The 244,477-nt window shown below is 45.8% G+C and overlaps 5 protein-coding genes and 1 long non-coding RNA gene across 7 annotated transcripts; 4 read left to right on the top strand and 2 right to left on the bottom strand.

Annotated features, from left to right (window-relative positions):
* The first annotated feature begins 10,739 nt into the window (after positions 1 to 10,739).
* Positions 10,740 to 30,975, top strand: Pgd (phosphogluconate dehydrogenase). Its single transcript, XM_036179185.1, has 13 exons — positions 10,740 to 10,859; positions 11,210 to 11,285; positions 12,155 to 12,334; positions 15,159 to 15,224; positions 16,441 to 16,559; positions 17,416 to 17,485; positions 19,627 to 19,761; positions 22,761 to 22,950; positions 27,273 to 27,403; positions 27,594 to 27,727; positions 29,737 to 29,836; positions 29,979 to 30,101; positions 30,190 to 30,975. Exons 1-13 carry the CDS (start codon positions 10,852 to 10,854, stop codon positions 30,307 to 30,309), a joined length of 1,452 nt encoding a protein of 483 aa, XP_036035078.1. The 5' UTR covers positions 10,740 to 10,851; the 3' UTR covers positions 30,310 to 30,975.
* An 8,282-nt stretch (positions 30,976 to 39,257) lies between these two features.
* Cenps (centromere protein S) lies at positions 39,258 to 49,919 on the top strand. Its single transcript, XM_036179186.1, has 5 exons — positions 39,258 to 39,368; positions 42,575 to 42,698; positions 43,362 to 43,395; positions 47,906 to 47,972; positions 49,420 to 49,919. The coding sequence occupies exons 1-5, from the start codon at positions 39,318 to 39,320 to the stop codon at positions 49,555 to 49,557; spliced, it is 414 nt and encodes a 137-aa protein (XP_036035079.1). The 5' UTR covers positions 39,258 to 39,317; the 3' UTR covers positions 49,558 to 49,919.
* A 1,966-nt stretch (positions 49,920 to 51,885) lies between these two features.
* LOC118578329 (cortistatin-like) lies at positions 51,886 to 54,436 on the top strand. Its single transcript, XM_036179187.1, has 2 exons — positions 51,886 to 53,030; positions 54,037 to 54,436. The coding sequence occupies exons 1-2, from the start codon at positions 52,884 to 52,886 to the stop codon at positions 54,244 to 54,246; spliced, it is 357 nt and encodes a 118-aa protein (XP_036035080.1). The 5' UTR covers positions 51,886 to 52,883; the 3' UTR covers positions 54,247 to 54,436.
* Positions 54,437 to 62,987: 8,551 nt separating this feature from the next.
* Dffa (DNA fragmentation factor subunit alpha) lies at positions 62,988 to 75,122 on the bottom strand. The gene is made up of 6 exons (XM_036179884.1): positions 74,879 to 75,122; positions 73,124 to 73,285; positions 71,846 to 71,988; positions 64,583 to 64,772; positions 64,281 to 64,432; positions 62,988 to 63,392 (listed from the first exon to the last, which is right to left on the bottom strand). The coding sequence occupies exons 1-6, from the start codon at positions 75,012 to 75,014 to the stop codon at positions 63,156 to 63,158; spliced, it is 1,020 nt and encodes a 339-aa protein (XP_036035777.1). The 5' UTR covers positions 75,015 to 75,122; the 3' UTR covers positions 62,988 to 63,155.
* A 16,556-nt stretch (positions 75,123 to 91,678) lies between these two features.
* On the bottom strand, positions 91,679 to 93,312 carry LOC118578488. The gene is made up of 3 exons (XR_004944264.1): positions 93,095 to 93,312; positions 92,817 to 92,954; positions 91,679 to 92,728 (listed from the first exon to the last, which is right to left on the bottom strand). It is a non-coding gene; the product is annotated as an uncharacterized LOC118578488 (long non-coding RNA).
* Pex14 (peroxisomal biogenesis factor 14) lies at positions 92,551 to 242,500 on the top strand. Of its 2 annotated transcripts, XM_036179457.1 has the most exons (10): positions 92,551 to 92,627; positions 118,402 to 118,449; positions 122,871 to 122,936; positions 154,368 to 154,452; positions 212,475 to 212,603; positions 232,100 to 232,185; positions 235,369 to 235,471; positions 236,643 to 236,740; positions 239,510 to 239,601; positions 241,277 to 242,500. In XM_036179457.1, exons 1-10 carry the CDS (start codon positions 92,592 to 92,594, stop codon positions 241,704 to 241,706), a joined length of 1,173 nt encoding a protein of 390 aa, XP_036035350.1. In that variant the 5' UTR covers positions 92,551 to 92,591; the 3' UTR covers positions 241,707 to 242,500. The 2 variants fall into 2 exon arrangements, with proteins under 2 accessions (XP_036035350.1, XP_036035351.1); XM_036179458.1 differs by lacking the exon at positions 122,871 to 122,936.
* Positions 242,501 to 244,477: the final 1,977 nt, after the last annotated feature.

The following is a 244,477-nucleotide window of genomic DNA, read 5'->3' as shown; positions in this document are numbered from 1 at the left end:
AGATAGGATCTCACAGTGTGATCCTGCCTGGTTCACCTGGAACTCACTTATATAGACCAGGCTGGCCTCAAACTCACAGAGATCTGCCTCCTTCTGCCTCCTGATTGCTAGTATTAAAGGTGTTTGCCACCATACATGGTAATAATTCTTGTCTAAAATAAAAACCATGGTGTGGCCTACAGGTTCCTTTCTGACATAACTAGAGAAGTATATATGATACTATTGTTTGAAAGAGTTTCCTGCCAAATGTGTGAGCAACTCTTTTGTGTAAAAGATGTGAGCATTCTCCTTGAAGCCCCTTTTTATAGAACTACCCATGTTAAGTTGTATTGTACTGGAGTCTGGGGAAGGATGGGGAGGGTAGTAGTAGTTTGAAATTTGCAATGAGCTAATTTCTACCTTATAAGTAGAGCACAGGTAAGGGACCATGGTCATGGAAGGCTGTACCTAAGCAAAAGCAATAATGTAGTCAGATGTGGCAGTGCACACCTGTAGCCTCAGTACTTAGGAGGCTACAGCAGGAGGATCAAGAGTTCTAGGCCAGGGCTGTGAATGTAGCTCAGTTGATAGACTGTTTTCTTAGCATACACAAAGCCGTGGAGTCAATCTCCGGCAACACATAGACTAGGTATAGTGGCACACAGCTGTGATCTCAGCCCTCAGGAAGTGTAAAGGCAGAATGATTAAGAGTTCATGCCTATCAAATTTCAGGCCAGCATAGCCTACCACAAACAAAAAACAGGGATGTGTTCAATGGAATTTGAGTGTCTGACACTTGTGTTTCCACCACAGACTGCAAGCAAATATGCATGTGGCCTCCACTGTGGTGAGAGGTGTTCACATATATAACACTAAGTGGAAAGTGTTCAATATATTAATGCAGTGGTCAGCTCAGGAAAGGAAGCTGCCATAGAATTACTCTTCAGGAATAAGGTTTATTAGGAGGGTCTCAAGACCAAGATCAGGCCAGGAAGTGAGAGGGGGAGCCTTAGAAAGAAATGGTGGAGCTGAGAGACGGCTCAGTGGTTAAGAGCACTGGCTGCTCTCCCAGAGTGTTCAGTTCCCAACACCTGAATGGCAGCTAACAACTGTTTGTAATTCCAGTTTCAGGGGACCCAGTGCCCATGGCAAAACACCAATAGTCATTTTTAAAAAAGAAAGAAGGAAAATGGGTGTTGGGGGGGGCGTGTGTGTGAATACATGTGCTTGCGCACATGCACATAAGTACAAATGTGAAGGGTGCCTTAAAAATCTGGAGAAGTGGTTTATTAAGAGTAAGAATAAAGCTGGGCGGTGGGGGCACTTGCCTTTAATCCCAGCACTCAGAGGCAGGCAGAAGCAGCCAGACCTATGCAAGTTCAAGGTCAGCCTGGTCCACATATCGAGTTCCAGGACAGACAGGACTATAGAGAGAGACCCCCATCTCAAAAAACAATAGAGCCGGGCGGTGGTGGCGCACGCCTTTAATCCCAGCACTCGGGAGGCAGAGCCAGGCGGATCTCTGTGAGTTCGAGGCCAGCCTGGGCTACCAAGTGAGTTCCAGGAAAGGCGCAAAGCTACACAGAGAAACCCTGTCTCGAAAAACAAAACAAAACAAAAAAATCAAGAGTAAGAATAAGAAGGAAGGGGACTCAGTGGTTAAGAGCACTGTCTGAGTTCAATTCCTAGCAACTACGTAGTGGCTCACAACCATCTATAGTGGAGTCTGATGCCCTCTTCTGACATCAAGGTGTACATGCAGATAACACACTCATTCATAAATAAATCTTTTTTTTTTTAAGGGGTAGGCAGGAGGGAGTTGGGGTGGGGAGAGTGAGAGGCCGCGTAAAAAATCCCTAGAGCAATCCCCAGAACAAAGAGGGTGCTATCCACAAGCTTCTAGGAGGTGGTGGGTAGTTTAACATCACATGATTGAGTTCAGCATAGCACATGGAAGAGCCAAATACCAGTTAGGGCAGTACTGACAGTATCTGACTGCCTGTACCAGGGAGGCATTGCCTCATCTCTTCAGGCTGTGGGATCTGGTCAGAACCATGTAAGTGTCATTGTAGAAAACAAAGGCAAGTAGAAGATTAGAGAGTTGGCTAGACAGGGGCCATCTAGTTAGATTGTGGTTGGGAAAGGCCCTCTTGAGAGAGAGCACTCAGTGGGTCCTGCATCACAGAGTATGCCATGTAAATCCTGCTAGGGAAGTCTCCAAGCAAAATAATCAAATCCTTTGGACAAGGCAGCCAATGTGAAGCCAATAAAGGGGAGAGTGACAGGCGTTTCAGGGAGTTGCTAGGACATGGCCAGAGAGGGCTAAGGACTTGGCGTTCCATTAGAATGAAATGGAAAGCCAAAGAAGTCCTCTGAGAAGCCTGTGACATGTTCTTGCAAGATGAAAACAGTCTGGGATTCATGGAGGCAAGAGTAGGAAGTGGCCCTTGTATTCCAGAGATATTGTGGCATGGAAGAAGCAGTATATGCAGAGAGGTAAGATCAGACTCAATACATATTAAAGATGGAACTAACATACATGTAAAGCTGAGTGTGTTAGGCCATCAAGATGACCCAGCAAGTAAAGGTACTTGCCACCAAGCCTGATGACTTGGGTTCTATTCCCAGTTTTCCAAATAGTAGGAGAGAATAACTTCTACAAACTGTTCTTTGACCTGCACAACCTGGCACCCATGCCCACATGCATACACATACATACAAAATGAATGTAACTTATTTTTTTTTTCTAATAAACGTAGGCTGGCAGGAGGAGGGAAGTGTAAAATGAATGAAAAAATTTTCCTTCTTTTTCTTCTTTTTTTTTTTCAAGAGGGGTTTCTCCATGTAGTTTTGGTGTCTTTTCCTGTTTCTTGCTCTGTAGACCAGGCTGGCCTCAAACTTACAAGAGATCTGCCTGGCTCTGCCTCCCAAGTGCTGGGATTAAAGGCATGTGCTACCACTGCTGGGCTAAAATTTTTCTTAATTAAAAAAAAAAAAAAAAAATTAGCCGGGCATGATGTTTCATGCTGTAATCCCAGCATTTATGGAGGTTTAGACACCATGATTTTGAATTCAAGACCTGTCTGGGTTACATAGTGAGGTTTTATCACAAAACAAGAGAAAGAACTCCCATGTTTGCTGAAAATCTGCATGGAGCTGGAGAGAAAAATGGAGAGCAGTTCACTGGGTGTGTGCCTCAGAGCAACAGCATTGCAACTTCCTGAGGTGTTGGAGATGGCGGAAGGTCTTTGTGGAGGTAAAGGTTCCACACAGGTACGAAGACCTGAGCAGTGAGCTGGTGAGAGCCTGGGCTGAGCTTCCGGGCACTTGACTTCAGAGTTCAGGAAGGGAACTTCAGCACATCAAGGTCCAACAAACAGGAAGAAGAATGGGCTTGGAGGCCCCAAAGTGACACTTGGCTACCAGGGTGAGGAAGGATCAAAGAGGAAGGATTCTGTTGCCACATCCTGTGAGGCTGATGAGCTAAAAACATGGGCTGAGCAATGGCCACAGGCTTGGGCAACAGGAAAGGGAGTCACTCATTACCATCACTATTCATTTCAGAACCAACTGAGAAAAGAATAAGGTAGATGGAGACCACATCATTCCTTTTTTATTCTGTTTTTTTTTTTTTTAAGGTTTATTTATTATGTATACAGTGTTCTATCTGCACATATTCCTACAGGCCAGAAGAGGGCACAAGATCTCATTTCAGATGGTTGTGAGCCACCATGTGGTTGCTGGGAATTGAACTCAGGACCTCTGGAAGCACAGCCAGTGCTCTTAACCTCTGAGCCATCTCTCAAGCCTTTATTCTGTTTCTTATTTGTGTGTATTCCCATGCTATGGTTTGTGTGTAGAGGTAAGAGAACAATTTTAAGGAGTCCATTCTCTCCTACCAATTGGGTCACAGGCATCAAATTCTAGGTTTTCAGGTTTGGTAGTAAGTGCCTTAACCTACTGAGCTATTCTGCTGGCCCCAGTCACTGTTAGTATTAATAAAACTGCTACTTGGGGATGGAGAGATGGCTCAGAGGTTAAGAACACTGACTGCTCTTCCAGAGTTCCTGAGTTCAATTCCTAGCAACCACATGGTGGCTCACAACCATCTGTAATAAGATCTGGCACCTTCTTCTGGCCTGCAGTCATACATGCTGTATACATAATAAATAAATAAATCTTTTTTAAAAACCTACTAGAAGATGCAAATTAGGTTTGGAGCAAATATAGTTTATTTAAATCTGAACCTCAGTAGCTGAGGAGTTGAGGGTTTGGAGCAACTCTTTGTTTTGTTTTTGAAACAGGGTCTCCCGTAGCTCCAGGCTGGCCTTGAGCTTGTTATGTAGCTGAAGATAGCCTTGAACTCCAGAACCTTCACCTCCCAAGTGCCAAGACGTCAGCCCTGCACTACCTTGCACAGTTTATATGGTATGGGAGGCCAAACCAAGGCTGTGTAAACTAGGCAAGCACTCTCACCAACTGAACTATGTCCTGTCTCCCCATCCCCTTACTTCTGGAACTTTGAGGATCTTGTTAAAGTATAGAAGGAGAGGATGTGGTGTATGTACGTGTTTGGTTTTTATACCACATGCATGCCTGGTGCCTGAGAAGGCCCAAAAAGGGCAACAGATTCCCTGAGACGGGAGTTGTGAGCCTTCCCAAGTCCTCTGGAAGAGCAGTAAGTGCTCTTAACCACTGTGCCATCCATTCAGCCCAAACATGACCTTGAACTTCTGGTTCTCCTTTATCTACCTTCTGAGTGCTGGGGTTATACGTGTGTGCTGCCATGCCTGTCTTTACGTGGTGCTGGGAAATGAACCAGGGTCCTATGTAAGAACAGACAAGTCTCTTAATCGCTGAGCTATCTCTCCAGCTCTCTGGCCTACAAATCTTTATCTTCCAGCCTCAGCTTCCTAAGTGCAGGTATTTCGGGTGTGTGCTACATGCTCAGCTTTATTGACAATTCCTGTAGAGGTTTTTTTAATATAACTTTAAAAAAAAAAAGATTTATTTATTATGTATACAGTGTTCTGCCTGCACACCAGAAGAGGGCACCAGATCTCATTATAGATGGTTGTGAGCCACCATGTGGTTGCTGGGAATTGAACTCAGGACCTCTAGAAGAGTAGCCAGTGCTCTTAACCGCTGAGCCATCTCCAGCCCATCCTGTAGAGATTTTTATTGCAAAGGGAGAAAGGAAATGGTGTAACTCGAAGGGGACGATGGAGCCTGGAGGGAAGAACTGATTTTCAAATCAGCCTGTCTGTGAGCACTAGGTGTAATGTCAGGCTGTGTACCCCTTACACTCGGCCAGACTTCAATTTGGACTGGATAATTATCTATGAGTTTGTTTTTACAAAGGTGGTTACCTCACTTCGATCTTGTCTGAGGCTGCCCTGTCTCTCTCCACACTGAGAGGAGAGCCAGGCAGTCTCATGGAACTGCACTTTTGTTATTACTTTAGTTCTCCGGCCTTTATTCATTTATTTTAGTGTGTATATGCATTCCTGTGTCATTTCTCAGGTACTTTTTCGCTTTTTTATTTATTTGTTTGTTTATTTTTTTAAAACAGGGTCTCTTGTGGGCCTGGAGCCCATTGAATAAGCTAAGCTGTCTAGCCAGGAAGCACCAGGGATCTGTCTGACTCCACCACCCCAGCACTGGGATTACAAATCACCATGCTTGGCTGGGACTCAGGTCCTCAAGCTTGTTCAGTAAACACTTTACCAACTAAGCTACAGCCCAGTCCAGTTTCTGTCTTTTCTTAACATTCTTTTTATTGGATGAGATTTCACAGTCTCCTTTTGTAACTACCTTGTCCCTGCAGAACCCCGAGTACCTCTTATGAGCACTTCACAAGCTCAGCCCTCTGGCTTTGAGATTCCTATTCACCCAACCCCCCCACACCTGCCGTCCCGTGTGTGTGTGTGTGTGTGTGTGTGTGTGTGTGTGTGTGTGTGTGTGTGTAAACTACTTTCTCCCTACCCTGCCTCCAGCCATTCAACTACAGGAATTACACAGCAAGTTCTCTGGCAGAGCTGAAATGTTCAAGTCTGTACCAGCTAAATCATCGCAGACACACCCTCTTACATAAGCTAAACAAAGGGCTTGGCCCTGGGAGGATTATTTGCTCCAAGGGAGCAAGGTTTTTTGCTGTTTTGGAGTTTTGCTCTGAGGTGTTAGGGATTGAACCCAGAGCCTTGTACTTGCTAGGCAAATGCTTACCCACAAAGCTACATCTCAACCCTTTATTTTTTGAGACAAGATCTCTGGAGCTCAGGTTGGCCTCACTTGCTGTCCTCCTGCCAGCCTTCAGAGAGCTGGCTGTTTCTGACCTTCGTTGATTTGGGTAGTTAGGTCAAGCCAAAAAGGTTTTGAAGTAAATTAAGTTTTAAGCATCCCATTCCGCACCCTTGTCAGTGTTTCCGGTGTCCCCAGGGTCACGGCCTTGGTCTCATCCCTCTTAAGCCACTCTACTGTCATTTTCCAACAATCCTGGGAAGCAGCAGTTTTTCCTTAGTGCCTTAACATAAAACTGGACAATCCCAGTAAGGGTTTAACAGCAGTAGATAAGAAAAGCAGTATTCGATCTCTAAGTATGTGTGCATACATTAATGTCTGTTCAGTGGGGACTTAGGAACTCCACTGAACATGTTTAGTCACACTGACTCAGCACAATTCCTCCCTTGTTAAATCTCAGACTAGAGCAATCAATCCGTTCCTGTGACAACTGTGATGGTAAACCTTTGCTGGGAGGAAGGAGGAAGGAATTGCCGCGAAGTTGGAAGGTGTGCCTGTCACCAGGGCTCTCTTAAAAGAGCCACACTTCCGACAAGTGGCTTCTCTCCCAGACTTCTCATTGAAAAATTGAATGCAGGCTTCCATTTGAAGTCAACCAAACTCTCTAACACACAGACGTAGCCAGTGTTGAAAGTTGTAAGTAGGCATGCTCTTGTCTAGCTGATCCTGTTAAAAAAGAGTCCAGGGCCTGGGGTTAAAGTTCAGTCCCACCACGAGCTGTTGGCTGGGAAAGTCAACTCCCTGAGCACCTCACACAAGAGGAAGATTTTTTTTCTAACTTAGAAACATTTCTTGTTTATACTTAAATGTATGTGTTTTGCCTGCATATGCTTGTGCACCATGTGTGTGCAGTACCCACAGAGGCCAGAGGAGGGCACCAGATTCTCTGGAAATGGAGTTAGAGATGGTTTTAAAGAGCCACAATGTAGTGAGTGCTCTTAGTGACAGAGCCACTTCTCAGTCACAATAGTGGTTTCTTGGTCAGGAGATGTAGGGTGGTAGAGTGCTTGCCTAGTATACATAAAGCCCCGGCTTAATCTCCAGCACCTCGTAAAATGGGGTGTGCTGATACACATGTCTGTAATCCCAGCATTTGGGAGGTAGGGGCAGGAAGATCAGAATTGAGTTCCAGGCCATCCTGAGCTAAATATGAGACTATGTATGTATGTATGTATGTATGTATGTATGTATGTATGTATCCATCCAATATACATTTTTTATAGCTGTATGTGTGTGTGAGAGAGAGATTAATTTTTTTTAATGTTCACATTTTAAACTATTATTTTATGTATCTGGTGCTCTATCAGCATATATACTTGCACATCAGAAGAGGGTATCAGATTCCATTATAGATGACTATGAGCCACCATGTAGTTGCTGGGAATTGAACTCAGGACCTCTGGAAGAGCTGCTAATGCTCTTAACCACTGAGCCATCTCTCCAGCCCCCAAAAGATTGATTTTTTAAAAAAGTCAGTCTCACTATGTAGCCCTAGCTGGCCTGGAGCTCACTATGTAGCTTGGGCTGACCCTGAATGTTCAACAGTCCTCTTGCCTCTACTGTACAGGTACTGGACTTACAGGAGTGAGCCACCACATCCAGTTAGCTCTGCAGAAAGTGTTGATAGACTTGGCTTATCTGCCTCTGTGTGTGTGTGCTTTGGCAATAAGGCTGGACCAAGGGCTTTGCACACATCATTGGGTTATACAAGACTCCCTTGTTTTATCACCTGTCCTAGGAGAGCAGCAAGACAGGCAGGAGCCCACAGTCACAGCCAGAGGACTACTGTAAGCCAGTGGAGGACCATCTTTTTTTTTTTTTTTTTTTTAATCTCTGTGACGCCTTTTCCTATGTTTTCTGAGCTGGATTTGTCCTTATTTGCTATAAAGCTAAGTGCCAAATCCAGCCTGTGAGATAGAAATGTCTGTGGTATCTGTTGGCATCCAGTACAGGAGTAATTGCTGTGTTCTGGTCCTCCAGGGAAGGCAGCTGATCCAGCTCCTTCTGGTGGCCCTTCTCCTTCCCATTGGACTTAAAAGGCAGGCCTCAGAGCTGCGTTGTGGCACAGCTTGTAATTCCAGGAGGTGGAATTGAGAATTGCAAATTTGAAGCCAGCCTGGGCTACAAAGTAAGATGCTGCCTTAAGAAACTAGTGACTGGCTTTCTTTTTCTGCCAATACTGCTTCTGCCAACATGCTGAATGTTCCTAACTCAGTGGGTAAAAGGACCTGCTGCCAAGACTGATGACCTGAATTTGATCCCCAGAACCCACATGTATGCACCCCCTCAGCAAAACAAATATGAGTGTAAAGTAACTAAGGCTAGAGATGTAGTTCAGTGATCAAGTACACAGCCTGTACAGGCCTGGCGTGGGAAGGCCTGAAATGTGGACCGACAATGCCAAGACGGCACATTGATCTGTAAAAACGTAAGGCTGGGCTTTATGATACACACCTGCAATCTCAGCACATGGGAGGCCGAGGCAGGACAACTGCTGGAAGTTGGAAGCCACCCCAAGCTACAAAGTCGGAAGCCACCCCAGGCTACAAAGTGAGACCCTGTCTCAAAAAAAAAAAACAAAAAACAAAAAACAAAACGATAATAAAGTTCAACTCCAACACTACAAAAAATTTAAAAGCCTGGAAGAAGCCAGGGCTATGTACCATCTTCCACAAGCAAAACAATGACAAAAACATTAGAGCACAAACTTGACCCTTTTTTTGGCCCTCAGGGCCCTCCAGAGCTAGACAATGGGTTGAGGGCTATAAGAACAGAGAAGCTTCCGGGAACATCTCCCACCTGGTACTCCCTTGTCCCTACCCTTGTCTTGGAAATAATGGTCTGACCAGCTAAGAGTGGGGCCAATTTGACTGTGTTGGTCTTTACAGGGGCTAGAGGAATGAGGACAGCAGGCACCTGCCAGAGAGAAACAGAAAGACAAGTAGGGAAGGGCAGGGCAGGAGATGTGGCTCAGTTGGTAGAGTGCTAGCTTGACATGTACTAAGCCCTGGGTTCAATCTTCAGCTCGGCCTAACATCAGGATCCTGATCGGTGAGATGCTAGTGTGAGTAGAGCAGGCAGGAAGGCCTGGGTTCAGATCCCCAGGACCCATGTACAGCCAGAGCATGAGCAGGACTGTAACCCCAGTGCTCCCCCTATATGGAGAAGGGAGGCACAAATACATACAAGGGAAAGACAGCAAAGGCGATGACTCACGCCCAGATGCTGGGATTATGGGTATCCGCCATCACTGGTGCTAAGGACAGATAGACCCCGGGTCTTTGTGCATGGTAGGGAAGCACTCTGCCAGTTTACATTAAAAAACACAGGCTGGCCAGGCAGTTGTGGCGCACACCTTTAATTCCAGTACTATGGAGGCAGAGGCAGGTGGATCTCAGTTCGAGGCCAGCCTGGTCTACAGAGCGAGTTCCAGAACAGCCAGGGCTACACAGAGAAACCCTGTGTCAAAAAACCAAAACCAAGCCAGGCGGTGGTGGCACACACCTTTAATCCCAGCATTTGGGAGGCAGAGGCAGGCGGATCTCTGTGAGTTCGAGGCCAGCCTGGTCTATAGAGTGAGATCCAGGAAAGGCACCAAAACTACACAGAGAAACCCTGTCTCGAAAAACAAAAAACCAACCCCCCCCCAAAAAAAAAAACAAAAACAAACCACCACAGGTTGCTCTTCCAAAGGATCCAGGTCCGAGTCACCCTTGGTAACTGTAACTCCCTTGCGAGGAATACCACGCCCTCTTCTGACCTCCCTGATCACCAGGCACGCATTAGGTACATGGACACACATGCTGGCAAAACCCACACACAAGAATAAAATAAAGTAATAAACTAAAACCACCACCACCACCACCAAAAACCCTCTCCACTCGTCTCTTTCCTTTCCGTGCGTGTGGGCACACGAGCCACTACGGCCCGTGGAGGTCAGAGTTCTCTGGAACTCTTCTTGGAGTGAGTTCTATGTCCACCCTCTTGGCGCTTTGCTCGCGGACTATCTCGCCCCAGTGTGCACCGCTGTTTCTTGGCCTGAAGAAATGGTTCGCTGACCACACTGGGTTCCCACTGGAAGAACAGACTTGATTCCTAGCCCCAGAGTTGAGAGACATATTAAAGAAACGAGGCAGAAGCCATGGGCCAAGCGCACACCATTGTAAAGTGTGGTCCAACAGGAATTACATCTTTGGGGCTGCACCAAGCCCAGGGTCTTCTCTTTCGGCAGCTCGGAGCCCCTGCGCAGGCGGGAAGCAACGTGCAGCCCGCTAGACCACTCACGCAAGCCTTGTAAACTCTGCTCGGGCGCTCAGGATGCCATCGATTGATCGATCGGCGCTCTACAGATCTGGCCCTGGGGGTAGGCGGACCCGTTTGCCCTCAGGTGGTATAACAGGCGCCGGAGCGAACCAATAGCGTGGGGTGTCGCCCCGCCCCTGCCTTCCGATTGGCCGGTATCGTGGTAAGCCTCCTGAGGCGCCGGGAGCCGGACATCACCGCACTTGCCCCGAAGCGCTCAGTTAGTTCTTCTGCTTCTTCCTTGTCGCCTCTGCTCTGCCGGCCGCCGCCATGGACCAGTGAGTGACCGTCACGCGCAGCCGAGCCCGAGAGACTTCCGGGGCCGAGCGTGGTGATGGCGGGGCTCTGCCTAGTTGTCTCGCTGCTCTCCGGCGACCCCTTCCTGGGAGCCCGCGGCCGCGGCGGGCTGGCGGGGAAGGCAGGCCGCGGTGGGTGGGGGACGGCCAGGGGCGGCACTGGACGCTTCGCGTGCCCGGGCGCCCACTAGGAGGAACTTCCCGGCCCGGGGCCAGCGGGGCGCGGGCGGGCCGCCGCGCGAGCGCAGACGGGGAGGTGCGGGCTACCTGCCCTGTTCAAAGCGACCAAGTGGCACTAACATCCTTTCCTTGTCCTTTCTCCGGCCCATCAGAGCTGACATTGCACTGATCGGACTGGCTGTCATGGGCCAGAACTTAATTTTGAACATGAACGACCATGGATTTGTGGTAAGTGGCCGAGACACGTTGCCTTCCCGGGTGAGCATTGGCCCGTTTTTCACAGATCCCCAGGCTGCTGGAGGGTGCTTCCCACCCAGTCGGCCCTGTTGTTGCTTACTCGTGTTTGTAAAAGGCCTGTCTTCGTTCTGCTGCCCCTGTAGTTGAAGGAAGAGCTTCCTTGGATAGAGAAGAATATAAAGCTGTGGGTCGCAACCCCACTGGCCACCCTCTAGCTCCAAAAATAATTACGATTCACAACAGTAGCAAAATTACAGTTATGAAGTAGTTATGAAAATAGTTTTGTGGTCCGGGTCACCACAGCATGAGGAACTGTGCTAAAGGGTTGCAGGGTTAGGAAGGTTGAGAACCACTAATGTGAAAGGGAGGCAGATCTTGGAAGATACAGTACTCTAGCTCAATTGGCTAGTGAGACTTGGCAAGAGATAAAAATGGGATTTCTTTTTCCTTGTAGACAGTACTTCACTGTGCTGCCACACTGGAGTCTCAGCTTCAGGGCTCAAGGACTCCTCATCTTAGCCTGCTGAGTAGCCAGGGCTATAGGATCCTCCTGCCTGTGGGTTCTGAATGTTCTTTCTAAATAGTAACATGGCTTAGATGCCAGGATTACCAGGGACAAAAGACCAGGCAGTAGTGACAGGCTCAACCTGATAAGCAACAAGTGGCGGCTGGCTTTTGCCTCAGTTCTCTGCTGTTTCAGCATGCTGTGACCTAACTTTGCAGGGATCAGCTGGCACATAAGAAAAAGAGAAGGCAGACCAGCTGCTCTCTTTAGACTGTGGGCCAAATAGACATTTCGTTGTTCCAGACCCACCACCCGAAGGTCACAGATCCTCTAAGCCAGCCTTTTTCTCCTCCAGGTCTGTGTTTTCAATAGGACCGTCTCTAAGGTTGATGACTTCTTGGCCAATGAGGCAAAGGGAACCAAAGTAGTTGGTGCAAGGTCCTTGCAGGAGATGGTCTCCAAGCTGAAGAAGCCTCGCCGGGTCATGCTTCTTGTGAAGGCTGGGCGAGCTGTCGATGATTTCATCGAGAAACTGGTAAGGCCAGCTCTGTTGTCAAGACTGCTAGCTCTCGGAGCCTTTGTCTGTTTCTCCCTCTATCTTACTTCAGAGATGCTTTTATTTTCAGTTTCTGGGTGTGAACTGATCAGTTCTGATGAAATGATTGCTTAAATATTTCAGTCTTGGTTGGCTTGATTGACACTTAGACAATGGTAATTCTTTTTTGTAGTTTTTCTGAAAAGATTTTATTTTCACTTTACTTTATGTGTATGAATGTTTTGCCTGCATGTGTAACTGTACCACACTCAAGAAGTGCCTGAGGAGGCCAGAAGAGAACATCAGGTTCCTTGGGATTGAAGTTAATAGACAGTAGTGACCTACCATGTTGATGTTAGGAGTTGAACCTGGGTCCTCTACAAGAGCAGTCAGTGCTCCTAAGCTGTCTTTCCAGCTCCCCCGCCCAAAAAAAAGTAGTATTTGTGTGAGTGTAAGCATGACACATTGGATGTAGAAGTCAGAGGACATTTGTGGGAGTTGGCTCTACCTCCTCCATGTGGTTCCTGGAAAGAACTCAGATTGTGTGGCTTGATGGCAGGTACCTTTTCTCACTGAGCCTTCTCACTGGACCAAGATTCTATTTTTTTTTTTTTAAGATTTATTTATTTATTATATATACAGTGTTCTGTCTGCATGTACACCCACAGACCAGAAGAAGGCAACAGATCTCATTGCAGATGGTTGTGAGCCACCATGTGGTTGCTGGGAATTGAACTCAGGACCTCTGGAAGAACAAGCAGTGCTCTTAACCTCTGAGCCATCTCTCCAGCCCCCAAGATTCTATTTTTATTTAATATATTATTAATGTGTGTAGGGGAGGGAGCATGCAGGTGGTGGTCAGAGGACAACTTTGTGGAGTCAGTTTTCTTCTGCTTTTTTGGGGGGCTGGGAAGGAGGGACATGTCAAGACAGGGTTTCTCTGTGTTGCCCTGGTACATCAGGCTGGCCTCGAACTCAGATCTGCCTGCCTCTGCCTCCTGAGTGCTGGGATTAAAGGTGTGCCGTTCCCCCCCCACCCCAATTTCCTCTTCTAATTCTGCTTTGGTTGCTGGGATCAAGCTTGGGTCATCAGGGCTTATCCAACAAGTGCTTGTGAGCCATCTTGTTGGCCCCATAATAGTATAATCTTGGGTGGTCATAATTCTGGGTCACGGAGGACATTTCAATTTGGGAAGAGTGACAGCATCTGAACAGTGGTCATCTGTTCGTCTCTGTTTGATTTGACGTCTGGTGTGGTCCAAGCATTGCTGTTGTGTTCCTCTGGCTCCAGTGCTGGAGACTGACTGCAGGGCCTTGTGTATGCTCCATAAACACAAACACCATGCCTAAGCCAGATCCCAGCTGTTTTTCTGTTTGCTTGTTTTAGTTTTTCTTTGTTTTTGAGATAGAGCATTACCATGCATTTCTATTTCTAGCTGGCCTGGTACTTTAGTAACAGCCCAGCTGGCCTCCATTTTGACAATCCTCCTGCCTCAGTCTACTTAGTGCTAGGATCATAGGTACCATCTACCATACCTGTCTGTTTTCTGTTTTTGTTTTAGTCCTGAGGAATAGAACTCGAGGCCTTTCACCTTCTGAGCATACTCTAACACTGAAATATATCCCCACTTCTGGTATCTTTTTTTCTGTTTTTTGTTTTGGTTTTTTGAGAGAGGGTTTCTCTGTGAAACAGTCTTGGCTGTCCTTGAACTCACTTTGTAGATCCGCCTGCCTCTGCCTCTGCCTCCACCTCCCAAGTGCTGAGATTAAAGGCGTGCACCACTGCCCAGCTCAGTTCTGGTATCTTGCAATGTTGACTGTAATATTTATGAATGTTTAGTGCTACTCAGTAGTAAACCATAGTGTCCAAAATGGGTTTTATTGAGACATGAGTGCCCCCCCACTCCTACAAAATAACAATTCTCATAAATAGTTGTTTTATTTAGCATCCTTGTACCAATTTGTTGGCTTTAACAAGAATATCTTATAGAGGAAAAAATATGCTTATGAATGAAGGAGAACAAGGAGAAAATTTAAATACTCAGAAGTAACCACTCTAGCCACTGGGGGGGAAAAGGTACTGCTTTAGAAATGATGTTAGAGGGGTTGGGGATTTAGCTCAGTGGTAGAACACAAGGCCCTGGGTTCAGTCCTCATCTGGGGTGGGGTGGGGGATGATGTTAGAAACAATGTGATTACAGAGGGAAGGGTTGTAATATCTAGAAGAGTATTGTTATCAGGTTTGTTTCCAAGAGAAAAAACTGTAACCAGTTCGCTGCTGTTTTAGGCAGCTTAGAAAAGAAGGACACTGTGATAAAGGACATAGTAAGCTTCCTGTGCAACATGATGCCAAACTGCCCACCATTAGCTCCAAACAGTGGGCTGAAAAAGCTGGTTGATTTTTCTTCAATCTAGGAAAGTACTAAAGTGATCTCAAGTGGAGCTTTGGAAGGGGAGACTGAGCAATAAAGAATAAAACCTGGCCAGGTGTGAAGGCGCATATCTTTTATCCCAGCTCTCCAGAGGCAGAGGCAGGTGGGTCTCTGAATGAGACCATAGCAAATTCCAGGCTACCCAGAGCTGCACAGTGAGGCCCTGTTAAGGAGGGAAGGGGTGAAGCAGAGGGAGAGAAAGTATGTTGTGGAGGGGTCTGACTGGGTTAGTTAGCCTCCTACTTAAAGGTGTAGTTACAGCCAGAGAGGATTACTGGAGTCTACATAGTAAATGCTTTCTCACTGTCTGTGTGGGATAAATTCTTGTTTTTAGTGGTCAAGGTATGTTTCATTTCTGTCTTGGTCCACCCTAAGCTAGTATGTGGTTACAGGTACCATTGTTGGACACTGGTGATATCATCATCGATGGAGGAAATTCTGAATACCGGGATACAACAGTAAGTGTTCTTCAGTCCAAACTCTGTCACATCTTGAGAACATTCTAGAAAGAAATATTAGCATTGTAAATGTGACAAAATTGTGAACTGCCTTGTGATCCTTTGGGGATTGGTACTGGTAGACTAGATCTCAGCATTTTTCTGCTAAGACACTTGATGGATGGTCTTTTTTTTTTTTTTTTTTTTTTTTTTTTTTTTTTTTTTTTTGGTTTTTTGAGACAGGGTTTCTCTGTGTAGCTTTGCACCTTTCCAGGCTGGCCTTGAACTCACAGAGATCAGCCTGCCTCTGCCTCCCAAGTGCTGGGATTAAAGGCGTGTGCCACCAATGCCCGGCAATGGATGGTCTTTTAATAAAAAAAAACCAGAGCCAGACAATCAGGGTGAAAGCTGAAAGATCAGAGGAGCAGAGCAGCTAGCCACTAGTTCTCACCTCTATGAAATCCTCCTCAGCATAAAGAGAGAGAGAGACAGAGAGTGAGAGAGAGTGTGTTCCTGTTTCCTCATGCCTTATATACCTTTCTCTGCCCTGCCATATTACTTCCTGCAATTAAAGGCTTCTAAAGCAAAGGCATGAGATCTCAAGTGCTGGGATTAGAGTTGTGTGCCACCACTGCCTGACCTCTATGTCTAATCTAGTGGCTAGCTCTTCCTCTGATCCTCAGGCAAGTTTATTAGGGTATACAATATATCACCACGCTCCTAATTGCTTGCTTGTGTGTATAACTCGAGACAATGGCTTAGATACAATAGGTTGAGAACTTTTTTGCATAATTTCTGCCTTCTTTAATGCATGGCATGCCACTCTGCAGCATAGTTGAGAAGCACTACTTTTATGATGTCAGATGCCAAGGCAAGTTGCATGGTCTGAAGTGTGAAATGTGTAAATCACCCACTGAACTTGTTCTTCATTGCATTTTACCGTATAAGGTCTTTTCCATTAAGATGGAAATGTGTGATCAGGTATCCCTCTTGGGGATTGTGTAGATATCTCAAAAATCAGTGTTTTCTTTTAAATTTTTTACAGGGTCTCAAGCTTGCAATCCTCCTGTATTCGTAGCCTCCCAAGTGTTCAACTTACAGGAGTCTGTTACTGTTTCAAGTTTAGCACATCTACACTGAATGTGCACACTGCTCCTAGGCCCTTGGGCCCTTTACTAGCAAACCTGAGCTCTCTGGCCTTACATGAGAAACCTAAAATTGTTTTTCTCTCTTTTAGAGAAGATGCCAGTACCTCGAGGCCAAGGGGATCTTGTTTGTGGGGAGTGGAGTCAGTGGTGGTGAGGAAGGGGCTCGGTATGGGCCGTCACTCATGCCAGGAGGGAACAAAGAAGCGTGGTGAGTATTACTAGCACCACATGCATTTCAGCACAGGACCAGCCTGGTGTGAACAGGATGGGGAGGCGGTTCTGTGCTTGGTCTCCTCTGTGGATATGGAGGGGTTAGATCTGGGAGGCATTGGGCATGCTCTGTCATCCAGACATTGTGTTCTTATGCCACATAAATGCTTACTTTCCCCTGGCCACTGGCTTGTCAGAGACAGATCACTAAAGTTTGGAAGCTTAAGGTATAGCTGCCTTAGCCCAGTCCTAAGCAAGCATTGACTCTGCAGGTGTCAGGTTTGGGGGTCTTTCTTTGGTAGAGGGTGGAATAGTGAGGGGAAGGTCTTAGAGGTTACTATGAATTAATAGTGAGGGTAGGATGAAGTGAAGAGTTGTTTTTGCTCCAGATAAGAGCATCTCTAATGCACTGCATGGTCCTGGCTTTTCTCTGAATCAAATGTGCAGAATTATGTGGTACCTGCTAACAGACACCCAGATGGGGAGGGTGTCTTTAAAGATGTTCTTGTTTTGCTTGTTTGGAGTCATGGCTTGTTCTGATAAAGAGATAGAAGATTCTTCTTGTACTTTGTGGGGACGGAGTAGCGAGACGCTGGGATGAAACCCAAGTCTTTGTGCGTGTTAAACGTGCGCTTTACCACTGAGCTACATCCCTTGCCTCTTCCATGGTGCTTCTGCCTTGCCTTTTCCCTTGTGTTGACTCGGGTGTTCTACAGCCTCCACTCTGAGGCCCACATACAGGGACTAGAGTTTCTCTGAAAAGTCGAGCATTACTCTTAGAGCAGCATTCTTGAGCATTGACCTGAGAGCACAGGCCTTCTCTTGTTAACTGAACTATACTTCCCCTTCCACAGGCCCCACATCAGGACAATCTTCCAAGCCATCGCTGCGAAAGTAGGAACTGGAGAACCCTGCTGTGACTGGGCAAGTTCTGGGCTCCCCTTTGACAAAGCACACAGCTGAAGAAAGACCATCTTGTCCCAGTGGTTAGCTCTGTGCCATGAGCTTCTCAGTCGAAGTCACTGCTGCCCAGCTGGTCCCTGGAGCACATACCTGTCTGTCTGCATGTCACTGTCCCTAACCAGCTCTGGAGGTTAATGTGTTTAAGCAGCTCCTCAACCCTACTAAAAGGAGGACTTCAGAAGTAGGAGCAGGGAAGCGAGGGGTTCTTATAGCTATTTACTTCATGGTCAAAGAATGCTGAAATTGAAGTGGGTCTGCTGCCTTGTCACATCCGATGTCTCATGCCACCAGGATCTAAGAATCTCTTTGCATAGCCTGGGTTTGGGTTTTCTGTACTTGGATGTTCACCAAAGCTCAGGAATCTGGCCATGGGTACTTTCCCTCCTGTTTGGTGTTGCTGAGAGAATAAATAGCCTATCTTGTGGCTTCAGCTAACTGATAGTGTGACCTGGGACAGATCAGTGCAGGAAGGGCTTGTCTGAGAAGTCCCCAGGTGGGCTAGATGGTCTCTATGCTCTCACCGGCTTTTCTTCCTCTTCCCTTTCCTTTAATTTTACTTTCTCTTCTTTTTTCCCTTTCCTTCCTCTTCCCCTTCCATTTTCTCTCTCTGTCTGTCCATGTCTGTCTTTGAGTTATATAGTTCTCTATCTGGTATATATGTATGGGAGAATTTGAGGCTGCATGTGGAGGGTAGAGGACAATTTGTCAGAGTTGGTCCTCTCCTCCCACCATGTGGGTGCTGGGATCAAACTCAGGTCTTCAAGCTTGGCAGCAAGTAGCTTCATCTGCTAGACCATCTGACCGTCCCCAGCGCTTAGTGTCTCCTCACTGTGTAGTCCAAGCAACCTTGGGCCATCAGTCCTCCCTTTCAGTCTCCGGAATTACAGACCAGTGCACCACCACACCTAGCTCCCCTTTTTATACCTGTTATTTTATATGCTTACTTTGTTATTTTCATAATATGTATGATTAAGAGTATGGATAACATAAGGACCCAGGCTTGTGGGCATAAGGGGAACCCTCCCACTGACCTGCCAGCTTTGGTGGCTGCCTTTCCCCAGGGGTCAGTGTCAAGTTCTGTCATCCTCTGCTAAGGGGGTGAGAGGCTATGATGTAAAAGCTGCCCAATCTTTCTTAGTCTACTGGACTCCTTCCTTGATGGCAGAGCACTACGTTAGAGTGCAGCGACGGTAACTTCCTTTTAACCCCCTCTAGGACAGTCAAAAGGAGAAGCCAGCTTGTGCTTGTGAGTCTTGACAACTCTAGCTGCAGAATTGATGGCTGTAGGCTGAAGTTGGTTCAGGCCCTAAGAATAAATGGTAGAGACTGTGAGCAGTGACCCTAGTAGGTTCATTCACTGCTGGAGCAGCAGGAAGGGTGAAGTAAGATGTCCTCATACTGCACAGTTAGTGTCCAAATCAAAGGGGCGGGCGGGCCGGCGATGGAGGAAGCTCTGTCTGATGGAAACATCACAGCGTTGCTACAGCAGCAACTGTCGGGAAGGACTGTCACAGGTGATAGCTGCCTGTGACCGCAGAGCCAGCACCTTGTTCTCTTCCCTGCCCATTGGGCAGTTTCAGAACCTGGCTTCCCAGGTAGCCTTTCTAGAGGGCAGAATGTCTTGCTCAGAGTAACCCAACTGAAAGGCCCTCCTTAAATTCCCCATGATAAAGTGATAAACTGATCAACTGGATACACCCTGCTAGCCTAGCAAATACTTTGTCAGTGATGGGACCAGGAGAGAATGCATTTCTAGACTTAAAAGGTGAAGGTGATACCTTGATATTTTACCCTCAGTAACTGTTAGAATGTCTGTATTACTTTTGTATCTAGGAAAAACAGAAGTAATTTATTTTGACCAGCAATTGCTAGAAATGTGTTAACTTTAAGACCTGGAGACTTCAGCTTGTGGCTGGAGTAGGGAGCTGCGTTTAGTGGTGAGAAATAGTGGGAAGTACAGGCAAAAGAGCTTGGGCATGTTGGGAGGTCCCTATTAAAAAATCCTGTTTTCTCATGGTATTTTTGTATGAGGTGGACCTTTCTGAGACTTCTCTTGTGTAGTCTATTGCTCTGAAGGCCTCTTATTCTTATTGCCCTGACAGGTGGGAGACGAGGGGGCTGGGCACTTTGTGAAGATGGTGCATAATGGGATAGAGTATGGTGACATGCAGCTCATCTGCGAGGCTTACCACCTGATGAAGGATGTCCTGGGCATGCGGCACGAGGAGATGGCCCAGGTGAGTCCCATGCACTGTCTCCACCTGAGTAATCACTGCTCAGATGAGGGAGAACTTACTACTGACAATTACTACTTCCTCCTTCCTAGTGGCCTGGCTGTCTGGTGGCCTGCATGGACTCAGCCTAATGTAAGGGAAGCGACGGTAATGGCATCATAAAATGTGATAGCCAGCTAAGAAGCAGTAATCATGGTCAGCAGTTAGTGAGCCATGCTTTGTCAGACACTCTGTGTCACCTCATATATGTCCCTCCCCCTGCAACCCTGGCCTTAGGCATGGTAGACAAGTCCTCTGTCACAGAGCCCATCCCAGTCCTTACTCTCTCACTCCTGCCTTTGCTCCATAAGTGAGGTAAGTAGCTGTCTTTGTTGATCAAGCTAGGATTAGAGCTCTGGAAGTTACTCAGAATAGTTCATCCCAGGGGCCTGAGAGATAGCTCAGCAGTTGAGAGCACTTGGTACTCTTGCAGAAGACCGGGGAGAGTTCAGTTTCCAGAGCCCTAGTGGAGGCTCACAGTCATCTATAACTATTATTCAGAGTATCTGATGTCCTCATCTGACCTCTGTGGGCCTTGTAGACAGGTGGTGCATATGAATACTTACAGGCAAAACACCCAAACATAAGAAATAAACAATTGATAAGCAATAATAAATCTTAAAAAAAATTTAAGTTCATCCCAGTGGGGAAGCAGAGAAGCATTTTCCCAACATTTTATTATGAAAATATTAGAACACTGAAAAACTTCACTGTCTACATGTGTGTGCACACCACCTGGATCCTACCATAGCATTTCATTGCACTTTGCCACACATTGTCCAGCCCTGTCCAGCCCCGTACTGTTTCATCCTGCATGGAGACATTCCCAAGTAATCTGTAGGAAACAGGACCTTTTCCCCAATACAGCATCATTAGATAAACATTGAATTACAAACATAGCCAAGTATGTTTTACCAATCATTTTCATAATCTTTTATTTATTCTTTGACAATTTTATACACAAAGTGTATCTCGATCATACCCACCCCAGCTTTCCCATTCTACTCCCCTCCAACACCCTTTCCCTGCTGCCTGCTAGAATAGTGACTGGGTTTGCTGGCTTTGTGGGTCTTGCGCAGGTTAACACCTGGACTGAGTTCATGAGGGCAACAGTCACTTTAGTTTGGGGTCCTGAACTGTGTAGTTAGAGTATTCCTGTCTGGCCCAGTCAGGACAAATCTCTCTTACCCGCCAGTCCCACAGTCGCTCAGACCCAACCAAGAAAGCATACAGAAACTTATTGGTGGAATTATTAAGGCCACTCCACGTAGTTAAAAGGGAAGTTTATTTTGTGGGGTAACTTACAAATGAAGGGGTAGGTCGCAGAGTCTGGCAAGGTAGAGGGTAGTCCGGCGGCGGCGTTCTCTGGAGAACTCTGCTCGGTCCACCTCTCGCGTCCGGCGTCCCGGAACCAAGAGAGTGAGTTCTTCCCGATCCTTCGTCTTCCGCTTCCTCCTCTGCCCCGCCTTGTGGGTGTGACCATTACCGAAGCCTCAGTGGGGGTTGGAACTTCCAGGCCAATGCTGGGATGCCTATCCACTACAGAAACTTACATTGCTTACGAACTGTATGGCTGTGGCAGGCTTTTTGTTATCTACTTCTCCTATCTTAAATTAACCCATTTCTGTTAGTCTATATTTTGCCACATGGCTTGTGGCTTACCAGTGTCTTTACATGTTGCTTCTCATGGCGGCGGCTGGTGGTGTCTCCCCCCAGCCTTCTACTTCCCAGAATTCTCTACTCTCTTGTCCCGCCTATACTTCCTGCCTGGCCACTGGCCAATCAGAACTTTATTTACACAGAGCGATATCCACAGCAGAACTGATTACTGAGTAGAAGAGTCAATTTGAGCTCTTGGCTGCATCTGTGATGTGACCAGCGCTGTAAGCTCCCATATAGAGTCAAGGGGTGTGTGTGTGTGTACGTGCACACAGAGCTGGGGATTGACCAGTCCTCATGGACTGTCACTGAACTTCACCTCCTGTTCCTGACCCTCACTTATCTTGGCAGCTGCTTGTCTCACTGGCTTGCCCTTGTTCATTCTAAAACATTTAACTTCGTTTTCATTATTTTTGTTTGTATTTAATCCATTTCCATAATAATGTATTCCTACAACGAAAGTGAGTGCTTTACTATATGCAAGACATCGTTCTAAGTATAAGGAAATGAAGGACTGGATATAGCTCAGAGGTAGATTGTAGCCAGTCTGTATCAGGAGCTTGCTGTATGGAAGCACGTGACAGTGAAGATAACTAAAGTGTTTGCCTCAGAGCTTAAAGAGAGCAAGAACAGTGACCATGAGTTTAAAACTCGAATCATTATTATAGACAAAAGCAAGCGGGGGGATAACAGGCGGGTTGGGTTTGGATTTTAGACTTCTTTCTTGTTTTTAAGGTTAATTTATTTTTATGTGCATTGGGTGTTTTGCTTTGTTTTGTCTGCATGTATGTCTGTGTGAGTGTACCAGGTCCCTTGGAACTGGAGTTACAGTTGTGAGCTGCCACGTGGGTGCTGGGAAATGAACCCAGGTCCTCTGGAAGAACAGCCAGTATGCTTAACCACTGAGCCAGCTCTCCGGCCCTAACAGACAGGCTTTATTGTGTTTCCTATCTTTATTTTTGTGGTACTGGAGTGGGACTCGGCCTCCTGCTCTCACTGAGATTGTGTTCCACCACTGAGCTACATTCAGTCCCGAGACAGATTTAGATAGAGCAGAAAGGTGACCACATGCATAGACCCTAATGAAGTAAGGATCTTGGCGCCATGGAGAGGGCCGTTCCAGTGGTGAGAAGTTAAACCACCAGGCTGACACTCAACACAGCTATCTGACCTGGTGAGCGTGACTCAGTATGAGTCTGCTGGCCCCATGGCTCAGCAGTGGGAGCACCACCTATGGAGGCAAGGATACGATAGATGAGCCAGGGTGCCCACATAACCCACACCACTTTCTCTTCTGTGTGTAGGCATTTGAGGAATGGAACAAGACAGAGCTGGACTCCTTCCTGATTGAAATCACCGCTAACATCCTCAAATTCCGGGATACTGATGGCAAAGAGCTGTTACCAAAGATCCGGGACAGCGCTGGGCAGAAGGGCACTGGGAAGTGGACCGCCGTCTCAGCCCTGGAGTACGGCATGCCTGTCACCCTCATTGGTAATGTTGCACCTTTCACCTGTGCCTTTGGTCCCACTGCTCTGACCCTGCTGTCCTTCTGGACTTGTACTCCGGATAGGTGTTGGAGGCGGTCTTTGGTCCTGCTCAGGTGACAGTGCACCTTTTCCTCTTTCTGCACATGGGAAACTCTCTGCTTATGGGCTCCAAGGTAAATGGAAGTCACTGTCCTTTCTGTGTGGTTTTAACGTTGGCATATTTTAACATTTGACTCAGGTATAGTCAGTAACCTAAGACCTTGGTCCAGTTGGTTCTTGAGATAGTCTTGATAAGTAGCCCAGGTTAGCCTTGAATGTACACCTTCTTAGCCTTCTGAGTGCTGGGAGTGCAGGCATGCCTGGCTTTTGGGGCTTGTTTGTTGTTTTGCTAAGATTTCTGTAATGGGTTGAGTAACGAAAGTTCACAGAGCAACACATTTAATTGTTTATGTAGTCAACATTTATTAATTGTTTATGTAGTCAACATTTATTAATATTTTACAGGTTCTGCCCATAGATACTGGAAAAATAGGATATAACCTAGGTTCCTTCTCATTTAGAAGAAAACCACTGTCCACGTCACTTTCTATTAATGGATTAAACATCCAACTCAGAGCTAGAAGGCTGGGGTACGGCTCAGTTAGTAGAGTGTTTGCTTAGCTCTGGGTTTGATCCCTGGTGCTGCAAAAAACCAAACCCAGAAAACAAGAGAATAAGAAACCAAAAACTGGTTATGGACTGGTTTGTTTTTGTTGTTTTGAGACAGTCTCGCTGTGTCTGTCCCTGTAGCCCAAGCTGGCCTGGAACTCATGGAGATCTGCCTGTCTCTGCCTCTTGAATGCAAAAACTGGTTCTTTAAGAATAAAATTAAAAGCCAGGACATGAATCTCTGTGAGTTTGAGGCCAGTGTGGTCTATAGAGTGAGTTCTAGGGCAGTCAGGGCTACACAGAGAAACCTTGTCTTGACAAACAAACAAATAAAAAGAATAAAATAAAAGGAGCTGAGTTCAAACCCTGAGACCCACTTGGTAGGAGAGAACCAACCCCTGCAAGTTGTCTTCTGGCCTCCATGTGAATGCCATTGCATTCACATGTCCACACACACAGAGGGAAAGAAAAGAAGGGGGAAAGCAAGAAATAATGCAATAAAAAAGGAATGACCTGGGTTGGGGATTTAGCTCAGTGGTAGAGCGCTCGCCTAGCAAGCGCAAGGTCCTGGGTTCGATCCTCAGCTTTAAAAAAAAAAAAAAAGGAATAACCTTTAATCCCAGAATTTGGGAGGCAGAGGCAGGTGGATCTCTGTGAGTTCCAGGCCAGCCTGGTCTCCAAAGCGAGTTCCAGGAAAGGAGCAAAGCTACACAGAGAAACCCTGTCTCAGAAAGAAAAAAACAAAACAAAAAACTAAATAAATAAAAATAAAAAAGGAATAAAAGGCCAAGCACAGTCTGTTCCTGTAGCCATAGTTACTCAGGAAGCTATGACAGGAAAATCACTTGAGCCTAGGAGCTCACTGATTGGCTAGAGTAGCTGGCCTGGGGACCACTGGTCTCTTGACACTCCCGGGCTATGATCATAGTTATGTGTGACCACCTTTTGGCTTTTTTACACAGGTGTTGGGGACCTTGTATGACAAGCACTCTACCGACTCTGTCTTTTTCTTAAAAGATAGAATGCCCCTCTGCCAAGATTGGAAAGAGTGAGCCAGGTGCTGGCAGAAATCTTTGCTCCTAGTGGAATGGTTCTTCTGTAATAACTCAGGCATTTTATGTTTACTTTTCCAGATACAGATGTCTCTCCCTTCTTCTCCTCCTTTATTTTCTGATTAGTCATGCCTCACTCTGTGTTAGACATTTGGGGCAGGGCAGAGGGTGTGTGTGTGTGTGTGTGTGTGTGTGTGTGTGTATGTGTGTGTGTGTCCCCGTGTGTGTGTGTCCCCTGCACAAGTAGGAAGACGTTGGCTGTATTTTGGCCAGTCCTTGTGGTGCTGTGTGCATGGGGCATCTTCCCATCACTGACTCGGCTACATTAACAGTGTTACTGTCCTCAGTTGTAGACTGGGCTCCCTCTCACCAAGCTGGCGGAATGTGGTCCTTTCCTACCTAGTGAAAAGAGGAAGGACACCGTCTCAGTCCAGCCCGCCGTGTGACTGGGGGGGTTTGCCACACTTGCTGTTGTACAAATGTCAGCCATGCTGCAAGGAAAGAGAGAAAGGGGTTGGGTAAGAGCAGGAAGACATCTCCTTTTTGCCTTGTTCTCAAGTGGTGGCTAGTACCCCTTCCCCAGAAGTGCCATGTTAGTTGTTAGTCCCAGAGATTTGACCCATTTTGTTTGGAGGAAAAGAAAATTCATTCATCTGAAATAAATTGAGCAACTGGCCTGTCACAAGGGTGGTTTGTAAAAGCATTAAATGTCTTAATGTATTGAAGGATATTGTGAAACCAGTGGTAATGGATATCGAAAACATCCTGGGGTGGAGAGATGGGTCAGCAGTTAAGAGCACATCCTCCCCTTCCAGTGATTGGCTTCCCAGTGCCCATATCCAGTTGATCCAACCCATTGTAACTCCAGTTCGAGGGACATCTGACTCCTGGCCTCTGAGGGCACTTGCATGCATGTACACACACACACACACACACACACACACACACACACAATTAAAAATAAATCTAATTAAAAACAAAAACAAAAACCCTAAGTCAGAGGCTAGTGAGATAGCCTAGGAATTAAGATCACTTGTTGCTCTTGCCTACGATCTGGGTTTGGTTCCCAGCACCCACATGGTTGTTAGTGGTGGTCTGTAACTCCAATTCCAAAGGATCTGATGCCCTCTTCTAGCCTCTGAGGGTACTGCATGCAGGTGGTAAATGGACACATGAAGGCAAAACACCCATACACATAGAAATAATAAATTAAAAATCATTTTTTAAAGCTGAGCATGGTGGTGGTGAATTCAAGGCCAGCATGTTCTACATAATGAGCTCCAGAACAGCCAGGACTAAGAGAGACCCTGTTTCAAAAAAACAAACACACAAAAAATAAATCAATTTTTTTTGGGGGGGGAGGGGGTGGTTTTGAGTCAGGATTTCACTGTGTAATAACCCTGGCTGTCCTAGAACTCACTCTACAGACTAGACTGGCCTTGAACTCATAAATCTGTCTGCCTCTGCCTCCCAAGTGCTGGGATCAAAGGTGTGCGCCACTACCACCCAGTCATGTATCTTTGAGTCACACTTAAGAATTTATTTCCTCCAGTGGCCAGGCAGTGGTGGTGTACACCTTTAATCCCAGCAGATCTCAGGAGGCAGATCTCTGTGAGTTTGAGGCCAGCCTGGTCTACAGAGCTAGTGCCAGGACAGCCAAGGCTACATAAAATAAAAATTAAAAACAAAAACCAAAAAACAACAACTCTGTCTTGGGAAAAAAATTTTTTTTTCAAATTAGGTATGGTACACATCTGTAATCCCAGCAGTTGGGAAGTAGAGCCAGGAGGACCAGGGGATCAAGGCCATCCTCTGCCACATAGTAAGTTTGAGGTAGCTTTTTTTTTTTTTTTTTTTTAAAGATTTATTTGTTCATTATGTATACAGAAGAGGGCGCCAGATCTCATTACAGATGGTTGTGAGCCACGAAGTAGGTGCTGGGAATTGAACTCAGGACTTCTGGAAGAGCAGTCGGTGCTCTAAACCTCTGAGGCATCTCTCCACCCCTTGAGGTAGCTTTGTACTTTGTGAAATTCTGTCTCACAACAAAATTTCTACCAAATAGAAACTGAAATTTTGCTCTTGGGTTAATATTGAGTAATTATGTGTAATTATTGCCTTCCCTCTACTTCACCTTAAAACTTGGAGTTTCGGTTTGGTCTTTATGGTGGAATGCATTTGTGTTAGGAGGTTAACTTAAAAGTTTTAGCTGTGGAATTAACTCTTCAGAGCTTATAACCCAGGTTACATCTGGGCTAAGCGCCCAGCTCTCCATGGTGGAGGTTGATCTCTCTCATCCCTGCCCACACCCCTTTCCTCAAGTTTCAGGGGTCGGTCTTAAGGACCCCTGACGGATGCCAGGCGGTGGTGGTGCACACCTTTAATCCCAGCACTCGGGAGGCAGAGGCAGGTGGATCTCTGTGAGTTCAAGGCCAGCCTAGTCTACAGAGTGAGTTCCAGGACTGTTTGTTCCACAGAGAAACCCTGTCTCAAAAAACAAACAAAAAAGGATCTCTGGTCTTCTTGATGCGTGTTAGCTCTGTCTCTCACCCCTGCTCTGGCTGTGCACACCCCTTTTGGCGTTTCAGGTGTTGGATCTCTGACTGGCTCTCTCTTCCCCACGTAGGAGAAGCCGTCTTCGCTCGGTGCTTGTCCTCTCTGAAGGAGGAGCGAGTTCAAGCCAGCAAAAGGCTGAAGGGCCCCCAGCAGGTCCAGCTGGAAGGCAGTAAAGAGTTATTCCTGGAGGACATTCGAAAGGTGGGCAGCCCCTAACTTTGGGCTTTGGTCCAGGGAAAGCTTGTGGGGTTGTAGAGATCCTCCACCCTGTTCTCATTTCTAGCCTTTCCTTGTACTGTCCCCCTCTCTGGGGTCTCCTGAGGGGGAGTGAAGCTGGGAGGTGGATGTTATTCCACTAACCACAGCTCTGAAGCCTGGTGTTGCTTTCTAGGCCCTCTATGCTTCCAAGATCATCTCCTATGCTCAAGGCTTTATGCTGCTCAGACAGGCAGCCACTGAGTTTGGCTGGACCCTCAATTATGGAGCCATTGCCCTCATGTGGAGAGGGGGCTGCATAATCAGAAGGTAAGTGAGAGGTGAACTCAGGGCTGCTGGCACAGGACCCAGGCAGTGCTTGTATTTTCCTATAACTGGGAGCAGCCATCCTGTCACTGAACACTGGTAACAGTGTGGGTTACATTGTCACAGCTCACTTTTGTCTCATGAAGTCCCCACTTTAGTGTCGGCATCCACACCTCAAAACAATTGTAGTTCAAAAGTATTTGGGGAAAAAATGGGGGGGCCACACAACTTTTATCCGAGCGCTCCCATAGCAGAGACAGGTGAATCTCTGTGAGTTCAAGGCCAGCCTGAGCTACATAGTTCTAGTACAGTTATGGCTACATAGAAAAACCCTTCTCAAAAAACAAATAAACAAAATGTATAGAACACTTGATAGGCCCTGGGCTCTGCCACCAGCACAAAAAAAAGGTTCTGAACATTTAGAGACTATTTTCTTAGCACTGTTCCTTAGGCAGTACATTTACATTATAAGCCAGCTAGAGATGATTTAAAATAGACACATTTGTGTAGGTAATTTAAAATACCAGTTATTTATCTGTGGGAGGCACTACAGGTGCCAGGCACATGTGGAGGTCAGCAGAACTTGTAGGAATTCTGCCACCTTCTAAGTATATCGATCCCAGTTATACATTTTGGACTGGGGAAATTCACAGGATGAGTTCAGGGACCCTCTGGACCTACTGTGAGTCTGGCTTCAGCCAAAACTCCTGACCTCCACAAACTCCCACTTTAGCTAGAGGGCTACAATGCTTCTTGGGATCTCCCAGAATTAATGTCAGTTCAGAACTGTATTCAGTAGCCTCTGCAAAGTCTGTTCTCCCCGGCCGCCACCGTGTCGTTCCCCTCGTGAAAGGCTGTAGGTCCCGCTGAGGAGGGACTGGAGACAGGCTAACAGTAAAACTCTTAGGTAATTTGTCAGTGTCCTTCCTCGGGACCTGGCTGTTCCTTCAAGGGGTTCTAGGTCTGAAAATTGGTTTATGAGCTGAGATTCCGTCTTGCTGTGTCCAGTGTAGCCTTTCTTTCCTTTGTTTGAGCGTTTTCTGCTTCTTATCTATTCCATCCCTGGAAACACCACTGATAGTATCAAAGGTCCACAAGAGTCATGCCACCATAAAATCACTTTCCTGTGCTGCCCATTACAATACCTACACTCACCTTCAGTACTTTCCTTCTACCTTGTGGTACCTGGGGGCTTTAGGGTTAGTAGTAGGCCCACTGAGCCATGTCACTGGCCATTACATACTAGGCTGTTTTATGAGGGGCTTGAGTACCCACGAATTTTGACTGAACCTATCCCCTGTCCACACTTGAGGGACAACCCAGTCTCTCCAACTGGATTGTCTATACCACATCCTACAAGTAGCTCTGTGGAGAGCATCCTGGCCTTGGGCTTGTCTCCTGGGGCCTACTTCTTATTTTGTTTGATAGGGGTTCTCACTTAGCCCAGGCTGGCCTACTGAGCCTTCTGTCTCCACCTCACTCTCTATACTAAAAAAAAAAAGTTATTTTTTAAAAATAATTCTCATGGGGCTGGAGAGATGGCTCAGCAGTTAAGAGCACTGGCTGCTCTTCCAGAGGATCCAAGTTTAATTCCCAGCACCCACATACTGGCTTATAACCATCTGTAACTCTAATCCCAGCGGGTACAGTGCCCTCTTCTGGCCTCACTGGGCACCGTTTACACTTGGTACTCAGACACACACTTCCTGCATTTGCAGGGTCGTACACATGAACCACAGTTGTGAATAGAGATCAAAAGACCATTTGTGAGGGTTGATTTTTCTCTTTGTACCATGTAGGGTCAGAAATAAATTCAGATGGTCAAATACCTTTCCCTGCTGAGTCACCTTCGTTGGCTCCTGTACTGCTAAATGTTACTCTGCTGGCTCTGAGGGGTGGGGTGGGGAGGTGAGAAATGTGACTTTACATCTCTGTAGAGTGTACAGTGCTTATTATTTCCAGATGTTCAGCCTGCTGCTGTTTTAAGATTGATTTCTTGCCAACTATTTCAGTGTTTTTCTGGGGAAAATTAAAGATGCATTTGAACGAAGCCCAGAACTTCAGAACCTGCTGCTAGATGACTTCTTTAAGTCAGCAATTGACAACTGCCAGGTACGTGGTTGGCAGTGAGTGGTGCGAGGCTCTCTGGGTTTCATTTAGCAACATTGATGCCAGTGGAGTCTGTGGTGTAGACAGGAACCTCAGTGTCTCTGGGGCAGACCCCATCCACTGACCTTCTGCTCTCTGTGCTCAGGACTCCTGGCGGCGGGTGGTCAGCACTGGGGTACAAGTAGGCATTCCCATGCCCTGCTTCACTACTGCCCTCTCCTTCTATGATGGGTACAGACATGAGGTGCTGCCAGCCAACCTCATCCAGGTAAACTTGGGAGTGGGTGGTACCCTTTGTTCCTGAGGGTTGTGTGCCTACGTATCACCCTAACCCAACCAACGCATTCCTTTCCTAGGCTCAGCGGGATTACTTTGGGGCTCACACCTATGAACTCTTAGACAGACCAGGAGAGTTCATCCATACCAACTGGACAGGCCACGGTGGCAGTGTGTCATCCTCTTCATACAACGCCTAGTAGGACTGTAGCTTTGCCTCCCTCCCACCAACAGGACAGTCCCTGCAGCCCACAGCACTCCTCTTTGCCCTAATTCCTGCTCAGGTCTTTTAGCCAACTGGCTGTGATTGCTGAGGAAGTCACCAAGGTCTGTTGTCTAGTAGTTCTGACACCATGCGCTCCACCTCGACCTTTTGCATTGCCCAGGAACCGACCTTGTGCGCCACTGCGTGACCGCTCCCAGACTGAGCTGGGCCATGTGGGTCACAGGGGATGGGTGTGTGTATTGTACAGCCTGGATTGTGGGTCATGTGTGGTTTCTGTTGTCCTCCACTCAGTAAAAGCTCTAGATTTGCACTTCTGCACTGTTTCTGGGCGTGCCTGGACACACCAGCTGCTGTTCCATTGGCAAAGGTCTGCACTGAGTTCACTGTATGGGAATTAATTGATTTTCCTTAAGCCTTACTCATTTTTAATTCTGTTTTGTTTTGTTTTCTCTCTTTTTGAAGACTTCAAATAACACAGGACACATTAAGTTGAGGGTAATGATTAAGTCCGGAGGGAGGTCACCAAGGAGTGGTGGACGGGGCTCTCATGTTGTCTTGTCTTACTGGGCACAGTAGGTACCTGGATGTTGATGTAAACATCTACCCCATCCCACACTGGTAATAAACTTTTTAAACTGGCTTGGTCCTCTTTGTGTCCTCTTGCACCAGATCTGTGGTGCCTCTTGTGGATTTTTAATGCCCTCGGTCTGTTTCTGAACCAGACTTTTCATTTGTCTTGTTTACTGATAGCCTTATCTGGCCTGGGGCCATTGAACTGTGTTCAGCTAGCAGTGAACTCCACTCCGTGATGATTTTTCTGGACTGATTTAGAGTCAGTCCCAAGAGGGGCCTGAGAGCAGAGCAAACATTACCTGTTTGGACAGCTGGCATGTCCCCTCCGACTCTGGTTCAGTCTCAGGAGCTGCAGGACAGGCAGAGCTATGTGGGAAAGCAGCTTTTCACCAAATCCTCCCGCCTCAGCCTCCTGGAGAACAGGGTGCATCCCTACCCCTCTTCCTCGATGTGAGGGCCAGGCCCACCTGCCCCTGCAGACCCCACTTACAGATGAAGGACCGTGAAGGCACTCCTGAGAGACAGGTGGAGAATAGAGCAAATCCTGAGGAGAAATGAGGATGAAAACCTAAGACCAGGAGCCGGGAAGCTCAGTTCAGCCCTTCCTAGTTCATCCTCCGAGAAGCTAGGTAGGATGGTCTCTAACTTCATTCCTACTAAAGCTGTGTCGCTAGGGAGATGGGTTCGTGCTCATGATCTGTCTGCTCCAGTGAGAACAGTAGCAGTTGGTCCTCAGCACCTGCAAAAGCAGCTGCCGTGGAGATGTGGCCTGCCTTGTGTTGTTGGTGGGGAGTTCACTTTGTCTAGATGTTCAGAAGGACTCTAGCCAGTGTCCTGTGCATAGCACACTGTATGTGTACCACTTAAGGACAGACTGGAGCTTTTCATACTCTACCACCAGCACGATGCCCCCCTGGAAAGTGTCAAAAAGTGCTGGTTGGGGTGGAGCCCCGCATTCTGCATTTCCAACAAGCTCTCAGTTGGTGCCCATGCTTCTGGGCATACCTGTGCATGAACACAAACCTACACAAAAGAAACCAAGAAGCAAGACTACCCAGGGGACTGATGTACAACCTCATCAAGGCCAAGTAGTTAGAGTTTAGATTCAGAGCCATCCTGACAGCATTTTCCTCGTGGACCCAAGCACGTTGCAGTGTGTTCATGTGCATGTGGAGGCCCATTGGTTTTTTGACACCAGGTCTCACTGTGACCCAAGGCTCGCCCAATTCAGCTAGGCTGTCTGGCCAGTGAGCCCCAGGGATTCACCTGCCTCAGACTGAGATTTCAAGCACATGCCTGGCACCTAATGATCTTTGCTTTTTTGCATGTGTTCTAATCCTGCCCCATCTCTTGCTAGCTGTGGTTACAACACTTGCTTAGCATGAGCGAAGCCCTGTGCTCTGCCCAGCACTAACAAGGATGCAACAGCGTGGTTCAGCAGGGAAAGGCCCAAGCCTGACCACCCAAGTTCAGTCTCTGGCCCAACTCCTGGAAGTTAACCTCTGACCTCCACATTGTGTAGTGGCCTGGGCATGATGACATGCTCCAGTGTGTGGGAGCTGGCAGATGGAGAATTTAAGGCCAGCCTATACATACTAAGATCCTGGCTTAGACCCCTTCCCTTTCTCCATGTAGGTAGAATCCTTGCCCACCACACTCAAGGCCAGGGGACAGCTGCAATACAAGCCAGAAAAGAAAGACCATGGGAAGGGAGGGAGAGCTTTGTTATTTGTTTGTTGGGATTGTTTGGTTTTTTGCAGTCTTTCTATGTAGCTCAGGCTTGTAGCATGAATCCTAAAGGTACTTATTAATAAAATCAAACCTGAGTCCAGTTATTGGGGTGAACGCTGGAAGATCAGAGAAGCAGAACAGGCACAGCTTCCTTACCTCACCAGTTCCTCAGCTGATCCTGTTTCCTCAGACTGGAAGCCTCTAAGTCCTCATCCAGAATGAATCTCAGCTGAACTGCTGCTCCAAAGCCTAAAAGCTTAACCAATCAAAAGCTAGTTTCTAGTCTTCATGCCTTATATACCTTTCTGCTTTCTGTCATTACTCCCTGGGATTAAAGGCGTGTGTCACCGTGCCTGGCTGTTTCCAATGTGGCCTTGAACTCACACAGATCCAGAGGGATTTCTGCCTCTGGAATGCTAGGATTAAAGGTGTGAGTGCTACCATTTTCTAGCCTCTGTATCTAGTGGCTGTCTGTTCTCTGGCCCCAGATAAGTTTATTAGGGTGCACAATATTTGGGGGAATACAATACCACATTTCCCCTTTTTTGTCTAAAATTAAAAAAAGCTTATAACTACTACAAGAAAAACTATCCAATAAGTATATACAATATATACAGTCAAGAATTACATTAACAATGTCTAGTCCATTAACATTTGACAGATTCAGATGAAAACTCCATTATATATATTTTGATAATGTCCAGTCCAATAATATTTGATAAACTCAGACAAAAAAATTTTCATTACTTATCCTATTTAAAACAAATAGTTCCTTTTTAAAAGTATATTCAAGCCAGGCGATGGTGACGCATGCCTGTAATCCCAACACTCGGGAGGCAAAGGTAGGTGGATCTCTCTGAGTTTGAGGCCAGCCTTGGCTACAGAGTGAGTTCCAGGACAGGCTCCAAAGCTACACAGAGAAACCCTGTCTCAAAAAAAAAAAAAGAAAGGAAATCTTAAAAAAAAAAAAAAAAAAAAAAAAGTTTACAATCACCCTGAGCTATATAGCCAGTTAGAGGTGCATGCGACACAGCCCCATCTCAAAAAACAACGGCAGGGGAGAAGGGCAGAGAGGTAATAACCAGATCCTCTTGGGACCAGAAATGCCTGTCCCTAGCATACATTCTGCAATCTTCAGAAACTATCACTTTCCACTCACACCTCTTCTAGAGAGGAAGTTTTGCTGTGTCGCAGAGATGGGAGACCTGCACTTTGCTTGGGGTTTTCTGAGGGCCTATGAAGGGCACATACCTAACTCAGTGTGTGTCAAGCCTACACGCTCCACATGTTAGTGGACTTCTTACTTCTCTGGACTCGGTGCCATCATCTCCAACTGCCAGGTGAATCACAAGAGGTTAAGTTGTTTTAACCACCAAGGAACTTGAACCCTCGTCACCTGATGCCAAGGTCCAGCCAGTGAGACTGTCTTACCTCTCCTATGTACAAACCAGATCCCCATCCAGTCTTTGTCACATTAACTGCACACCTACTATGTGCCTGGTGAGTGTCATTTCCCAGGGGTGAGGGAAGCAGGAATTCTGACGTGTTTGTTAGTCATTAGTGGAGACTTCTTTCCAAAACCGTACTTTACACTTCAATGTAAGGGAAAACCGGTAAGAGGTGCTATTGAGCTGATATTTGTGGTGTCCTGTTTAATTCATGTCTTACTTGTCTTACTTGTGCTGAGGATGATGGGAAGTGAGCAGGGGGCTGGAATGTAGACACGGCTCATCTGTGGTATCAAATCTAGCCTCTACCACTTCCAAGCAGTTTAATTCCATGAAGAATTCTTTTGTACTTGTAACTGTTTCTACTTGTGAAGTGGGGCTCACACCGAGCCGATGAGAGGAAGTGAGCACCTAGGGTCTGACAAGGCCCCAGTGCTAACCTCAGTATTCCAGCCAGGAACCCCTGACCTGGATCACAATGGAACAGTGGTGACATCTAGTGGCCAATCTAGGGTCCTGCACCATCAGTTAGAAATAGTTTCAAAATACACCACAATATGCTGCTGCCTCAGACCCAATCTGTTCTTAGACTTTCAAACTCCACAGATCATCACAATGGTGTTCATTAACCCTGGGAATTGTCCACATCAACACCAGACAGCATGTGGGGAACATAGAGTGGGGACGTACTGAGAAGTAAGTGTTTTGACAGTTTTGCTTCCTTTTTTTTTCCCCTCCAAGACATGGTTTCTCTGTGTAGCTTTGGCTGTCCTGGAACTCGCTCTGTAGACCAGGATGGCCTCGAACTCACAGAGATTCACCTGCCTCTGGTGTGGGCCAGTTTGAGACAGTTTTGCTCAGTAGCCCAAGCTGGCCTTGAGCTTGCTATTCTCCTGCCTCAGCCTAAGGTGTTCACCACCATGCTGGCTAACATAGATGGTTTTCACATAGGCAGACCCTGATGTGAAAACTGGGGAGAGAGGTTGATTAAGGCCTTCAGAGGAAAAAAAAAAAAGAATAATCAAAACTCAATGGCTTGTGGTCTTATTGCTGTAAAAAATGGAATCTTCGGGCTTGAGAGATGGCTCAGAGGTTAAGAGCACTGCTTGTTCTACCAGAGGTCCTGAGTTCAATTCCCAGCAACCACATGGTGGCTCACAGCCATCTGTAATGAGATCTGGTGCCCTCTTCTGGCTTTCAGTCATACATGCTGATACATAATAAATAAAAACACAAACAAACAAAAATGGAATCTTCCTCTAGGTGGAGACAAACCCTTCTCTTCTCCCTCAGGAGGAACTACCCAGTGGAGATAGTTCAGGGACCTGGGACACCCCAGGAAGGTGACTTCACCTTAAGATTATGAGCTTTTCCTGTCCAGGAGCCCCCTAGTGCCATCCCTACAGCTTGTCCCAGTGGTTAGCTCTGTGCCATGAGCTTCTCAGTCGAAGTCACTGCCCAGCTGGGACGGGTTGTGGCCGGTGTCCTTTCTGAGTCCTCACAGGGAGCTGTTCCTTTTCTTCAGTCTTTCTGTGCTGGCCAGGACCGAACTGGTGCTTCAGGCTTTCCTCTCTTTTTCCAGTGCTCGCTCCCTGTAGCTGATGAACCAGCCTGCCTCCATCTTAGGCTTGAAAGCCATCTTATAGTAAAGACAAACTAGGTCCTTTCCTGTGTATGACTAAACCTGTTTCTCAAGGACTGGGCTGTGCCCTCCTGTGACCTGTCCCCGGAATGACAACCGTGTCTTTGCTTCAGAAAGTTGCTAGGACCATCTTGCAACCTTACCTTTGTTTCAGAAGGTTGTTTTGACTGCCTTGTTACGACCACCTTGTGGTCATGTCTTTGTTTCAGGAGGTTGTTATGAGTACTTACTTGTTAGGCTTATGTTCTGCTCCTGTAAATCTGCCTATCTTGTCTGCCAAATCCTCCTTTTGGAAACCACCTGCCCTGAGCTATAAAAACCTTGTCTTTATCACATCCAATGCTGATCCCTTGAACCCCACTAATTCATTTATCTAAGTTATTCTAATAGCAATAAAATAACAAAGTCAGATACTGGGGTAAAAAAAAACCAACATGATAGATCCAAAGAGCAGCTGAAGTATGATCAGCTGACCCTAACTCTCCCTTCTTCCCAGATCAAAAAGGCTATGAGCCTCTCTACGCCCCTCCCTAGCTGGCTTCTCCAAAATCTCTATGGCTAATTCCAGTCAGCCAATCACCGACTGCCCTCTGATTCAAGGTAAACTTTATTGGCAGTCTCAGAGTGTCAGTGTGACAAATCTCCCACAACACCCCACCTTTAGGGTGAAACAGCCTGTATACATGAACAAAAAAGCTTGTCAGTGGTCTTCTCCTCACATAGCACAGCATGGGGTTAGCACAGCATGGCAGGCCGAGGCCACGTGGCTGACTCCACAAGGGACTGTTACCATTCCTTTCCTATGAGGTTTACAGCTTGCCCGTTCTCGGGTTTCCCTTTTAAACACTAATACATCATCCTCAAGTTTCTGTTTGTGTCTTTTTATTTATTTACTTATTAGCGAGAGGGTAGACCTGCTGGCCTGGAATTCAGAGAGATCTGCCCGTCTCTGCCTCCCATGTGCTTGGATTCCACTGGCGTTGTATCACAAATCCTAATTTGTGGTGGTATTGTGTTCCCCAAAATATTGTATGTTTCCCGAAATAAACTTATCTGGGGTCAGAGAGCAGGACGGCCACAATATTAAATATGAGGATAGGCAGTGGTAGCACACGCCTTTAATCCTAGCACTTCAGAGACAGAAATCCCTCTGGATCTCTGAGTTCAAGGCCACATTAGAAACAGCCAGGCTTGGTGACACACGCCTTTAATCCCAGAAATCCAGCCTTTAATCCCAGGGAGTGAAGGCAGAAAATAGAAAGATATATAAGTCGTGAAGACCAGAAACTAGAGCATTTTGGTCAGTTAAGCATTTGGCTGGTTAAGCATTCAGGCTTTGGAGCAGCACAGTTCAGCTGAGAGCCATTGGGATGAGGACACAGAAGTTTGCAGTCTGAGGAAACAAGACCAGCTGAGGAACTGGCGAGGTGAGGTAGCTGTGGCTTGTTCTGCTTCTCTGACCTTCCAGCATTCACCCCAATAACTGGCCTCGGGTTTGATCTTATTAATAAGACTCCTATTAAGATTCCTGTTACACTAATTGGTCTTAATAATAAAAAACCCAGAGTCAAATCAGGGTGAAAGCTGAAAGACCAGAGAAGCAGAGCAGCCACTAGTTCTATCCTCTACAAATCCTCAGCTGAAAGGGCCTGAGCTGTTCCCTCCCCCACCTTATATTCCTCTCCCTGCCCAGCCATATCACTTTCTGTCTCCACCTCCCTAGTGCTGGGATTAAAGGTGTGAGATCCCAAGGGCTGGGATCAAAGGTGTGTGCCACCACTGTATGGCTCTGTTTCTCTTTTAGGATGGATCAATCTTGTATAGCCCAGGGCAGCCTTGAACTCACAGAGATGGGTCTGCCTCTGCCTCTGCCTCCAGAGTGTTGGGACAAAAGGTGTGTGCCACCACTGCCTGGCCTCTATGGCTAACTAGTGGCTAGCTCTGCACTCTGAACTTTAGGCAAGCTTTGTTAGATCACAAACAAAATATCACCTCATAGTATTACCTTTTAATTCTTTTTTTTTTTTTTTCCAAGACAGGGTTTCTCTGTGTAGTCCTGACTGTCCTGGAACTCACTTTGTAGACCAGGCTGGCCTTAAACCCAGACATCAGCCTGCCTTTGCCTGCAAAATGAACTCATTCCTACACCCCTAGACAGCATCACTGCGGTGATGTGTGGTGTCTGTGTGGCAGATGGGTGGCTATGCAGCAGCCCCATCCAATCCTGACTTCAGTGACTTCAGCTGGGCCCTGAAGCAGATGGCGGTGGGGATCTGCCACCATGCAAAGAGCGGGTGCCGTCAGCCAGGGTTGGGTTCGGAGTGTTCCAACAGTGTTGATGATGCTCACAACACAGGGAGACTGCAGAGACCACGGTTGTCTATTTCCCTGTGACCAGCACAAAAAGTGAGGGCCACTCCAAGCGTTGAACACTGGAAGCAGCAAAGGAGTCTTCTGTTCTTGGAACTGAGATGTGAGTGGAGGCCTGAAGGAATGAAGTCAGGAAGGAGGAAGAGAACTGGAGGAGGAAGGAAGATCCACCCTGGGTTCATGTCTCCACCCTTGAAGGCTGGGAATCAAACCTGGGACCTAAGCGTGCTAGTCAAGAGCTCTGCCACTGACTCTTAACTTTTTAGAGATTGGTTTATTTTTATTTTATATGTATATGTGTTTTGCCTACATGCGTGTTGGTGCACTGTGTGTGTGCCTGGTACCCTTGGAGGTCAGAAGAGGGTGTTGAATCCCTTGAAACAGTGATGACAGGCATGAACCACCATGTGGGCGCTGCAAACCAAACCCGGGTCCGCTGCAAGAGCAGCAAGTGTTATTTATTAATTGCTGGGTCATCTCACTACCCATCTCATTATACATTTCAGCATAAGGGAGACTCAACCAGCCTTCATTAGACTCACTCCCTTACCCCTGGCAATGGGAACCGCCAGCTCTGTGGGCTCTGGGGATCCAATTTAGGAAACTAGATTTCAGCGGCAAGCGCTTTTACCCACCAAGCCATCTATACATGCTTGGGATTTCTGTTTTGTTTTTTAGTTTGAGACAGGGACTGTCCGTGTATCCCTGGCTGGTCTTGAACTTGCAGAGATCCACCTGTCTTTGACTCACAAGTGCTGGGATTAAAGAGATGCACCACCACACCCAGAACATACATATTCTTTTAAAAAATTTTATTATTTATGCATGTGTGTATGTGTGCACGCAGGTACCCATGGAGACCAAAGGATGACGTTGTATCTTCTAGAGGTGGGATTACAGGTGCTCTGTGAGCCACCTGATGTGGGTGCTGGATCCCCGGTAAAGCAGCAGGTGCTCTCAACTACTGCTAACCGCCCAGCTATCTCATGCATGTTCTTACAGAAGGTTAAGGAAGTGACAGGCCTTGAGACAGCGTCTAGGGTGCGGCTCTGGGATCACACCAACTCCTGCAAGACCCTTCCGCAAGCCGCCGCCAGGGGGCGCGCGCGGGCAGGAAGGAGGCGCTTCGCGCTTTGACCCTCTGCGCGGCCCGTCGCGGACGTAGGGCGGGAAAGTCTGACTCCACAGCGGACCGCCTGCCGTGGGCGCTCTGCCGTGATGGAGGAGGCGGTGGAGGCCGAGGAGGAGCCGCAGTTCTCTCACCGGCAGGTAGGAAATAACGGGGCCCCAGCAAGGGCAGGACGGCGGGTTCCCGGGAGAGGCAAAGTGCCCACGCCCACCGCCTCGCGTCACTGGGCTGCGAGGCGGGGTGGGAGGTGGGGTGTTCGCGCCCCGGAGCCTGGAGCCGCCTCCCTCCGCTTCTCCCGAGTCCCCGTCTTTCCCAGGGCTGCGAAGGTGGAATGTGGGCGCTAAAGGGAGAAGATGGGCCTTAGCTGGCAGAGTGCTTGCTCAGCATGCGAGGCTGTGGGTTCGAGTCCAGCACCGCACAAACCGGACTTGGCGGTGAACGACTGTGATCCCAGCACTGTGGGGTAGAGGCAGGGGCAAACTTAAGGTCATCATCTTCAGCGACATATCGAGTTCGAGGCCAACCTGGAATACAGGAGACCCTGTCTCAAAAGGAGACTGGGAGTGGGGCGGGGTGAAGGGAGAGAAGACAACCCCACAGAGAGGGGCTGGGGCCGATTCAGAAGCTGAGGCAGGAGGATTATGAGTTTCAGATCAGTTAGGTACCTAGAGAGGACCCTGTCTCAAACGCCAAGAGAGGGCAAGGCGTTTTCTCCTTTGCAAAGTTGGGATAGAAGTAATTACCTCTCGGGGTGGCGGCAGAGCCAATGTTCAGTTGTTTTCATGAATCAGAGCCGCAGGGAGGTGAAGACCAAGACCCAGGTGGCAGTCTTAGCTCGGCATGATGGTGAGCTAAAGCGGGGTCCAGCAGCTGTCTGCCGTGCCCACTGTTATAAGAAATGCAGACACACCGGGCGCCTTTAATCCCAGCACTCGGGAGGCGGAGGCAGGCGGATCTCTGAGTTCGAGGCCAGCCTGGGCTACCAAGTGAGTTCCAGGAAAGGCGCAAAGCTACCGTTGATCCTAGGCCTGGGGAGGCGGAGGCAGGCAGATCTCTGAGTTCCAGGCTAGCAGTTTTACAGGGGGAACCTGTCTAAAAATTAAAATAAAAACCAGATGAGATGACAAGGTCAAGTTCAGGATGGCATAATTCAGTGCCCATCTCCCGCAGACAGGGAAGGATGTTCTGTTTTACATCTTCCCAATAGTTTATCACATTTCAGAAGTTTGTTTAGTTGTTTGGAGACTGGGTCTCCCATTCCTCATGCTGGCCTTGAACTTCTGATCTTCTGCCTCCACCTCCCGAATGCTGGGGTTTCAAAGAGCTCGGAAGTCTAACTTGAATGGAATTCCATTGTTGGATGGACAGTCTGTAGTCAAATGTCTCCATTTGGCCTGAAGATTTAGTTGTGTTTTCTCCTGTGTCTAGGATCAAATCAAGGGTTGGGTTACTTTGGTCTCCTGGGTCTTCACTTTGGTTTTGTTTTGACAGACAGTTTTGAAGAGTTCCCTAAAGGCCAAGGTGGAATGGGGAGCAAGGACTGGGGTCTTTATTATTGTTGTTATATTTATTTATTTTGATGGGGGTGCTGTCAGAGGATAATCACTACAGAGATCCACCTGCTGATGCCTCCCAAGTCCTGGGATTAAAGGCGTGCACCACCATGTCTGGAAGTGGCCTGATTGTGAGGGTCTCTCAAGTAGTCACAGCTGCTCTGTTTGGAGGACAGCACTCTATGACATCTGAAGACAGCTGAGGCAGGCTGAATCCAAGACAACAGCAGGTATCCCCTACGTAGGCAAGATGAGGGTCAACTGCAGAGATAGCCCATGTGGGCAAGGCCAGGCAGCTGAGCTTGGGACCTGTTCCCTAACCCCTCTATCTGCTTAGGCATTAGGCAAGCAGACCCACCCTTTAGAAGATCAAAAGAATCAACCTAGAAGGGAGAAGACCCTAAGGGTCCTCTTCAGGTGTGGGTGGGGGCTTGGAACAGGACACGGATCTTTCTGAACACCTCTGGCTCCTTGAAGTTTTGTCTGCCCCTGTGGGCTGGGCCACCTTCCTTTTTCCATGCTTTAGACCTTGGAGGCTACATCACGAGACTCTAAACTCAAGAGCAGGACTCTGTCCACCTTGTTCCATGCCGTCTACATGCCAAGAATGCTGATTGAGTGGGCACTGGGGTCCTCTGCAGGTACCGCACAGCAGAGAGGCAAATCTGAGCTCACCTTTACAAACCCCTTTAATCAGCACGCATTTACAGCCTCCTCGGAGCCAGGCTTTGCTCTCAGAGTTGAGGCTACTGAGACAAGAAGGCCTGGCGATGTAGTTCAGCAGCAGAGTGCTCACCCGGCATGTACAAGGCCCCGAGTTCGGGGTAGGCCCCCACCTGATCTCTGTCACCCCATCCTGCCCTTCCCAGCCAGTGCATAATTACACTTGGCCTCAGGATCTCCGGGCGATAGAGACGGAAGGAGGCACTCTGTGCAGTCGTGGGGAAGTTATCGTCCATGTTGGGGTGAGACTCCACAGTCCTGTGGCTGCTTTAGGGTCACCCATGTTCTGTAGGTGTCCCCAATAAACACATTGATTCCCCCAAGCTGGGCATGGGTGGGTAGTACTTTGTTTTGCTGGTGCCCTGTGAGGAGGGATAGACATTGGTTTATATCTCCCCAGGGAAGGCGGTCACACAGCCTGGAGAGACCACAGGGCTGCTGCTTAGCTTGCTCTGAGCTTTCCCCTTGGTACATCTGCCTAGGACAGAGAGACTTTTCAGTATTTAAAAGGCTTTCTGAGGTCTAGGGATGTGACTCAGTGGGAGTGTTTGCCTTGATCCCCAGCACGGCCAAAAATAAGAGGGTGATTCCTAGGGGAGAAAGGCTGTTGAGGTGGTCAGGTGGGTAGTCATCATCCTTCCTGGTAGTGTCCTGTCACCTGTGCATGGAGGGCTGAGGCTGCTAGGCACTCGGAACAGAGGGATGGGGCCTTTCTCTCTTTAGCCATTTTGAGGCCACAAACTGGTTTCTCGTTGTACTCCACAGATGGTCCTAGTGAGCAGAGACTGGGCGGACGTAGTTGAAGGTCAGCAAGTGCTCTGTCATTTCTCCTTGCTGACTGTCATAATTTCTTTTCTTTATTTGACCTAAATCCTAACCATTAGCTGGAAAGTCCTATTCCCCCAAGTCACCCTCCAGAGGGTGCCGTTAACTGATGAGTGCACTGAAGAGTCACTCGGCCGTGATGGAAGGGACTGCAGGAATAGGCCGAGCTGCCCCTCTCTTCGGCCTTAACCTTCAGGATTGGCATCTCTTGCTTGCGGCCACTGAAGGACTGGGTTTCTCCGCAGAGACTAAAGGCTGCAGTCCACTACACGGTCGGCTGTCTTTGCGAGGAGGTCGCGTTGGACAGACAGGTGCAGTTCAGCAAGCAGACAGTTGCGGCCATCTCGGAGGCGACTTTCCGACAATGTGGTAGGAGGCCACTGCCTTTCTCTGTGGGGTTTGCCCAGGGGCCAGTGTGGGTGGGCGCTGTGGCATGTCTCACCCCCACACAACCCCTGGCCACAGTCTCCCTATCACCTCGTGGTTGTTAAGATTTGGGTGTTGTGTCGGAAGGATTGTTAGGTTGTCCTGTGTGCCAACACCAGGCATTAGCACCTTGTTTAAACTGCCGTGGTGGCTGGAACATTGGACACTTTTCCATTTCAGTGCTCTGTGACACTTCCGTGCTTTCTGTAGTGTGTGTGACAGCTGAGCCAGTGGTCCTGGCACTTGCTTGATGTGAGAGGAGATTGGTGTCCTTACAAGCTGTAACATGAAGCAGATTTTAAAAGACGGTCCCTAGCCACCAAAGGGACCGTCACAGTTGTAGGAAGAGTGGAGGGTGCTGGGAAGGACAGGGAAGGGCCAGGATTTTAAAAAGCAAACGCCTTTAATCTCAGCACTCGGGAGGCAGAGGCAGGCAGGTCTCTGAGTTCAAGGCCAGCCTGGCCGCAAGAGTTCCAGAACAGCCAGGGCTACACAGAGAAATCCTGTCTTGAGGGATTGCTGAGTTTCTGTGCTGACTAGAAGCCAAGGCTTCTTCTGAAGGTGGAGATAAGCCAGCTGAAATCTATTTTCTTCCCTCTCTTTCAGAAAATTTTGCCAAAGACCTTGAAATGTTTGCCAGGTGGGTAGAAAAGCTGGATGTGTAATTTGAGGTCCATTGACATCACTGCCCCCCATCCGGTGGTGTATTTCAGGAGTTCTGTGACGCCTTGTTTTCTGGGGGCTCGTGGCGGATCACGATGCTGCAAGAATCTAACATCTGCTCTGAACACGTCAGCTCAGATTGTCTGGTATTTCTGAGTCCTCTGAAGGTCTCCCAAGTTATCAAGCTCTCACTGGCAAAGGGCTTGAGTTGCATCTCCAGGGTGTGGAGACTTGGCAGTGTGTGGCTGCCTGTTTTAAAAACCCTTTCTTGGGGATGGTTTGATTGCTCAGGATCTGGGAAGCGCTCGGGGGTCGGTCCCTCATAGTTCCGCAGCCCTGATTGCTTGCAGGTGTAGAGAGAAGGGCAGGCAGGGGCTTTCATTCCGGATTTGCTATGAGAAGGCCATCATCTTTCTGGGAAGGGGGGAGGCCTGCTTTCAGCCTGAGAAGCCTGAGCTCTTCCAGGTGATTTATGTTGGTCTCTTCAATTAGTACCTCAGGTAATTGGAAACCAGTGCTTTTATGCAGCCGTTGGAATGGCTGAGGCTCAAGCTTTTCTTTTGCCTCTGCTCACCTCAGCTTCACAGCCACACTTCTCACCTTGTCCTCTGCACTCTGTTTCTAGGATGAATATTTTCAATGAATTAAAGCAGCGGGTTCCCAGGGGTGCTCTAAATCTTCCCCTTCCCTGTATAGATTGTCAGTCCCTAAAAATGGCTTAGCATCGTCAGCTTGCTGAGAGGGATAAGGTACTATTATGGGATGCTGATGGCTCATTCAGTGCCTCACCCCCAAGTCCCATGAAGTATTTATCACCTTCATTTCCCCTTTCTGTATTAGCTATGGAAGTCAATACGATTTTTCAAAGGTGGTTTTGTTTAGATCTGTGTGGTGGGGCATCCTGTAATCTGGTGCTTGGGGAGTTAAGGCAGGAGGAATGCATGTTCAGGACTGGCCTGGTTCATAGTGAGGCTGCACCAACCATCCAGGAGCTGGGCTGGAGAGGTGACTCGGGGTTAAGAGCAGTTGTTCTTGCAGAGGACCCGAGTTCAATTCCAGACCCACGTGATGGCTCACAACTGTCAACAAGTCCAGTTCCAGGAGTTCCAACACCCTCTTCTTACCTCCTCAGGCATGAGGCACACGTGTGGTACAGAGACATACACATAAAATAAAATTTAAAAATCCAGAACTAGGAGTTAGGATGTAGTTCAGTGACATAAAGATGTGACAGCTTTGGGTTAAATCCCCAGCACGCCAAAATAAATAACGAGGATAATAATAGAAATATTTACTATAAGCTTTTGGATAGTCTGGGTTGTTTGTTTTGGCAGGGGGTTGGACATATTGGGGATTGAATCTAAGGCCTTGTGCTTGGCAGTTGTATGTCCCACCACTGAGCTGCAGATCCGAGCCATCCCCACTCTCTTTCCTACTTTTAGAGGCTTCCTGCACTGTAAAGGATGCCTGCCCTGGTGCCTCTGTCTCTGCTGCCCAAGTGCTGGGATCAAAGGCATTCGTGGGCCACACTGCCCGGTGATAGTGCCCATTTTAAAGAGTGGTTTGTGTAGCCGGGCGGCGGTGGTGGTGGTGCACGCCTTAAATCCCAGCACTTGGGAGGCAGAGCCAGGTGGATCCTATTGGTGAACCTCCATGGGGGTTGGAACTTCCAGGCCAAGGCTGGGATGGCCACCCACTACAGATCTCTGTGAGTTCGAGGCCAGCCTGGGCTACCAAGTGAGTTCCAGGAAAAGGTGCAAAGCTACACAGAGAAACCCTGTCTCGAAAAAAACCCCCAAAAAAGTGGTTTGTGTAGGGAGGGCGGGGGTCTGGGGGTTTGTTTTTGGTTTTGTTTTTTGAGGGAAGTGTTGGGGGAGTGAGTTTGAGATAGTGCCTTACTGTGTAGCCTAGGTCACAAACTAGCAATCCTCCTGCCTCTCCCTCCCAAGTGTTGGGATTACAGGCCTGGGTCACCGTGCTCCTCTCTTCCTGATACAGTGGAGCTTATCTCAAAGACTTCCCTGGCCAATCTTGGCCCTGAAGGTCTTCCTCAAAGGCTAGCTACAGAGTGCTGCAGGTCTGCTCTCGCACCCTGAACCTGGCAGGACAAAGAGTACCCCTTAAAGGGGGTCTCTTTCCTCTCACAGCTCCATGCAGGTCCTCACTGCAGACCCTAATCTAACCTGTGAAATAGCTACACAGGAGGCCAACAGGAGGACCAAGTTCCAGGCCAGCCTGGGCTGAAAAGCAACGCCTGTCTCAAAGAAAAAACAAATCCCAGCCATGTATAAGTACAGGCTTTCAAGGGAGGCAGAGCAGGTGGAGCTCCATGAGAACTACATACCCCGTTCCAGGTTAACCCACACTCCACAGTAAAGCTGTCTTAAAAAAAATTCGGGGTTGGGGATTTAGCTCAGTGGTAGAGCACTTGCCCAGCAAGCACAAGGCCCCGGGTTTGATCCTCAGCTGCAGGGGGGAGGGTATTCTTCCTTGCTAGGTGTGGTAACACACCTTTAATCCTAGCCAGCAGAGGCAGGCAGATCTCTGTGAGTTTGAGGCCAGCCTAATCTACAAAGTGAGTGCCAGGAAAGCCAGGACTATTCAGAGAAACCTGTCTCGAAAAACCACACAAACACACACACACACACACACACACACACACACACACACACACACACACACACAGGTTAAGAGCACTAATTACTCTTGCAGAGGACCCATGTTGGATTCTTTACACCCACATGGTGGCTCGCAACCTTCTGTAACTCCAGTTCCAGAGGATCTGGTGCCCTCGTCTGACCTCTGTGGGTCCTGCATGCATATGGTACATGTCCATGTAACACACACACACACACACACACACACACACACACACACACACACACACACACACGAAGTCTATATAACACTTGTTCCTCCTTTCCTTCAGTAATTGACTAGAGTCGGGACTTCCTGGGGGAGTTTCTGATAGGACAGCAACAGCAGGTGTACAGCATACCTCCTCCTCTAGCTAGGTAGGTGAGGACATTAAAACCAGGCACACATACCACCAGGTACCACACTGAAAAGTAGAGGGTGTCAACTGTGTCGTTTTCTACAAACTCCCATGAATGGTCACTCTGTGAAAAGGCAGCATGCTCATTGGGTTTTGGTTTGTTTTTTCCGAGACAGGGCCTCACTATGTAGCTCTCTGTCCTGAACTCCCTCTGTAGGACTGACCCCAAACTCAGAGATCCATCTGCCTCTGCCTCCCTGAGTGCTGGGACTAAAGGTGCCTGACAACTAATGAGAAGGTTTAAGCCAAGCCTGGTGGCTCACACCTGTAATCTTAGCACTCTGGAGGCCGAGGCAGGAGGATTGCCAGTTTGAGGCCAACCTGGGTCTCAACCCTCTTTAAATCTTGTTTTGCTTTGGTTCTTCGAGACGGGGTTTCTCTGTGTAGCCTTGGCTGGCCTGGAACGCTTGTCTAATCTTAAAGTGTGTGTTCTCATACAAGCACTGTTGTCTGTTATGAGGAAATGACACATGGAGTGTACACATTTAGCAGGGCATTGTATGACTGTGGTCATTAAATGGACTGTAATTGCTGTGTGATTCCATGTTCACCTGAGCGAGCCGACATTCTGTGTGGGCTAATTGGGGCTGACCCCGAGCTCGTTCTTGAGGACACCATGTTCTAGTTCTTGCTGCTTTGTGAAGCTCTTAGGTTAGTCAGAAGCTAGTAATGGTGAAAGCACATATAATCAAGTAATACATGATCTAGTGTAGCGGATGGACGGCCTTAGGTTATCTTCTGTTTTACATGTGTTTTTGTGGATGTACGTGTGTGTCTGTCATCATGAGTGTGGGTGCCCGCAGAGGCCAGAAGAGGACAGTGGGTCTGCTGGAGCTGGAGTGTGATCTACCAGAGGAGATGTTGGGAATTCAAGAGTAAGGAGCAGCCCTCTTTACTAGTGAGGGTTGGAGGAGGACATTGAGGACCTCGGTGCAAGCTCTGAGCAGGAGGCAGAACCAGTTTAAAGGCAGTTCTTTGTTCTACCAGGCTCATGTGTGTGTGGGGGGTGGGAGTAGAGGGGTGGGGGTAAGGGGTGGCGGGTGTTCAGAGCTGGCAGGGAAGGGTTCTAGGAGGAGCTGCTTGTGCTTTGTCTGGGATCAGCCCTGCAGAAGAGCCTCAGGAACCAATGTTGTGGATGTTTTCCCACAGGCGACTGTGACAAAAAGGGTGACTTCAGATGGCTCATCACCCCTTCTTTGCTCTCCAGCACACTGGTTCTCAGGCCCAGTTGACGGATGGCCTCAGTGTCTTCCGTGGAGTTGGTGTCCTGGCTAGGGACATCGATCCTCTTTGTGTCGATGCCTGGGGTTTGAATCGGATGAGATGGGCCACTTAGGCACCCTTGTCTCTCTGAAGTGTGACCATGAACTTTCTGTTTCATCAAAACTGTAATACCAAACATTCTGGTAACTTCTTTCTGCCCTTTCCACAGACATGCAAAAAGAAGCACAGTCACCACTGAAGACGTAAAGCTCTTAGCCAGGCGGAGTAATTCACTGGTGAGAGATGGGGCTCTCTCTTCACCCCCTCCCCACCCGAATACATTATTCCCCATTAATCACTTGAAGGCGTGTAGTCATTCTCCAGGGCACCTTGCATTAAAAACTAGAGATGGTTGAACCATTCAGACCCGCCTGTAATTTATAGTCCCCTTTCATTACGATAGATTTTGCAAAGCCAATTTGAAATTTTCTAATCAGCTCTCTCTGGGTTCCATAATTTACCTTTTTTGTAATATCTCAAAACTTTGGTCCCATATTTCATTTACAGCATGATGTCACAGACTAGTCATGGGTTAGTCCATGGGGATGGTTTCCTTGTGGTGCCCACCCCGCCCCCACCTCATGCTAGGAATTGAAAGTAGAATCTTGCCGGGCAGTGGTGGCGCACGCCTTTAATCCCAGCACTCGGGAGGCAGAGGCAGGCGGATCTCTGTGAGTTCGAGGCCAGCCTGGTCTACAGAGCAAGATCCAGGAAAGGCGCAAAGCTACACAGAGAAACTCTGTCTCCAAAAAAAAAAAGAGTCTTGTGCATGCCAGACAGATGCTGTTCCTCTGCACTGTGGGTCCTGCCTCGTTTTTTTGCTTCTTGTTTTCAAGTTTACTATTTTATTTTCTGTGTCTGATTGTTTGGTCTACATGTGTGCATGTCTACCATGTGCATGTCTGGTGCCCTTAGAGGTTAGAAGAGGGTCTCAGATTCCCTGGAACTGGAGTTAACAGGTGGTTGTGAGCCACAGTGTAGGTGCTGGGAATCAAAACTGAGTCACCGTGGACTTGGTCCTTGTCACCTTGAGAGTAACAAGTGCTGTTAACCACTGAGCCGTCTCTCCAGCCCCGTTTCTTGTTTTGAGACAAAACAAGGGTCATGCTGAATATACAGGCTAGTCTTGAGCTTGACTTTTAGCCTAGGTAGGCTTTGAACATGAGACTCTCCTCCTGTGTCAGCCAACATCCCGGTAGCCTAGATTACAGGTGTGCCCCCCAGGCCCAGCCATACCCGCAGTTCTGATGGGCCTGGGATAGATAGATGGAAGCCTGAAAGGTTGGTTATGCAGAAGAGAGTACAATTTCTGTTTTTTCACATCGAAGAAATCATTTTGACCAAGCTGTAATTTTCTAGGTGAAGACACTTAGAGGTGCCAGGGTCACCTGTCTGTGGCTGATGGCAGACCTAGAATATTGTAACCCTTCCAGGACTCAGACTTTCTATGATGTCCTTTCCACAAGAGCAGGGATTTGACTCTGAACTGTGTCCATCTCCATTTTTAGGACAGTTTTAGTGCTAATAAATAGTTCAGTCAATGAATTTCCACCCAGTTCTTCTGGAATATTGGAGAAGGCATAAGTTATTGTGGTTATTTTTAGGTTTATAAAATAGTTTATGGACAGGTTTAAAGACTTTTTAAAATTTAAAAATATATTTTACTTTTTTGTATATATGTAGCTAAAATACATCACAGAGAAAAATGAAGAGATTGCTCAGCTTAACCTAGAGCGAAAGGCCAAGAAGAAAAGGAAGCTGGAGGATGAAAACAGGGACTACAGGGAGCCTGATGCTGAAGTGGTGAGCACTGAGAGTTAAGTCCTGGCCGCCTGGGAACTGCAGCTCCAGCTCAAAGAAGTGTGCGGGATTCCCGCCAAGGGCAGTCTGAGGAATGAGTAGAGATGTTTAAACAAACAAGTGGCTGGGCGGCTCTTCATGCTGCCTGCTTCAGGACATTTGATGCAGCTTAAAAGAGCCAGAAGCTCCTGCAAAGCTATCCTCATGCTTCCCTCAGCAGGGGAAAGGCTGGTGTTTGGATGGCACACTGTGACCTAAGGCTGAGGTGGATGACGTGTTCACAATTAGACATGCTGGGTGTTTGGGGATAAGTGTAGTCCTTCACTGTTTATTTCCAGGCCAGATGACAGTCTCTGAATAGTGAATAAAGCTGTGTTTACTCAGCTCTGGTTACTAAGGTTCTTTCAGACCCATGGGTCCTTGATCATCGGTGAAAGATGTTTTTGGGGATGGAGTTCTTTTCTCTCTCTCTCTCTCTCTCTCTCTCTCTCTCTCTCTCTCTCTCTCTCTCTATCTCTCTTTCAAGAGTTATTTATTGCCTGCATGTATCCCTGCAGGCCAGAAGAGGGTACCAAATCTCATTGTAGATGGTTGGGAGCCACCATGTGGTTTCTGGGAATTGAACTCAGGACCTCGGAGAGCAGCGAGTGCTCTTAACCTCTCTCCAGCCCCAGGAATGGAATTTTACTCTTTAACAGTGATTTTCTTCAGATACACAGCTTTGTGTGACTTCTCTAGCAATTTTGTGATTAAGCCTTGGCTTTCCTGAACAGAAGTTTGCTTGAGGGGGAGAATCTGGAGCCTCAGTGTGAAACACTTGTGTTACTGAGAGCTAGTGTCCCAGGGACTGCATAGAAAGGGGCCTGCTCTTTTCCTTACAGAGTGGTAGGGTGCAGAGGATTGCCTGGGGCCAGCAAGATAGCTCAGTGGGTAAAGTCATTTGCCAAACATGATGACCTGAGTTTAGTCTCATGCTGGAAGAGACAGCTGACTCCTAGAAGTTGAGAAGGGGATGATCTTTCAGAAGCAGCTGTCTATCCCCACCTCAGTTTGTTTTAGGCATGAGCCTTCCTTGAATCTTGGTTATTGGGTTATTGTTGAAAGTTTTTGCTCTTTTTTGAGGGGGCCTGCCACCCAGCTCACAAATCACACATGAAGACTTATTCTTAATTATTAATGCCCTGCCTTAGCTTGACTTGTTTCTAGCCAGCTTTTATTAACTTTAAATTATCCCGTCTATCTTTTGCCTCTGGGCTTTTCTTTTCCTATTCCTGTATACTTTTCTTTGTTCTTACTCTGTGGCTTGCTGGGTGGCTGGCCCCTGGAGTCCTCCTCCTGCTCTGGCTCCTAGATCTTAGATCTCTCTTTCCAGTTTTTTCCCTCTGTATATACTCTCTGCCTGCCAGCCAGCCTTGCCTATCCTTTCTCCTGCCTCGCTAGTGGCCGTTCATCTCTTTATTAGACATCAGGTGTTTTAGACAGTAACACAGCTTCACAGAGTTAAACAAATGCAACATAAACAAAAGTAACATGTTTTAAAATATTCTGCTACACTTGGTGGTCTCTAGTGGTCTAAGATGGGTTTTTAGGTCTGTCTGGCTATGAGGGGTTTGTGCATTTGTCCCCACAATTCTGAACTGAGGGCCCATGAGGAGCCGGGAGGTGGCCCAGCACTTTGTCACTGTCCTTGGGAAGAGGTGGTCTCTCCGACTAGAGAGATGGCTCAGAGGTTAAGAGCACCAACTGCTCTTCCAGAGGTCCTGAGTTCAATTCCCAGCACCCACATGGTGGCTCACAACCATCTGTAATGAGATCTGGCGCCCTCTTCTGTATAGATAATAAATAAATAATTCTTTAAAAAAAAGAGGTGGTCTCTCGGATGTTGACTGTTAACTGCACCAAAAAGGCATCTTACCCTTGGTACATCTCTATCCACACACAGTCTTAATTTAAACAAAGGTGTCTGACTTGGGGAGGCCATGGGTATGCTACAGCATGAGCGTGCAGGTCAGCAGCAGACAGGTTTGTTGAAGAAGCAGCGTGTTCTCGCCTTTCCCCATATATGGGTTCTAGGGATAGCGCTCAGGTTATCTCGTTTGTATGTTGAGTGCTTTACCCACTGAGCCATCCTGCTGATCCCATAAACATTGTGATTCTGTTATGTAGCCCTGGCTGTCCTGGATTTCACTATGTAGACCAGGCTAGTCTTGAACTCACAAGAGTTCCACCTACCTCTGCCTCCCAAGTGTTGGCCATTCCCTTTTTGGATCAAAGTAATAAGCACCGCCAATCTTAGAATAAGGTATATATTTCTAAGTGCTGGGATTAAAGGTATGTGTCAACATGTATGGTCCTTATTTTTTTTAAATATTACCTTACCTACACACACACACATCTGCTATGGTATGCATACTCATATGACAATTTGAGAGAATCAGTTCTCTCCTACCATGCTGGTTACAGGGGATTGACAGGTCATCCATCAGGCTTGGCCACGGACTCAGCTGCTGAACCATCCAACTGGCCTAATTTAAAAAAGTGTGCTGTTTGCTAACATGAGGAGTTTGGAAAGCCTTAGGCCAGGAACTGTGCTAGAGGTGCAGAAGTCAGCGCTTGACACGTGTCACCAGGATGCTGTCTTCTACATCAGCATCATCACTTCAGTGAGTTGAAGGCCTGGCTGAAGAACCAGGGTTTGGCCCGGGCAGAGGGTAGTGGGCAGTGCTGGGACAAGCTCTTGGTTCATCCTTGTGATTTGCGAAACATTGGTGCTGTCCTGTGTCCCTGAGTCTTCACTGCACCCAGTTTCTTTTGTCTATAACAGATTCAGACATACTTCATTTTTGGTGCTGGGGGCAGGACCCAGAGCCTCACACATGACAGGTACGAGCTGTGCTGAGCTGCATCCCAGCACTCAGCCTTGCTTCACATGGGTAAGATCCCACACTTCAGGCTCTTAACCCAAACCTAATTTCCTATTATGTTAAATCACTTGGCTTTGTTCTCATGGCTTCCTGCTTGCTCGAGGCACAATTGCAAGGAAGCAGAGCTTGCTCACAGCGAGTTTGCACGTGCGAGTGCGCACGTGTTCTAAAATAAGAGCGGATTCACTCTCAGTACAGGAAAAGTCCCGAGTCTCTAATTAAGGGGCTAAATCCAACCTCACAAATGTTTGTGTGAGAACTGATTGCTCCGGCTTGTGCGTCACTGCATGAGTGTGGAGAAGCATGCAAGTTTTCAATGGACGTGTGCAGACCCCAAAACAGCTGGCGCTGCAGCTTAAAATACCAAGGCTCCAAAGAAAGACCCTCATCCACAGAGCACTGACTTGAGGACTGCCAAAGAGGATGGGTGGCTGCAGCACCAGAGGCAAGTGGCTGTCAGCCTTCGGGCTGCTGCTGCTCTGGGGGACTGCAGCCACTGCGCTTCCCCTGGAGAGTGGTGGTCCCCCTGGCCAGGACAGTGTGGTGAGGACAGTCCCCGTTCTTGCACAGGTAGGCTGCTGTTTGTCTCTCTTCCTGGCATTCTGACCACCCAGTGAATTTCTTGCATTTGTGCATGTGTGTGTGTGTTTGTGTGTGTACACACACATGTGTGTGCGACCCCAGGATGCTACAATGTCCCATTCAGACCACTGGTCTTCCCTTTGCCCTCACTGTCCTAGCCTGTGTCTGTTCAGGGGCTCCTTCCTCTCTCTCTGTGGGTGTCTGCTTTGGCTAGACTTTTAGATGTCACAGTGCATTTGTAGTCTAACCCCTGCAAGTATTATTGGTCACAGACTCGGAGAGCCTTAATTTATATACATAGCTATACGCACCCGCTCACATTAACCATGGTGTAAATTTCTAATTTCATCAAATGATTTACTTTCTTTTTCTCAGTTTTGAAAAAGTTCCAAGAAAGAGTACATAAAGTTGACCATTAGAAACGGATTTTTCTCTGAAATTACCAGATGAGTTGCAGGCGGGTCATTTATCATCACAGTACTCCTAGAAGCTTCCCAAGGAGTTTGAAAGACCAGACTTCAGCAGTCTCAGTCTGTTTGGGTTTTTGAACACTCAGAAGGATGTCTGAAGATGGAAACCAGTTAGATGAGCCTGTCTGCCTAGGGCGTATGAGCTGTCAGTCAGTCACTTTAGCAGATTTCCTAGTCTCATAGCTTAGGACCTCAGCAAAGATGATAAAGTAGAGCTAGCAGTTCACTGATCCATATTTTGAGACAAGGTTTCACTCTGTAGCCCTAGCTAGTCCCAAACTCAGTAATCTACTTGCCTTTCCCCGGTGCTGAGGAAGGCCTGTGCTACCATGCCTGGCAAAATGAGCAATTCTTTTTAATTTGTCTGTTTTCCTCTGCAGAGCCGTCTCTCTAAGATTGTTCAGACTGAGTTGAGGGAGAGGTCTTTGTTAAGGAGCAGCTTGCTTTCTGGGAGGGAGGGCGGGCATCTAGTGCTGAGTGAGTCCAGGCCTGGCTTACTCTCCCTTGTCCTTCTCTGGAAACAGGAAGCTGCAGAAGGGAAGAGGAACGGCCTCCTGACTTTCCTTGCCTGGTGGCACGGTTGGACCTCCCAAGCCAGCTCCAGCGCCCTCCTCGGAGGGGATGCCAGTGAGGTGCCTAAGTGGCAGGAAAGCCCACCTCTCCAGCAGCCCCCACACCGGGATAAAAAGCCTTGCAAGAATTTCTTCTGGAAAACCTTCTCCTCTTGCAAGTAACCCCACCCTGGCCAAGCCACCCTGTGAAATGCAACCAGTCTGAAAGGATGTCAGGCAACATGGAGCTTTCTCCTTAATTGAGCTTTTCTTCCCACGCCATGTGAAAATTATTAAATTTTAGTAATGGCCACTACCCATATAGGTGAAGTAAGGAACTGGAAATCCAAAGAGAACCCTCTAAATAAAAATTTTGGTGGTACTTGCCAAAGTGTATCTAGCAGGACCATTGGGTTTTCATCCTGGTGCTGGGAGGTGAGGGCTTGTCTTTGCTCAGTTGAAAACAGCTTAAAGCCGTGTGTGTGTGTGTGTGTGTGTGTGTGTGTGTGTGTGTGTAAACATAATTTCTTTTGGACAAGGTGTGTAAGCGCAGGCTAGCTTCAAACTTCTTGTGAAGCCAAGAATGACCTTGAAATGATCCTCCTGCCTCTACCTCTCAAGTGCTGGGATTATGCCCAGCTCAAGGCTGCATATGTAAGAGTTCAAAACAGCATCTTCAGTTTATTTTGGGCTTTTGAAGATCGGATCTTACATATAGCCACTTGGCCTTGAACTCACAACGTGTCTTCATTTCCTGAGTGCTGGCATTAGTGTGCGCCATTACAGCTGTCTTCCGGTCTGTTTTTACTGTGATATCTCCCCAGCCTGAGGCTGTAACTCGGCAGAGTGCTTACCTGGCAGCCACAGGGCCCTGCATCTGATCTTCAGCACTGTGAACTTCACAAGCAAGTTGGCAATGCTGCTCGAGGAGCACAGTGATTAGTCCTCATATTTTAGCTAAAATTAATTTTAAAATTAATGTTATGCTATTAAGCTGACACCATGCTGACATGCTTATAAAAGTTATATTCAAATTCGTTATACAGCAGTTTTAATTAGAAATATTAATTTGTTACATTCCTTTTCCCTGATTGTTTTACTCTGTGAAGAAAGACTAAGAAAAGCATCACTCTGAGCAACGCTGCTTCCACCCAGCCTGCTCCACTTAGCTTTTGGAGGCGGGGTCACTGTTTAGCCTTGGCTGGCCTGCGACTTGGTACGAGGACCAGGGTGGCCTCCAATTCACATTGATCCACTTATTTCTGTGTCTCACATCCTGGGACTTGGGGTATGTACCACTATGCCTGGCTTGCTTGACTTCTGAGACAGTTACCCCCAAATCCAGTATCCATATGAATGAGAAAAGGAAAAAGGACTGCTTCTAGGTACAGTGGAGAAGAAAGTTTATTGTCTATGAAACCGAGAGCACAGCCAGAGGCAGGGACATCTGGGCAAATCCAGAGTGTACGTGAGCTACATGTGGGGAGATGGGGGGAGGGTGGGTAACCAAATGTCTGGATTATAAAGGAAAGAGCCTCTGGGGAGGGCAGCTGTGCCAGCCATACCCTGTAACAGGTAGGGACTGAGGGATGCTGGGAGAACCTGGCAGCCAGATCTACTCTGATGTGTTAAATAGGCACCTCAGCTGTTTGTCCTGGGCTTGAAACGTAACACAAATTTGTCCAGTGAAATACTTTATGCACAGTCGCCACAATAGCTTTTCATTTTCATCTCCAGTGAAAATGAAATAGCGTTAGATGGAAGACAGTTCTGTTTTCGATGATATAAAACAGCAACCACTGAGCCCCTAGTGGAGCAAGATTTTGCTCTTCCCCAAGGAAGCTGGGGGCAAATTGCTCTTTCCAAATTTAACATGTTTTAATTCTCCCCAATGGCACCGAAATCCTTTCTGGTTATGCATACTTTTAACTGTTGAGCCAAAGACATTAAGAGAAACACCAAGTGCAAAGGTTCTAGACGCTGAACTCTTTGTCACCGTGTGCATGTGGTGTCAGGACAACTGCAGACAGCTGCTCCCCAGCCCACCATGTCCCAGGGAGGAAGCTGGGGCCATCAGGCTTGGGGCCTTTACTCACTGAGTCATCTTGCAGACTACCAAGAAGGGCCATGGCAGGTTTAGGGCTGTAGTCACAGCCCTCGGGAGGCTGAGACACAAAAAGGATTGCTGTGAGTTCAGAGTGAACCCCTGACTTAACCTCCTCCCTCTTCAAAAGACTCTGGCAATGGGCTGAGGGCCACTGCAGTGGGTAGATCTTTTGGTGTGTGGAGAGAGACTGGGACTCAATTCCCTAGGTGCTAAACTCAGAGCTTACACATCTACGTCTAGAATTACATAAGATTGGGCCTAAAATGGGGAAAGGCCCAATGCTGGCTGGAGATGCCCGAGTTTCACCCTCTTCTTAAGACGCCAGGGAGCAGACTCCAGCTGTGACTGCTGACTTGGCTCTGTGGTCCTCAGAGCTGAGCTCGGTCATAATTACTAGCTGAGGACAGCAACGTGATGGGAGAGGCAGCTGCATCATGCTTCTGCACAGCAGCCTTGCACCCCAGTGCTGGGGTCAGTGTACTGCTGGGAGATATCTGTCTGGAAGGCCAGATAGTCTCCAGAAACTGCTCTTTGATGTTTTTTCTAAAGGAAGGGTGTACTAGTGTTTTAAATTCACCTGGAGTCTTCACTACATCGTCCTTAAGGCTATGGACTTCACCTTAACTATGCCCCATTGGAGGACAATAAAGCTAATGATCCTGCTAGGCAGTCTGTTAGAACCAGCTACCTAAGTTCAGGGGACTTTGTTAGTTGGCATCAGCAGTGTGTTAGAGTGTGTGGTGGTTTGGATGTAACTGGTCCCCATAAACTCAGGGAGCGGCACTATTAGGAGGTGTGGCTTTGTTGGAGTGGGTATGGCCTTGTTGGACAAAGTGTATCACTGTGAGGGTGGGCTTTGAGGTTTCCTATGTTCAGGATACCGTCCATTGTCTCAGTTGACTTCCTGTTGCCTGCACTATGCAGACCTCTCAGCTACTCCAGCACCATGTCTGCCTGCATGCCACCATGATAATGGACTGAACCTCTGAAACCGTAAGTGAGCCATCCCAATTGAATGTTTTCCTTTAAAAGAGTTGCCATGGTTACGGTGTCTCGTCACAGCAATAGAAACCCTAACTAAGACAGGATGGATTACTATGTTCGTGATTAATAAGGTAGGGGATAAGCAAGTACTTGCACTCATGACAACCTGAGTTTGGATCCCTGGTACCCATGTGAAAAAAAAGCCAAAAGTAGTATATACTTGTGACCTGACCCCAGTGTTGGGGTCAGAGGCAGACCTTGGGAGTTCAATGACTAGCTAATGTGGCTGAAATGGTCAGCTTAAGGTTCAGTGAGAGACTCTCTCAAATGAGTTTGGCCTCTTACCCACATGAGTTGCTACACCTGGATCCACACACATATATACTACACACACACAAATAAAGAAAAAAGAAAAATCATAAAGGGTAAACAGGTAATTCCCTGCATTAGGATTTGAGTATACTTTCTTAGAGTACACTTTTTTTTTTTTTTTTTTTTTTTGAGACAGGATCTATGTAGTCCTGGCCATCTTGGAAATCATTATGTAGACCAGGCTGGCCTCAAGCTCAAAGAGATCCTTCTGCCCCTGCCTTCTGAGTGCTGGGATTAAAGACATGTGCTACCACACCAGCTTAGAGCATACCTTTCTATAGCTGGTACAGTCAAGGTATGGCCAAGGCCAACAAGACCTGGACAAGTTGGAGTCATTCAGATTCTAATGTTTGGCATCAGCTGTTGAGAAGGAATCAAGGGTAACAGTCCATAAATCCCTCCATAGGGCTTGTATTGGGGGTAACAGCAGGGGGTGACAGGCTTTGGAGCCTTGAACCAGTAAACTCAAGGGACACACTTAAACAACTTGCTATAAGCAGCGCCTGCCAATGGCACATTTCACATCTTAACAGTGGCTTCAGAGAGGGATGGCTTCCATGGGAACAAACCAAGAAAGCAAGCATCTAGTTATTTAGTAGAAGGAACACCCTCTTTCTAGATGGAGAAGGAAGGAGCAGCCAAGCAACCCATTATAACTTCTTTGTATTTGAGCATCTTATGTCCCTGTGGTGGTTTGAAGATGTCCCCTGTAAGTCTCACGCATCTGAATAGTTGGTCCCCAGTTGGTGGGTGTTTGGAGAGGATGAGGAGGAAGTATTTCATTTGGGAGGGGTGAAGTTTCAAAGGACTCTTTCTGCTCTGTGGTTCGAGACGTGCACTCTCAGGTGTCCCTGTGGCCATGCCTTGGTGCTCATCGTGGACTCTTAACCACCTGGAGCTGTAAATCCAATTAAGCTTTTGTTTTTTTTACATTTATTTTGTGTATGGGTGTTTTGTCTGCACAAGTGTCTATGCACCATGTGTCTGGCTGAGGCCAGAAGATGAAACACAGCCATGGAACTGGAGTGACAGACACTTGTGAACCACCATGTGGTGTCGGGAATCCAACCCAAGTCCTCTCTAAGAACCAATGCTCGTAAACTGCTGAGCCATCTTTCCAGCCCCTGAACTCTCTCTCATACACTGCCTTAGTCACGGCACTTCATCACGGCAATGGAAAAGTAACAGTTACCGGGCTGACCTTGAACTCACTACGTCGTGAGCGTCTGGCTTTCCTGCCTTTGTGCTTCACCAGACCACTCCAGGCAAGCATTCCTGTCGGCTAAGCTACCTCCCCCAAGCCCCTGCAACTTTTTATAAGGCTAATAAGGGCAGTAGTTTTCTCTAGGTGTGGTAGTGAATGTCTGTAATCCCAGCACTCGGGAGGCTGATGCAGGAGGATTCCTCAAGTTCCAGGCTAGCCTGGGCTATATGGTAAGACCTGCCTCAAAAACAACCTAACAAACAAACAAATGAAGAATTTTATTGAATTATTTTTGGTTTTTCAAGACAGGGTTTCTCTGTGTACCTTTGGCTGTCCTGGAACTCACTGTGGAGGCCAATGACCTTGAACTCAGAGATCCACTTGCCTCTGCCTTCCAAGTGCTGGGATTAAAGGCGTGTGCCACCACACCTAGCCCCAAGTTTCTTAAAAACCACAGGTAGAGGCCATTAAAAAGGCTCAGCAGGTACAGGCACCTGCTGCCAATCTTGACAAGCTGAGTTTGACTCTTAGGACCCACTTGGTGGAAAAAGAGAGCTGACTCAAGTTTATCTCTACATATATTCCATGGTCCATGTGCTGAAACACACACACACAAAATAAAATGTAACTTTAAAGTATTTGAAAAGGGGAGTGGAGAGATGGCTCAGTGGTTAAGATCGGATATTGTTCTTGAGGACCTTAGGTCAGTTCCCAGTATCATATCAGGTAGCTCATGCTGCCTTTAACCATACCCAGGGAAATCTGATGCTTCTGATCTCCGAGGTCACCTGTGAGCTCTCTCGAGCGCACACACACACACACACACACACACACACACACACACACACACACCTTCCCATAATTAAAACTTTAAAAAATATATAAAAGAAAAACAATAAAAACACAACGTAAGGCCGGCACAGTGGTGCACACCTTTAATCCCAGCACTCAGGAGGCAGAGGCAGGAGGATCTGAGTCAAGGCCAGTGTGGTCTACAAAGTTAGTTCTAGAACAGCTCTGTTACAGAAAAACCCTGTCCTGAAAAAACACCCCCCCCAAAAAAACAAAACAAAACTAAACTAAAAAACACAGCAGCGGGGCAGTGATGGTGCACGCCTTTAATCCCAGCACTTGGGAGGCAGAGGCAGGTGGATCTCTGTGAGTTCGAGGCCAGCCTGGGCTACAGAGCTAGTCCAGGATAGGCTCCAAAGCTACAGAGAAACCCTGTCTTGAAAAACCAAAAGCAAACAAACAAACAAAAAAACTGAAACAAACAAACAAACAAAAACAGCATAAGATCCTGCCCCCCCAAAAAAACAAATGTATGAAACCCTACAATTATAATAGACAAATCTGAAGAAACAAAATGCACAGCTAATTAGGAACTGAATGGCTAAATAGTCTAGTGAGTAAGGACTCAGTAATAACTCTTGTAATGAACGCAATATATATATTTTAAAGATGACTATTAGTCCTTTCTCTCTGGAAAATGAAAAATCGGCTCATTTCCTTCTCTTGCTTTTACCCAGAAATTAAAGGTTGGTAAGTGGTAATTAGCAGAGCTCCCGTCAAAGCTGATTGCCTCATGGGGCCTGACATTTTGACTGGAGCCGAAAGAATGGAGTAAGGTTAATGGAGAGATCATGAGTCCCTGCTTGGCATGGGCATTCTTTTCTCCTACCAGGACAGGCAGGCCTCACTCAGCCTGTTTTGGAGTGTATTGGCAGTTGGCCGTATTTCCCTTCCAGAAGGCCAGGCCCCACCGTGGTGTGGGGCAGGTGAATGGTATGGGCTGAACTATGTTTTACAACTGCTCTTACCCCATCACTGGGGCAGAGCTTCCTTTATAGACTCACTGACAGTGACCCTGGGACAAGAAAGGGACCACGCCCCTCCCATGTGAGGGACTACACTTCCTCACATGACATTTCATGTAATCTCTTCAACCTTGGGGCTCTAGTACCTAGTGTCCTGGTCTGGTGAGATGACCCAGCCATCAAAGGTGCTGAGTGAGTAAGCCTGATGAATTAAGCTTGATCTCTTGAACTCACATGTGTACCCTGGTACCCACGATGCCTGCATCTACTTCACATCACACACACACACACACACACACACACACACACACACACACACACAATATTAAAAAGATGGGGGAGGGGGCTAGAGAGATGCCTAAGCAGTTAAAAGCACTGGTTGCTCTTGAGGATCTGAGTTTGACTCCCAGTACCTACATGGTAGCTCACAATCATCCACAACTCCAGTTCCAGGGAATCCAATGCCCTCTTCTGATCACAAGGAGCCCCAAGCACACATGTGATGCACAGCCATACATGCAACCAGACACTCATACACTTTAAGCGAATCTGAAGATTTTAATAAGTGAATCTTTACAAATGTATTGTTCCATGTCCTATAGTACTACTTGCCCAGGCTGACCTCAAATGATCCTCCTGCCTCAGCCTCTCAGGCAGGTAGGTAGCAGGTACACCATGACATAGTGCCCGGCTTCTTGCAAGATTCATGCTGGTCGTCCATATGGATGGAAATCTGTTTGGTGTCCGGCAAGACGGCTCGGCAAGTCTGAAGAACTGAGTTCAGTCATTGGGGCCCACATGGTGGGGGAGAAGAAAAATGATCCCCACAAATTGCCCTTTGACCTCCACATGACATGTGTGCTCACTGCAGAGGATAAGTAAATATGACCCTCAAAGCAAATTCCTATACAAAATTATTTTAGCTTGAAACCTAGTTCTATTTTTCAATTTTCTCTTACCTTTTGAGACAGGGTCTCACTCTGTAACTTTGGCTGGCCTGTAATTCACTATGTAGATCAGGCTGGCCTCAGACTCATAGAGATCCTCCTGGGTGCTGGGATTATTTAAGTAGTTAGTATTGTTAGTTTTAATGTAACTTGATTTCTAGGAACATATACATCTAAACATGTAATCCAAGGACAGATGTGATTCTGTTCAGAACTTCATTGGGGAATCTCACTGCCAGGACAATGCTGCCATGCTGTTAGAGCTGACAGCCAACTCACTCTGCCAGCCTGCTGCTGTCAAATCCAAGGTAATCCAGTGACCTGACAGCTTCGCTGTGTGTTGGTCACATAGGGACAGCAGCACATGCACTGTTTTATTGGAAGGCATTTCCCTTTGTATTTGTGTACTATTACACTCAGACGGGATTAGTGTTCCTGAACAAGTAATGGTAGGGACTGAGAGGCATCACCAGAGGTGGCTTTATTTAAGGACTGAGCAGCATCACAAACGCCCTGACACAGGAACTGATGTGGAAGACACTATGAGATGTAAAAGCTGCTGACCGACATGACTCCTGCTTTGGGCAAGGAAACAATTCTCTTTATCTGTTTTCTGCACCCCACCTTCACCCCAAGACTTAATGCTACATTGCTTTGTTTAAACTGGCTAATGGGGAGTGGTTCGTTAGGGGGCATGTGCTCAGCATGTATGAGGCCCTAGTTCAATCCCCAGCATCCAAGACCTACGCACACAGTGAGAAGTAAGTGGGCATGCATCTCTCCACAGCACTGCTTTCGTCTCAGCATACGTTAGGTCGAATGACCCGTAAGTGAGCATCCTTTCCCTGAAAGCAGACAGCACTGTAGATTGCAGAAGTCTGAGCAGATATGGGAGGGAGAAGCCCGAAGTGCTCTGCTTCACACTGAGAACCGGAGCCACAGAGCGTGAGAATCACTTAATGACACTTGCTACCCCCTGCTGGCAAAGCATATTAGAAATCAGAACCGAGTTTCACAGTGGCAACAGCTTCCCAGCAGAGTCAGATGTTAGAAATGGTGGAGGAGACTCCATGTCCCTGGGGTCTGCAAATTCAGTATATGCCTTTAAACAAAGAACCATATTCATTAACTCCGGAAGTAAGCTCATGGCCACGATCACCGCTGTTAGCCCTTTCTTTCCCATTATCTGCATCCAAAAGTCTACTGTACAAGTTGTAGAATAAGGACATTGAGTCCAAAGTATGACAAATTTTCATAGTCTTTGACAAGTACTTCCACTTGGAACCTAAGGCCACTAAGTGTATTCTGGGAGCTGGAGAGATGGCTCAGTGGCTAAGAGCAGTGGCGACTCTTCCAGAGTACCCTGAGTCTGTAACTCCAGTTCCGGGGATCTGACACCCGCTTCTGGCCTCCGTGGCCTTGAGGCACACATGTGGTACACAGACATACATTCAGGCAAACACTCATACAAGAAACAAAAATGAGACTCTAAGTACATGTAAAGGAGGTAGAAGGCATGTGTACAGACTGAAACAGCTTTTCTGGAGGGGTATAAGCCACTTCTGCTAGAAGGACATTCTGGAAGGCAGGAGGCAGAGCAGAATGTAAGCGGTAAAATGATAAGGGGAGTCGTTTACTGACAACAAAACCCAGCGTTCTCCTCAGCAAAGCATGCTTCCGGCGGAGCTACTGGGGTCTTCTCTGGCTCGTTTGGGACTCTGCTGTTCCCCAGGCAGTGGATTCTTCCTCACCGAAAGATTCCTGAGTGAATGCAAGCTCTGCATTTGCTGCAGGCGCAGGGCGAGCTCCGCGGTGCAGGCCTGCTGGACTGCTTCTGCCTTCTTTATGTCCCAGCTCAAAGCCACAGCCAGGGCTTTGGGGTCCTCCCTGGAGACCAGCTGTGGCAGGAAGAAGAACCACTGAGACCACAGCTCCTGTGCCCTCGCCTGCGCTCTTGCGCTTCCTCTCTTCTTTTTAGAGACAGCCCTGCACTGCGGCCCAGGCTGGCCTGGAATGCACTGTGATGTGCCTTTCCTAGCACATGAGCACTCAGGCCCACAGGAGAGCCAACCAAGCTCAGGTTAATCTAACCTCTTCCTTCTAGAGTGGGAAGTACTTGGGAGGGCCAAGAGCAAAGGGTGGAGAATGCCCACCCCAGGGGTCCCTTGTCCAGCCACTAATCCTCACTCTAAAGACAGCCAGCACAAGAGGGCCCACGGGCCTGCCTTCTTTCCCCTGGTGCTGAGGACCAAACCCAAGGCCTGAGGAATGCTGGTCAAGTGCTGCTCTTCCCCCAGCCCTAAGTTGGCCTTCTTGTGCTACTGTACTGGCCTCGGATTACTTAGGGACTCTATACCTTGAAGCCACCTCAGAGGCTTGGAGACTAATGTTTGACGACCTGAGAATCTCTTTTCTGATGATCCCTTTTCTTTTAAAAGCCACTTGGATCTGGGTAGTGGTGGCACCTTTAATCCCAGCACTATTGAGGCAGAGGTAGGTGGATATGAGTTCAAGGGTAGCCTAGTCTACAGAGCAAGTTCCAGGACAGCCAAGGCTACACAGAGAAACCCTGTCTTGAAAAACTAAAAAAAAAAAAAAAAAAAAAGCCACTTAGATTTAGATTAAGTAAGATGTCTGCAAATGCTCTGGCTGTGTTAAAAGGCAAATTGGCAGCTGTGGGTCAGCCTGCAGAGGTCAAAGAAACCACACACATGCCTCTGCACCTTCAAAGTATACTTCCAGGGAAAGTCATTCTCTGCAGTTCAGGGCCCCTAGTTATCGCCCACCTCCAAATCCTGACTAGATAAACTCAGCTCTGGAGCAGTCCTCTCCTTCAGTGCAGTAAGGATTTGGCTTGTAAGTGCCGTCTCAGAAGCCATCTCTTTGCTGATGCCCGTGTCAACCGCATCCAAGTCTTCAGCGAGGGCAGCTTTGGACTCTGCAAAGTAGACGAGAGAAGAGCAGCAGGCCATGAAACCAGTCAGCCAAGCAGGCAACCATCAGGAAGAGAGAAGCCGCATTTCTGGGGGGAATCTCTGCAAACAAGGCCCCCCACCCTCAGGATGCTCCCAGAGTAGCTGAGTCCTACCTTCCTGGTTGGACAAGATGTTGCCTTCCTTGTCCAAGGCCCGGAGATAGAGTTCCAGGAGCTGCTTGGACTGGCGGGCCTCCTCTCTCTGGTCAAGCACCTGCTGGAGTGTGTTCTGGAGCCCTTGGACAGTGGCACAGCTTTGGCAAAGTTCCTGAGCCAGCTCTGAACATGGGATGTCGATGAGTACCTGGCAGTCAAGCAAAGGCTCTGAGAAACCTCAAGGGAGGTGGCAGCTCTCACACACATCCATTTCAGAACATTTCATCTTTTTCTCAAGTCACTTTTTTTTTTTTTTAAAAGGTTTATTACGTATGCAGTATTCTGCCTACATATACGCCTGCAGGCCAGAAGGGCACCAGATCTCATTACAGATGGTTGTGAACCACCATGTGGTTGCTGGGAATTGAACTCAGGACCTCTAGAAGAACAGCCAGTGCTCTTAACCTCTGAGCCATCTCTCAAGCCCTCAAGTCACTTTAAGAGAAAAACACTTGACATTTCCAAAATGCTAGTGTAAAAACAGGGAAAATCATGTATTGGTGTCTCAATAAAAACAAAATTAAGGGCTGGAGAGATGGCTCAGCGGTTAAGAGCACTGGCTGTTCTTCCAGAGGTCCTGAGTTCAATTTCCAGCAACCACATGGTGACTCATAACCATCTGTAATGAGATCTAGCGCGGCCTGCAGTCATACATGCTGCATACATAATAAATAAATAAATAAATAAATAAATAAATAAATAAATAAATCTTTTTTTTTTTTTTTTAAATTAAGGGCTGGGTAGTGATGATGCATGCCTTTAATCCCAGCACTCGAGAGGTAGAGGCAGTTGGATCTCTGTGAGTTCAAGGACAGCCTGGTCCACACAATTAGTTCCAGGACAGCTAGGGCTATACAGAGAAACTGTCTCAAACAAACAAGCTTCTATTTAGAAATTCAACTACATGGGCTGGAGAGATGGCTCAGCACTTAAGAGTATGTACTAATCTTGCAGAGGGCCTGAGTTCAGTTCTCAGCACACATGCTGGGTGGCTCACAACTTCTTGTGAGTCCAGCTTCAGGAGGCCATATTTCTGGCCTCTACCAGCACCTGTACTCATGTGCACATACCACCTTCCCTCCTAGCACACACATATACCACATAAAGTTAAATCTTACCAAAAAAAAAAAAAAAAATCCAACACAGAAACATGCCTTAATCCCAGTAAGGGAAAGCAGAGACAGGCCAGTTTGATGTATATAACAAGTTCTCGAGTAGACAGGGCTACATAGTGAGACCCTGCCTCAAAATAAATAAATGAATAAATAAATACAATTAAATAGAATAAGAAAAAAGAAAAGAGAAGAAAAAAGAAACGTCATAAAAAGAGTTCACATCTCTTGAGTAATAGGAATGAGGGAATGGCATTCCCATTACCTACATGGCCCAGTCCTCTTGAAGGCCACATTTCTCCTTTATTCTTAGGTAGCAGCCTCAGAAACTCCTTTTTGTCTCTTTGAGACTCTTGTAGACCCAACTTGATTTGTAGCTGAGGATGAATTTGAACTTCTGATCCTCCTTCCTCCAACTCATAGTACAGAGATTATAGCTTTACACACACCGACAGTTTATAAGCTGTGGGGACGGAAAGCCAGTGTAGGGAAAGGGGCCAGCTAAAGAAAATGACCCTGACCCTGGAGCCTGAAACCAGTGAAAGAAGCACAGCCTAGATCTGGGACCTGAGCCAGAGAAAGATACACTTTATCCCTGAACCCAGAACCAAAAAAACATGCCTTGACAAACCCTGGAATCAGAGCCAATGGAAGAAATATGCCCTGGCCTTAGAATTAGTGCCAAAAAGCTAAGAAAAGCCAGTGAAAGAAACATAGTTTGGTTCTGAAATCAGATTGCTATATCCTGTGGGGAGACCTTCCCCCACCACACCCCAGTTCCAGGTATAGCCTGACTCCCTCCAGAGCTGAGCTGTCCCAGCAGCTCAAGGTACAGCCTGATTCCCTGAATAGTCAGGATACCTTTCCCCCAGGGTTGCAACAGTCATTTACAGCCAGGGCTTCATACATGCCAGGCAAGACTCTACCAAGTGCGCTATATCCCCAGCCCACTGTTCTGGAAACATCTCCCACTGTACCTCAGGATAGCCTGGAAGCTCTGTAGTCCAAACAGAGCTGTTTGGTAATCCTTCCTTCTTAGCTCCCAAGTGCTAGGGTTCCAGACATGAGCTACCATGCCTTCTACCCTTTGATTCTTTTTTCTTTTTAAAGATTTATTTATTATGGATACAGTGTTCTACCTGCATGCTAGAAGAGGGCACCAGATTTCATTATAGATGGTTGTGAGCCATTATATGGTTGCTGGAAATTGAACTCAGGTCCTCTTTAAGAGCAGCCAGTGCTCTTAACCTCTGAGCCACTGCTCCAGCTCCTACCCTTGGATTCTTAAAAAAATAAAATAAGTAAATTGATAAAAATGAAAGGGCGCCAGGCGGTGGTGGTGCACGCCTTTAATCCCAGCACTTGAGAGGTGGAGGCAGGCGGATCTCTGTGAGTTCGAGGCCAGCCTGGTCTCCAAAGCGAGTCCAGGATAGGCGCAAAGCTACAGAGAAACCCTGTCTTGAAAAACAAAAACAACAACAACAACAACAACAAAAGGGCTGGAGAGATGGCTCAGAGGTAGAGTGCACATTGCTCTTGCAGATAATTCAAGTTTCATTCCTAGCATCTACAGCAGACAGCTTACCATCTCCTGGAACTCCAGCACCAGGGGGCCTGACTCTGATGGCCTCTGTGGGCACCTGCACTCACCCGTGCATAGGCACTCAGTCACACCCAGAAGAAAACTGAAAAGGTTCCTGCCTCCTCTCTGTCCAGAACACTGGCCCCTACACCCCCATGCACGCTGTCTTGATCTGAGGCTTTCAGTGTGTTATCTCTTGGGAACCTGCCAACGTTTTAAATGGGCATACTCTTTAATTGAGCAATTACACTCCAAATTTATTTTATAGATAAGCAACTCTGCAAAATGGCTGAAGATACCCCATATGGACCTCTGGACTCCACGTAAGTATGCACAGGAGAGCAGGATTGGAGAGATGGCTCAGCAGTGAGACCATGTAGACCTTCTAGAGGACCTGAGTCCAGTTCCCATCACTTATATGGGAAACCTCAGCTCCAGGGGATTCAATGCCTCTGAAGGAACCTGCACCAACATACATATACATATAATTTTAAAAATAATAAAAATAAATAAATAATAAAAAGTTGATATAACTGTATACATTAAAAAAAGAAGAGAAAACATATGCATACTTGTCTGTAGGCGAAATATCTTGGAGTGGGAAACAGGCAGATCAATGGTCTCAGAGAGGGAAAAGGTGACTGTGGAGGGCGCAGGCTTTTCCAGAGTGTCCATATGAATCTTCCATGTGGGGAGTTTTAGCATATCTCACCACGATAGCCCATCTTAGACTATTTTCCCCACTCCATCTCTGTGGAGCCCTGGCTGTCCTGGAACTCAGAGATCCGCCTTCCTCTACCTCACGAGTGCAGGGATTCAAAGTGAGCACCACCCCTGCCTAGCTTGTTTATTTGTTTTTAAGTCAGGGTCTTACTATGTAGCCCAGGCTGGCCACACACTCATGATCCTTTTGTCCCCGTCTCCCAAGTACTGGGGTATAAGGCTAGTACTACCATGCTCAGCTTAATCTACTTTTTAATCTCCATAGTATTGCAAAGGCTAGCAAATTCGTGTAAATGTAATCACAGCACCAGATGTGGTGATGGACACCTGAAGATCCAGCACTTGGGTGGCAGAAACTGCAAGATTGCTTACTGCAAGTTTGAGGCCAACCTGAGCTATGTAAAAAGATCAAGGCCAGCCAGGCCTTCAGAGCAAGACTTGTGCCAAAGAAAACAACCAGAATAAGTAAACAAACAAAACTTGTAGATGATGCACTCATAAATGATATGGTCTATTGTCTGGCTTCTTTCCCTCACTACAGTGCTTTTAAGATTCACTGATGTTGGGCTGGCAAGATGGTTCAGAGGATGGAGTGCTAGCTGCACACATCTGAGGACTGAGTTCAATTCCTGGGGCCTACATAACGGTGGAAGGGGAGAACTGACTCCACTAAGTCATTCTCCTCCTTCCACACACATGCCCATGAGAGGCAAGTCTCTCCCATCTCACACACACACACAACCAAAATTTAAAAAAGATCATTGGTGTCGTACTGTGCTGTAAGACCACTCCTTTTTGTGTGTGTACATGCACGTGGGCCAGAGGACAGCCTCAGCTATTGTTCCTCCAGTACTATCCACCTTTTCTGTCCTTCCCTGACCCAGCAGGTGAGGCTGGCTAGCCATCAAACTCCAGGGATCCACTGTCTGCCCCTCCAGTCCTGAGATTACAAGTGTGCACCGTCACAGCTGGCTTTTTTCACGTGGCTTCTGAGGACTGAACTCACACCCTTGTGTTTGCTGTCTCCCCAGCCCTGAGATTCCATCCTTTTTTTTTTCCTTTTCAGGGTTTTCCTTCTTTTTTCTATTTCAGTCTTTTTCTTCTTTTTTTTTCATTTTTTAAAAATTTATTATATTTGTGTTTTAATTTTACACATCAGCCATGGGTTCCCCTGTCCTCCCCCCTCCCGCCCCCACCCCCACCTTCCCCCCAGCCTCTCCCCTCCATTCCCATCTCCTCCAGGGATCGCCCAATGACAGAGAAATGGATGAGATCTACATGAACAACCTGGATGACAGTGGGAGTAATGAAGGGCAAGGTTTGAGGGAAAGAGAGCTTAGGGGAGCAGGAGATCCCAGCTGGATCAAGAACAGAAAGGGAGAACAAGGAATAACAGACCACGATAAATGATGACCACATGAGAACAGGAATAGGCAGAGTGCTGGAGAGGTCCCCAGAAATCCACAATGATACATCCTCTGTAGACTGGCAATGGTTGAGAGAAAGCCTGATCTGACCTAGTCTGGTGATCAGATGGCCAAACACCCTAACTGTCGTGCTGGAACTCTCATCCAATAACTGATGGAAGTGGATGCAGAGATCCTCAGCCAGGCCCCAGGTGGAGCTCCAGGTTTCCAATTGTCGAGATTCCACCCTTTTTATGGACACATTCTCCACAATTTGCTGATCTAGTCAGCAGGGGTGCATTCACCTAGGACATTATCTTTTTATTATTATGTTTTTTCCCAGACAGGGTCTCACTATGTAGCCCTAGCTGTCCTGGAACTCACTCTGTAGTACAGGCTGGCCTCAAACTCACAGAGATCTCCCTGCCTCTGTCTCCTGAGTGATTAAAGGCGTGCACCACACCAGTTTATCTTTTTATTCCTTTTGAATTTTGAACTGTGTAGATGTATTTATCTTACTTATTCAAAATAAGCATGTAAGTTTAAAAAGTTACCAGAAAGGAACCTATTTATCATCTCCAATTTACACAGTAGTTCCCACCATCCCTGCATACCACTCTGTGTATTCACTTGAATAGGTCTAGGGTGGGGCCTGGGCATTTACATTTGAAAAGGTCCACTCAGGAGTCTACTGCATACTGAATGTAGATAAGCGATTGGAGACAGTTCAGAGGCAAGGAGCACTTGCTGATCCAAAAGACCCAAGATGGGTTTCTAGGCAGACCTGCAGATGGCAGCTGTTCACAATTCTCGTTCTAGGGGATGGGACACTTTCAGGTACCCAAGGGCATCAGGCATGCAAATGGTGCATAGACACACATGCAGACAAAACACCCATGCACATAAAATAAAATAACAGATTTGGAAAAAGACGACTTTAGAGGAGACTCATAAAATGAAGGTCTTAGTTGTAGGACTTGCTTACAAATTAAGAACTATTGAGGGTGGATGGTGAGAAGGGAAGCTCGTGGTAGAATAGTACTGAGCATGCTCAATCCCGAGCACTAAATAAACCAGCTCAGAAAACAACAACAGGGGTGGTGCGGGCTTGTTATCACAGCAGGAGGAGCCAGCCCGGGCTACAAGATGTTAGGATTCTGCCACTCCAACTATATGACTGCACATGCGTAGTTCAGCAGCTAAGGAAGGGGTCTTCCATCTTTGCTGCATGATTGCGTATGCATGGCACGGCTTCTTAAGTCCACCTGCGCATGTGCAGGGGAATCCTTAAAAAGCGGGATACAAACTGCTCCCTCCTCTTCTGCCCCCCCTCTCCTGCATGTGTCTCTGCTCCAGGCCTGGCCACGCTCTCTTTTGTCGTCCCCCCCCCCCCCCCCCCCATTTCTAACAAAGCTCTGATACTGGGTTTTGTCGTGCCTCTGACCTTTGCTCACATGGTAAAGGCTCACATTTAAAACCAACACAGGAAACCCCATCTCAGAAAACCAAACGGCTCAGTGGTTAAGTATGCTTACTGCTTTTTCAGATAACTGGAGTTTGGTTCACAGAACCCAGGTCAGCTCACAACCACCTTTAATTCCAACTCCAGAAGATCCAATGTAGTTTTCTAGCTTCTATGGACACCCACAGAGACACATACATACATATAAATAAAAATAAATCCTAGCCAGGTATAGGGGCACACACCTTTAGTCCCAGCAGTCAGGAGGTGGAGGCAGGTAGATCTTTGTGAGTTTGAGGCTAACCTCATCTATAGAGTGAGTTCCAGGACAGCCAGAGCTACATAGTGAGATTCTATGTTCAAACAAACAAACAAACAAACAAACATGTTTGAAAGATTTAAGGCTGGGAGTGGTGGTGTATGCTTTTAAACCCTAGCACTCGGAAGGCAGAGGTAGGTAGTGAATAGAATAACACTGTGCCGCATAAAACTAACAGGTGGATCTCTGTGAGTTTCAGGACAGCCGAGGATACACAGAGAAACCCTGTCTCAAAAAATAAAAAAAAGCCGGGTGGTGGTAGTACACGCCTTTAATCCCAGCACTCAGGAGGCAGAGACAGGTGGATCTCTGTGAGTTGGAGATCAGCCTGGTCTACAGAGTGAGTTCCAGGACAGGTTCCAAAGGTACAGAGAAACCCTGTCTTGAAAAACCAAAAACCAAAAAAACCACATGCAAATACACACACACACACACACACACACACACACACACACACACACACACCCTGAAAATAAATGGACAATTAAAAGAAAACTAAGTTATCAACAGACAACTAAAAAATTGGAATTCCTGTGGCAGGAGAGATGGGGGCACAGCATCTAAGGTACTAGGCCAGCAAAGGCTGGTGAGTGTTGTGGGCTGTGGAGGAGACTTACTTGGAGGTCCTCTTCTGACAGCAGGATGATGCTGGACAGATCCTCTTTCAGCTGCCTGGCCACGTTCTTCCACTTGACCCCTGGCCCGCTGTCTGTTTCATCAGCATCGAAGGACTCTTGGGAAACCCAGGCTGTTCCTCCATCTGACAGAGAGAATGCCAACCAGGTCAGCAATGCAGGGGCCATTATGCCTTCAACCCCAACACACAGCACAATGTAGAAAGAGCACGTCCTTCAGCCTGACCACTCAGGATGATGTAATGACAGGGATGCAGCTTTCCTCAGGGATTTGCAGGCAAGCGAGGCCCCACCTCAGGCCTTACCATTCTCTCTTCTGTCTTCTGTGTCCCACGCCCTATTTCTGTGGGAAACTGCACTGTATTCTCCGGAGAGAAGCAATTTGCACTAAGTCTGGTGGCTAACATTTTTTACTGCAGCAAGTCTGGGGCTAGCCTGATCTACAGAGTCAGCCAAAAGGAAAAAAGGAAGCAGCAGCCACTTAGCCCTAAGGTACACATGGGCCAAAGGTCCCACCACAGCTCTCTTTGATTAGTCTTTGTGCTTGGCTGTGTTCTTTTTTGGGGAAGTGGGGAGCTAAGGTGTCATGTAGCCCAAGCTAGGCTTGAACTCATTCTGTAGTTGAGGTTAGCCTACGACTTCTGATCCTCCTGCCTCTGCCTCCTAGGTTCTGGGATCACAGGTGCCTGCCACCATGCTTGGCTGTGTTGAAAATACTCACTCTGACCAGCACTTCTGGGGGTGGCGAGGGGTAGGGCTGATTCCTTCCTTAACTGGGAGAGCAAGCACAATGGTAAAGCCATGGCTGAAGGGTGATTTCCTCAATGGAGTAGCAATGGTCTTTTTCAAAGACACTTCTCTAGCTCTTTGATGAGTGTTAATCTGAATATGCAAGGATGATGATGGCATCATTAACCTCTACTAAAACCTTACTGTGTGCCAGATAAGAGCAATCACTAATATGGTGCCTTGGACAGATGCTGTATCATTTCAATGAGGACCTGGCAAGCTGTGTAATTTGCCCACCTGGCTGGAAATGACAGAGCCATGATTCACAGCCCCAATTTCACTGACATGCTGGGATTCAGTTGCTGTGGGTCTGGGTGAGATGTCTCACTCATCCACATCCCTCAGCACTGTGCCGGCACACAGAGGGGCTCAGGTAATATCTGCCGTACTTAGGCAGCCAAACCAACAGCAACTGCTCGTCTGTGCAGCCAAATGGTGACATATATTGGCTGTTCAGCCTAAAGTTCTTACCAGAATTGTTGTATGTCCACTTCTCATTACTGGCCAACGCCACAAACTTGGTATTGGAAGGCAGACAAAGGAAGTAGTCATCATCGTCCACTATTGTACCGTCCTCTGCCAGGACTAAGGTGATTGGTGTCAGGGACTTATCAATGGCCAGTATTTCGCAAGCTGAGAAGAATAAAATGTTTGGCAGGTGACAAACATCTTGAAGAAATTACATCCCTTTTAGTACTCTCATGTATGCCCCCAAGAGCTAACTAGCAACGCTGGGACACAACAGTAGATAAATCATAATCATAACTCTGAGCACTAATGGAACATAACATTTATCATATGCCTGGTACTGTTCTAACTGCTTTTCAGGTAAACTACTAATCCTGTAAGGGAGTTACTATTATTAGTCCCGATTTACAGACAATGAACCCAAGCTCAGCTAGAGTAAGTAAGCTATTCAAAATCCCACAGTAAGTAGCACAGTTGAGATTTATGTTTATTTTTTAGATTTTTATACGTATGAATGTTTTTTTCTGAATGTGTGTGTGTGGGGGACCACATTCATGTCTTGTGCTCAAGGAGGCCAGAAGAGGGCGTTGGATGCCCTGGAACAGGAGTTACTGATGGTTGGGAACTGTCACGTGGGTGCCTAGAACTGAACTCAGATTCTCTGCAAGAGCAGCCAGTGATTTTAACAGCTGATCCATCTTTCCAGCACCCCAAACTGAGATTTAAACCCAGAGTGGCTCCTGGAAATGTTTCCCACAGCTACTCTGCACCCTGACATAGGAGCCATTTAAGCCAACCTAAATGAGCGCCCAACCAGAACCTGGCCTAATCACCTGTGGACAATTATGCTGTCTCTTACTCACTTATTTAGAGGTCCTCTTAAATTCTACATATCAAATGTCAGAAAAAAGACAAAAAGAAAAGTGCTTTCTTTTCTTCGTCGATATCTTCCTTTGCAGCCGTTCTAACTAAAGGAAAATACAACAGCGGCAGAAGCTTGTCTCTGAAGCTTTTCATTTTTATTACTGCCAGGCAAGAGGCTTTCCTCAATGCTGTCATCACCCAAAATAGGACAGCCAGTAGTCTCCTTTAGGCTCATCTGCAGAGAACATGGCCTCTCTGCCAAGGACACCCAGCCAATGCAACTGAGTGGCACTAAAATTGAAGTAACCCAGTGCCAGGGTGAAATGCAAGCACTGAATCCCTGTCACCAAATCACACCCTGCTCCTGGCTCTCAGGAAGCGCTCACACCTAGCACACACTCTGTCTACAGGCCCGGTGCTCGCTTACATGAAGACCTGCAGAACTTCTTTGGGTACATAATTTGTTGCTACGGGATAATAATGCTTGTAAATAATTTGACCATACCATCTCATTTGAGAGCTCCAACAATCCTTTGAGGCAAGGCTGGGATTGCACCCAGTACGCTGCTGAAAAACTAAGGGTCCCAAGAGAAGTGCAAGGTCGAGCTGCATAGTCAGTCGGGCTCAGAACCTGGGTCAGCTCGCGTTCCTTGTGTGGACTCCCATCCCCACCCCACCAGGGAACCGCCTCTGGGAGCCGGAGGAGACAGAACACGCTAGACTCCGTGTGGTCCCAAATCAGGCCAGTGAGCCTGGATCTGCACAGAGCCTCTCACGGGAGACCAAAGAAAGCGCCAAAAACCTGTCAATCACTGGCCCCGCGGGGGCCGCTGCAGTCCCCAGGCTCGGTCCGGATCACCTTCCCGACCCGTCCCGGTCCCCTCAGCAGCCAACCTTTGCTCCTCAGCTCCGCGAGGGAGGAGGCCGCCACGCCGTGCTGATCGCGGCTGTGGTTGCGGCGCAGCAGACACGGCTTGAGAGGCCGGACATCGTCGGGGTCCGGGGCGCTGGCTCCCCGCGACAGCGCCATCCTCCTCAAAGTGCTACCTGACTCTGGGAATTCCGGAGCAGCTCAGAGCCGCTTCCCGGCTCTCAGACACCCTTCCTCCCGTGGCCTGCCGGGAAGTGTAGTTCTCTCAGCAAGTTACGCGAAGACCAAAGCACGCCGGGAGATGTAGTTCTAGTGGCGGCTAATCGCGTGTTTTCCAGGGCACTACCGGAATTGTAATTTCTGGGTTCAAAGCTGGAGGCGGGGATTCAGCTCAGGAAAGGGAGAGAGTTGGTGGTTTTCTTTTTTCTTTCCTCTCCCACTTCTCCTCCCCTCTCCCCTTCCCTTCTCTTCTTTAAAGGACTATATGATGTGGAACTCAGGATTCACGTGTGGTAAGCATAGTTTTACACATTGCCAGACATGTTTTTATGTTTTATTGAAGACTCGCCAGCCAGGCAATGGTGGTGCACATGCCTTTAATCCCAGCACTCGGGAGGCAGAGACAGGCGGATCTCTGTGAGTTCGAGGCCAGCCTGGTCTACAGCACCAATTCCAGGACAGCCAGGGTTACACAGAGAAACCTTGTCTCGAAAACAACAACAACAAAAAACCCAACCAAACACCCAAACAAACAAAAAAAGAGTTGCCATTGAGTTGGGTGTGGTGGCACAGGCCTTAAGTCCTCAGGCGGCAGAGGTAGGAGAATCTTTGTGAGTTCAGAGAAGCTTGGTCAGCAATGTGAGTTTCAGGACAGCCAGAACTACATAAAAGAGGAGAAATAGTGTCTTAAAACAGACAGACAGACAATAAACAGACAGTCCTGACAATCCTCCTGACTCAGCATACTCAGGCATAAACCACTATTCCATGATTTGGTTTTCTTTTTCAGCCTTAGAGATCTTGTCAGACTGCAGGAGATACAGCTCTGCCTTGCCTGTTGTGTAGCCTGAGTTCTCTCAGAGACTGTGAAACCTGAAGTTAACCTATAAGCCACACCTGCCCAAGGACCAGGTAACTTCCTGGGATTCTGGGAATTATGTTTTTTTGCTTGTTTGTTTGTTTTGTTTTTTTGTTTTTAGCTAAATCCCCAACCTGAATTATAGTTCTTGAAACAAAAAATAAAATAAAATAACAGCAAAGCCTCATGGGAAAGTACAGTGGCCTATAGGTTTTGTACATATAAGCCTTGCCAACATTGTTTTCAGGCCACTCACCTGGAAAGTTTCCAAGTGAAAGTCCTGACCATTATTCATCTTGATCAGTATTTAACATTTTAATGCTTGTTTTAATTTGGCCAACATGGTGGAACTGGTTTTTCTCCAGTGAATTTCAGGATTAACAAGACCTCTACCCAGGTGAAGTCAGGATCTTGGCTTACACTGTACTGAAAAATACTGGGATGAGTTAGATTGAAGAAAGGGTTTTGTAAACAGATATTTTCTGTCCCATCTGCCTGTTCCCAAATAACTGACTCAGAGACTGAATATGAATTATAAATGCTTGGCTAATAGCTCAGGCTTATTACCAACTAGCTCTTACACTTAAATTAACCCATAATTTGTTTGGGGGGGGTTGAGACAGGGTTTCTCTGTGTAGCTTTGTGCCTTTCCTGGAACTCACTTGGTAGCCCAGGCTGGCCCGAACTCACAGAGATCCACCTGGCTCTGTCTCCTGAGTGCTGGGATTAAAGGCGTGCACTGCCGCCGCCACCACCTGGCCATAATTCTTATCTATGTTTAGCTAGATGGCTTGGGACCTTTTCTCAGTACATTCCCATCTTGCTTCTCTGCATTTGCCGGCAACTCCACCCTTCCTCTTCCCAGAATTCTCCTAGTCTGGCTCCATTGTTCAATCTCTTCTAGCTCAGCTATCAGCCAATCAGCTTTGTTGTTAACAATGAGCATAATCCACAGCATGGAGGAGGGAGGGTTTATTAAGGAAAATAGGGAACTTGGTAGATTTAAAGCAATGGGAGGGGTAAGAAGTGTCTTCTTTCCTTGCTATGGCAGGCCTTACACATGCTGGGCAAATATTTTATCACAGAGCTATATCACCAGCCCTTTTTATCATTATTATTTTTGGACAGGGTCTTGCTAAGTTTCCCAGACAAGCCTTGAACCCATCCTGCTCCTATCTCAACTTCCTAAGTAGCTAGAACTACAGGAACATACTACTGGGTCTGGCTGATGTTGTGGCTTTTAGTGTTTTGGTACTAGGGAGCTAACCCAGGGCCTCATGCAAGCACTTCAGGACTGATTTTGTGACTGAAGTACAATGTTCAAAGGATACGATTTATAAGCAAGCTGAAAGATTAAGTAAACATTTTACATTCTGTTAAATGGCTGGCAAGACAGTTAGTGGGTAAAGGTGCCTGCTGCCAAGCCTTACAGCCAAAGTTTCATCCTAGGGCCCAACATGGTAGAAGAAGAGAACAGATTTCCAAAAGCTGTGACACTTGTGCACGCCTGTGCACACACACTCACACATACACACAAACATACACATACACAAATAAATGTTATAAATTATTATTAAGTAAAAAAGAGAGGGAGAGAGAGAGAACTAGTTTATTATTTCTCTTAAAAATTTCCTTTTGTAGCCAAGTGGTGGTGGTGCATGCACTCAGGAGGCAGAGGCAGGTGGATCTCTGTGAATTTGAGACTAGCCTTATCTATAGAGCTAGTTCCAGAATAGCCAAGGCTACATAAAGAAACCCTGTCTTGAAAACAGCCCACACAAAAAATTCATTTTTTTTTTGTTTTTTTTTTGGTTTTTCAAGACAGGGTTTCTCAGTGCAGCTTTGTGTCTTTCCTGGAACTTGCTTTGTAGACCAGGCCAGCCTTGAACTCACAGAGATCCACCTGCCCTTGCCTCCTGAGTGCTGGGATTAAAGGCATGCGCCACCACCACCTGGCCAAAAAATTCATTTTGTAGATGAAGCTATAAGACTATTTATTTATTTATGTGTATCTGTGTGGTTTTGAACAAATTTTACACTTCATCATTTTTCATCCCCAAAACAGTTCATAGATGGGAAATGTCTCTGAGTAATCTTTGAAAGTCATTAAGATTCTGTAATCAATCTCTCCTAATTTGCACCTTTTGAGGTCTAATTTTTTGTAGACCTATTTTATATCCTAAGTAATTAATAGAATCTCCTCTTTGTATCTTTTCAGGAGCAATTTGTAATCCCCAAGAAGGCAAAATTTTCTTTACTTCTTCAAAAACATCTTTCTAAAGTATCTGCATTTGAATCAGCTAGTAAAATATGGTCCATGTAATGATAAATTATGGATTTAGGAAATTGTTTACATATTACTTTCAATAGCTGTCATACATAATATTGGCACAGGGTTGGGCTATTTAACATTCCCTGTGGGAGAATCCTCCATTAATATCTCTTAACTGGCTGAGAATTATTATTAGTAGGCACCATGAAGGGAAATCTTTCTCTGTCCTTTTCTTTTAACAGTATTGAAAAGAAACAGTCTCTTAAATTGATAACTGTAAGAGGCCATCCTTTAGGTAACAAAGTAGGCAAAGGAATTCCAGATTGTAGAGAGCCCATTGGCTGAATTACTTCATTAATTGCTCTTAGGTCTGTTACCATTCTCCATTTACCAGATTTCTTTTTAATAACAAATACAGGAGAATTCCAAGGGCTGGTTGATTCTTCAATATGCTGAGAATTTAACTGCTCTTGTACCTGTTCTTCTAAAGCCTGCAGTTTCTTTGTTGTTAAAGGCCATTGCTGAATGCATACAGACTTGTCTGTTAACCATTTTAAAGGTAGAGCAGTTGGTGTCTTTGAAAGATCAGCAGTTGTTGTACCTTGTTCTTGTACAATCTGGATGGCTGGTGACTGTTCTTTATAATAATACCTCCTAATATTTCTCTCATAAATGTGTTAGTTTATGGTTTGTTTTTGAGGTTAGAGGAATGTTAATCTGAGTATTCCATTGTTGTAAAAGATCACAGCCCCGTACGTTCATAGCTATATTAGTCACATATGGCTTTAATTTTCCTCTCTGTCCTTCTGGACCTATACATTCAAGCCATCTTGCACTCTGTTTCATTTGAGATAATGTTCTAATCCCTAACAGCTGAACATTTTGTTGGTTAAGTGGCAGTGCTCATGGCTGGCTGATGCCTGCGGTGGCCATGCTGACAGAGGAGAATGCTAGATAAAAGAGTCTGTACACCATAGTTAACTTTCTAAAGCTTTATTGGGAGAGAGGGGGAGAGGGAAGAGAGAGGGACTTGAAGAGGGGGGAGTACAGAAGGAAAGAGATCGGAAAGAGAGAACACACAGAGGGCATGCCTACTTTTTGGGCTGGGACGCCATTGCAGGCTGGTGACATAATTAAGGACAGAATCCTTACACATTTACTTCCCGAAGAGGCCAATTTGGATGCCAAAATTCTGGTGCAATAATGGTAACATCTGCATCTGTGTCTACTAAACCTTCCAAGAGAATGTCATTTATTCATATTTTTAATTATTGTCTTTGTTCATTTATAGAAGTTTGCCAAAAAATTGCTTTATGGTTTCTCCTAAATTTCTCTCTGCTACAGCTGTTCTATCACCCCAAGCAGCCTGGCTGTTTCTAGTGTGGCCTTGAACTCACAGAGAGCCAGATGGATCTCTGCCTCCAGAAGGTTCGTGCTGCCACTGCCTGACCTCTATGTTTAATATAGTGGCTGTTCTGTTCTCTGACTCCTAGATAAGTTATTGGGGTACACAATATTTCAACCACAAAGGAATGCTGACAGAGTTCAAGTCAAGGGTCACACAGTTTGATTCATTACACAGGGAGGGTCTGTTGTGGAATATTACTTTAACTATATAAAGGTGTGTTACATTTGTTTATGCTGCATTTGTTTAACAGTGGAAAGATGTGTTGCTTTGGGTACCTGATTGGTCTAATAAAAAAGTGAATGGCCAAAAGCTAGGCAGGTCTGGCCAGCACAGATAATAAGGAGGAGGAGGAATCTAGACTTGAAAGGAGAGAGAGAACAAGGGAGGAAGAGAGGGAGAGGCCTGAAGCCAGCTACACAGGTAGCAGCCAGCCAGACACGGAGGAAGCAGCAAAGTAGGACATACAGAATGAAAGAAAGGTAAAAAGCCCCAAGACCAAAGGCAGATGAAGAGAAACAGGTTAAAATAAGTTATAAGAGATAGTAGGACAAGCCTAAGCTAAGACTGAGCATTCATAATTAATAAGTTTCTGTGTCATGATTTGGGAGGTGCTTGGGGGCCCAGAGAAAGCCTGCTAAAAGTATCAGTACTTGCTTCAACAGACACTGCTCAGAAATGGGATTATTGTCACCATGTAGGCAAACTTAATGGTGGTTTTTGTTATTTGGGTGGAGATTTTTGATTCTCAGTTGTTAAGAAATGCAAACCAGATTTGGGAGGGATGCATGTCCCTTGAACTCTCCTGGTCTTCCTATCCCATCTGTATCTGTAAGATACCCTTCAGGCTATTTTGAAGGAAGTCAGTTTTAAATAAGGAACATTAATTTTCAACCTTGCCGAAAATGAAATGAAATCACATAAGAGAAAAGAAGTTAAAATGTTTATTCTTTTATCTGTATGAATGTTCTACTTCCATGTATCCCCGTGTGCTACACACTTGTCTGGTACCTGCTGAGGCTAGAAGAAGACAGCAAATACCATGCAACTAGAGTTCTGGAAGGTTGTGAGCCACCATGTGGGTGCTGGGAACCAAACCCAGGTTCTCTGCAAGAGCAGCCAATGTGCTTAACTGATGAGCCATCTACCAGTCATCTCACCTTAACTACATAAAAAAGGTTGCTAAGGGCTGGAGAGATAGATTGCTCAGTGGTTAAGAGCAGTGACTGCTTTTTCAAAGGACCCAGGTTCAATTCCCAGCACCCACATGGCAACTGTTTGTAACTCCAGGATCTGGCATCCTCACGTAGACACATATGCAGGCAAAACAGCTGTAACAGGAGGGCCTTGTTGTAGACTAAGTTGTTGCTTTAGACCCCAACAAATTGGGCTGAAAATCAAAATACAGCCTAGGAGCAGCTAAATTCTAGGACTCTTGCCTAGCCTGAACAAGGCCTTAAGTTTGATTCCCAGTATGGTAGGGGGGATATGTTCATGCTAAGATTTCACATCACTGAATTCAAAATAAGATGTTTATCTGAACTTCTCAGAAATCAAGATTGGAGAGAGAGATTTCTCAAAAAGGCTAGCTCTGCTTAGCATGATCATGAAGTTCCCTCTGCCTTAATTCTTACACAAGGTAACTTGAAGTGGCCTGATGTTGACTAACCAGTTATTTTTCTATTGTTGTATCCTTGTCTTTGATTTACAAGGCAAGCAACTTTGATGTGACAAATCCTCTTTCTGTTTTGCACTTTTTCTGGCTAACACATAACTATATTTTACAGAATTGAAAATAAATAAAAATGTAAATTAAGAAAATTTGTCCTTTGGAAAGAAAGAATGGTAAGATTGAAAATCAGAAAATAAAGGGAAAATGTGAATTACAGAGGTGTTTGAAATATTCAGACACTGCTTGGCAACATATTCCTCTTGGCTCTAATACAAATCTGTTTTTGGTTGTGGAATATTACTTTAACTATGTAAAATTTGTTTATGCTACATTCGGTGGTCCAGCATGGGGCCTGAATTTCCACATAGAGCCTGAGAAAGCTCAGAACAAAACAAACAACTAAAAACAAAACAAAACAAAACACTGGTTACTGCTCCTTTAAAAGGCTCTGCCATACGGTGAGTATTTGAGTAGCCAGGTATAGTAAAGGAAAACCAGCAAGCTGAGTAAAAAACGCCTGCCACAGTGTGGGCACCAGACTCCTAGAACTGGGGCAGTTGAATGCAGCTCTCACTCAGGCTGCAGGGGTGTGCAGCTTGGCTCTCATGGACCCAAGTGCGTGGAGCTAGCTGCCAATGCAAAGCATGTGGCAAATTTAAGGTTTGGCTTACTGGATCAGGAAAGACTACAGATACACAGTAAAGATAGATTCAGATGGAAGAAAACTCTAAACAGATTACAGTGTTTAAAAATGTATGTAGGCTTAAAAAAGAAAAGAAGGGACTGGAGAGATGGCTCAGGGTTTAAGAGCACTGCCTGCTCTACAAGGGTCCTGAGTTCAAGTCCCAGCAACTACATGGTGGCTCACAATCATCTATAAGGAGATCTGGTGCCCTCTTCTGGCATACAGGCATTCCTGTATGCAGAACACTGTATAAATGATAAATCTTAAAAAAAAGAAAGAAAAGAAAATGGGTATAGACAGTCATAGAAAAAAAGTAAATAGTTTATAAATAATAAAGTAAAATCTTTGAAGTAAGAGTAGAATGATATGAAAAGAAAAAAAGCCACGTAAAGATGGGAAATACACAGGAAGTCTGTATCTTGTTTGGTGGTGTGCTGACTTTGTATCTTTTGAATGTTGATGAGTGTACAACAGCTGCTGAGAGACATTGCATTGAAAAAGGGACTGATGAATTAAACCAGCCTAGATACTTTAGGGATGCCTTAACTTTAAAATGGAATTCAGAAAATGTATTGCATTGGGGAAGACGTTATGCTTTTGTTTCACAGGAAACAAAAGGCTGTGGATTCTTTCAAGGTTAATAGAGATCAGTTTTGATCAGGGGTGGTGGGGAGACCTCCTGAAAATTTTGATTACAAACAAAGAAATTAACCAAGAAAAACATACATGATATGTGATGTATGTACTATCCCTCTGCATGGGAACAGTTCTGGGACTGGACAACAAATGTTACAACTAATTTTCCTAAAGATATCATTATCCCAATTTTCCCTAAAGATATCATTGCACACAGACAACAGGAAGCAGTCTGGAAAACACAATGCCCACATTCCTAAGAGGTGGAATGGGCGGTTTTTGGTCATTTGGTGGGTTATGGATGTTGGTCATCATTTAGGGGGGATACAGGAATATAGGATAAAAAGACAACTATCAATCTCAAATATTGTACATTGGTATGGATTTTGGTATGTTGATATAAATTTAAAGTTATTTTTTGTTATACTATATATATATGTTTCTACTTTTGTTTAAGGTATTGTACCTGCACAGTTCATTTTAAAATGTAAGGTAAAGTTCTAGTCCTTGAAAGCTATTATTGTAAATTATTAGGATAATTAAATGCAGGTTAGTAGTTAGTCATCTATAACAATCAAATTTGTAGTTGTGTTAGGTATGTTTTCAAGATCATTCAGAGATATATTTTAGATAGATAGATGGTCTTCAAATACTTCAAAGACCTACAGAATATGGCATTTAAAATGTTTTGTTAACATAGGGCTTTTCATAACAGTAACACATAGCTGCTCCTGCAGAACAAATCTACTTCATAAAAGGATGATAGGCATTGAAGAACCTCCATATGAAGTTTGCTTTCATTATGGAAAAGCTACCCATTTGGGTAAGAAACTTCCCTTGCTTTGACTGCTGACAGTATGCTATACAAACTGGACCAGCAGGACACAAAGGAAAGTGACTGCCAAATTTGCCAAAACAGGGCAGGACAGTGTAAATGGAAGTTTGTGTCTTTCTAGCAACTCCTAGATGCCCAGAAGCTGCTTCCTAAATTACCACTCAGAGGCTTATATTAACTATAAATGATTAGCAGGTAGCTCAGGCTTATTACTAACTAGCTATTATTCTTAAATTAACCCAGTATTCTTATCTATGTTTAGCCATGAGGCTTGGTACCATTTCTTAGTATGATATTCTCATTTTGCTTCCTCTGCATCTGGCTGGTGACTCCTGACTCTACCCTTCTTCTTCCCAGCATTCTTAGTTTGGTTGTCCAGCCTATACTTCCTGCCTGGCTACTGGCCAATCAGCATTTTATTACACCAATTAGAGTGACAAATCTTTACAGTGTACAAGAGGAATATTCCACAGCAGGACAGTTTTTCAAAACTCCCATAGAAAAATCTGCCTGATATTCTGCAGGATACAAAGGAAAGTGTAGAGGCCCACAGAGGTTTCCTAGTGGGATCTGAGATTGCTTTACCAGCAGGGTTGCCTAAGAGGATGATTGGACCATGGGCCTGGGTCCCAGGTGTTTGGAAGGGTCTTCACTTGGCTGTATCTAGCAAGAAGGAAGTCTTTTGCCTTGCCCCATAGCATTATTATAAAAAGCCCTTTTGAATAAGGTTCTGGGCCATTGGGTATTGATCCAGGTCTTTGCAAAGCTATTCTGTGTTTCTGTCTGGCTTATCTCAGCCATCTTTCTATCTACAAATTTCTTATTCCTCTCTCCTCCTCATAGGAACCCTGTAAAAGGTGGGAGCTGGCCTCCCACTGATGGCACCAAAACAGGGCCTTAGGTGCAGAGGAAGTTGGGGAAAGCAGGAAACCATGGAAGCAGTTGGACATGTCCAGTTTTGTAGTGAAGGTTAAAGGCGGTGGTATTTTATTCTTTGGGAGCTAAAACTGTAAATATAAATAAATATAGACATAGTTAGGCTGCAGTGAGTATCTCTCTCTGTCTATGTTTCCTTCTTTCTCTCTCTCTTAATTTCTATCTATTAAAATTGGGAAAAATATAGGGTAAAGTATAGGAATATAGTGTAGGAAGAAACTTGTAGCAGAAAAGCAACATGTATAGAGGAGCTGTGTCTTTGGTTTCCCAAATATGGGGCTCTGGACATAGACTCCTGGGGAGAATCAGAGTCAAAATACAAAACTACTTTGAGGAAAATGGGCTAGAAAAGACTCCTGTGGAAGCTTTTGGCCTGTGGATAGCTTAGATCTGAGTCCTGAGTAGCAGGGGGGTAAGTTTCCCTGAGGCAGACAAGGATGAGGCAAAAGCACCGCTGGAGAAAAACATTTGTTGAGGGTCAGTTTCCTCTTGGCCATGAAGTCGAGTTTAGGGAACAGAAGTCTTGGGAAAAACTTAGTAATTTCTCTTAATCAAAAAACTGGAAGCTCTTCATGGCTCTTTTTCTTTCTGTAAGGGCAGAATTAGACTCATCTGGAGGGAACATCTATCAAAATGGGAGAGTCACCTGTCCTAGCACAAAAATCCCCTGGAGCATTGCAAACCCTCGCTGTTAGTACTCTGTCTCTTCTTCAAGCCAGCATTTGGGAAGCAATTAGAGGAAGCAGACACCTCTGGGTTTGAGTCTGTTCTGGGGACACTGGGGTCCCTGTGGTCACCAGGCAGCATTCCCAAGGGCAAAACCACAGCTGAGGCTGCGCACGACCTAGGAGAAAGTTGCTGGCTGAAAAGACACTAGGTAGCCAGTCAGTGGTGATGCACGCCTGTAATCCCAGCACTCAGGAGGCAGAGGCAGGTTGGATCTCTGTGAGTTTGAGGCCAGCCTGGTCTACAGATCTAGTCCAAAGCTACAGAGAAACCCTGTCTCGAAAAACCAAAAAAAAAAAAAAAAAAAAAAAAAAAAAAAAAAAAAAAAAGACACCAGGTGGGGTGAGCACTGGCTTGGAGAGAGCAGCAGAGGTTTTGAAATCCTCCCTGCATCGAAAAACAGATGGTCTAAGTACCTAGCAGTAGCTGCAGTGGTAACACAGGAGAAGCTGAGGCTGCGTTTAGCCATACAAAAGAGGCAGAAATGGGGATGCAAGCCCCTAGCCCCAGAACAGAAAGTGGCTAGCAATGGTAGTGGTGTCAGGGACTCTTCATTGGTGGTAGGAAGATCTATTGGGGAAGTAGGAGATCTATTGGGGAGGAAATCTCTCTGAAAAGGCTCTTCTTTCAAGTACTCCCATTTTTTCACTGACCCAGTGAGGCAAGAGAATAAAGTCCCATGGAGTTTTTGCTTCTGGTGCCAAGTTCTGGCCTGTCTTCATGTGCAGGTGGGTGTGACCCCCTCTGGGGACAGTGCTAGGTGGGGAGTTTTGATTAGAGAACTACACCAGCCAGGCGGTGGTGGTGCACTCCTGTAATCCCAGCACTCGGGAGGCAGAGGCAAGCGGATCTTTGTGTGTTCGAGGCCAGCCTGGTCTATAGAGCGAGATCTAGGAAAGGTGCAAAGCTACACAGAGAAACCCTGTCTCAAAAAACCAAAAATAAATAAATAAATAAAAATAAAAATAAAAAAATAAAAATTAAGAAGGAGGAATTGTACCCTCAGTTACCAAATGAAGCTTGATGGCTTCCTGAGCACATGGTGCAATGTGTAGAACAGAGGAATGTCAGCTCTGATGATGGTCCTCCAGAGGGGCTAGAGTGAGAGCAGCTGAGCCAATGTTTCTGATATTGAGGTTCCATCCTGCAGGATGGGGAAAGTAGGAGAATAAGGGGTCCCCAGACTGCTGAGGAGTTTGGGACAAAGGTTTTGCTACTCTTTAATAAAAGCAGGAATGAAACAGAGCCTGGATCCACATTGCTTCTAGTGGCAAATTAATGCATAGCCCCTTTAAGAGGTTTCCTACGTATTACCAGAGGAGGAGAAAAACAACTTGGTTACTATGGCAACTATCCTCTCCCTGGAAGCAAGGTTCTTGAGAAAGATAGTCATAAAGTGCTGCTGTAGCTAGGACTGAAGTCTCAGCAATATTTGTGTGAATTGTGGCACTCAGGGGAGCTGCAATGAATTTGGGTATAGGGATAGCCCCCTGGCTGGTGACTGACCACTGCTGGGCACACTTCTGCTGGTTCTAGAACAGCTGAGAGTGCCAGACAAGAAAGGTGGCTTTGGGGCAGTGGCATGGTCCCAAGTGTTACAACCCCCTAGCACTCACTGAATCCTAGGGTCTAGGGAGCTGGATACAATGACTCTAGGCTCACTGACAAATTTAGGCTCTGGTTTCAAACTGTCAGTTGAAAAATTGACTCTGAACTCAAAACTTCAAAAATAAAGCAGTTTTTTTTTTGTTTTGTTTTTGAGACAGAGTTTCTCTGTGAATCTTTGCACCTTCCCTGGAACTCACTCTGTAGCCCAGGCTGGCCTCGAACGATCCACCTGCCTCTGCCTCCTGAGTGCTGGGATTAAAGGCATGTGCCACCACTGCCTGGCCAAAATAAAGTAGTTTTGAGATCACCTGCAATTTTAACTATGGTGACTCACGATTCATGTACTCTCTGTCTTAGTGGAAGAAAATGTAAATAGTTTAGCCAAGAGATCTCTTTAAGGTGTTTGCTAAAGTTTACAAAGTAGTCCTATAGAGAGTTTGATTTTGAATGTAAGTTTGTAAGAAGTTTAAATATGTATAGTAAACATTCATGCCAGTTGTAAACATGTATAGTAATGTTCATACTAGAATTATGTTGATATTAATGCACTATGGTTTGGTGAAGCTAAGGGAATCTTTAAGTTTGATGCAGTTTATTTGATGCATTTGCATCAAGAGTTTATTGATTAAAAAAAAAGGCTTGGCACAGCTAAGGCTGTTATAGATATTTTAGACTCATTTAAAAAGGACATTCCATTTTGGTCACTCTCTACTCCTTTACTTGAGGGTGTGGCAGCTCCAGGGATTGCTGTGGTTATTCCAACTGCTTGCAAGCTCTTAGTAGGGACCTCAGTCAGAGCTGTATCCCCTCCTGTCAGAGGCTGGTAGTCAGAGACAGGCAACATTCTTTTTTCTAGCTTTCGACCAAAGACAGAATATGCTTGATGGAAAGTGTATCTCCATGATTGGTAAGGTTTGTCTAGCTGAAGAAGATAACCTAAGGCAGGCACAGTCTATCTGTGGGGCCTGAGGGACTCTAATATATTAAGTGGGAGCTGTGGAGGCCCATAGAGGTTTTCTAGTGAGATCTGAGCTTGCTTTACCCAGCAGGGCTGTATAAGGGGATGACTTGACCATATGGTTACCAGGTGTGTGGAAGGGTCTGCACTTGGCTGTGTGGTATGCTTTGATCTAGCAAGGGGGGAGGTCTTTTGCCTAGCCCTGTGGCATTGTTATCAAAAGCCCTTTTGAAGAGACAGAATGGGCTGGTAGATTTTGATCCAAGTCCTCCTGAAGGTATTCTGTGTTTCTTTCTGTATTACCTCTGCAACCTTTCTTTCTTTCTTTCTTTCTTTCTTTCTTTCTTTCTTTCTTTCTTTCTTTTTTGAGACAGGGTTTCTCCTTGTGGTTTTGGTGCCTGTACTGGATCTCGCTCTGTAGACCAGGCTGGCCAGGAACTCACAGAGATCCATCTGCCTCTGCCTCCCAAATGCTGGGATTAAAGGCGTGCACCACCATCTCTGGCTCTCTGCTATTTTTCTATCTACAAATTTCTTACTCTTCTCTCCTCCTCATAGGAACCCTGTAAAAGGTGGGAGCTGGCCTGCCACAGGAAAGCCACTGCCAAACTTTGCCAAAACAAGGCAGGACAAAATTCCTGCTTCATAGAAATGTCTGCCAGATATTCTAGGCCTGTTGGTCAAAGATGGATGCCTCAACATTGCAGAGGAACTTTTGGTGACTGTCCAGGCAGCCAGATGTCTCTGTTGTTTCTATAGTTTTGGAAGTGGCTTGCACTTCATTTTCTGTTTACTCAGGTCATATATCCTTCAGGGTCTTTTATGGAGTTGAAGATGAGATAGTTATAGTTACAGTTTTCCTTAGTTATGATAGAAGATAAAATAGGTACAAATGTTGTGGAGTAATCTTTCTGTATACTGTGAAGATGTGTCTTTGACAAGATGCATTCTGATTGGTTTAATAAAAAGCTAAACAGCCATAACTAGGTAGGAGGTATAGGCAGGAGAGTCAGACAGAGAGAACTCTGGGAAGAAGAAGGCAGACACAGAGGGAGCAAGGCATGCTAGAGGACAGGTAAAAGCCATGAGCCACATGGCAACATATAGATCGATAGAAATGGTTTAATTTTAGTTGTAAGAATTAGTAATAAGCCTAACCTATCAGTTCACCATTTATAATTAATAATAAGTCTCTGTGTGGTTATTTGGGAGCAGCCTAATGGGACAGAGCTAACTGGTGGGACAGGAAATCTCTGCCTACATACAGAGGTTTGGACTCATCGAGATAGCATAGATAGGCTGGGTGGTGGTGCTGCACGCCTTTAATCCCAGAACTCAGGAGGCAGAATCAGGTGGATCTCTGTGAGTTTGAGGCCAGCCTGGTCTACAGAACTAGTTCTAGGACAGCTAGGGCTGTTACACAGAAATCCTGTCTTGAAAAACCAAAAAAAAAAAAAAAAAAAAGATAGTTAATAGAGTGATTTCTCCAAATTTGACAAATGCAAAAGGACTGGATATTGTAAATGTAATTCTCTTTTTTTGTTGGTTTGTTTTTGTTTCTCAAGACAGGGTTTCTCTGTGTGACAGTTCTGGCTATCCTGGAACTTGCTCTGTAGACCAGGCTGTCCTCAAACTCACAGAGATCCACCTTCCTCTGCCTCCTAAATTCTGGGATTAAAGGTGTGCCCCACCACCGCCTGGTGTAAATATAATTCTTACTTGTTAACTGTTCTTTTTTTTTTTTAAATAAGATCTTTATTGACAGATAATTCACATAGTATACAATTTTTGTTTGTTTGCACAATTTATTTTGTTTTGTTTTTTTGAGACAGGGTTTCTCTGTGTAGCTTTGCGCCTTTCCTGAATCTCGCTCTGTAGACCAGGCTGGCCTCGAACTCACAAAGATCCACTTGTCTCTGCCTCCTGAGTGCTGGGATTAAAGGTGTGCGCCGCCGCCGCCGCCGCGGCCGCCGCCGCATCTTCATAGGCCCATGACACCATCACCACTTCCTTTTTTAGAACATATTTCTTTCTTTCCTTTTTTTTTTTGAATGCCAAATGCCATTTATTGAAGGAGGAAGGAGGTCTTAAATACAGGCTTACAGCACAATGGGAGAACCCTGGAGGGCAGAAGTTTGCTTCCAATGTTTTACAATCTTGCATCTAAGCTATTAATGCCCAATATGCAGGATACACAGACAAGGAACTTCCTTTAAGCAGGGTGGAATTAGCATAGGGAGGATATCAAGGTCAAGGTCAGCAAGCAAGGCAACAGTTACCCAAAACGAGGGCCAGGGCCTATAGGTCCCCCCCCCCTTTTACTAAAAAATGAGCTTCTGACTTAGGTTGTGTGGGATGTCAGCAGGTTACCTTACCTGTCCTGGAGACACCTCTCCAGGCCATACAGGTGCTCTGTCTTAGGTTGGTGAGCCCCCCAGGAATTACCTGTCTCTGAATACTCATTATCATACAGGCTCAATTGTGTGAGGGCTGCAGAGGTTTTTTTTTTGTTGTTGTTGTTTGTTTGTTTTTTATGGCTGGAGAGACAGCTGTTGGTGCTGGGAACTGAACTCTTATATTTTTGGTTGTGAGCCTAGCCTTTAATGGATGAGCCATCTCTGCAGCCCGAGCTGCAGAGTTTTGTTAACTGTTCTTACTGTGTATAGTTTTACTTTGTTAAAGCTAAAACCTTCCTTTTTATTTAGACAAAAAGGGGGAAATGTTAGGAATATTACTTTGACTATATAAAGGTATATTGCTTTTTTTTGTGGTTTTTTTTTTTTTTTGTTGTTGTTGTTTTTGTTTTTTGAGACAGGGTTTCTCTGTGTAGTTTTGGTGCCTGTCCTGGATTTCGCTTTATAGACCAGGCTGGCCTTAAACTCACAGAGATCTGCCAGATGCTGCCTCCCGAGTGCTGGGATTAAAGGAGTGTGCTACCACTGTCCTGCATGTTGCATTTTTTTTTTTTTTTGGCTGCAGTTTTTTTCCTCCATTAAAAACTAGTTTTTATTATGAAAAGAATGCAATTGTGGATGTGACTCAGTGGTAGAGCACTTGCTTAGCACACAGGGACCCAGCAGCTTATACATACACCATAATGTGATGAGATGGTGGTGCTGATGACAAAGTGTCCTAGAGCAGGGCACGCTGGCACACACTGGTGATCCTAGAACTCTGGAGGCTGAAGCAGGAGGATCTTCAGGTCAGGCCAGCTTGGACTACACAGTGAGATCTAGTCTCAAAAAGCTAAAGTAGTTGGGTGGTGGTAGTCCATGCCTTTAATCCCAGCACTTGGGAGGCAGAGGCAGGAGGATCTCTATGACTTCAAGTTCATAAAGGCTCTTCTCTCCTAAAATCCCTATCTCCTGAGTTTGCCTAGTATGCCTGCTGTCTTAGTTTAGGTTTTTATTGCTGTGAAGAGACATCATGACCAGGCAACTGTTATAAGGAAAACATTTAATGGGGTGGCTCTCTTACAGTTCAGAGGTTCAGTCCATTATGATCATGGTGGGGAGCATGGCAGCATGCAAGCAGATGTGTTGCTGGAGCTGAGAGTGCTACATCTTGCAGACAACAGGAAGTCCACTGACTGTCACACTGAGGGAAGCTGGAGCAAGAGAGACCTCAAAGCCCGCCCCCACAGTGACACACTTCCTATAACAAGGCCACACCTCCTAATAGTGCCACTCCCTTTTGTTGTTTTATGCTCCCCACAGTGGCTGTGCCTTTATCTACTGCTATTTCAGCCAGCAATTGCGACTCTGCAGGTTGCTGCCGCTGAAGGTAGCTTTACAAAATCTCTATTGTGTGATTGAACACCCTTTGGGGGCCATTTGCTTTCAAACCATTGCACCTACACACAGATGTCAGAGTTCTCAGGTGCTTCGATTCTGTGTTTGTTTCTGCTTGGGGGCAAAGGTTGGGTGTTGGATCTTCTGCCTTTTTTTTCCTTTTTTTAAAAATAGGGTCCTCATGTAGTCTAGGCTGGCCTTGAACTCAGTATGTTGCCAAGGATAATGACATGATTCTCCTGCCTGAGCCTCCCAAATGCTGTGATCACAGGAGTGGACCACCACATCAGGTATTTATGGTGCTAGAATCCAGTTTTTTATGGTTACTACCAACTGAGTTGCAATGTCATCTAAGGAATCAGCTGTAATATAGACTAAGCACAGGCATTAGGAGAGAGCCTGAGAAAGCATTACACATTAGTGTGCATACGGGCTTCTCAAGAGAAAGTTGCAGAGTATTGACTCTTTTTATTTCTAGTACCTGTGAACACTTCTGGGAAACAGTAGGTAGTCAATGAATAATACTGTACAGAATGGCTAGAATTTAATTTCCATTTTCATGTGTTTACTAAATAAATAGTCCCTAAATGTGACTGTGGTGCTCTGAAAATAGGGAGAGATTTAATTCAGTAATAAAAATCTCTGTGTGGTACACACCCTGTAATCTCAGCACTGGGAGGGAGGCAGGAGGACCTGAAAGAGAATTGGCTACAGAGAAAGTTCGAGGCTACTTTGAACTACATGAGGTCCTGTCTAGAAAACAAAAACAAACAAACAAAAACCCCTAAATATACAAACATGTAAATAGATTTATATATAAAAAGAAGGGGCACCTAGTGGGGTATGTGGGGCGAGTGAGGAGTTAGGAGTGCATTGTGACTAAACCGCAACGTTAACATATTAGCTATGTAAAACCACAAGAAAGGATAATCTATTAAAAATAAAGAACATGGACTACAGATCTCCCCGTAAACAGCCAGGTAACTTGGACACGGGGCTCAACCCTTTCGGCCTGGAGCCCGCCCCCATCGACAGGCTCAAGTCCTTCTACTTTGGTCTGGCCTGGAGAGCGAGAGCGAGCGCTCTTGGGAGAAACTTGGGCCAGCGGCGGTCGATTAGTCAGGCCTCAGAAAGATGGCGTCCTCGGAGCAGGCAGAGCAGCCGAACCAGGTGAGGGGAGTGGGACTGCCCCGCCGGGACTGGCAGGGATCGGGGCTGGAGCGGCGTTCGGCGCGCGGCTGGCAGTGAGCTGGCGACCCGAGTCCTTGAAGCTGGAGACCCCCGACTTCGTTTTTCCTCTGGGCCCCGCCCCTCTCCGGGTCCTCCCCGCCCGGCTCCTATCCCGGTGACCCCTCTCACCACATTCCGGAGTTGGGGTCTCAACCGCGGCCTCAGGTTCCCGCTTCCCGCCCGGCGGCCCCTAGGAGCCGGCTGGACTTCGTCGGGGAGGATGGCGTGCCCCGGCGAGGTCCTCAGCCCACAGATGTGAGGGCCCTGCTGGAGGAGAGGTGGGGAAGGCTCGTTGGTACCCGGCTGTCCCCTGTGGGGAGCGGCATGACGACTTCCACTCCCTCTGCCCCAGCCCCTCAAGTGCCAGCCAGCATCTTGGTCTGCAGTCACCTTGGGGCTTCCCTTACCAAGTTGGAGGGTCGTTCCGAGGACGTCTTCCTCTCAGTGCGTTAGTAGAGAGTGGACGGACTGTAAATAGCAGACGCCACCGAGCTATTTTCGCTGAGCATCCAACCCTCGCTTCTCTGGGTTTGGTTTTCTTGGCCAAGGATTCCCTCCAGAGTTGTCTCCTGCAGATTGAACCAAATCCCGTTTCAGTTACGGGCCAGGGTTGACGCTTGAGCTTCTGCGGTGGGGAAGTAGGGGTGGGGAGGGCTCTGAAGGGGTTTATAATCCAAAGGAGGAGCGGGATGAGGGAAGAGGCTAAGAGACAGCCCTTTTACTGCTGGTATGCTGTCACGAAGAAGACAAACTATGCTTACTTTCAAATGTTGTTTGTTTCTGTGTATATGCACGAGCCACGGTGCTGGTGGAAGTCAGAGGACAACTTTGCAGGAGTCGTTTTTTCTTCTTCCACCTTGTGGATCGTGGAGATGGAACGCCTTTACCTGCTGAGCCATCTCTTTGGCCACTGAGTAGTGTTTAGTGTCTAACTCTTGTCTACCCTTCATAAAGTACAGAAGTGGGTTGCAAGGTTTTGCAACTGCCCTAAATCATGTGCACCACTGAGCCTTGATTTCAGCCCACACTATGTGTGACTACACTAGTTGGCCATCTATGTTTAAATTTAATTAGGATAGACCCAAGAAGAAAAAAAAATTAACCTGGAATCTCATCATCATTCATCTTGAGCACCTTTAAGAGTTTTCAGCCACTTGTCAATATTTCACTTCCTTCCCAGGCAGAGGACTACCACTTAATATTTCTTACTGTTCTTCTCCTCATGATAAGTCAATTAGAAGAATCACACTTAAAGGGGTTGGACATTTAGATCAGCCTTTGTTAGTGTATGAGTAACTCAGGATGATGTGTGTGCTGTAAGACAGCAGAAACAATTAGGACGATCAGGGGTTCTCACTGTCCAGGGTTCTGGACTCTGGAGTGTCTGAAAGAGGGATTTGCCCCCCCCCCCCCTTTGTGTTATTCCACCTAGTTTGCTAAACTGCCCCAGTGCATCAGTGCCTAAATTTTTCTGAACTGTTTAGAAATGGAATTGAAATGTGTCCACAATTTCTGATTCCTCTAGGACACTTCCAGTTTTATGAAGGGAGGGTTCCTTTGTTTCTAGGGGTCACCCTCTTTGTACATGTGGAAGGGGGCTGAGTGCTCGCTCTCTCTCTCTCTCTCTCTCTCTCTCTCTTTCTCTCTCTCTCTCTCTCTCTCTTTCTCTCAGGCTGGCCTCGAGGTGTCTAAGGTCTTGAAGGGTTTGGCTAGCACTTGTTTGGTTTTGGCTCTGCCTCCCCTTTGCCCTCCTTTCTGAAGCTGATAGAGATGGGATTGCATCAGAATGTGCTGGTAGCCTGAGGAGAAAGCTGAACTCTTTGTCATGTTCTGTCACTAACAATAAGCTGCAAATACACACTTAAAATATGTATGTATCCATATCCCAGCACTCAGGAGGCAGAGACCAGCCTGAGCTGATACACAGAGAAACCCTGTCTTGAAAAGCCATATATATATATATGTGTGTGTGTGTGTGTTTGTGTGTGTATGTGTATAGTCCAGGCATGACCTTTCTTCCTCAGCTTCCTGAGTGCAGAGATTGTAGCTTACACCACTCTTTTAGGCTTAAGTACACTTAAGCATTACTTGTTTATCTATTTTTGAGACAGCAATTCATGTAAACCAAAAAGCCTTGAGCTTTACGTAGCCAAGGGTGACCTTGAACTTCTGATCCTCCTGCTTCTACCTTACAAGTGAGACTTCATGCATATGCCACCAAGTCATTGGTGATAGAGATTGAAATAGGACCTTGTGTATGCTAAGCTGGCATTCTACCAACTGAGCTACATTCCTAGCCTCAAGTTTAATTAGAAAATCTTTTAATTAGTTAGTTAACTAACTAATGTTTTTTTTTTTTGAGACACAGTCTTACTGTGTAGCCCTTAGTTGGCCTGGAACTCACTATGTAGACCAAGCTCCATCTGGCTCTGCAACCTGAGTGCTGAGATTAAAAGCATTTGTCACTATGCCCAGCTATTATATTTTGAGTGTGTACATTTTGTGTGTGTGTGTGTGTAGGCCAGAGGTCAAGCTATCTCAGTATCAGGCCAGAGTTCAATTAGGTATGCTCTTCAGTTGTCCTTTATTTATTTTTCGTGTATGGGTGTTTTGTCTGTGTGTATGTCGGTGTGCTTCTCAAGCCCCCAGAACTGGAATTACAGACTGGTGTGAGGCTCCAGGTGGAAGCGGGGAATCAAGCCTGCGTCCTCTGGAAGAGCAGCTAATGCTCTTAACTGCCAAGCCATCTTAGCCCTATATTCTCTACCTTACTTACTTACTTTTTCTACCTTAGTTTTTGAGGCAGGGTCTCTCACTGAACCTTGAATATGTGGATTTGGCTGGACTGACTGGCCTGTGAGCCTCAGCAAGCCTCCTGTCTTTGCAGCTCTGGTACTGGGGTTATAGGCATGTGTCTCTGTTCAGATTTTATGTGGGTTCCTGGGGTTGAACTCAGGTTCTCATGCTTACGCAGCAAACACCTTACTTGTTGAACCATCTCTTCAATGTATTTAACACATTCCCGCGCTCAGATATTATTGTGTGAGTGAGTGTGTGTGTGTGATGTGTATGTGAGTTCAGGCAAAAGTGTGCCCCAGTGTTTGTGTGGAGGTCATAGGACAACGCTGTGGAGTTGGTTCTCTCCTTCACCTCTATGTGAGCTCTGGAATCAGTGTCAAGCTATCAGTCTCATGTAACAAATGCTGTTGTCTTCTAGGATGTATAGACAGCTCTAAGGCCATTTGTTTTTTTAAAGGCAGATTTACTTTTTTTTTTTTTTTTAATGTGTCTGTGTGTGGGTATGCACATAGAAGTGGTGGGTGGCTTCAGGGTCCAGAAGAAGCTGTATCCTCTGGAGCTGGAGTTACAGTTGTGGGCTGCCAGACATGGGTGCTGGGAACTGAACTCTTTTTTTGTTTGTTTGGTTTTTGGTTTTGGTTTTGGTTTTTTGAGACAAGGTTTCTCTGTGTAGCTTTGTGCCTTTCCTGGATCTTACTCTGTAGCCCAGGCTGGCCTCGAACTCACAGAGATCTGCCTGCCTCTGCCTCCCAAGTGCTCGAATTAAAGGCATGTCAGGAACTGAACTCATGCCTTTTCTTTTATTTTTATTTTTAATTTTTTTTGAGCATAAATATCTATTTGTAACAAAGGAGTTTGTGTACAGTGTTAGAAATCTAATCTGGGATTAAAGGCGTATGCCACCACTGCCGCCGCCGCCGCCACCACCACCACCACCATCCGGCAAAAAAGACTAATATTTAATATTTCTTTCTTTCTTTTCTTTTCTTTTTTTTTTTTTAGGAGCACAAATATTTATTTGTAACAAAGGAGTTTGTGTACAGTTAAAAAAACATTTAAGTGGAAAATGCTGAAGGAGCACTGAACTCTTAGGCCTCTAGCCCACTCTAAGTGTACATTTTAAGAGAGCCAGTGCAGTGCTCACTGCATCTGCCCGACATCTCTTCATTAGAGCAGAGTAGTACTGAAAAGGCTGTTGGGTAATTCCCCAAGCCTGGCCGCATGGTTGACAGACTCAGGAGCTGGACCAGTATTTTGTGTCTCTTAGAAAGTTTGTGAAGTGGACTCATGGTGTCATCTCTGGGTTTCTAGTGATGAGTGAAGAACCCTTGTAGTTGGAGAGCTTCTCTCCAGCCCCCGCCAAGCCCTGTTAGTCCAACAACCCACTTATAAAATAAACTACACAGACATTCATATTATTTAAACTGCTTGGCCATTGGCTCAGGCCTACCATTGTCTAGCTCTTACTCTTATATTTAGCCCATTTCTATTAATCTATACTTTGCCACGTGGCTCGTGGCTTACCAGCACCTTATGTCTTTTCTCTCATGGCGGTGACTGGCAGCGTCTCCCCTCAGCCTTTACTTCCCTGCCTCCTCCTCTTCCTTGTCCCGCCTACCCTATGCTTCCTGCCTGGCTACTGGCCAGTCAGCACTTTATTTATTTTAACCAATCAGAGCAACACATTTGACATACAGAACATCCCACAGCACTTCCCCTTTTCTTTTCTTTTTTTTTTTTTTTAAAAAGCAAGGTTTTAACTTTTACATAGTACAATTACATATAACAAAACAATTATCAAGCAAGAATTATAGTTACAATATTAAAGAAGTATACTATCTATCTTATATTTGTGAGTCTAAGGTTTTATATCTAACTTTTATCATAACTGAGGAAATTATAACTATCTAGTTTTTAACCACGTCAAAGACCTCAGAAGGATATAATATTGCCTGAGAACCGGGAGAAGGATGCAAGCAACTTTCGGGAGTCTTGTAGGGTAGACAGAGACAGCTGGCAACCTGGACAGTCACCTAATGTTCCTTTGTAAAGTTGGGGCTTTGTCTTTTTTGACATACAGAACATCCCACAGCAAACCCTCTCTGCCTTTGAGGCAGGATAAGGTGCTAAAGCTCACCTCTTTGGCCTGGTATTCTAGCCAGTAGACACCAGCTGTGAGATCTGGCTAGGTTACCTAACTTTATATCCTCTATCTGACTCTGTGAAGTACGAAAAGACTAATGCCTATCTCATGGAATTGCTCTGAAGATTTAAGTGGGTTAATTTATGTAAAGTGCTTAGTTTACCGGACAGAAGTGTTGTACATTGTTATTCCGTTAATACATTCTGGACTTGCACTCTTAGGAGGGGGAGGTCTTTCTTTAAGCCTTATTACAGCATTTGCTGTATGATTTTTGTATGTTGACCACTACTCTATTGAAGTTGTGTTTTTCTTTGTTTTGAAGTAATTTCTCTTGATAATTGAAAAGATGCCACAAATGCCCGTGACAAGTGCCACTGTTTATGCTAGCAGATTCTGTTTGTTCTTTCATGATGGCAAAGTAATTTTTATAGTCTGTATATAAAATTATATAGAATATAGTTTTATGATTAAGAGAGTTGTTGGAATTCCATTTTTTGCCTCATATTCTGAGGCAGGAGGATATTGAGTTCTAAACCAGCCTCGTGCTTGCTAACAAGATTGAAGATCTGGGTTCAGTTCCTGGAACCTATATGATAGAAGGAGAGAACCAATTCCTGCAAACTGTTCTCTGACTCCTAAGTACCCACACATAAATATATAAATGTGACAAACCCCCACAAATTTAAAAACTTTAAGTCTGAGCTGCCTAGGAAGACTGTTTGGTAAGTGGTGTAGCATTTACCCAGAACATGCCGGCTCTGGCCTCTAGCCCTCCGCTGCAGGAGTCACACAGCAGGACTCAGGGACCTAACTGGCTTGTCAGGCCTGGAGTCATCTCACAGGCTCCTGAGGCTGTTGTTTATACATGGTTCCTGTCTTGAGTTTTCAGATTTGTTCTCACATGTTTAGATGAAGTTAAATATTTCTTGTGAGCTTATCATCCAAGTGTCACTGTGTTCTCAGTGACTTGTATCTGGAGTTGTTGGCACAGTCTTTATTGTTGGGGATAAGTTTGGTTGCTTGGTTAAGGTAGTGACTGTCATATCTCTACGTTAAGGTCATTTTCTCCTTTCTTTCCTCCCTCCCTCCCTCCCTCCCTCCCTCCCTTCCTTCCTTTCTTTCTTTTTTCCTTTTTTGTTTTTTTGAGACAGGGCTCTCTGTGTAACTGCCCTGGCAGTCCTGGAACTCACTCTAGATCAGGCTGGTCTTGAACTCAGAGACCTGCCTTCCTCTGCCTCCTGAGTGCTGGGATTAAATGTGTGCACCACCACTGCCTGGCTGTAAGGTAATTTTCTAAGTGAGTGGCTTTCTTTGTAATTTTGCTAGTGTTGATTTAGATTCAACATCTTATTGTGGGACATAGTCTTTTGTCCTTGACATTTACTGCAGAGTCCATAAGTGTGTGGTGGTTACTTAATGAGTTTGAGGACTTGTGGTGTACCTGTGTAACTACCACCGGGGGCACGACCAAACAATTCTCTAGCCCTCAGTGTTCTGTTATTTCCTTTGAACATCTCCGCTCTGGCTTCTGTCTCTGCAGATAATTTTAGTCTTTCCTATAATTTTACACGAATGAGTTTATAACCTATTCTTTTTAGGCTTTTCTTGGTCATAATGTTTGTGAAATTTGCTATCTTCTTTACCCATAAAATTCACTACTTTTTTTTTTTTTTTCCCCTTTGGTTTTTCAAGACAGGGTTTCTCTGTGTAGTCTTGCGCCTTTCCTGGAACTCGCTTTGTAGCCCAGGCTGGCCTCGAACTCACAGAGATCCGCCTGGCTCTGCCTCCCAAGTGCTGGGATTAAAGGTGTGCGCCACCACTGCCTGGCTTTTTTTTTTTTTTTTTAATTCATTACTTTAAAAAAATACATTTATTTATTTATTTGTACGTGGTGTGTATTTGTGCACATGTGCCATGGCACATGAAGAGATCAGAGGACAACTTGTGGGAGCTGGTTCTCTCCTGCCACCATATGGGTCCTTGAATTGAATTAATGTGTATGTGTGGGGATATCTGTGTGTGAGTATGCCGTTTGTGTGCGTGTACCGATAGAGGCCAGGAAAGGCTGTTGTTGGTCCCCTGGAATTGGAGTTCGAGGTGGTTGTGAGCTGCCAGCTGCTCCAGTCCTCAGGAGGAGCAGAAAGCTCTTTCAACTTTGTGCAGCATCTCTTCAGCCCCTGCTGGAGCTCTCCTGTGTGTGTGCTGGGTGCATGCATGCACATGTGCATGCTTATAGTTCTGAATATACATGCACATGCCTATATGTGCGCATGTGGAGTCCAGAGAAAGGCATCAGCGTTCTGCTTGATTACCCTGTCATTCACCCTTGAGCCAAGGTCTCTCACTGAACCTGGAGCTTGTTGGTATTTCTTGTTTTGTTTTGAGCTAGGCTGGCTGGCTAGTAAGCCCCAGTGAGTCTTCTGTCTCTGCATACACCAAGTTACAGTTCCATGTTTGCCTTTTACATTGGCATTGGGAATCCATCCTCATGCGGTGTAGCAGGTGCTCTTGCCGCCAGACTGTCTTCCTCAGCCAAGTCCTCAGCTAGTCTTAAAAAATGTATTGCTGGGTATGGTGGTACAACAAACAAATGTTGCAAGTTTTGCTCCTTTGTGCCTTTATATTGATAATGATGATGATGATGATGATGATGATGATGATGATTTTGGTTTTTCAAGACAAGGTTTCTTTGTGTAGTTTTGGTGCCTTTCCTGGAACTCACTCTGTAGCCCAGGCTGGCCTTGAGCTCACAGAGCTCTGCCTGTCCCTGCCTCCTGAGTGCTGGGATTAAAGGTGTGTGTCACCACTGCCTGGCTGATTTTTATTAATTTTTTAATATGAGGATAGTAAAGGCTTTGCTGCCAATTTTTAGTCCAGCCTTGGATCTCCCAGTAACTTGTGTGTCTATATGTGTGTTCATGTGTGTGCCTGCTTGTGTGTGTGGAGACCAGAGGTTGATATTAGGTGTTTTCCTCTGTTGCTCTCCACTTTTGTTGTTTTGTTTCTGTTTGCTTGTTTGTTTTGAGACAGGGCCTTTCTATGTAGCTCTGGCTATCCTGGAACTTCCTCTATAGACCAGGCTGGCCTTGCACTCACAGCTTGCCTGCACCTTCCGAGTGCTGGGATTAAAGGCAAATGCCACATGTCTGGCTCTAATTTTATTTTTTGAGGACAGGGCTATTTTACCTAAAGCTCACTGATCTGACTAGACTATCTGGCTAGTGAGCTCCAAGAATCCCATGGCTACTTGCCCTTGTGCTGGTCTTACAGATGCACTGCCTCACTTGGCTTCTTTCCTCGATGTCTGGGAGCAGAGTTTGGGCCTTCATGCCTGCACAATGAGTGCTTTAATGACTGAGCCATCCTCTAGGGGTAAATTTTATAGCTCTAAGTCAGGTACAATAGCTCATGCCTAAAGTCTCAGAATATAGGAGGCTGAGGCAGGAGGATTGTATGAATTGAAGGCCAACCTGGGCTACAGAGTCTCACCCCTCTCCACCTACCACCCCCATCCTCACACCCTAGAAATAAAGTATCCTTTTTTAGAAAAATCCTACATAAAAGCTTGCTGGAGTTACAGGGATTGAGTGTAGCCCACAGGTCAGCTGGGGAGAGAACAGTCATTTCCATTATGACCTTCCTGTTTAAGCATGTCTACACCTACTCAGATCTTTTTGTTTTTCTTAGTAATGTCTTAGAGTTTTAAGTGTGTAGGTCTCGGTATTTATAAGTTTTGTTTATTTTTGGTTTTTGACACAAGGCCTCCCTATGTAGCCTATGCTTGTTGTGGAATATTTGTTTAACTATGCAAAGATGTGTTGCATTTGTTTAATTATATAAAGATATGTTGCTATTGTACCTTGCCTGCCTAAGGCACCTGATTGGTCTAATAAAAAGATGACTGGCCAATAGCGAGGGAGGAGGCATAGGCGGGACTTCCAGGCAAGGAGAGGAAGGAGGAGGAATTTAGGCTTGGGGAAGAAAGAAAAAGAGATAGCAGGGAGACACCAGGGGCTGGCTAGTCAGCCAGCCAGACATGGAGGAAGCAGAAAAGTAGGACATATAAAATGAAAGAAAAGTAAAAAGCCCTGAGACAAAATGTAGACGAAGAGAAACAGGTTAAATTAAGTTCAAAGAGCTAGTGGGACAGGCCAAAGCTAAGGCTGAGCACTCATAATTAATAACAAGTCTGTGTGTCTTTACTTGGGAACTGATTGGTGGCCCAAAGAAAATCTCAACTACACATGCTAGCCTTAGACTCATTCCTGTCATGCTTTTACCTCCCAAGTGCTAGGATTGCAGGTGTGTGCCACCACATCCAGCTTTCATTTCTTTCTAATTGTTTAATGCTAGTGTATAAAATGAAATTATGGGTTTGTGTATTTGGCATGTGTGTGCAACCTTGTTAGACCTGGTTTTCATTTTGGTAGCATTTTGTAGATTCCTCATGGTTTCTATAGATGATAGTATCATCTGCAAATAAAGGCAGCTTTGCGGGGCTGGAGAGATGGCTCAGAGGTTAAGAGCACTGGCTGCTCTTCCAGAGGTCCTGAGTTCAATTCCCAGCACCCACATGGTGGCTCACAACCATCTGTAATGAGATCTGGCGCCCTCTTCTGGCCTGCAGGGACACATGCAGACAGAACATTGTGTATATAATAAATAAATAAATCTTTATAAAAAAGGGGCAGCTTTGCTTTTGTTCTCCCAGTTTAAACGTCCTTCTTCCCCTCCCTCCTCTTCCCCTCCCTCCTCTTCCCCTCCCTCCTCTTCCCCTCCCTCCTCTTCCCCTCCCTCCTCTTCCCCTCCCTCCTCTTCCTCCTCCCTCCCGCTCTTCCTCACCACTCTGTCCAGCTCCTTTTATTTTTTGTTTTATTGTATTATCTAGAACTTTAAGAATGATGCTCCAAGCGATAGTGAGCGTGACACTTTCCTGTTGCTGGTCTGGAGGGATTGCATGTAGTTCCCACCTCAGGTTTGATGTCAGCTGTAGGGTTTTGCAGAGGTTCCCTTTATCAAGATGAGGAAACTCACATTTGATTTTTTTTTTTTTTTAGCTTGCTGAGTTTTTTTGTTGCTGTTTTTATTATTATTATTTTATTATTATTATTATTTTTATTTTTAGACAAGGTCTCTCTACATAGTCCTGGCTCTCCTGGAACTTACTATGTAGCCCAGGCTGGCCTCACACTCACAAAGGTCCACCTGCCTCTGCCTCCCAGAGAATGCTAGGATTAAAGGTGTGCACCATTATGACTGGCTGGTTGAGTTATTGGTTTGAGATAGAGTCTCGATATATAGACCAGGATGGTCTTGAACTTTTAGCAATCCTCCTGTCTCTGCCTGCTGAGTGCTGGGATTATAGGTGTTCCTGTGCCACCACACCAGGATGCCTTGTTTCTAAGAGATATATATGGTCTTGCCTCATTGCTGGGGCTGACCTCAAACTCCTGGCCTCAAGGCGTCATGCCTTAGTAGCTTGAGTAGCTAGGACCACAGGCAGATCACTATTTCTTGTCTTTGTATTTTCGTTCTCAAAATATTGTTTGTGGGGCTGGAGCACTTGTTGCTCTTTCAGAGGACCTGGGTTTGGGTCTCAGAACCTACAGAACCCACATGGTGGCTTACAATTGCTTGTAACTCCTTTTGATCTGATGCCCTCTTCTGCTTCTCAGGATCCTCCATGCATATGGGGCACATAAATTCACAGAGGCACACACACACCCTCATGATAAATGGATAAAAAATTAAAAATAATTATGTATTTTGTGGTTGGAGTGATAGCTCATTGCTTGAGGGCACTTCCTGCTCGTTTTGAGTACCCAGGTTTGGTTCCCAGCACACACATGACAGTTTGCAACTGTTTAAAATTCCAGTTTTGGGTTGGGGATTTAGCTCAGTGGTAGAGTGCTCGCCTAGCAAGCGCAAGGCCCTGGGTTCGATCCTCAGCTCAAAAAAACAAAAAACAGAAAACAACAAAAAACTCCAGTTTCAGGGGGAATCCAACACTTTTTGGGCCTCTGCAGGCACTACAAATGGTATACACAGATGTTGGCAAAACATTCATACACATAAAAATTTAAAGAAAATTTCAAAAGCAAATTGTGAGGCTGGAGAGATGACTCAGAAGTTAAAAACACTGGCTGCTCTTGCAGAGGACCTGGCTTTGATTCCCAGTATACATGGCAGCTCCAGTTCCAGGGGATCCAACATCTCTTCTGATCTCCTTGGGGACCAGGCACCCATGTGATGCACATACATACATGTAGGTGAAATACTTATACATATAAAATAAAAAATAAATGTAAACAATTATAAATAAATAAAAATCTTAAAAAATGTATGTAAGTTTTGAATGATGTGTTGTTGGTTTTTTTTTTTTAACTCTTTCATTCTTTTCTCTTTTGGGGCCCGCCACTCAGCTCCAGATAACACACATGGGGTCTTATTATTACTTATGAATGCCTGGCCTTATCTTGGCTTATTTCTAGACAGCTTTTCTTAAATTATCTCGTCTATCATTTGCCTCTGGACTTTTGTCTTTCTCTATTCTAAATACCTTTCTTTACTTTTACTCTGGCTGGCTGTGTGGCCCGGTGGCTGTGTGGCTGTGTGGCCGTGTGGCCGGGTGGCTGGCCCCCGATGTCCTCCTCCTTTTCTCGTTCTTTGATCCTCTCTTGCTTCCTGATCCCTCTTTTTCTCCTTCTTTTTCTTCTGTTTATTCTCTCTGCCTTCCAGCCCTGCTTGTCCTTTCTCCTGCCTAGCTATTGGCTGTTCAGCTCTTTATTAGACCATCAGGTGTTTTACACAGGCACAGTAACACAGCTTCACAGAGTTAAACAAATGCAACATAAAAGAATGCAGCACATCTTTGCATCATTAAACAAATGGTCAACAGCATAAACAAATGTAACCCACCTTAAAATAATATTCTACAACAAAGATGTCCTTTGCTCTTTTTGGTATCTACTGATAGCTGATCTTTTTGTTTTCTTTTCTTCCTTTGTTCTGTTAATTGGTTTTATTTATTTTTTATAAGATCTTTATTGACAGATAATTCACATAGTATACAATTTTCCTGTTTGCACAATTTGATAGATTTTAGTCTAGCATCCTTATAGGCCCATGACACCATCACCACTTCCTGTTTTAGAACATCACTGTCTTCAATTTCTTTCTTTCCTTTTTTTTTTTTGAATGCCGAATGCCGTTTATTGAAGGAGGGAGGAGGTCTTAAATATAGGCTTACAGCACAATGGGAGAACCCTAATTGGTTTTATTTTGTTATTTCATTTATTTGATATATTTTCTTGGTCATTTATATAGTATTATCCCTTTTATATGTTACTGAATTTGATATGTTCGTATTTATTTATCTTGGCTTTTTTTTTTTTTTTTTTTGAGACAGGTTCTCTATGTAATAGCCCTGGCTGTTCTGGAACTCACTCTGTAGACCAAGCTGGTCTTGAACTCACAGAGATCCACCTGCCTCTGCCTCCCAAGTGCTGGGATTAAAGGTTGCACTACCATTTTTTTTTTGGTTATTTTTATTTATTTATTTATTTATTTTGGTTTTTCAAGACAAGGTTTCTCTGTGTTGTTTTGGTGCCTGTCCTGGATCTTGCTCTGTAGACCAGGCTGGCCTCGAACTCACAGAGATCCTCCTGGCCTGCCTCCTGAGTGCTGGGATTAAAGGCGTGTGCTACCACCGCCCAGCTCTAGGGGGTTATTTTTAATTTAATGATTTGTTTTTATATTTATTTATGTGGGGGTGGGGCTTGCATGTGCTACACATGCATGTAGAAGTCATAGGACAACTTTTGGGAGTCAGTCCTCTCCTTCCACTATGTAGGTTCCTGGGGTAGAACTCTGATCATCAGGGTTGGGGGCAGGCACCTTTATCTGCCGAGTCATCTTTCCAGCCTCATTTATTTTTCTGAGACAGGGTCTCATGTCTTTGAAATCATTATATATGGAGAATGGTTTTGAACCTCAGATCCTCTTGCTTCCATTTCTTGACTGCTGGAGGAATTACAAGGCTGTATCTGTACTTGGTTTATACAGTGCTAGCGATGGAACCCAGGGCTTCCTGTATACTAGGCAGTCTCTCTGCTAATTGAGCCACGTGCCTGGTGTGTTCCCCTCCTACTCCTTCAAAAGTTTTTTATTTCAGTTTTTAAAAAAAAACATTTATTTATCAGTGTGTGTGTGTGTATCTACATGTTTGTGAAGGTCAGAGAACAACTTGAAGGATAGTAGTTGGCTCTTACCTTCCACCATGTATGTCCTGGGGCATTAAACTCAGGTCTTCAGATTTGGTGGCAGGTGCCTTTATCCACTGAACCATCTCACTGGACAATTCCCCTCCCCCTTTTTGGTGTGTGTATGTTGTAACCCATCCACCCCCTGTGTGTGTGTGTGTGTGTGTGTGTGTGTGTGTGTGTGTGTGTGTTTTCGTGTTCCATAGCACGCATGTGAAAGTCAGAGGACACTTTTTGGGAGTTTGTTTAAATTCAGGCTGTCAGACTTGGCAGCAAGCCCTGCTGAACCCTCTCACCAGCCCTTTGTATATTTACTTATTTTAGTTTTTTGAGACAGGGTCTCTCTACATAGCCTCACTGTCCCGGAACTCACTCTGTAGATAAGGCTGGTCTCCAACTCACAGAGATCCTACTGCCTCTGCCTCCTGAGTGCTAGGATTAAAAGCCCTTTAAAACATTGGGATTTTTTTGTTTGTTTATTTCTGGAAATGTAAAAATTACTAGTTTTTGCTAGTAATTTTGAAGTTTTCTTTCTTTCTGTGATTGATTGATTGATTGAGATGGGGTGATGAAAGCCAGATATGCCATAATCCCAGCATTCAAGAGGCTGATGGAGAGTTCAAGGCCAGTCTTGTTTCAGACAACACAGATTTAAAAAACCAACCCACGAACAACCACTAGAGGTGTTTGTGTTCAACAGCCTAGCTCCTCTCAGGCTTCCTGTCCAGTGGATCCAGGTTTGCATCAGTATCATTTTCCTCCTGTGCTTTCTGTTGCTCTTTCTTTCTTTTCTCTCTCTCTCTCTCTCTTTCTTTCTTTCTTTCTCAGAGCTGAGGACCAAACCCAGAGCCTTGCGCTTCCTAGGCAAACACTCTACCACTGAGCTAAATCCCCAACCCCACTCACTCTTTCTTTTATTTCTTTTTAAAAATATTTTTCTGTATGTGTGTGTGCCTGAGTGTACGTGTACGAATACCAAATGCACCCAGTGCCAGTGGGGCGGTCAGAAGAAGGCATCAGATTCTCTGAAACTGGATCTGTAGGTGGTTGTGAGGCACTATGTGGAATTGGAAACCTAACTTGGGTCTTAAGTACTCTTAATCACTGAGCCATCTCTCTAGCATTTCTCCTTTTAAGACAGGGTCTGGCCATGTAGACCTGGCTGACCATGATCTCACAGAGACTCACCTGCCTCTGCTTTCTGAGTTCAGGGATTATAGGCATATACCACTATGCTTGATCTTTTTCTTTTAAAAAAATATATTTATTGCTTTTTAAAGAAAATTATTTTGTACATGAATGCTTTTTTATTGTGATCAAATCTACCCTTATCCAATTTACTTAATTTCCTCCCTGTATGCATGTCCCCTCACAACTTGATGTTATCTATCTTTCCAACTGTCTATCTGTCTTTCCAACTATCTATCTGTCTATCTATCTATCTATCTATCTATCTATCTATCTATCTATCTATCTATCTATCTATCTATCTATCAGCGAGACCAGCTAGTGTTGGCCACATGCAGGTGGGCATAGGACTGTCCACTGTAGTATGTGTAACCTATTAGGGGCTAGGGAGAAATTGTTTTTGTAGCATATATATGTAGCATGTGTGTTCAGGAGCACATGGAGGTTAGAAGAAGGCACCAGGTCCCCGGGACTGGAGTTCCAGGTGGTTGTGGACCACCATGTAGGTGCTAGGAGCTAAAGCCAGTTCCTTAGCAAGAGCCACAAGTGTTCTTAACCACTGAACCACCTCTCCAGCCCCAACACTTCTTGAAGTATCAGAACAGTGTTTGGGAAATTTTCATGTTGCTAAAATTTATGTTTATAGAGGTGATGACAGACGTTGGGTGTGTACTGTGCAGAACTTACCCAAGGGAAGATGGTCTAGCAATTCAGCTGCTACCTGGCTGCACAGAAACCCACTGTCTTCCCTTATGTCCCCATTGAGGATGGCCAGAGGTCCCCAGCTCACAGTTTTCTCATTTGTGATTGCAGGGAACACCCTACCCCGTGTTCAACAGCGCTAAAGGTGCCTCTTCAGTAGGACAATATCTAAGCATTTTTAGCATCATCAACTGATTTGGTGACAGTCGTAAGAATCTTTCTTTCCCATCATGGATTTAATGGCTAAGGCACCTCTCATGGCTGGCCTTTTGGAACACAGCTGATCAGGAGCATGTGCCAGTTCTAAGGAAAGTCAGGTTTCCCTTCCTGGCTACTCTGGCCTCAAGCTTGGCATTTTTAACCTGCTGGAATAAGACACTTGGCTTTGGGTTTTTTCTCCTTAGTGTCTAGTTTCTCAGCTTTTTATCTACAATTTGCGAGATGAAAGAGCAAGAAGGTTTGTCTTTGTTTTGTTTTGTTTTGTTTTGTTTTGTTTTGTTTTGTTTTGTCAGGGTCTCTCTGTGTAGCCCTGGCTGTCCCGGAACTCACTATGTAGATCAGATCTCCTCAAACTCAGATCTGCTGCCTCTGCCCAGGAGTTGTGGGATCAAGGGTGTGCGTCACTATACCCAGCCTGTTTGAAACACAGTCTTACGAATTCATTCATTCATTCATTCATTCATTCATTCATTCTCTCCTTTCTTTTTTTGTACTGGAGACTGAACCTAGGCAAGCACTGTACCCCTGAGCTATTTTTCCAGCTCTTTAAAAATTATTATTAATTCTTTACTTTTTATTTTGAGACACAGTCTTTCTCACTTTTCCCTAGGCAGGTCTTGTGATTCTCCTGCCTCAGCTTTGAATACCTTTGATTAATAATATACCTGAGCCAGCAGGCCCAGTACTATATTGTCTTGACACTTGTGTTGACAGATTCATCCCTCCCTCCCCAGCTCTTTCACTTCCATTTGTTTCATTTTGGAAGGACAGCTCCATTGGATAGAGTTGGGAGTTGACAGCCCCGCTGGCAGGACTTGACAGATAGATTCCATTATGTTGTGGCTTGTACGGTTTTGAAGTCTCCCTTCAGTCACAGCTGATTCTGAGTAGTCTTGGGCAATGTTCTCTTTCTCGGATTGCTTGTCAGGTTTTCTCTTCTTGTTGTGTGTGCTCTGATTTCTTCGAGTGTGTGGTGTGTGCTCTGATTTCCCCCAGTGTGTGGTGTGTGCTCTGATTTCCCCGAGTGTGTGGTGGTGGTGGTGGTGGTGTGTGTGTGTGTGTGTGTGTGTGTGTGTGTGTGTGTGTGTATGTATGCGAGTGTGCGCCCTCTGCTTGGCACTTGTCAGGTTTCTTAGCTCTTTGTGCCTATGGTTTTGTTTATACTTTGAAAAATTTCAGCCATTGTTTCTCCATAGTTTTTCTGCCTCACTCTTTTTTTCTGGTTCTGTAATAACATGTGTGGTGTTGTTTGATAGACCACAGATCTGGCTGACCACTGAGGCTCATTTTTCTTCATATTTTCTTAGTCCTTCATTTTGGTTAGCTTTTTCCCGCGTTTTTAAGTATACTTACTTTTTTTTTGTCCTTACTCATCATCTGTCCTTCCTTCCTCCCTCCCTCCCTTCCTTCCTTTTGCCGGGATTAAAGGCATACACAACCATGACTGGCCCTGCTGTTACCATTTTTAAAATCTTTATTTGTGTGGATGTGTTCATGTGTTATATTTGTGTGGATAGACGCGTTTGTGTGCATGTGTTCTGTTGTGTGGATAGACACGTTTGTGTGCATGTCTAGCCAGAGGAGGAGGGTTGTCACTTTCCACCTTATTCCCTGAGACAGGACCTGGAACCAGGCTGCAGCCAACAAGCCTCAGGGAGTCTCCTCTTCCCATCCTCCACAATACTTGGGTTACAAGTAGATGCCATGCCCAGCACTTTTACAGGAGATCTAGGGATATGAACTTGGATCCTCATGCTTAAGCAGCAAGCACTCTTACCCGCTGAGCTTCTGTCCAGCTCCCTCATTTTCATTTTATTCTTTTTTACCTCTCTTTTCAGTTCTTGTGGAGTTTGGCAGGGCCTGGGCCTGCCTCTAGAGAAAGGTATTGGGCCATTTGGTGGTGAAGCAGCTTGTGGTGGAGCAGCTGGGTGTAGACAAAGAAAATACCACCACAGCTGGGATTTGAACTTAGAGTGGAGAGAGGATTGCTTGAGTGGTTTGTGGCTCATGTTGGAGCAGACTAGAGGTGAGCTCATCTGCTTTCATGATCTCCTAGGAGGGGCAGCATGTGTGAGCAGTGTCAGAAGCTGGTGTCACCACAGCACGACCGCCCCTGCTCTGGTCAGGCATTGAGTGCCACTGTGGGAGCCACAGCATAGCCTGATACCAAACTCTTTAGGTTCACTGCCACCCACAAAGGACTTATTTTTACTTTATATGACACTTTTCATATCCAGAAGAGCTATTTTATTTTTATACCTTATTTAAAAAAGATTTATGTCACGTATATGATTGTTTTCCTGTATTTATATATGTGCATCATGTTCCTGCAGTGTGGGGGAAGTTGGGAGGGAGGTCTGTAGCAGGAATCTTAACAGGTCTTATTAATAAAATCAAACCTGAGGCCAGTTATTGGAGTGAATGCTGGAAGATCAGAGAAGCAGAACAAGCCACAGTTTTGTTACCTTAACAGTTCCTCAACTGATCCTGGTTCCTCAGACTGGATGTGCTGAACTGTGCTGCTCAAAAGCCTGAATGCTTAACCAGCCAAATGCTTAACCAGCCAAAAGCTTCTAGTTTCTGGTCCTCATGCCTTATATACCTTTCTGTTTTCTGCCATCACTCTTTGGGATTAAAGGCCTGAGTCACCATGCTTGGCTGTATCCTTGAACAGATGGATTTCTGCCTCTGGAATGCTAGGATTAAAGGCTTGTGCTACTACTGCTTATCCTCTATGTTTAATATTGTGGCTGTTCTGTTCTCTGACCCCAGATAAGTTTATTAGGGTGCACAATATTTCGGGGAACACAATACCACCACAGAGGTCAGAAGAGGGCATCAGATTCCCTTTAATAGGATACAGGATGGTTGCGAGTACCATGCAGATGCTGGGAACTGAACCATAGTCCTCTGCAAGAGCAACAAGTGTGCTTAACCACTGAGCTTTTTCTCCAGTCCCCAGTATGTTTTTCTTTATGTACTTGAATATAACTATTGATATTCATTTATTCTCTCCTCCTCCCTTTCTGCTGCCTTCCCAGTCCCCCTCCCTCCCCTTCTCCCTCCCTCTCTCCAGGATCTTTGTAGCTCAGGCAGTCTTTGAGCTTCCTGTGTAGTAAAGGCTGCTCTTGAACTCCTGATCCCCTGCCTTTACCTAGAGGTGCTGGAATTACTGGTCTTTTAGTACCATACTCAACAGAGAATTTTGATGGGATGCTGGCTATTGTAAATTTTACCTCTACTGTTGTTGTGAATTTTATGCTCAGGATCTAGTTGTTTTTATTTGTTTGTTTGTTTTTCGAGACATGGTTTCTCTGTGTAGCCTTGGCTATCCTGGAACTCACTTTGTAGCCCAGGCTGGCCTCAAACTCGCAGAGATCCATTTGACTCTGCCTCCTGAGTACTGGGATTAAAGGCATATGCCACCACCACGAGGCAATTTTGTGTATGTTTTGAAAAACAAATTATTATGAGTTTATTGTGTGTGTGGAGGTCGGAGGACTTGCAGGAGTCAGTTCTCCTCTCCTACCATGTGGGTTCTAGAGATAGAACTCAGAGTGTCGGGGTGCTGTCAAGCACCATTTCTCACCAAGCTCTCTCAGTTGGCCTCTTTTGTGGGTTTTTTGCTTGTTTGTTTGAAACAGGGTCTTGCTATGAGGTTTGGGCTGGCCTTGAACTCAGGATCTGTCTATCTCAGTCTCTTGAATGCTAGTATTACCAGTGTGTGGCTACACACTGGGCTGGATTTTGTGGTTGTTAAAGATTGTTGGGCCTTGTTCTGAAGGGGAGGTTGTGATTCTATCAAGTCTTCCTACTCCTCAGTCTTCTTTTTCTTTGCAGAAGTGGATTTTTTGTGCCAGAGTCAAGGTCAGAAGAGGGTATCAGGTATCCTTTCCAATTGCTCTTCCTAGTCTTTTGAAGCCTTGTATCTTTTAAACCTGTGCAGGAAACCAGCAAGCCCCAGTGGTCCTCCTGTCTGTCTCTGCCCTCTCAGAGCTGGGCTTACAAGTGTGTATGTACCTGGCTTGTTACATTCGTGTTGGAATTCTAACTCTGGTCTTTGTGATTGTACATGTGCTCCTAACCACTGAGACATCTCCTCAGCCCCTCAAGTCCCTCTTTTAAGCTTTGTTAGAGTAGCCTGCTCTGGGGATAACTTAACAGCTCCCCTTCCCTTGACAGCCTCCCTTCCCCAAGATGAAGACTTTGAGGTGTCTATGGAATGCCCTGAGTAAGCAGGACACTGTATTTTGACAGCTTGGGGTCCAGAGCTCTGCAAGCAACCTGAGAATGCTTCAATTCACCACTTCTTCCTCACCTTTTTTTTTTTTTTTTTTTTTAAAGATTTATTTATTTATTATTATATATACAGTATTCTGTCTGCACATATCCCTGCAGGTCAGAAGAGGGCACCAGATCTCATTACAGATGGTTGTGAGCCACCATGTGGTTGCTGGGAATTGAACTCAGGACCTTTGGAAGAGCAAGGAGTGCTCTTAACCTCTGAGCTATCTCTCCAGCCCCCCCCCCCCCTTTGGGTTTTTTTTTTTTTGAGACAGGGTTTCTCTGTGTAGTTTTGGTGTCTTTCCTGGATCTCGCTCTGTAGACTAGGCTGGCCTCGAACTCACAGAGATCTGCCTGGCTCTGCTTCCTGAGTGCTGGGATTAAAGGTGTGCACCACCACCGCTTGGCTCACTTTTTTTCTCCACCTTCCTGTTATTTCACCATGTGTGTGTTCAGATTTTAGTATTAAACACCATCTCAAAGGAAACTCCATGTGGATTTCTGTAACTTTCTTTCTGCATAGCTTTCTTTAGGACTGGCCCTGCCACTTTCCTTTGTCTTAGCCTTCCTAAAATCTGGTCTCTGACTCCTCAGCATACTAAGACTGCCATGCTATTGCTGGGCATCCTCCTCTCTGTCTGAAGTGTGTCCCATGGCAGAAAGCCGGGTGGTGTAAGGGCACAGATCCTCACACTGTTCTGTATCTGTCTCAGGAACATTCCACCTGCTGGGAGACTAAACCTCCCCCTGTTCCGCCATCTCAGCCGGAAGTGAGAGCAAAGGGCAGGCCTGATGGACTTTTGATCTCTTCCTCTTGAGTGTGTATTACGGAATCATTCCCATGGCTGAGGAAACCAAGGCTCAGCTAGGCTGTTAGTGCCCAGTCACTCAGCGTTTAGTGTCCAGGTTTGCACAAACCCTTTGCAGATGCCAGCTGCCTCAGAGCATTTGTGAATCAGCTCTTATGCTTTCCAGCAGAGGATTGTTCACATAGACTGGCTTAGGACATATGCAGAGTGACACTGACTTACATTCACAGACTTGGAAGTTTTCCCCTGCTCAAGTTCATGAACTCTTTTGAGGTTGGCCTTTGCTGTGCAGTGAGGTGAACACTTGGCAAGCTTCCCAGCAGGGGAAGGTCAGCTCCTCCACAGTGGGGTGAGGGCACACCTTTGTCTCTGTCATACTACAGCGTTCCCGGTCTTCCACTGTGCTCTTTTCATTTTTTTACTTAAAATCTTTTCGCCTCTGTGTGTGTGTGTGCGCGTGCGTGTGTGCGCACAGATGTGTGCATGTAATGGCCAGAGATCCAGAATGGGTGTTATTCTTCAGGAGGACATATACCTTGATTTTTTTTTTTTTTTTTTTTTTTTTGAGATTGCATCTCTCACTAGGTTAGGCAAGGCTGGATGGCCACTAAGTCCAAGTAGACAGGATTGAATTCTCCTGCCTCCACCACCACAGCTAGGCTTTTTACTTGGGTTCTGGGGATGGAACTCAGGGCCTCAGGCTTGAGTAGCAAACATGTCACTGACCTAGCCATATCCCCAGCCCCCTAATTTTTGCTTATTGAGATAGGGTCTTATGTAGCCCAGACTGACCTCAAATTCAATATGTAGCTGAAGCTGCCTTTGAATTCCTGTTCTGCCTGCCTCTACCTTCCAGGTGCTGGGATTACACATAGGTCACCATATCCCGCTAACTTTTTGTTTGTTTGTTTGTTTTTTCAAGACAGGGTTTCTCTGTGTAGTTTTGGTGCCTTTCCTGGAACTCACTCTGTAGCCTAGGCTGGCCTCAAATTCACAGAGATCCACCTGACTCTGCCTCCCGAGTGCTGGGATCAAAGGCGTGTGCCACTGCCACCGGGCTTCCCACTAACTTTTAATTGATTTATTAGTTAATGAATTAATTTGGAGACAGGGTCTTATTATGTAGCCTTTGCTAGTCTAGAACTGGCTATGTAGATCAGGCTGGCCTCAGATTCATAGAATAGCTCTGCCTTTGCCTCTTGAGTACCAGGATTAAAGCGTGTGACATGTGGTACACCCAGCTATATCTGCCCCCAACAGCCCCCTGGATAGGGTTTCTCTATGCAGCTCCGGCTGTCCTTGAACCTGTTCTGTAGACCAGGCTGGCCTCAAACTCAGATCTGTCTGCTTCTGCCTCCTGATTGCTGGGATTAAAGGTGTGTGCTTCTGCTGCTCAGCTATTTTTAAACAGTGTGTGTATGTGTGTGTGTACACAACTTGCTGGAGTTTATTCTCTCCCCACACCATGTGGGTCTGTGGGTCTCAGATCTCCAGACTTGTCAGTAAGCACCTTTACCTGAGTCATCAGGCTTGGTGGCAAGTGTCTTTACTATGCCATCTCACTGACCCTGACTTCGCTTTGTATTCTTTTAAAGCATTCTTAATCTTTTGCTTTCTTCCCATTCTGACTTCCCCATTCTGACCTCTAAAGGTCCTGAGTTGGGTTCAGAAGATCCTCCTTCATATACCTCTGCTGTAGACCTCAGTTGGCTTCCAAGCCTTCTCTTTCTTTTGTTTTGTTTTGAAGAGCTCCAAGGTCAAGTTGAAATTAGTTTGTAGGGATTTTTTTCAGGCCAGATATCACAGGAGACAGAGGCAGATGGATCTCTGAGTTTGAGGTCAGCCTGGTCTATAGAGCAAGTTCCAGAACAGCAAGGGCTACACAGAGAAACCCTGTCTCCAAAAAAAAAGACAGACAGACTTCTTAAATACTAAAGATGTTTTGTATTCATTTTAAACATTTAAACATTTATCTGTGTCGGTGTGTGTGTCTGTGTGTGTCTGTGTCTGTGTGTGTACGTGCATATGCCTGAGCTCACGTGCATGTGGAGGTTAGAGGACAGCTTGTGGGAGCTGGTTCTCTCCATTGTGTGGGTTCTGGGGATTGAACTCAGGTCTTCAGACTTGGTGGCAAATGCCCTTGTTTGCTGAACCATATCACTGGTGTTTGCTTTAGTCAGATAGGTTACATTATTACTTATGGGGTAGCATTAGATTAAAGCTGCTGCTTCATAAAATATGGAAACAAAATTTGATTATTTCATTTAGGTAGATGTGCCTACGATACTGCTGCTTGCTGAGTTACATAAGCTCCTTTGCTTTCGTTTCTTCATCAGCAATAATTCTGTACGCCTAGTGTGAGACTGAGGTGAGGAAGGAGCTAAATGAGGGTTAGCTTGACTGCGGCATCCACTGGGAGTCAGTGCGTCAGAACAGCTGTTCTGTTTGCTGAGGATTGACCTGGGGCCAAAGCTTTCCCAGTGAACTTCACCCTGGTCCCTTTGCCCTCCTCCCCCTCCCCCTCCATCTCCCCCCTCCCCTCCCCTCTCCTTATCCCTTCTCCTCCCCTCCCCTCTCCATCTCCCCCTCCTCCCCTCTCCTTATCTCCTCCCCTCCCTCCCCTCCCTTCTTCTCCCTTCCCTCCCCTCCCCTCTTCTCTCCTCCACTGTCCTCCCTCCCCTCCCCTTCCCTCCTCTTCCCTCCCCTCCCCTCCTTTGTCTTCCCTTCTCCCCTCCCTTCTCCTCCCTTCTCCTCTCCTCCCCTTCCCCCCCCCCTGTCCCCTCCCCTACCCCTTTTCTCCCCCTTTTCCCTTTTTCTTTTTGAGACAGGGTCTGATGCTGCAGTGAATTAGAGGTTGGTCTTTATTCATAAACTCCTATCTTAGCCTCCTGAGTGCTGAGTTACAAACTGCCACCAGTTGTTTCTTATTTAAAAAACTGTTTAAGCCAGCCTTGGTAGGGCACACTTTTAATCCCATGCAAAAGAAGGTAAATTTCTGAGTTTGAGGCCAGCCTGGTCTACAGAACTAGTTCCAGGACAGCCAGGGCTACTGGCTACACAAGAGACAGAGAAACCCTGTCTCAAATAAAATAAAATAATAATAAAATATATAAAATAAAATAATAAATAATAAATAAAATAATAAAATAAAATAAAATCTGTATTTACTTACTTACTTACTTATTTATGTGTGTATTAGTATATCCCTGTATGTGTGCCTGTGAACTACATGGTGCCCTTGGAGGCCAGAAGAGGACATTGGATCCCCTGGAACTGAAGTTACAGGTGGTTGTGAGGCACTACGTGGGTGCTGGGAACTGAACCGTAGCCCTCTGGAAGAACAGCCAGTGCTCTTAACCATGGAGCCATCCCTCTAGCCCCTCAGCTTATTCTCTTGGTGCCATGTGAGCTATACTGGGGAGCCCTGACCTAATCAAGGATGCCTTAGAAGGAATTCATCCTGGGGAAGTGCCTTGGCTGGTATTGCAGAAGGTTAAAGTGTCTGGGAGGAGAGGTAGGCACAGCCTGTGCACAGCCCCTTGAAAGAAGCAGAAGCCAGTGGCTGTTGTGGACAAAGCTTGGAAGTTCGGCACCATATGAGACCTAGATGTGGTTAGGATAGATGTGAGGCTTCCAAGGCTGCACCAAGACATTTTTTTTTTTTTGTTTGTTTGTTTGTTTTCTGAGAACAGTGAGAAACTATTGATGATGTTGCTTATGAGGGTGGATGAGTAAGTAAGGGAGATGATCGAGTTTTCCTTTATAAATGGTTTACTTTTTGTGTTGTGGAAAGTGAATTGGAAGAGAGCCAGCATGAATCCAGGTAAGTGATGGCAGGGGAGATAAACAGAAGTCGAGGGTTGATTCCATGGCTCTCCAGAGGGGAAGACTGGCAGGGGAGATATGGGTACCCCTTGGGGATAAGGGAGAGGGAGCTCTTGGAGAGGCCTTCCAGCAGTACCGGAGGAGGGCATCCATGTCAGGGGAGTCTCTGCTGGACTTGAAAGGGGAGGCAGGAAAGAGGTCAGGGATCTGACCCAGAGACCTAAATGTGTGAGCCTTTAATGCCTGGGAGGATGGCAAGGGGAAGAGAAAGGTCACTCAGGTATGAAAACTGACCTCCAATTATAGTTACAAGCTTCCTGGCCTTCTGGTCTTGGGATGGTGGAGCTCTTAGGATAGGACTCTGGATGGAGAGAGGGAGAGGGTCCTTCATCCAGCAGATGCCCTGGCACTGTGTCGGCTGCCTTTTGTGTGGTGGCAGACAGCTGTGAAGTGAGACAGTCTTTAGGGCTCTTCTCTTCCTTCTCCCAGCTTCTGCCCTTTTCATAGGAGGCTTGGGAAAGACTACCTGAACTAGCCGGGAGGGATGGAGGCCAGCTCCTGGAGCACACTACCAGCTCCTGGAGCACACACATTAGCTGCAGATAATCGGCGGTTGACCCTAACATCAGTAACAGTGAACTGACCACAGCTCGCTCAGGCAGAGATTTGTGTCTAGCTTTGTTCCTACATCGCTGCTCTGAATTTTGGCCAGTGCAGTAATAATGGGTTGAAGGTGTAAGAGAAAGGCTGTGGAAATAGACAGGGAGCCTGACCATCTGGTCACAGTGCTGTTTGCTTGCTCTTAGGTTGGTCTGTTTATCTTTCACACAGTCACTAGATTATTTCCATGAAAGACTTAACCCTGGAGTTGGGTTCCTTGTGATGGGCAGTCCTTAACCAGTGTAGTAGCTGCTGCTGGTGGTAGTTTGTGGTACATCTCTTTGATCCCAGCACTTGGGAGGTTGAGGCAAGAGGACCAGGAGTTCAAGTTACAGTTACACAGTGAATTTGAGGTCAGCTTTGGCTACATGGAGACCCCGACACAGACACAAAACAACCCAAAGAAAACAGCAGTTGGCTTCAGGTAGAGAAAAACCTAGTGTGGGTAGCTGATGCCGCCCTGTGGCTGCCTTTGGTTCTACACTTTCTCTCTGCTCTGTTGTTCACTCTAGCTGGGAAGGTGATGAAAAGAAATGTAGGTCTCTCTTTAGGCTGTTCTCTGGTCTTTTTTTGTCTTGGCTCCCATCCTTTCTGCTTACATCTGATCCTTGGTCCTCCTGGGCAAAAGCAAGTCCTGTTCGTGAGGGGCCATGACAGTGAACCTACAAACAGTCCCTACGTTTCCTGGCAAATTTTGTCTTACAGCAGCCTGTGAAGAATAAAGAAAGACTTGGGTGCACTGCTTGGAAGCAGCACACCTTTGTTTTTCTGTTGTCCATTGGGTGGCACTGTGATCTTAGTTTTGTTTCTGGTTTTCTTTGCAGCCAAGCTCTTCTCCAGGAAGTGAAAATGTGGTACCTCGAGAGCCATTGGTAAGTACGAAAGGGCCAAGGGAACCTTTTCTAGTCATTGGAATCCTGTGTGAATGTAAAGAAGCCTGATGAACTATGGCTGCAACACCTTCAGGGGGCACCTAAATAGCATCCCAGTATGTGTTCCCTAGAGATGCCGCCCCTGACCTCTGGCCTCTGACTGTTTAGCACAAGGGATTAGCAAGACCTCTTGGGTCTTTCTCTGGAACCGAGGGCATCTGCCCTGGCAGCCAAGCAGCGCTTTGCTTGCTGCTGATTGTGGAACTAGAGTGACATCTGAAGTTGTAGCTTGTCAGCTTCCAGTTTTGGAAACTGAAAGAGCCACTCTGCTTCTCAGTGAAGAACCTGGGTGCCTTTTAAGGGACAGGTAAGAGGAGGGGCTCTGGTCTGCTCTGCTCAGTGATTCATTTGTGATAGGCATCACCTGTATTATCCTACCTAGACTCTGATAGGAAAGAGGCCTACTGAGTGCTGCATCACCTATGGTATCCTAGACTCTGGTAGGAAAGAGGCCTACTGAGTGCTGAAGGGCTTTTCTTTTTCTCCTTTTTCTTTTTTAAACAAGGAGGGTCATACTCTATAGTCTAGTCTATCCTTGAACTCACTAAGTAGCCTAGGCTGGGCTCAAGCTCACAACAGTTCTTCCATGGCCTCACAAGTGCTGGAATAAGAAGGCGATTGCCACCACATTCAACTGAGTAACTCTTTTTGCAGAGTGTTTTTGCAGATTTAGTGGTCTGAGCCAGAGTCCCTGCCTTCCTGCCTGCCTGCCCGCCTGCCCACCTGCCCGCCTGCCCTGTTTTCACTGTTTGGCATTTCAGGACTTGATGTAAATCCTGTGGGCAGGGTAGTAAGACCGGTTCTGTGCAAATCAGGTCAGTTTTAGGGGTGCGCCGCAAGCATTTGGTTTGACTTTGCCAGGCCTTTGCTCTCCTGGAATGGTGGTAACTGGTGAGCACAAGCCCAGGGCCAGGCTTTGTCTCTGCAGCTGTGTAGTGCAATCTCCCTGCTGTGCTCACTCTTCTCTTGGCTGAGTTGGAAGGTGGAAGGGATGATGTGAAGTCCTTGGCTGGTATGAACAGGTCCAGGTTCTAGCATGTTCTGAGGCTTTCTAGGCAGAGGGTGAGATGGATCTGGCTGTGCTGCAGATGGGCCCAGAGGACGCAAGTACCTCAGAGACTTCCAAGGGAGTGGCGATGTCATTCCTGCCACCTTCTGACACCAGTTATGGGCTCACACATCAGCATCTCCCTAGTCCCTCTTTTCACCCTCTTGGTGTTGCCTGCCTCTTCTTGGGGTGCTTCACCTGTCAGGAAGGGTGTCCTCTGTGGTCGGTCTGCTTCCAGGCCTTTCAGATGGAAGCTGTGATTTAGACTGAAGTCCAAACTGAACACAGTGCTCTTTTTTATCCCTTACTGCTATGGGTTCCTTTGAAACTTCCTGATTTGGCTCTCCATCCTAAGAAGTGAGGTCATGACTGAAAAAGCTCTTTGGAAGCCCAGAGTATCTTACACTGGCTAACTCCTGGGTTTAGGGGGAGCCCTGCAGGCCTGTGCTGTGCAGGCTTCTGAATGTGGCTCCTTCCGCTGCACTGTGCATCTGCCTGTTGGTTGGTTATGTTCTTTCTTTTCTGGGAGCCCCTGAGCAGTCTTCAAACCCTGGTAGCCTGTGATTGTCCAGAGTTCAGACTCATTCTCTCCAGGCCAACTCTACAATTACCTTATATTTAATTAATATTTTTTCTCCTCTTTACGTACTTACTGCATAATTGCTCAGAGGAAAGAAAACACATAGCAGCAATTTATATATATATAAAAAAAAAACAATAATTAAAAAAAAACCCGAAATAAACTCCCATCTCATTTGGGCTGATCCTGTGAGTTGGGTAATTAGGGCCCTATTAAAAGGTAGACCCTTTCTCCTCCCCCCCTTTTTTATTAATTTTTTTATATTAAACCCCCACAGTCTCTCAGTCATGCCCTTATTGCTTTTGGCCAGCCGTTTGCAGCAGCCTGATTAAATGAGTGTGCCAGCCGAGTTGTGTGGCCTTGTGAGAACAACTTCTTCCTCCTGGGAGTGGTGGCGGGAGGCTGGCGGCAGAGGAGCCCGTACAGGGCTAGCTTTTGGGGCAGGCCAGGGGCACAGGCTGAGTAACAGGAGAGCTCTTGGCTCCTGTGGACTGGTGACTGGCTGGATGACCATCCCAGGGTGCTGGAGCAGTGGGTAGCAGCTCAGGCCCACAGCTCTCTGCACAGGGCTGGGGTTTGGAAGCATGCAGTGCTCAGCTCCGTCAGCAGGGAGGGAGGCTGTTCACGCCCAGTGTGTTGGCTGCATCCTGCGTGCTTAACTGCAGTACTGGAGGAGAGACAATTACAGAATCAAACAGGCCTTGTTTTTAAGTAATTCGTGTGTTTTATTTGGGGAAGAAAAGGCATTTGTGTACATGAAACAATTAGCAAAAAGGGAACACTGTCTGTAATTTTAGGAAGAGCACAAAGTTGTGTATGATTCGGTGCAGAAGTGTCTGGCTGGGAGTCGGAGAAGGGCGCCTTGTTCAGGGAATGAGGAGGAGGGTTGTTGAGTGGGAGCTTAGGGATAGTTTCTGAGTTATCTGAAGCTAGGTCTTGAGGAATATGGTGATAAAGTTATGTTGTTTTTTTTTGTTTGTTTGTTTGTTTTTTGTTTTTTCGAGACAGGGTTTCTCTGTGTAGTTTTGGTGCCTGTCCTGGAACTCGATTTGTAGACCAGGCTGGCCTCGAACTCACAGAGATCCACCTGCCTCTGCCTCCCGAGTGCTGGGATTAAAGGTGTGTACCATTATGCCTGGCTTGCTTATGAATCTTGTATAAAATTCCTTATAATAGTTGTTTTCTGGGCTCTGCCCTGGAAGCATTAAGCACAAGATGCTGAAGGCAGATAATTGTATTTTGTTTTCCAGAACTAAATGATCATTAGGGCTGGGTTGTAGCTCAGTTGGTAGGATGCTTCCCTAGCCTTGAATGCTACCTGAAGCCTTGGGTTCCACCCCCAGCACTACATAAAACAGGAGAGGTGGTGTATAACTACATTCCTAGCACATGGGAAGTAGAAGCAAGAGAATTGAAAGTTCAAGGTCATCCTTAGCTACATAAGAAGTTTGAAGCCAGCTTTGGCTAAATGATACCTTGTCTCAACAGAACAAAACAAAACAAAAAACAAAATCACCACCAAGAAAAAACCTAGATGATCATTTAAAAAATTGATTTATTTTTATTTGGGGTGTGTTTGTGTGTGTGTGTGTGTGTGTGTGTGTGTGTGTGTGTGTGAATGTGGGCATGCATATGCTTCAGCACTGCATGTGCTCTATACATGTAGAAATCAGCTTTGGGCCGGGAGCCTTTAGTCCCAGCCTTTCGTCCCAACACTCTGTGAGTTCGAGGCCAGCTTGGCCTACAGAGTGAGATCCAGGACAGGCTCCAAAGCTACCCAGAGAAACCCTGTCTCGAATAAAACCAAAAAATAAGATAAAATAAAATGAAATAAAAATAAAAGAAAGAAAGAAAGAAATCAGCTTTGGGAAGTTGGTTCTCTCCTCCCCTGTGGGCTCTGGGGATTAAACTCAGGTTGTCACTCCTGTGTGGCAAATGCTATTTGTTATCTGCTGAGCCATTTTACTAAATCCTAGATGATCATTTTGAAGTAAAATTTCTCCTTATTAAAAACTACAATTCAGGACTGGGTGTGGTGGTGCACACCTTCAGTCCCAGCCTCGAGAGGCAGAGGCAGGTGGATGTCTGAGTTTCAGGCCAGCCAGCTTTGCTTCTCTTTTCCACTGTGAGTTCTGAGGGTAAAACTCTGGCTCGCATGGAAAGCAGTTTACCTGCTGAGCCGTCTCCCTGGTCCTGAGGCAAGGAATTGTGAGGCCTCCAGAGGGCTGATCTTTGTCTTCTCTCAGATGTGTTGAAAACAGCCTGTGACTCTCCTGCAGAACCAGGACTCTGGCCATGCATGTATGCCCATACTGGGGCTCATGTAGAACCTCGCCTGGTTCCCTGGGCTTTTGATCCCCTGAGGGGATCAGAAAAAGGTTTTAAGAATGAGGGCTGTTGGGCATGTGGTGCACTCAGGAGGTGGAGAAAGGAAGACCATGAGACCAAAGCCAACCTTGGAACTATGTGGTGAGATCTTGCATGTGGAAAGGTAGAGTACTCTAACATATGTGAAGCCTGGTTCCAACACAGAACAAATGAATGCATGGGACAACCTGGTTCTTGTCTTGCTGGGATGCTGAAATTAGGCTTAGGTAAGCTCAGGTTTCTTTCTAGTTATGTGATTTCTGGTTAGTTGAAGTGCTAAATGAGGTTTAGTTTGCATATCTGCTTATTTGTTTCCCCTCTGTTTCTCAATATTCAGCGACACTATTGCTCACCTACTTTACACAGGCCCTGTGTTTGGTTCCACTAGACTTTCAGCTTCTTGCTCTTGGACACCAAATTCTCTCTAAATGGGTGAGTTTCCTGCTGTCTTTGCTGCCTCTAGCTTGTAGGTATAAGGGCTTTCCATTTGTTTGTTTGTCTGTTTGTTTTGATACAGTGTCTGACTCTGTGGGTCAGGCTGTCCTTATCTGGCCTCCTGCTGCCCTACCTCCTGAGTGCTGGGATCGCAGGCATGCACTACCCACTGTGCTGTCTTACTTCCAGTCTGCTCCCTTCTCCAAAGAGAATAGTACATTTCTACCTTGTCAGCTTTTCTAGGTTAAAACTTTGCCTTGATTAAGACATTGTCTTGGGGTTGGGGATTTAGCTCAGTGGTAGAGCACTTGCCTAGCAAGCACAAGGCCTGGGGTTCGATCCTCAGCTCCAAAAAAAAAAAAAAAAAGACAGAGTCTTAATCACTGTATAAAACCATGCTGGGCCTGAGACTTGTTGTGTAGAGGATGCTGCCTTGAACTTGCAGCGATTCTCTTAGCTCTGCCTCCCTGGTATTGGAATTGCAGGTGCTCATCATCTTACCCAGTTTAGATTATCATTATTATTTTAACGTGTGTGTGTGTGTGTGTGTGTGTGTGTGTGTGTGTGTGTGTGTGGTGTGGTGATCCTAATGTGCCATAGCACTTGTGGAGAGGTCAGAGGACAACTTTTGGGAATTGGTTTTCTTCTTCCATGTGGGTTGTGGGGTTTGAATTCAGGTTGTCAGGACTGGTAGAAGTGCTGTTAACCTGTTGAACCATCTCAATACACTGAACTCTTATAAAAAAAGATGCCCTGCCACTGCAGATTTGGTGGTCTCAGTATGGAAGTACTCCATGTATGTAGCCTTTGGCTTTTTCTTCATGAGATCAAGGTGGAACCTTGCATGCTGTGGGGTTCCACAGCATATCTGCATTTAGTTAGTCCTTTTGGGGGAGCTCACACCTGGAATGCCTAAGATTTTTTTCTTGCTTTGTTTTGTTTTGTTTATTTTGAGATAGTCTCACTATGTATACCTGACTGGCCTGGAACATATAGACCAGGAGAGGCTCAAACTCACAGAGATCTGCCTGTCTGTGTCTATTGCGTACTGGAATTAAAGGCGTGTGCTACACAGCTCAGCTCAGCTCTTCTCCCCACCCTTCAATGTGTATGGATGTTTTGCCTTCCTTGTATGTATATATATGTGTGTGTGTGTACCATGTATGTGCCAGGTGCCTGAGGAAGCCAGAAGAGGGCACTAGATCTTTTAGAACTGGAGTTACAGACAGTTGTGATCTGTCCCGTGGGTGCTGGGAACTGAATCTGGGTCCTCTGTAAGAACAGCAAGTGCTCTTAACCACCAGGCTACCTCTCTAGCTCCTTTTCTTTTCTTTTCTTTTTTTTTTTTTTTTTTTTTTTACACCAGCTCACTAGCGGCTGGTTATCAAAAGGCTATTAATATCTTGATGAATCCATGGAGACAGTACTGTAAGCATCTCTTTAAGAATGGTTATGGCGGGCTGGAGAGGTAGCTCAGAGGTTAAGAGCACCGACTGCTCTTCCAGAGGTCCTGAGTTCAATTCTCAGCAACCACATGGTGGCTCACAACCATCTATAATGAGATCTGGCGCCCTCTTCTTGCATGCAGAAATACATGCAAATAGAACACTGTAAACAATAAATAAACCAATCTTAAAAAAAGGAAAAGAATGGTTGTGGCTGGTTGCCTGTCTACTATATCTCTAGGTGTGTTCCTGACAGTCTTCCCCAGGGTTGTGTCTTTTGCAACTTTTGTGGTTAGAATACCTTGCTGTACTAGTTGGCAGGATCACTGGGAATAGGTGGTTCTTATTTTTTCCCCATTAGAACATTTTTGAAGGATGACATTCAGATGCTCAATACATTTCTTTGTGCATACTCATGTATGCATGTGTGTACGTGCATGTATATAATAGCATAACAAATGTAAACAAATATAAAATTCAAAGTATTCTGTGGGAAAATTTGGCAGGGGTGGGGGCATTAAGATGATCTCACTCAACAGTCTCGGCTGTGTGGAACTCATTATAAAGCTCAGATTGGGCCTCAAACTTATGGCAATTCTCCTGCCTCAGTTCCCAAGTGTTAGAATTATTAAGTACAGAAAATTATACTTGTTTTTGAGACATTTGTGAAAATGTTTTACACACATGACTAATGAAACCAGAAATGTTGGAATCTTGGGAAGTTGTCACTCTTTCCAGGAAGGTAGTAAACGTGGCAGAGTAGTTTAAGAATTTCATACTGGCTTGTCACTTCTGCCCTTTTCTTGCTCAGGGACCTCTGTCAGGATGTAGTGAATAGGGATGGTACCAGACAGACAGTGCAAACTCCATTACTTTGTTTTTATAAGGGACGGGGTTATATTGCCCAGGCTGCCCTTGTTCTAGGGACTCCCTTGTTGCTGGCTGTATTTGCTGCTGAGAAACTCGGGAACAAAACCACATGTAAAGAGTTTGAGGATGGGGCTGACAGTGCCTCTTGATGGTGAGTCTGTCACTGTGTGATGAGCCAGGATAGGAAGACACACTGGCTTTCTCCTTCCCCACTCCCCCTCCTAAGTAGTCTAAAACCTTTAGTGAGGAAAATGTACCCTTTTACCACTAATGTTCACATAGACCAGCTCCTGGTGGGGAAGGTGCCTGTGCTTCCCTCTTCCTGACAGATCTGGGAGGAACCTGGTTAGCTCTAAATGCTGAAATGGATGAACTGGAAAAAAGCCTCATTCCATTTCTGGGTGGCTCTAATCTCCAGGCCACTTACTGATTTTGAAATTACTGCCTCTTCCTACTGCATCCTTCCTGTTATAGTCTGAGGAGGTTTATGGAAAAGACTAGGCGGTGCCTTTAGTTGTTCCCTCTTTCAGGTAGATGAGGAGGTTGTTTTTTCTGTTTGGTGGTATTCTTTTACAAATAATTATTAGATGAATCGAAACTCTTGGGGTAATAATTAGAGAAACGGCATTGAGACATTCCCCTTTGTTTATGCTTTAGCTTCCTGGCTTCCCATAGCTATGTTTGTGTGTGCTGTGGCTCCTGTAAAGAGAGGCCTTGCCTGCCCTGGAGATCGCTGAACAGCGCTCTTAGTTTGGAGAGACAGGCTTCAAGGCTGGAGCGGTTGTATGCCTTTTTCTGAGCATGCTGAGGGAGGTTTGTTTTTAATCTAGTCCTGACGTTCTCTAAGAAGGAAGCCTGTGGCCCCCCTTGCTCCTGGAGGTGTAGGTTGAGTTTCTCAGCTGTTCCAGTAGAGCTGCTGAAGGTGGAATCCACGCCTCTTACTGGGGCAGAGGGACATTCCAAAAATGCTTTTCCTCTGTTTAAAATTGATCATTATCTACTTGAAAAATTTTCATGTATAAATATCTTTTAGTATGACCCATAGGGTGGCAAACACGGAACCCCTAAGGCCTTCTGAAGAGCACTGAGCATGCTGTTCTTAGGACAGCCATGTGCCCCACGTTTCCAGGATAATTTCCATTTAAAAATGTTTGAGCCCATTGTCAAACTACACAGACTGATTGGGCTTGAAAAATATGCCCCGTAGTTAATCCCCTGTGCGTGGTGCAGAGCTGCAGGGAGATAAAGTGGTGCTTGGGAGAAGGACGTATCTGCTGCCCTTCCCTCTCCCCTCCCAGCTCTCCTTTCTTTTATGGTTTGTAGTTATAACCAAGATTTATGCTTGTTGCTCCACAAATCTTCGCTCTGCCATTATGAGTTTGTCCGAGCAGGCTCGAGATGGGCTGACATTGAGTGATTCTGGAGGTAAATCTGTCTAGGGGCACCCCTTGACAATCAGAGGCAGAGAGGGGCTAACACATGGCCCCCAGCGGAGCGTGGGTGTGGATGAATTACCCTGTCTAGGAGATGCTTGCACCGCCACCTTTGTGACCTCCTGCCTGGAAGCCACCGCGGCTGCAGCTCCTCTGTCTGCAGTCTGTGAGGTGGCACTCAGCTTGTTCCTTTTTTACTAAGGGATCTTCCAGAAGGCCTCTCACTGTGACTCAGCCAGGCCCAGTGAGGGGATCTTTGGGGTAGGGCCTTTTCCTAGCCTTGTGGTAACCAGGAGTTAGTTGCCAATAGAATCCAGCTAGCAAGTTGAATGTTTGTATAAATGGTTTCACATTTTTCCACACTTCACTGGAAGTGGATTTTGGAAATGAGGACTGAGCATTTACTTAACAATTCTTCCCCCTTTCCTGTATTTTCCTTTTCCAGCTTTTCTCCTTATGTGCTTTCTTCTTTTTTGAGATAGGGTCTCACTTTATAGTCCAGGCTGGCTTTGAACTTGTTTCCCATCATGCCTGCCTTTTGCATATACATTAAAAATATTGTTTTACATTTATTTATTTATTTGTGTGTGTGTGTATACACATGTGCGTGTGCATGCATGTGTGCACATATGATGTGCCATGGCACACATGTGGAGCTCAAACTCAAGTCCTTCATTCTTGGTGGCAAGTGCCTTTACCTGCTGAGCCTTCTCATTGGCCCTGGATGTACTTTTGAGAGCTGTTACAGATCTCCTGTGAAATAAAATAGGGTTCCCCTAAGCATATATTTCTTTCTTTCTTTCTTTTTTCTTTTTCTTTTCTTTTTTCTTTTTTTTTCTTTTTTTTTGAGACAGGGTTTCTCTGTGTAGTTTTGCGCCTTTCCTGGATCTCACTCTGTAGCCTAGGCTGGCCTTGAACTCACAAAGATCCGCCTGCCTCTGCCTCTCGAGTGCTGGGATTAAAGGCGTGCGCCACCACCGCCCAGCTTCATATATTTCTTTAAAAGTGTCAAGAGCTTCTTTTGACAGCCTATAACTCAGTGGTTCTCAACTGTGGGCCTCTGTCTCGGGGTGTTGAACGACCCTTTCACATCGGAAAACACAGATGTTGACATTACAGTTCAAACAGTAGCAAAATTACAGTTAGGAAGTAGCGATGAAAGTAATTGTATCGTTGGAGGTCACCACACCATGAGCCATTCAAATCCAAATGCATTACAGGGTCACAGCCTTAGGAGGATTGAGAACCACTCCTGCAACTGGCCAGTCTGCCTTTCCGTCTCTAGAACCTCCTCACTGGCCAGGGGCTCCCACATTCTTCCTCACTCTGCATGTCAGTCGGCCAGTTCCTAAACCTCCTCTGCCAGGTGTGCTTCTTATGGAGCAGTACTGCTTCATCAAATGTGAAGAGAGAATGCTACAAGAGTGATGTGTTCTGTAAAGATGAATGTGACAAGAATTTTCTACTAAAAATCAAGTTACAGTGTGGTAAATGTGAACTAAAAAGACTGCCATCAAATTCAGCATGAGACAGCAAACACCAGGCTGAGACCATACAGCTCCAGAAGAATCCACACTGCTTTTGTAATGGCTGTAGGCTCTTGCTTTGCCTTAGAAATGTGGAGGGTGTGTTGTGGGTGGGGTTTATTCAGGAGAAAGATGTCTGGGAACTCCAGTCTGTGGGCCCACACTCAAAGGAAAGGTCTTGGCTCCACATCAAAAGATTAGTGAATGACTGTACATTTATAGGTTTTCAGTTAGTATAAAATGTGGAAGGTATGTAGAGTAGGCTCCATTTTTAATGATTCTTCAATTTAACTGAAAACAATTTCTTTTATTAACTGAGCAATTATTAGCTCTGATCTCATAGGCCAAGAGGGCTATTGTGTAGTTCTGTGGCCTCAGTGCTTGTTTCTTTATTTTTGTATGGTTCAACTGTCACACCCCTGTGAGGATTCTTATCTTATAGTGAGGGACCTGAAGCCCAGGGTAGTCAGGCCCCCCAGAGCCAGTGTAGTGGACTGAGATTCGAAGTCTTAGATGCGTACTGCTGAACTTGAGCAGATGGGAAATGCGGATCTGGGTAGAGTGTTGACCTCACCTTCCCTGGCACTGTCCTGGTGAGATGTTGCAGACAGGCTGTGGCTGTGGCAGGGACTGCCTGCTACTCTGTGCTTGCTTTCAGGAGCTCTTGCCTTACTGTGTTCTCCCTGGTTGGAGTCTTTTGTGTGCATCTTCGCTGTTGAAAAGGCACTTATTAATTTATCACAGGTGATGTGCGCCTCTTCAGGCTCGGAGGAGGCGTCTGCACCCATGTACCTCACTAATGACAGGTTATGAGATCGAGGGAGATAATAGGATCTTTTCATCTGATGTCTCTGTGGAAGCTGCTACATCTCAGGTAGCTTCTAGGGGGCAGCAACTGCCTGTTATTTCATCTCCTGCTGGCAGAGTGAAGATTAGACAAGCGAGCAATTTGCTTTCTGACTCCAGCTCTTAAAGCAGTGCTGTGCGGGTCCTCCGGGAGTCACCGGGATCCACCAAAGTAAAGGAAACTCAATATCCAGGATCCTCTGTTTCCCCTTCCTCTGCCCCTCAGGTAAATGCTTTATCTGTATCCCCATCAGCATCTACACATTCTTCCCTGTCAGTTAAGGCAGCAGCCTTCACCTTCTTTGAAGATAAGAGAATTGAGAGCCTTTAAGGAGTGTAGGCTTTTTGTCAGCTCCTTCTTGCTGCCAACTGCTAGCCATCAATAACCCACTCCCAGTGCTGTGAGGCTTGGAGCCGGCTCCATGAGTCTTGTCTTACTCTGGTGAGAATGCACTGTCATGTGGTCGATTACCTGTTTGTTTCCCTTGCAACCCTGGCAGCCTCCAGAGGTTTCTCTATAATTCCAAACTGCTTCTGTCAGAAGCACATTGAGGGAAAAACTTTGGGTTTGCTGCTTGTTGGGATTTGGGGGTCTAAGACTGATTACTGGGTCCTGGGCTCTGTTGGAAGTGGGTAAACCAGACAGCCTTCCCAGAAGAGCCCCTTCTACCCTGGCCCTGAGCTCCAGCTGTGTGGCTAAATCAGGTCCTGTAAAACCTGGGTGGTGCTGGTGCACACAGAGAAGCCACTTGGCCTGGAGACGGGTGTTAAGGGTTAGCCAGGAATGCTGTCCTGGCCCCTGTGGGAGGGGCAGCCAGCCAGGGCCCTTCTTGTGGCTTTACTTTCTGATGGGCTTTCCTCTGAGGCTTCTGGGGTCCTGGGAATTGGGAGAGCCTCCCCACAGAGTGCCCCTCAAAGACAAAGACAGGGCAGCTTCACCTCTCTAGTTCTGTTGTTTCTCTAGAAAGACATTGTATAGACTTTGTTAATGAGCAGAAGGAGTAACTAGAAACAGGGCAAATCATTTAACATTGAATTGATTTGATAACTTCTGTTTATCAGATGATTAGTATTATTGTTATTTCTATTGGAGTTTTGAAGATTTCATCTTGAGCTCTACAGGCTTATTTATAGGAGATTTCTTCCTTTGTAGTATCTAGAAATCACTTTATTTCCAGTGAAATCCGGACAGAACAGAGGTTTCTCTTCTGTGACACGCCCCCCTCCCCATTACCTCATGGACTCTTGTCAGGTAGGGTATCCCCTGCTGACCAGACTGTAGCTAATACTGGCTGGAGGAGCCCTGTGGTGTTTGTTTTTGCAGTTCCTGGATTTGTTTTAATGTACAATTGATTTTTTAAAATGTATTTAATTATTTTTTTCTTACCTCATAAGGATTAACCTGCACAAACCTCATTTTATCCCAAGTGTGGCTTTGGGAGGAAGGGAGAAGAAAATTGAGTTTCTCTAGCGTATTTTATTCTTTCACTTTTGATTTTCCCGAATAGTGTCTCCTGCCCTAGCAGCTCTATAAAATACAGTGTATTTCCTGGTCATTACTTACTCATTACTAACTGGTCTCTCCTGCTTGCCTTTGTCTGTGAAGTAAATACAGGGGCCTAACGAGAATTGCTGGCTCTATCACAGGCTCACCAATTACAGATCAACAGGGAAGGCAGCCCAATGGTGGTTGGTGGTTGGCGCTGGCTGCCCACCTAGCAAATGTGAGCTATCATCCTGTTTCGGCCATCAAGCTGGCTTTACTATGTCAGTCCTTTTGTAGTTCTATGCTTTGGCTTTCCTGATTGCCTCTCATGGTTTTCCTGCTACAGGCTTTAGCCTTATTTTATCCCAGCATCTGTTCTTGTATCTACCTTGTCTTAGTTTATGTCTCCTCGTCATGCTTCTGAGGTGTTCATGTATGTAAGAAACAGGATCTCACTATGTAGCCCTGGCTGGTCTGGAACTCTCGTAGATCACATTGGCCTAGACTCACCTGCCTTTGTCCCTTGAGTGCTGGCATTAAAGGTGTGTCCTACCATGCCCAACCTTCATGCATAGTCTTGACTTGTAGGAGGTAGGGTGCATATACATGAGTAGGCCTTGTACATGCTAGAGAAAAGCTCTACTGCTGAGCTGCACCTGAGCTTCTACCTTCCCTTGGGACTCTCTGGTGCTAGCTAAGGAGCCAGCTCAGAGTCTGTGCATGCTATATTCACTGAGTTGTACACCCAGTTGGAAAATGGTCTCTCTCTCTCTGTCTCTCTCTCTCTGTCTCTCTCTTTTTAAAGACATGGTTTCTCTGTGTAGCTCTGGCTATTCTGAACTTCCTTGGTAGACCAGGTTGGCCTCGAACTCTTGTAGATCCACCTGCTTCTGCCTCTTGAGTGTTAGAACTAAAAGCATGCACCACCACACCCTGCTAGGGAAGTGATCTTTTGAAACCATTTTTTTTTTTAACCTTTCTGCCTGCTGAATCCAAAAGTAAAGGTGTCTCTGTGAACACACCCAATTAACTTCCTTTTAAGTGCTACCGATCTGCAGTCTACACAAAGCACAAAGCAGAGGAAACTGCATTTCACATTAGGTGTCTGAGTAGTAAAGGAGTCTCTGTGTTCCATGGATGTGTGTCCACACAGAATATATTTGTGTCTGTTTTTTTCCCCAGGTATTGGCACATAGATACCTTGCTGAGCCTGCTATCGGATGGCTGTGTGCTATATCCCTTAGCTCCTGGATGGCACTCCGTCCACCCTTGTAGACTCACTCACACAGGCTGGAGGTGATGAGCCAAGAGTTAGTTGGATTGGACAGTTGCTGCCTGCCGGGAACCTAGGGTGCAGTGCTCCCACTGGGGTACACATGTACTGATGTTGAGTGGAGCATTGCCACATGGGCAACCTAAAGGGGCATTTATGAATGGGAACACCAGAGGCAGCATTAGAACTGAGGCCTTTATAGCCTTTCCATTCTTATGGTTTAAATCTTGACAGTATTTATTTACTTGCCGTGACACTGGGACCGGCAGAGACAGCACTCACTCCCACCTTCTCGCTCTTCCCCACATCCTGTCCTGTAGCTGCGGTGCATGCTAGGCATCACTGTGTGTGCAGGCAGAGCTGCTCTTCTTTCACTTTGTCTAGAAACAGCCCCTTTTGACTCAAGTTGGAACCCGATGACTCACCATTCTGTTTGCTTCATTGCAATTGTCTCCTCTAATGCCCCGAAAGCTGTAAGCTACAAACGCCAAGGAGGGTTTTGTCTGTCTTTCTCTGTGAGCTCGTCTGTCATCTCTTATCTTGTCTTTTATGTTTCTCTTTCCCTCTTTCCTTTCAGAATTGTTTTCTCTTTAGTTACTCTCTCTTTCTGTCCCTCCCTTCCTTCCTGCCTCTTGCTCACCTTTGATGCTGCGGCATCTGTAGTTGACAGAGTTTTTGCTAACATCATGATGCATTCTCTCCAGCTGTAATGCTATTTGATTGAAGTGTATACCCCCAATTAAAACATTTGTTTTAGATTTGTCTTATGTGTATGAGTGTTGTGCTGCATATGTGTATGTGTACCTCATGTGTGCCTGGTGTCCTTGAGGTCAGAAGAGGGTATCAGATGCCCTGGAACAGGAGTTAGGGATGGTTGTGAGCTACCATGCACGTGCTGGGAACCAAACCTGGGTCCTCGCAAGAGCATCAGGTGCTGTTAACCACAAGCCATCTCTCTAGCATCTACCCCACATTTTTGTGTGTGGTGTGGAAAAGGAGCTGTCCTTGCATGTCAGGGTTTATAAAAGCACTCACTGGGTTCAGTGCTGAAAGCTGAGTGCCGTATCGAGTCATAACAGTAACTCATTTTTAGGATTACACACATTTTGTAAGATAAGAGGCATCCGAGGCCTATCCTCCAAGTCCATTTCCCCCACCAAATGGCTGCCACAATCACAGCAGGACCAGCTGTCTAGAACTTACTGGATTGGCTTCTAAGGGACTGTGATTTTTAGGGGCGGTAGGACTTGTGACTTGTAGGAACTGAGGCCTGTGACTTCTAAGGCATTTGTTTACCATAAGACTGTAGCAAAATGTGTATTGCTATTATTATATCATGCTAACCCTTTTAACCCTGAAAATGCTCTGTACCTGGAGTTCTGTTGTGAAGGGCAGGTGTCTGTAGGTAGGGTGGGGTAATCTACAGTTGTAAGTACTAGGGCTTTCAGCTAGGACTTGGAGAATCTTTTTTCCTGATACTTGACACTGTGGCACTTGACTGAGTCACCTGATTGATGACATGAGCATCATTGGGTGTTAAACACCTGGCCAGGGAAACAGGGACTCTCTGTGGGTTTACTCAAAGCATGGCAGACAGATTGTCGAATTTTAATGAAGATGGGGTGGGTCCCTGCTGCTCAGCTGCTTTGGAGCATAATAGCCCCCAGCATTAGCTCCAGGGCTTGTTGGTTGGAAACCTGCACGGGTGTCAGCATCCAACCCACATTTGTCAGACCCTTGAGTCCAGCAGTACTCATCTTAGCAGTAACTAGTTCTGTGGAAAGATGTGGTAACTTCAGAAGTTAGGAGCAAGTCAGGAGTAAGAAGAAGTAGGAACTTCTCAGTCAAACACCCCTGTCCTCTTTCTTCTTTTTAAAAGGTCTTTGGCCATTTTTAGCTTTTAGAAGAGTCATCTCCTAAATTCTGTTAGAATAATCCTTCCTCCCATATACCTTGAAGGAAGGAGACTACTTTCCATGGTGTGTGTGTGTGTGTGTGTGTGTGTGTGTGTGTGTGTGTAGTACTAGATATATAGGATTTCGTCACAATATTTAAGAGTTTTTAAGACGGAACTCTGTATGTACACTGGGTACTGTTCACACAGGGTGCTGTATTCTCTCATGTGGCTGGATGTTTCATTCACTAGCCCTGGTGCTGAGGATCAGAAAATCACAGACCTCTTAACTTAGTACACCGACCTTCTCAGGCTAAGGTAGGAGCAAGTACCAGGTTCAAATTCAGATACTGCCACTCCTCTCTGAGGACAGCAGTTTGAATAGAATTATTTTAAATTATTCTAAAATTTCTGGCCATTTTAATTAAACTTTGGTATGGGGTGGCCCTGTAGCTGCTTATGACCTGGGTGATTGCTCATAGGTCCCGGAGGCAGCCCATCCAGTGTCCCTCAGCAGCTCCCACTTCATTTCCTTCTAGGGCATGTCTTCTCCCTTCCTAGTCAGGGCCTGTGTTTCAAGGAGCCCAAGGATCATTTAGTGTTCGTGGCCTGTGCCTTCCTTGGCTTTGCTGCTGAGCTATCCAGCAGGGGTGCCAATTCTTCCATTTAGCTGACTATTATATAGCCCTTAAAAGGGAAGGGTTTATTTTAGCTGGCTGCTATATTGATTGCTATAGGGACGTTTCTATTTTCACTGGCTGCTATATTGACTGGGAAAGGGAAAGGGGCTGTATTGCCGGGAGCTGTCATATTGACTGTTACAGAAAAGATCTGTATTTAAGCAGTACCAGTGCACTGGGATCTCCCAGGCAGGATATTAATGCTAATTCATCCGCTCACCCCCTGCCGTGAGTGTTATTTGTTTAAATCTGTAGATTCCCACAGCGCGTTTATATCCTCACTAGAGTGAGCTCTGTTCCCTGTAATTATTTAACATTATATGCTGATATAAATTGTAACAGTTAAAGAATGGTAATGAGTAGCCAAAAAAGAAAAGAAAAAAAAAAAAAGAAACAGGAAAACAGAAAAAAAAGAAAGGGAGAAAATATATGAAATAGTATAGATGTGAGTATGTGTGAGTATGTGTGTGTATGTGTGAGTATATGTGTGTATGTGCATTCATGTATGCATTCAGTGGGAGACATGGCAAGGTCCAGCTCTAAAAGCAGCAGCAAGCTTCTGGTTCCCTTTTTCCACTTACAGTTGATAGGGACAGTCTTGTTCAGTCCAGCTATTATGCACCTGCATGTATGTGTAGGTGTTCACATGGTGCACATGTGCTCACACCTCCCACCGGAAGGAGACTGTTGATGTGTGTTACACTGAACAGTGTTTGCACGTGTGGAAGCATGTACATCTGGCCCAGGTGGGATAAACCATTTACCCCTTAGCAATTCAGCTTCAGGAAAAGTAGTTGATTTTTCCTTCAAGTCCCACCTCATGGTCATAAAGGAACTCTGCCTAAAACGCTGTTCCCCAGGGGCTGCCCTCTGGGGATGCTCAGCTGGGATTAAACTAATGGGCCATTGGGTGTCACTGTCGATCTGCTGGCTGGAGTTGAAAGTGGTTTCTTTGCTGGGGTACTGGATTTCAGTAGAAACAAGCTTTTATTGCCCAAGTTGGAGATGTTATGTGTTAGAGATGTTTGAGAGTTCTCTCAAAAAGTAGTTATTTTGTTTGCTTGATTTTGTTATGTTAAGCTTCAAGCATGTTTATTGTTCTTGAAAATTGTGTGCTGATTGCAAGCTCTGTTTGGATGTAACCCGCAGTGCATCCAGATGAGGACTTCCGATGAGCAGAGGACTGGTCCTCTTAATGCATTCTAGCAGCCTAGTAGAAAGGAGGGCTGAAGTGGGCAAGAATCTGAAAAAGGAGGAGGAAAATCTTCTTTAGAAGCATGCACTGGGTGAGCAGTTGCCCCTCCCCTGCTGCGGAGGTGGGAATTGCTCACTGAGAGAGCTCTGGCTGATGTCTGGTTGCACAGGGGCAGAGGAGTGAGCTGTGAGGCAGCATGGAGCCATGCCAGGCTTCACCACAATTCATACTGTGTCAGTTTAATAAATGCACTACTTAAATTATGAAATTACAAAAGAAAAAAGAGAATGCACTTATTCAGACTCTTAATACATTAAAAATAAGGCATTAAAACTCTGACTTTTTTTTTTTCTTCCAGAATCAATAATGAACAGGAAGGGTTGTAGACATTAACAGTCACGGACATCCAAACTCTTATACATAAATTATCTTAGAAAAAATGCACAGAAGACTTGAATAATGTAAATACATTAATGCATTTAATAATTTAAACATTAAAGCACAAGCAGGAATTTGAGGCAGAGGCAGATCTGAGGTAAGGGATTGGTCCTAGAGCGCGTGTGTCCTAGGATCGATGGGTGATTTCCCCTTGAGACACCCTGGAAAGAGAGTGCCTGGCTGGCTGGTGTGGCTGCCCATGCCAAGAATCCTTGGACATTCCTGATCTCAGCTACTCGCAGCCCTTATTTTTGTGCATCCCAACCTTCATCTTTAGTTTTTGCGTTCTCCAGTCTTCTGTTTTTACCTGTTTGTTTGATAGAAAATTAAATGCTTCCACTTCAAATAACAGTGAACTTAGAGAATGTTTTGGTTGGAAAACCAGACCAAACTTACAATTCTTTGGCCATCTCTGGCTGTTTGTGCTTTGGGAAGAAGGAGTCAGATGGATGTGGAAACTGGGTGTAGAGGGAGTGCAGAAGTGATGATGGCCCATGCTAGCTAGTCCCTGGGCACTGGGCATAACAGTGGCAAGTGACCCGTGCCAGGAAGCAAGGTAGATGTTGTGCAGGAAGACTCAGTGCTTGGTGAGCATGCCTTGCATTAATGTGCCAGGCTGACTGTTAGCTAGACTGATGCCACGTTTTTCACCTCTCCACACTGTGTTCACTGTGGCAGAAACTTACTGAAATGTTGGACATCTGCACTGTGACATACTGTGGGAAGAACTAAGTGCTTTAGGCTTCGTTTTAGTCCTGACACTGTTCTTTCATAGTTCCTAACCTGGTTTATGCCATAACCCTAGGTGAGAAACTTATGTATCCTAAGAACTTCTATTTCCTTGGAGAAGGGGTGTGTTTATTTGTTAACTAATGGAAATGTTGTCCCATTTGGCCTGCTGTGGGACCCTTAAGAAATGGCTGTCAGATGGTAGGGCAGAACACAACCTGTGTTCATTTTTGCCAAACCTGTTGGATCCTTCACTGCCTGTCAAATCTGCTTGAAACTTTACCTGGAATTGTTTTAATTTGGCCCAGACCTGTGCTGCTTTCTCAGCTGCTGCGGAGTGGTGCGGAGGAGGGGAGGGCAGAGCCAGGGCCTGAGCTCTCGGGACGCGTCCCTTCTTTGCCACACATGCAAACAGGGCCATTGCTTCAGGAGTCTTTCCCTACCTGCTTCATACTAAGTTCTAACCGTTGTATTTCAGTCCTGTGATAACTTGGTCCCAGGCCTGTTGTGTTTCCTTCTTTCCAGCTATTTCAGAAGCCAGGCTGTTCCTGTGTGGCTGGGCCAGCCTTGAGCAGTGGTCTTCTCTCCAGCCTGCAGTGTACACTCACTCTGCTAGAGGGAAGAGTGTGAAAACAAGGGAACACACAACCAGAGAGAACCAGATTCTCTTTGGGTCTTGCCAGTCACACCCAGTAGAGCTTCTTTCTCTTCTCTTGAGTTCCAAGAAATGGTTTTATGGCCTTAAGCACACAGTTGGCTCATGTTGGGTGACGATGGCTTGGACTGGGCTATGGAGGCGGAGGCACCTTTGCTTCTGTTGGGTGCAGAGTGCTGCCTGCCCTCGGCAGCGATCACATAGCACTGATAGGTCAGCTCACTGTGTGCATCTCATATGCAGATTTCCTTTGAAGAGAGAGCAGTCAGGTTCATTAATTAAAGGAGCCTGGCTCAAGAGGCCTGTAATTAGAGGTGCTAGAAATCTGAATTTGAAGAGATCTATGCAGCTGCATTTTGAAACCATAGGGAGGCACCGAGAGGCGCAGGCTGTGGGCAAGAATGTGGCTGAACCAGATTTGGGAGGCTCAGCTTGTGGCAGAATTCTCCTTTTAATTTGTATTCTTAGCATTTTTCTGTTCTGTTGTTTAATAGGACGGTTTGATGATGAAATTTGCACCGACAGGCTGGTCTAGTAGAGGACAAGGAGGGCAGAAAGGAGTTGTTTAGATTAGGTATTTAGCCTTTTGGAGCAGGGCTGTCTTCTGGGATGCAGTTCTTGAAAAAGTTAAGTCTCTGTGGCATGAGCAAGAGGAGCAGGGGAGAGAAACAGTTGAGCATCCCATCCATGCTGGACTCCAGACCCTTTCTCCTACCACTGCTGTTCACTTGTCATTATGAGGCAGGGCCTTCCCCCCCCCCCCCCCCCCAGTGGCCTCCAACTTGTGACTTTCCCACTCTGCCTTCCTCCTGAGTAGCTAGGAATGCAGGCTGGTGCCACCAGGAGTAGCATCAGGATTCTAGAATCTGTGTTCCTGCTTTTCTTCTTCAGAGTAGTGTTTCTTCCTGTGTCATGGTCACTTTTTAAAAATATGAGCCTTTGTGGAAAGTCCTGACCTGTCTCCTCTTCGTTTCTTTAGTTATTTGTAGGTGATCTTTTGCTTTGGGTTCTTTTTCTCCTTTAAACAACCCCCACCCCTATTTTGTTTGATTTAGTGACAATTTTTTTATTGTTAAAAGCATTCATTTTTATTTGTGTCTCTTTTAATTCATCTGGCTATACTGGGATATGGCCAAGAGCCAGGAGAGTTACAGTGACCTGGATAGAGGGGCTCCTTCCCAGGAATGGAAGAAGGAGGCATTGGTGGGTGGCTGAAGACGTGTGTGTGTGTGTGTGTGTGTGTGTGTGTGTGTGTGTGTGTGTGTGTATGAGAGAGAGAGAGAGAGAGAGAGAGAGAGAGAGAGAGAGAGAGAGATCAGAGACCATCCATGAATGTGGGCCCCATGACACAGGCACCTTCTTCTGCCTTCTTGGTTCGTGTCCTTTGGGGGTATTGTAAACACCTGTTTACAGACCCTGTCTTCTATAAAGGGCCAGAACAATGACTATGTAGTTAAGGGGCAATGCATCCTCTACACCCTACTTACATCCTTGTGTGTGCACATACTGGGAATCAGTGGACCTTCGACTATGGAGTAAACACGAATTGCAAAGACTCAGTGCATTTACCATATGCAGATGCGAGTCAATTAGATTGAAACCTCTATTTAGCAGAGTGGTTTTGTGAAATAAATAACTTTTGAAGCAAGGCCACCGTATATAATAAAGTTGTGTTTATTAGGTGAAGACCTGCTGCCACAGTGCTCCCTGCCTCCCCACCTCTTGCCCTGAAATGCTGATTCCCAAGCAGGCAGCATCTTGGGGCTCTTTACAGAAGAAACGCCTCTCCGTCACTTCCTGGCATAGAAAGTTCATCCTTGATTTACAATGCTCAGCTTGTTAGCGCCAATGAAGGGGAGATGGTGGGAAGGTGCTTGTGTCCGCTTTGACCTCTGTGGGAGAGAGGAACCTAGTTGTGCTTCTTCGCCTGCCTGTCACAGCAGTGCCAGAGGAGCCAGCACACTCGTGTCTCTTCCTCTCCATACTCCATACTGCATGCATCTAACGGGGACAATTTTGAGAGCCTAAATCAGAATCTCAGATGAGCAACACTTCTGAAGTAGTGGAGGGGTTCTCCCTGTACCCCCTTTCCCTAGCCTCCCCTTCTTAGCCCAGTCATGACACACAGGCAGATAAATGCCTTGACTAGATCTTCCTATTAGATGCGTCCCGGCACTGGAAACTGCTGTGCTTCTGCCGGTCCTTTAGAGCATATGGGTGGTGCTGCACTAAGTGCTCATGGCAGAGGGCAGTGAGCACTGTGGGGAAAGCACAGAATGCTCTTTGGAAGAGAGAGTGCTTAAAAGGGAGAAGGGGCAGCTAGGTGCCGGGCTTGAAAGCACCTGGTGAAGATACTTGGACTTTCAGGGCTGTGATCATGAGTTCTGCGTCTCAGGGAATGGTGCTCTAGCTTTATAATAGGCTACCTGATTACAAAGACATTTTGAAGGCCACTTAGTCTTAGGCCAGATTGTGCATTAGGTGCACTAATCCTTTGCCGTGACCCTGGACTGCAATTGGAAAATTGGAAGTGTGCATGCAGTGTGTCGTGTTTCAGCTGGGGTGTTGGGTGTTTCTACACAGAGGTGCACTGTGTGGCTTTCTCTCAGCTATCCAACTTTGCTTTACTCGGTGGAAAGAAGCCTTCTATCCACCAATGACTTTTAAAAAGTAATTTTCCTATTTATCTCGTGATCATTTTTCTCAATGATTTGAAATATTAATGTGCAGATAAATATAGTAGTAGCATGTCAGTTCCTTGAGCCTGCCATGTTGGAGCAGAAAGAAATACCTAATTGCATCAAAACCACTCTAAGTTCATGTATGTGGAGCCCATCAAGCTGAAAGCATCCAGACGGCATCTGCCGTTATCAAATCACTCACGAATCCAGCTAATTAAAATAGAGCTTCATTTTTCTGAACCATTGTTTGGCAGGAATTCGAAACGGGTCTAACCCAATTTCTGCGTGTTTATGAGCCTTTATTATATCAGAGGTACTTTTCTGTAAATGTACAGGGCAGCGCTAAATGAATTGATCCACACAGTAGCACCGTGGACACACTGTGGACTTGCTAATGATTTCTCTGCCATCCTCTGGTTTCCAGACACTCTCCTGAAAGCTTCACATTCTCTTTTCCTAGCTTCTGCTCTTTGTCTTTCTTTCTCTCTTTTTTTTAGTGACAAAAATTGAACTTTTACTTTTAGCCTCATTTTTTCCTTTGAAAAAAAAATATTTCCTTAATAAATCTAGCATTTTTGCACACAGCCCCTTCCTTTTTCTGCTTTTCTTGGGGATGATTTGCTCTCCTTGTTTCTTGCTGTTTCCTGTTCCTTTCTTCTCCTTATTGCTTCTTCCTTTTACATCTTCAGTCTTGTCTTTCTCCAAACCTTTCTTCCTTTCTTCTCCTTTCTGCCTCCTACCATTTCTTCTCCGGAAATGCTTTGTACCTTTGTCTCTATGAAGATTAGGTGCCTTCCAAGGCAGTGCCTTCTGGCTGGAGGAGATGATGTCAGCCCGTTTTGTATCTCTGTTTGCTTACGTGCTTTATTTTTGGTTTTAAAAAGAGTTTTCAAACCACATCTACTCTACTTTATAGTCTATAATCTTGCTTTGAAGATGAAAGTGCTGGATGATGCTAACTAATTACTCCTGGTAACCTCTGTGAGTCTCCGCAGCAGCAGCAGCAGCAGCAGCTGCTCCATTTTACAGATGCAGAAGTGGAACCTGGGTAGGTGGGTGATTCCGAAAGGTCACTGAAGAAGTTGGAGACTGAAGTGGAACAAAATCGGGGTGTCTTTGGCTTTGATTCCCATCTTGGGGGTTCTACTTTTCCCTCCTTGAGAGTCCTGTATTTAAGGTGAGATGGAGAATCCTGCCCTCTCTCCCTTCTCTTTATGGACTTGGAACCTTCTGGAGCTCATTTGCAGTCTTCAGATGTTAAATGAATTTCTAGGTAATTCCTGGGAAAGAAGATTGCCAAACCACTTTCAGGCTGGTAAAAACCCTGTCCATTATGGTCTTAAAGTGTAGGCGCTCACTCTGATTCCAGAAGCTTCCAGTAAATGTGCCCACGTCACACACGCTGGCCCCAGCGATCAGAGCGTTGTAGGAAACGCTGCCATGTTTGATTGAATTTAGCCATTTTTGGAATGACGTGTGTATGAAGTGTTCTCTCAAATTACTGTGGCCTTTGTTACTGCTAATGTGTCCTGACATCACAGGTATAGCCTTGGCTCCCCAGAAAGGGCTTGGCTCCCATCATCAAGCCAGAGAGCAGAATTTTCAAAAACTCTGATTCAGTGAGACCGGTGCTCACTGTGGCTCCTAAGCAGAGGGGATGTGGAAAGGGGGCCTCACTCACTTTTCTCCCTGGGTTTCAAAATGTGGGGCAGGAAAGTAGAAATTAAATCATTTTAAAGGAGGAGGGCTGAGGGCCCAGCACTGTGTGCTCGTCTGGAATCCCGGAAGCTGTAATCAGGCTGTGTGTGTGTGTGTGTGTGTGTGTGTGTGTGTGTGTGTGTGTGTGTGTGTGGTGGATCTGAGGTTGGAGGCCAGCCCGTGCAGCCCAGGGAGAACCATCACACAGAGAAAAAAGGAAGGGGAAGGCTCCTGACTGAGTCAACAGGCTCTTGAGGAATCAGGAAATGAGTTCCTGCCCACTGTAAGTCTTTAAGTAGAGGCTTGCTGATCATTTGTCATGGTTATTGAAGAGAGGAGTCCTTGATCGTGAGTGGGACCAGGTGGCCTCACATTGCTTTTGGCCTCTTCCCTTGGCCTAGATTATGACACAGAGCAGCATCTTGCTTGTTCCTTTTGATTTTCTAAGTGCTTGTCATACTGTGAGGACTCAGGGATTGTTTGGTAACTATTCATTATTTAATCTTTTGCTTCCTGATTCTTAATCTAACTTGTGTAAAAACTCTTCTTGTTCAATTCAGAAAACCACTGTCTGTCCCCCCCACCTCCCACCCCCCAACTCCCTGAGTTCAGCAGCCACTGAAACCCACATGCAAACAAGGAAAACCAACCCTCTACACCTTCTGGCCAGAAACGATTGCAAATGGATTGTATATGCTCCTGCTTTATTCAGCCTAGTATCTAGGATATAATTTAATCCTGACGACTTAGTATCATCATTTAAGATGTAAATGTTTATGCTGTGTTGTAAGCATAGGCCTGTTTGCTTGTTGAAATACAGCTGTGTTTTGTACTGGCCCCTGCTCTGAGTAGCTCGCCATGCTAAGTGACTCTAAAGCAGTAACTTTTAAAACCTTGTGTTTGTTTTTCATAATGTTCCTCTCTTGCGTTTGTGCTCAGCCTTTTTCTGCTGTCTCTGTTCTCTAGGTGGCCTTCTACTTGTTAGCTTGTGTGTCCTGGCACTGAGTAACCAAGCTTATATTACAGTAAATAGTACACAGTGTGAAGATGCTCTTCTCTGAGTAAAAAGATGGATTTTCCACGTCTTTTTGTGGCACTTTTTTCTATTCCCTTTCCTGTTCTACCCATTCCCCAATTGGTTCTCTCTCCTCCCCGACAAGACAAGGTTTCTCTATAAAGCTGTGGCTGTCCTGGACTCACCATGTAGACCAGGCTGGCTTCGAACTCTCAGAGATCCTCCTTCCTCTGCCTCCTAAGTGCTGGGATTAAAGTTATGTGTCACCATGGCTCGATTAAAAAAATTTTTTTTCAGAAAATTTCTCCTCTTTTAATTTAAAATTTATTTTTTGATCTGTGTATGTGTGCACATACAACCTCCATCCCTCCCTCCTTTCTTCTCTGTTCTCACTCTCTCTACCTCTCTGTCTGCCTTTTTCTTATGCATGTGGAATGTGCTTGTGGATTGGGGGCTGTAGGAGTCAGAGGACAGCCTCAGGCACTGGTCCTCACTTTACTTCTTATTTGAGGCAGAGTCTTTCTTGTCTTGCTACTGCATGCACCACGCTAATAGGCCCATGAGCTTTCAGGGACTTTTATGTCTGCCGTGGCCTGCTGGGATTTCAGACACATGCTGCTCTTTCTGGCTTTATATAGTGTGAAGATTCATACTTAGCTTCCCATACTTGTGCAGCAGCACCTTGCCCACTAAGCCATCATCTCAGCCCTTGTCCAAGCTGTCTTTGTCCTAGAGGTAGCTGTCTTAGACTACCTAATGAAATTGATTTAGAAAGGGAAAAAAAAATGATCTGTGCATGGTGGCGCACTCCTTTAATCCCAGCACTTGGGAGGCAGAGGCAAATGGATCTCTGTGAGTTCAAGGCCAGCATGGTCTACAGAGCAAGTTCCAGGACAGCCAAGGCTACACAGAGAAATGCTGTCTTAGAGAGAGAGAGAGAGAGAGAGAGAGAGAGAGAGAGAGAAAGAGAGAGAGAGAGAGACAGAAGAAAAATGTACCAGTGAAGGGTCATGTATTGTAGAAGGGAAGGACTCAGTCATAACACAGGGATGCAAGGAGCGTGGTTTTATGGCACACTGGCATCAGTTGGCACTGTACTCAGCTTTCTTTCTTTTTCTTTTCTTTCTTTCTTTCTTTTTTTTTTTTTTTTTTTTGGTTTTTCGAGACAGGGTTTCTCTGTGTAGCTTTTGCGCCTTTCCTGGATCTTGCTTTGTAGACCAGGCTGGCCTCGAACTCACAGAGATCCAACTGCCTCTGCCTCCCGAGTGCTGGGATTAAAGGCATGCGCCACCACTGCTGGCTGTACTCAGCTTTCTTAAGACCTGTCTTGCTTTCTGTCAGCCTGTTTTGAGCAGACTGTGTGTAAATAAGGAAATGTAGACACTTGTGTAAAGTTTAAAAAAATCACAGAGAGAAACGCTCTGCTGTCTGGTGAACGGGCAGGCCTCTGTCAGTAGCTGTGTTTCTACTCAAGGCTCACGTCGGTGTTGTTGGAGCTTTAATCCTTTCACATTTACAAGAAATGCTGTTTCATTTTAGTTACCAAAAAAAAAAAAAAAAGAAAAAGAAAAAAAAAAAGAAAAAGAAAAAGTCAAAGACAGCATTTGATTTGAGGAACCAAAAGTCTAGAAAATGTATCCGGGAGTCCTCATCAATTTGAGGCATAATGAAATATGAAAAATACTCAATAAAAGCTCCTTTATTACTTTAGCTGTTTGAATGTGGAGTTCTTAGCCATCAGGTTAATGTTTGGGTATCATTTTTTTATTTGATTGTGAGCACTTTTCCAGGTAGCTCTGCCACTCGAGTGCTAATCAGATTCCCACAGATGAGCGGCGCTAGCTGCAGACTGACATCACTGCGTTCCTGCTTCAACATTATTTTATTTGTCTTTCCTGTAAAAGTTAATAACTCCATGTCCATGTGTTTAAACAGTCAGGGGAAGGGATAGCAAGCAAAAGGCCGTGAGCGATGTTTCAGGAGACTTGCAGAGCTGCAGGAAGCTCAGTTGAGCACATTTTAAGGATTTTGTGATTTTCAAGTATCTTACTCTATAAAGAGAGTGTGAGGAATCAAGATGACTGCAGAGCAGGGTGATAATTCAGAATTCTTTGGATAACAGAAGTGAACTTCCTTCTGTTCCCCACACAGAGCTGCAAGGAGTTTGAAATGAGTTACCATTGATTTTGAGAAGGATACTCAATAAAGCTGGCTCTCTTAATGGTGAGAACTGTGTAAAGTTAGCATTATGCTATGTGTACTGCATGCTCGTTTGGCCTGCTCGAGATGCCCAGGGCTGGTAAGAGCATCAGACTAACATACAAGGCTCCTTCCACCTTCCTCTGTGGGTGAGATGCAGTCCTGTGGCCAGCATGGCTCTGGCGCTTACTAGGCCTTTGTGGAATCTTTTGTTTGTTTGTTTGTTTGTTTTCTAGACAAGATCTTACTCTGTAGCCCAGGCTGTCCTGGAACTCACAGATGCGCCTGCCTCTGCCTCCCAAGTGCTGGGACCAAAGGCGAGTGCTGCCACAAGCTGCTGCTGCTGCGGCCTCTTCCTCAGCACTGCTGCCACCTTCCCTGATATGTGTGTTTCTTAATAGCTGGGCTTGTTAATAACAGAATGTTCAGGATGTCTAGGGGAAGGTTGCTGAATGGTTCCCAACCCTGAGAACTGGGCTTCCTTGCTGAGCTGAAAATTTCTAAATTGAAGTTAATTAGAAGAACTGCTTGAGGATTTTTTTTTATAATTTGCACCTTCATACTGAAGAAGTCCCCCATGAAAGTCTGACACTTGTGCCGTCCTTACTTTAGTACCTCTTCCTCACGGGCGTCAGAGGTCCCTCTGTGCTGGACACTTTGCATGGGACTCTTACTTAGGAAGATGTCTACAGACATGGGACTTGTGTTAGGGACCCTATTATTAGATGTATGACCTGGCCATGAACTTGTTGCATGTGGTTATAAGGCACATCTGATGCCTGCTAGAGTTGGTTCCAGTGGAGAACCCATTTCTGCTCACTGTGTAGGCCTGTGTGTCTGCTGAAGAGCATGACTTCCCTCCAAGAGGAGTTGCTCATCTCCCACCATTTGAATAGTCCGTTTCCAATCCCTGTCATTTACCGTCAATTTGAAAGTTCCTAAGCTTACTCTGTTATGAATCATGCTTCTGGAAGTCATACTTCTTCTGCTTTTGCTCCTTGGGCCATGAAATTCTCTAGAGTAACAGCAGGAACTAGGACTTGGCCTTGTGTTAGCCATGGGTCTACTTTTTGGTAGATGTGAAGGTGATCTTTAGCTACCCAAATTTGTCACTTTTCATTCTTGCTATCTTTAATTAATTAATTAATTCACTTACTGTGTATGAGTGTTTTATCTGCATGCTTGTCTGCGTATCACTTGTATGTCTGGTGCCTGCAGATGCCAAAAGAGTGTTGGAACCCCTGGAGCTGGAGTTCAGAAAGCTGTGAGCCACTCTGGGTGCTGGAAATTGAATCCCGGTCCTCCATTAGGCCTTTTCCCCATTAGATAGTTGTCAGAGGTGCCAGTTAATGACTTCTCAAAAGTATTTAGTTCATGCAGACATTTCAGCACATGCCTGTAATCCCAGCTTCCTGGGAGGATGAAAGAAGAGAAGGTTGTGAGTTCTGGGCCTGCTCAGGCTGTATAACCAAACCAAACCAAACCAAACAAAAACCATTTTATTTTTGTGCCATGTGTGATGGTAGACAAAGGTTCCTGGTGAGAGAATCTCTTCTTGGCACCCACGAGCCTGTTGTGCCCTGTAATCAGAAGGGAGTGCTCTGCCCGCCACCTGCTAGTCATTTATTCTGTGTCTAGATCCCAGTAATGACTTAATGCTCAAGGTAGCCACTCTCAGGGATACAACCTTTCTTCGTCCCCATCATGATTGTACCACAGCTTGGCCATCCATGACCAGAGAGGACTTTGTTTGGTCCAGACTTGGGAAGAAGTGGGAGCTGAAGCAGTTCTCCATCTGCCAAGCACCTGAGCTCCAGAGCTCCCCAAGTAGAGCTCTACCATTCAGCCAGCAACAGAGGAAAGGACCTAGGTACTCTAGGGAAGGTCCTAGGCACTGTCTGCTACATCTGTTTAGTGTTGGAGTCCCAAGCCACCATCCCCGTGTGAGCTCATGGCTCTCCTAAGGTGGTCTTGGACACTGAGTCATGACATTCCTTTGGAGTGATTCAACTCAACAGCTTGACACCTTCACTAATTTTACAACACCAAGCCTAGGTATTTTCTGCTTCCTCTTTTAACAGTGCAGGGAGTTAGAGGAATATTGAAATTGTAAAAGCAGGGCACTGGGGGAAGAACAGTCAAGGAACTCCTTTGAGCTCCTCACTCTTCTTGGTGCTTCCCAGGACCAAGCGCTCAACTCCCACCACTCAGCTGTGGCACATGGACCTTTCATTTCTGTTGCTGGTGTGCTAGCTAGCCGCCCCTCCAGCTCACAGCCAGCTCTTTGCCTTCTCTGCTGAGGTCACTGCTACCGTGATCCGTGTATAATGGCATTTCCCTCCTCTTTTCAGTATGGAGGCTATTACAGTTTCTTCTCTAAACAGGACTTCAAACAATCTGCTGCCAGTTGGATTTCAAAGCCAAGGGAAAGGCAAATGTCATCCTTTTTTTCTTCCCTCTTTGGGTAACTGCTTTGTTGGCTGCATCAAAAATTAGAGGGTTGCTGTGGAAATTCAGGTGGGGATGTGTGGGGACAAGGCATTTAAATTTGCTTTTCTTTCCGCCTAAAGGAGAAAATCCTTTTCCTTCTCAACCTTTCCTAAAAAGGAACTTTGATCTTCTCAGCCCAGAGGCCGGGGTTTTCATTTCCTCTATAGCAAGTTTGTGAATTTCGCTCCTTCTGTGTGGCGACAGTGCTCAGTGGTTCGCAGCATCTGCAGCCCTGCCTGGCTCCGCATCCATGCTCCGGCTCCTTATGTGCTGTAAGGTGGCCCAGAGTCCTCTGCTGAGCAGAAGACCCTCTCCAAAGTCACTCTGTCCCTAGGGCTGCCGTCGCTGGGTACTGACTAGTGTGTGGTAGTTTAGGACGAGGTTACCATCACACTTGTCTCTGGGAGAACTCCTCCCATAAAACAACAAAGCAGTGTCATCCTGGCGAGTTGCTCGTGCAGTATTTTTAACTAGGGCCAAGAAAAAAATGTAGACGACAGAGATATTTCACTTTGAAAGGTAGTTTTTGCGCATGTGAAGTTGCCACCTTTCATAGAGGCTTTTACTTCATATATCAATGTTTTAAGAGAGACTAGGGTCAATAATGCATGCCTTAGAATTCCCTAAATACAGATTTACGCAATAGCCCCTAAAATATATTGTGTTGTATCATGTCAACTCTTCTGCACCTCTGCCAGAGGTTTTTTATTTCTTTAATGTGAAAAACAAAAAGACCAAGGAGAATAAAACAAAGGAAGTCAGGGCTCACAAGCACAATCACTGCAGGGGGAGGGGGGTGTGGAGACAGTGACCACAACCAGGAAATTCCAATCCAAAGAGAGACTTCTTCCTTTAACCCTTTGAGCACCAGGGCACGTGGTCGGTCATCCCTCCCTAGGTACAGGGCTATCTAAGTTCAGTTCACTGTCTTTAGTTTGTGAACTTCTGGGGTTTGTGGACACTTTCTCTTCTCCATTCTCCACTTACTATAAATTAAATGGGAGTGTGTGCACCCATGCTTGTGTGCTAATGTGTAGATAAATGGACTAAAAAGTACCTCTCAATTTTGTAGCCCTCAGAGAAGGGGAACGAATATTAAAGGAAAAAAAAACATAACCAAAACCCTGTCACTGTCATCTGTTCATTTTTAATGAGCAATTTTTTAAATAAAAGAGGAAAATGAATAGGTGTTGAACCAGCCCGTGATATGTAAATGCCAACTAGTAATTACCTAAAACCTCAATTTTCATTCTGTTTCATCTTGCAAAACATTTCATTTTCCCTGAGTGAAAACACTTAATTTGGGCTGTGTGAGTTAGCCAAGCGGCCACCTCTGGCCTGCGCCACCTCTGGCCTGCGCCACCACTGGCTCCGGCTAGGGGGCACTTTGGCTCTGTGCTTGGGTTCCTGACTGCATGTCCACCTCAAGGTTATTCCCCTCTTGCCATTCCAGTGGTTTTGCTCTGAGTGTGCTGTGGCGCCCCTCCCCCTCCCCTAGTCTGGGTTTCGGGGAGCCTGTTCCTCCTTGTCCTTGCAGCAAATCGTATTGAATTTTGGCTGACCGAGCCTTCCTCTGCATATTAACTTTCCCTCCTGTACCTGGCTGTGAGACCCTTAGCTTTTGTGCATTGAATTTCACGCCTGGGTAGCAGCTTTCTGGAAGCTCCCTTTCTTCCTTTGAGCTTCAGACTGTGTGTTGTTTCTGTTTTTTTGTTTATTGATGCTGTTCTTGATTCTGACCATTGAAGTTCCCACATATTTGCTCTCGTGGTACATTTCCTCTCTGTTCCAACATTTCCTTTCTTTTTGCAGGCTCATAGGCTTTCCGTCTGCTTTGACTTATTAAGGTCTGCCACCTTTTGGATGTGTTCCTGTGATGTCTTGGAATGTGGCTTGTGGTTGCCCCTGCTTCCTTCCCTCCCTAGCCTGTGCCCTACCTAGAAAGAGAGTGCAGAATTGAGAAAGAACAGAGAGCTTGACACTGAACTGTAGACCAGAGAGGAATCTGGGTGCAGAAAACCAGAATTATGTTGTCCTAGGACCCTGGATCCGAATGTGCTCTGCCTGGAGTCTCAAGGCACACAGCCTCTTTAGTGAGATATATGGCTTCATAATTAGCCCGTTGCATTTTTTCACGAGTGCTAGCATCAGCGTTCTACGATGTGTTTCTCTGATTAACAGCTGCTTTGCAACTATTTCCTTGTGCCACCGATGACCATATTTGTCAAGGAACTCCTGACAGAGTACTGATTTCTTACTAAAATGCAACATTTCTGCTTCACGAAGGCTCTCTCCTCAGCATTGCCTGGCTTTTAAAGTCAGCCCTTGTTAAAACTCAAGCTGGCTTTGGTCTAGTGCCTGTTAACAGGATTCTGGGTGTCTGCTTTAGAGCTGGAGTGGGGAGCCTTTCACAGGCAATTTAATCTTGTGAACAGTGTGGGAGCGATGGGGCACTGGAGTGGGGTTTCAGGCCTGTGTCTGGTCACTTCTCCTGCCCTCTAGGTGCTCCTCCCTGGGTTAAAAAGGACATGGCTTTGGTTGTTAAGGTCATTCATTTTTGAATATTTTAAACTGGCTAATGAATGCTCACATTTTAGGAGATAGATGTGTACATAGTACACAGGAAGGCGGAATTGGTGGCATTCCAAATAAGTGCCACCAGAGACAGTGCATCAGGGTTTACATGTCAGGTGCAAAGTGCCTAAGACTCCCTGAAACCCCAGGTTCATTATTAGGCAGGCTCTGTTCTCCCGTCCCCTCAAACAGAAGATAAGTGTGTGCTCTGTAGATCACAGTGTGTAGGGCTTTTGGAGGAGATTGGCAAACACATAGGAAGTATCCTTTAGTGAAGATAGTCAGGACCCTGGGTTTCTCCTAGTGGCCTTACTTACCTTACACTGTGTGTTTAGCATGGAGTATCGGATCACCCATTATGCAGTTACAGATCCTGGTCTCCCTGCCGTACAGATCTTGCTCAGTTGGCCAGTTATCTTGAATCCAAAGGTATTTTACAGCCTGAAGCCCTCCCCCACTTTCTCCCCAAGTCATGGTCAGGGACTCCAATGTAACCACTACTCAAGACTGCAGAGAAAAGAATTTATTTTCTGCATTTTCTTCCTGTAGCTTTAAAGGGCTAAGCAGTGAAATTACAAACTTCCCTAAAATCATGGAGTTGATGGTTGGCAGTTACTCTGTTTTGCTTGTTGGGACAGTTGGGGGAAATGAGAAACTTTGCTTCTGATTTTTTTTCTGAGTTCATCCTTAATTTTAAAAATCAAACTAGCTCCTGCTAATTCGGGGTACACTCATTAAGAACTCAATCTAAGGTGAGGGACGACTCCACAGCAAGTGGCCCAGCAATGCATCAGGAGCTTTGCGCCAGAATTCTCCAGGGCTCACTGCACTCCCACCACATGTGCAGTAAAGTTCCTGTCTCCATTTTACATCTTTGACATTGAGGCGGAAGATTTGGCCTGAATTTATGTAATTTAGTTGGCACAAATATAACCCATGAATGGTCACATTCATCTTCTGGTTAGAAAATGAAATGATAATACAGGATAGGCTGCAGGCACTCCATCGTTGGACCCAACAAAAGTGTGCTGTGTGTTGGACCTTTGCAGAGGGAAGTTGAATTGTTTCATGAAGTCAATGAAAAGTGTCCAACAATAGGCTGGTGAAAGGCCCAGACTGAGCACCTTGGCAGTTTATGCAGTGGGCAGAGAGGTCTTTGCATTATGGGTAAGGAGTTTTGGGACATCTTTTACCATCAGTGCATGAATCATAGGGCTATAAAATTCTAGATTGGACAAGTTCTTTATGCCCCCCTTCAGGATGCTAGTGTCTTGTGGGGAGGGAGAAGAGTGAAGAGTGGCTGGAGAAATAATTAGTGAAAGGAGAAGAGAGGTTTTCGTGTGTTCACGCTTACACGCAGCAGCTTATCTGAGTATCTTTCTTATTCAGCACATTATGGTGAGGCTATTAGTTTGGGTGCTTTATATTTTTGCATCTAGTGTAGTGATATCGATGCTGTTAAATATGTGATTTGCCTGTCACCTGCATTTTCAGACAAAGATCAAGGGGAACATAAATGAGCCTCAAAAACACTTTATGTAGGTGTTTGGCAGTATTATTTTATATGACTTGAAATTAGTGAGTGGAAACTTTAAAAGAAATTGTTCATATTTTTGCAAGTTTGAAGTGTGCCGGGACTTTGTCAAATTCCCGTTAAAATAAATACGTCAATTTCATCTCCCTTCCAAATTCATTTATCTTGCTTTTTTAAAAGGTGTTTTCTACTTTACCTGATGTTTAAATTGGATTCGCTCGTTTATGCTGTTCTTTGCTATATCCCCCACGTTTTTCTTAAATGAATTACTAATGACAGAGCACTCCATCATTCCCTCTCTGCAGCCACTTTAAGGAAAGCATGGTGATCTAAACCTTTTAACCTATTAAAGATGATTTTTCCCAATTGAATCAGACCCACCACAGGTGTAATAACTAATCATTTAAACTACACCTGCTATTATGTATTTTTAAGCCATTATGCGTGTTGGATAGATGATAATTCATGTTTATTGCATTGTCCGATGGATCCGTTTTGCCTACACTAGGCTGATTAATGTATTTAAAGAAATAAGAGATGCAATTTTTAAAAAAAAAAAATTGATGGAATGCGCCAAGCACTGCATTGAGTGCACCATTAAACCCATCAGAACTTTGCTCTCTGACCAGAAATGCATATACCAAGGACTGTATTAAAAGAGCAAGGTGAAACCTGGGCATTTTAGTGGTGTGGTTCTGTCTTCTTTCTCCGTCATGGGGAATTTTGGAAGGATGCGGGAAGGCTTTCTCTTTGTATGGGTGAATGACAGGAGCTGTGCAGTCCACATCCTGTGCCCAAGACCTGTTCATCCACATTTCCTGTGACACCTGGTACACACAGCACAGCCAGAGGCTGCCGCAGGATACCAGTACTGTCATCTTCTAACATGTAGAGGTGTATGGTTTTCACAGGTGAACACAATTATACCTGAGCCATCTGAGCAGTGAAGATTGGTGGTGACCCTAGCGGGCCTGGGATGTGTGCCTATCCCTATCCCTTCTCTTTCTGGAGAATAGCACACCCTGCAACTTTCCTCTTTCCATCCTCTTCCCCTTTTTCCACCCTCCTTTCTCTTGTGTCTCCTTTGGACTCCCTCGGTACTCCTCCCTCTGTCTTTTCATCATAATATTGTAGAGCTTTGTTAGACTTTTCTTTTTTCTTTTTTTTCTTTTTCCAGTATAACCTGAGGTGATCTAGTTGAGACTGAAGTATCAGTTTGGGGGTTCTACAATCTCCCACATTGAATTTTCATTAGCCTAGAACTATGGTTATCCTGCAGTTTGCGATGGTGGTCAAAGCAGTTTGCAGTGTTGGAGGGATCAACCCCCACAGGGAGCTAGCTGGGCTTGGCTCCTGAGAGCAATAGTATCTCTGGAGGGACAGGTCCAGTTCTGGAAGGTCAGGGTACTGAGCCTGACCTTTAAGGAGGAATCCAGGGTAAGCCTCCCACTGAGGGTTTATCGGGAGAATGAGGCGTTTCCCTGGCTGTCTTCCTCTTTTTCTCTTTCTTCTTGATCTGCCTTCATTTCTTTTGTTCCCCGAGAACTCTGGTCTCAGGAGGTGATGTGCAACCTGAACATCACTCATAGTCACAGTACTTGCTGTTTGAATCTTGGCTCAGGGTTGCCCTTAATTTAGGATCACAGAAACATCCTTACTGAGAGTGAACTGCATTAGCCTTACCTTAACAGGACCATGCTTTTCTTTTGGTTTTGCTGAGGTGAATAGTGCCAGTTATTCTAAACAGCCCTCTTTCCTCCTGGAGCAGCTTGGCACTTCCTGCCCTGTAGGACCCTGTTTGCTGTGGATAGCAGTCAGGCAGCATAAACACATGCCTTGCATGTGCCGAGTGTGGGGGCTGATGCCTCATTCATCCCCTGCTTGACTTATTTGTATATATGAAGATTTCATCAAATAATATTCATACCAGAGGTTGGGAAACAGTCTGTCAATTTGTTGACTTGTAGCCAGGGAATCCTGAACTTTGCCGTTCAAAGGCTCATCGGAATTCAGCTTCACCCAACTGGGGGGACCAGTGTGGCCAGTCATGTGTGTGTCTGCTTTACAAACCCCTTCACCTCCAGTACTTTGCCAGGTACTAGATAGGGAGCATCATCTCTTCCCTGCCATTCCTTACTTTGTAGCTGGGGAGGCAGCTTGAACATGAGAAGACAGTATAATTATGTCTTCAATTATAAGGTACACATCACAGCCCTGAAGAACTAAAGAGAACAGGAAGATCGGAAAGGCTGATTTAGGGAAAGCTCTGAGGAGTCAGAACAGTCTCTATAAGAATCTCTCTCTCTCTCTCTCTCTCTCTCTCTCTCTCTTTCTCTCTCTCTCTCTCTAGTGTGTGTGTGTGTGTGTGTGTGTGTGTGTGTGTGTGTGTGCACAAAAAAGTGTGTATGGTGTGTTGTGTAATATGTAGACGGGTAGAGATGAGAAAGGGAAGTCTCCCAGAATGAGATTGTGCATGGTACAAGGATTGTAGCTGAGTGTGGCTGAAGCAGCAGCTTGAAACAGGAATGCAGCAGAAGTTCAGTGCAGGTCCGAAAAGCTAAACCAAGGAGGTGCCATTTGTTCCTCTCAGAAATGGGAAGCCAGTGAAGACAGGAGAACCTAGTTTAAGTGGCTTTCTAGTTTAAGAAGTAGCTTGCTATGTATTTGATCCCAGCAGTATCCTTTTGTCTGTGCCCTGGGAACTCAAAATTTCTGGCCTTGAAATTGAGATTACTGAAGTTTACTCTCTGTTTTATCCCCCTACCAGATTGCCACAGCAGTGAAGTTCCTACAGAATTCCCGAGTCCGGCAGAGCCCACTTGCAACCAGGAGAGCATTTCTTAAGAAGAAAGGTACAAGTTTCCTTGCAGTGTAGAGTGGTCTGTAGAAAGGACCAGGGCTGGGGCAGTGGAGATCATAGCTAGAGACAGGTGCTGAGTACATCAAGGATCGCCATGGCTGTCCACGTGTGCAGGTGGGACATGGGGGTGAGGTGACCACCCTCAACGGGGCGCACATTTCTTTACTCACAGTGGAGCAGAGAAATAACAGGGTTTGAACAACTAAGCAGCAGATATGAGGCCAAGATCATCATGGTACAGTCAGCATTCAGTAGCAGAACTGGCCCATTGAATAAAACTGGAGGACTCCTGCTTTCTGGTCAGTCTGTTAGTGACCTGACCACAAAATGACCTGTTTGGGCTAGGAGAGGTCAGAAGCAAAAGATAAGGGGAACTAGGTGCAGAAACACAGGCAGGAGGATTTCCAGATTGAAGTGGCAAATTCCTGATTTTTATGGTATTTCTGTAGGCTGGGATAAAATGGATCCTGATTAAGTTCCGTATTGTTGAAGCAGATAGAACTTATTCTAGTTCTGTTGAGTATTTGGTGTTTTGTAAAGCAAAAACAACCATCTGACCAAAAAAGAAGGCGGACTTTTATTCTTAGGATGTTTACTTTTCTAGAGATCTAGGAAGCTACTTAAAGAGCTTTACATAACACTGGGGGGGGGGGGGGGGGGGGGGGGGGGGGGGGGGGGGGGTGGTGTTGTTCACTCCAAAACTATTTTTTCGTTAAAAGCTATAATGCTGGCCTCAAAATTCTGGTGATTCTGTCTTTTTTTTTTAAAAAACTGGGATGGATGGTGAGATGTTTTCATGGCATTTCTAAGCACATCTGTGGTATCCAGAAGTGCTGCTCTGGGACCAAAACAGTGTTCTAGCCACTGACAGGGCCCCACTCACAGGGTTTGGGCACACCCACAGGGTTTCACCCACAGCAGCTGCTTAGCTGCAGACCCATGGCAAGGTCCCCATGAAGGAGTTGCATGCTTGCTAGCTGCATGGTACTCACCCCCATCATTAGGAGATTATTAAAATTTGGAGTGTGTTGGCTGGCCTCTCTACTCCGTAAGCATCATGCCATAAAAGAGATTTTCCTTGAAATATGTGTACCTATAGGGAGTAATTAATCATAAAAGCTTGGGGATTTCAGCTCTCTCATCAAAGCATTGAAGCAGGGGAAAGCTGAGCCTAAAAGCTGAGCTGATTACCCGGGGTAACCTGAGACAAAATCTATGGTTGCCGAGAGATCCTTAGCCCAGTACATTGTGCAGTATTATAACTGTCTGATCTTCTCCTCTACCGACAATGACCAGTTAGTCCTCATTTTCTCTCAAACGCAGCTGGGTTAGAATTTCATTTGCAGAAGGTATTTAGAGCAATTTAGAGACAAATGTCTCTGGTGTTTGCTCGGCACTTCCCCACCGCAGGCTTTGCTGAGCAGTTTTAGTATCAGGAGCTCCATCTAATCTGTTTAATTTTAATAAATCCCTGACTGGGAGAGGGAGAGAGAGAGAGCGAGAGGGAGAAACTCTGGACCAAATAATACTTCTTTTGAGTCACTTGGCTCATAACTACTATAGAGGGGGAGCTGATTTATGCAATTATTATTTGTTGTTCTTTACGGAAAAAAAAAAAAAGAAGAAAGAAAGAAGAAAGGGAAACATCCAGCTGATTGATTAATCAGTTCACCCAGGAATGAGCATCGACTCTGTATCATACCCTGATCTTTCCACTGGAAATTCACTGAGAACAGAAAAGACAAAAACTCTGTCCTCACAGAACTTCTGCTCCAACAGGGTGGGGACAGGACATGAACAAATGGAACAGCAAAGTCCATGGTGTGTCAGGTGTCAGATGCCAGGGCTGGAGGGGGATGCGATTTTAAAGGCTGTCGGATGTCTCTGAGGGGCGATGTATGCACAGAGCTGTGAAAGAGATTAGCGTTGTTGGTAGAGTGGACTCTTGATTCAGGTTAGTCTTTAGAAATTTGGGTGTTAGGAACTCAGGGAGGCTCCCTAGCCCTTCTTGTTCTAAAGAGAACCACACTGGTTTACCCTGTACTTAAGCCTGGAATCACTGAAGCTAATCACCCATCTCCATTATCCTCTAAAATGCTCCTTCAGTCGGTAATTATCCATTTCCGAGGTGAATCCCAATAGGGTAAGTTCTGGCAGACCTTTTCTGGGCAAAGAATTCCAAGGTTTGATCGGTGTCTGGGGAAGAAAAGCCCCTTCGTGGATTTAAACTTCACTTCTAAAATTCCTGATATTCATTGAGTCAGGCTTCTACAACCAGGATGTATGGTTGGGCAAGGGGCATCTACCCTGTCCCTCATGGTAGCTGTGGAAGGAAGAGGATTGGCACCTTGCTCTAGGTCTGCTCCATGCAGGGCCGTGGTGGGGAACTGGGGCACTGGCTTTGGGAGGGCTCTCAGCTCTGCAGCCTCGGCTCTTCCTCACATGTCACTTCAGGGAATTGCAGTGGAGCACTGACTTGAATTATAATCTGACTGCTTTTTTTTTTCTTAATAAACATCTCTTTCCTGAAAAAGCAAATTCAATTTTGTTTTTCTTTTAATATTATTTAATATTTAATATAGAAATTGAGGTCCCTGTAGTACATGTCAGTTCAGTGGAAAATGAGGGTGACTTTAGGCATCGCTGAGTTTGTTTTATTGTGAAACCACAGCCCCAAGCAGGGGCTGCATTGTGCCTCTGTTACTGACAGGTTAAGTGTTGAGCTCTCTGGTGGGGGTGGGGAGTGGGCTGAAGTGAGATAGCATTGGTCTGCAAGGGTCTGTCTTGGATGGTTTGTTGTTGTTGTTGTTTGTTTTGTGCTCTCTTTTAGATGCTTTAAAGTCAGAATATAGAGTCATTAATGAGAAACATGAAGTTATTAGAATCATTTATCATTTTCTTTGAAGTTTGTATTGCCATTTTATGTAATTTACAGCAATTCTCCCTATTATCAGGATTTTTTTTTTTTTGATGAAAGAGAAAAGCAGCTGTTCACCTTCAGAATATTAGAATTAATGTTTTCGTATATTGTCCAGCTTCTTCTTGATTCTGCAGATGACACAGCCATGGTAGTCAGCCACACATGACAGTAGTTGGACTACGTGAGGTTTAAGCCTTCATAGAGCTGGTCTATATATAGATGCTTTTCTTGCCAGGCAGGCATCTCAGCAGGCTGCAGCCCAGGAGGCCGAGTAGTCCAGAAACAGCAGTAGCAGCAGTCCCGAGATTTGGAGGTTTGGAGAACATTGTCCATGGGCTGCTGTCGACTTGCTGCCACAAAATATAGTATAGGAGGCAAGGCACTTCCCAGCATGCCCTGCAGACTGAGTACAGGTTGGGCAAGTGTGATGACTGTGCCTGGGAGGCTGAAGGCAGATGAGGTGGAGGAGGGATAGAGTTGTCCGCCGACTTCCCTGATGTAGCTCTCAGAATCAGTGTAGGCTTTTCTGTATAACCCTTTGGAGTCGGGAGGGTGGTACCCTCTCAAATGTGTAAGCCAAGGGCTTCTTCCTCACCTGTCTATGACTTTCTTCTCCTAAAAGGGGGAGCAGAGTATACCCTTCTGTTTCTGGAAGCTCCCTCTGTGTGGAAATGAATTTGGGAAAGAACGAATCCTGGTGGGCTCAACCTTGGTGGTGGGGTGGAGGTGAAGGACTTTACTCACTGGAATCCTTTAAGGGGGGAGTAAATTCTTACACAGATTTCAATTGAACTCTCTTTTATTACTTTTCTTTTTTATCATTTACGTCCATTTCATGAGGTAGTTTGCATGTCCTTGAATGGAATCTCGTTACCATGAAAGCTTTTTTAGCATTGATTTCATAACAGTCTTAATTTAATAGCTTCGTCATTACTGAGAAGCTCTGGGAGTGGGCCTGGCTTTCCAGGTCACTGACCTTTTAATTACAAACCTTGTTCTGATGGCCAGGTTATCGACTGGACAGCTCCCAGCTTGTGCCCCAGGATGAAAACGAAAATAACTGTTTCCTCCCCCATCTCTAGGAAAAAAAGTAACCTCTTGTGTTTCTAAAATTAATTTTCTCCTACAGCTTTACTTTATAATTAATTCTTTAATGTGTCTTAGTGAAACCAGAAGTCTTTTTTATAGAGGTTTTGTTCCTGGAGCTGGGGTCCAGCAGATAGCTTAGGGGCAGGGGGTGGACATTTTGCCAGCACCACCCCATGCTTGACTGCAGCTGAGCTGGAAGGAGTAATGTTGGCCCCTCCATGAGGGGCCGGCTGGCCCTTCTGAGTCTTTGTTCATGAGACATGGGTTATGGCATGAAGATTTAGAGTCATCCCAGTGTTTGCTGCTGGACTTGAACCTGGTACATCACAGACATTTTTAAAGCTGTCCCTACTGAGTCATTCATACCTTCCTTGCTTGCTTGCTTCTTTCCTTTCATCCTCAGTATTTTTGTGCTGGGGATCAGATCCACGTCCTTGGGCTTCCTAGGCAAGTGCTTTGCCACTGAGCCCCATTTGCAGGCCCTGGTGAGTGTTTTTTCTTACTGTTGTTACCTGTTAGCCTTAGACGAGACTAAGTACCCTTAACTGATGAGCTCTGCTGTCACAGACTTGATATGAACAGGTTGGTCTAGGTTCTCTGTCACAGACTGATGATGATGATGATGATGATGATGATGATGATGATGATGATGGAAAAACAGGACAGCGGACAGTGGAATAGCAATCCCAGTTTGCCCTGCCACTCCAGTTCCTACTAAATTTCCTGTGTAGTGAGAGCCCCTCTGCCCTGGACAAATAGTAAAAGCTTTCCTTGGGAGTGTGAGGTAGTGAGAAAGACAAAGAACTGGAGGAAAACAGCAAAGTGTGAGGAGGCCGTACTATTGGCCCACAGTAGTCAGCTTGCAGTGGATGGCACCTTCCTCCCACCTCCTGCTCTTTTTACCCTGGGCTCTGCCCCTTGTGGGGTTGTTGCACAAAGCTGCTGGGAGTGGAGGCTGCACCCTGCAGGTGAGTGAGGAGCCGGCCGGAGCAGACAGGACTGCGTGGCACTGTATGCTTGTTCCTGAGGATGATTGAGCATCTCCATCCATCTGTTGTGCATGGACTCTCTTCCCTCCCTGCCAGTCTTGCATCTGCATATCCGTCACCCGCTGCTCTGGACCAGCCTATTCATCATGCTGACTGGTTTCTCCCCATCAATTTTCCTGCTCCCCTTGTTATCCAAACTTATCTTGAACTCCGAAGATTTTTCTCATCATCCAGGAGAGGTCTATAGTGGCTGAAGCAGCTTTAGTGCCGGGAGCTGTGCTGTCCCATTTGGAGGGCCCATTGCATTCGCTGCCCCAGAAGCAGAGCTGTGTGGTTATGTACAGAGGTGCTTATGTGGGGGCTTGAGAACTTGCCCAGGTACTCTTCTGAGAGGAGGAGGGCTCCTTTATAAACTCTGTGCCTGCACCGGTACTGCAAAGATAGACAGTACTGACATTGTCACACATCTTGTGTTACTAAAATAAAATAAAAACATTGTTTGTTTGGGTTTTTTTGTTTGTTTGTTTTTTCAAGACAGGGTTTCTCTGTGTAGCTTTGGCTGTCCTGGAACTCACTCTGCAAACCAGGCTGGCCTCAGATACACAGAGATCCTCCTGGCTCTGCCTCCTGAGTGCTGGGATTAAAGGTGTGTGCCACCATGGCCCAGCTTTAATTGTTTTTTTCTTCTTGGAATATTGAAAATTTAGTCAGAGGTTGGCAAGATGGCTCTGAGTAAAGGTGCTTACTATGTAGGCCTCGTGACCTGAATTTAATCTCTGGAACTCATGTAAAGGCAGGAGAGAGCTGACTCCACAGAGCTATCCTCTGACCTCCATGCATGCCTCACACATGACGAGTGAGCTGTCTTCCTGCTGGTTCCTTTGCTCTGGCCTGCTTCCTTCCTGGAGAATGCTGGGGTCTCTGGTGTCCTAAGGTGACCCAGCACGAAAGAAAGTGCCTCAACACCTCTCACTCCACAGAAACGTGTGACTGACTCCTGGCCTTTAATTTGGCTGTGGATCTTGGCAGTGAGAAGCAGACGGATTGCTTCACTCTTTTCTTTGGCTGCATAGTACTTCATTGTGTGCATGCATCCTACTTTTTAAACTATCAGTCCCACGTTTGTATTTTGGTATTTTTCTTCTGTCTTTTGCTGTTTCAAATAATGCCCTAGTAAATATTGTTGCTTACACATTGTTGACCATCTGTCAGTTTGCTAACATGCTAAAAATAAGAGAATTTTTACATGTGATGAGCAGGCTAACAGGATATTTTTCTTGCTTAAAATGTCTAAGTTTTATAAGAAATTAGACAAAATGATTATCTAGTAGAAACATAAACATATAACTGTACCTAAAAATTATTACTATTATTATTTTGTAACAGTGTCTTACTGTGTAGTTTAGACTGGCCTAGAATTCTCTTTATAGCCCAGGTTAACTACTCATGATTCTCCTGCCTTTACCAAGTGCTGGGATTACAGGTATGAGGGGCCACTCTACCTGGTATAAAGAAATTATTAAGAGCTGGGTAATAATGGCCTACACCTTTAATCTCAGCACTCGGGAGGCAGAGGCAAGTTTCAGGACAGCCAAGGCTAAAAAGAGAAACCCCATCTTGGGGGAGAGAGAGAGAGAGAGAGGAGAAATTGTTAAGAGGAAAAAAAAGACAGTATAACAAATTGCTATTACTATCTCGCATGAGTTTAGATTCTGAGGGACATTTTGGTCTTTGATTACCTGAGTAATACTTTCTTTTTGTTGTTTTTTTTTTTTTTTTGAGACAGGGTTTCTCTGTGTAGCTTTTGGAGCCCTTCCTGGAACTCGATCTGTAGACCAGGCTGGCCTTGAACTCGCAGAGATCCGCCTGCCTCTGCCTCCCAAGTGCTGGGATTAAAGGCGTGTGCCACCACAGCCCGAAGTAATACTTTCTTGCTAGAAAAATCTCTTCATCCCTTGCTTTTTGAATGAACAGGCTCATAATTTTAATTAATTGACTAATCAGTTTATTTTTTTCTTTGAGATTGGGTTTATGTTGCCCAGGCTGGCTTTGAACTCCTGAGTAGCTGGAACTGCAAATGTGTGTCACTACACCTACCTCATAAGTTTATGTCAGTGCAAGTAAATGCTCAAATAAGTGGAAAGCTTCAGAGACTGGAAGGATAGGATCTGTTTGCAAGTGAAGTTTGTACGCTGTCTTTCGTTGTGATTGGATGTTTCCTGGGACAGTGGCCACTGGGATGCTCAGCCTTAATTTGCTCTCTACTGTTTGTAGAGTGTTATTCTGCACTTGCTGCATTAGTAGATGCTGGATAGGAGGGGTTGAAAGTCAGCAGTCAGGGCAGGGGAAACTGGTGTGCCATGCTCACTCAGCAGAGCTCAAGGGCAGCCATCTCATTGTATTCCCTCCAGCACCCTCAGTACCTTGCCAGCCCTCAAGAGTCTAAAAAGGGACACCTGGCTAAGGAAGTGAGTGGCTGCAGTTAGAAGATACCAGGATGTCCATCTCATGTTCAGTCCCTTTTTTACAAAGTTACAGTTGATTAGTTCCAGTCCAGTCTTGCAGTTTCGGAGCCGTTGTTAGCCTTCAGGCCTCTGACTAGTGCCTGTTGATGTGTGTCCTTTTGTTTTCAGATTTCTGTCTAGTCAGAACCCTCTTCCCCGTCACTGTGGTCATCAAAGCTTAATTTTGACCTTAGAGTGAAGGGAGAACAGGGACTTAGATGAAGAAGAATGAGCAGGACATCATTTATGATGGGAAGCTCTCGCAAGGGCATGAGCAGTTAACAAGATCGGCCTGTGGAGACTTCAAGCAAGAAAAGAACTGGGGTTGATGGCCTAGGCAGCCAGGGCAAACCCCCAGCAAGGCCCACTGCTGTAAATATTGGATGGCCACGGTTGTTGGGCCAGTTGGAACACTGTGGAACTGTTAGGGAAGTTCTCTGTAAGTTCTGTGCTTTAAGGATGCCTGGCAGTTACCCAAGCGGCTCCAAAAGGCTACTGAGTGCATTGCAAGTCAGCTGTGGAGGATCTGGGCTGGGGTGATGCCAGGGACAGAAATGGCAGCTTGATTTGTTTTGAGACAGAGCCTGGCTGTGTATCAAAGCTGGCCTTGAACTCCTGGTGTTCTTGCCTTAGCCTTCTAAATGCTGGGATTAGAGACAAGCACTACAACCTCTGTTTAGAATTTATTTGTAAATGGAATCATGCAGTATATATACTTTTCTCCCTCAGTATAATCATTTGGAGATTTACCCATGTGCTGTGTATCAGTAGTTGTTTGGCTATATTTGTTTACCTGTTCACTTACTGGACATTTGAGTTGTTTCTGAGCTCAATTAAATTAAAACTAATTAAATTAAAATTTAAAATGATATAAACATCTATGAGTAAGACTTTGGAGGCCCATATGATTCCATTTTGGGCAAGTACCTAGGGGTAGAATGGCTATATCGTGTAGTCACAATATATTTAACTCTGATGTGTGTATGAGAAAAAGATGTATGTTTATGTATATTTGTGTGTATGAGTACAGGTGTGAGCATCAACCTTGGGTCTTGGTCCTTGCCTTCCACCTTGTTGGAGAGCAGTCTCTTTGCTGTTGTTCCCCACTGTGTATGCCAGGCTGGCTGGTACTCAGGTGTCCAGGGATTCTCGTGTTTCTCCCTTCAATCCTACTACAGGAGCACGGTGATTACAGAGGAGTGCCACCATCCTCTGAAGTTGTGGAGACCTGAACCTGATCAGGACCTCATGCCTAAGTTTGATGTTCCCCCTCAGTTTAAAAATTACATTTGAGGTATGTATGTGCACTCACATGACTCAGTGTGCGCATTAAGGTCAGAAGATAACTCTCTGGAGTCAGTTTTCTCTCACCATGTAGGCCCTGGGGATTGAACTCAGGTCAAGCCAGGCTTAGCAGCAAGTATATCTACCTCTTGAGCCATTTCTTGGGCCCAGAGTTTCTCTTTTTAAGAAACTTCCCAACTATTGCTTGAAAGTGGTTATACCATTTACATTTTTTTTTTTTTTTTTTTTTTTTTTTTTTGGTTTTTCGAGACAGGGTTTCTTTGTGTAGCTTTGCACCTTTCCTGGAACTCGCTTTGGAGACCAGGCTGGCCTCGAACTCACAGAGATCTGCCTGCCTCTGCCTCCCGAGTGCTGGGATTAAAGGCGTGCGACACCACCACCCGGCCCATTTACATTCTTACCAGTCGTGTATGCGTGTATCAGCATTTTGAACACAGAAGTCAGGAAGATGCAGGCACAGTTATCCACTAGTAGACCCACATGGAGGCAGCCTTAGGACTAAACAACAGGCACATTTGGAAACTTAGCTTGGGATGCCATAGTTGCAGTAGTTCTCAACCTGTGGGTGTCAGCCTCGTGGGGTTGCATATTAGATATTCTGCATATCAGGTATTTATAGTATGACTCATAACAGTAGCTAAATTACAGTTATGAAGCAGCAACAAAATAATTTCACAGTTGGGGGTCACCACAACATGAGGAACTGTGTTAAAGGGTTGCAGCGTTAGGAAGGTTGAGAACCCCTGTCCTAGTGCATAGCCTGTCTGGGTTCACACCAGTCTCACTGGCTGTATAGCACTGCATTAAATACTTAACTGCTTTTGTTTGTTTTTGTATCTGTAAAAAGAGGTTAATGATAGTATCTATGCAAAAGATTCTTGATTGAATTGAGTGAAAATAATACAAAAAAAGCCTACTATGGAAATGAAGGCTTAGTTGATGGCAACAGTGACCAATAGTGTATTTCCTTTTTTCATGAGTGTATTTTTTTTAAAGATAGCACACACAGTAATGGGTTTTGCTGTAACATTTTCATGTATATGTACCATTATCTTTGTTAGCACTCAGCTCCTCCCCACTGCCCTCACAAGATGTATCGTAATGGGCTTCGAAGGAGCCCGCCCTCACCTGCAGCCCTGCTCTCTGTGGTTTTAGTTATTTGCAGTCCATCTCAGTCTGAAAACATGAAAAGGGAAATTTCCAGAAATAAACACAGAATAAGTTTTGAAATACATAGCATCTGGGCAGTATGATGAAATCTCAAGTTGTTCTGCTCTGCCCTCACTGGGACATGAGCTATCTCTATCCATTGGATCCACTCTGTATATTCTACCATCTGTCAATCACCTAGTGGCAGAGTTATCAGACTGCCACAGTGTCACAGTGCTTGTGCACAGGTGACTTTCACAGCATAATCTCTAGTGCAGCATTACCAGGCCCACACCCTCACTCATTTATGTCCTGTTGGCATTGAAGGAAGGGTGAGCACAGTACAGTGAGATACCTGGGGTGGGGAGAAGAGAGGAGACCACAATCACATAAAGGAGTGCAGTATATTGCCATCATTGTTCTACTTTATTGTTAGTTGTTAATCTCATACTGTGTATGTGCATGGAGACAAGCTGTGTACACAGGCCTATCTGTCCAGGCCTCTACTGAGGTATTGGAACAGATTCCTATATTGAGTTCATTGTACTGTAGGTTAAAATGATGAACTTGGCGGTTCTCTAACACTTCACACAATAGGAACTTCTACTTTTATACGTGTAGGTAGAACTCATACATTTATTGAAAGGTTTGGGGAATGTGGCTCAGCTGGTAGAGTTTCTGCCTAGCATGCACAAAGGTGTAGGTTTGATCCTCAGATCCTATAGCAGGGCCTGGTGGCTCACACCTGTACCTGTACACCTGTCCCAGGAATGGGAGTGTGGAGGCTGAAGGATCAGAAGATCCAGGTCATCCTTAGTTACATCATGAATTTGAGGCCAGCCAGGACTACATGAGACCTTGTCTTTTTTTTTTTTTTTTTTTTTTTTTAAGATTTATTGATTGATTGATTGTGTATACAGTGTTCTGTCTGTGTGTTTGCCTGCACACCAGAGAGGGCATCAGATCTCATTATAAATGGTTGTGAGTCACCGTGTGGTTGTTGAGAATTGAATACAGTACCTCTGGAAGAACAGTCAATGCTTTTAACCTCTAAGCCATCTCTCTAGCCCATTTTTGTTTTTCGAGACAGGGTTTCTCTGTATAGCCCTGGCTGTCCAAGTGCTGGGATTAAAGGTGCACACCACCATACCTGCCTAGACCTTGTTTTAAAAGTGGGTGGGGTATAAAGTAGTTTAGTGGGGGAAGAATACTTTCTTTGTAAACAGGAGAACATGTTTTCAAATCCCTAGGATCCACATAAAAAGCTAGGCATGGCTGGGTGGGTAATGCATGCCTTTTAATCCCAGCACTTGGGAGGCAGAGGCAGGTGGATCTCTCTGAGTTTGAGGCCGGCCTGGTCTACAGAGCCATGACTGTTACATAGAGAAACCCTGTTTTGAAAGACAAAACAAAAACAACAAACAATCAAAAAGCTGGGCATGACTATATGTGCCTGTAACCTCAGCACTAGGAGGTAGAAACAGGAGAGCTTTCTGGCTCAGACAGCCAGGCCAACAGTGACCTTTCAGTTCAGTGAGAGGTCCTGTGTGAGGCTGTAAGGCAGAGGCCAGTAGAGAGGACACAATCTTGCTCTGGTCTTCTTATGTGCACATAGGCATGCCTGCATGCTCCCATGCATGAATCATACACACATCACACACACACACACACACACACACACACACACACACACACACACACACACACACACACACTAGGAGCAAAGGATGTCCAGAACATTGAAGAACTAACTTGCCAGAGACACTGTTACCGCTGTCTATCTGGGTCAGAAAGTTGCCTCTGAAGCACATTGTCCAGTCTGTAATCTAGGGACCGGGAGGTTGCCACTTCAGGTGTCTTCTGACACTCACAAAAGCAGTCACAGAGACCTTGGAGTATGAGCTTGGCTTCTACCTGCTAAGTTAATCCCTGGGAAGCTGAGGCCAGGGACTGGGCCTGCAATAGGAAATGTGGGTGGTATTTTACTTTAGTTTTGAGACAGAGTGTCACTATATCATCCATGCTGGTCTTGAACTGCCATGTAGCTCAGTTTGGCCTCAAGTTGGGGGTCCTCTTTCCTCAGCCTCCCAGCTGGTGTGATTAAAGGGGAGCTGTTATGTCCAGCTGAATCTTGGTGTTTCTAGTATCTTCTTTATCCATCTGCTGATGTTTACATCACAAGTTCAAGTTCACACATCAACAGTTGAAAGCAGTGAAGAGGGCCTGGAGAAGACAGCTCAATGGATCAAGTTCTTGCTGTGCAGATCCCTATACATATGTAAAGGCTAGTGTGGGGGTGCATGTCTCCAACCCTAGCTGGGAGGACAGAGACAGATAGATCCCAGGGGATCCATGGCAAGGCAGTCTAGCTGAAATGGCATGCTTAAGGTTCACTGAGAGACCTGTCTCAAAAAAAAAAAAAAAAAAAAAAATGGAGAAGCAATTGAAGTGACGTCAACTCCTGGACTGTCTGCTCCACCCCCCACCCCGTTCCCACACACCCATATATAAATGCACACACTCTTAAGGGGAGGCAGTGGCAGCAAGGGCAGAACACTCATTGTCTGCCTCATTTCCACTTTCCAAAGCACCTGTGAGTGCATCTGACTGAGGGAACCCATTCTCATTCTCACACTTATTTTTGTCTGGCTGCCTGAGGAGTCTGGACAACATGGTTTTGAGCATCCCAGTCTCTGTGATAAAGACACAGCAGGAAAAGTCAGGACTCAGTTTCAGAAAATTCCTTATGAGAAAAAAGATTTACAAATAGAAAATGCCTTCCTCAAACAGCACAATCATGTTTACCCACAGGCCCCTTTCTCGTGGAAACCTTAGCTTGGGATTTTTGAAGCCATTTAGGTCCACAGGCCCCAAGGTGAAGGGGGAATTGTGTTTTCACCACAGAGCCAGGGGCGTGCATGTGTGAGGGAAGGGGACCTTTTTAAGAGGAACTGGGCCTTCAGTAATGGGTGAAAGCTATAGGATAACCCCCAGTTCATTGGAGGGGTACAGATTGATGTCACTGGCTTTGGAGATGACTTTAAGAAAGCTTGTCATACTTATCTGGTCTCTCCCAGAAGGAAGTCTTAAGGCAGTGGATCTGCTAAGAGGAAACAAGGAGACAAGCACCATGGTATGTGGGTTTGCTGGGAATATTAAGAGGAGTACAGGGCAAGGATTTTGAAATCTAAGGTATACCATAAGGCAATGCCTGGTGAAAAGCACGTTGATTGGACTGCAATTAGATTAAAAAATAACTTTGGGACTGGGCGGTGGTGGCGCAGGCCTTTAATCCCAGCACTCAGGAGGCAGAGGCAGGCAGATCTCTGTGAGTTTGAGGCCAACCTGGGCTACAGAGTGAGTTCCAGGAAAGGCGCAAAACTACACAGAGAAACCCTGTCTCGAAAAAAAAAAAAACAAAAAAAAAAACCAAAAACAAAAAAGCAAAAAACAAAAAAACCCCAAAAAGAAAACCCCAAAAAATCTTTAGTTAGTATTTCTTAAGTTACAATCATTTTTAATCAGTGTTTTGAACCTATGCCTTATAAAAGTAAGTATGTTTGCTGATTTGAGTGTATGTGTATTTTAGTGTCCATGTCTGTGAAGCATAAAATACAGTGTGCTTTGATTTTAGATTTCTTTTTACTGCTAGCGTGCTAGGTCTTTCCTTCACCAGATTTATCGTTATCCTATTCTTTGTTTATTGCTATTACTACTGTTTGTAGCACTGGGGATTGAACCTGGACCTTACACACACTAAGCAAGGGTTCTGCCATTGAGCTATATTCAGCCCTTTAAATTCTGTTTTGTTACTAAGTTGCCTGGGCTGGCTCCCAACGCACTAGGTAGCCAAGCAGGCCTTGAACTTGTGATCCTCCTGCTTCAGTGCAGGCTGTGCAGCACAACCTTATTTCCTTTTCCTTTTTGAGATGGGCAGAAGCAATTCAGTAGAAGTCCTGAACGAGTCAGGGGATGGGCCACACAAGCTTACTTTAGATTGACATTAGTAATCTGCTCTCAACTCCAGACTTCGAGTGAGCGTCAGAGTGCTTGGCTTACACCACCGTCCTAAGGAGCCTGTCTTCTCAGGGCTGCCTCTGTCGTCAGGCGTGGGGCTCTGTTGTTAATTATTTCTTGTAGTTTTAAAGCCTCTTTAAAGTAATCTTTCTGTAATTAGATTGTTGACTAGATTATCTTTAGTGAGATAGTAGTCTTTAAATTTGGTGCAGTTTTGAGTTTGTTAAATGATTGCAAAGACTTTCATTCATAAAGTTAAAGTTTATCATATCATGGTATTTCAGGAAAAAAAACACCCGTCTTGACCCTCTGTGATAAATTAAATATCACACCTGAATAAATGTCATCTCTTCAGTGAAACTGCAAGTGCTTGGGAATGGGACCCTCTACTGTTTTGGCTTCAAGTCGTATCTTTACTTTTGACCAACAAGAAAAATATTCTACCACTCACTGTCAGTGCCTGAGACAGAAGAACAAAGACAAGGCCTTCCCAGCTTGTGAGTCACAGATGGAATTGTGAATTCTATTATTCTAATGGCAGAACTTGGGGTCTTGGCCCAAAGAACACAGGTTGAGTTTGAAGAAGAGGCAGTTAGGAGTCAGTTTAACTTACGAATGGATATGGTTTGCACAGAATGTAATTGAAAGAGAACAAATATGAAGCTCCATAATTTTTGATATTTACTTAGGTTTTTTTTTTTTTTTTCTAATCAAAGGCTCTGCTTTAAACAGTCCTGAAAAGAGGAGACTACATGCTAAAATAGAAATGTCAAAAATAGTGCTACTCCTTGGGAGAGCTTCTGCCTGGTTTGGAATGATTCCTCTGTTCACTTGTCCATCCGTCCACCCACCTCACAAGGCCCTGAGGTTGCCTTCTGGGGAATAGAACAGACAGATCTGGGGTAGAAACAGGCTCCTCCAGAAATAGAAAGAAATAAGCAAAGTAGTGAAAGTGGAGCGAGGAATGAAAATGGGAAGGAATGGAGTGCTCTGGGAGGGCCACCAGGGTCACAATGTAACTGCTTGGCAGATCCTAGAAAGCACAGTGAGACTGTGGCAGTGACTGGAAGCAGCCTTCCCCTAAAGATGGGGCTCAGTGAAAGGTGAATGGCATGTCATCCTTCACCAAGCCCCGCTGAAGCCACCAAGCATTCCCAGTTTCCTGTCTTGCTGGGTGCTGCTTTGAGAACATGAGATATAATGGCTCATACCCTGAAGAGACTGGCAGTGGGACCATAGAAGCCACTAGAGTTTATAGACCAGCCTGAGCTGGGATGACGTAGGTGATATCGTAGCCCCTAGCATATGTGTTTTCTGTTAGAGCTTACAAGTATCTCCCATATCTCTCATTTAATCCTTAGGATAACCCATTTCCTCAAATTGTTTCTATAGCAGGGTGTGGTGGAGCATGTCTTTAATCTCAGCACTTGGGAGGCAAAGGCATGTGGATTTCTGAGTTTGAGGCTAGCCTAGGCTACACAGAGAAACCCTGTCTGGGGGAGGGGGCTGTCTTCATGGCTACAGGGACCTAAAAGGTGTCCCTAATTCGAGGAACAGATTTCTGTCATCACTGAGATGTCCAGTTTCTTTCTCTGTTGCTTTTGTTGTTTTTAATTTTTCTTCTGAGACAGGCCCATAGTGGCCTCTAACTTTTTATGTAGCCAAGGCTGGCCTTGAACTCTTGCCTCCATCTCACAAGTACTGGGACTACAAGCATATAGCACATGCCACACACCCAGCCCTAAGGTGTCCACGTGCATTGTCTACTCACATGGACTGGGGCTCTCTCTCAGAGATTCACATTACTAGGTATGGAGTCTAGAAAAGCTGTAGAAGTGTGCTTCCCTCATACCTTTTCTAGTGTTGTTGCTTAGGGTTCTGACTAGAAGGTGAACTTGATGGTTCTGCTGAGTTGTTGTGGTTTTTCTCTTTCTTTTGCTGCCTTCTGTGAGGGCTCTAACGCAGAGCCTAGCCTCAGTTTGAGGAGAGGCAGACTTGGACTTGATGAGTGGCTGGTAAGTAAATGCAGTTGATGCCGTTGTTCTGTGCGGTTGCTTTTATCAGGACAGTGAAGGGTAAACGGGCGATCTCTGCTCCTGGGAAGAGGTCGGACGGTTACATTACAGTCTTCCAGAGCATCTTGCAGCAAATACATGGGTTATATTAAAAGTTGCAATCATATCATTTTTTATAGTAAATTGCTGACCTTATGCAGTAGAATCAGCTTTATTGAATTTCGCCAAAAATGCGTTTATAATTCTGCCATACACACATGATATTCATGTCCTTGCTGCCCATGTGGAAATGTCCCTTTTCATGATGTAAACAAATTAAATCCACTTTCTCCTGGGCTGCTTGCTGTGCCTCACCTTTAAGATCCCTCCTTAGGAGTCGAACCTCTAGGAAACAGAGCTCATCTCCATTAGCTTGAAGCCATTATGCTGAGCTGAGGCAGATGCATTAGGAAGCCTTGCCCCACAGTGCACAGTGGGCCAGGGATTAGTTAGATGGAGGTGGTTCCAGGGCAGTGGACGTGCAGCACGGATACTGCTGAACACTAACAAGGCTTTCCCATAATTGCCCTATTTGTTTTGGGGAAATGGTGGGTATTTGTTTAAAAGGATTTCACGGAGCCAAGAGTACACAGTGCAGCCAGTTCTCAGCTACTCACTTGTGAATGATTCATTGCAAAACTATCATCGCCAGCCAGTTTTCCTTTAATTCTCTATAGCTCCCCTTGCCTGCAGACCACTGCGGTACCAGGAATGCAAACTAATTTTATCTAAGAAAACACCCAGGAAGTTCCATTGCAGATGTGCGTGACTCCTCTCTATTTACACGGATGCACTCTTTAGACTTGTCTCTGCTCTGTGTCTTGTTCTGCTGTTTCTGTCACTGTGCACTTTGTGTGGTGTGCTTGTTCCCAGAGAGCTCAGCACACAGCAGTGAGTCTGGGAAACACATCTATTCGCTCATTCATTGGCCATTTATCAAATGTCCTTGTCCTGCAGCCTCACCATATGTTTGAAGCACCAAGAATGTAAACATCAGAATTAATATTGGCAGTTGAGTGGGGTTCATGATATGTAGCTAGGTACAAAAGCAGGGAATACTGGGGGCAAGACTGCCTGGGGTGCAGGGTAGGGGAGTGCCTGGCCAGCTTTGTATTGACGAAGAGTTTTTTAAGTTGCCTTCCTTGAGAGGTCACCCTTGATTACGACCTTCAGGATAGTTGTCTTTAAGATTTGGGACAGTGAGGGGCTGGAGAGATGGCTCAGCGGTTAAGAGCACTGACTGCTCTTCCAGAGGATCCAGGTTCATTTCCTGGCACCCACATGGCAGCTTACAACTGTAACTCCAGTTCCAAGGGACCCTGACACAGACATACACACAGGCAAAACACCAATATACATAAAATAAGCATTAGAATAATAATTGTTTTTTTAGCTGAGGATCGAACCCAGGGCCTTGTGCTTGCTAGGCAAGTGCTCTACCACTGAGCTAAATCCCCAACCCTAAAATAATAATTTTTAAATAATTAAACATATTAAAGAAAAAAAGATTTGGGACAGTGACTAGTCCTGGTAGAGGATGCGAGGAGACAGAGTCTGAGGCAAGAGATTTTGAAAACAGCCTGTTACGTTGGAGAGCATGTTTCTTAGGTCAGGTGTTTGGATTTTGTTATGTGGACAATGGGCAAGTTTTCTGTGTAGAGATGTGTCATGTTGGGCTTTCAGGCTCTCTTTAAAGGTAGGGGCAGCTAGGCATGGAGACTGACAGACTGACGGCTGGAAGAGAGGAAGATGGAGAGAGTGAGGAGGAGGGAAGTCCTGAGGCCCTGCAAGAGGGGCCATGGAGAGACCCTGTGCTGAGCTGCTTGCTTCATGTGTGCATTGCTGAATGGTTTCACTGAAATCTTGAAGAAAGAGATGTTTGTGAAGCAAATGTTACTTTATCTGGAAGTGCCTTCTCTGGGATGAGCCCGTCCGTCACTCAGTTTCCTGGTGAAGCTGCCCCTTCTGCCATGGGAGGGTCCCGCTGCATCAGACCACAGTCTCGGAAGCTGTTCCTGCTGTACCACCGGCCGGCCGGCCGCTCAGCTCCCACAGAGCAGCTCCAGTCTGCCTTTTCATCACTCTTCCCCGACTGCATCTGTCTGCGCATTTCCCCTGGTCTTCTGAGGCAGTCAGCTGGCTCTCTGGTCTCGCTGCAGCACTTTCAGATCCCCCTGCACGGTGCTGTGATGTGGTTACCTGACCTTGATTGTGCCTTGGTGTTCTGGAGAAGATGGACTCTTTGCTTTTAAGTCAGTGGAGCCTCAAAGGTAAAAATGTGTGGCTCAGGGGTGCAGTGCCTAAAAGTCAAGAGACTCCAAAGGATAAAAAAGACAATCAGTCCCTTAACTGACTTCCTGGGAGATCTCAGAGCTTTATGCAGCCAGTGAACTGGGTGATTCTTACTCTGAGTCAGCTTGCAGAGGCTGGGACAGGAGCATCTTTCACCCCTTTGCTTTTTCTCTTTTGCTGTCCAGCGCAGTCAGTATTTAGCTCTGGGTCTGTGCTAAGATTTTTCTCTTCTGTGTTTTTGGATGCTGGTGAGCTCCATCCAGGCACAAAGCCTGGACCAGATGTGGGACTCTGGTGGTACATAGGATTTGCAGTGTAAAGCATGCAGGTTGTGCACTTTTAAAACTTAAGCACAGTTTAATACAAATCTCTTTTTTGTAGTTATTTTGCTTAGTCTCCTTGTCCAGCTTTTCACAGAAAACAGCCTTCTGGATGAGGCTGCTTTTGAGCCTGTGCTGGCTGACCCTGGAGTTGGCCCCTCCTTCTCAAGACCACTTGCAGGACTTCCCCTCTCCTCAGATGGGGGGTCATGCTGATAGTCCCCTTTTTATGATTTTGACCTCTTGGTCCTCCTGCCTCAGCCTCAGCCTAAGTACTGGAATTACAGATGTGAGCCACTATCCCTGGCTTCTTTTTGACTTCTTTTCTGAAGTTAATGTTCGGTTTTAATTTTTATTTATTTTTTTATTATTTTTTTAAAGAGCAACTTTTTTTTTAAAGATTTATTTATTTATTATGTATACACTCTTTGCCTGCATGTATGCCTGCAGACCAGAAGAGGGCACCAGACCTCATTATAGGTGGTGGTGAGCCACCATGTGGTTGCTGGGAATTGAACTCAGGACCTTTGGAAAAACAGCCAGTGCTCTTAACTGCTGAGCCATCTCTCCAGCCCAACGTTCGGTTTTTAAATGAATGGTTTGGCCAGGCGGTGGTGGCGCACACCTTTAATCCCAGCACGTGGGAGGCAGAGGCAGGCGGATCTCTGTGAGTTCCAGGAAAGGTGCAAAGCTACACAGAGGAACCCTGTCTCGAAAAACAAAAACAAAAACAAAAACAAAACAAAACAAAATTGTTAAATGAATGGTTTGGACATCTGGTGTTGATATCCATCACCTCTGGCAACTGTTGGGGACACTGACTAAAGAGCCTCTCTCCTTCCTGCACACAGAGAAGGAGAGGAAGGAGAGGGAGAATTATGTAGAAACACTTGTTGAACCATGATTTTCACTGTAAGATAAGATAGAAATTAATCTTTACAGCACTCCCCTCCCCCAACAAAGCACCTCTCATTATAGTAATTAGACGGCAGTGTTTAACCTATCGGAGTGTTCTTGTATGTGAGAGACGAGGAGTTGCAAGTTTGAAATTGGAGTTCTAACCCTTAGGGAAGAGAATGGTTAAATCTGTTCTTGAGGTTCGAGGGCAGAGCTGGCAAGGTATGATGAGTGTGTGCATGCGTGCCTGAGAGTCTGAGAGTGTATGCATGTGAGGGGGAGGGGCTGGGTGCCTGTGTTTACCAGGAACACCCATGAGGCTATTTACCAGCACCTGTGTGCTGTCAAGAAGCACACAAGCTGCTGTTCCCGTTCATTAGGTTTTCAGAAGAGCCCAGGCCTCACCTGTGGCTGGTCATTGCATCATATAGGTAGAACTTGCTTCACTCTGGCCCCCGGGACACACAGGAATAGATCTGAGAGACAGGATAATATATAGGGAGAGAGACACAGTAACTAGGAGCTAAGTAAGGTGGTACTTCGCCCCGCCTGTGCCGGACAAAGCTTTGCATGTTACTGATCTAGTGCCAGCACTCGACAGTGAGCTGGCCCAAAGGGGTGACTTGGGAAGCTGTTGTGGAGGCCTCCACCAGCATTTCCTGCCACCTCTCTCTGAGAGTTGCCAGTTCCATGACACAATGTTTGTTCTTACATGAAATGGCAAGGGTTAACAGTGTCCCATCTGCCCTTTAGTGACATCATCTTCTTCTTCTGGGCTTCTGGCTGTGGTTTGAGGTGTTGCTTATATACTGACCCTCTGGAAACTGCTCTACTTCTCCCTAGACATCCCCAGAGCCTGGCAGCTGCCATCCAAATTTCAGAAGATGGGCTGGCATGTGTACTCCTCATTAGGCCCTGGGGTAGGGGTGCCTGTACATACAGGTTCATTTCAAGCTCACAGTCTCTGTCAGTCTCTATGCAAGCATGAAGGGTTTCTATTAGCCTAATAGTGAGCCCTGGGGACACTGGTGGCAGTGTGATAATCGTCTCCCTGGAGGACTAGAGGTAGTCGGGATGTGATGACCTCATCCCAGAGGACTGCTGATGAAACTCTGGCTTAACCTTGCTACCAGTGCTGTACCTGCTGTGGGCGGGGAGGTTGTTGGGATGCTTCTCCTACAGCTTCCTTGTTACCTGGCCCGCTTGTCTCTGGGGCATTTCAGCTAAAGTTCTTTAGTTTTGCATAAGAACTTTAAAGACCTGTGAGCCTGATCAAAAATCTGCCACAGTAACCCCCTACAGCAGCACACTTCATAGACACCAGAGAACCCTGGGACAGCACAGGGCAGGATAATGGCACTGCTGGGTTTTTGGAATTACCATTTTAGAGACTGAGAGACTAGGGGATTGGGAAGAATTTGATACTTGGCCAGTGGAAGGGCACAAATAAAAAGGCTGATTGGAGCCCTCACCTTTTGCCTTTTATCTTTTTTTTGGCTTCTCGGTGTAGTTTTGGAGCCTGTCCTGGATCTCTCTCTATAGATCAGGCTGGCCTCGAACTCACAGAGATCCACCTTGCTCTGGGATTAAAGGCGTGCGTTACCACCGCCCAGCCACCTTTTTCCTTCTTTTGGGGCTGTTGGATCTTGCTTTTCCTTTGGCAGATCTTCATGGATTTTGCCTCTTTTGCTGTCTTTCTTTTTTCTAGGCACTTGTTCTCAGACATAATTCATGTCTGTAAGTACAGATCTCTACTACCAGTTTTAATAATGCTGGGTGTTGGACAGAAAATATGCACCATAATTTATTTTAACCAGCCTTTTGATGAACGTCCAGATTATTTTCATTTTTCACTATTACAGCAGTCCTTCTTTAAATGCTCTGGAGAAACAGGTACTACTTTTGTGATTGCCCTTTTAGGGTAAAAACTACAAAAAACGGAGTTGCTAATCCTGGGTTAAAGAAAATGGATTTGTTTTCATTTTAATATGCACTACTTTCCTGACCTTTGGAAAGGCTATGCTGGTGTGTACCTTCCACCTCAGCCGTGCTCTCCAGCTCAGGCTGTCAGCTTCCCGATTATCAAGTAATAAGTTCCTTGTTTTGGTTGAAATCAGAGAAAACCCTTCCCACACTCTGAGGACATGGACTCATCTGCCTCCTTTTTCTTTGATGCTTCAGTTTTCTTTCATGGAATTAATCTTATTGTTAGCTGAGCAGTAGGGTCTATAACTTTCTTTTTCCTGGTGACCAATCAGATTGTTCTGGCACCATTTAGTGACATGTCCCTTGTTCTTAGATTGTGTCCGTCGATGTCCCTGTCTGTGGTGCTCTGCCACAGCGCTTTTGTCCTGCTTTGTTAGCACAGGTTGTACCTCCTTGTCGTTGCTGACCAGAATAGCCCTGGTGTTTACCCCGTCTCTCCTGTTGAAGAAGTCTCACAACCCTTCTTATTTTTATTTTATGTATAAGGGTGTTTTGCCTGCACATGTGTCTGTGCGCTGTATGTGTTCGGTGTCTGCAGAGGCCAGAAGAGGGTGTCCTTTGGAAGTGCAGTCACAGATGGTTGTGAGCCACCATATAGGTGCTAAGAATAACACCCAGGTCCTCTACAACCACTGAGCCATCTCTCCAGCCCCACCTCTTCTCTTCTTGATGCTTTTCCTCCCCTCCCCCTCCGCCAGTATGTTTGGAATTCTGATTATAATTACATTCAATATGGAAATTACCTCGGGCAGGAGTGACATCTTGGCAGATCGCAGCCTCTGTGTCCGGGATGTGACTCTCTTTCAAGTGAACTGTTTTCCTGTTGATGGTTGACAGAATTCTTGCCTAGCTCCTACATACTTTCTGTAATCCTGAATATTTTCACATTTATTATTATTGCTTTGTGACCTCTATTTCCGCTATAGTTTCTGTTCTTTGCTCATACTTCAGAAAGCTGTTGATCTCTGCTGTTAGAGCTACCCTTTTGTGTTCTCTGTAATAGTCTTAATGTCTGTATTGGTTCTCTTTGTGGTTCTCAGAAGCAGGTAAACATTATTTTTCCCCCTTCCTGTGTTTTGTTATTTGACATTATTATTATTATTACTTTTTTTTTTTCTAGACTGTCCAGAACTGTGTTGGGCATGAGTGTTCAAGGCTGTAAATGGGGCATAACCCTGCTGCCTCCTGCCTAGAAACGAAGGGCCCAGGACCATAAAAGAATCATAATTACAGAACGATCTCTAGGCTTTTCAAAGCCCTCCCTCACCAAAGGTCTTAACAAAAACCAAACAAATAAAACTATTCTGCAGTGTATCTACCCTTTGGCCAGACTTGTTTAATGTGCTCCTGGCTGCTTTCCGTTCAGTGAGAAAGTCAATGTTGTTTTCTAGTTTTTCAAGCAGAAAAGCTGGAGAATAGTGGAAATCCTAAAGTCAGTTGGCAAATACAGGTGACTTAGTCTCCTGTATAAAACAAAACCATTGCATGGAGGGGACCATGGATGGGCTCAGCAGCTGCGCTAAATCTGACGGAAAAGGGGAAGCTTTTGTAGAGGAAACTGTGGTATCCAGAGTGATTACTTATGATGCAGACCTAGAGGCCTGGCCTTCCTCAGAGGACACCTAACAATGACAGTTTCTGTGTTGTCGGGCATCTGTTGCCTTCCTCAATGCCGGACGGCGGCAGCGGTGGCGGCGGCCATGGAAGGACAGGGAGCATTTCCTTCACTTCCCTCTGGTAGCCACAGGGTAGGCTCTGGTCTCCCGCCTCACCTCTCTAGTCAGGGCAGACTGTGATGCTGCCGGCCCAGCTTTCAGCTTTCTTTCCCTGGTCAACACTCTGGGTCAAGGCCTGTTAGCTTGTATTCTTTCCAACCTGACACCACTACTCTTCTGTGGGCTCCCCTTGCCCCACTTCTCTTTTAAAGGATTTATTTACTCTGAGCAGTAGTGATGAGTTCCTTTAATCCTAGCACTTGGGAGGCAGGAACAGGCAGATTTCTGTGAGTTCAAGGCCAGCCTGGTCTACAGAGTTAGTTCTAGGACATACAGAGAAACCTTGTCTCGAAAAACAAAACAAAGAAGATGTGTTTTTATTTTATGTGTAGGAGTGTTTTGCCTGCATGTATGTATGTACACCCGGTGCATGCAGTGCCTATGGAGGAGAAGGTGTCAGATCCCCTGGAACTGCAGTTACAGAGACCATGGGTGCTGGAAACCAAACCCCAGGTTCTCTGCAAGAGCAGCAAGTGCTCTTAACCAGGTAGCCATCTTTCCAGCCCTCTTTTCTCTTTCTTTGATAGGGTGTCACGTAGCCCAGGCTAACATCAACCTTGCCCTTTGTAAAGGATGGCTTTGAATTTCTGAGTGTCCTACCTCCACCTGCTAAGTGCTGGCATTATCCAACCTGACTTCTTCCTTAATCTTTTAATTTTGAACAGTTTCAAATTCACAGAAAAATGGAACCCTGCAAGAGCACCCAGATAGCTTTTATCTTGTTTCTCGCTGATTGACATTTCCCATATATACTTGTCTGCCTTTGCTTTCTTTGTACATGCATCTGCACTCATGTTGCATGTTTCAGTGCCATTTGAAAGGGACTTGTAGATATCATGACAACTCTAATTACTTCAGCATATACCACCTCATCAAAAAAGGATGTTCTTCCACATAATCACCTCACATATCACAGAGAGAATAAACATGAATCTCATAAAGTACCTGATATATATGATATGTACTTCATGTTTAAATTTTTCTAATTGTCCCCAAGTTTCCTTTGTAGCCTGTCATTCCAGGAGACAGCCAGGGGTCACACCCAGTGCTTTCCCGCTGATTCTGGAGACCAGCCCTCTTGCCTTTCCTAGCTTTAGCTGACTGTATCTGAAAAGTCAGGTCAGTTATATTGACTGTTCTGGGCTTGTCTCATTGTTCTCAAATCATGAGATGAGATCACATGTTTTTGGCAAGAATACTTAATTAGTAATGTTATATACTTGTTACTGTACCACATCACAAGGAAGGAATGTTGGAGTTCTCTGCTGCTGGTGAAGCTAATGTGACCATTTGGTTATGGAGGTGATTACCAGATCATCTGTTGTAAAGGACTGTTTTCCCTCACATAATTGACAGTAGTCTAAGAAAGGCTTCTTTGAGCTCATGTTATCTTGTTACCCAGAAGCCTTCATTCTAACCTTTAGCATCTAGTAGAGAGCTTTGCTTTAATTGACTTTTTCTCTGAAATTAGCAAAAAAAAAATATTGACTTCCTAAATATGTTGTTTCTCATGCATTAAATTTTACTTTTTATAGTTTACATGAGATATGACCCCATGTAGCCCAGTCTATTCTAAGGTTTTTAAAGAACTATTTTGTTTAGATTTATTTTAAGTGTGTGTCTGTGTGTCTGTGTGTCTGTGTGTCTTTGTATATGTATATGCATGTGCAAGTGCTGGTGTTAAGCAGAGGAGTCCGATTCTTAGAGCTAGGGTTCCAGGCAGTTGTGAGCCACTGGATGTGGGTACTGGGAGCAGAACTCAGGTCCTATGGTAGAGCAGTATTTGCTTAGCAGTACTTACTGACCCAACTCTCTAGCCATATCAATCTTGCTAAGTAGCTGAGGGTGACCTTGAACTCTTAATCCTTTTGGATTACCATGTACCACAGTTATTTGCAAACTTTTTTTTTTCCTAAGAGTTTCCTCACCCTTTTCTTCTGGGAAAATCACTCTCATTTGTATTATTTGCTAGGCAGGGTGGTGCATACTCACACATCTGTAACTCTAACACACGGAGGCAAATTCAGGAGGACTACTGCAAGTCTGAGCTCAGCCTAGTCTATAAAGCAAGTTCCGGGCTAGCCAGGACTACTCAGTGAGACTGTCTGAAAACAAAATGTTTGACTATCATTTATATCCTCTAGTCTGGAGCATTTGATTTATTGTTTCAGGTTTGGTCCAATGGGTTCATACTCAGGTTGACTCCTGTGCTTCCTGGGTTACATGTCTCATATGAACTCAAGTGTAAAATCAGACATCTTCCCAAGATTTCTTTAGTGAGAATGACACTGGGGAGTCAGGGCCTAGACACTAGTCACAGACACTGCTTTTGGGCATCTTTACACACACACACTTCTTGTTTGGCTTTATTTGTGTGATTGATATCTGTATGTTTATATATACATATAAAATCCAAATTTAGCATGACTGGATTTTACTTTCATTTCTTATTACATTCATATTACTTGTACAATGAGAAGCTTGGTCCAACAGTTTGGTATACTAATTTTTATGCTTTATTATAAGATAATTTTAGCCAAGTGGTGGTGGCATATACCTTTAATCCCAGCACTCAGGAGGCAGAGGCAGGCGGATCTCTGTGAGTTTGAGGCCAGCCTGGTCTACAGAGTGAGTTCCAGGACCACCAGAGCTACACACAGAGAAACCCTATCTCAAAAACAAAACAAAACAAACAAACAAACAAACAACCAAAACAACCCTCTGTGCCAGGCTTGGTTTTGATTTCTGATTTTCTGTAGAGGGTCAGCACTGTGTCCTCAATAACAGCAGTTCTTGGGAATCTCTAATTCATCCGGAGAGTGCGGAAGACCACGATGCTGGAGAACCACTGCCCTAGAGATGCTGCTCATCTCTGACTTCTTGTAGTATGTGTGAATGAGGAGTACCACTTGCCAGTGACGTCAGTGCCTCTGAGAACTTCATTCATTCATTCTTTACATTTATTTATTTATTCATTTATTTGTGTAGAGGTGTGCATGTGACACAGTGGATGTATGGGAGTCAAAGGACAATTGGGAGTCAGTTCTCTCCTCCCATGTGGGTCCTGGGGATCAAGCCATCAAGTTGGTGGCAGGCATCTTTACTCATTGACCCATCTCATGGGCCCCAACTTCAGAGCACTTTAATTCCATTTACATTTTCCTAGCTTTTGTTACTGTAGTGATCTTCACAGGTCTATGTAGTACTATATAGATTTTAAACCCTGAAAGACATTATCATTGATTTTAAGCCCTAAAGACATTATTATTATATATAGTCAATACTCACTTATATTTGCTCTTTCCTTTGAGCTTCCTATATTTCCATGCTTCCATGTAGGATCATGTTCCTTCTGTCTGGAGAGTTCCCTTAGTAGTTTATTGGGAAGGGGGTCTGCAAGTGATAAATTCTGTAGTATTCTTTTCTTTTTGTTGCTGTGGATCAAACCTAGGGCCTCAAACATGCTAGGCAGGTGCTATACTGATGAGCACTCTTCCGTTCTCTTCGATTTTAAAGTTTCATTTTTATTTATATGTATGAGTGTGTTCCTTGTTTGTATGCACATTGAGTGTGTACAGCATCCCTCGAGGCCAGAAGAGGGCATCGGATCCCCTGGAGCTAGAGTTACAGGCAGTTGTGAGGTGCCTGATATAAGTGTTGAGAACTGAACCCACCATAAGAACAGTAAGCACCCTTAGCCTCCAGGCCACCTCTCTAGCCCCTCTTTTCTCTTTGTACAAAAACTTTTAGTTTGGAGTGTTTTTCAATACTTACTATTTTGACAAAATTCCAGTGGTCCCAAGAATTCCTATATATGAATCATATAGACTCTAAAAACATTAATATTATGTCATCTTCTGTTTCTACACACATGTTTCGGGCTCAGTTTCCTGGAGGAACAGAACCGATAGAATTAATGTATATTATAATGGACTTTATTACATTGGCTTATACGGCAGTGGCTGTCTGCATGCTGGAGAGGCAGAAAAATGGGCATCAGTTCTGTCCACAGAGCTGGATGTCTGAGCATTCTATCCTGTGCTGAAGGCATGGAGAGTTTCTGCCATTCGGCCCAATTTGGAAAGCTCAAGAAGCTAGGATCTGATGTCTGTAGACAAAGGCCACGTCAGCGGTTGGATGCACTTGCCCAGGAAGCAGCAAAGGCAGACAGGTACACACTGCTTTGTCCTTGGACCCTTTGTATCAGGGCCACCTGTTGGAACGCTGTGCCCACTGGGAGGGTGGATCTTTCCCTCATCAGTTCAGCCTCTAGATGTACCTCATAGGCACACTAGAAGTGTGTCCCTTTGGTGATTCTAAACACCGTTGACAGTGAAGACTAACCACAGTAGCAAACATGAACACAAAGTCTCCACGAGCACCAGTTGCAGAGGAGCATCTTACCCTCCAACTGCCTTTAACTTAGGACAGTGTTGCCCAGGCTTTCTTTGTCTTCTGTGACTTTTCCCTGTTGGCAGGATTTAGAGCGGTTCTGTGCACTGTGTTGCAGTTTGGACGTTTGTGGTGCCACCTCATGACTGGATGATAGAAGTGTTGCTGTGTTTCCTAACAGGAAATAGACAGCATTGACATTGATCCCCCCGCTGGTGATTTCACATTGGCTGATTGGTTGAGGTGGCATTTGCTGGGTTTTCCATTGTAGCATTATTATACTTACCTTTGCAATTACTAAGTATCTTTTAAGGGGAGGTTTCAAGGCTATGTGTTCTATTTTCCATTGATTTTCACCTGTCATTTTTACCATCCAGCAATGATTTTTGTTTGTTTGAGACAAATTGTCCCTTTGTAGCTCAGACGGGGCTTGCTAACTTGCTAAGTAGCTGAGGTTGGCCTTGAATTCTCAGTTTTCTTGCCTCCGCCTCCCAGGTGCTGAAGGGACAGGAGTGAGCCTCTGTTCAGGGGTTCCTTCAGCACCTTGAGGGTAGTGGCGTGTTTATTTTCTCATGTTTGTTATTATTTGTCAGTTTTGTCTTCCTCTGAGAGTTAATGAATCGTTATCTTTCTGACTGCTTTTAAGGTTTTTTTCTATTTTATTAATTAATAAGTGTGTGTGTGTGTGTGTGTGTGTGTGTGTGTGTGTGTGTGTGTGTGTGCAGGTGCCCAAGGAGTCCAGAAGAGGGCATCAGATCCTCTGGAGCTGCAGTCACAGGCAGTTGTGAGTTTCCCCGTGTGGGTGCTGGGAACATGGGTCCTCTGCACTGTAGAGCAGTGCACACCCTCTTAACTGTTGAGCCTTCTCTCCAGCCCCCATTTCTCTGGATTTCTTTGAGGTAAGGTTTCATTGAGTCTTAGAATATCTGCCTTGATGGACTTTGACAAGATTAGCCATCATATTTGTAAGTATTGGTCTGACTTGCTTTTATCCTGTTTCCTTCCTTGGACTGCAGTATGTTTATAGTAGACCTTTTCCAAGTTCCCATTTCTTTGGTGCTGTGCTCCACAGTGCCCATCCTCTGTTCTTTTACTGACCCATCTTCAGTTTACTATGTTCTGCTGTGTTCAAGATGCTGTGAAAGTCATCTGTTCCTGAGTTCTTGTCAGTTGCTGGACTTTAGTTCCAGGGTTGTGTTGAGTTCCTTTAAAAATGTGGTTTCCTAGTAGACTTCTTTGTTTTGCCACTTCCTTCTTGATTGGTCTCTCCGTATAACCCAGGCCGCCTTGGAGTCCAGGCTCTTCCTGCCTCAGACTTGGGGGTGCTGCGATGACAGGCGTACACTGATACAGTGGCTTCTATGGAGCAATTCTCTCAGAATCTTCTAAAAATGTTTTCTCGGGGGCTAGAGAGACGGCTCAGTGGTGAAGAGTGGGTCCTGCTCTTCCAGAGGACCCCAGTTTGACTCCCAGCACCCACATAAGCAGCTCATAGCCACCTCTAACTCCAGCTCCAGGGGCATTTCCCATTTGTGGCCTCTGTAGGCAAAATGCACTCACATGTACATGCATGCCTCCACCTACTACCTACATACATAACCAAAAATAATAAAAATAAATTTAAAAAACAAGATTCATAACTCTGCAGAGCCATAATGGGTTGTTAGGGGGAAATTTGTAAAAATAAAAATATTTTATTTCATGCATTCATTTATTATGTGTGTGCATGCATGTGTGAACATATTGGTGGTGGGAACTCTTTCCGTTTTCCTTGTCCACCATGTGGGGCTTGGTTGTTTTTTTTTTTTTTTTTTTTTTTTTTCTCTCTATGGGAGCCCACCACCCAGCTCCCAAATAAATACACCGAGACTTATCCTTTCTTATGAATTCCCAGCCTTAGCTTGGCTTGTTTCTAGCTAGCTTTTCTTAAATTATCCTGTCTACCTTTTGCCTCTGGGTGTTTACCTTTCTCTAATCTATATACCTGTCTTTCCTTTTTATTCCATGGTGTGTTGTGTGGCTGAATGGCTGACCCCTGGTGTCCTCCTCTCCTTCTCCTTCTTTCTCTCCTCTCTCTCACTGTTTTTTCTTTCTTCTCTCCTATTTATTCTCCCTGCGTGCCAGCCCTGCCCATCCTTTCTCCTGCCTAGCTATTGCCTGCTCAGCTCTTTGTTAGACCATCAGGTGCCTTAGGCAGGCAAAGTAACACAGCTTCACAGAGTTAAATAAATGCAACATAAAAGAATGCAACACAGCTTTGCATTATTAAACAAAAAAATGTTGCACAGCACAAACAAATGTCACACATCTTAGCTAATATTCCACAACACAACTCAGATCATCAGGCTTGGCAGCAAGCACCTTAACCCACTGAGCCATCTCACCAGCCCTCTTAAAGTATTTGATAGCTTTAATAACAGGCTTATCAGCTGAGTGGTAGTGGTGCACACCTTTAATCTCAGTACTTGGGAGGCAGAAACAGGAGTTCAAGTCCAGCCTGGGCCACATAGTGAGTTCCAGGACCTCCAGAGCAACATAGTGAAACTCTGTCTTGGGAAAAACAAAACAAATAATAAAATAAAACAACTGGCTTCTCTATAAGTTTGTTTTCTTACCCTTTCTCCCCTTTGTGGTCTATTTCTTTGTATATTTTGTAATTTTTAAAATTGATTACAGATATGGGTATGAATACTTAAGCAGCTAGCTGAGAAGAGCTTCCTCTGAAGTTCGTATTAGGTCAAGTAGGGTCCTGTAACCCTGGTCCAGTCAAAGTCCAAGCTGAATCAGACGGTAAGGATAGGAAATGAATCCTGTTCTTCAGTCCATCCATGTTCTTTGGTGTAGTTCTGCATGGGGCCGACTGAGAACTTCCAGTGTCGAGGAAGGCATCATCGTCTGGTGAGCTGAGTGCTGCCCCTCATTTTGTCAGTGTGCTGAGAAGACAGAGCTCTCCTCTCTGCCCTGCACCCCCATCACTTTCCATTCCGATTCATGGCTCTTCCTTTGTGTCATTTAAGAATTCTGCTGGGAGCTGGGTACGTTGACACACACACCCATAATCTCAGTACTCAGGAGTCTGAGGCAGGAAGTTAGCAAGCTTACATGGACAGCATAGCGAGACCTGGCTTCAGAAATCAAAAGACAAGAAGGTAACCCTGATCCTGTTGCATCTCCGGTAGCCATGTTCTCTGTCTGGCCACCTTGTTTTTTCTACTTAGGATCGGGACTTCATCAAGTTCTGTCTACACCACGAACTCCATTTATTTATTTGTTTATATGTCTGCTTGTATATTTGCTTATATAGGTTAAATATCTTTTGTCAAAAATGCTTAGTACTAGGTGTGTTTCACATTTCTGATTGTTAAAATTTATTTATTTTTATTATTGTGTGTGTTTATGCATGTCTGAAGTCTGTGAGTGTGTAGATATCACAGCACATGTGTGGAGATCAGAGGATAACTTCCAGGAATCTCTTCTCTTCTTCCCGGGGATTGAACTCAGATTGTCAGACTTGTACAGCAAGTGCTCTTACTCACAGAACTTGCCAGTCAAGTTTTGAGCCAGGTGATGGTGGTAATACCTGGGAGGTGGAGGCAGTCAGATCTCTGTGAGTTCAAGACCAGCCTGGTCCACAGAATGAGTTCCAGGACAGCCAGAGCTACAATGTCAAAAAACAAAACAAAACGAAGTTTAGAAATACTTGTATGTTATTGTAGTAAAATACCTTTTTTTTTGAGGCAGGGTTTCCTATATGCCAGGATGAAGTCCTCCTGGCTCCCCTGTCTTTACCTTGAAGTGCTGAGATCACAGGTGGGCATCACCATGCTTGCTCATAGTGCATTGTCTTATGGATGTGACCCAATACTCACCAGGAAATTTGTCTTGTATGTCTTGTACATATCACCTGAAAGTAATTGTTCTGTACAGTATGTTTAGCGTGCCTGTGTTCTGAGTACTGCACATTTGCGTTTTCAGGTTCGAGGTACTTATCTGCTCTGTCTGTCAGTTCCTCTCATTCATCTCAAGACAGAGTTCTGCCTCTGAGCGCCGGAGTGTCTGCTCACTCTGCACTTCCCTTCTCCCGGGGTCTTAGACAGTCAAGCCTTGGTTGCCTTGGTGGCTCCCTGGTGCCTTAAAATAGGTTTGTTTTTCAGTTGTTCTTAGGGTATGTTGAGTCTAATAGGATGCCCCACCTGAGATATGGAAACCCTTCAATGAGGTGGCTTTTTTGTTTGTTTGTTTTTGAGAGAGTGTCTCATGTAGTCCAGGATGGCCTTGACCGAGACAGGCCTGAAGTGTCTGACCCTCTTGCTTCTGCCTTCTAAGTGCTAGGGTTAGGGGCATGGCCTCAAGGTCATTTTGATTTGAATTTCTCTTTTGAGATAAATACCTTTTCAGGGGATTGTTTTATTTTGTTTTTCCTTTTCTGTTTCTTACTCTATGGTTTAGGTTAGCTTGCAACTTACTGCTGTAGTCCAGGCTAGACTTGAACATGACATCTTCCGGAGTCTCCTTCCCAAGTGTTGGGATTGTATGAGTTAGCCACCATGCCTGGCATTTTGTCTTGTTGAGATGGAGTCTTCCTGTAACCTAGCTGGCTGTGAATTGCTAATCTTCCTGCCTCTGCCGCACCAGTGCTGGGATTATAGGCATGCCCACCAGAACTGATGCAAGCCATTTGATTTCTCCTTTTTTGCCTTTTGGCTTTTCATGTATTTCCCCCCCCCCCTTTTTTTTTTTTTTAAAGATTGGGTTTCACTGTGTAGATCCAGCTGGCCTAAAATTCTCTGTGTAGCCCAGGCTAGCCTGAAACTTGTAATCTACCTGCATCAGCCTTCTGAGTGTGAGGATTGTAGGTGGGTGTGCACCACACACACACAGCTTTTTCTCTTTTTATGGGACGATAATTAGTGTTTTGATTGGTAAATCTGAATGCTGAGGAACCTCTGTGTCTGGGATGTGTGTTAGAGTCTTTTGTTAGCTGCCATGTGGGTGCTGAGAATTGAACCCGAGTCTTTTGGAAGAGCAGTCGGTGCTCTTAACCCCTGAGCCATCTCTCTAGCCCCTGTGTTAGTCTTTTGGTTTCAGATTTATAGCAACTGTTTTTACAGTGCTTTTGTCAGACAGAACTTTTTATTTGACATTAAAAAATGTCTTTTGACATTTAAAAACTTTCAGTATTAGAGTGTGTGTGTGTGTGTGTGTGTGTGTGTGTGTGAGTGTGAGTGTATGTGAGTGCACATACTACAGTACACTTGTAAAGGTCAGTGAGCATCTTTGTGGAGTCAGTTCTTCATTTTCACTTTGCATGAGTTTCAGGGAGTGAACTCAAGTGGCCAGGCTTGTTGCATGGCAAACACTGGACTACTGAGCCAATCTGCCTGGCTCCTTATCTGTCAGTTCCTTTGTGATTTGCGTTTTGTTCCATAGACTTCAGAAACTCGAAGTTTATTTTGGTCAATAGAGTGTAAAGGTTCAACTTTATTTGTTTATTATTGTCTTTTAGTTAATCAAGTGTGGTATCAGTTATGGTAGAGGTAGAGAAACTTTTCTTGGAAAGAGCCAGACAGTGTGTGTTGGGGCTTGGGGGCCTGTGTCCATGAAGGAACCAGTGGGGCCACTCAGGCTGTAAGAAACTGAAGAGAAGGGAAGCCACGTTTGTGGACACTGGCATTGGATTTTAAACACTTTCCACGTCTCACAAAATGATCACATTCCAAATAGACAAATGGCTGGGTATAGTGGTGCATGCCTTTAATCCCAGCAGAAGCAGGTAGTTCTGATGTGGTCTTCCTGGAGCCCCAGGTTAGCCAGGGCTGCAAGTGAGGCTGCCAAGAGCAGAACGAAGTCCAAAGACCAAATGAACAACAGGCTGAGTTTGGCCGCCAGGTGTTTTCTTCCACTTACTTGCGCTAAAACTTCATCATGTGTTAGCTGTCTGTAGTGTCCTGAGCTACTCTGCCCCTCAGTGTGCCTGTTCAGTGTCACATTCCCTTTCTTCGATGTGAACTGTGTTAGGATTAAGCCACCCTGTCATCTTTTCAGTTATGCAGAATTCATTTAGTGCTTCATGTTTATTACTTTACATATAATTTATAAAATTAGCTTGCCCAGCTAAAAGGAAAGTATGGAATGTTGATATTTCAAGAATTGGAGTCACATTAACCTTGCAATTAACTTAGGACAGATGACATGTTTATAATACTAACACTTCTTATGGGAGAAAAGGCCAGTTATTTCTACTGCGCTTTTTTAGTTTCCCTCCATATTTTTATGAACACCCTGCACTTTTGTTTATTCCTGTTTCTTTAGCTTTTGTGGGCTGGGCCTGCGCCTCAGCACTGCTAATGTGCTGCTGGCAGGTTAGCCCGTGCCCGTTTCTGGGCACTCTGGAGGCGATACTCTGCCCTTTGCATTGTTCATGTTGTTTCCTCTTCTCTGGTTCTGTCAGCTCCCAAACCAGCTCCACATGAACAAGACACTTGTCCTGCTCTTGTCTGTAGACAGCGTGCATCTACATCTTTTCCTAAACCATCAGGCCAGCTTCAGAGAGCGACACTAGCCCATCTGCTCACGCTCAGTCACATCAAGGAAGTGTTCATGTTGTTCATTTTATTAAGAGTTTTCATTAAGACTAGATAGTGAATGATATCAAATGCCCTTCACTTGCGGAAATAATCATATCATTGTTGTCTTTTAATCTCTTAATATAATAAAATAGTATAATAAGCAGTAGTGACTCATCGTATTATTAGCATGGATTCTAGTCAGTCATGGATTTAATGTACTAGATCTATGTGCTGTTGTTTTGTGCATTTAGCAGAAATGTCTCAAAGTCTGGTTCTCCTTCTGTGTTTGTGCTCTCAGCCACCCTGGCTTTGAGACTGGAGTAGGGCCTGGAGCTTTAGTTTATCTGAATGAGAGGCATTAACTCTCATATTGAACATTGCTAATAGTGTGAATTTCAAATTCTAAGCATTAAAAAATAGAACAGTATTCGTAGTTTAGTAAGCTCATGAATACTACATATAATGACCATTTTCTCCATGAACCATGTAGTATATGAAAATTGTACTTTTTACTGGTGGTACAGTGGGCTCTGATTGGGAGTTGGGATTGCTTAGCTGTGTCCTCATCCTTGACTCCATAAAGATTATCAGAGCACTCACTGATTTCTTGGTGCCAGTCGGGAGCTCTGCGTCCCTGCTACAGACAGTTTGCTTTCTAGTCCGGTGGCATCACAATGCCTCTGTCCTCTTAATCTGCAGGTGCCCTTGGTGCCCCTGAGCTCCATTTCCGGTTCTGGCTTCCATGTGCTCCATTTTGGGTCTCATCTTTAGGTTGGTGGAATGGACCCTTCCGGAGCTTCCTGCGAAGGTGTGGGAGGCAAACTTAGAAATGAGTCTACTTTCGTCTCCATCTTTGCCTGGCTGCGTTTAAAATTCTACATTAGGCAATTTTTTTTTTTTTTTTTTTTTTAAGAAATTTGAAGGGACAAACCATTATCTCAGCAGCCAGTTCTGCTGTCTGCTGTTGGGATTTCCAAGGCCACTTTGACTCAGGTCCCTTTCTATGTGAACTGTTTATTTTCTCCCCAAACCCTTATTTCTTATCTCTAGGCTGTGTCCTATGATTTCATAATAATGTACATCAGAGTTTTTGTTGGTCATTCTTTGTGTTTTCAGTGCTGGGCACCCCATGGCCCTTCCTTCAGAGTTACCACCCTTCAGTTTTGTGATGTGAATGACCTTGAATGATTTCTGTGCTAATATTCTCTCCTTCATGTTCTGTGCTCTGTTTTCCTAGAACCCCCTCTGTTAGATGGATGAGAGATGTCTTAGGTTAATCCTCAAGTTTTAAAATCTTTTCTTCTTATTTTCCATCTTTTCAATTCTCCTTTATATATTTCTCCCAACAGTTTATCCTTTTTGTTTGTTTCGTTTTGATTTTAGGGACTTGGTCTCTCTGTAGACCCGGCTGACTTTGAACTCACAGAGATCCACCTGCCTCTGCCTCCCAAATTCTGGGATTAAAGTTGTGTGTCACCACCGACCGGCTCCAACAATTTATCTTACAACAACTTCATCTTCCAAAATTTCTCCTGAAAAGTTTCTGCTCTCAGATGTGTAATTTGTAAGAGCACTCCTTTTTTTCCAAATGTCCTTTTGTTCCAGCGTTGTTCTTTTTCATGAGTGCATCCTCTTTTTTGCTTGTTTGTTTGTTTATTTGGTTTCTTTGAGGCAAAGTCTTACTATGTAGCTCTGACTGTGCTAAACTCACTGTGTAAACTAGGCTGGCCTTGAACTCAGAGATCAGCCCGCCCCTGCCTCCCAAGTGCTGGGATTAAAGGCGTGCACCACTACACCTGGCCTTCTTTTCTTGTATTCTCCGAGCACGTGTCTTAGTCACGGTTCTGTTGCTGTGAAGAGGCAACTCTTATGAAAGAAAACATTTAATTGGGTCCTTGTTTACAGTTTCAGAGCTTAAGTCCATTATCATCATGTGGGGAGTGTGGGGAGCATGGATGTAGCTGCTAGGGAGCTACATCCTGAGGGAGAGACTCTGGGCCTGGCACGGGCTTTTGAAACCTCAGAGTCCACCTCCAGTGACACACTTCCCCCAGCAAGGCCACACCTCCTAACCCTTCTAATCCTTTCAAATAGTGCCACTCCCTAGTGACTGAGCACTCAAATATATAAGCCTCTGGGGGCCATTCTTATCCAAACCACCACGGCATGTTGTTATTTGAAGTTTTCTATTTCTCTGATGCTCTTTGTTTCTTCTGGTACTTTTTATTGTGTTTGGGGATAGTTGTTGTTGTTTGAGGTGAGGTGTTTTATTTGTCATTTTTAAGGTTTCTGTCAAATGTCTGATGATCTTTGATTGTCTATTACTTAAGATGGAAGCCTTGTGCCAAAAGTGATGTCACATTTCTATAATCCCACTACTTGGGACACAGTGGCAAGAGGATCAGAAGTTCAAGGTCATCCTTGGCTAGTGAATTTGAGGCCTGCTTGGGCTGTGTAAGACCTTGTCTCAGTAAAAACAAAACAAAAAAAAAAAAAAAAAAAAAAACAAGCAAGGAAAAGGCTGACAGACTGAACTTACTAAACTGCTTGTTCGAGTTCATGAGGACAAAATGATAGCAGTTGGGTGTTTGTTTTTAAATGGTTGCTGCCTTTTAAGCCACAGCTGTCTGAATCAGCAACTGCAACTCCACCAGTGGTTAGGCCCCAAGGGCCGCAGCTGGAGGGAAATCTGTCCTTTGTCATGTGTCGTCCCCACCTCCTACTCTTGCAAAACTATGAAGAAAACTTAACTAAACCTCTCTCCCTCTAAAGAACTCAAGATTCAAAGGTTAAGGTGGAATTCTCCTTAGAGAGGCTGACTAGCAAGCAGCCCACTCCTCTCCTAGCTCCGTCCTCTAAGGGCCCTCGTGGCTTCTCTTGTACCTCCTTCTAAGCCCTTTCTCACCTGGTTCCTCCCTACCACTGTCTGGAGAGAGATGCCACCCTGCTGCCCAAGGAACAACATGCCAGGAGACCAGTAAGCCACGGAACACTTGGGAAAACATAGACTAATAGAAATGGGTTAATTTAAGATGTAAGAGCTAGCTAGCAAGAGGCCTGCCATAGACCATACAGCTTGTAAATAATGTTAAGTCTCTGAATGATTATTTTATAAGTGGTTGAGGGACCTCGGGACTGTTGGGCTGAGCAGGGCCTGAGAAGACTTAGGACTCCAGTTTTGTTTCCTGGTTCCCCTCCTGTGCAGTGCTTGGCTTGATAAGTTCTCAGTGACACAGTGATGGTGACCAGGTTAGCAGCACTCAAGTGTTTCAGCACTCTGACACCAGTGCTGAATAGTCCCTCAGTGGAAACAATATAAGCCTTGAGCCTTACCTTTTGGTAAGTTTGCAGAGCTTCTAGAAAAACACAGAGGACTGTCCCTATGACATGAAGATCTACAGAGATTTATTAATTAGTTCAGTAAACCCACAGTCATAAAAGAAAAGGTGCCATATCAAACACAAACACTTATCCACGGAGAAGTAACACCAAGAAAGCAAGGGGGGGAAGCCAGACACCAGACTGAGACGCTGTCTGACGGAGGGCCTGCTTCTGGAGGCTGTGGAGAGCTACTGCAATCAGCAAAGTCAGACTAAGGCTGGTGCAGCACGGATCTTCAAAGTTCTTATTAGTAGAAACAAACCTGAGCCAGGGATTGGGGTGAACGCTGAAAGATCAGAGAAGCACAATAAGCCACAGCTACCTCACCTTGCCAGTTCCTCAGCTGATCCTGTTTCCTCAGACTGGAAGCCTCTGAGTCCTCATCCGAATGGATCTCAGCTGAACTACTGCTCAAAAGCCTAAAAGCTTAACCAGCCTAATTCCTGGTCCTCACGCCTTATATACCTTCCCGCTTTCTGCCATCGATTCCTGGGATTAAAGGCGTGAGTCACCATGGCTGGCTGTTTCCAATGTGGCCTTGAACTCACAGAGATCCAGGCAGATCTCTGGCTCTGGAATGCTAGGATTAAAGGCCTGTGTTCCACCATTTTCTGGCCTCTATATCTAGTGGCTGTTCTGTTCTCTGACCCCAGATAATATTTTGGGGAACACAATTTCACCATAGACAGGTACCATGTTAAAGAACATTTCTACATGGTTAGTGAGCATATAAAAAGATGCCCAACTTCATTTCCCATGGGGTAATATAATTAAACCACAGCAACTCATCATTATACACTGGTCAGATGCCCTAAATGGAAAAGGCTGAGAATCCTAAGTGTTGACCAGAGTGGAGCAGCTGTAACCCTCATGTGTTGCTGAGGCTGAGGCTGTTTGAAAAGCTGGCACTTTCTGCCAGTTTAGTGCGTGTTCTGTGACTTAGCAGTTCCACCACTCGATGTAAACCCAAGAGAAATGAGTCCATCTGTCTGTAGAAGAAATGTACAGGGTATGAACAGCAGCTTTGTTTGGATAGGCCCAAACCCAGAGGGAAATGTCCATTAGCAGAGGAACGTCTAACTTAGAGAACAGACACATCAGGGGAATCACAGAGCTAGGAAAGGGAATAAATTACTGATTGATGAAACTACATGCTTGAAGGTTGAAGATTCCCACCAAAAGGGCTGTGGAGGTAGCTCAGCTGGTGGAGTGCTTGCCTAGAGTGTCGGAAGTCTTAGGTTCAGTCTCCAGCCCCATGTAAAAACAGGCCTGGTACACAAGTTCTCAAAGGAGGAGGAGGATGACGACTGTGGTGATAATAACAATGTCGATGACTTCCACCAAAAGTGGTGCTGTTTTTGCGATGTTCAAGAACAGACACAGCTAATGCTGATACCTGAATGGTAAGGTGGTGCAGCAGGCATCAGGATCACCAAGAGTCAGGAACTTGCTTGGAGGTGGAAGGAGACCCAACCAATCAATGCTTCTTGACATCCACATTCTTGATTGTACCCACACATGCATGCATGCATGCAATGAATGAACATTAACAAACCTTAAGGAGAAACTGATGATCAGATTCACAGTGGGTACCCTGACGGAGCTTGCAGACTGCAAAGGGCAGCATGTGGCATGCTGGGAAATGCTCCATGACTCAGTTAAGGTTTCTGATGCTGTGATAAAACACCCGGACCAAAAGGAGGAAGGGGGTTTAGTTCAGGTTAGACACTGTCACTGACGGAAGTCAGGGCAGGAGCTAAATAAAGCACAGCTGTGACGGAATGCTGTGTGCTGGCTTGCTCCTCAGCTGCCTCAGCCTGCTTTCTTATACATTCAGGATCCACCCTCCCTGGGTTGGAACAACCACAATGGGCTGGACCCTCCCACAGCAAGCATTAATTAGGAAAGTACTCTATAGACTTGCCTACAGGCCAGTCTGATGGAGGCATTTTCTTAATTGAGGTTCCTCTTCCCAGATAACTCTAGTGTGTCAAGTTGAAAATAAAACAAAACAAAGCAAATCACAAAACAACCAGGACCAATTAAAAATATTCTTTGTTTTAGATTTATTTTATGTTTGTGGGTGTTTTGTCTGCATGTGGGTGTGTGCCATGTACATGCCTGGTACCTATGGAGGTACTGGAGTTAGGAAAGGCTATGAACCACCATGTGGGTACTACTACAAACTAAACTTGGATCCTTTGAAAGAGTAGCAAATTTCTGGGCCATTTCTCCAGCCCCTGGTTACACAATATTTAAAGGTGTGCAAAAGACCTTTACTACACATGTATTTGTATTTGTACAAATTCCCTAAGCTGTTACATAAGATTGGTGTGTTTTGCACATTAAAAAAAATCAAGCTAATATTACTAGACTAGAATAAAATAGAATTTAGGACTTTTATTTTGTTTTGTTTCTGAATTGTGGTCTTACTATGTAGTCTGATTGGCCAGGAATGTGCTATTTCCAGGCTGGTCTTCAAAACTCAAGAAATTCACCACCTCTGCCTTCTGGGTGCTGGGATCAACAATTTAGAACTATGCTGGGCAGTGGTGGCCCATCCTTTTTAATCCCAGCACTTAGGAGGCAGGTGGATCTTTGAGTTTGATGCCAGCCTAGTTTACAAATCGGATGGCAGGACAGCCAGGATTATTACTACATAGAGAAACCCTGTGTCAACACCCACCCCCCCTCCAAAAAAAAAAATTTTAGAACTAACTAGAGTCAGGGTTAACAAATGAGCAAAGGTCAGAGAAAAAAATAAACAACCTGGCAGATGTACACACGGACACACACCCACACCCACAAAGACCCAGTGAAATAAAGAAAACCAGGACTGTTTTGTGCATAAACTTAAATACTTAAAGTGTGGGAAAATTGAAACAGAGAAGAGGCGATGGTGAGCAGCAGTGCAAGCCAGCAGATGGAAAAATGGTCTCACTGATGCAGGCAGGCTAGGAGTTCAAGGTGACAAATAATTTAAAGAGTGAAAAGTTGGGGCTGGAGAGATGGCTCACAGTTATGAGCATGTACTGCTATTCCAGAGGACCCAAGTTTAGTTCCCAGCATCCATCTCAGGTGCCTCACAACCACCTGTAACTCTAGTTGCAGGGGATCTGACACTTCTGGTCTCTGCAGGCACCTGCACATACATGCACTTACCCACAAACAGTTACACACACTTGTACACATAATTAAATATTTTTAAATGAAAAGCCAGCTTATTCTGTTAGAACGTTTAGTCCTCCTACAAGGCAATGACCCTCACAAGCCTGCCTGCATTACGATATTACATCAAGTGTATAAATGGTAGCTGTTTGAAGGAAGCACATAGAGCCACATGGTTGGTGATATTAACAAACTTCAGGGTTTAATAACCAACAGGCAAGAGTTTGAATTAGATAACAAAGAAAAAACTTGTTTTTGTATTAATAAATAGAATTTGGTACACAGAGAACAGACTAATCAGTTGTTCGGCACTGTTGGTTCACTTATAAAAAATTAAGTCATTTGTCCACCAAGAAAAATATCCCAAGCCCAAAAGGCAGAAATCACATTATCCCCCTTCTTCTCCAGGAGGCAGTAAAACAGAAACTTACAGCCAGAAACCCTGTGAGAAAACTCCGGACCCTCGTAAAATGTAAAACACAGCTCCTTTCGTTTACCTTGTTAGGATTTTTCTGATGTTTTTCTTCTGGCTTCTTGAGATGAGTCCTTAATTTATTTTCATTCTTGTTTTTTTATTAAGAGGATTAGAGAAGAATTGTGAGTAGCACTGCCTGGGATAGTCCCTCAGAATAGATTCCTGAAATGAGGGAGTATTGACTCACAGGCTCAGAACTCCACACACACACACAGCCATAGTTTCCCAAATAGGGCTTACCAGTCCTTCTCCTGGAGTGAGAGTTCATCTCACTGCACTACTGGCAGCAGCCCCCGAAGCACGCTTTCTCAGATTGCTCTGGTTCACACGTTCGATACCACAGTTAAACTTGTTTTTAGTCAGGGGTCTCAAGTTGCCCAGGCTGGCCTCAAACTGACTGTGTAGCTGAAGCTGCCCTTGAACTCCTGATCCTGTTGTCCTGTCTTTACTTCCTGATTCTGCCACCACACTTGCCCATTACTCTACACCCAGGAGAAATGCTTGTATCTTAGAAATGTTTCCTTACACCCCACCCCTGTTTTCTGCTGAGATGATGCTTTACCTACTGATTTTAAAAAATGTTTTATTTACTTTTATTTTATGTACATTGGTGTTTTGCCTGTATATATGTCTGTGGGAGGGTATCGGATCCCCTGGAATTGGGGTTCCAGACAATTGTGAGCTGCTACATTGGTGCTGGGAATCGAACCCAGGACCTCTGGAAGAGCAGTCAGTGCTCTTAACCACTGAACCATCTCTCCAGCCCTTACTTACTGATTTTGAAAACAATATTTGTGCGTGTGTGTCCTAGTTTGCTTTTTGTTGCAGTGATAAAACACTGATAAGGGCTGGAGAGATGGCTCAGCCGTTAAAGACACTAGTTGCTCTTCCAGAGGACCAGGGTTTAGTTCCCAACACCCAGGTAGTAGCTCACAACTCTCTCTTAACTCTAGTTCTGAGGAATCTGACAGTTTCCACAGGAATACATATGGTGTACATACATACATGCAGGCAAAACACTCACGCATAAAATTTCTTGAGGAGGAAAGAGTTTATTACAGAATCTCACAGGTTATAGTATTATCATCAAGGGAAGTCAGGGCAGGAACTGGAGCGGAGACCATAGAGGAAGACCAGTTACTGGCTTACTTCCCCTCGGCTTCCTCAGCTACCTTTCTTAGACAGCCCATATAGGACAGCACCTCCCACAGTGGGCTGGGCCCTCCTATATCAGTTAGCGATTGAAATGCTTCACAGACATGCCCACAAGTCAATTCAGTCATGACAATTATTCACTTAACCTCTTCCCCAAGTGGTCAAGTTCATGACAAAGTTAACTAGGGCAGTATGGTTGTGCATGTGCAGGTCAGAGGATAACCTGTGAATATCAGTTCTCCTACCTTGTGAGTCATCAAACTCAGGTCATCAGCCTTGATGCTGAACACCTTTACACACTGAATAATCTCTTTGACCTTGCTTGTTGATTTTTAAATGCCCTAAGAAGGACAAGAACGTTAATTAAAAAAAAGTTAAAGAACACACATACAAATGAGTGACCAGGTGGAGATGGTAATTGCAGTGAAAACAGACAAATCATGTAAAGGAAGCAAAGGAGCTCTTACAATCGGAAAAAAACAGTTTGAGTCTGGAATTTCTCTGGTGTGGGGGCTAGTGAGATGCTCATTGGAAGGTGCTCACTGCCAAGCTTGATCCTCAAGCCCCACGTGGCAGAAGGAGAAAACCAGCCCTTGTAAGTTGTTTCTGACCTACATGGCAGCAGATTGGACATAACAGAAGAAAGGATCCATGATCTTGAAAACAGACCAGTAGAGAGCGTACAAACCAAAGTGCATGGAGCAGGAAAAAAAAAAAGATTGGGAATATAGGCCTAGACAGTGCCTGAATTCACACGACTGTCAGGGTAATTTCTGTCCCCAAGAGGAGAGAAGAGTGAGGCAGAAAAAAAATCTCTTTCAAAAGTTATTGGCCAAGAAAAATCCCTAGTTGTGATTAAAAACCAAAACGACATGAACAGCAGCCCAGGATATAAGCCGGGCACACATGCATGTTTATCACGTGTAGTTATTTTGTGTGCCTGGGGGTGGAAATCAAAGGACAACTTAGGAAAATCAGTTCTCTTCTACCATGTGGCTGCTGAGGTCGAACTCATGTCACAGAGCTTGGTGCAGCACTTTTGCCCACCTCACCAGCTCACCAGCTCACCAGCTCACCAGCTCACCAGCTCACCAGCTCACCAGCTCACCATTTTCAGGACACTGTTCAATTTCTAGAAAGCTGCATGGTTTCTGATTTTGAGTCAACCATAGTTGTGGTCATTGCTCCCTTTGTCTTTATTATCCGTGTGTGTGTGTGTGTGTGTGTGTGTGTGTGTGTGTGTGTGTGTATGTGTGTGTGTATTTTAGGGGTGCTGAGGCACAGAGCCTTGCATAAACAAGGCACGTTCTCTAATACTGAGCCATGCCTCCAGTCTTGACAAGCAGAATGACCATCCAGGAAGACACTCAAACTGCTGAACTGAGTTGTTCTAGAAGGGAAGAGCGTAGTGCCTAAAGCAGCCCAGACCTTTGCCTCTGCTGAGCTCACACCCCAGTGGCAAGGAGGAAGGGAGACTACTATCACTTTAACTGTAGAGGGCGTCACATTTGTGTCTGCTGCCCTTGTTCAATTGTGTAAAGATGTGCTGCTGTTTTCCCTGCCTGCCTAACTCAATAATAAAATTGGTCTAATAAAAAGCTGAACAGCCAATAGCTAGGTAGTGCAGGGAGAGGCAGAGCTGGTTGGCAGAGAGAATAAGTAGGAGGAATCTAGGCTCTGGAGAAGAGAAAAAGGAGAACCAGAGGGGAGAACGAGGGAGAAAGAGAGAAAGAGACGCTTGGGGACAGACAGCCAGGTAGATGCCAGCCAGTCAGACACAAGAGAAGGATGTATACAGAATGAAAGAAAGGTAAAAAGCCCTGAGACAAAATGCAGATGAAGAGAAACAGGTTAAATTAAGTTGTAAGAGCTAGTGGGACAAGCCTAAGCTAAGGCTGAGCACTCATAGTAAGTCTCCATGTCATGATTTGAGAGCTGATGGCGGTCAAAAAAAAAAAAAAAAAAAGCCTGTTACAGGAGACATAGTAAACAGGTAAAAGCAGATGTGGTATGAAGCGAGTAAGGCAACAGACTTCTCAGGAAGTTGCAATTTTAAATGGAATGATCAGGAAAGGCCCCTCTAAAGTGACATTTTGAGAAACACTTGAAAAAATGAGGAAACAAACCTCATGAATTTTTAGAAAGAATTCTATGAAAACGGAAGGACTTGTGCTTGAGAAAAATCCTATCTAGCAAATTCCAGGACTAGAGGGAGGCCTGCTGTATGGGGAGGGTGGGCAGTAGTGAGAGACAGGGTCACTGCACTAACAGTCTGTGTGGTGGTTTAGGAGCTTGTGGGTTTACTGTGAATACAATGGGAATCATAGTTTTAGGCCGAGGAGTGAAGCCTTAATGGGCTCAATCTAGCAGCCATGTTCAGAATAAACAAGAGTGGCTGGGAGGTGGTAGCACATGCCTTTAATCCCAGCACTCAGGAGGCAGAGACAGACAGATCTCTGTGAGTTCAAGGCCATCCTGGCCTACAAAAATGAGTTCCAGGACAGCCAGGGCAGTTACACAGAGAAACCCTGCCTTGAAAAAAACAAAACAAAAAACCCAAAACAGAACAGATAGTAACACTGCTGGCACACACCTTTAATCCCAGTACTTGGAAGACAGAGGCAGGTGGATCTCTGTGAGTTTGAGGCCAGCCTGGGCTAGACAATGAGACCCTGTCTTTCAAGATTAATAATAATAATCATAGTAATAATAGTAATAACGATGACAAGAACCCCCACTAGGTAGGCAACAATTGTTATTGCAGAGATCTGATGTTCATTAGAATAAGAGATTGAAAACAAAACAAAACAAAAAAACCCAACCTCCCCAAGCTGTTTAATGACTGGAAAAGAGAAGACAGTAGCTTTATAGTGAGGAGCCTATTGCAAACTACCATAAAAGACAAGTCAGTAACAGGAAAAATCATACCCAAAAGAAGACAGAGAAAGTGGAAACCAGGTCAAAAGGAAAAAATTCATAAGGTAAAGATAGAAGCCCTCAAGAATCAACATTTATACTAAACGTGAATGGATCAAATACTGTATGAAAAGCCGAGTTAGTGGGTTGTGGGTCAAAATGCTTGCTTGCCAAGCATGGTGACCTGAGCTTGATTTCATGTAGTGTGAGAAAGAATGGCTAGTTGTTCTCTGATCTCCACAGTCTTGTATGCTGCCCCCCCCCCCCCCCCCCCACCCCCAGCCCCATCCCCGCTAAATAAATAAATGTTAAAAACAAGATTGCCAAGATTAGGTTGAAAAATTAACTATCCTTCAATTAGCGCTGCTTACATCAGACTCAATTTTTTAACATTTGTTTTGTTTTTTGAGACAGGGTTTCTCTATGTAGCTCTGGCTGTTCTGGAGCTAGCTCTGTAGACCATGCTTTCCTTGAACTCAGAGATCCATCCACCTGCCTCTGCCTCCAGAGTGCTGGGATTAAAGGTGTGCGCCATAATTGCTTGACACAGATTTTTAATTTTTAAAAGCATTTTTGGGTTTGAGACAGTGTCTTATTCTATATCCCAGGCTTACATGGAACTACATAGCCCAGACTGACCTTGAAATAACAGCAGTCCTTCTGCCTCAGCCTCCCAGGTGCTGCAATTACAAGTGTGGGCCCAGCACACCTGGCTCAGACACATCTTTTATGTAATAACACATAGAATTAAAATAAAGTGTTAGGAGGAGATGACACCGTGCAGACACCACAAGAAACCTAATACTAATATCAGAAATGATGGACACAATAGTGAAATCAAAGGAGGAAACCTCCAAAATAAAAAGGTGGCTGTAACCAGGGACATTCATACTTGAAATATGTCTAGATCTAACAGCATGGGTTTAGTATACATAAGCAGGAGTGACTGGAACTGAAGGGAAGACTGGGCAATATGTCATTGTGGTGGTGTTAAATGCCATCCTCAAACTAGTTAAGATTCAGCTGGGCGGTGATGGTGATGCATGCCTTTGATTCCAGCACTCAGGAGGCAGAGGCAGGTGGATCTCTGTGAGTTCCAGGACAGCCTGGTCTACAGAGCGAGTTTCAGGACAGCCAGAGCTACACAGAGAAACCCTGTCTTGAAAAACCAAAAAGATAACAACTAATCAAGATTCTAACATTATACTTGACAAACTTATCGTGTCAATATAGAACAGCTGTAACTGGTAAAGACACTGAAGCATCTACCCAAAGGTGTCCAACCTCCTTAGCCATCAGAGGAAAACAGATTAGAATCAATTTGGAGGTCCTGAGGCTGTACCGTACATGTGCAAGTTGCATCCAAGATCTTGTCTTGTGGTTTTCTTTGTGTGAGGAAATGTTCAATAGGAGATAAGTTGCATAGTTCATAGTGCTTCCACATAACAGATTCTCTTAAGCACAATGATGGTACTTTGGAGGTGTACTCATATGAAATGTTCTCTGAGAACATACTAATTTTATTTAAAATTTATTATTTCAATTTATGTGTTTGTGTGAGTTGCTCAGTGTGTGTATGCAAATGAATGCATGTGTGTGATATGTCCATTGAAGCTAGAGGTATCAGATCCCTTTGGATCTGGGAACTAAACTCAGGTGTTTGGCAAGAGCAATGTGTACTCTTAACTGCTGAGCCATCTCTCCAACCCCATATTAATTAGTTTTAATTAAAATAGCAAGATACAAAAGTATGTGTAGCATGCTGTCATATATGTAAACATATGCATCATATATATGTATATATGTGTATATACACACATGCTTTTTACATAAAAGCTAGTGCCTGTGAGTTCTTCTAAATGATGTAATAGGGTGACCAGGTGGCAGGAGCAACCCGTATGTATTGTTAGAATTTTGTACCATGAGAGTTAAAAACAATTATAAAATGTTTCTTAGAAGGGCCTTATGTAGGAGACCGGTAAATTATCACTAAGTCAATTCCATGTAGCTACATCTTTTACCAGGTAGCATTTGTGGGAAGTGGGAAGAGACAGCCCGCACCAAGGATCTCAGACTGTGAGGGCAGATGGGAATGACGTCATGAAGGGCCAGCAGATTCAGCCTCTGTCTCTCATGCCTACTCTCAGGCTGGACACTCATCAGATAGAGTGACAGGCCCTTCCTTCACTGTTTATAGTGCAGTGGTGTGATGTTTTTTAAATTCTTTCTCTCTTCTATTCTTCCTTCTTTTCTCCCGCCCCCTTTTTGTGCAGTGCTAGGGATGAACCTGGGGTCTGGTGTGTGCCAGGCAAATGCTATACCAGTGAGCTATGCTTCCCTTCTCCACATGACCATACTCTATGACTTCCCTTTGTTCTTTGTGAAGATGAGATTTGCTATGAATATAACGTCAGCTCTTCATGTCTTAATGTATCAAAAGTGTTATGAGAAATTTTCAGATGAATATAAACATTTGAATAATACTGCATTATTGAAATGTAGCACAGATGACCTAATTAATCTCCTTTGTTTACTTCCGTGTTATTCCCTGAGCTGTGGGGTCTCGTGTAGTTCACTGACCTTGAACTCCGGGTCTTCTCACTACACCTGTGAAGTGCTGGCATGACAGGCGTGCACTCCCACCATGCCTCGCCCATTGCTATTTATTTGCTTGTTTGTTTGTTTGTTTACAGAAAGCATGAGGGTTGGGGATGTAGCTCGTGGTAGTATTACCTGGTAATACTTACCTATTATGTGTGAGGCCCTGAGTTCAATCCTCAGTTCTAGGGGAAAAAAAATAATGATAAACCATCTTGGTCCATACTATTTTGTTCTATTATTATGTCTTAAAGGTAAAATCATTGAGTCAAAAGTTGTGACCATTTTTAGATTATTGAGGCAGCATACCAAATTGTCTTTCAGAAGGTTCTCGGTTTGTCCTTCCACAACACCCTCAGACAGCAACCAACACTGTGTTAAAAAAACAAAAACCAAAAACAGAGTTCATAACTATACCAATGCAATAATGCATTTGAATGGTAGGCTTAAGTCAGGGACTTTGTGCTTGAACAAGATTGGGGCTGCTCTCCCCATTGATTGTAGAGTTAAGGAGAGGAACCTGGGCTAGGTTCCAGCCTGTCTTGCAGTGGGCTGCTCCTCAGGGGAGGAGAATGCAATACCACATGCATTTGAACTACACATAAAGCTGTTGACAAAATCATTTATATATTGACCTATTAAGACATGAAGTGTTTTAATGTGTTAGTACAACTTAATGTTGAGGTCTTTTTAAAATGCTTATGGATCCCTGCCGTTTTAAATTTGGGGAAGTAAGTTGAATATCAAATAATAAACCTTTCTTCCAATTATGGATTCAAGATTCAGGATGTAAAAGAAAGTTCTGAAGGAACATTTGTGGCACTCAGCAGGTGTCTGAAGAGTGAGCCCCACTGCACTGAATTACCACAATGAAGCTTTCCTTTAGGGTGGAGGCCAGCAACTCCACAGTGGAGTGGCTTCCCACGGCAGGCTGTCTTGAGAACCTGGTGGCCACCCCTCATCGCAAAGCACATATTTGTTTTGTTTTGGTGGTACAAACATCTCTGTTGCTGAAGGAAATATTTGGAGCTGAAATGAACAGTTGGGCAGCCAGGATGTGTCAGAATTGGACAGATGTTCCCCTTTTAAAATACATTTCCATAAAAAGCTACCTTAGACTTGACTGCTGTGGCTAGAGCAGTGGGTTAAGCAAGAACTTTGAAATGTGATCTTGTTCCAGTCTCAGGTGCAAGGCACCACTTTGCACCTTTTCTGTCTTAGTTGTTTTCTTCTAGAAAACAGGGGTGACCATTCTAAATGACTGTGTTCAGCATCAAGGTTTTGGTGTTTCTGCCTCCAGACATTTATTTTTAAAAATAATCCAGCCAGGCATGGTGGCGCATGCCTTTTATCTCAGTTTTCAAGAGGCCGAGGAAAGTGGATTTCTGTGAGTTCAAGGCTAGCCTGGTTTGCATAACAAGCTTCAAGCCAGGCAGAGCTATAGTGAGACCCTATTTTGGGGGAGGGTGTGTGTGGGGGGGGTGTTGAGGGTGGAAGCCAGGCATGGTGGCTCATGCCTTTATTTTTTAATTTTTTTCATTCAATAACTATATTTATGATATTCATTAATTGCATTAATTGTATTGATTTGTTACATTCATGATATTATATCCTGATACTACTGTCCATTTGTGGGTCTTTTCCATCACACAAAACAGAAACTCTGTACTTAGGAAATCATTGTTCTATATTCCTTTCTTCAACTTGAGATAATGAGACTCTATTTAAAATAAAATAAAATAAAATAAAAATTAGTTTGTCCATATGAATAAAATGTGTTGGATATCTATATCTTAATTCATAGGGTATGCAGTAGAAATTCTACCTTCAGTTTTTGACCCCAGCTCATAGCCTCTCTAGGTCTCACCCATATTTTCAGTTCTCACCATCCTGTTTCTGAATTATGCATATCCACAGCTAAGTCCATGTATAGCTAAGTCTATACATGGACACATACAGTTTTTGTTTTGTTTTGGTTTTTGTTTTTGTTTTTGTTTTTGTTTTTTTGGTTTTTCGAGACAGGGTTTCTCTGTGTAGTTTTGGTGCCTGTCCTGGATCTCGCTCTGTAGACCAGGCTGGCCTTGAACTCACAGAGATCTGCCTGCCTGTGCATCCCGAGTGCTGGGATTAAAGGTGTACACCACAGCCACCTGGCTGACACATACAATTTTTACAAATAATTTATACTTTTAAATCTTTTTCAAGTGATACATAAATATTTACCATATTTTGTTTTTATTTTAAAGCTTTAAAAAAAGATTTATTATTTTGTAGTGGTTTTGTGTGTGTGTGTGTGTGTGTGTGTGTGTGTGTGTGTGTGTGTGTGTGCGCGTGCACACGTGCCCATGAGTCCATAAGGGGGCATCAGATATAGAGCTAGAGTTACAGGCGGTTGTAAGTGGCCTGATGTGGGTGCTGGGAACTGAACTCAGCTCCTCTGCTAGAACACTGTGAGCTCTAAACCAGTAAGTGTCCCGTTGGGTGTGCGCCCCCCCTCCCACTTTTTTCTTCTTTTTGAGACAGGGTCTTACTATATGGCTCAGGGTGGCCTGGAACTCACTATTTATTCCAGGCTGGTCTCAAATTCTAGCCTTCCTGCTCCATCCTCCTTGAGTGTTGGGATTACAAGCGTGAGCCACCATACCCAGCTTCATATTTGTTTAAATTGTAGATATTTTTAGGCTCTCACACCATGTTTTGAGATGTGTGTATATTATATATAATATTCAGATTAGAGTAACATATCTATTTCCTCAAAGAATCATTATGGAGAAAACATTCAAAATTCTCTCTTCTAGCTTTAGAAAATACAAGGTGTACCACCCTTACCTGTGACAACCAACTGTGCTCCAACACTGTTGCCCCTGTCTGTAGCTAAGAGCCTGTGCCTTGTCACTGGGTCCCTTTGCACTGCCTGCCTGTCCTTTTTGCTTTTCTCCTTGTGGGTGATTTGTTTACAGCTTTGCTATTGAAGATGTGCTGTGTCAGAGGTTAGTGGGCACAGGCTCTCCAGGGTGTCCACTCACCCTGGGGTGTGAGAGAGCCCACATGGGGGTTGGGGTGGGGTGGAGACTGATAGGGCACTGCTATCTGTGCCTTGACTAGAACTTGCCGTGTAGACCAGGCTGGCCTTGAACTCACAGAGATCTGCCTGTCTCTGCCTTCCCAGCGCTGAGATTAAAGGCGTGCACCACCATGAATGACTTCTGTGGGGTTTGTTTGTTTGTTTCTTCATGAGTAAATAAAAAGGGTAGGATGGAGGAAGAGAGAGAGAATGGGCTAGACCAGCAAGACTTCAAGTTTTCTTTCAGTTCTGACTTCCTTTCGTTGTAAAGATGAGTTGCTATAAGTAAATTTAAAAAGGCAGACGAGGGATACAGCTTGGTTGTTAAGAGCACTGGCTGCTCTTGCAAAGGACTCAGTTTCAGTTCCCAGCACTTATATGATGGCTCTCAACAATCCAGTTCAGGATTTCCGATGTCCTCCTTTTATGACCTCTGTAGACACTGCACACATGTGGTGCACTAGCATACATGCCGTTTAACCACTCACACATACAATCAATAAATGCAATTTTTTAAAAAAAGCAAACAACCTCCGTAGTCTCTTCTGAGATGGTGAAGTTTAAGTATCACTGAAGTGTCAATTCCTTGGTCTTGTAAATAACTGCATATCCCCTGGGCCTGGGAGGAGGCTGCTGCAGCTTGTTGCTAGTGTTAGAGGCTGTCCTCTGTGATGGGCAGTGGTCTGTAATCCTCCAGAATTGATGGCAGAGATAAAAAGTCGCCCCTCTTTGTGTTATTTCCAGTGTAGCCAAAGAAGGACTAGAAGGAAAGCGGGGCACCCTCCAGGCTGTACAGATCTAGAAACAGACATCATGGATGCTGGTTGGAGCCCCCCCCCCCCACACCCCAGGTCGTTCCTACAAGAAACTCAATTTGTGTAACAGAGGGGCAGCTCATGTCCGTCTTGTTCAGTAGGTATACTACTCCCCAGAGGCACTCAATAAATTTTATAGAAAGTTCCCTCCTTATGTGGAAGGCGCTAAACTCAGGGCCTGGTGTGGCCGTTATAATTTAGGGCTCCAAGGGAGTACATCTGCCTTGTGAAACAGCCTGCTGAAAATGTGCAGAAACCTTTGATCTTGGTTGATTTCCCTGTGTCCTGTACTCCTGGGCTCAGGCCCCAAGACCACAGCCTGTCTGCTTTGAAATTAAAGCCCGACTTGAATTTAGTTTGTGGCTGAAATGCTCCTCCTGTGTGCTGTGTCGGTAGAGACCTGGATTCAGCAGTCTTCACAGCTCCTCTGTCTCCTCAGGGACCTCCTTCCTTGACGTGAGGAAAGCAGCCTGTCTTCTCTTTAGACTTGTAAGCAAAAGCCTTTCCAGTCTCTGAGTCTGTAAGCTGGCAGTGAAATACATCGTGCACTGGCTTCTTACTCTGTGATTTACACTGGGAGAGGTGCCTGCTGATTCCCAGGGTCTTTTGTCTTTGTTTAGTTTTCTTCCACATTTGATACATTTAAAGGATGGATTGTCTTCATGTTCACGGGATAAGGAAGGGATCGGTGCAAGTTTTAATGAGAGGTCCGAGCGCTCTATGCTGACATGAGAATTACATTCGTGGTTAGAGAGCTTTCTTTCCCTGGGTGCCAGGAGACAGTGTTTTGCTGTTTCTGATGCAGCCGCTCTGCGGAACACGTTTCAGAAGGATACTGGGGGGCGTCCAGTTCCAAGGTGTTAGCAGCAACTTTTCTCCCAGGTGTGCGGACTCCCCTCATTTAAGGAGGGGGAAAGGCTCTGGTCCCATTCTTGAAATTATACATCAGTATCAAGATGGTGGGAGCCAGCCCACCTCCAGCTTCATTTCCATAAAAACTTTCATTCAGGCTAGTGATATTTAGAACTGTTTTTCTCAAAAACTGTGTTCTGTTGCTTGGGGAATAGTTAAAAGCAGAGAAGAAAGTATTCGGCTTATTTGCTTAATGTTTTAACCTAGTGAATTAGACAGGTTGGGGAGCTGGGGGAGGGGTAAGAGAGTGGGTGGGGCAACCCCATAAACAAGGTGATATATAATATTTTTTTTGTTCTCCTTTTAAATAAATACCGATCAGCTTTATGTTCAGAGACAATAGGAGCCGTTGGCTTAAATTTGCAGTTTACTGTATTTATGGCTGTAATATCAAGGTGCTGCCGTCGTAATTTCATGCCCCAATGAGAAGAGCAAGGTCGAAGCAAATGCTTCCATCGGCATCTGCTAGCACACTAACTCATAAACAAGGCCCGGCTGGATCAGGTGGCATGGAATAATACAGGCTAATGAAATACAGCACAGCTTTCCATTACTGTTAGTTTTTACAGTGTCGTCATTACGTGTAATTTATGTTTAAAAAATTCAATTTTATACAAGGCACTGGGAAATAGGGGTCCACAGGTCATCCAACGACTTTTAGAGGCTCCAAGAGTCCTTATTGTACTCTACTGTTCCAACAAATGTTAATAAAATAAAATAAAAATACTTTTTCCCTTTCCCCTCCCCGAACCCATTCTGAGAGAGTTGATTTTTCTTTTAATTTGGGGCATATCTTTAGCCAGATGTCTTCCTGCCTCATCTCCCGAATGTGCCAGGCAGATAACTAGTTGTGTTCTGAGAGAGGTGACCCCCGCTCAGTCTCCAGAGTCCCAGATGAATCAGAAATTGAGGGGCTGTAGATGGAGGTAGACGATCTGAATTCTGGGCCCTTGGCTGCTGCCCTTGGTTATGGGCCTTGAGCTTGACCCCCCCTCCCCCCATGTTTCTTTCATTCTCTACAGAGTGATTGTAAAGCTCAGTCCAGACTAGAAGGTGCTGCTGGGGTTCACTACCTTGCACATTTTCAAACCATCCCTAGCTGTTCTGCCTTGGTTGCCTGCCCTTGCATGATACAGAGAACACTGCTGTCATCTGTCATGTCCCACAGACATCCCCAGCTTCATCTCCAGAGTCAGGCCGAGAGCTGTGCTTAGTCGGCCCTGGAGTCAGTGTGGAATTGTTCGGAGAGTCCTTGTGCAGCCAGCCCCACAGAACATAGCCCTTCTGGGTACTGGGTTTGGCCTGAGTCTTGGGAAAGGACGGTGAGGCATTGTGTTCACCTGGGTGTGCTTGGCTTTTGTTTGCGTTCGAATAGAAACCTTCAGAAAAAGAAGTTTGTTTATCTGCTAGGAGATAAAAATAGGCAAGTGTGACTGTCCTGAGCCTGTTCAGATAGCAGTGCGGCCTGCCTTTGTGATCACTGGGTGCTTGTGCCCTCTCTCCTTCTTTTAAATGCAGCCCCCTGTGGAGAAGAGCTGGAGAAGAAATCCTTGGCCCCTATCTGCACCAGGGAGGGCAGCAGTGATAACTTCCTGATGTTTGGGGAAGTAGTTTGGAGGGAACCAAGGGAACAAGAAAGATGCCGGACCTTCCCTCCGTTGGAGGGCTTTGCAGGGAGGTAGCCTGCTCTGTCCTCAGCCACAGCTTCCTGTCTCTGCTCCTCCTCCCTCCTGCTTCTCTTGCCCTTTCTGGAGCGCGCGAGAGAGAAAACAGGACTTTCTGAAGGTATTCTTCCCACTAATAGGTGGTAGGACGGAGCTCTAGAGAAACCACCCAGTGGTACAAGGGAAGTCACTAGAAGGAGATTAAAATGCCAGTCCTGGTGGTGTCAGGTAACAGCAGCCCACACCTAACTAAAAGGAGAATGTAAGCTTTGTCAGAATGAACTAACTCCTCCAAAGGCAAGTAGGGAGCCTGTGGTGGCTGGCTTGCTGCTCTCTCAATCACAGGATGGCAAAGTCCTTCGTCCTCTGCTTTGTTCAGTCATTGCTCAGTCCCTGTGCAGTTAGATTATTCCTCACAGATAGCAATCAACTGGAAGGAAGTGTGTGTGTCTAATTTGCATGAGATTATTTTAAACAACAACAACAAAAAAGGTCTGCATTAGTCAGGGTGATGGTAAACAACACAAAGAGATGCCTTTATAATATAGCCTGTACCTTGGCTTTCAGAGCCAAATATAATTCACTTACAATTGGCAGTTTCCTTTATTATTCCTTTTAACCTTTTGGATTCTGCAAGGTCTCAATCAAAGATCTGCACTGTTTATCTTGAGGGTGAGCAGAAAAGCTGGGACTAAGGCATCTGGATGTTTATGCATGGGTCCTGTGGCAACAGCTCATCACAGAGGTAGGATCATCTCTGTACGAGGAGCCGGTGGCTGGGGAGATAGCTAGTTTTGATTCAGGGAGAAGTGAGTGTGACCCTCTACTTGGTCTTCCTGCATCTCCCCTCCCACCCCCGACCACCTCGCTCTGTAAATAGAGTCCTAAAACTGGCCAGTGCTGCCTGAACTGTGGACACCCAGAGAAGCATATAGATGCCCCTGTTTGTCAATCTGGTGTTGTTAAAATGTTGTCATGTTTTCATTGGCAGGTCTGACCCAGGGGTGTCTATAGCCACATGTTTTTATACCCCCATGAACTAATTACCAGCTCTTACCTACACTTAGGGTCTAGGGTGACAGGGGAGAAAGGAATTTCTTCCTTCTCTAAACCTGAACGGACTCAAGACTGAAGTTCTGAGTCTGCCATCTGATGTGTGTAACTCTGGTGGGCACCTGCACCACTGTTCTCCAGGACAAGTTTGATCTGGGCATTCCTCACCTCTACCTCAGGTTTTTCATCTGCTGAGAGAGGACAATGGCTGAGATAACTCTCCAATTCTAAAGTGATGCTCTGCTCTTTCTTTTTCTAAAATTTTCTTTCTTTTTTGTTTTAAGAAAAATGATCCATTTTTTAAAACTAAATCAAAACTGACTCTCCTAGAGAACTAGGTATATAAAAGTCCCAGCCAGTGTAGATTTAGAGCATCAAATGATAAGGTCTCTGGGAAACAAGAGCCTGGGAGGAAGTGCTGATGGCGTTTAAACCATTGCCTCACTGGTGGGCTCCGCAGAGGTAATGCAGGGTGTGTTTTATTAGGAAAACAGGCTTCATAAAGCTCAGGGCCAGAGGGCAGAACAACAGGCCGAAAGTCCTGTGCCTTTAACCAGCTCCAGCTCGCAAGGCTGAGGCACAGCCTGTAACTTGCTGTATATTTCCCCAGCGTTAAACATTATCGTACTTGTTTATATTTGAAAGAGCCAAAAGGGAAAATGAGAAGGCAACTGAATGCTCCTTTTGGGAAAATTATCCTCGTTTGTAGCCAGCAGCTGACAAGGCACATGATCCACCAGGTTTATAGAATTCCACGGTGTACCAGTGACCGGCAGCCTGTGCTGACATCGCGGTTGCTGCTTCCTTCACACAGAGGCCTGTGAACTGGTTCAAGCAGTGTCCTCCTTCCAGCGCCAGCTAGCGAGGAGTGCTCCGTCCTGTAGGAAGAGCAGTTGTCAGTGAGTGACAGGTGAAAGAGCCCAAGAGGCACACGCTCTAAGGAACTGTGTCCTCCAAGTTCGCCTGGCTTGTCTGTCTGTCCTATCCCTGTTCTATCCCTGTCCTATCCCTGGGGCACCTTGTCCAGCCCCAGTCTGAGAATGCTCTGTCTCTCGATCCCCTGCCCCCTCCCCAGTCTGGGTGAATGCTGTTCGCAGCACCCTAGACTGACAGCAATGCTCATTTGTGTGAAGAGGGAAGTGCTGCCGCAGAACGAAAGGAAAAAGGTCGAGAACCATTTTGAACAGTTGAGGCACTCCCTTGACCATTTGTGGTAGGGCATGAAAAGTCTGAGGGATAGCTGGAGTCCACTCAGGCCAACATGATGCAGAGCAGAGCTGCGCTCTAAAGCATTAATGTGCACCATGTATTAGCCCCCAGGCACAGAGTGCGAGGCACCACTCTTTGAAGATGCTGATCCTCAGAACCGCCTTGTGCTTCATCCACCCCTAGGGGCAAGTATACCATGCTGTGGGCCTCTAATGGAGAGCTGCCGACCAGATGTGGGAAAGCTCTCGCCCTGGTTTTAAGGCTCTGTGTTGCCGTTCCGCTGGCTATTGGGATGCCCAGAGCAGCCTGGACCAGTTTGAGTTGTCACGCTAGCGGCGGTGACTGCTTACCTGCTTTCCCAGCCACTATGGTGGATCTCCTTTGTACACGCCATTATTTCCTGAGTGGGTCCTGTGGGAAGCTCGTCACACCCAGGCTCTACACTCACTCCTACTATTCTGTACATATTCAGTGTCCCTCATCCTTCACCACTAGTCACCTAGTCAGCCTTGGGCCCACAGACTCTCAGCTCTCCAGCCTGCTGGGGTTGGGGTCTTGGTGGGCTTTCACTCGCCTTCCATTCCTTCTTGGGAAAATCCTTCCCACATGCTACAGCCACTGCAGATGGCGCCCTGTGATTTCCTGACGCCCATGTGCATTGTAGTTGAGAGTGTTGGAGGATTGAAAAAAGGGGGAAGAAAAACTAGCCAAAGGCGGTCCAGGCAGCCCGTGATAGGGTAGAGCAATAATCATCTGAAAGTGTGGGCCTGGTCTTGTTTTGATCTGTTTTCTTGTTTTATTTTCTTCTTTACATTCTATATCCCATTCATACTAATCACAGTCAGTCCTGATTTTTCTTTTTATTTCTGCATTTGTCATAAAATAAAGCAAATTATTCCCGTCTTTGGAAACGATCTAGACTAATTAGTCGTCTCACCCAATAATTAGTTTTTTGTTTCCCTGTCTGTTTTCGTGCATTATTGTTAGTTTTTTCCCCTCTTTTTTTAACACCATTACAGATTAAAATGAGCCACATTTGCAGTTGATGGTATCTGTTTTCGGGGGAAGAATGGAGAATTGCAGTACAGAGCGACTTCAAAAGCAGCAATAAACTCAAGGATAAATTAAGGAAATTGAATGAGCCACATTTGGAAGCAGTGTCGAGGCTAATATTCTGTCGCTTAAGGTTAAATTGCAGCTGAGAGAGGTTCCCAAGAATCCAAAATTGAGGAGGCAGCGAACTTGAATGCAAGGCACTCTGGCCGTCAGGGCCTTTTTGTAAAAGATTTTGCTGCAGTGTGGTTACTGGCAAAGTCCTCACCTGTGTCCTTTGCTCTTCTCCCTAGGGCTGACAGATGACGAGATTGACCTGGCTTTCCAGCAGTCAGGCACTGCTACAGATGAGCCTCCATCCTTGGGTCCGGCGACGCCAGTGGTTCCTGTCCAGCCCCCTCACCTCATCCCTCAGCCGTACAGTAAGTCACCAGCTCCCCTTCCTGCTGAACTGGGGCCTGGGACACTGGCGAAGAGCAGGGCTTCACCACAGCAAACTGGGAGAACTTGGCTTTTCTAGGAATAAAAATGTGGCACACCCAAATTTGTCTAGAGCCAGTTGTATGTGACAAAGGTCTCAGGGGATGATGAGCCAGCCATTGGTGTGATTTCAGTCACTGGGATCACACAGACGACGATCAGTTCTCCTGCCTTCTTACCCCAGTGGTTTTGAGTGTCCGTTCCCTAACATAGGCCGGGAGTGGCGAGTGGCTTCTCCTGTACCCATCGAAGTAATTTGTCTCCTAATTTTATTTTTTCAAACTTAATATTCACAGGTTTAGGTCAACCTTCACTCCCTCGTCCCGACTTTACTGTAGATTCATGTTGTTACAGTCTCAGGAATTTCAGATTAAGTACAAAGGTCCTTTAATAATGACATGGGATCCTAGCAGAGGGGAGTTTGTTATTTTAAATGGAGGTTGCTGTGGTAACAGATATGGTCCTATACATCCATCCAAATAAGCACATCACCTCTGCTGTAAGTGATGTGGGAGAAGTCTAAAGAAGTTACAGTTCTCCCTTTCCCTTTTCTCTTTCCGCTCTCTTCCCTCCGCACTGTCACTGGTCCTCTCCCTCCCTCTCTCCCTCTCTCCCTCTCTCTTCCAATAAAGCTCTAAAAGGTTAAAAAAAAAAAAAAAAAAGAAAAAGAAAAAGAAAAAAAAGTTACAGTTCTCTCCAAAGCTGTTAAGACACAGCCTAGGTTTGTCTCTTTTAGATAACTCAGCACAGGCTCCATTGTCTCTCAAGTCTTTTCTCAAGTTGTCTTCATTTTAATTGTCTACAAGGTTTGCTTGATTTTCAAAAAGTGATTTAAGACAGAGCTCAAGACCAGATTTTAAAGGGTGTATTTAAAAATGGCAGGTTCAGCTGGGTGATGGTGGTGCACACCTTTTTTTTTTTTGGTAAAAGATGTATTTATTTATTATGAATACAGAAGAGGGCACCAGATCTCATTACAAGTGGTTGTGAGCCACCATGTGGTTGCTGGGTATTGAACTCAGGACCTCTGGAAGAACAGCCAGTGCTCTTAACCTCTGAGCCATCTCTCCAGCCCTGGTGGTGCACACCTTTAATCCCTGCACTCAGGAGGCAGAAGCAGGCAGATCTCTGTGATTTCGAGGCCAGTTCCAGAACAGGCAGGACTGTTAAACAGAGAAACCTTGTCTGAAAAAGCAAAACAAAACAAAACAAAAGTGACAAGTTCATTTTGATCCCAGAGCAGCTGGACTGAAGCCCTTTGCTTCTCCCTCCTCAGCTTTTTTGCTGGCTTGCCTGCAGCTGGGCAGGTAGGTACTCTCTCCCCAACAGACCCAGCCAGCAGGTGTTCTGTTCTCTCCTGTGTTCGGCTGGGGGCCAGGCAGAGGGTTGGCTGCTGTGTGCATCACAAGTTGTATTTAGAGAGTCCTTTGCTTTCTGGATAAAGCCAGAATATGTACGCCCATGTGTCTTGTCCCTCTGAGCCTGGTCTGAGCCACCGGCTGGCATGAAGACCTTTGAGACCCCAGGAGCAGGCTTCTGCCTTTGTGAGCAGGGGCCTCGTTTCTCTTTGCCAGCCCAAATCCTCTCAATGTGTTGTGTAGGCTTTGGGCTCTGAGCATACTTTTTAACCAGAGGCTAAGTAAGTGTCCACACTTTTCTGAGTTGTGTCTCTGAGCCAGCCGTTTAATGGGATTTGTTAAGGATAGGCAGTGGCAGCTGGGGTGCAGAATTGTCTAAGCACATCTGTTGTGTTCCAGCTGTTTCCTCCCACGGCTTAATACCAAACAGGTCTCTCCGCTACTTGAAAACTTTCTGCTCGGAACAAATTGTTCTGCTTGGTCACAGAGTTGGCACCAAGCATCATCTGCTTTCCTGCCTTCTGGAAGCGCAAAGAGTTAACTGTTCGTTTTTCTGGCCGGCAGCAGCAGTTGACTCTTCAGTCTCCTTCAAGATTACAGGCTTAGACTCTGTTCGTCTCCTGGCCCTCACGTAACATGCATCCTCTTAGAGACAGGCTTCCTCCTGCTTTGACACTAGCATCAAAACAATGGGAACGATCATTTTTAGTGCTGGCGTTTCCGGTTGTCATCCTCCAGTTTCATCCTTCGAGTACTTCTACACTGCTCCTTTCAGCTCTGGGGGGACTGCTCTTCACTTCTGTACTTTTGCCAAGAGGTGTCAAAACTGCTCAAAAAAAAAAAAAAAAAAGGAAAAAAAAAGCTTGATTTTGATTAATATAGAGAAACAAGACTTTGCCTGACTGATAATAAAACTGATAAATGACATTTGAATTACTTGTAGCGGTAATTTATTACATAAAATATCTTTTATTTGACATGCGATTAGTTGCTGGAAGCATCACTCAATCTGACTAGTTTAAACATGCTCTAAAATGAACCCCAGTAAAAACCAGGGCTGTCGGCTGCTGGCGTTATGAAATATACTAATCCTGGAGTGAGGAAAAAAATCTGACTTTAAATATTTAAATGATTAATTGGGTTTATATATATATTTTTTTACCTCTCTAACCCCCTTAATTACAAGCAAACTCAGGGGAGTTTCTGAACTAGGTGTGCAATCTGCATGCTTATCACCAAGGCATTGTCTGTGTCTGGGAGGGATTTATGGCCCTGTTCTTGTGTGTTCCTGCTGAGTCCCTGCCTAGATCCATAGCAGCCCTTCCTTCCCATTTCTCAGCTGTTTAAGGACATTCCATCTCTGAGCCCAAGTCTAGGAAATGGGGTTCCCTCAGCCCAGCCCCAAATGCTCTCGTGTCAAAGAACACCTGGAGAAGCCGCCGAATGCAGACCTTTATCTCCCAACCATGCCTGGTGGCCATGGGCTGCTGGGGCCTCCTTTGCTGTCTGTGCCTTCTGGCCAGTGTGTGTGACCTTGAAAGGTTAGTGAAAGCCAGTGGGAGAACACGGGGAGGGCTCCAGTGTACTTGTTCGGTTCAGTGTGTAAGCACCTGCTAGATGCTCAACTCTGCATTATGTGAGTGTCAAAGCATGATCTTTCAGAATTTTAACAGGCTCTTAAGAAAAAGAGAATAATAATATCAGACATAATTTAATGCCAAAATTAATTATACCGACAAAAAATTCTGTAAGATTACAGAAAAGAGAAAAATTAATGTGGGCTAAGGAAGTCGGGAGGCTTTGTGAAAGTGGCAGGCAGTGTCACTGGGGGAAGCTTGGTGTCACCTAGTGGGAGCACACACCATGGTTCCCGGGGCTTCAGAGAAAGCCAGGCAGGATCCAAGAAGAAACCTGATACTCTGTTTCTCCTTTTGGTTTTGGTGTTTGTTTTTGCATCAAGCCTCTGTGTGTGCATCCACAAGCGCTGTGGATAGGTTCTGGGTCCTACTCCATGTTGAGCTCTGGTCTGTGCTGAACTGTCTTGTTCCCACCCAGAGGGATACGTACCAAGGAGTGCTGAAGTATAAGCAGGGCCAGTGTAAATTTTCTGGGGTGATACTGGGCTTCAGCATTTGTCCTCGTCTTGGATGGACAATGGAACCCTTTAGAGACTGGCCCGAGCTTTAGTTGCCTGGAACTGGCAGGGAGTCCTGAGAGAGCATTCTCCCCAGTTTGTGTCTGCTTCAGCCCTATTTAGTAACATTATCTTAATGCATTGAGCAAGCACTCATTATTGAGTAACTCCCAGGTATCAGGTACAGTGCTAGACCTCTGGGACAAAAAGGTCATTAACAAGATCTGTTAGTTTTCCATTGCTAAGGCTTGAGACAGTCAACTTTGAAAAAGGTTATTTTAGGCATATGGTTCCTGTCTGTGATTGGTTGACCTGGTGGTTTGGGCTCTCTGGTTGTGGGTGCTGGGTGACAATGTCGGGGAACATACAGCAGAGAGAAACTAGTCGTGTCATGTCCAGAGACAACAGGAAAGAGAGGAAGGGGGTGGGGTCCTACGTCACCCCTTGGTGGCTGAAGGTCTCTCTAGACTGATGTTCTCGATACCTCCCGAGATCACCAGGGAGCAAGCGCCTAACCATAGCACAAGCCTGACTGCTCCCTGCAGTTGCCCCTGTCTAGGGGAAAGACAGTTAAGCCAGCATGTCAGTGCCTGGGAGGCAGGACCAGGGAGGAGGCTGGTGCAGAAGCAGGAAGGGGCGCTCCTGAGAGCAAATGCTTCACTGACCCCGTGGGTGACAGGTTCAGTGTTCTGACAGGATGGACAAGAGCGCCAAGACAAGAAACTACACGAAGACCTCAAGGATCTCCGGGTGATCTGAGAAGCTGGAGCATGCTGGGGGAGGCATGGAAAAAAAATAAAGACAGCTAAGCCATCACACTGAATCACACTGACAGAGGATGACCAGCAACATGTGATAGCCAGCCGCTTCTGAAGCTGCCTTGTCTATTGGAAGAAATGTCTTTGGACTGATGTTGGAGTCATTTGTTTCAGAGATGGACATAGGGGGGTATGCCTGCCTGAGCCGCCCTTGCCCTCCTTGTTATCTTTGTCCAGCAACACTTTGCTTTTCCCCACAGTGGAGTCCTCTGTCCACTCCTTCAGGGCATCTTTCCAGGGCTTCATTCTGACCTGATGGAGTTTGCCCTGTGGCTCTCGCAATCCCCTGCTCCCCACCACACTGCCCTTAAATATTCATTATAGTGTCTTTTCTATTAGCCTAGGAGTCCTGAGGCTTTTTTAAAAACTCTAATGACCTGAGGCTCTGACTTAGCAGATGTCTAGAAATGCTTGTGTCCTGGGTGAAGTGTGGTGGAAATGTGCTTGAGAATTGAGAAGTAAGGCCTGACGACAGTGCCCTTCAGCCAGACCATTCTCATGCTCGGTCCATGTAGGCTCTTCTGGGCAAGCTGTGGAAACAGCAAGGGACAGGCTTGCTTTCAGGAGGTCCCTGGCATTTGGAGAAGGACAGCGATGACTAGCCACTTCTGTGCTCTGCAGCAATGATCTTGACAGTTTCCTTTCAGTGTACAGGAACAACAGTTTGCAACTCCAGAATGGTGGTCTTCAGATCTTGAAAGGATGAGGCTTGAACTGGCTTTGCATGTCACTAAGTCAAGGCTACATTTCAGAAAATAGATTTTCTCAGCTACCCAAATATAGGGCATCTAGCTCACCATGGAGGCTCTGTAGTCTTAAGGGACCCAGGTCTGCATCCTTGACAACTTGCTGGCATCCATTTTGTCCTGCCCACCTGCTCCAGCCCTAAGTGCCCCATCTGCCACCACCAACCTACAGGAAGGAAAAGGACCAGCTACCTCCCAAGGACACCTAGGATTTGCTATATCCTCTCTATCCTCTCCTTGCTGACAGGAGCATGGTTGTATCATCTTTCCATCTACAAGAGGCTAACAAATGAGGGCAGACGTTGGGGGCTATGCCTGTCCAAGTTGCTCCTGCTGTCCTTATCATCTGTGCCCAGCAAGGTGTTGTTAGAGCTGACATGAATGCTTAGACTCAGGGTGCTATTACCTGGGCCTGGGCAGGCTCTGGTGGCTAGTGCTATGGTATTTAGAAAGGTTCAGCCGGCATATTAGGAGGTTAGGACTTGCTACTTCATTATCATTCTTTATAATGTCTAAATATTAAGATTCTTTTGTATGTGTCCAGCATTATCAGGCGTGGATTTTCAGCCTGTGTTAGAATCCTGAGGTCATATTTCCCCCCTTGATTTCAGCCACTAACGGGTTGGGGAAAACTTTTAGCACCTGCATTGTTGAGTTTTGTTCTCAGCCACTACTAACTTCTTGAAAAACGTTGAACAGGGTGTGTGTGTGTGTGTGTGTGTGTGTGTGTGTGTGTGAGAGAGAGAGAGAGAGAGAGAGAGAGAGAGAGAGAGAGAGAGAGAGAAAGAGAGAAGAGAGAGAGAGGGAGGGAGGGAGGGAGGGAGGGAGAGAGGGAGAGAGAGATCTTTATTGAGGGTAGTTTACACGAAATAAATGCACCCATTGTAATTGCACCATTTGAGTTTTGAGTGTGACCATCACTACATTGCAGAACATTTCCAATACCCCAAAAGGTTCCCTTGTGCCCCATTTCCAGTCAGTCCAGCCCCATCCTGCCTCCAGGGCAACCATTGCTCTGCTTTTTCTTGCTGCCTGTTAGATCTTTCTTTCCTGAGTTTTGTATAAATGGAATAATATGGCATGCACACTTTAGTCTGGTCTCTCTGCCCAGCATAGTACTGAGATACATCCAGGTTGCGCTCTCTCTCTCTCTCTCTCTCTCTCTCTCTCTCTCTCTCTCTCTCTCTCTCTCTCTCTCTGTGTGTGTGTGTGTGTGTGTGTGTGTGTGAAGTTGCTTCATTTTATTACCGAGCTGTATCCCACTGTATGGAAGTATGTATCGCTGTTTGTTTATCCATTTCAGCAGCTGATGGACTTTGGGTCGTTTCCAGTTTTTAGCCATTATAAATAAAACTCTTGTGAACATTCATGTACAAGTCTCTGTGTGCTTTTATCTCTCTTGGGTGAATGCCTAGGAGGAGAATTGCTGGTTTGTATGTTAAGTGTATGTTTAACCTTATAAGAAACTGGTAAACCATTTTCCAAAGTGATTGTCCTGTGTCAGCTTCCCACCAGCAGCCTCAGTTTTGGCAGCAGCTGGTGATCTCTGGTAGGAGCATTGGCGATGTTAGTGTGTGTGTAGGGCTTACTTCTGCTAGTCCGCTCTCCCTTTCCATGGTATCTGCTGAGATTCAGTGCCTTCACGTGCTAATTGGTCCTCTGCACATCTTTTGGGACACATCTACCTGTTACTCATCTTGTGTCCTCTGTCAGATAGATGTATCATCAGTCCTTTTTTCTCTTGCCTTGCACTTAAAGGGAGAAAGGTCTGATGTTTTGAACTTGGTACCATCTTGGTGGGGAGAGAAAAGACCTTTTGGCCTTTTTGCATTACCTTTTGGCATACACCTACACCTACCCCTTTTCGCCATCATGGTCTTTTCTTCTAGAAAGGGTGTTTTTCTGTGGTGCTGGGGATGAGCCCTGTTGTGTCAGTCTGTCACTCTGCAGCCAGCTCTGAGTTCAGTGTTCTTTCATTTTATTTATCATTAATTTTAAAAGTGTATATGTATATGTGTTGTGGTTTGTTTTTGCTCTTTTGGGGGGCCTGCCACCCAGCTCCCAAATAAATCACACATGGAGGCTTATTCTTAATTATGAATGCCTGGCCTTAGCTTGGCTTGTTTCTTGCCAACTTTCCTTAAATTATCCTGGCTACTTTTTGCTTCTGGGCTTTTCCTGTTCTCTTGCTTCTGTAAATCTTACTCTTACTCTGTGGCTTGCTGTGTGGCTGGGTGGCTGGCCCCTGGAGTCCTCCTCCTGCTCTGGCTGCTTCTTTTTTCCTCCCAGTTTTCTCCTTCTGTATATTCCCTTTGCCTGCCAGCCCTGCCTATCCTTCTCCTGCCTCCTATTGGCCATTCAGCTCTTTATTAGACCATCAGGTGTTTTAGACAGGCACAGTAACACAGCTTCACAGAGTTAAGCAAATGCAACATAAACAAAAGTAACACACCTTAAAATAATATTCCCCAGCATTTCCCCTTTTTTGTCTATATAAAAAATGAAAGGCTTTAACTTTAACATAATAAGACTGTATACAAAAAGAACAATTACCAATTAAAGATTGCATTCACAATGTAATGAATTCCAGTTCATTTGTGTCTGGCAAATTAAAAGAAAATACTCCATTATCTATCCTATCTTAATGAATCTAAAGTTTTATACCTAATTTACTCTCTGTCATAACTAAAGAAAATTACTACTATAACTATCTACTCTTCAACTCCATCAAAGACCCCAGAAGGATGATATTATTTAAGTAAACAAAAGGTGCATTGGAAACAACTTGCATAACTCTAGCCATGACAGAGACATCTGACTGCCTGGACAGTCACCCAGAGGTCCTTCTGCAATATTGGGGCATCCATCTTCAGCCTACAAGCCCATAGTATCTGCCAGACTTCTCAGTGAAGCAAGAAATTTGAAGGACTTTCTTGCCTTGTATTGGCAAAGTTCATCAGTCACTTTTCTCTGTGTCCTGTAGAATATCTGACAGACTCTTCTGTGAAGCAGGAATTTTGAAGACTGGCCTACTTTGTTTTGGTAAAGTTCAACAGTTCTTTTTCCTTTGTGTCCTGCGTGTCCAGTCTGCGCAGCACATTGTCAGCGGTCAAAGGCAAGAACAGTTTTTTTGCCCAGTGATAACATTGCCACAATGAAAGCAAACTCCATAAGAAGTTTCTTCAATGCCCATCTTCTCTGAAGTAAACTGGTGCTGCCAGGAGCAGATGTGTCTCAATGTCATAAAAAACTTTAAATGAACAAAACGTTTTAAATGCCATATTCTATAGGTCTTTGAAGTATTTGAAGATTACCTATCTAAAATATACCTTTTTAACCTAAAAAAACATACCTAACACATACAAATTTGGTTGTTTATAAAGGACTAACATATGTTTCTTGATTATCCTATATAATTTATAATAATAGCTTTCAGAAACTAGGACTTTATCTTACTTTTTTTTTTTTTTTTTTTTTGGTTTTTCGAGACTGAGTTTCTCTGTGTAGCTTTGTGCCTTTCCTGGAACTCACTTAGTAGCCCAGGCTGGCCTCAAACTCACAGAGATCTGTCTGCCTCTGCCTCCTGAGTGCTGGGATTAAAGGCATGCACCACCACCACCACCGCCTGGCTTTTTTTTTTTTTTTTAAGAGATTTATTTGTTTGTTTGTTTGTTTGTTTAGTCTACAACATTCTGCCTATTCTGCCTCCATGTATCCCTGCATGCCAAGAGAGGGCACCAGATCTCATTACAGATGGTTTTGAGCCATCATGTGGTTGCTGGGAATTGAACTCAGGACCTTTGGAAGAACAGCCAGTGCTCTTAACCTCTGAGCCATCTCTCCAGCCCTTATCTTACATTTTTAAATGAACTGCATAGGTACATACCTTAAACAAGAGTAGAAACACATATATATAATATGTTGTAACAAAAATTACCATAAATTTATATCAATATACAAAAGTCCTTTAAACAAGAGTAGAAACATATATACAGTGCAACAAAAATAGCTTTAAATTTGTATCAATATACTATATTCCCTTAAATGATAATAAACATCCATAGCCCACCAAATAACCCAAAACCACCCCCACCCCCTAACTCTTGGAAATGTGAGTATAGTTTTCTCCAAACTGCTTCCTGCTGTTTGTGGACAAAGTATCTTTAGGGTCTCAGAGAGAAAATTTGAGATAACGGCCAAGTCCTGGGAAGACCAACAGTAACCATTGCTGATAGATATCACCTGTCAAGATTCAAGAGGTCTCGCCTGATCAAACCTGACCCATATTAACCCTGAAGGAATCCACATCCTCTCATCTCCTGTGGGAACAAAACTCCAAAACATTTTTTATTTCCATTTGACAAATACACTTTTTTGACTTTTTAAAAGTTAAGGCATTCCTGAAGTATATAGGCTGGCTTATTTCAACAGTCCCTCTTTCAATTCCAGGTCTCTTGGCAGCTGTCCTTTGCTTTTCAACAATCAAAAATTTCAAAATCAGCACAATAACATACAGGATTCAGACTCCCTGTATATTTCTTATCTTATGTGGCTTTTTGTTTTATTACTTTTACTTTCTCTTTAAAGATTTTATTATTTTTTTTAAACTTCATTCTTTTCAATGACTATACCCTTTTTCTTTTCTTAAGCCTATGCACATTGTAAAAACACAGTATAACCTGTTCAGAGCTTTTCCATCTGGACCTCTTTTTATTGTGTATCTTCAGCCTTTTTTGACCCTATGAGCAAACCCTTAAATTACTAACCTATACCTGGATCCTCCACACCTGGCTCTCAGCTGGCTCCACCTGCTCCTTGGGTCATGAAAACCAAGCGTGAAACTCGAGGCTGGTAGGAGGTTTGTCTGACCAGGACCTGCATTCAACCTTCCTAGCTATGTATAGGAAGCTCATACCTGCGTGCTGCCACAAGCATTTTTTACTTAGCTTGCTTTATTTAGCACACTTGGGTGAACAGCAATGCCTCTTAAAGGAGCCCTGTCCTTTTTCTTTTCTTTTTTCTTTTCTTTTCAGGCTTTCTCAGGCCCTATGGAAATTCAAGATCCCCAGGTTGGTTAGCCAAAATGTTGTTTGTCTTTGCTCTTTTGGTGAGCCTGCCACCCAATTCCCAAATAAGTATACATGGAGGCTTATTCTTAATTATGAATGCCCAGTCTTAGCTTGGCTTATTTCTAGTCAGCTTTTCTTACTCTAGTCAGCTTTTCTTAACATAAATTATCCTGTCTACCTTTTGCCTCTGGGCTTTTCCTGTTCTCTTAGTTCTGTAAATCTTACCTTTACTTTGTGGCTTGCAACATAGCTGGGTGGCTGGCTCCTGGAGTTCTCCTCCTTCTCTGGCTACTCCTTTTTTTCTCTCAGATTTCTCCTTCAATATATTCTCTCTGCCTGCCAATCCCACATATTTTTTCTCCTGCCTCCTATTGGCCATTCAGGTCTTTATTAGACCATCAGGTGTTTTACACAGGCACAGTTACACAGCTTCACAGAGTTAAACAAATGCGATGTAAACAAAAGTAACACACCATAAAATAATATTCCCCAACATGTATGTGCACGCCTGTGTGCATATACATGCTACAGTACATGTATGGAAGTCAGAGGACAACGTGTAGAAGTTAGTTATCCTTCTATCTTGTGGCTTCTGGGTATTGAACTCAGGTCATCAGCCTTGGCAGCAAGCATCTTTACCTGCTGAACCATCTCACCAGCCCCTCAAATAATTTTTTTAAGAACTATTGGAGTATATTTTATATATCACAAAACTCATCCATTTCAGGTGTACAAATACAATGGGTTTTAGTAACGCAACTGAGAACAACCATTGTCATTGACCAGCTTTAGAGAATTCTTATGCTCTTATAGGGCCCTTTGGACCCATTCACTATTAATCCTTGTTCCTACCATTATCCCCAGGCAATCACTAGTCTACTTTCCATTACCATAAATTCAGCTCTTCTGGGCATTTTAGGTCAATAGAGTTACAGAGTAGGTGATTTCTATGCTTGGCTTCTTTTTCTTAGCTTAATGGTTTTGAGGTTCACTCACATTGAAGTGTTCCTTTTCATTACTGGTTAGTATTCCATTGTATGAATGGTCCTTATTTTGTGCACCAGTTGATGGACAGTTAGGTGATCTCCTGCTCATGTTTTTGTTTTTTTTTTTTTTGCATAGCGTGAGTTGGTCTTGGAGCCTTGTGTATGCTTGGCAGGTACTCTACTGCTGAGCTGTGCTATTGGACGTTTTGCCTGACACATATAATGCTGCTGGGAGCATTGGTGTGCAGATCTTCCATGGACACATGCTTGGATGGACAGTGTCTAGTGTGGAATTGCTGGATACCATGTTTCTGATTTCTGGATCTTAGTTATTTTCTTTCTAATCAGTTTTCTGAGGTGTAACATGCATGCAGTAAGAGTCCTGGGTTTTCAGTATCCTATTTGATAAATTATAACTCACTTTATTTGTGCGACCATCACACCAATCACAATGTAGGAACTTCTAAAGAGGTGTATGTAATTTCTGTTCTTCTAAAGAGCTTCTTTGTGCCTTTATCCCCATGCCTCATTCCTGTTAATACCAATCTATGCCTTGTCACTACAGCTGGTCCTTTTCACAGACTTCATTTATGGTCAGTTACATGTGTGTAGTTTCTGTGCTTGGTTTATCACCATAGACACTTTCAGAGTTGACCCAGATTTCATCCCCTCCCCAACGTGTGTGTTTGTGTGTGTGTGTGTGTGTGTGTGTGTGTGTGTGTGTGTGTGTGTGAGGGGGGGGGGATTATGTCATAGGGGGTCCCATGGAGTAGAGATCAAAGAGCAAGTCAATTCTCTCCTACTGTCTGTGTTCTGAAGACTGAACTTGGGACGACTTGGTGGCCAGTGTCTTTACCTCCTAGGCCATCTTCACTGACTCCCATTAGGAGAGATTTAGGGGTTTTGTTTGTTTGTTTGACAGTTCCACATATCCTTGCTGGAATCTGGTGTTCTAGGTTTTAAGTTTAGACGTCCTAACATCTGTGTAACAGAACCTCACTGTAGTTTTAATTCTGCATTTCATAGGGAGACTAATGATGCCAAGCATATTTTCAGGTTTAAATTGTTTTTACTTACTTTTGTGTGTATGAGTGTTTTGCTCTTGTGTACATTTGTGCACCACATGTGTGCCTGATGGTGTGGAGGACAGAAAAGAGCATCAGATCCCCTGGGGCTGGAGTTACAGACAGTTGTGAGTCTCCATGTAGGTGCTGGGAACAGAACCTGGGTCCTCTGCAAGAATAATGCTCTGAACTACTGAGTCTCCTCTCCAGCCCCCTCTTTTCAGGTTCTTACTGGTCATTCCTTTACCTTTTATGGAAACTCTCACATTCTTTGCCCTTTTCAAAGCGGCCTTGTTGAGTTGTTAGACCATGTCTATATCTAGTACCCCTGTTTGCATCTACCATCTCCCAGCCTGTGACTCACCTTTTCATTTTTGTAATGGTGCCTTTTGTTGACATCCATTTTTTTTAGTGTTTTGACTTTTACGGTATAACAAGTCTTTCTCTGTCCCACCAGCCAGCTCCCAAATAATGACACGGAGACTTATCATTAATTATGAAAGCTAGGCCTTAGCTTAGGCTTGCCCCATTAATTAGCTCTTATAACTTAAATTAACCCATTTATATTAATCAACATTTTGCTTCATGACTTTCTACCTTTCATTCTACATGTCCATCTCCCTTCATATGTTTTTGGTGTCTCCCCTGTGTCTTGATTTCCTTTTCCTCTTCCTTTTTCTCCCTGGAAATCCCACCTATACCTCCTGCCTAGCTATTGGCCATTCAGCTTTTTATTACACCAATCACTACAATACATCTTCACACAGTGTACAAATATCTCATAACATTATGGCCCATACTTTTTATGTCTTTGTCTGTTCCAAGCCTTGACTTGTGTGTTTTCTGTTTCCATATGGAATCTGTATAGTTTTTTGTTCTTTGCCGATGTGTGGCCCCTGTAGCGTTAACTTCTGCATACAGTGTGAACTCCTGACTTTTTCTTGTGGACTGTCCCTTGTCCCAGCACCATTGTCTCACGGTTGTCCTTTCTCCCACGGGTGACCTTGGCTTCTTTGTTAAAAATCAGTTAGTCATCAACATGATCTATTTCTGAACTCTTCTGGATTCTTTTAAATTAGGCTGGTGTGTGTGTGTGTGTGTGTGTGGGGAGAGAGAGAGAGAGAGAGAGAGAGAGAGAGAGAGAGAGAGAGAGAGAGAGAGAGAGAGCTGTCTAATCCTGTAGTCTAGACTGGCCTCAAACTCAAGCCAAGCTTCATCTTTTCAAAGATTAAACTACAGGCATGAGTCACCACAGCTTGCTTTTCTTTTCTTTGTTTAAGGTATCGATGCTAGGCATATGCTCTGCCCTGAGCTGTCCCTCCAGGCCTGGTTCTGCTTGTCCAGACCCCATCCCCATGTTGCCTGAGTTGGTCTTCAGCTCCTGGGTTAGCCTCTGAGCATCTGATTTCACTGAACCTGATTTCAGAGCTTGGAGGTCTTCAGCTGTGATGAGGGGGTGTGGACATACTGCTCACCATCCTTCCTGCCTACAGATGACACCAGTAGCATCACAGGCCCATGAAAAATGCATTGGAAGTGCATGTGAAGCCAGGCCTGGGATCTGTTGCCTGTGACTGCTGCTTGGCGACTTAGTCTCAAGGTTCTTTGCCTTCAGATGTGACATAACATGCCCAGTATATAATAAGCTGCCAGAAATCCACATCATGTAGAAGAGCTAAAATTGAACTGTCTGAGCTGCTCGCTTCTTGTGTGCAGAGCTGTGATGTCTCACTGTAGATGCTGGCCTCTAGGTTCAGTTCTCCCTCTGTCCACATTGGCCATCTTCAGCCAGGTGCTTCTGTGCCTTGTGCTGCAGCCAGCCTGGCTTAGCTTGGTCTGCAGAACCTTCAGTTGCTGTCTGTGCAAAAGGCCCAGCGACTCCACACCATGGCAGGTGCTGGTTTGTGGACTGGCTTTTGTCCAGGGTCCTGCTGAGTGAGCCTGTCATGACATTGAATGTTCAGGGTGGCTTCTGAGTGGAGCTGGCAGGCAGCTTTGAGCAGCTTGGCCCACCACTGTAGAGCCACGGTTCCAGCCCCAATGAGCAAGGAGGGAAGTCCGCCTGTCTAGCTGAGGTCTGCACTGACCTGCCCTGTGCTTGGGCCACCAGCCTCCCAAGGGCAGTCACTGGAGTATATTGTCTCAGCAGAGTGATCACATGCCGAGTTCCAGGGCTGTTGCTGATGAGCCGGTGAGAGCGTACTCCTCGGTTCGAATTGCCCGTGTCCCTACCTGCAGTCTTCTGTGTCTTCCTGCCTGCTTTTGTCCCTTCCGTGTGCTAAGAGGATTCCGCTGTTGATTGGATAGAGCGAAAGAACCTGGCAGTGTTGCTTTTGTTGGTGTTCAGAGAATAGCTACAGGGCCTTGGAGATGCTTCTCTGCCACCATGGCCACTGTCCCGACAGCTGCCCCCGTCCTGAGCCTCTGAGCAGACACCTTCAGGTGCCCATCAGCGCCCAGGCTGCTTCAGAGTGCAGTGTGTGACAGTGACAGGGGTGTCAAATTTCACAAGTTTGTCCCCTCCTGTGTCTTAGAGTCCCCATCCTAGAGATGCTCCTGCGTTTAGGATGATCACTGCTGTCCCATGTCCTTACAGAGCCCCCAGGGCTGTGGTGATGGTGGGGCCCTCCCTTCCCCCATGTGGGTGATGGAGCCTTCGGGGAAGAGCCATCAATGGTCAGGGTCTGAGAGAAGCAGGGTGCCTTGACCTTGCTCTCCCTAGCCTTCTCACTCTCACTTTTGTCAGGTAGCCCAGGCTACCTTCCAGCTTGTTATCCCCCTGTCTCAGCCTCCTAAATCCTGGCTTTCGAGTATGACCATGCTACCTGGTAGTAGGGCTGGAGGTGGGAGCCAGTGTGCACTGCTTCAGTGGAGTCTCTTACCCTTGAAGCCATGCTATGCAGAAGAGGCTTTTGCAATTTTTTAAAAAAAAGATTTATTTATATTACTTTTCATTATGTGTTGTGGGGTGTGTGTGTGTGTGTGTGTGTGTGTGTGTGTGTGTGTGTGTGTATTAGTGCAGTACGCTTGGAGGGCAGAGGCATCAGGTACCCTGGAACTAGGGTTACAGACAGTTGTAGGCTGCTATGTGGATGCTGGAGACAAAACTCATATCCTCTGGAAGAACAGCAAGTACTCATAACCACTAAGCCATGTCTCTAGCCCCAGTTGTATAGCTTACTCAGGTCGAGAAGCTGGCTCAGTGGGTATAGGCTCTTGCCACTAAATCTGATGACCTGAGTTTGATCCCTGGGACCCATGTAGTGAAGGAGAGAACAGACTCAGGAAAGTTGTCCTCTGACCTCCACACATGTAAGTAGGTAAATAAATGCAGTCATTTTTCAAAAAGCTTTTTCTATCTTCCTTCCCACATGGAGCCATCAAATTGCTGGCCTTATATTGCTGCCCTCAGACACTGGGGCATGCAGTGACTCAGAGTGGGCAGGAGACAGAGGCTGAGGACTGGAGGTGGGAGCCAGTGTGCACTGCTTTGGTGGAGTCTCTTACCCTTGAAGCCATGCTATGCAGAAGAGGCTTTTGCATCTGAGTTTTTCTCTCTTCATTTTGCCACAGACAGAATTGTATCACATATCTCTAAAACGAGTAAAATGGCATTTCAGCTTCTAGTCTTTATAGACTCTCTGAACTTTAGGAAAGATCATTCCGGTCCCTTTTCATTAATAATGAAAACCAGGGGGCAATAAAATGTTCTTAACGGGAGCCTGGCAGGAACGCTACAGCAGTGAGGGTGAAGGGTGAGCTGGCAGGGAACTACAGGTGTTTCTCGGGCCTGGGGAGGGCAGAGCTCCTGCATGGTGCACAGCTGTGCAGGGTCTGAGCTCCCAGATCTCAAACTCTGGAGGCTGCTGGGCCACAGGATCTCGATGTCAGCAGAAAGAGGTTGCGCTTGTCCAAGCATGGGAGGTGTGCCTGTGGGGAAGCAGCTGGTTCAGCAGACTTGAGGTCTGCTCGACTTGCCAGCCTAGTACAGTTGCCTTCTTGTAGATACTCAGTGGCCAGTGGCAGTTTGAGAGTTAATGGTGAATGTGGTTTGCTGATTGCAGCACCATGGGGAGGTATTCCCTGGGGATTCGGGTTTCATGAACAGATGTCCCTCTGGAACAAGGGACCCTCTCAAAGAGTGGCAAGGTCACTCTTTCAACACATTTTTCTCCTAAAAATGGAATTCTCCCTCACTAGAGGTTGGATTTTACATCTGGCATGAAGAGCCAAGCAGACTAGAAGAGAAAGAAGGAGCAATGGAAAGATCCATGCAGGACTCAGAGACTGCATTCCAGGGGCCAACTGGGAGGGCTGGCAGAGTCTCCTGTGGGACTAGAGGGCAGCACACAGGGATGTCCATGACAGGCAGTGCAGCCCTTGCCTTCATGGGGTGGTCTTTTCAGATGTGACCACCTCACTGGACATCACAGTGTAGTCCAGACAGAGAGTAGGGACATCCTTGTTAACCCTAACACAAACCCCAGAGCACATTGACAAATGTCTGTAAACACAAATACACACACACACACACACACACACACACACACACACACACACACACACACACACCATTTGCATGCCACTTCGGACCATAAGGAGAACCAAAAGGAAAGAAATGAAGTATTTATGTTTGTTGTAACAAAGGACTAGTATCCACGCCATGTAAGAAAGTCTCTCAACAGTGAGGAGTAGGAAGATGGAAAGCATCCACTGTGCCGAGAGGAAATGCTCACAAAATAAGATGGGTGCCCATCAGAAGCAGAGCAAAGCACCATCCTCTGCTGCTGCCAGACTGGCAGCATCTACATCTGACAGATGCTGAATGCCTGGCTGGTGGATGGATTTGCAGAGCCCTATGGAGGGAGTCATACCACACATTGCCTCTGACCCATGAAACCTCAGGTTTTCTGATGGCCTGTGTGGTAGCCGACACAGGTCTACAGTGTGTGTGGTGCAGTTACAGATCGGAGAGGGATCTGTGTGTCAGCAGGGAGGTTCCATGGGGTACCAGACTGCTGTGGGAAAGAGGAGACTCAGACATGCACCTCGTGATTTACATATGTATAAACATTCTCTGCAAGAATAACATATGGACAGTGGCTGTTGGTGACAGAGAATGCCTCTGTACAGGACACTGACTTCTGCTGCTTGATTCTTAGACTGTGAGTCTTGTCAGAATCAGAATATGTAAAACAGAAAATGAGAGTTGAAGGCTAGGAGAAGCCATCATATTAATTGCAGTTTTATGACCAAGATGAGCTGGGCCATGTTGGGGAATCCCATGTAGACTCCATGAGTTCTTTCAATCCCCTCTTGCCTCTTGAGAGCACTGTTTAATAGTCCAAATAGGAGGGGTGTGGCCCTCACCTTCTTGGAGGTCGTGGGGTGCTTGGCTTTCCTGGCTGGGTCACATGCCTATGTCCCATCACTAAGTCTGCATGAGGTCCCGTTCCTCTGCTTTGTCCTGAGACAGCAGATGATGGCAGGTATCTCAGTGAGCTTGCAGGCATGGGCAGAGAGGGAAGGGAGAGGCAGGAGAGCTCTCTGAAGCACCAAAGCTGGTTACAGCCCTCCCGAGGGGACCCACAGTGCTCCTAACCCTCCTTGCTCCTAGACTCAGCTTTGGAGGAAGGCAGCTTTCCTCTCAGCCTGTTGGGCACAGTACCTTGATTCATCCATGACTGCCAAGTGTGCCCACTGTGGTTTCTGTCCTTCCTCTTGACAGAGCCCCTGAGAGGAGGCCCACTGACCTCTGTTCCAGAGGCCTGGAGAAGGCAGGCCAGGTTACATACCCAAGCCCTTCATGAACCCTTCTTGGAATAGTAGAGAACCCACCTCTCATATGCAAGTAGATTCTTACCTGGAACTGTGGGAACTTCGCCCCAGAGGACACATCCCAAGACCCCAGTGGAAGCCTGAGACTGGATAGCATTTACCTTACAGATTAGGCATGGTAAGAGGAGCAATAATAGAGTGTAACTATGGCAGTATGCTATGATACAAGGCATACTCCATATCCCGCTGTATCATTGATCTTGATAGCCCAGCATTGTTTTGTTTTGTTTTTTTCTTATTGAGAACTTTCAGTTTTTTGCTCTTAAGGGAAATGCTTAGGCTTTTCTTAGGCAGATTCAAATTATCAGCATCTCTGCCCTTATGCTTTAAGGCTATTTTTAAGTAAGGCTCACTGAAACTCCGTGCTGAGATACTGAGACAGTCAGTCTGAGAGTCAAAATGGTAATCAGTGTGTGATAGGCAAGTAGCATATACAGTGTGGATACACTGGACAGAGCTAAGTGGAGTCCTGGGGAGGTCAGAGCAGGATGGCTCAGATTCCATCATGCTACTTAGAATGGTGTACAGTTTAAAGCCTGTGGGTCGTTTCTTTCTGGAATTTTCCATTTACTGTTTTCAGATCACAGTTCCAGAAAGGAAGAACACAGTAAAGGTTGAGCTGGTCGGTGAACTTGGTCAGGAGCCTGCCCTGAGGTGAGGACTGGATGCTCAGTCCACTTCCTCAAAAAAAATGGCAAATTCTCCTTCTCAGACTTCCTTGACCTTTGATCTAGACTGGCTGTTTTCACCTCCATGGCCTTGCAAAAGTGTCTCCTGCTTCTAGCTGGCCCCAGAGCTAGCCCGGTGTTCTCCTAAAATACAGAGTTCTGATTGTGGCACTTCCTCTTTCAAATCCTTCACTGCCACCCCACTGCTGTGGGCTAGTGCTTGGGTGGGGGGTGACCTGTCTTCCTCACCCCACCCAATCTGACCACCAGGACACAGGCCTTGGCCCTGCCCCTTAGCACCTCAGAAGGTGCCTTGCTTAGTCTTTTGCAGACTTGTGTCTTCAGAGCCTGAGGAGTGAGCAGAGCAGAGAGGCCCAGATCACTGTGGGCCTTGGTTTATCCCTCTGTGTAGTGTGCACATACTAGCCTCTAGAATGATCCTTTGTTCTCTGACCTCATAGGCCAGGCCAAAGGTCCTCACATCACTTCTGCCATCTGACCCCCAAGGCTGGACACTCAGCTCACAGCTGGATACCTCTACCCAGCATCTCATGGTCAGGTCACTCCCCTCTCAAGTGACGCAGATGCTTCTGGGAGCCTGGGAAGAAGAGAAGGCAGAGCTGATCGACCCTTTTGAGGGTCACATGCTGCTTTCTACAGCTGTGTATCTCTACTTGCCTGCTAACTGAGACACTCCCACTCCTAGGGAGGGATCCTGGAGACTTGTCCTAGCTTTCTTCTTCTTTCCTACCGCTAGGCCCTGGAGGTTCCCGGTGGCGAGATTACGGTGCCTTGGCCATCATCATGGCGGGAATTGCATTTGGCTTTCACCAGCTCTACAAGGTAAGTTGCCTCCCAGAGGCTGCAGAGTGTTGTGGCATTCAGCCGCCTCTCCTGGCCCCTGGCTTACTTACAGAGGCACTGTACTCAGTGGATGCTCAGCCCTAGAGCACAGTAACTATGGTGGAAGGAGGCAGCAGAGCAGGAGAAACGTGAAGGCACGCAGGCATGTACTGCTGCTTCAGCTTTCTGCCCTGGACCGCACCCCACCCCACCCCCTGTAGCTTGACCTAAAAGGCCAAGTCAGGTATTTAGAGCAGTGCCTAGTATCAGTGAGAAGTATGTACATCTGAGAGACAGGACAGCCTAGTGGTTAAGAGCTTGGACTCGCTGGGTGGCAGTGATGCACGCCTTTAATCACAGCACTTGGGAAGCAGAGCCAGGTGGATCTCTGTGAATTCGAGGCCATCTTGGTCTGCAGAGTGAGCTCCAGGACAGGCTCCAAAGTTACATGAGAAACCCTGTCTCAAAAAACCAAAAAGAAAAAAGAAAAAGAGCTTGGACTTTGGAGCATAGCTGAATGTGTTGAACCCGACTCTGTCCCAGAGTCCAGGTCTATCTGTAAGACTGGGCTAGAACAGACGGTCTTTGACTTTGCAATGGTGTGAAAGTGTGCCTACCCATGTCCATAGTCTCACTTTGGGTACAACACTCAGTGAAGGAGCTGAGAGAGGCTTCCGTTTTGACAGTTGTGCCCAGCTGCTCTAGCAAGTGTTCTGGGCACACTGAAGGTGAAGTGTTCTGGGCACACTGAAGGTGGACAGGAGCACTGTGTTGCTCAGTAGGTCAGGTGTGTGCACGCATCTTCCCAGTGTGATGGTTTACAGCATCTGTCGACGTCCCGGGGTTGCAGTGAAGGTGGGAATCTATCCTCAGGACAGTGCTGGAGTGCTGCTGGCCCCTTGCCTGCTGGCTCTCGGGAAGCCCCTCAGATGCCCTTGTTCCACCCTGGTATTTACAACTAGCTCAGGGAGCCCACTTCTTGTTTTCTGTGGATTGTGGTAGCATCTGTATAAACGTGGGATTTTCCCTGGGCTTGTGAGTCAGCCCTCATAAGCAGAGCTGAAGCTTGTAGCAGAGCTGAAGGTACTAAACAAACATTTTCTCTCATGATAGCAGTGGAAAGGCCCAGCCTTGATCTGGAGAAAATAGTCTACAAGATGCACAGCCAGGATGGCCCCACAGCCATCTTACCCCGGAGAGAAGCTGTGTTCTCTTCTGAGGTCTCTGAGTAACCCACCCTGGTTTGGTGACTTTTTTTTTTTAAAGGACCCTACTGAATCCCCAGGCTTGCAGTGTGACTTTCAGCCCATAAAATGTGTTTAAACTGTGCATTCTGGGAGTCTAAGTGTTTGACCTCACACAGTAACTAATGACAGAGTTGTAGTGGAATATAACTTTCCAGTGCAGTGTCTGTTGCAGGAATAAGAAATTCCTATGCAGAAATTCAGAAGCCAAGTGTTGGGGCAGGCTTGGGACTTCCCCTCTCAGCTGGTGTGGTGCCTCTCGTATGGGGCAGGCCTTCTCAGGTGCTGCAGACAGGCACCAACACAGAGTTCACAAGTACCAGGATCCTGTGAACAGCATGTGATTGTCCCATCGCCTGCCCCCACCCTCCAAGAGAACTGGAGGTGTGGCACCTTGGTTCAGATGTGACACAGAGATTGTCATCTGTTTCCATGGAGCTCTGGCCACCAGCCTGCTTTAAAAAGAAAGGAAACATTGAAATGTTGGTTACAATGGTGACACAAAAATGTCTTCCACATCTGCTGGTAGTATTCTTTAAGTTTTAAAAAAGTGGGGGGCTGTCTTGCTTTGTACAGGCACAGAGATTTAGCCAGAGCAGCGGCAGCACTCCCCACTCATGGGCTCTGGCCTCAGGAATGGGGGGTAGTTGGTTATGCAGCTGAGAATTTCTTGACTTTTATACTTAGAAAACGTCAGGCTGCAGTTGATGAGTTCCGCTCAGTTGTGGGTAATAACTCACACTGTGGCTGCAAAGCACTTTGCAAAATAGAAACAGCTTCTGTGCATATGCTAAATGACGAGCTTCACTCTGAGTCTCTCTTGAAATGAGTTCTCCCACAAACCCCTGTGAGACCTGCTTTTCTTCCCTAGTATAGAACCCATAATGGAGAACCGTCCCTCTTTTTTTTCCTGTCTGGAACCCAAATAGACTGAAAAACCTAAGATCTCTCTGGGTAGCGCCCTGCAGGCTGGTAGACCTTGCCCCTTAGACTGGGGAGTAAGAAGGTCTCCAGGTCCCAGAGTGCTTGGTGGTAAAGCACAGGCTCTCTCTCTCTCTCTTCTCCTAACACCTGCTACCTCCAACCCCTGTGCATCCTTGTCCCAAGCCCTACAGATCACCAGCTGTGCCCCTGGGGAGGCTGGTCCTAGATGCTGTTGTCTGATGGCCCGGCAGTCAACAGCCTTGGCTTTCTGGGTCCCTGGGGCTGTTTCTTCTCTGCCCTGTTTTCAGTTCTGGGAGGACCTAGGCTGTTTTGGCTTCCTTCTGTGAAGAAAGTCCCTTCTGATGTTTAGAAGAGTCCAAGGTGCCCTCTTTAGTAGGCTTCCGAAGTGTGTGCCTTATCCCCACCGCAGAAGATCAGCAATCCCAGAAGTCTGTTGCTTTTCCTCTAGTTTCTCCAGTTATGTTGTGTTTATGCAGATCTAATACTGCTTCTGAGTGGGTGAGGCAGTTTGCCTCATTCACAGAGTTCAAGTGTTAGATTCAGAAAGGGGACAATGAAAGCTGCTTTCCTCCCTCCCCAGACGCCACCATGGGGTCAGTGTCTGGCATGTCCTCTGCAGACTGAGAACTTTTCAAGTAGAATTGGAAAGCGTCGTAGAAATCTATATGTAAGAAAAGTGAGTGAAAGGGTGAGATCTCCCTCACAGAGAGACCTTCCCGAGCTTGGGGACAGCTCAGAGGTCTGGCCTGGCCCATGCTACCCCCCCCCCACACACACACACAATTCCTCCTCACCTTCTCTTGGTCTTTGTCCTTTCTCCCCCCAGAGAAGTTCTTACGAGGCCATTACTGCAGCCTGGTAACTTTTTCAAGCACCCTTTTTTCTAGTGTGGAGTGTGTTGGGACTGGAGTGACCCACAGAAGATCAGGGCAGGTTGGGTGGTGGGATTTGAGAGACCAGAGCGGCCACCTCCTCACCTGGCCCCTTCTTGCAGAAGTACCTGCTGCCCCTTATCCTGGGAGGCCAAGAGGACAGGAAGCAGCTGGAGAGGATGGCGGCGAGTCTCTCCGAACTGAGTGTCAGCGTGGCCCAGACAGGTAAAGATTAATGACTCCATCAAGTCACCCCTCCAAGCCCCTCATGCAGCCCTTTCGGCCCCTCCCTCTCCCTCGTCTCCACTCTGTGGTGACTTCATTTATCTGCTCTGAGAATCTGTTCACATTTGCAAATGAAGCCGCCGTCATCTCGGTTTAATTTGAAATTGCTTGTTTACTGTCGGCGCGGCCTCAATTAATTATGTTTTTACGGAAAGGCTCCCAACCTCAGAATATTAATAAGGGGAATAAAATGACAGCCTTTCTAAGGGCTGTAAAGTTCATTTTTAATTTCTGCTTCTATGAGGTTTTCAGGGGGGTTTTCAGTGATTTTCCCCCTTCCCTCGAAGAATCCAATGCAGGGTCAAGAGAGTCTGTAATTACTGTGGTTCTCGGGACCCCTGCCACCTCCTCTGTTATCGACTCCACACGGATGGCTCTCAGTACCTGCTGCCCCAGTGATGGCCCAGATTAGCTGGGACCTGTTGTGGCAGAGGTGCTTCTTCCCTTTGTGAACTTGTTTACTAAGTGGAAACTGCGAATCTAAACCTTGGGCAGGGGAGAGAGCCACCTGTCCCCGGCAGGAGTCTCTGTTCCTCACTGGCACCTGTGCAAAGCTGTCTGGAAATGCTCTAATTCATCTGTCCCATGGGCCATTGCTCCTAGGAGGCAGGGACATAGGAGTCACAGGTCCCAACAGGTACTGGGGCCTTGGCAAATCCTCGGTGGGGCAGGACAGAGTGGGAAAACCACCACAGATGAGGCTTGTCCTTTCGCATTCCTGGATTTGGCGGAGACCTGAGCCTCAGCCTTCCTGGGACTGAAGCTGTCCTAGAGCATCCAAGGACACTGTGAGGCCAGTGAGGTGAACGATTGGAGCATGGTGGGAGCTAGAGAGCCAGGCACATCACAGCCAGGTGTAATTAGAGGGGAGAGGCTTTGGACGGATATGCTGTTGACCATGGACAAGCACACAATGGAGAGATGAAGTAGAAACCCCAGAGGTTACACATAGTGCGGGTGGCTCACCCCAGGCACAGATAAATTATCTGGGTGTGGGGGCAGGGGCTTACAGATAAATTACACGTGGCAGGGAGGCAGGCAGCTTGCAGGTATGTGGGCGAGGAGGGGACCTTGGGCGCTGACTTACCAGACATAACGCTTTCTTCCCTAGTGACTCAGGTACAGACAACACTGGCCTCTGTCCAAGAGCTACTGAGACAGCAGCAGCAGAAGGTCCAAGAGCTGGCCCATGAGCTGGCCGCTGCCAAGGTACTTATCTTTGGGCCCTTGGGTTCCCAGGCCAAGGTCTGGTCCATTTAACTCTAAGCCCTGGTCCTCCACCTATACACTGTCTTCTGTGGGCCTGCTGTCCACCGCTTGCCATCTTCTGTCCTGGGGGGGGGGGGGGGCACCTCCGAGGCCGACTCTATCCATCTCATTAGAGAAGCAGGCACCACTGCATTGGTGTAGTCTGGAGCCATCAGGGGCGATGTTCCTGTTTCTATACCACCTCCTGACAGCAGGGATGGACAGCCACCCCCTGATGCTGCTGGACTTTTGATGGCAGGCATGCCCCTGCAGGCTGGGTGTAGGTCACAGTCTAGCCAAGGAAGAGTCGAGACAACAGAGAAGTGCACCATGGGTAGTTGACTTGTTCCCACTCTGCCTAAGGTGCTGTGCTCACCTTGCAGTGGGCAGTCTCTAGACCCAGAATCCTGGGGTCAGATGATCTGAAAGGAATTAGAGTCTCCTAGGGTTGACTACAGTGCTTCCCATGCCTTGCTGCCTAGATTTGAAGCAGTCTGCTCAGCAGCAGTCTGAGAGATCAGTCTATCTGGGGTAAAGTCCTCCCTCTTCCATTTGCTAACTGTTAGACCACAGGAAGTTACTTACACATTCTGAGTCTTTGTCTGTAAAATGGAGCTGTGACAGTGTCTACTTTGTTACCTGGTACCAGCCAGAGCCCAGGATTCAGGTCCTCAGCTTTGGGTGTGACAGCATCATCCCCAAAGCACCATCTTGGATAGCAGGGATCTGAGAGGCAGCATCAGTGGGGTCCCTGGGGTTCTCTGAAGGGTCGGGCCCACCTGAGCTGCCCCTAGGAGTGTTGACCAGACTCTGCACAGCTGGGTTGCAGATCCAGGAAATGGAACATCTTTGCACTTGTGCTGGAGGCCAGAGTCCTTGTTGTGAGGAAGGTCCCTAGAAGCTCTCTTCCAGTGTCCATTCCATTTTACACATAGGCTGTCTCACTTCCTGCTCAGGTGGCTGGGTGCTACCACTGCTGGGCTATGTCCCCTCCAGGCCACTATAAAGCAGGCAGGAAGGCAGCGTGGCCCCCACTTGACTGTTATCATTCAGATCTGTGGCCTGCCAGTGGCCAACAGCCATTCCGGAAACTGGAAAACTGTTTTCAGGTCCTAAGCATGAGATGAAGACCTCGAGTTGCCCTTTAAGGAGGGGGCTGGCTGGTTGGGGGCTGCTGTGGTTTAGAAGAGTCCACAGTTGCCACAGCTTCTGCCCCACAGAGCCTTTCCCTGCTGTCCCTGCTAAAGTGGGGCTCTGGCCTGGCACCCAGGCCCACGATGTGTGAGGACTCCTCTTACCCCGTAAACTAAAGATTCAAGCTATGTTTTCTCAGCTGTAATGTAAGTTTTTATATCTGCCTTCCAAACTCCTACTGGAGCACTGTAAAAAATGAAAAGAAGAGCTTTAAGTAATTAAAAACCTACATAAAACTGAAGCCTGTGAGTTTGCTACAACTGTTTTTTAAAGAGACTGGCTAAAAAGCCCCAGATGTCAGGTTTTATTTCTAAATCCTGGCATCTGGCACCATGTGCGTTTGGAAATCTGAGTCCTTTGTGGCCGGTGAGTGGAAATTGCTCCCTTGTTAATGGGCTGCTGTAGCTCTCAAGGTCTCAGAGAAGCCAGAACAGTGGCTCCTGGGCCTTGCTGTCTGGTGGTCTGGGGTAGGGACCCTCTGGGATGGATGTGAGGACGTTGACCACTCCCTGCTCCCTCCAGACTGCCCCAGCCTTTCTTCCTGAGACTGGCAGCTGAGAGGTTTCTTCCCGAAAGGGTGTGCCCAATGTGCTGTCTAGGCTAGCCTACAGTGGCCCACCTTATGTCAGGAACCATGGCCCACAAGGGAGATCCAGGGGTGTCCCCTCGGCAGCCTGGGGAGAGCCTGGTGAATTGAGAGCCTCCTGCCTCTCAGGCCTGAACACACAGGCCACCCACAGTCCCAACCTGTGGACAGCTGCGTAGCCTTTCCTCTTGACACAGTAAGGTGTGATTCTTCAAGGTTCAGGGATAGGAAGGTGCCCCACCCCTGCCCTTTGGGGACAAGGTTGAGTCCTCTCTCCACTCAGCCTTGATTTGTCACAAAGAATGAGTTAGATTGAGTGGGATAGGACATCCTCCTTGACCCTTGGACACCTCTGGAGATCTGAAGTCTCAGCTAGGAACAGGCTGCATTAGGGTAAGGCCACCATCTTGGCCTGCTTAAAGGCAGAGCTGTAGACAGACAGCTCAGGCGCTCCAGGCCTCTCTCCAGCCTCCCTCTGTCCATGGCTTCCCCTGACTAGTTAGTGCTGACTGGTTAGCTCTGACTGGTTAGCGCTGGTTTCGGGGAGGCATTATGTTGAGATAGCTTGTGTTTACTGGTGGTGGTTGTGGAAGTATCCAATAGTCAACCAGAGTGGAAGATTCTCAGGGCTACAGCAGCCTCTCTCACTGCCACCTGCCACTAGGACCGTCTCAGTGTCTGCGAGAGATAGGGCTTGTTTGTTATTTACACATGACACTGTAAGGCCACCTACAAACATACAGTGACTTCTTGGCATCATTGTATACCTGGACAGGGTTTGGGGATTATTCACTGGAGGGTGTTGTCACTGGTTGCTGTGATTATGGCAGAGTAGGACACAGAATGGCTTGCGGCTGCTGCCCCACCCAGGACCCTCCTAAGGTTGCCCACCCCTGACCCAGGCTGTGCAGCACCACTGTGACCCATGTTACCTGTGCTCTGACTTACAGGCCACCACATCAACCAACTGCATCTTGGAGTCCCAGAATATCAATGAGCTCAAGTCGGAAATCAACTCCTTGAAAGGGCTTCTTTTGAATCGGTAGGAGAGGGAGCTCAGGGCTCTGTCTTGTCCAGGGTCAACCTGGTGGGAGTGTGGCTTGTGGGCTGTCACAGGTGGGACAGGACCCCTCACTGAGCTGGAGCTTAAAGATCTTGAACCTGACCTCAGCCACTCCTGCCTACCCTCCTAAGGGGCCCACACCAGGGGGACAGTGTCCATAAGAGTTGCATTAAATGAACAGCGTTGTCTGAGATGAACAGCGTTGGCAGAGAGCAGGGGCTGCAAGCAGAGAACTCACAGGCACTTACTGACATGGGACCTCTGGAGGTGGCCACTCCTTCCTGAGCATGAAACCCCTCTAGGCTGCCTTGTCTCAGACAGCATCCCACTGAGGGCTACGGGGTGTGAGAGCTTGCCTCAGCAGAATCAGTCCTGTCCCTGTGAAGCTTCCTGGTACCCCTGTAGTATCAGCACATTGTTCTCAGGGTAGCCCTGACTGGGAGTGACCAGGCCAAAAAAGCTGAAAGTGCATTGTCCAGGAAGCTGGAGTGAGCAGTCAGTCTGCCTGAGCGTGCCCTGGCAGGCTGTGTCTGGACATGCGTGTGTCTGCTTGCCCAGGGGCAAGACCATGACACCCAAGGTGGGCCTTATGGGGGTGGCAAGGATGGGGTAAAGGATGCTGAGATAACCCCAGGCTACAGGAGCATGCTTCCTAAAGCCTCCCACATCACGATTTTCAGGGGGGGGGGGGGACGATGGACAGATGGATGGACAGACATGGGTCTCTATAACAGATGTGGGCAATCCAGGCAGGGCAGGCAGATTGTTCTTAGAAGTCTTTGGCTTTCCTAGAAGATAGTTGACTCTGTGGCAGGGGACACATGCAGGCCGTGGTGACACTGAAGCCAGGAAAAGGACCAAGAGTTTCTTGGTGATTTGTGTAGCTGACGAGTGTGCAGGGCTGGCACTGGTACCACCTGGTGGGCTCTGGGCCGAAGGCTGAGTCTGTGACTCGGAGTCTGGGACTGGTGCTGTGAGGCGGCGCAGTCCTGGACAGCAGCAGGGCCTGTCCTCTCCGACTTTGCAGAAACAGGCCCTCATGTCAGAGAGCTGCATTTCTGAACCATGATTATGCTGACCTAACTTCTCAGGTCTGTCCTGGAATGGGCATCCGTCTGGGCTGGCTGCTGGCCCAGGGCCTAGATGGAGAGCTGGCTTTTCCTTGGTCAAAGCGTGGGCTCATAGGTTTCCAGCAAAGGGTTCCAACATCACCTTTTGCTCTTCCCTGCCTCTGCTCCCCTGGCCAGTAGCCAGGGTTCCCCACTGCTGCCTTTGGCTGAACTCATGGACACACTAGCCAGGGCTCCTGGGTTCCCAGCCTTGGCCCCTTTGGCCTCCTGTCTTTTCCCTGTGTAGCCAAAGACTTCTAAGCCACACTGCCAGGAGTGGAGCGGGGACAGGGGGTTAAGTGGGGGGGGGGGGGGGCATGCCCCGGGTTGGTCCCGACCTGGGACGGTATGAGGCTGCATTAGGACAGGGTTGGGTCAGCACAGGGCACTTCTCGTGTCCTGCTTGACTAATGAGACCTTAGTCCCTGCCTTGTGGAGAGGCTGCTCCTATCCCTGAGCCTTTAGGGACCAGGGAGTGCGTGACACTGGAGCTGGATGCTGTCACCAACCTCTGCCTACTTCTTTTCTTCTTCTCCCACTGCCAGGAGGCAGTTCCCTCCCTCCCCATCAGCCCCGAAGATCCCCTCCTGGCAGATCCCAGTGAAGTCTCCATCACCCTCCAGCCCCGCGGCCGTGAACCACCACAGCAGCAGTGACATCTCCCCTGTCAGCAATGAATCCACATCCTCCTCTCCTGGGAAGGAGAGCCACAGCCCCGAGGGCTCCACAGCCACATACCACCTGCTGGGCCCCCAGGAAGAGGGTGAGGGGGTGGTAGATGTCAAGGGTCAGGTGAGGATGGAGGTGCAGGGTGAGGAGGAGAAGAAGGAGGAGGACAGGGAGGACGAGGAGGAGGAGGAGGACGTCCTTGGGGTACAGAGGGAGGACCGGCGGGGCGGGGACGGGCAGATCAATGAGCAGGTAGAGAAGCTGCGGCGGCCAGAAGGTGCCAGCAACGAGAGTGAGCGAGACTAGGCCTGGCACTTGCGTGCCCGCCTTTCCAGGACATCAGCGGCGGGTGGGCACGTGTTATGGCTCCACCACCATGAGGGTGGCCGGCAACCCAGGTAGGGGTGGGGCTGTCCTCAGATGCACCAGTGTGGGGTTGCATTTCTGTTCACCAGCCTCCCAAACCCCTCCCCCAGCCCCAGCCCTGGTGACTCTGGCTGCTCACAGCCAGGCGGAGGACTGGACTCGGAGCCCTGTGCTCAAGCCCCTGCCGAGCCCCTTCCTGGACAGGTGTCTTGTCCAGGTGTGTCCTTGAGTATCTTGACTACCTGACACCGTGCATGGCCAGAGCTCATGTCATCTCATGCCTCCTGTCACCTCAGTGCAGGGGGAACTATGGCCCCTCAGTCTTGCTCTCTCCCACGGTGCCCTGGCCTGGCCTGTGGCTTCTTCTTTGCCTGTTCCAAAAGCCAGAGCCCTGGACCTGCTCCTCATTTTGTGGGCCTACCAGGACCCAGCCTCCCGACAGCCAGGTCCTGGCTGACAGATGCTGCCCTTGGGCACCTGTCCCCAGCCCACTGCCGTGTTGTCCTGTATACCACACAAGACCACCCTCGCTTGCTGTGTCATGGTCTGGCTACTCCATGGTCAGGTGTACTTCTTCCTCTACAGTGGAGCCAGGCAGCAGGGCCTTCCTGACCAACAGCCACGTCTGTCCTTCCCACTGAGAAACACATGTTCATTTATGTGATCATGTATAGATTTCAGAATATAAGATATGACTGTACATAATTGTAATAAATATGAGTTGCCATATTTAACTCCTGACTCTGGCCTCATCTGCTAGCTACAGCTCCACCAGGTGACCACCGGAGTAGGGCCCTGAGGGATGAGGGCTCCCAGGGGCCTGTCAGAGTGGCTCACCCGAACTGGAGGGGCTCCTTCCTTGCTCTGGTGTCTGTGGAGGGCGACACTCCCCCGAGAGCAGGAGGCAAGGGACTCCTTACTGTATATAGACCTGCTGCTGCAGGATGAGCAGCCTTCCTTAAATGGATGCACATTCCCCAGGAGCCTGTCTGTGCTCGGCTGGTCCCTCGCCTGCTCGCTCGAGCTCTCTTCTCCCTTTAACCTTCACAGTGTGCTGAGCTATGACCAGAAAGCTGGGCAGGAGCAGCGCCCTCCAAAGGACACTCTCTACCCTTTCCACTGGGGTCTGGCCAAGCCTGGACTTATGGAGAGTGTCCTATCTTGTGTCTTGTGTGGGTGTGGGCCTGAGAAGTGGATAATGCCACTACTGCAGGTGAAGTCACTCAGCAAGGTACATGTCCTTCCAGTGGCCTTGCAGGCTCCTGCTCCCCATTGTCTGGGCAAGGAGTGAGGGAACATATCAGTATGGCTGAGGGGTGTGGCTTTGGGCTGTTTTGTCCCAGAAGATGCCTACCTCTCACCCCTCTGGCTCTGGCTCAGGTGTCCCCTTTATCGACTCACATGAATCCTGGGTTGGATCTCTAGCCACCTGGTCCCTAGATAGAATCAGAGCCCTGGAGAGAGCTCCCCTGCCTGCATTCTTCTCCTCGTGTCCTGGAGGAAGCCATGTCTCTTCATTCCTGGGGACAACTAGCCTGCATGGCTGGGGGACCTTGCTCTCTCTCCCAGGATCCCTAAGGAGTCCCGGTGTCAGGGGGCAAGTGGGTAGACCTGAGATGGGCCATCTGGTGGATGGGACTCCTGGATCCTGGGAACATGGTTGCTGGGTGATCACAGCCCCTTTTGGTTACATTTGTTACTGTTTGTAACTTCTGAACCAGAAAAGACCAGAAGGCACATGCCCCGGGACAGAAGTGAAGCCCGAGTGGGGGCTGGGGCAGCAAGTGCAAAGCTGTTCTGCTTGCTCCGGATGTGAGAGCTGGACCGGAGAGTCTTCTGTCCCTCACCGCCCCCAGTTTTCCCCACCGGGGGGCGTTACCAGGTCGGAGGGGCCTGGGTTCAAGCTCAGAAGAGAAGGGAGAGAAACCTGGCTTCAGCTTTTGAGGACAGAGAATCTGGCGTGACTTCAGGGAGAGAAAAGCCCCTCCCCAAAACTGCGTGAGGGCTGCCTAATAAAGGCGGCTGCTGGACAGGGGAAACTGCCCTTTGAAAAAAAAAGCCTTTCATTAGAAAAATAATGCATTTCATCCAAATAAGGTAAAAATATTTGGAATGGGGCAGAAGTGAGCAGCAGGCAGCGCCTGTCAGGCCCTTTCTGGAAGGCAGTACATTATTAAACTCAATTACGATGTCTTTTTATAAAGTGTCGTTTGGGGGAGGACGAACCCCAGTGCTTGGAGGCCGTGCCCAGCTGTCTTGACCCCCTGCATGAGCTCCCCTCAGACTCTGGCCTCCCCCAGTGCCGGGTGACTCACTGGAACTACCTTGGGCAGGATAGAAAGGACAGATGGGTGGAGGGAGCCGCCCAGGGAGGAAGGATGCTGGGGGTGGGGAAGCATCGCTGGAGCTTGTGGTGGGGTTTGCCTCAGGCATCCCAGGCGCTGTTGTGGGGAAAGGAGTATCAAGGGACTACTAAGTTTGTACCCCAAAATATTGGGCTTCTCTGAAGTATATGGATATAAATACCTAATTTAGGAAAAGCTTGCAACTTGGGAGGGAATAGAGAGATCTTCTGCCTGGGCAACTGAGTTGTGTTTATAGGATTCTCACGCACCTGCTCACTCACTCACTCACCTGCTCACTCACTCACTCACCTGCTCACTCACTCACTCACTCACTCACTCACCTGCTCACTCACTCACTCACCTGCT

This window comes from Onychomys torridus, chromosome 2, assembly GCF_903995425.1.
Source record: "Onychomys torridus chromosome 2, mOncTor1.1, whole genome shotgun sequence".
Lineage (NCBI taxonomy): Eukaryota > Metazoa > Chordata > Mammalia > Rodentia > Cricetidae > Onychomys > Onychomys torridus.
This window is presented reverse-complemented; position numbering and strand designations above follow the sequence as displayed.

What these genes read in the sequence shown, in the direction of transcription:
- Pgd (XM_036179185.1), top strand. An exon ending in GGGGGCTGCATAATCAGAAG is followed by an intron (nt 27,728 to 29,736) that starts GTAAGTGAGAGG and finishes CAACTATTTCAG; the next exon opens with TGTTTTTCTGGGGAAAATTA. An exon ending in TGCCAGCCAACCTCATCCAG is followed by an intron (nt 30,102 to 30,189) that starts GTAAACTTGGGA and finishes TTCCTTTCCTAG; the next exon opens with GCTCAGCGGGATTACTTTGG.
- Cenps (XM_036179186.1), top strand. Translation starts at nt 39,318, where the DNA reads ATGGAGGAGGCGGTGGAGGCCGAGGAGGAGCCGCAGTTCTCTCACCGG. An exon ending in GACCTTGAAATGTTTGCCAG is followed by an intron (nt 43,396 to 47,905) that starts GTGGGTAGAAAA and finishes CCCTTTCCACAG; the next exon opens with ACATGCAAAAAGAAGCACAG. An exon ending in CCAGGCGGAGTAATTCACTG is followed by an intron (nt 47,973 to 49,419) that starts GTGAGAGATGGG and finishes GTATATATGTAG; the next exon opens with CTAAAATACATCACAGAGAA.
- LOC118578329 (XM_036179187.1), top strand. Translation starts at nt 52,884, where the DNA reads ATGGGTGGCTGCAGCACCAGAGGCAAGTGGCTGTCAGCCTTCGGGCTG. An exon ending in CAGTCCCCGTTCTTGCACAG is followed by an intron (nt 53,031 to 54,036) that starts GTAGGCTGCTGT and finishes CTCTGGAAACAG; the next exon opens with GAAGCTGCAGAAGGGAAGAG.
- Dffa (XM_036179884.1), bottom strand. Translation starts at nt 75,014, where the DNA reads ATGGCGCTGTCGCGGGGAGCCAGCGCCCCGGACCCCGACGATGTCCGG. An exon ending in TGTCAGAAGAGGACCTCCAA is followed by an intron (nt 64,773 to 71,845) that starts GTAAGTCTCCTC and finishes CTTGACTGCCAG; the next exon opens with GTACTCATCGACATCCCATG. An exon ending in TATCTAGTCAGGATTTGGAG is followed by an intron (nt 63,393 to 64,280) that starts GTGGGCGATAAC and finishes TTCCTGCCACAG; the next exon opens with CTGGTCTCCAGGGAGGACCC.
- Pex14 (XM_036179457.1), top strand. Translation starts at nt 92,592, where the DNA reads ATGGCGTCCTCGGAGCAGGCAGAGCAGCCGAACCAG. An exon ending in TGGTACCTCGAGAGCCATTG is followed by an intron (nt 118,450 to 122,870) that starts GTAAGTACGAAA and finishes TACTTTACACAG; the next exon opens with GCCCTGTGTTTGGTTCCACT. An exon ending in CCTCATCCCTCAGCCGTACA is followed by an intron (nt 212,604 to 232,099) that starts GTAAGTCACCAG and finishes TCCTACCGCTAG; the next exon opens with GCCCTGGAGGTTCCCGGTGG.